Below are 288358 nucleotides of genomic sequence, written 5' to 3' on the forward strand. Positions count from 1 at the left end.
AACTGCCCTGACTATGCAACTTTCCTGGCTTTTTTATTTTATATGTATGTGTGTGTATATATATATATATATATATATATATATTTCTTTTTTTTACTGGCATGATCAATGAATGTTGCTGTCTGGTCAAAGTGCAAAACGGTAGCTGAACCTTGAAGAGTTTCTGAACAAGGATCATTTTTTGCTAGCCTACAATGTCTGCAGGCTGGGTAATGTTCTCTCTCTGCGACATCTACACTGACAATAAATAAGTGATATGCTTAGGAGGGCAAACATCAATGATGACAGACACCACATTATGGTCCAAAGGCCACAACTTCATTAATGCAATGCCTAAAGGCATCCTCCTGACAGCCCTGGAAAGAGGAGGAGATGACAGTAGCCTAAAGCACTCATCAGCCTCTCTTCCCTTTTCGGCTCTGCAAAGCCAGACAGAGCACAGCAGGCCGGAGCAATGCTACCAAGATGGGTGAGATTGCCTCAATCCACTTGCTTGTTTCATGCATCTTGCTGCATCAGGAGACTGCTCATCCCTTCTGACCTGCCCTCTAATCCCGTCAGGGTGACAAGGTGATCAAGCTGGTGTCCTTCAGCAAGGACATGACCATGGGCCTCCCAGCCACCAGCAGCACTGGTGAAAGGTCACCTCGTGTCACCTTCCTGTATGCCTTTTATCCTCTCTTCCATTCCCATAATAAATTTGCCGCCTTTCACAGGCATGGATGAAAAACAATGCTGTCCACAGCAGCATCCCAAACTCTGCTGACTGGAGCTGACCTGTGGGATACCACTCACACAGTGCCACAAAAGCAGTATGCTTTATCCTGCAATAAATTGATAAATAAATGCTCTACAAATTAATCTCTCTTCATGACTGATAGATATTCTTTCTGGCATATCTCAGCCTCTGAGGTTTGCAAGTGCCTCTTGAAATTTCCTGATGTGGAAGGTCAATCCAGACCAATACGCTCACAGATTAATACTCTGGGGGATGTTCTTGAGGTTTAACTTCAGCCGAGGGAAGCTAGCCTTCTCAGGCTTCCCTTGCAGAGAGACTGGCCCTCTTGAGGCGGAGCTCAGAGCTGAGGCCTAACTTCAAGCATGAAGAACACGGTGCCCTCCCCTGGCTATAGAGGAAGCCCCTGGAGACCTGGCTCCTGAAGCTTATGTGAAGCTTACGTCTGTGGTGACAGGCATGCCGAGGGGATACCTTGGGCAGCTGCTAAGCTGCTGAACATGGTTGAGTCCTCTGCTCTTACTGGGCACTTGGGAGGTGTGTGACTGAGTGGAGGTACTACATGACCCCGCAGCGCCTGTGCTAATAGGAGCTGTATTTTGACCAAAGCAAATTGAGATGTGAAAGCCACTTGCTGAAGCCCCATACCCAAAATGCAGACGGAGTCTATCAGGGAGTCAGTTTTGTCTGCTTTGTTTCTTAACACAGCTAGGAAATGAAAAACAATGGAGAGAAATGGCAACACCTATTATACTCTTGGAGGGATTGAAATGCAAAGAAATCTCCAAAATGAAGATCAGAGAATCACAGGATGGTTGAGCTTGGAAGGGATCTCTAGAGATCATCTAGTCCAACTGTTCTGCTCCAGCAGGGACACCTAGAGCATGTGGCACAGGGTGGCATCCAGGCGGGTTTGGAAGATCTCCAGAGAAGGAGACTCCACAGCCTCTCTGGGCAGCCTGTTCCAGGGCTCTGTCGCCCTCACAGTAAAGAAGCTCTTCCTCACACAGAGATGGAATTTCCTGTGTTTTAATTTGTACCCATTACCCCTTGTTCTGTCACTGGCCACAACCAAGAAGAGGTTGGCCCCATCCTCTTCACATTGTCCCCTCAGGTATTTGCACATGTTGATAAGATTCCCTCTCAGCCTGCTCTTCTCCAGGCTAAACAGGCCCAGCTCACTTACTTAGTCTTCCCTCATACGATAGATGCTCCAGTCCCTTAATCATCTTTATCGCTCTACACTGAACCCTCTCTAGAAGCTCCAAGTCCTTCTTGTACTGAACAGCCCAGAACTGCACACAATACTCCAGATGTGCTCACTCTGCTGGACAGTCACAAACTTAATCTCAAATGAAATACTAGCTGCCTTTCAGTGGGTTATAGATCATGTGCTGGGACTGCCACAGGTGGGATGAGCAGAACAGTCTCTGCTCCTTTACCTGGAGCAGAGGTATAAACACTCTAGGGGTGCTAAGGGCAACTCCGCTCAGGTCCAGCAGATCGCAGCAGCTCTGCTCGCCTGGCAGGTCTGGGATGGGTCTCAGCGCTGCAATCCCTGCTCAGTCCTGCTAGGACACACCTGAATTTTAAAGGCTGCAGAGGGCTGGTGACTGTGGCAGGGCAGCCCTGCTGCCTCTGCTCCTGTCATGCCACGAGTCTAGGGCTGCAACTGGTTTCAAGATGACTCGAAAGCACCTTCATCTGCCTGCAGACCTAAACTTGGCCCAGAAGCAGGTTGCAGTAGTCACAGGGTGCCTGCACTAACGCAGGGCACCAGGCTAGGGGTGACCCTGCGTCTACGGCTCGGATAAGCAGCAACTCAGATTATTTGAGTGAGGATAACTGGGAAGTGACAGCGAGCAGCCACGCAGTGAAAGTCTGCACCACTGCACGCCCGTGCGAGAGGGACGCACTGAGATCAAGCGGGCAAACTGCCGCTGCTCCTCCCCAACCCGGGAGAGCCCGAAGTTGCAGCCCCGCAGGGCAGAGCCGCTTTCCCCGCGGGCAGGGGCGTCCTGCGTGTGAAACCCGCGCTCTGCGCCCGCACTCGGACCAGACCGGGAGGGCGGCCAGCCGAGGCGGGAGGGCTCCGCGCGCCCCCGCTCTAGCGCCCGCGCCCCCGCTCCGGCGCTCCCGGCGCCGCGTCCCCCGGCGGCGGCTCCGGCGGCGGCTCCGGCGCCCCCCCGCGGCGGCGGCGGCGGGAGCGGCGGGGGCTCCCCCGCCTCCGCCCCCGCGCCGGCCGCCGCGCCCGCGCCCGCGCTCGCCCCGCCTCGGCACGGCGCTCGCGGGGCGCCGCTCCGCGGGCTCTCGGGCCGCCCCTTCGCACCCGCCGCCCCCGCGGCAGCGGCAGCAGGAGGGCGCCGCGGCTCCCGTGCGCGGCGGAGGCGGCGGATGCTCCGCGGCGGCGGCGCGGAGGCCACTCGGCACCGAGGGAGCCCCGGCGAGGCCATGAGCCGCCCGCGGGCGGCGGCGGCCCGCGAGTGACGGCCGAGGGGCACGCGGGGCAGCGGGGCCGCGCCGGGGCTCGGCCATGCCCTTCGCCAAGCGCATCGTGGAGCCGCAGTGGCTGTGCCGGCGGGCGCCCGCCGAGGAGAGCGCGCCCGCGGAGCCGCCGCGGGAGCCGCCGGCGGCAGCGGAGGCGGGCGCGGAGGCCGGCGGCGCGGAGCGGGAGGCGGCGGCGGTGCTCATGGTGCTGGACCTGTGCGCGGTCAGCAACGTGGCCCTGTCGCGGGTGCTGCGGCAGCTCTCCGACGTGGCCCGGCACGCCTGCACCCTCTTCCAGGAGGTAGAGGCGGACATCCAGGGCGCGCACCGCCGCGCACGGGCGCTGCACGGCCGCATCGCCGCCCTCCAGGGCGCCGTGCGTGCCCTCGACCCCAAGCAGGAGGCAGTGCGTAAGTAGCGCGCACCGGCGGCTCCGGAGCTGCGCGGGTGCGGGGCACGCGCCGGGGCAGGAGCAACCCCCCCCCGGTGCAAAGTTTGGGGGCTGCCGGGACGAGGGGGAGCCGCGGCTGCCGGCGCGACAGCGTGGGAAGGGAGCGCTCCGCGCCGGGCCGGGCCGGGCCGAACGGAGCCGCGCCGGGGTGGGCGCCGCTCCGCGCCGCTGCGATGCCAGCGGGAGGGATGATGTCAGTGGTTTGTGCTCCTTACGTAAGGAGCTGCCTGACGGGGCTCTCGGGGGCTGCATCCTCTGCGGCGGCGGATTTGGCAGGGCAGGGGCCGGGAGTTGCGCGCCCTCGCCGCGCCGGTGACGCGACGCGGTTTTATCCCCGCGGGCATCCTCGGGGTTTCTGCGCTCGCCGGTCTGCCCGCCCTCCCGGGCAAATTCACTCGGCCTTAGAAGTGTCTCTGACTTCCTGATTCAAACGCTTAGCTCTTAAATAGGAATAACGAGCCGGCTCTGTCTCTAGTCGGCTTTCGGGGTCGTAAAATAAGAAAGTTTGGTTAATAACTTCTTTCTGCTTAAAGCATGGTGCTGAACAGCTAGAGGGAGACCGGCATGGGGTGGGGAGAAAGAAAAGGGGAAGAAAATGATCAAGGCAATATGTGACTTCTGTTGAGAGAAAGAAGTGCTCAAATCCTGCCTCCTCCCCACCCAAACTATAAAAGCAGTGACAGGCTGTGTCGTCCTAACAGCTGCTGATTTTTGCTGAATATAGTTCGTGTTCACAGCGTGTAATGATTTTATGCACTCATTGATGCATACGCTTCCCAAATGCTTGTGAATATGTATGTTTTTCATAGGTAGGGCTTCTGACTAGCGGGGATCACTGTGGGTCCTTCCTCCTCTTAGTATCTGGCTTGGAAAAAGCAACGTTCTCAAGTGGGAATTTGGCTGTTTTTGCCCTCTGGTACTCCCCTGAAGATCTCCAGTGAAGATCTCTTAGTGTGAATTTACATCAAGATAAATGAGAACATGCCCCCTTCTAGGTGTTTTTGTTGAACATGCCATTTAAAAATTCCTGCTCCGGCTTTCCTCCCCTTTGGAGCAGAGGCATATGCGTAGCCCTTGCGGGATCAGCGAAGCTGCTCTGATTAACAGAATCAAGCATTAGGTATTCAGAGGTGCTTAAACTAGAGCCACGGCATCTGCACGGTGACTTTGACGGTGATATATTAATGTACATCAACGGCAGCTCAGTCCCACCGAGGCTCTTGGTGGTTTCAGGGCTAGCATGTAATCAGAGCGGAGTGCCGGGCTGTGATTGGAAACTGCGGCGGGAAGGAGGGGTAGATGGAGTAGTGAGAGAACTGTCGGAGGAAATGAAACTCCTGGTATCACATTCTCATCTGTGAGTCTTCGGAGCTGAGCTGAGGAGCCGTGGGTATATGCTAGCGTAAGCGAGAGCAGAGCTTAGGCTTTCTTGCCGGGATGGCTTCTTTTTCCTTTGGGGACTGTGTGAGTGAAGCCTGTTTTCAAATCATAGAGCGCATCTTGGCATTACAGCAGTTATTCCATGTGCTTCATTGGGGAGAGACTCTGGTTGTATCCCTATGCTGATAATTTGGCGCTCTCCTGCTTTCTTTCAAGCCCTCCTCTCTTTAGGAGGGAGCTGCTTTTGGTTATGGTCTTGCCCGTGCCCTCCTGCTGTCCCTGCGCTCCCCCTCTCTACGCATCGGTAGTAGAGTTGCCGTCGTCTCTCGGCCTCGTAGCCGAGGGCTCCTCGCGGTGCCGACGTGGGCTGCGGCCGTCCCCATCCCTGAGGTGCGCGTCCTGCCTCCAGCAGCTCACGGGCTCGTCTCTCCCTGTCCTGCAGCGCCGTGCTGGGCGTCCCTTAACCCGCCTCGTGTGCGGAGAGGGTCGCCTTCTTTGCGGAGAGGGTCGCCTTCTTTGCATGCGCGGGCTGCTCCTAGTTCCTGTCCCGTGCTGGAGCGGTACAGCTGTTTTTACAGACTGCTGCTCCTGGACATCTCAAATGGGACCCAGCGCTGCACTGTGCCATCCTGCGTGTGTTCTCCCCAAAACCACATGCGTCCACAGCAACACCTCCCTCTGGCCTGCGGACCCTGGGGTGTTCCCAGGAGCTACGTAAAACTGCATGGCAGGAAAATGCCCATCCTTGTGGTGGTGCGTAATATAGCATGTTTTGTGGGCTGCTCCCTCCTCCTTCACTATTACTTTCAACAACACTATGCTAATGTAGATTTTAAGCATGAAGCGCCTACCCAATTCATCGGTGACACAACTCACGGCATTGAAGCCTCAGCATCCATTTGCTCTTTTGAAACCAGCAGAGCAAGCACAGGTGATTGCAGCTCTGCCCAGGACCTCATGGCCTCCCACTCAGCAGCAAACATGGGAATGATAAGGTGGCCTGTGGGCTGCCTTGCTGTGGTCCAGCCCAAATGACTGATTGCTCACATACATCTCAGACCAGCTCAGGGCAGTTTGGAGATTTGAAGTTGCACCACATGGGACCAGATGGCAATAGGCATAGCTGGATTGCTGATGTTGAACTTGTTGCACACAAGGAGTCTTGATGTGCTGGACTGCCTGTATTTACTGAGATGCAGGATCCTAGTATATTAGCATACTAAATATGTGTAAATATATAAATACAGCAATATGGATGTTCAGCCAAAGCATGCATTTTGTAAGCACTCTGTTCAAAAGCATTAGGCTACCTCGCCACAGTAAAACATTCTTCATGTCGTAACACCAACAGGAGCGCAGTGATTTGAGAGTAATGCTGCCAGACATGCCCTAGATACTGAGCTGTGACATTTGAAGGCCTTTTCTTCCTTGCCTCATAAGCCACCCGGATTGCAAGATTCCCCTGGACTGGCTGGCTGAGGAGAAGGAAGAATTGGGCTAATTCTGCTTTTGGGGCTCTGGGAGCTAGTAGGTGCCAAGGGGTAGGTCCACAGCCCAGCCCACTGCCCAGAGCACCAATTCTTGGCAGTCAAAGAGATGATAATGAAGGAAGCAGCTCTCTCGAAAATGGCATACCATAGAATCACATATAATTGACTTATTTTACACTATTTTACACTGAAAACTATGGATGCTCATATTCAAATAAAGCATCATGTGTTGGGATCAGGGAATGATAACAGAAATTTGAAATGAATTCAAAATGGCATTTTTTTCTAGTAATGCTTATCAGTACCACTTACATTTTCCTGAGGCTTTAATGTTCTCTGCTTCATTGCTACCAAGGTAGGATGTGCTTTGTTTTAAGAAAAGAATTTAAATTTCTCACTGAGCTGCTGCTAAAGGTTTTTATCTGTGTGTTCCTCTTGCTTTTGCCACTGTTGAGAAAGTGTGCTTAGAAAAACTTGCTAGGCACCATAAAGGACTGAGTCTGAGAAGTCAAACGGGTCATCTTCAAAAACACCAGGTCCTCCCCCCTGCCTTCCCAGATGCTGCTTGTTCTTTCATCTCTCCTATAAGCCTCTGGCCAGCTTGCATCTCACAAATATGAATCCATTCTCACTTTCTCACTGAAAAAGTAACCGGGGTGAGAAATGTTTTCCTGCTTAGCTCCTGAACGAACTGCTTTGCCCTTCTGCCACTCCACGTAGTTTACTGCTTTTCATCAGCAGCAGCTCCACAATCTACTTCTAAAGCCAAGCCATGTGGGAATAATAAGCTTGTTGTCAGTCCTGCCACTGCTTAGGCTTTTCTTAATAACATCAAGAGAACCGAGCAGTGTGATATTAGTTTTATTAACTTGGTAATTCAGAAATCTTGGAAAGTGCTGGATTTGTGAGTAGACTTGGAATTTTGTGCCTCCATTCATATTTGGAAAAATAGTTTATCAGTCCAGGTTATTACAGATCTGGCAGTCTCAGTGGAATATTGTACTTTTCAGAAGCTGATGACGTAACTCATCTTGCTTTCTTAATAACTGGTAATGACCGAGCTGCAGATTTTTAAAGCCCCAGTTAAAAAAGATTCTGATCACATTTGAGTATCCTGGATAATTCCATATGTGCCAGGCTTATGTATTTATTTATTTTTGCCCCAAAGCCTCAGTGTGCTACCAGAAGTGGATCTTTCTAAAAACTGAACCCTTTCCAGGATTTGCTTGCTATATCCTTCTTGTTTTGTTTTTCCACTCCTGGTTGTCCAGCATACTTGCATTTAGTGTTACAGCCATCTAGGAGTGGGAAGCTCTGATATGTCATTCTGTCCTTCTGAAGTCTCTAGACCAACTCTGCAATGAGTTTCCTTATACTTTTTTTCCGAGGTGCTGAGATGGCACTGACACAAAAAGACAGCTGTGATTCTTGCACCATTTTAGGCTGTGCATTAATTTATTTTATTTCATTGAAGTCAGTCACTGAAAACAGCCTGGCTAGTTTCTAGTTTCACTTTTACTTTTAGCCTCTTCCTTTGTGTTTTATTTATTTATTTATTTATTTTTCCACATCCATCTAGTGCTCTTCTGGTTGGGTTTGGAGAACTTAAGGGGAATGTTTAATCAATTGTAAGGTTTTTATGTGCCTTCTGCCACAGTTCTACCGTTTTCACAAAGCGTATGTTTGGATGAAGGCTCAGTGGATAATACCTCTTCTCCTCCTTGACTTAATGTGCTGAAATTGCACTTACTGCTGAAGCGGACCCTGCAAGCTTTCTCTCCAATGCTGTGGTTGTAGGATATGGCTGTGTGAGAAGGTCTCATCCCATGGCTAGCTGTTGGCCAACATACTCGCAGGGACCTTTCAAGCAGGTACATTAGGCTTTAGGAGGAGGTGCCATATTGGAAAAAAGACGGAAGTGCGAGTGGGGAAAATAAGGGCTGTACTTTGTCCCAGCTTTGGGACAAAGTCTTGGGAATTTAATGCACAGTTCACATTCTGGGGATTTGTTTTTGGACTTGGACACAACTCTGGAGTCCCACAAAATAGATACATTTTACACCATCATGTTTCTGCCACTGCTAGAGAAAATCGGGAACAGATTTCTACCTCATCTTAATTCTCTTTTGTAGTGTTTTTTGTTGTTGTTTTGTTTTGTTTTCCTATGTCTGAAAGAGGCCGCAAGCGTATCTAAGTATACGGGTAGTTGCACTTTTAGAAGTCTGCACTGCCGTGGTCTTGGGGACGTGAGGCACAAAAGTGCTCGGAGAACTCCCCTCGTGCACTGAAATCAGCCTAATTAGCAAATCCTTCTTGGATGCATAATAAAAGCTCCCAAAGAAGAACAGACTGTACTTTGGATGTAGTAATCGATTGCCTTGAGCGTTATGTCCTGCACCCGCACAAAGCGAGTGACATGGCCCCTTCATTTGTCCCTTGGAAAGGGAGAGAGGCTTTTGTTTTCTCTCGCCAGATGTGGTTTTGGGGTTTCGTGTTTGCTGCTGCATAACTCATTTGTTTCCTAGAACTTTCCTCTCTGCTGCGCTTAGCTGTAGTTTTCCCATTAATGCAAATAGCCAAAGCTGTGGGTGTGGGAAAGCTGGAGCATTTCCTCAGTGCTTCTAAATGCAGCTTCTAAATGCAGAAGGCTGATGTCAAGTTAGCAGAGTCTGAAGGAGTGGGAGGCCAAACCATCGGTTTTCCTGTTTGCCTTTTACTACTGTCAGAACAACAAAGAAACATAAGAAGAAGAACCTGCTAACTTAAGAATCTCATTCAGCGCTTACTGTAACATTAGACGGAGTACGGCCATTTAGGAAGAAGACTCCTTATCTTTGTTTACCGCATAGTGATAGAAGAGCTTTTACTTGGGAAAACAAACATGCAGAGTCTGGGGTAGGGAGGCTTTTTCATCCCTCTGAAAAGTGATAGGTTTTTATGGGAAGGAAATTTGTCAGGTCGTGGCACGGGCAATGTGCCTGGTGGGAATTTGTTTTTGTTACCTGTGGTGGTGAGACCTGCAGCTCAGGTGGATGGCTGGCTCTTGGCCGGGCATAACCTGGTAGCAAACGGCTAGCCGGCTGCCATGGGTCTCCTCTGAGGTCCATCCCTGCTATATAGAAGCAGATAATTTCACTCAGTCTGCCCACCAGTACAGCACAGGAGCCCTTTGCCAGCTCTGCAGTCACTGGCTTTTCACCCCACAACTACTGTGTAAAGCTGTGCTGTAGGTTTGAACCGTTTGGGGGTTTGGTTGCAAGTTGAAGGGTCCTTCCAGTCAAAGGACCTGGTGTCCAGAAATGCTCAGGTCGCGTTATGAGCTGCATTCCCCACTTGCCACAGCTCTGTAGCTGTGCAGTGCTGTAGTTGTTAGCAGGATTGGCTCAGACCTGTACTCGAGAGCCAAGCAGGGCTCTGCGGTGTGATTATGAGAAAGCCCAGCATAAATAGCTTAACTCCTTTAAGACCAGTGAGGTTTCCTTTACACAGGGATAAAACTTCAGGGAAAATGGAATCAGGCCCGTAAGAGATACCATGGATCTGATGGCAGTACAAAACTACTTCCCACAGTTCCCTTAAAACCTCATGTTTCTGTTTAAGAGCCGTAGTACTTAATGTCTGTATTCATATGAATATGTAAAATGAGTTTTCCACCGACATCAACGGAGTTGCTTTTACTTCTGCTGAGATCTCCTGCTGATACAGGTGAGGTCTGGAGATGAAGAAATAAGTAGGCGCTGGTAGCTTGCTGGAGACATGGCAAGGTCATTCACCTGTTTATTCGCATACATGAAAGACGGTAGTTTCCCTTTATGAAAGATGAAGGGCCTGGAGGGTTTCCAAAAACTGTTGCATAGTTCTCAAATGTCCTTGGACTGAGGGAAGGGCTTGGAGGAAGTAAATAAAAGTATCCAGTGTAATGGTGCCACGCAGCAGCAGTTCTGGTTTGAAGGAATGGGGTCTTGTTGACATTTCTTGCATAGATTTGCCTGTCCTATGACTTAAATATCAAGCATTGGATTACGGCTAGTCTGGCACAGATATGTGGAGGTAGTGAGAAGATGTGGGAAGGCAGTCCTTAATACTCTCTGGCATGAGCTTGCCGCAACTCCTCTTTATCCTCTCTTGCAAAGGCAGATTTACTCGGGGTGGCTGCTTGCAGGCAGCACCTGCCTCTTCCTCCCTCTGAGCAGCAAAGCAAACGGGATGTGGTGCCAGGGAGCCCCACCGTGCTAAAAAGCCCCCTCATCTGGCATGTTTCCTGCACACGTGCCTAGTTATATTGTCCCCAAATCACATATAGAACCTTGGGGAGTTCTTAGGAACAATGTTGTGATGCCCCAAGCAAATGCCCAGCGTGTGTGAAGAAGAGGCATGTGCGTTTAAAAGCCTGGCTGCACAGTGTTGTGGCCTTCGGAATCACAGAGAGTTGCAGTTTTCAAAAGCTGCTCTTCCCAATCGCTTGGCATTGCCTTGTAATCAGAGTCTGACATCAGGCTCTCTACTGGAGCTACTTGAGCTATTAGGCTGTGAAGAGGAGAAACTCTCTGTGTTACCGAGTGCGTACGTGGGGGGAAGTTTTTTCACTGCCTTTGATGTATTAGCATCAAGAGAGGGAGTCTTAGCTTCATTCCTAATTGCTTCTCGTCTTTGAATTTATATACCAATATGTAAGTAACTGCAAAGGGAGATAGCAGAATTTATAAAAAGTTCAAAAAGGCAGGGCTTAGAGCATGATTAAAATAAAAGATAGCGTGCAGTGTGTGCTGTTTTTAGCTGAAATATCTCCCTAGAATACTTCCCATTTACATTCTCATTATATCTAACTACTTCTAATGCACTGCTTAGTTTAACAACTGGCATGTTTTTAGGGTAGATTTTATAGCAGATATACAGTCACTGTGTTCTTAACCCGAGACTTCAAATTGCACTATTTGCATCGGACAGTCCTTCCTTGTGCCTTCTTGGCTGAAGGCAGGAGGAGAGCAGTAGTGATGGGAACCCAATTAAGCACATGGCTTGATTACACCAGATGCTTGAAACACTACTAGGTTCAGTGAGTGCTGTGTATTTCTGCCGTGTTAAATCTCAGCAGAGAATGAGGCTTTTTTTTTTTTTTTTCTTTTTAATAGGATCACTGTAATTCTTACAAAGCCGACGTGGTTTTCTTTTTCTTTTCAGCTACAAAGGCAGTTGGACTTTGAACTATAGCCACTCAGGCTGAGTCCCTGAGAAAGTTTGCAGGAGCTGCCTTGCTAGCATGTGCATGCGATTAAGGAGAACCGGCATAGGGCGGTGTGTTTGCGCTATAAATATTCATGGCTTGCTCAGGCCTCTGCAGCTTTTCCCCTGCCTTCCCCAAGTGTTAGTGCTAGCTTGCTGCTGCTTGGAAAGAGCTTTGAGCTGGGGTGGCAGGAGGACAGGCTGGGGGGAAAAGGTGTTGGTGGTTCTTGAAGATGCAAGTGGCCTCCAGTGGCTGCAGAATCCCCATGGGATGCTGCCAGGGGTGAGATACATGGAGCATGTTGAACACTGCTCCCTAGGCACAGCCTGTGCATTGCGTTAAAGGAAAACCAGGCCCTTATGACATGTTCCGTTTTGCCTTTGATTTTGAAAAAGTCACCCAGCCTTGTATGTCTTTGGACAGTCCTTATTTGCCACTGCAGAAACCAGATCCTGTTGGTGGTGGAGCTCAGGATAGGTAGCAGTAACTCACTGGGATGCTGAGAGGCAAACTTTTTGTGGTGTGGTACATGTCTCTCATGTATCTAGTGGTTTGGGAGATCTGATAATGGGCAATCTAAGTGAAAGGATAAATTAATTAAAATTGAATACTTATCACAGCGATCAGAATGGGTTCAAAGAGGTGCTCCTACCCAGCTCCTTTTCTTCCCCTAATATTTGCTGCATCAGCCAGAAGTCTTGGCCTCTGCAGCAAACTGCCTGAAGTCTTGCTTGCTGTTAGCGTACCAAAGCTGAATTTTCCCCATAGGATGGATTATTCAGTCAGTGCTATTTTTAGCCTGTTTCTTATCGAAACAAGTGTTAAGTGTTAATCCTATATAAATACTGCAACCCAATAATAATAATAATAAAAATTGCTCCAGTTGGAGATCACATTTTCTTCAATGTGGAAGTCAGTACTTTGCCTGACATAAAAGCTGGAGAAAAACAGTCTTCATTAGTTGCGTTGCTTGCAAAACTGCTTGTTCGTATTCCTCTTTCCTCTCTAGAATTACTGATTATTTCTCTTCTCTTCTTCTTCTTTTTTTTTTTTTTTTAATTTATGCCTTGAATGATTTTCCTTTTGGACCATCCTATCCTTTGCTTGTTTCTTCACAAGTGTTTCTTAGGTGAAGCAGCTAGGTCTCTACCTCTGTCTTAATGTTAATAGCAAACTCCCCTCATTTTAGGAATGAACAGCATTAATTTTTACAACTGTGGTTCATTCTCCATTGATTATCTTTAATGTGATGGTGCCTTGTTCAGTGTACTCACCGAGCCTACTGATAGCCTCCTAAGATTTAATTAACCTCTCCTCCCGCCGCCAACCTGCTCTTGAAGGATGCGTTCATTGTGGCGGGCACATTAAAATCATTGTATTAAGTTCCTTTACTTTCAAATTGCAGTCTGGTTGAAGTATATTTTGTGGCAATCATCTCGTCATTACTTTGCTAATAGCCTGAAATTAGGTTCACTACTTGCTGATTTCAGCAAAATTTTCTGGCTTCTACTGCTACGGCAGGCTTAATTCTGTCTTGCTGCCCAGGCATAGAGATGGGAAAGGCTGCATTATGGATAAAGGTCCTCCTGATGGAGACTTGTGGACTCACATGAAGGTCTCCTCTTGGGAAGGGGCATCTCTGTGGGTGGATATAGGGTCTGCTGCTGAGCAATGTGCTGCGACATGGCGGCTGCCACCCCATCAGCAGCCTGACCATCAGCCCTGGCTGGCCTCCTGGACCCTCAGCCTTGACTTCCCATGCAAGGGGTAGGTGCTGTCCGGCGTATTTACCAGGCCTGCACTGAAAACTCTTCTAAGGAACTCTGTCAATGCATGCAAAACTCACGGGGCAATTTGATACCCAACCCAAGTGTGCAGTGAGGTGAGCTGGGGAAGGAGAGATCCCTTGAGAGGCACTATGGGTTGGTGAGTGGAGGACTGAATGAATGAATGAATGAACGGGTTACAGCTACCTTCGGCAGCTGTAATGTGGCTATTCATTTATGAAGCCATCCAAGTGGAACTTAACACAAATTATTAATGTAGATTAGAAATATTTTTCATTTATCTGCTTGTTCCTAAGTGCTGTGCTGAAGAACCCAGTAGAATGGCAATTTGTTAAAGGAAATGAGAGGGAACTGCAAAATATTTCAGCTGGGGGTAATTATTTTTCTCCTTCCTGGACTTTCAGCTCCTGTTTGGCTTTTGATCTGCCTTGGTAAGCACCGTCTTGGACTGTGAGACCGAAAGGGTCTACTCCATAAAATGAATGAGTCTCCCAATTGCATGCAGACCTTTTTTTTTAATGATAGTTGAAGAGGCCTGGACAGCCCCCTTTTCATCAAAAATGCTATGTATGACTAGAAAAAAAATCCACTTTTTATGTGTTTATGTATATACACAAGTGTGTATATACAAGTATGTATATACATAAACACATGGTTAAAGTAGGCAGATCAGTGGAAAAAATAAGGAAGACAACATTGCAAATTGACTTTAGAAACAGGTCTGTGGACAGGGGAAGAAATTTTATAACCAAATCAGCACCAATTTGTTTAAACAAGGGGCAAATACTCTGTATAACCCTCATTACAAAGTTAGAAATTCAAGGTAATTGATGTCTCTCAGGTGCTTTCCTTTCTTTTTCTTTTTTTTTAATTTTGTGTTTTCATCCAAATTCATCCTGTGGTTGAGTTCATTTCCTTCCCGTCTTCTCCCTCTCAGACTGGAAGATCGGCTTGGCTCTAAGAGGTCATGATGGTATTGATGAAAACTCTTAACAGTGAGGGTGACAGAGCACTGGAACAGGCTGCCCAGAGAGGTTGTGGAGTCTCCTTCTCTGGAGATCTTCAAAACCCGCTTGGACGCAGTCCTGTGCCACGTGCTCTAGGTGACCCTGCATGTGCAGGGGGGTTGGACTGGGTGACCTCTAGAGGTCCCTTCCAACCTTAGGCATTCTATGGTTCTATGGTTCTTCTACCGAATGTACTGAGTGGTCCTGCCCCAGGGATGGGATACATCTTGCTTGGGGATGGGAGGAGGAGATGCTGTTTGGTTGTGCTTATCATTCTGACTTACAAGAGTAAACCCTTGCTTTTGAATGAATTACCCCTGCTGTAATGCAGCAAGAGTTTTGAAAAATAAAAATAATAAAAAGCCTAGAAAAGCTCAATCTAATTCATGAAACAGATTCTTCCCAAGGGAACAGATGGGAAAGCTAAGTGTAAAGTGATGCGAGTCTACAGTGTAGTTTGCAGACACACCAAAGGAAAGTGTTGTACTCATATTTATTATTGCAAAGAAAGGCATATCCTTCTTAGTCCCCATTTGAAATATCCAACCGTGGGCTTGCTAAATATGTTGCTATAGAAGCTGGCACATACTGACCTTGTTTGCTGCAGTCTGTTCTTTTGTAGCATCTTGATTCTAGTGGCATGAGCCAGATGGACAGAGCCCTAGAGCTAAGTGCTGGATAGCATAATTAAATGGTCTAGTATTGAAGACTGGAGCTGACTGAGTCAAACTTTGGCCAAAACTTCAATACTTTTTAGTCGAAGATCCATCTGCTGTGTCATTTTTTTTTCCAGACCCTGTTATTTGGGTTTGAACATGTTAAATCAGATACTAAAGATACTTTCATCTGCATAATATAAAGCAATGCATACTTTTCTATGTCCTGATAGTTCTTCAGGAATATTTTACAGTCTTATTGAAAGTCTACACATGTTTTTCCTTCAAATCTGTATTGCTTTTTTTCCTGATAAGTCTTCGTTGTCAGTGTGAGCATCACTTGAACCCATCCTTCCCAGCAGCTGGGAAGCCTGGTATCATGCTGACCAGGAAATCACCTCAGGGGTGTTTCTGTCACACTACAGCCCTTTCCTTCCTGGCTTCCTGTGCCATTTTTAGCCAGTGAATTGTGTCTCCCACCTCCCCTTTTGCTCCCTTGCCTTGACATAACTGGTTGCGCAGCTCTGAGGATGTGGAGCAGACCTTTCTGGTCTGCTTTTGTCTTTGCATCCCAGTAGCTTTCCGAGGCAACTGGTTCCTGTGCCCCTATTGGCAGCTCATGTTGTCTTCCCACAGCACTATTCAGCCTCCGGAAGGAGAGCGTTGGAGGAGGGTGGGTGGGAGAGGAGCTGGCAGTGGGAATGGAGGGGATGAAGAGGTTGTCTCCGTCTTTCCTGAAAGACTGCTTGCTAAGGATGTGTTTGCAGAGGTTGTTCTGTGTAGCATGGTTTGCTTAAAATAGCTGGGATGCCTCTGCTGTGCTTTCAGCAGGCCGTTCACCTGAGGATGGGGCTCATTTTGAAAGAGCTCTATCAAAAGGGGATTATTTTTCTTCTGACCACCTCAGAAGAGAATTCAGATCAGGGTCTTCTCTTTTACAGCCAGGGAAGTTTTCTGCTGTGGAGCAGTGCGGATGCCTCCCATAACTGGTGCAATCACGAAAATGTTACAGAAGGGGATTCTGGCTCTGAATTAAGCTGCGGTTTGCTCCCTGGCACCAGCAGTTGGCTGGGACAAAGCCTGTGAAACATTTTCAGTACTGCTGAAGCCCTCAAAATAAGTCTCACAGGCTATCGGCCTTAGCCTTAAGATTGAATTGTCATCTAGTTGTCCAGTTGTCTAGTTGATTTAAGGGGAACTGTTCACAGGCTGTAATTGCAGGAGCTGACCATTTCTGAAACAGCTCTGTGTAACTGCCCTGCACAACCGCTGGCTCCTGGCATCTTGAAAGGCCACATGGAAATGAAAGCATCTTTTCTGCCCAAGTGAAGTATGTTTACCCAGGAAAATACAGTAGGTGACTTTTGGGTGGACTCAGCTGTTATCTACATATAGCTAGGAGGCATGAAGGGACACCCGGATCCAGCCCAGTGCTGAGTACCTCCCATGGTGGGTTGGAAATGTTCAGCTTTGCAGGTTGGAGATGAGGAGGATCAGGAGATGAGGAGCAATAAGGATAAGATGAGGAGGATTCTCTGGGGACAGATCCTGTGCAGATACCCCAGGTGCAGAGGTCTGCTAGGAAATGACCATCTATTTGCCAGGCTAAGCCTTTCGGACTGGGGGAGTGCTTCTGTCCTCATGGACAAGTGCTTCCCATGGCTGTGCACTGAGCCTCGTGAAGACAGTGTCTCGAGGCTGTACTTCCCATTCCTCCTTCAGTAAACAGGATTTTTCATTACTGAGAACTGGAGGTTTTGTCTCTTGAGGACCAACCTTAAGTTGAACTGAAGACTGCAGTTGCCGGTCTTCCTTTTGGAGGCCTGCATCGTTGAGGAGCATGAGCTTTCTTACATTGCAGACAACATGTCCTGGTTAATTACAGTCATGTAAAGATGAGGTTGTACTGTGGGACTTGGTTTAATTAAAAAACGGTGCTGGGAAGTTTAATAAATGTCTGATGCGCTCTATCTGGCTGCTCAGTGCTAACACTGCACTTCTCAGGTGCTCTTTCAACCTCAGTCAGAAAGAGCCAACAGAGCTTGACATCCCTACTAATGAAAGGGGAGGATGGATTTTCATTATCTGTCCAGCGCAGCTAGTGTCTGGCATTGCACTTCTCGCAGCTTGGGCTTGTTTCTGGGCTTCAGGGAAAGGCTTGTGTGAGTTGTAGTGTCGGAGGAAAACCTGCAGTGCAGAATCTTAAGGCTTTCCTTGTGTAGTGGAAAAATCACGATAATGCCTGTGAAATGTGGACTCAGAGGAACTTGGTGTGTGTGGTCTTGTTTGACTCCCCCTGCCACACACTCCCTTTCCCTTGCTGCTCATGTATACCAAAATCTGTCATCTATTTAGCTTGAGTTTTTCTAATAATCTCAGAAAATAATGCAACAAAAACAATAATAAAATGCCTGCATATACTATCTCACTGAACTCTAGAAGCCACAAGGTCTGCTAGACAAGCTTTCTGTTAGTACTGGCTTGGGAGAGACCTAGCACTCTGTGATGCCCATCTGTTAGCAGCATGTTTGGATGTGATTAATGTGAAAGTTGCAAGAATTGCATATAGCTTTTGCTAATCTACGACAGTCTGTCACTGTTAATCTTTCACAGTATTAAAATCTTAATATAATAAATCTAGAGTTATAGAAAGCTGGAGCTTTGCTTTTGTTACTGCCACGTTTTTGCACTAATCACAGTTATTAAACTAATATTTTGCTCAATAATTTGTAAGTGCAGTTAGGGGCAGCGTAGAAATGATTCACCTTTGGAAGGATGTTTGAATGAGCATTTGTGGATGAAGTTGCTCAAGAAAGAGATGCTCCAGCATGAAACGATGTGGGGAAATTGAGCTTCCTGAGGGGAACTGTCCTGAGCAGACTTCATGAGGAGTCCATCCTGTCTGAAAGTCCCCCTAAAAGAAAAGAGGCTGGTCAAGTAGCAAGCAGCACCTTACCACAGTAGTCCTTTACTGCATCTGAGGACAGATTTTAAATCGTTTTGGCTCACCCGTCCATGACAGCAGGGCTACCTCATCATTAGCACTGCTTAAGCAGCACTGCCCTGTATCTAGAGGAGATTGCTGTCTGGATAAGCAGTGTTATGGCCCAAGCTTGGTGTGCCTGCTGGAACAGGCTGACACTACAGGAAACAAATAGAGGAGGACCCAGAGAAGGAAAATTGCTTTCTTCTTATAGCTGCTTGTGTTGGAAAGGATCAAAGAAACCATAATGACTACATATCTTTCTTTAAAGAAAATTTCAGAAGAATGATTCAATTAAATAGTAGTTTACTCAAGTTCTGCAGGTGGCTTGTAAAGTGTAATTGGATCTCCATTACCTTTTAAACCCGGATCTACAGCTTTGTTCGTTTTTTTTTTTTTTTTTTTTTTTTTTTTTTGCAGGAGGAGATCACCATTCTTGAGTTTGTAGTGTGGAACCAGTAGCGGGGAGGGCATGTTTTAAAACTTAGTGTTTTGTGGTATGATTACAAGGTGCATTTGTTTCCAGCAGGGACAATGACTGTGCTTGGTCCAAACATTTCAAAACTACTTCAATCCATGTTTGCAAGATCACTGGGCACCATAGGACAAATTGAGACCCGCCTTCCACTGAACTGCCATGTTGCTCCATCACACGTGGCTTCTTTGCAGCAGCTGAGTGGTCTGTCCACATCTAATCACTGTAGAAAGTCCAGATCAGACCACACAAGCTAGTGCTGTCAGAGCACAGGTACCGAATGCCCCATCCCAGAGATCAGGCTGGACTCTATGTTTTTTTTCTGGTTCTGTTGGTGCCATTATATAATCCAGTCTTTGAAGCGTTTAAGAGCTTGAGGTGCCATGATTAAAAGCTACAAGTACTGCATCCTTCATTTAGCCACCAAGAATCCTCTTAGAGGTGCCAGTTTCACTGCTCTGATCCCCTGTGAGGACTTGCAGAGAAGATGGACACCCCTTCCTAGAGGGGTCAGACCACAAGCAGTAAAGGGGCTCCTATGGCTTTCACTTAAAGCTCTCAGCATTGCCCCTTCCTGGTCATCCTGTGGATTGGATGTTGACATCCAGTGCCCTAAATCCTCTCTGAGCAGGAGAAGCACCTGGTGCCTCAAGTGGCAAGGCAAGGTGAGGAGCATGAAGCACGTCATGGATTTTGAGAATCTTCAGCTCTTCGGAAATCAGCAACTGCTAATTCCCACTATAGGAAAATCCCAGGAGCTTCACGGATGGTATTTCAAAGCTTTGCAAAGCTGTGCATGATAGTAGAAAATCTGTTTATTGGAGCCCTCATGGATCAGCTCCGTCTGTACTAGCATTGTACCATGCTGGAGTATTTCTGGAAAAAGCCACTTCTTCACAGTCTGGGAGAACCATGGAGGTGAGGGAAGAAGCACCATGGCCTTACGTTCTTCGCACACTTTTTTGGCAGGGAAGGGGATTCTGTAAGCAGTATTTTTTCTTCACTGAGTGCCCGCATGCTCTAGCTGCTGGTTAGTGTTCCTGTCAAACCAGAATTGAGAAATGCTCAGCGTTACCGCTGCCGGATCTGCCCCGGTTGCCTGACGAGCAGCGATGAAGGGATGAATATTCACCTGTGCTCTTGCACAAACAAATAAGTTAATAAAAAGCATCTGATTTCTGTCGTGATGCGCTGGTAAGAAATAGCCATTGGACAGAAAACACACAGTGCGGGGGGGAATTATGCAAAGAAGCTGTTTGGCCTGGCGTGAAGTTATCATGCCCGTCCATGCCTCCACAAGGGTGTTCAACCCTGGCTAACGTCACCGTGCGCAGGAGGACGCGGGGATGCCAGCAGGGCTGGCTGCCCCTTAGGTCATTATGCGGCCAGACGAAGCTTCGTGCCCGCGAGGATCGCTGAGTCTTTTTCCTCTCTCTGAAGAAAGAAAAGAAAAGGAGCTGGCATGCGACGCTGTGGCAGAAAGCTGGGTTATCTCCATTAGCATTTTTCTGCCGTTTGGAGACATAAAGCGTCCTGTGGCCATATGGCCTGAGTTGCAGCAGGAACCCCCGCCTTAATCAATTCTACTGTTTGAGGAGGATGCCGCAGGTCTGGCTGTTTTATCAGCTAAACCCCGTAAAACCCATGGGTTTTACCAGCTGCGGAGAGGTGCCGGGAGCTGCGTGCACACGCACACCCCCTGGAGCTGTGAAAGCGCCCGGGGGTGACAGCAGGATGGGGATGCTACATGCAGCAAGGGGGAGGAAATGCCCCGCAGCGGGGTTACGGGCTGTGCAAATAACTGCTGGCAGCAATGGGGGACAGGGGTAATCCGCAGTTGAAAGCAGGGCGGGGAAAAGAGTTTGGATCAGAAAAACATCGTGGTGGTGCCAGATGGCTGAAGCACAGCGCGGGAAGCAGCGTAGTGAATGCTAGTAACAACTGCCCACGCGGGAAGCGCTGTCCTAGCGCAGGAAGGGGTGGTTTGCACAGATTCCTTGAAGCATATTGCTCTGGTGCGTTGTTTTTTTTTTTCTCTCTGTACGTTGTTATTGTACATGCTCCTCATTATTTTTATAAGCAGTTTCTGGAACACTCTTATTTTGCTGCATCTTTTGCCCCCCGAAAGAGACTGAGGACTACAGTGTGGCCACGTGTGTATTTTTCTTCATTTTTTCCCTTCATTTTCTCCCTGTGCCCTCCCCTCTGCAAGGCTCCCTGCTGCAGCTTTGCCTCGTTGTGTCATCCAACCCCAGTGACTGCAGGCGTTGCATGCGAAGGCTGCAGATTCCTTCATTTCTACGTATTCCTCTGATAAGTGACTAAAGCTCCAGGCCTGGGCATCTTGGTTCGCTGCCGTGCTCATTTCTGATCGCTAACGCGCTTGAAAGGCTTCTTGCTTTATTCAGAAACAAAGTGGGTCTTTAAAGAGCAGCGTTTGCGAGGCGAGAGAGCTGTGTTTGTTTGGAGAGGCAGATTTATTGGGGTGATACAATCCGGCGTACGCTATCTCCTCACCTGTTTTTCCTCAGGGAGGCTATCAATCTTTATTAACATTTCTAAATCTAAAGATAAAAAATGATAGACAAATTCCAAAATGGGGTGAAAATGCTGACAAGTGCTGAGGGAGTAATCCCTCCCCTTTAATCCCTTCTGGGATTGAATGCAGAGAGGAGCCAGTTGACGGGAGATGGGTGCGATCTGATAGCAGTTTTGTGCCTTCGCTGCTTTGTAGCAGGAGACTGAGCAGCAAGAACAGTAGTGCATGGATCCCATCTGGAAGGATTTAACATCTCAACTCTTAAAGCAAACTGGGTTTGCTTTATTTTTTATTTTTTCCCAGATAATATTTCCCAGTCTTGTTGCAGTCAGGCCTCACTTGAGACAATTTCTCGTGGGTTCTGGGCCCACCTCACTGCTTCTTTGCCCTGATGCTTTCCTTCAGGCTGTCTCTGCCTCTGCCAGGGTATCAGGACTTGCCACCTAGGGAAGGATAAATAGGTATTTGGAGAATAACTTTCCCTTTCTTACAAAAATGGGCTGGTAGAGAAGCTGCTTAGGGCACTTTGTGGTAGGAGAAGAGCAGACCTTGCAATGTGTTCATGGAAAAGTCAGGACTTGTTTGGTGTTAGGAGGATGAGGGTTTCACAGACAAGTAGTTTCACAGACAAGTAGATCCCCAGCTCTCAGTGGAGGGACATGTTTTTTGCTGAGTCTTCTATAAGAAAAAGCTGCGTTTGTCCCTTTCTTGTTGGAGTTTGCTCTTATTTTGGGAGAGAGCTTCAGTAGAGGTAATGGTTTTATAGCTGTTCAGTGCCTTTCCGAGGTCTGCCTTCCTTGAGAGCAGAGTCTGTGATACCTGCCCTGCCCTGGGCAGGGAGAAAAATATTTCCTCTGTGAACTGTTCCATGAAAAAAAAAGGATATTTTCAGAAGACCATGCACTAGTTCCTCCTTTCATATCTTCAAGAGAGAGAAACTAGCAAATCAGCTCCCCCACAAAAGACTCTTTCCAAAATTCCTGTTTGCTTACTTTCTCTATTCTCTCATAGAAAATACCTTTGTGTTCCCAAACAAGGAACCACGAGGCCTAGGAGAGCATGCAACTCGTCTGACTCATGCTGTCTTTCACAGAATTTGAGCACAGAAACCTTAGCTGTAGTTTTTAATATAAATATATATATACATGCATATAGCATATTTATCCATCCATCCATGTACTTAAATTTATAATAGCTTCAATTATGCACATATTTTGATTTCTGTTTCAAGATTCTTCATAGCTATTTGTCTTTTATTGCATAAGGGAAAGAAAAAAGTCAAGAGGCAAGTTTTTTTTCTCCGTTACAAGTAAAGGAAACTGCTGTGACCCAGTGATTGATTTTCTTGCTTGACTCACTAACCATGAATTAGTCCACAGCTCTTCAGAGCTGAACTGCACCAGGTCAGGGTTGAAACTGTGGGCTGTGTTAGAGAATCAGGACAGGAAAACATATTTTCTGATTTGTTTTTCCTGTTTGATCTAATGCAGTATATTGCACTTGTTGGAACTAAGCACTGATTTTTACAACCTCTAGTGCACAGTATTAATGTATTTTGCAAATTGACTTTGTTCAACATGCTACAGTTGCTGTTAACATTTGGTCACAGAAGACAGAGATTTAAAAAATGGCTTATAAATGCAAGTGTCCAATAGTACATCTTTTTTTTTTTTTAATGCAGAAAATAAATGTGAGTGCTCATAAGGCAAATCAGACATTGGCTGTGGGCCCTGGAAGAACCCAACCTGTGTGAAGCAGTGACAGCACACCTAGAATTTGTCCAGTGTAACGTAACTGTTCACTGAGCAGAACTGCTGTATATAAATAAAACAGACAGGCCTGGGTCTTGTCTTTCCTATGGAAGCAATCACTGTCTGCTGGGCTGAGGGTAGGCACCTCCAAGGTAGGTCATTTCTTCCCTGGCTGAATCTTGTAAGCATCTTTTTATTTGCATGATCACACAGAAAATAATGTGTGGGAGCATATAAAAAAACACAAATAACCACATAGCTTTTATATTCTTCAGGCCTGATTTACTTCCTTAACCTCCTGCCAAATGTCTTAACCTAATTTACTGGTTTGTCTGTTTATAAAAGCTTATGAGAAATGTCTGTTTTGAGCAGTAGGAATTTTGTCTCAGCGGTGTTTACTAATACTGAAGTCTGGTCCAACAGCAGGAGATAGGTTGTTTTCTTTCATCTAGAGGGTTATAAATACTCCCATTCCCTGTATGTGGACATTCATCAAGCGCTAGCATGTCAAGAAGGCTGAAGGGTGAGTTAGACTGGACCCTCTTGTCCGTGCAAAGCTCCAAGGGAGACAGAGAAGATTCTGCTAGTGGTCGAAGAGCTCCTAGGTTGAGTACTGAGGCAACACACAGCAATTTGGATCACTCTGTGCTTCTCTATTTTTTTTTTTCCTCTGGAAGGGCATAGGTCTCTTACGCATACGGACCATCGTGTATACTGAAAGGATATACAAAATGTTTCACAGGAACAAAGCCACTTTCAATGAAATGTTCAAAGGCGCATGAGAGAAAGAGAGAGAGGGCAACTGGACATAGCTGTCTCAGGACAGGCGCCGCCTTTTATGTAGGAGATGTGTATTTTGGCCAGTATTACAAAAGCAGCCTTAGATGGTTCTTCCTTTCAGACAGACCTCTACACAGTGTTGGTCCTTGCTCGGCACTACTTAAGGTTTAATTAGGCTCCCATTTTAGTCCCTAGGTCTGACGGGAGAGGGAAGGGGTATTCAAACTAAAAAGGATATGATTAGGAATTGGACTAGTCTGAGAAGGGAATAAAGTCTGCCTTTCTCTCCCTGTCGCTGTCTCTCCATGGAGTACAATGCCTGGTTGGGGAAATTCACTTCTCATGATTGAGTGACCTGATTTTGTCTCCCACTTGCACAACACAGCCCCTCATAAGGAAACGGCTAGTCTTAAATTCATACATAATTGCACAGCGGGGAGATGGAGTTTAAAAATGTAGATTTCTGGGTATTCAGCAGAAGAAATCTGTTTTGAACCCTTGAACTTCCTTTGTTGCTTAAATGGCCACCTACAGAACCATTGGAGGCAAAGCAACAGAAACACAGTAGCTTCTTTTATATGGAAAAAAAGCATCTTTCCCCCAACCACCCCTCCTCTTCTCGTCTCAACTCTGAAATGAATGTATACTCTATCCTTATAGCAGAGGACCCTAATTATGGAATTTGACTATGTCTAGGCTATACAGCAGCATAAATGACCATATATTCCTCTGATCAGTGCTGCTGGACTTGGGAACAGTGTTATCTTTCTTTCCTTGAGAAACTGGGATACTTGTTTCATTTCTGCATATTTTCTTGTTGAGTCTTAGGAGCTCAGCGAGTATGCACAAGACTCCTTCTATCTGTATCAAAGGGGCTAATCTTTACATCTATACCCTCAGACATAAAAAATCACATTCTTGCTACAATTTCAGCAGTTGGAGGGAACTCAGAATATATGCACCCCACTGTTGTTGCTTTCTGTATTAATTATAGTAAGTGCTATAAATGTAAATTTATGCTGCGAATATGGTTTTATGGAGCCTGCGATTGTATTCTATCATACTTGCCAAGGTCTTAATCTAAAGGGCAATGTTTGACAAACTTGCTGTGAGGAGCCCACATAAATATCAGCAAGAAAATTAAATCAGTGTGGGATTCTTTATTTCATTTAAATGGCTTCCTAAAACTTCCATTTTGTAATTTTGCTTTCTTCATATTAAAAGCAAAAAAAAAAAAAAACACCAAAAGGAAAAACAGAACTAAGCTCAAAGAACCCGAGAGCAGCACAGCCACCACTGGCAGCCCACTAGCACCTAGGGATTCCTCATTTTCGTGACTGGAGACAAGCGGGAGGGCTTTGCAGAAGCAGAGGGTTTGCCCTCGAAGAGCAGCTTTGCGTGGGTGATTGCTAAGCTGCGCATAGCCGCGATGGGGCAGTGGTGATAATGCCTACAAGTTTCCATAGCTGGGGAAAGCAGACGTCCAGTTTGGGAATACAATAACAAGCTTGTGTCACTTTGCTTGGGCATGACCCAAGCTCCTGTGGAGTCCGGAAGGCGCTGCGGCAGTCATTCAGTATGTTTGGTGTGGGCTCTCATCATTTTTGGGCGGCCAACTCCTTTGAATGACATTTCTTCTTAAAGACTAGGATGATAACTGTGAGGCAAATGAGTGCTATCTTCTTTCTTCTGTGCCCTTTGTGTGTGGCTGAGGTCCTCTATCTTAGGGGGTGCAAACGTCAGACTGATCGTCTCTGCAGGGCTTCCCAGTTACACATGCCATTTAGGGTTAGCTTTGGGCTTAGGGTTACTGTAGGGTTAGGCTTAGGAAGAGGAACAGTATTAGGGTATGGGTTAAGGTTAGGGCTAGACATTTAGGTTTAGGGTTGGTTAGAGTTAGGGATAGGGTTAGGGTTAGGGATTAGGGTAAGGGTAAGTGTTGGGATTAGACATGACATTTAGGGTTAGATTTAGTGTTGGGTTAGGGTTGCCCTGGGGTTATGGCTAGGGTTAGACACACATTTAAGGTTAGGATTAGGGCTAGGGTTATTTTAGGGCTAGGGTAACGTATAGGGTTAGGGTTAGTCATTTAGCATTAGGTTTAGGTAAGACCTGGTTAAGACCTTGTTACTTGGAGGAGGTAACATTTATTTTATTTTTTACCTCTAGGGCAGTGCTGCTGGATGTGAATTTTCTAGCTCCTTTTCACAAGCCTGCGGTCCCTAGCGTTAGAAGTGATGGTTTGAAAGGGCTGGGGTAATTTCCCCCCTAGCTTAAAGTATCCAGCCTCCATGCTTTACTTCTGCCAGTGCTTCCTAGCAGCCAGGCCTGTACTTCATACATATTTCATGTATGGATCCCATATAGCATCCTGCAATGAGTTGTATGTACCAGAAACAGCTGGATCTGGCAGAGGGTCTTGCTGTGCTGCAGCTGGGGCTGTGCCACATCATGGGGGACTGCTGGGCAAGGGGACTGCTCAGTGGCTGGTTGAGGGGACGGAGCTGAGGTCTGGGACACCTCCCCAGCAAGTGACTGGGGCACATCGCCTTTCCCATGATGTGGCTCTGGACTTCGAGAGGGCTGCTGGTGGCGAGGCATGATAAGCTGCAACAGCCACTCCATAGCCCGCAGCACAGTCCCAAAGCTTTTCTTGCCCACAGCATGACCTCCCCTTGGCATTTTTATTTGTTTATTTGTTTTGCTTTGCAAGGAGAAAAAAACCCACTCTGGTTCTCATGACATTGGAACATTAAGTATTGCTTTGCAGAAAGGAAAAAAAAAACAGTTTCTTGCCTCTTCTGTACTGAAATTACAGTTGATTTCCTTTCTACTTCTTGGTCACTGCATAACATGGGGAAGAAGTGAGTAGCCTAGGACTGTGCTTTGGCTTTGGAAAGATGAGTATGAGTGGCACACTGAAGGGTAGGGTCCTCTATAAGTTTTCTCTATGCTTAAGTGAAAGATATGCAGCGGAGAAGTAAATTTTGCGCTGACACTCCAGTGTGCAAATAAAGCCAAGGCATTTTGTGCTCATCTTATCTGTCATAACGTTGCTGTCCTTGAATGCAGCTAACAGCTATTTTATTAACCTTTTAGGTGTCTACTAGGCTGTGTGTGCTCAGGCCATGTTGTTTGAGGGATGCTGTTTGGAAAAACACTGGCAGAAGGGAACCTTGTAAAATGGCAGACGGACTGCGGCCCTTAGTTCATGGCTTGCTGACAGTATGCGGGCAGCGTTGCCAACTTCTGTGATGTTGCTGACCATCCCAGACGGCCAAAAAAATCGAGTCATATGTTCATTTTAGCATCAGCATAAGCATCAACTCTCTGTTTAAAAAAAAAGAAGCGAGTTACTAGCCTAATTGTAAACATTCGCATTCTGAACTCTAGAGGTTCACAACCCCGAGGGTAAATGAGAAGGACCACATTATCATTAAAAAAATAACACACAGCCCTCGTATTTGTATCAAATTGATACATATGCAAACTTTGTTTTAGGAGCCAAGAGCATTCGACTACTGAGTTTGGAATACTTGGAGCTGGCAATAACGATCAGAGATAGGTCTGCCTTTTCAGGTGAACTTATTTGGAACTGATCTCAGCACCTTAAAATAAATCCAAAACATTATTAAATGGTGGGTTCCCTATTCAGAGGAGTTCCCCTTAGGCATATTTCTGTGTTTTCTGCAGCTGTCCAAAATAAAGAAGCAGTTTTCCATTCTACTCAAAAGCTGCTGCTTTTTCTGTGTACTTCCCTGATTTTTTCTCTTCTCATTCTTCAGAGCAGATCTTGCCTGATTTTGATGTTCAATCTGAAAGTGGTAGTGATATCTGGTGGTGATAGTACCGTCTATTTTTACAAAGAAAGTAGAAAATTTTTGAAGAATAGTGGTTAAAATTGGTTGAATTCAGATATTTTTCTTTCAAAACTGGCCATGGTATATGATACTGCTTAGGTCTTCTTCTCTTGACAGTTATTCTCTTAACTGGCTTCTAAATGAAGGAATCTGGATAAATGCTAAAGAGCCACCATCGTTTTTTCTCAAAGTACTCCTATTTAAATCTTGTCAACTCTTATGATACTAAATAGACTCACTTAGAACCATTCTGCATTTTATGAGACAGAGGCTGAATATTTTTTGCCAAGCATTTGGTGTGCTTAGCACATATCTGGAAATAATGTGATAAGGGAAGAGAGGAATATTGTCCTTTGTAGATAAGTATCTGTTCTGTATAAAATTACTTCTAGAAAACACAATGTGTGATGTTGAGGGCTCCATCTATATGTGTTTTAGCAGAGGAAATGGAACTCTACCACTGGCACAATTGTTTATGTACAGAGTTAGTATCAGTGTTTTAAGGATTAGACCTGTAAATAGATATGTTCTTATAGTCTATCTGGTTCCATTTCCTTTGATCTACTGAATGTTAAGGCCTGTGAGCTTCACTTCAGACTTTAAATACAAAAGGTTGTTAGAACAGCAGCAGATAATAAAAAAACAATAGCCACTTCCAAATAGATGAACCAACTGGTTGAGTTTTGTTTCTTAACATTCATAGTATTAATTTTTATTCTGCTTTTATGATGTATACTACTTCTCATGTATATTCCCATAAAGAAAATACCCTACGATGAGGGTTTTGCTTGTTGTGGGTAAGCAGGAGAGAAAGAAGAAAAACCCATTGTGAGTGCTAAAAGGCTTAAGCTGTGTCTGACCAAAGGCCATCAAACCCAATAGAAAGAAACCCACTGATTTCAAGTGTATGAGTATGAAAATGAAAATAGGGAACTTGAGGAGCTGCAGAGGAAAAGGGAACTGGTGCCGAATCAAGACAATAAGCATTCTCCAAGGTGGTCAGAATGTCAGGATTGCTCTTCACTCATTTCAGATCACGGATGCCTGGCTGGCCATGACGTACAGGATGTGTGAGTTTATTTTCTATTAGGTAGTCTCTGATGCTTTTTTAATGTCCTTTTTCTTTTTTTTTTTTTTTTTTTTGCTTTCATTGTATAGAGTATTTGAAAAGCAGTGAGTGAATTTAAAAAAGATCAGCTTGTAGGTACCAGGGACCTTTTGAAATATGTGCAGTATGTTCTCAGCCCTTATTTTTTTTCATGGTTATCATTTTAATGGATTTGCATTGGCAATTTAAAGTTTTTATAGCCCACAGGTCAGTAGGCGAGCCCTCTAACTGCCAGTCAGGAGGATATATGGGGCGACCGTAGAGTATTACTGCGCTCCTTTTGGGTTTAGTTTATTTTTTTTAAACCAAGTGCTTAGCCTTGGGTGAAGACCTCGGCCCTGGCAGCCTGCGCTGTTGCTGCTCCCTCCGTCCCCATTCGCACATGGCCTAAAGCCCCCACAGCTGAGCCTGCCCCGGCTCCCTCAGGATGCAGGCACGGATGCTGGTAGGTGGCCCAGGACTTGGTCTTTCCAAAGCTATTTCTTGCTGCAAAAGCAGGAGCGCTTTCTTTTTATTATTTTCTTTCTTCCCCCCTGCCCCCAGCTCCTCTCAAACTGCTAACTGCAATTGTTTATATTTTACAATATTATTACTCCTGTTATGAGCTGCCTAGGGCAGCCACATCAAAGCACTGCCGAGTGTGCATGGTGCCAGCTCAAATAATAGCAGCAAACCATGGTCTCTCAAACCAAGGTTTGGTTTCATTGTTTAAATAGGAAATGAGGTGGAGTGATCCCTCTGTCTGCGAGATGCTTAACTGGGGATCATTGTTCTGGCCCTCAAATCTCTGTTTTAATTAGAAAAGAAGGAAATACTTTGAGCTGATGCTTAGATAAAAGCTGTAAATGATATTAATCACTCTCTTTAAGAATTTTCTTTTAATTTTAGACCTCACAGTAAAATCCCTTCGCAGTTCTATTTTTATGTTTTTTTTTCTGTCTCTCACTCTCTCTAATCCAGTTAAAGTGACTCCACTATTGTCTCATCCTCTATGAACGGCCTTGGGTGAAATCCTGGGCTCACTGACATCCTTGGGAATGTTGCCATTGATTTCAGCAGAGACGCAATTTTGGCCTTCGACTGTGCAGACAGTTTCAAGGAGTGCTCCCACATGAGCCATTTTCTTTGTCTGGTGGTGTGGGTTTTGGATGGGATGGGGGGAAAGCTGCCTGTTGATGTCATCTTCTCTGTGCTATGGGTCCTGCTCTTAATGCCGCTCCTGTCGTTAACACTAACCAGTACTGGCAGTGCCAGGAAATTTCAGGGGAAAGACTTGTGCACATGTGGTCTGAGCTCATATATCAAAACTGAAGCAATTTGTTTAGTGATCACAAAGGCAGGAAATAGTGCATTTATGTCCTGACAATGTAAACGTGCTGATTTTTGAAGTATGTGTCTTGAATGAAGTGTGTTCATACTTGGGCATACTTGGCACTGCTGCCCACCTTCTGATAAACATGTGGCCTAAGATTTGTGACTTTTCCTTTCCTTGTTATTTTTTTTTCCAATTTTCTGTTTTGAAAATCTGATGTTTATTGTCTTATACTTGGTAGCTAGCAGAGGCTTTTTAAATATGTTTAAATGAGAAGAACTAGTTTCTACAGCGGTCTTTAATACCTTCCTTCCAGAATCCCAGTCATTTCCTAGCAGGAATCTGACTCAGCACAAATAGTTCCAAGACATGATAAATTGGGTTGAAACAATTCCCCCGATAGTTGTGTTTTAGAAACTTGCATTTCCATGTGGGAAAAATGAAAGTGTTTTCAGAATGCACCATTTCTGTTACACAGCTGACATGGAAGTCTATCATAATTGACCTTCTCATGTTCTGAGCTCCCTGGAATAAATCTTTGAGTTTCAAAGCATGGGTCATTTGCGGTCTCCACTAGTAATGAACTGTGCTTGCATGAGACTTCCCTTCTTGGCTGGTTTTACTGTATTCTGCCAACTGTGCTGTCTTGCTTTGGAATTTGTGAAGACACTCAATAAGAGTCAGCTTAAAAATCAAAAGCATTTTCAGATAGGTAAAAAAGCCCTCAAGCCCTCACTTTTATGGATTTTTACGATGTTCTTTAAAGCCAAACTATTAGAAGCCATGAAACAGCCATGCATGAATGCTTTATAAAACTAATTAAGACAACCTAACTTTCTTGTTAGGAGTTTTGTCTGTGTTGGTAAGAACTTGTATTTTCTACTTGATCTCACCCTAACGCTTAAAGTAGAAATACTTTTCAATGTTCTTGGTTTTGTGAAATTTTGTCATAGGGGCAAGGATGTGGAAAAAATGGATTCTGAAATCTTATTCTTCATTGTTATATCATTTTCATACAAAACATGTGAGGTCTGCACATAAAGATATTTGAGAAGAAAAGACCAAACTTAAGAAGCGTAGGATGTACGCTATTAAGTGACCAAAAAGAACTCTAGCTTGGTATAATTTATGGCCAGAGATGATAGAGCAATCAGGTAGAGCATAAATATTCTAGGGGCATAAATCAAACTACGATTTGATAAATTCACAAATTGAGTGAGTTGGGTCCTTGTGCAGCTGGAGTGCTTCTCACCTCAATGTTTGGGATGCTAAAAAGACATACAGAAACTAAAACAGCCGGCTCTGCTGGCTGACCCAGTATGGATCTTCTTGCGTTCTTTGGTTCACTTAAGCAATTAAGAGAAGGGCAGAAGATGCTGTAGCTTATGCAGTGAATCATACCTAATCATCTTAACCTGCAGTTTACCATTTTACTTTCCCAGTTCCTTGGGAGATAAGAAGATCTTATAGACTAAATATAATTTACATCAGTTTTACAAGCCTTGCTTCTGAATATGACCCAGAATCTAAAAACCTTTGGCTTCTGGGGTGTAATAAAACAATGAAAAAAGAGCAAATGGTATTAAAAAAGAATAAACCAAAACATTGACCGAGTTACCGCGAATTACTGGCTAACATACTGTTGCGAGTGTACCGACTAATTGACTGAATAAGTTAAATGCACTGCCCAGACACCCAAACCTCATGCCAGTGAAGTTAGTTTCACAACTTTCATTGACTCAGTCCTTAATTTTCAGTAAAACATATGACAGCAGTCCTCCAACTTGATTGGAACTAGTTTAGATTTAGCTATGCGTATGCACTGCCTAGTTGCTTGAAAAAGAACTGGCATTTCCTGACTTGGGAAGTTTTATTCCTTTAAGAAATGAGCAGTTCATGTGAGAGCATTCTGGAGCCTGTGTGTGCATGCGGCTGCAGGGTAGGGGCACCCGCCGGACACCCAAGCTGGGTTCGTATTTTTAGCAACATCATGACAGGAGGAACGTGGTGTGGTGTTCCTCCATACTTCTCATCCACTGTCCTTTCTGATATTTCTTCACACTTGCTTCACTCTGAAGCTAAGTAACAAATGTCTGTGTCCTTCCTGGTGAAATGTCTTTTCCATTCCTCTGTTTATCCTTTCTCCATGTCTTATTGAGCATTTCCAGAGTTTGCTTATGGTGATGGCCAGAGAGTGTGATTAAATCATGATTTGCTAAACCCTGCCAAACCTAAAGTAAAATGTTTAACATGCCCCAGCTGTTCATCATGCATAATCCTTGAATCATTTTTATTTTTTTTTAATATTATGCTGGTGTCCTGTAAAAACACTCTTGGGAAAGCTGCTCATTTGCTTCAATGCCAGCAAGAGTCTCTTTATTTGCTCAAGGAATAGTGTCTTAGGCTCAGTGCTTTGGTCTTGTCTGGTTACAAACAAGTGGATGGCTTCCCGAAACTCAGAGCCCTTCCAGGAGGGAACAGTGATCTCAGTCTTATGTAGCGATGTTCATAATACCCAAAGTGAGACTTGAAATGTTGCTGTGATGGTGTGCAGGCTCTCCAACTCCAGTAACAGAGGAAAGGTGTTCATTACTTGTATTACATATAGGTCATTTTCTCAGTCCTTAAAAGTAAGGAAGTACTTTCACGGAAGCAAAACATTATATTTCTTTCTGGTTAGTTTCAGTGAGCCTTTTCTGTATTTCATTCTGTAAAGCCTGTGCTATTAGCATTTGAGCTGCAGGAGCTCCAGGTACATACTAATGCCCAGACTCTGTTTTTAATATTGAATTATTTACTGCTTCCTTTTACTTAGCTGCTTCTACTTGTGTGTTTTCCATGTACAGAGTGCCAGCAGGCTGCTTCCTTGCTTCCCTCTAAAACTAGCAGTGCCCGTCGTGAAGACTGTGTGACAAGCAGGAAAATCCTGACTTGTAGCCTCATCCTGCCATATAGCTTTGGGGGAGATGCACATTGTGCCTATGCACTGATTTACATCCTGACAAGTCTGGCAAGATCTTTGCAAGATTTGGAAGCAGATCCTTTGGGTATTCAGTAGGAGAAAATCCACACTATGTCATGGAAGAGTCCCTCTAGGGAATCTGGCATGTAGTTTTCTTCTCCATGATTCTCCTTCTGAGACTATTGCTGTGTAACAAACTTTAAAACTAAACTTGCTTTGGGCTCATCAACTGGGGGCCTCGTGACTAAGATACCACTGGCTGAGGCATGAGGCAAGCAGTCAGTCAGAGGGGACCTGAGTGGGAGGGGGTTAATCCAAAGGATTTTTGTTTAACCTGTCCAAATCCAAATTCAAGGACATGCTTTCCACTGAAGGGTCATCAATAGCCTCTGCTCCACCTTAAACACAGCGATGTTCTGGTTTTGCTTTTAAATGCAAGTTTGACAGAGATGAAAACCTCAGTTAGGGCAGCCATATTAAAGAGTGACATTGCAAGAGCCTCCCTCTGGCCACTTGGGGTCTGTTTTAAAGGAATGAAACTCATTTTAAAGTTGTGTGTTTTAAATTTGGGAAGAGTCCTATGTCATCTGAGTAAGATTTCCAATTAATCATAAAATAATTGAAATCCCAAGCATTTGAACAGCACACTGTCTACCACTGCAGCATATTTACATATACTCAAGTGCCATATCCATCCAACTGCTGCGCACAGATTTTGTTTTTATTTTTTTTTAAATTGCTCAGAGCATGAATGATTAATTTGAGGGAAAATCTCTGCTGAGGTAGACTAAAGGCCTGTTTCTTATCACAGCACTCAGTTTTAAAGGAAAGTGAAATAGGGCTTGGAACGACTTGACAGTCAACTGGCAAAGGTCTTGTGTGAAGACTTTGAGAAGGACCAGGGAGAGAAACACACCGGCCTGAGCGCTGGATGCCAGCTTCTTGCTGGCTGATTTTTGCAAAACTAAGTACCTCATGATTGAAACATCCTCCTGGTGATGCGTTTGATCATCAGTGTTCCCTGTCACGGTGCGGGTAACCAGGAACATCTTCATTTACTCAATCTGTGCTTCAACTATCTATTAACCAGGTTGTATAAAAAAGGAGCATCCCTGTGCATGCCTTGGGGCTCGGGCTATCAAACCTCACTTGCTGGCAGGGCCGTCTGGTGCCGGTGGCCCTAGTAACGCAGGGCTGGGGGATAAATGGCCCCTCACTTGGCCACTCACCACTAGCTTTTGCTAGTCTATAAATGAGATTTTTTTCCCCTCTGCTACAGTACAGCGAGGCTTTAATGTTCTTGCTGATTACCACTGACCCAAAAAGTCTGCCTAGTATGCCTTTTATATGGAGTGTATGTCAGCGAAGCTTAAAGTCTCTTCTCCTCCCCCAGGCTTCACTCTGCAGTCATGTCTTTCAGAGAGCTGAAATGCCAGAGCTCATTCATTGGGCTTTGTAGGGAAATGCTTGATCTAATCATGTCTGAATATTTTAAAAGGTTTCCAATAAGGGAAAGGTAGGAATGATTTTTAAAAAGGTCTGAATCCCTGAAAAGTGTGCATATATAATTTAAAACTCTCAGCTCTATCCCAGATTTGTTTCTACCAAGATACGTGGTGTTTCTCTCTGTAGTTATGAAATCCTGTCACAGTGATCCTTGTGTTTCTATTGTCCTTTACGGTTTTATTTTGTTTTTAAATGGGAACTGGAGCATTTGAAAGCCATCGTGACAAAGACTGTGCCAGCTACTGAAGCAAACAATTCCACCATCAGTTTCTGCAAGTAATTTCCACTAGCTCATGTAATCCAGTAATCCTGAGTGTGTTTTGTGTATCTGTCACAGTTCTGCTGTTACTAAATAACAAGTTTTGGAAGTTTTTCCCGCAGGGCAATTTAAATGGGGTTTCTGATGTCTCTGTCTCTTGGCAGTGCGAATTGGCCTTTGCTGCACTAGCAGTATGCTTTCATGTGGACCATTGTGAAGCTAGATTTTCCCAGTATAAAATTCCATGTAATTGGGTAATTCCTCAAAATAAGCAGGGTAAAAACTCTAACACTCAAAGTTATGCCACAGCTGCACTGCAAAACAGATTCTGTGTGAGATAAAGGTGGGACTGAGCTGTTCTTGGTGCTTTTCCACTTTTTTTGCCTGGGGAATACTTTGGCCTTATGGAAATCACTTATGCAATGCTACAGCAAAAGAGAAAAAATCTTGGCAACAGCAGAGACCATTTCATTTCATTCAACTGTATCTGCTATAATTTGCAATAAAGGATTGCTGCTCTAGGTGAAAGAAACCAGCTTTAGTGTGGATCTAATGTGGCAAGTTGGGTTGCTAGCAATGGAAGGGAAGAGAAATGAAATAGTAAGAAAACAATATGGAACCCAGGCTGCCCACAAGGGGAGAAAGTGAAGGAGGTCCCACTGGGGGCATATAAATGACACATAAACCTGTAGGTGGAATGGAGTTTTTACAAAAACTTCATGTGTGCAGGGATCTGCTCTCCTTCAGGTGGGTAGGACAGCTAGAAACCTTTTGAAATGTGCTTATTAAAAATTCATGTCCTTGCCCGTGCTGAGAATGGCAGTGATTACAGGCATGAGAAGGTCAGCCACACTACGCCAAGCCACACTACACACATCACACTTTTGGGGAAAGCAGAGATACTGTTTTTAATGTATTTTTGTGGGGGAGAATGTTAGATCATTATCATGCTAGTACAATTCTCTAAACCTGCAGCTTACCTAAGAAAGATATGGCTTTTCTCAGAATTAATTTTAAGGAAAAAAAAAACAGTATGTTCTGTCAATAAAAACCTTCATTCGCGGGAGAACACCTTGAGATGTAAGTTAAATACATGGATTGGAAAGATACAGGTGAAACAAGCTTTCCTCAAATCTATAGGCAGACATTTTTCCATACTTTTGTATTCCCTGCTTAGGCAAATAAGCTCTAGAATATAGGCAGGAGCTTGCAGTCTTTTTTTTTTTTAATGTATTTTTGTTTAGTTAGAGCACATTATAATAGAAAGATTGCCCTCCCGGTTGGAGAAGCTCTTTTGGAAGTTAATACCAGCCAGTTAGAGGGAGTAAAAAGTAGTAAGAGTGTATTTATTAGATTTACAGCTTCTCCTGTGTGGTGGGCGAAGGAAGAGGCAGCCTCACTGGGCCGGCCGGGCTCACGGGCAGTCTTGGTGCAGCCCTGTGAAGAGGCAGCATTGCCTGGTGGCTGGAGCACGGGAGACTCGGATAATGTTCTCCATGGGCTGGCAACCTGCTTGGAGGTATCAAGTGGGTTGTTTCACCTCTCTATCTCTGTTTCTCATTGTTCATTTAGATGATGAAACTCGTAGGGGGCAGGTAGCATCTTTGCAGATACTTGACATAATCCTTAGGGTTAGTGGGGACATTTGTGGGAAATTTCAGCACCTAATGTAAATAAAATAAGTAGTCAGTGGAGGTCCTTTAAGCTGCTTTTCTGTCAAAGAAGCACTTCTTTGAAACAACAGTGAACCTGTTCATCTTGATTAGGGCACATTCTTGTTTATAGTTAGATATCAGAGCAGAAGGAGACAAGGATTTTAATAAATAAGTGATAGCACATACCTGCTATGACCATGTTCTTAGAGGAAAGTGTAGTTGGAAAAAAATGCTGCAAAATATTTGAAAGAGAAGAGATGAACTTAAAATGTGAAATGCCATCCTGACTGGATTCTTCAAGTGAGTATAATACTACAACACAGAAGATACTCAGTTTCCTCAGAGATGGCTCACTGCAGTATTTTCTCCACAAAATAGTAACTAAAAAAGAAAGGAATCTGATCTGCCACTTTATGAGCAAGGTTATATATGAGCTCTCTGGCTTGTTACCTGTTCAGGTCTGTAGTTTTGCCTGCTGAAATAGAAAGGATACACTAGCCTGGGATGCTTGTGTGTCTTCCCCTCTCCCCTTTTGAATATAAGCATCTGTTAAAATAGTGTATTCTTAGGTCCTGCTCCCAGTGATGTTCATGAGTATTCTGCCCCCTTCCCTGCAACATGACCAAACATTATCTGGCAGAGGAGAATGGGTGGTGATGGCTATACATACATATCTATATGTATTTTTATATGTTGCATCTCTGCTTTGCTTTAGTTAGGGGAGCACAATGAGCAATCTCTCTGCTTTTGCAAAACCATCCTTCTGAAACAAAAGTTAGCTGTGAAATTCATGCCTGTGGCTTGATAACAGGGCAAGGAATAGGTTCATCAGTGCTGAAAAAGGCTTTGAATGTTTTGTCCTGCACAAAAATTAACCAAAAACATCTCTAGAGAACCTTCTAAGTGTACACAGAGAGAATGGGGCCTGAATCCTGTTCCTCCATGTAGCCCCTCCTAGGTCAGGGCTTGATAGCTCTGGATGTGACATGCCAAGAGAGGGGACTGGAAGTGCGTGAGAGAGGACTCAAAATCATCACAACTCCCAGAGGGAATAAGAGCATCTCCGGATGACCCAGCCCTCATGAACCTCAATAGAGTTGAGCTTTAAATTGCCTTGCAGCTTCTTTCTTGGAAAAGAAAAAGAAAAAAATGCAAAAGTTACATGAAATCATTCTGAATGATGGTTTCATTATTCAGCTTCAGTGAATAAACTTCCTCTGGGCTTAATTTGAAGCTCAGCTTTATACTGTACGGAGTCAGGGCTCTGTTGGAATCTCTTTCCCTGTAGTTGGCCTTAACAATTAATTCTCTTTGCTGACTCTCTGGCATGAATCTGGGAGCCAGAGCTTGCATTTCTTTGCCTGAGCTGCTGCTGCTGTTGCTGTTTGGTTTCTCCCCCAAAAAAGTAGATTCAACCGTAGGTCTAAATCTTAAGCCATTTTTGGTGACCCTTTGGTACCCCCATACAACTGCCTGCTCCTCTCTCTGATTCCTGGCCCTTGGCTTCTCTCTTGCTTTATATCTTTGCGTGGTGTGAAAAGGGAAAGCGAACCGGGAGTACATAGGGTGAAGAGGCAGGAGTCTAGGTGGAAAGCAGAACCTGCCTTTGCCATCCCCTGTGAGCTTGGCAGCCTCTGCGAGCCAGACGGGAGCTTGGGAGGCCGTGCAGGGGGCTGCACCTGTGGGTAAGACGCCTATTTGATGCTTTTTATGCTGTGTGACCGAAGAAGATTGGTGTTAACAGTGCTCAGGCAGTGGGTGCTTACGAGCCCCTTAGCTCTGCAGTGAAGGCAGGAGGAGGATTCCTCCTCTGAGGAGCGTTTGTGATGCTCCTGCGAAGATGCTGCCTTTTAAAGAGGGACTATTTGGAAAGATACCCGCCCTGTCTGCAAGGATACACCAGGATGCAGCATGCCCCACATCTCACGTACCTGTAAATGTGTCAGCTAAGGTGCAGAAAATCCAAAGGTCTAGACCAGCATTATTTGGGAACTGGGGAAGAAAGATTTCTCGGCTTCATGCTGAAGGATGCGTGAATGAACTAATAAATAAGTAAACACATGTGAAAGAGGTAGAGGAGGAGGGTGAAAGTCCAGTCCAGCGCTTCATAAACTTCAGTGCCATGTTAACCAGTTTTGCTCCTACAGCGGACCTGCTATGCTATCATAGTGCTTTAATGTTTAATTCACTTTGATTTGGATTACAGAAATATCAAGTGTTTCTGCAGGCAAACCAAGGCATCTAAGGAGTCCTATTGGGAATAAAGCTCTAGAAAGACCTTCAGAGAAATTAGAGATGGGGCACTTTATTGGTTTTTATTCCAGTCCTGCAGTTCTTCTCCGTGGCTGTTTTTTTCCCCCTTGCATTTAAATGAGTATGGGGGGCAGATTGTTTTTAATATTGTGCCCTCATTTCTGTGCGTGACCTGTGGAGGCTGTCTATAGTGAGATTAGAAAAACAAGCAAATATTTAATTTTGTGAGGGGGAGGGGAGAGGACACAGAGGCTCTGCTGCTGTCAGAGCGCATAACATCCTGCTGCAAAAACAGCATTGGGAAATCTGCCCATCAGGAGAAGAGGCTTGATCATCCCTCGTGTTCCAACTACCTTCATACATTCAGGTCACAGGCATTTCCTAAGGAACCCTTAGGAAAAAATAACAGCCATTAGCTCTTCTGTCCACGTCCTGACAAGCGGGTGGTCGAACAGGAGTGAGCTGTGCCACCGAGCCCCTGCAGGCTGCTCCAGGGGGGCTACCAGCAGCTCTAGCCCTTTCCGCCTCTCGTGACGGTGCGAAGGATTTGGCTGTTGTGCTGTAGGCTTGGGTGTAGGTGTGGGTGTACATGCAGGTGTAGACTTGGGTGTAGGTGTGTGTGTACATGCAGGTGTAGGTGCAGGTGTAGGTGTGGGTGTCGATGCGGGTACAGGTATGGATGTAGGTGTAGGCATAGGTGTAGGTGAGGCGCCTGCACTTTGCACCGGGAAGGGGCAGGCGATGCCTCTCCCAGCTGACGCTCGCTCCAGCCTGTGAGTCCCAGCACCAGAGGGTGGGAAGGCCCGTGCCCACTGCCTCCACCTACAAACATCTCTCCACTTGCATGAGTCTTGAGACGTGGCAGTGGCAGCTTTTGGTGCCTGTGCGACAGTGCGGGCCTCACACGCATCATCTGGCCCGATTATCTGAATGTCTGTGTACCATGGGTACCAAAATCAGAAAATCCTAGGACACGAGAACTAACAAATCTGTAAAGGTCCATAGAATGACTGTAACTCACATTCTTTTTTTCCCCCCGCTCCCCCCCCTCTCTATACAGTTATCATGGTGGTGCAGGGAGACTGCATGTACAAATAGCTGAGTTGTAATTTGCAAGTGCAATTAGTTGGTTTTGTGAGTGCAATCACAGTAATTGCAGGAACTGAACGTATGTGTTTCACTGCTTTTCATCTGCAGAGCAAAGACTAATTAAACATTAATAATAGCATTAACAGCAAAATTAATGTATATATGTTTGAGACCACAAATTATTTGCTTTACTGCAAGTTATTGGAAGTGTGAAGGGGACAAAATGCATGTTTAAAAAAAAGAAGCTTGCTGCATTTTCTTTGCTGCCCCCCCTCTCCCAGCTGTTTCATTGCAAAGTTAGTGTCATAGCTGTAGCAACAGCCAGATTTAGGCATGACTGTGCGAGGATTAGGGTTCATTGTAATGAAATCTAGAGAGCGCATGCTAAAAGATGGCACGTAATGCGGGAAGTCATCTCAGATTCTTACTACTGCTAACTCTGCAGGAATGTTTTCAGTGCTGTACAAACACTGGGGGAAATATAGTCCCATCCAAAGTAGTTTGCCAGTACCAGGACAGTGATTTGGCCATGAAACGGTGTAGAGATACTCACATGAATCTGATATATGTAGGAAGGCTTCAAGGGAAAATAGGTTCTGTGGAGATTTAGGGCATTAGGTAAAAGGAAATTGGAAGCTGTTCCAAGTACAGTGGGTGGTATAAAAAAAAGGAGCAGAGTTAACAGTGAGAGAACACTACAGCTGTAAGACTTTAACTCAAATGTCTATTTTTTTTTTCCTTCACAAACGCAAGAAGTCACTTTTCTTATCTTGGCATATGATGGGTGTCCATAATACAGCATGAGGGTGATGGTAGTTTCTCAATGTCTTGGTGTGCTCTGCATCCCACAGCTTTGTCCCTCTATAGGTGCACTGAGCAGCATGAGGAACGAAGTGTTGGCCTGGAAATACATCTTGTTCTACTCAAACAAGTGGAGCTGAAACTTGACTCACTAATAGTGCCGGTGGTCTGTTAGTCCCTTATCTAAGCAGGACACAAACCAGCTGCTTCTTACAAGCTGCTGTCCACTTTTTAAACCTGGAGACTTTGTTTTCATCTGAGCAGCAGCCACCTTTGAGCTGTCTTTACTCTTTAATTAGCCCTTTCGCTCTACAGTCTGTCATTCACTTAGTGTTTGAAAAGCAGCAAAGTCAGCATTCATCAGGACAAACTACACGCTTCAGTGAGAATTTCAAGAGATACAAATGATCCATAGATTTTATCATGGCTAAAGAAAGAAAAAAATGCTAAGACTCTAAGCTTGAAGCGCAAAGTGAAACTGCAAAGGAAAGAGAGGGAAGCATGGAAATAGGATTCTTTAATATCGTGCTATCATGGTTGAAGCAGCCGTCATGACTCCATCACAGGCTGAGATGGCTGCTTTATCAGGCGTGAACCTCCATTTATCCTCCTTTTGGTGAAGGTATATGAAAAACGACTCTTGGTTACTCCTAGATGGGCCAGTCTGCTGTTGAGATCAAGCATCTCTAACTTTCTAACATATAGGGGCTGTTTCCTGACTCCAGCTTTTAAGAGCTGCTGGAAATACTTGTCTTGCTCTCACATCTGCACGGTTTAGGTCACTAAACTTGCAAGGAAAGCCAGGCAGGTATGGAGAGGGGGCAAGCACAGTGAGGTAGTATTGGGGTGGGGGGGGGGAAGTTTACAGCTCCCCTTAATTTGCTTATTCTGACAAAACCTCTGCTCCTAAAGGAAAAAAGCTCCTTGTGGGCTTGTATATCTACTGGACCTTGACTAGGGTGCACAGAGGAAGAATGATGAGGTGCTTTGCAGGATCTGCAGAAGGAGGTAGGGAAGTGAGGCTTGTACCAGAGGCAGTCCCATGGAAAACCTTCCATAATCTAGGATTTTGTACTTGTCTTCATGTAGTGAATTGGCAGGCACTTGCTCTCATGCTTGGAGACATACTCTTCAAAAGGAAATTGCCCCTGCTATTTGAGCCAAGGGTGGTTATTTTTCTTTTCTTCAAAGATTGGCGGGACGTGAAAGCAAGAGCCCTGTAGCCATTTGTGGGCAAAGCTGGCTGACCAAAACCACATTTTGGACAGCTGGATTCTCCTGCAATTATTGACATTTTGATGATGGTTTACAGTTCCTGTGTAAGTAATGCTTAGCTCTTGTTTAGTGAAGGCTGCAGCTGGGCTGACTGTCGTATAGGCTGGTTATCTTATGGGAGGCCTAGGGCAAAACAACTACAAAGGGCAAAAAACACCAACCCCCCCTGCCCACTCCCCTGTTCTGCAGACGGCAAAGCTACTGAAAAGGTTAAGGAAGCGGGGAGACGTGATTTGGCTTTCCCATATGACACAACTTGCAGTAATTTTCCTATTCTGTGCGAGGATGTCATGAAAAACTGCAAGAAGTCTTTCATAAAGAAAGAAAAAATCCAGAGGGATAGTTAATAAGCAAAGTGGGCCGTGAAACTGTGCTTCTGCTTCCTGTGTGACCCTGAAGTCAGCTATTAGCTTTGCAGCATACGTCTGCCTCCTCCTCTCCACCGGTCCTACCACAAGAGCTAGTGCCTGCAAAATGGGGCTGTGAGACTTCAGGAGGCAGGGCACTGTCCTCACCTGCCAGCAATGTGTGTGAAGGTGCAATGTTTTGGGGAAATCGCTTGCAGCGAAAGCAAAGCTCCTATTATATCACTGGGGTCAAGATTTCATCCATGCATCCTTCCACTCTTTTGGATTAAGGCCAACTCTGCATTTCTAAAAGATTGCTTTTAATATTTGATAATCTGTAATGCTGCTGATCTAGCAAGTGACATTATTTGGGAAGGCTCTTTTTTTTTTTTTTTTAAGTTCTTCCTTAGGACAGACAAGTATTTTAACTGGAAGGCTACAAAAACACAAATAAAAGTCATGAGACCTTCCTTCTGGCTCCCAAAGTTGTTTGAGCCAAAGAGGGCACACCCTGTTCAGACTTTTAGTGCATGCTTCAGCAACCCAAGAATACAGTGGCTTCTTTGGAAACATTAAGGTTTATCTGGTCAATGTGATGCCTTTAATATGACAGAGCCGTTTTCAGGTCTGTTGTTTCAATTTTTCTTCAAGAGGCCATTTGTCTGAGATGTCCAGGCTTTCAGAGAATAGCAACTGCCTTGCAGATATCAGCCATGCTGATTATGATAGGATGTAGGAGTCTTTAATAAAAATTTTAAACACAGTAATAGTTTCTGCTCACTTAATTCATTTAAATCCCTTCCCCTTTAAAGCCTAAGTATTCAAGAGCCCTACAATAAAGATAAATGTATTCTAAATTATTTTTGCTTTAAGCGCGACCCAATACTGATGATTGTGAGAAATAATCCTGACTGGTTGGGAGATAGAGTGCATGTCTTGGGAGACCTCCTGCTTTTATAACCTTCCAGACATCAAACCGTATTATTGCAGCCTCTAAGAAACTCTTAAACAGTCATGCCCCAGACTCAGATTTGTTATGAATTTGTAAATATGCTGGCATTTATCATTACATCTGTTGGAGAATACAACATTTTCACTGTTGTGCACTAGATCTTTGCTTCCTACTTACGTTAAGTGATTATTTTTCTCTAAAAAAAAGCATTTTTGCTCCCTTGCCCCTCTACTCTTACCCCACTTTGAGGGCAGTCCTGCTGGCAGGGGCCACTGTCTGATCCTACCGAGAACCTCCTGGGACCTCAGAACTGTGTGTGGCGTGTTATCCACATTCTCTCCCTTAGTGCTTATCACACATGTATTTAAAAGAAAGGTGGCACTTCTGAGAAGATTTGTCTATGCCACTATGTCCCAATGCACAGAATGACTGGGCTCTCTGTTTCTTCCCCTTCCTTGTGTTGAGTGGAAGTGACAAAAAATATCGTTTATTGTACAGTCCCTGTGATGCTGCAGAGCTGGGCTGATCTTATGGATGAGACAGAATTTCAGATTCAGTTATTTGTCAGATTTTGGGGAAGAGAGGGATAGTCCTGTAAATGAAGACCTGGCCAACTTTGAGGGGTTTTGCTGCTTTGTCCCATCAGTCTATGTTATTCCTGGCAAACATCCCGGGTAGCAGGATGGGTCCTGATTGCAGACTGTGGGCTGAGCTTGAGTGTCACTGCATTTCCTCAGTGTCTCTTTGGAAAGGGGATGAATTTGTGGCTGTAATCTCATTTACTACCCTCTGGATGATCTACCTGTACTTTATTTCTCTATGTCCTTGGCAGTAAGATGCAACATAGGGAGTGTTTTAGGGAGAGGTTTCAGCAGTTCCTCCTCCACCCCACATGTGAGGCTGGGGGAAAGTCAGCTACAAATGCAGGTAGAGATTTATCCTTTATCAGAGTGTTGCAGAGAGAGGGAAATGAAGCTAAGGGGAAAGTTCCCCTTAGCGTAACATCTATGAGGAGGATCTGAGGGAAAGCAGGTAAGACATATTCCAATGTTCTGAAGAAAAAAAACAGACAAAAGTGTGGGGAAGGAGACTGTATTCACTTTATGCTTGCATTTTCATTAAAAGAAATGCTCTGTGGGCCTTCCAGCTTGCTATGCAGATAAGACCAGTGTGTAAATATTGTCACTACAGGTTAAAGATGGAAACCAGAAAATTCCAAATTCCTCTCTCTCTCTCTTTTTTTTTTTTAAATGAAGAGGAATTATTTGTAAAAGATAGGTCCCCCACAGAGTAACTTGTTTTCAGATGATGTTTCGTATTATATAGCAGAATAAAGCAATAAAGCACAGAGTTTCTAAAATAGAAGTAATTCTAGTTTAATAAACAAGTAATTCATGTAATCTTAGAAAGCTCAGGCTGAAGGGGACCTCAGAGGATCATAATGTGCATCCCCTTGCCCTTAGGGAAGTCAACTGCAGCCATGCCATTCTCCGTAGGGGTTTGTTTAGCACGTTTCAAAAAACTTCTGGTGTTGAAGACTCCCTAGTTCCTCTGATTGGCTTGTGCCAGTGCTTCACTGGACTTATCATTAGAACAATTCTCTGAGTATCTAACCTGACTTCTCTTGTCTGCAGTGTAAGCCCCTTACTTATTTGTCTATCCATTATGGACATAGAAAAATGAAACGGATTTTTGTCTTCACCACAGCAGCCTTCATATATTGGAAGACTGTGGTCCCACATCCCGTCTTTTCTCTAGGCTGAGCAGTGCCTGTTCTCTCTGTACTCCCCAGTTATTTTCAAGACACCCTTCATTCTCACTTCTTTTCTTTGGACCATTTGTAGTAAATAATTGTGAAGTTGTCTGACATAAGAAGCCAAAAACAGGGTGTAGTGATGGTCTAGAGTGGCCCTTGATTGCAGAGTCTGCATGCAGGGGCAATGGGCAGGGCGCTGCCCCTGGCAGTTTCCACTTGGGTCAGACAGTCTGAATAAAGAAATTGAAGGTTGATCCAGGTTGCTTTGAAATGACTAGCCAGCAAAAACTCCAGGGAAACAGGTTTGTTTTGTTCAACCATATTTGTCTACTCGAAGTGGGTTGTAGCATCCAAATAATCATAACCTAGACTTGAAGCACCGTAAGATCATTTGTAAAACCCCAGATTTTAAACATGGCAATGCATTTGGGTTCCTTTTCTTATCTTTCCATTTTTGTGCCTCTGGTTTATCTCAAAATACTTCTCCACACTTAGGAAATTTGACTTTTTTATTCTTTCTTTCCTTTTTTTCCTTTTCCTTTCTATCATTAAATGTTGATTTTAACCTCCACTAAATCACTTGACTCCAGCAGTTTGGGTTGTAAGAAAAACACCATATGTAATTAATAAATTTGTGGTCACTGGATGTTCTTGGAGACTGACCAGCCTGATTAGTAATGTGGTCTCCACAACTGCAAAATTTAAATCTAGTCTTTTCTTTTTTCTTTAATAATATGGATATATTGGAAACATACATTGAATAAAAATAATATAGAAATATGTTGTATTTGCTCTCTCTTTATTTCCTTGCCCATCACTTAAAAGCAGAGTGGAGTTACTGTTCACTGCCAACTTTTGGCCAGTTCACTTGAGCTTCTCTTCCTGTCCTTTGTGGGAATACTGAAGGGATAACTATAGCTTGAGGGAAGATGCTATTGTCCACCCCTATTTGAAGGGTTTATTGCTGTCTATACTACGGAGTATTTTATGACAATAACACTTCGGGTTGATTTACTGTTTTAAAGATCATCTTTTGTTGAAATCCCTTTATCCTACTTTATTTTTCTTTTTTTTTTTCCTGCTGCTTTCTGCCCCACCAGGCCTTCTACTTTTACTGCATTAAGATTCCTCTTCTTGCTGTCTTTGCCAGCTGACCTCATCACTGTCATGGTTCTGTTGTTCTTTTCCTCTCTCTGCCCTCCTCTTCACTTCTGTTTTTCTGCACATGAAATACTACAGTTTCCAGAACAACTAGGCTAGGAAGGAAGATGGGAGATTAATCAAGAGAACCTAAATTAAAAGCTATAAAATGTAAGGCAGACTGGATGGTTTAGGATGTATAACCTTACTTTGCAAATCACTATCATTGACTGTGAAGTCCCTTGATGAAGTGGATGGGTGGTCTTGTCTGAATAATCAGCAGGAAAATTTGTAATTTGTATGCATTCCCCACAATCCCATCTGGCAGATCCTTTCTGGCTGCCTTGGTATGGATGCCAAGATTGAAATGGCGCATTAATATCTTCTCGCCTTGTTAAAGAACTTCTTTCCGAGCAGTGATTATGCCCTGCTGGAAGGGAAGTGTTTGAGGCACTGCTCTCAACAGAAGGTTTTCTCTCATTTTATAAAGTGTGAACTCACCCTGCTATAGAAACCAACTTTTCCGTGGTCCAATCAGCACGTGCTCACATAAGGTCCCAAATAAGGTGCCTATTAAAATTATACTCTGAGTTTGAGAGAAAAGAAGAGGTTTCTGGTTCCCTGAACTCATTCTCCAGCCTCCTGTGTTTGTGTTTGACCCATCATAGAAACTTTAACTAGAACAAGTCCTGGAGGAAGTAAAACCCAGAGGGACTGGCTTAGCTTGAACTACCAAGTTATTTTAACTAGCCCAGCTGATTTTTGCCTGAAGCAATTGATGAGGCTGCTTACCTTTTAGAATGGAGAAGGGAAGACGAATAAGATAGTCTAGTAACTCCAGTAGAGTGACACGTGGCTGAAGGCAATGGGAGAAGTCCTCTCCCATGGCAGAGAGTCCTTTCCCACTAGCAGATGTGTCCACAGGAAGTTGACTGTTCAGGGAGGGAGCCATGTCAACATTTACATGCACACTATTTATATAAGAAGCCTTCTCTCTAGCAAGTTACTGCAGGATATGCTGCAGTTACACTGCATCCCCTTTAGCAAAGGAGAAAATATACTGTTTGTCTGCAGATATCTGAAGACCTCTTTTCTGAGCACTATGCACTGTTACATGTACACATAATATGTTTAAGTTGCTGAGTTAAGTTGCATGAGTTGTTTTTTGCTGAGTTTAAGTTGCATGACGTTCTGCTAGAATTTTAGGATTTTAACACAGTGACCAGTGAATTGCAAATGCAAATGCTAAGTCAACTCACTGCATTATATTTGGGTTTTGGTAATGAGTAAGGTTGGAGGTGATGAGATGCAACTAAGGAGCACCCTTGAAATCAACATTTGTCTTCAGTTCACCCCAAATAAATATGAATAAATCCATCAGCTCTTCATTTTTATAACCCTTTGCACATGCTCTCTAATATTTCTGCTCTGTTTTTATGCTAATGGTCACAAGATTAACCAGCAGTCTTCAGAAATTCCACCTTCTAGAGGAATTAGTGGAATTTTAGTGGAATAGAGGAACTGTCCTCGTAATATTGTGGTTCACTAGATTATCAGACTGCTCCCAGGTTGAGCTGGTTGTGAAATAACCTTTGTTGAAACAAGTCATATTTTGAGAGCGTTAGCAAACATTTCACTGGGATTTGCTTCTTTGAAAGTCTGAATTTATTAGTGTCATGGCATAACTCTTCTAAGCCTATTCCAAACTCCTGCGTGCTCCAGCCTGAGAAGGTAGTGTGACATCTTCCAGTTGTACAGCCTTGCTCCTTCCTCTCTATCTCTTAGGTAAGGTTACATAGGTAGAGGAGATGTACCCCAGCCCCGTCCTTTCCCCCCTGTGAGCTCTGGCAATTCCTCAGCTTTCTGCTAGGGAGTTCATGGGCACAGAGGAAGCATTTGGCTATTAGGACAAATTGCAGTTACATTCTCCCCTGTTTTTTTTTTTTTGGAGTCAAGGGGGATGGATTTGTGCTGTGCTCCTTTCTGTCAATATCCTTTCTCTGGTGAAAATATATTGCTCTTAATTGGCAAGATGTCCCTCTTCTTAAGACAGGTTTCCATCACAATAACATGACTATGAGGGGCATGCGAATGCAGAACAATCCAACTAAAGAAGCAAGTCAGCACTATAAAGTATTAAAGAAATTATTTTGCCTTTCATTGGTGGGTGACAGGACTTCTGTGGCACAAAGCAGTGAAGACTCTTCTGAGATACTGCTTTCATCACCTTGTGGATCTTTCTCTAAAGGCTAACTCTTCTAAATCTGCACTTTCACATTTCACTGTTATGGGTTCTTTGAGAAGGGCATTACTGTTAATGTTTTACTTTGATCTGTGGGAGTGAATATTTATTTCAGAAAGGTAATCAGAGAAGCCCAGTCATGTCTATCCATCCGCTCTCAGCTGTGACATTAAGAGGAGGTATCTTGAAACGAAAAGAGTTCTTTGAATCTTAAACCCTGATCTGTGTGACCTTTGAGAGGAAAGAGCGCGAGAAACCCAAAGCTCTGGAAAAGCAGCAGTTTGCTATTATTTTTAACAGAATTCGTTTGGATACCACATAGTTTTGAAAAGTTAATATTTGCTAGATGGAGTAGCTGAGTGCTAACTGCTTCACCTTATAATCCTTGGAGGGCATATAGGGCCTACTGGGGCTCTTCTGTGATAAATCCTGCCTTAGCTGTGCTGAGTACTGATAGCTGTTTGGTCCCAGAGACCTGCATTTTGGAGCCTGCAAAGGCTCCTGAAAAGGCTGGCCACGTACCAGGGGAGTCAGCCTACTCCGAGCACCCTGTCACCGTGACCGCGTCAGTCGGGGCTGCGTGATGCCGGCTACACAGCTGCACACCGAGGACCGCACGGGGTCGGCTGTCACGACATGCTCCACTGTAAAACTGAAGTGGCCCTTTTTCCCCTGTAGCCTTCGCAATTTTTAAGCGCTTTGTGTGCATGCAGAGTTCCTAGCCCCATTTGTTCCCTGTCCTGTGCAAACGTAGTCAGCAGGTAGGCATGCAGGCAGGTAAATACACATACGCGTGCGGGTACACGCACATGCACACACTGCTCGGTGTTTGCATGCTTTGCAGCCCGGTTTCTCTTCCGTGCCTTTTCTGTGCCCAGGAGACACATTAGTCTCAGTCTATTTGTAAAGGTTGAGTTAGCATTAACATTGATCTCGGCATGGGACCAAGCATCGTTGGCTTCATTTGTGTCTGTGTCTTTATGAATAGGAGCTAATCCGGGAGCTAATCTGTAGATTTTGCACAAAGATAAGTTCAGTTTAATGAAATATCATCTTAAAACTCCAGGTGGGACACTCTGGTGGGCCTGCACTTGCCTGAGCCGAGAAAATGCCTGTGCTTGGTGGGCTGGAACTTGGATTTAGACCATCAGCAGAAGAAAGCTTCATTCAGCTCCTCCTCTTTGGACTTGCAGATTAGGCTTTTAAATTTTTTTTCATAAAAAAATATTGCATTGATTTATCTCAAGCTTGCAGTAGTCCTGATATGTGGATATTTTTTTTAAGGATAAAATGCAAGTTGTTACTGTTTTGATCTGTGTTTCTGAATATCCTTCTACTCTTCCCAGTTAGGCAGTATCACGGAACCGCGGCTGTTACCATCTTGCTTCATTAGCTGTTACTGTTTGCTGAGGAGTTAATGTAAATGAGGGTGATCAGGAGAAGAAAAGAAAGGGGAGTTTTACTGTTTCTCCTGTCAGAGCTGTGCCTGGAACTGCATGTTTTATTAGGAGCCCAGCACTAAGGGAGATCGATAATATAAGATGAAAGGTATGTGTGATCTCATGGCTGTTAATAGTGCTGGGACCACCTATTTTTCCCCGCCACCCACTCCCAAATTCAATCGCATTGTGAATTTTCTTCAGTGCATTGCTTAGAGCCCGTTAAGTCTGGGCTCCTTTACAAGACTGCGGTGCAATTTTGTCTGATTGAAACCACATTTTTATATGTGTCAAAACCAGTTCAGCAGTTAAAAAGAAATCATAATATAGATTGGATCATATTTCCTAAGTGGATGTCACCAGCTAATTCTTTTGTTATACCGTTTAGCTACACGGGATTAAGTGAGTGTTTACTATTAAGCAGTTACATATGGGTTCCATTAATTCACACATTCTGGCATTGCTTTTGACTAATATCTTGTCAAATAGGCTCGTGTTTCAAAAGCACTGAACTGCAGGGCCCCGTTGTTTCCGAAGCAAAAGTTAGTACACCGAGGGGTCCACAGGTTAGAGTAGTGTTGATGTCTAAGAGGCGTTCCTCTTTTTTCTTTTTTTTTTTTAAAGGAAACTTCCACTCTCTCCCCAAACCTGCTTTCTGGAAGAGGCTGCTTGTCTCCTTATCCTTTTGAATTCTTTCCAGTTCTCCTTTGGTGGCTGTCTGGTTGACCTCTGCTTTCATGGTGTATGCAGTACTGACCTCTGCGGTAGGAGCCAGGAGGAGAAATTTGGGAGGCGGAAGGACGGGGTCTGAGGACAACTCGCAGTGGCCGAAGGACAATGCGATCAATCAGGTGCAGCTCCCTGCCACTCTTCTGGAGTGGACCTCACCTATGAACGATCAGGAGTCCCTGACCTGAAGCATGTCGTGGTTTTCCTTAGTTCTGCCATGGGAGCATCCGTAAAGTCCTGCTGTATCTGTTGTCTTCTGTGACTGTGTTTGATCCATAAACAAACCTCAAATATAGGCTTCCTCTAACTGTTCCCAGGCGGCTACCATCTGTGGGGCAAGCACTACCTAATTTGGTGACCCTGTAGTATAGGACATGTACAATCTTAAAAGCTCTAGTGTGAGTATCCTCTTCTTGTTCTGTGCTCTGCTTACCCTGGATTTTGTTCGTTTTTGTGCAGTTTTGTAGACCCTTGGTGAAAGAGGGTCTTGAGGAGCCGGGATGGAGTTCATGTTCTCATCCTGCGTGATTTTTTTTTTAAGTGAAGGCTCACCCTGGCAGAGCTGCACACTTTGCCTCCTGCTCAGCTCTTCTTCAGCAAGGAGTGTCTCCTTCCCTCTCCTTATGGATGGATTTTTGGTAAACATGTCATGTTGCAACAGAACAAGCCAATGAAAGTCAAACTTCCCCTTTTCCAGTCTGTAAACATTTCCTGGAACAGTATGTGCAGCTTTGAAATCCTTTCCAAAGAGTGTTGTCTTAAGACCTCCCTCCCTCTTTCTGTGAGTCACTTGAGCAGAGCAGTGTTCCCTTTTCTGCCGTTCAAGCCACTTCCAGGCAACCTTGTTAAAGCAATAAGGATTTAGTGTAAGGAAAAGCACTGCCAGGTTAGCCATTCTCCCCGGACACGCAGCTGGTTACCGGCTGCTGGAGCTTCTTGGGAGTCTTGGGCTCTGGGCCCAGGTTGCAATCTCTTGAAGCAGGAAATTTTTCTTGGACAGTGTGCCTTAGTCAGAAGGATAAAGTTCATGGGCACAATACAGAAGACTGCACTTATTTTTTATTATGTACTGCTTCTAAAACAAATAAATTAGCTTTTTGCTCCTCTGCCCTGTCAGTAATCTGTTACGTATTATGCTGTTGTGTAGCTGAAGTAAAAAATGAATATGAGTTTAAATAGTACAAAGGAAATAAACTACGTTTTAAGTACTTCTAGGAGTGTACCGGGTCTGTGCGCTGGCAGCAGAGCCGATTGATGAAGTACTGGGGTCATGTGAATGACAAGAACTGCACATAAATGAGCTGGGATGGTGCTGGAGGGTCACTAACTTCGAAACTCAGAGCATGCAGATGTGTGGGCTGTGACCGAGTTTTGGAAAACCCAACTGCTCAGTATTTGCATGAGAGTGGGGCATTTGGGGCATGCTGCTAGGTTTGGTGATGGTGCTGGAGAGCTGGGCATCCATGGGAAGCAGCAAATGCAGTTATTTGGCACTTGCTGGAGGGCACCTGCAGGAGGTGCAATGACAGCAGCCTGACCATGTACTCAGAGGCCATTGGAGACATTTCACCTGTGCCCCTGGACAGCCTTATTTCCTCTTTGCTTATCAGTACCAGCCAGAGAGATTCAACATCTCCAGGCTTTACCCAAGCCCTCAGCTACCACTTCATCTTTAGCAGTAGAGGCGCATGCATCCCTTGATGGCAGCTTTGTGAAACTGCCAGTGTCTTGGTGTAGTATTTTAACCCAGAATTATCACTTTCCATATTTATTCTTAATTGACTTGAGAAGGAAGGATGCTGTGCTTGTTTCCCTTCCTCTTCCTTCTCCTTGCAATCACTTCAGTCCAACTTGCTACATTGCAGAGAGATTGGTGTTGGCAGGATATGTCTCTGTGAGGGCTGCGGATATCTGGAATTTATTTCACTGGTTTGGTCTAAGCCCAGATTTATGGGGATAGTGCAGAAGACATCCGCTTGTGAGAGCTGTGGCTGTGCTTCCCAACTTGGTTAAGTAATAGACAGGACTACCTTTTTTTCAAGGTACTTGTCTGGAAGATTTCCTTTTCAGATGATGATTTTGGTTGTATGATTAATTATGCGTTAAGATGCCTGGAGTCTCCAACGAGCAAATGATTATTATTTATTAAAGTTACAGTACCAGTAAATATAATGAAGTGGAGCTTTAAATAAGCGTGGAGAATAAATGAAGTATGTTTTCTAGTAAATACTAGCAGTTCTGCATGGGACTTAGCTCAGTTAGCTTATCAAAGAGTGAACCTCAAAGAGGAACTTGCACCCAAAGGAAGCAGGCCAGTGAAATCAAAACCTCAGAGATGTGAGAGAGGGACAAAGAGAGAGGTGGTCTTTCAGCAGCAGATGCAGAATAGGAGCCAGACTTCAGCAGTCCTGACTCCAGGCAATCGCTAGTCTTTGTGAACATCCCTCCTCAGTCTAGCATGCTTTCCTTGTCCCTGGTCCCAGACAACTGAACACTTCTTTCTGAACACTTCTTTCTAAAAACCAGCTACCTGAGAAACAGTGTGGTTTCCATCATGTTCTCCAAAATTAGACAGGTGGAAGAGCTAAACCAAAATTCAGCTGTCTTGAGTTATTCCAGGGATCTTTATGCTCAACTTCAGTCTGAAAGGGTTAAAAAAAATCTCATCTGCTATTCTTGGTCTTTTTTTCTGCCCATACACAATATTTAAAATAACTTCCTCATTTTCATAGACACAACGTAAGGGGTGTGACTGAATGGCAGGTTTGAGAAAGTAGTTAACACTTTGTTCTGCTTGCCTAACCATCCAATATGGACTTTGCCCTCTGTAAGAATGGCTGGAGTCTATTCCAAGAGCTGTAGACTTTGAGGAAGGCTTGAATGTGAAAACAAATACTTGAGTGTAGGAGAGGCAGCTTGGTTATAAATGTCTTTGCCTGCCAAAAAGCTGGTTGTAGCATGTTGGCCAGGCATCTTTGCTTTCCTAATTGGAACCACAGGCTTTTGATTACAAACCTTAAGAATAACAGTACCTCTTCTAATTTAACCCCCCTTCTATCCTCGTCTGTGGTGTGATTTCTTGCTGGGGTGCTTGCCAGCACAGGCTGTGTGTGTTTGCATCCCCTTTGATCCCCATGCCCTCTTCCTTCATATTTCAGGTCATGGCACCCTCCCAATGTCTCAGTTATTCTCATCACCTAAATTCTCTGTGGACTGACTTTTAGCAAGATCCTTAGAAATTCTTGTGAGAGATTTATGTATCTATGTGTGGAAAGATGTAACTCATTGAAAAGAGAAATGAGGAAGTAATTGGACCGGGGTTGCTGCTGTTTGGCATTTGATAACTAATTGAGTTCATATGGCACTGTCTTAATATTTTTAATTCTAAAATGTGGATAGTGTCAACATGATCAAGGAGGTGCCAATATTGTGAGGTTTTAGTGTTTGTGATCTGCTAAAGGAACTGTACCATAGGCACGCAAGGTAGGTGGTAGACCTGTAGGCACAAGCAGTCTTAAAAAGACTGGTTGCTTGCAATTGGCACTGCATTCCAGGCTTAACGAATCACTCAGAAAAGGTGGAGCAGCCCAAACTTTGCAGATAGCTCAGTGAATTTGGGGAAAGACCTTCGTCTTTTTATTTCAGGACTGTTTGTTGGGAATTTTCTGATGCTGCATTTTTTCCTTTGAAAAATGCCAACTTGAAATCGGACCAGTCTGTGAAATCGTGTTGGTTACGATGCGATTTTGACAGATACCAGGCAGCTTTCCGAGGAAACCTTGTCTGCAACGTGGGATCTGAAATCTGCCTCATTTCCTGCCGGCTCTCCAACACAGCCAGTGGGCTAATGGGAGCCAGGAGCGGGGACGTCCCAGGCCTGTATCCTTGGTAGCCTCGTGTTGAGGCTGCTCTAAGGACAATGAAACTGTTCTGAGTGTCTGCAGGTCTCCTCTCCCAGGGTGCCGCAAGCTCTCCTGCCCCCATTTGCCAGGGAGCCACAGGAAGATTTTCAAGAAATGTTGACATGAATTGCAGGTATTATTTCATGCATCCCCAACCACAAACATTGGAGGCCCCCTTTTGGGGCAGGAGAGGCCACAAACCACAGATTCTGTACTGTGGATTTTCAAGTTTACATCAATATATTTTCAGTAGCCTAAAAAGCTCTTCAAAGGGATTAAAACCAATGACTTCTTATTCACCTGTGGCCAATGCAGCAACAGGGCATGCTACACTTGCTCTCTTTCTTCCTAAATGCTTTGAAACAATTTCAGTATTTTTTCTGCTTAGCAGTACCATCCTATAATTCCCAAATATCTTCAGTGGCAGCACATATGGGATTAATTCCATCCACCATAGCAATGGTTAGCACACACTTCCCCATATCCTCCACAAAAAAAAAAAAAAAAAAAAAAAAAGAAAAGAAAAGAAAAGAAAAGAAAAAAAGAGCTGGCATAGTGGCCGAGACAACCCATCTTTCAGAAAAGGCACAGGTTGCTGGCTTCTGCTAAGATGCCTTTTAGCTTTGCCAGTTCATTTTCCCAAGCTGTTCCGTATCAGTAGCTCAACCTTTTTGGTCAAGGTGGTATAGGGGCAAAATGGGAAGTGCAGTAACAATTTCAGTTCGGGAGCACCATTTCCTCTCATAGTGCTCTTTGAAAACATGGGGAATTCCTGAGTTTGGGAAGTCGCATTCCACTGCTTAGTCAAGCCAGCACGTAGTTATCTAGTTGTAAATTCAGTTTCTCAGGGAACAGGAGCCCATCAACTAAATTTGAGCCCAGATAACCCATCCGTACTATCTTAAGCCAGGCTCAGTTCCTTTACTTGTTTAATTGTGTGTGTTTGTCAACAGAGCCAATAGTGGAATGTCTCTGCGTCAACTAAACCAAGAGGAAGGAACAAAACCGACTTTTATTTCTCCTGAAGCTTCCTTTCCCCATGGGAGTCTCTAAGTTGTACGAATCAACAGCTTCAAAATGCTGGCAGCAGCAGCTGGGAGAGATGGCATGCCAATGTGGGACTTGACACACCACCACCTTTTCTGCCGTCAGAGCTAAAAATCTCATTTTTAACACTCTGGAACAAATAATATGTTTAAATAGCCATTAATTTGTAGCTGACACCTCCCCTCAGCGCTTCTGACAGCCTGTGTATTTCCTTTGCAGAATGTCATGCTGCTTCTGTTTAGGAGCTAATAATACAATTTTCATAGCTATTACACAGGCTGCTTGGCTCTGAGATTCCCTAAGAGTCTAAGCAGTGCCAGATTTTTTTTTTCACTTGAAGCTACAGGAGCTTTAAATGAACAACCTTCCCTGGTCACTGTAGGAATGAGGGTTGGGGTAGGATAGGAAAGTGGGCAAGACAAGACAGAGCGGCTTGAGCTTTATTTAAATATTAAATCACAAGCAATTCAAGGTTCACTTAGAACTAGATCCTCTAGCTATCCTGCAATATATTTGCTAACCCCAGTCATGGTGTACTGTGTGCATCATTTGATTCAGTTTGAATCCATAACGTATCATATCATTATGATATGTTACGAGCCTTTTTCTACTAGTAACAGCTTTTCAGTGCCAGGGAGGAGTTTTATTTGCAGAGTGATTTGCCACCATTATTTTTTATGATGGTGCTTATCTGACTGATATGGGAGTTTTACTCATATTTGAGACTACCTTGAATCTGAAGAGCCATAAATACCCCATGCAAGCTGCAAGGGCAGAAAATTCACCCTAATAAAGTCTACATCCCTGTCTGATGTATGCTGATGCCTGTCAAGTTTAGGAGAACTTGAGTGCAACCTCTTCCATGTTTAGCTAGATTTAAGCCTTCTTCCTCCTTCAGCTGCAACTAGAAAAATGTTGAGTAAGGTTTCAGAGGCACACACTCAAAATTTAGAAAATGCCCTTATGTCTCTGCAGTATAGCAAGCCTTAATTACCAGAATGGTAGTCATTATGGCATGGAAAATTTCAGCCTGAGCCCATGAAAGTTTGAACAAAAAGGCTTAATAAGCAACTGAAAAGCTACATTGGGAAGGGTTGCTTTCTGCCTCTAATGACATACTATCAGTTCCCATATGCCACATCAGATCTTAACCTGTCTTTAGCTCCCTCTCCACAGGCTAATTCACATAAGTGTTCCTACTCTTGCCCGCTTTGTAGCCTGGTTAGTTTTGAGGGCAGTTGTGCAGGTTGGACTATTGCAGGGGTGTTCCCATGAGAGGGGAAGACTGATTTTATAGGCTTATACCCAAGACTGTGGCTTTCTGTAAAGGGAGGTTACTCGTGATGAAAACATAACTGGTGCCTCATATAGACTGGCAAGTGAGAGGGAATTTCACTATGCAGTGCATATGCAAGCCTAAGTGTTGTTCTTCCTGTAGTTACGATCCAGAAGGATTCAGCTTTCATTAAAAACAAAAAGCAAAAAATAAAACAGCCTGGTAGTCCAAACGTGACTGCAAATCTAAGATGGATCTGAAATGGAGGTGAGATGGCAGCTGAGAGACTTATCCATGGATTTGTACAAATATGCATGTCTGATGCTCACAGTATAAAGAATTGCCAATGATGTGCCGTAGGGTACAAAAAAATCCACTTGTCCTTGAGATGGCCTATGGAGTTTTCTGGAATAATTGCACTCTACTTCTGCAGGTTTGAAACCTCGCAGTCCGAAAGTTTCTAACCCTTGTGGGGCTTGAAGAAAATCGAGCGAAACGTGAGCCAGTCACAGGCTGCTGCGAAGCAAAAACCGAAGAGCGTGCTGGGATTTCTTGCTGCTGCTATTTTGAATTCTGTGGGCGGCAGGAAAATGGGCAGGAATTAGGTCAATTTAGCTCTGCTGCTGCTTAGGAAAGTGAAGAGCAGTTGCCGAGACAAGGACAGGAACTGTTCCCTCCAGAGGAGCAGGCAGAGATGGAGTTGGGGAATGGGGGAGGACAGCGAGTGGCGATGGGAGTGCAGGGGGATCGATGTGGCACGGGGTAGGATCGATGTGAACACCGAGGGGTCGGCTGTCCTGCTTGCCCACACCAAGAGCAGGCAGGTGCACACAGCTGCTCTGTGTAGTGTAGTGACAGGGACGTATTCCACCTTTGGGAGGGAAAAGCACCCTGTATTTGGTTCATCTCTTACAACTGCCTTGGAAATGTCTCCTCCTGATCCTGGTCTGCCTCCCAGCATGGCTGCAAAACCAGTAGTACAACAGGACTGGAAGGGCACCACCCTGGGGGCAAGCGGAGAAGAGAACATGGCAATGGGGGAGGCGTACAGGGCCTCCATACCTTGTGTTCGGAAACCACAACCCGAGGAGGAAAGACTACACATCATAAATGTGGCTATCCCTCAGCTTGCCCCCTCTAGATTCAAGCATCTGCAAAAAGATCACGTTCAGTGCCTTTGCGGAACAATAAACTCTTGCTTTGATTTGCCTTCTCTCTGCTGCTCTGGCAAGGCTACAGCTGAACATGGCATCTCATGTGCACAGCCCCAAATGTCAATGCCAGTGGTTTTGTAACTGCCAGTAGCGAAACAGAAAGGAAGGAGGAAGAATCCCTCTTCTGTTTTATAATCTATTGACTTTCCAACATAGCAAATTGCAAAAACAAAACACTCACAAGAAGTCTGCCTTGCAGAAGGTGAAAATCTGCCACCAAGAATGGTAATGTTGTTTTAATTATGCTGGGGCTTGAATGAGGGCTGTGTAATGAGGCCCTGGCGCTCCGCGTCTCCGTGTATTATTCCCTTTGTCCGTCTCGCTCGATCCCACCAGCTGCCAGGCCGCAATAAAGTTACGTCCGAGTCACTGCTTCCCAAAAGGAGGACAAGCAGGTTGTGTGTAGCTGAACAGGACGATACTGGTCCTCTGCAGATCCTGCCAGCTTGGCTCTGGCCTCGGGCCACAACCGCATGATAAATGCGAGCAAATGCTCTTGTCTGTTTGAGCGAGCCAGGCGGCCCAAGCAAGAACCAGACCTGCAGCCATAAAAGAGGGCTGGGATGCCAACAGGGAGGCTGCTGGCTCTGTCTGGGCATGTGGGAAATGCAGCTCCCGGGCACGGCTATGCCAAGCTGGATGGTAGTCATTTACCTGGGTTGGCATTTCTTCATCCTGTTGGTGCCTCTGGTGCTGGGGACCTTGGTGCTGCTGTGAATCACCTAGTTGGTTGTGAAAATAGGGAGGGGAAGGTTCTCCAGTTTTGAACGTTTTTGTTTTTTGTTTTGTTTGTTTGTTTGTTTGTTTAGACCAGTAAAACAAACTTCTGGTACTACCAACCTCGGCTTCCATAGCAGTGGGTTCCCTCTGAGCATTTACTGGGACGGTGCCTAGAACAGGTTGCCCAGAGAGGTTGTAGAGAGGTGCTGGAGTCTCCTTCCTTGGAGATATTAAAAAGACCATAGTCATGGTACTGGGCAACGTGCTCTTGGTGACCCTGCTTAGGCAGGGAGGGGGTTGAACTTGATCTCCCTAAGTGCCCTCCAACCTCAACTTTCCTGCGGTTGTGTGGATCTGGAGCACGCTTTGGGTTTGTCCTTGTGGGGAAAGGCAGTCAGGCAGCCTGCTCTCTGCAGGTTGCTCTTCAAAGCCCACCTAAAAGGTGTTTGGTCGCATGGCCCAACATGCGTGTGGCTCTGGCGCATGTGCGTACGTGAACTCCCTGGACAGTGGGGCTGCAATGGCTTTTAACTGTCTCCTTAGCACCCTGAAATGAGGGTGCATAATGCAGTGATTTGCTGCAGATATATACAGAGTATAATTTGACAGTCAGGTTAGTTAAAGTCTGGACTAATTGATGAATAATGGATGAAATAATTACAAAAATGCCAGAATATGAAAAAAAAATGCTATAAATGCATTACAGGCGGATACCTAGACCATCTCTGCTTTGAATTTGGCAAAGAAAAGGTATTTTGGTTTTGTAGACAAAAGCTAGAGTTTAGCTCTGGCTGATTATTTGTAATGGTTGGCCTAGGTTATGTGGGAACTAGTTCATTTGCTGAGTGTGATAAAGGAGGTGAAAGATAAAGGTCACTCTATGGGATTAGTTGGGTGAACTAAAGGGCATGTGGAAACACAGCCAATTAGGATGAGGGCCACACAAATTCCCTTCACTAATATCCCTCAGCATTTGGATGCTTTGAAATGCAACTCCTGCACAAAGCGAGTCAGGGAAATGAGAATGCCATGTCCAACAAGCTATTGTGGCTGAGTGGCTGACCAAAGATCAAAAGGGTACAAGGAAGAATTCTTGCGTATTTGACCTTCCCCTAATTTTGAAGTATATTCATTTGTACAGTAAAAGTAACATGTTCATGTGCCCTGAAAACATTTCTTCGTGATTTTTTTTCCTGAAAGCAGTGTCCTTCTCTTGCTATTTGCAGTTACAAACTCCCATCAAGTGCAGTTTGCTATGCAGGAAATGTAAAGTACCGCTGAAGGAGGTGCCAAAGTTAATATATATACTGCAAAACTGGAACCTTTTTTAAATGGTGATTGACAGGCCTCCAGCTCAAATAAGCTGGTTTGCTCCAGGAATGCTGGCAGGCAGAGGTATCTCATTCGAAGAGCACCAAGATGCATACAGTGCCAAAATGTATATAGGTGATGGAGGCGAGAGGACATCTGTGTGACTGGAGAAATGTAGGCCACGTGGCAGGTACATAGGGGAAGGGGTGAAGCCTTTCATAGTCTCCCTTGCTCCTGCTGTTCCCACCCAATAAATCTGTGCCTGCTGTATGGCTTTGGCATTTGCAGCAGTGGTAAGGAGTTGGGTATTGACTGACAGAAGCACTTTTAGCACACCACATAAAAAACCTCTGGATGTGCCAAAAGAAACATATATGCTGTAGAACATGCATGCTTATAATTTGTCTGCCTTGCAGTGGTGTATTTGGGGAAGGAAAGGAGTGTGCCAGTTTGGGGATTAGACCAGCTTCCCCTGGGAAAGCGGACAGTAGATGCTGTCTACAGAAACCCTATCTATCCTCAATGTAGACATCCACACTATGTGGAGCAGAGGGAGACATTGGTCTATATCTGGCCACCAGTGTACAAAAATATTCTTAATTTAAAAGAAGAAAACAAAACGACCTTTGCTTCTCTGATCTGGCTCTCCTCATTTACCATAAGGTAACACTTGGGAGTTGTAAGCTATATGGAAGTAGTTGGGAGACAGATGAGGCCAGTGTGGAAAACCCCAGTTACTTGTCAGGTGCTAAGGAATGTCTAAGGAAGGGGAAATTACAAGTGACTCGCATACACAAGTAAGTTTAAATGGTAAAAGCAGGTTTGGAAGCAGATTTGCTGTAGATGAATGCAGCTAGTAATAATCTTGTAGTAGTGCACTCTCATTAGTAGTCTATTAATAACTAGAAAGTCAGTGCTTTGCAGTGAGAAGGATGTGGTAGGGGGAGCTTGATTAGAATCTGTTTTGAGACAGATTCTTAGCCTAATAAACAAAAGCAAAAATAAATCTCAGAGTTTTGGAGAAATATATAGGTTGGAAAGGAGCTCTGTAGGTCATTTGGTCAGCTCACAGCAGAACTGACCTCAAAGTTTTTGGCTTAATAATTCAAAATATTAAAAGTAGCAATGGCAACGATTTTCAGAACATGCCATTTGAAGAGGTTACAACACAGCCAAAAGGCAGTGGTTATGGAGCACTGTTACAATTTAAAAGTTGCTCAGTGCCCTGCCAGCCATGGTTCTGCTATGCAGGATATCCCATGAAGTACTAATACTGGGTATATATTTCCAGTGGTATTGAATCTTTCCCATCTGAAAATCACATCCACAGACTCCTGGACTCACTGTTGTTGCTGACGCAATGAGAAAGCAGGTCCTGTAGGAGCTTCTATTTCAAAGAAGCTGTAGGGCAGAGTCATGGACTCTCCACACATGCTGAGCCTGATTCGTTCCAGTTCTGTGCTGGTATGACTCCAGCAACTTCTGTTGAACTGCTGTGGCATAAAATGGAAATGAATCAGGCCTGCAGCCCTCCTTTTGAACTATGAATGTCAGTGCTAGCCTAAAGAAATATAATTTTCAAGCTGATGAGGTTTGACACCAAATTCTACAGCAAAAGACACTGGACAGAGTGATGCCTGAGTTAGTTCCCTAGGGACAGTGGTGAGTGATGGGTGGGTGCTTTTTTTCTTCCGTACAGGCATTCTCTACTAAGACTCTGCTAACATCCAAGACCAATTGATCTTCATAAAGTGTTGCCATTTGGGCCCTGTGCCACAGACATCCTCCTTTACTCTCCGCATTACTCATCTTCCTCAGGGCCTTTTGCTCTCAGATTTGCTGCTGCTGTTTCTGGAAAGCATCCTACTGTAAAGCCTGCAGGGAAGTAGTGCAAGGAAAAAGGCCGGTCACTATTCTTGTTGTCAAGTCCACAGTTAAAGCCATCTAAAAATAGAGGAGTGATACATTTCCTAAATAGCACTAGTATGTTAAGGATTTTGTATGAACTAAAACAGTCACAGCACTCTCAGACGGAAAAGGGATGTACTAACTCATTAAACAACTCTGCCCTTCCCATTGAAAGTGCAGAGGTTGTAGTCCATCAGGAACATCCTACCGGAGGTGTTCATATCCGTCTTGGGCGTCAAAGGTGCAAGTCAGTTTTTGTGGGTGGAGGCTGGTGCCATCCACAGCATTGCGCTTTGTTATGCCATGCATTGCTAACAGTGCCATCAACTGTGAAGAGCACAGCAGAGAACCTTGGTCACTGTTTCACAGGCTACATTAGCAAAGTGGTGCTGGGCAAGGGGAATTTTCATATCTCTTGTTTTCTTCTCTCAGAAATCAAGAGTGCTGAAGCACATTCGATTTCTTGGGAGCAGAAAAAGTTCTTCAGGTTTGAGCTGGGTCTATAATGTGTTTGTGATGTGGAGATGCTACATTGCTACTAGGAGGTCAAGCAAATCGGACATCCTGTTTGAGGCAAGATCCTGCTTAACCATCAACTGGCAACTTTTAGATACTAATTTCTATAAGTTGATGTGTATAACCCATAATAACACAGTGCTCAAATTAATAAATTTCTACTTCCAGTAGTCTAAGCTAACCATAATGTAAGTCTAAAAAGTTCTACTTGGTGTTAACCCTATTTGGTAGGGTTGTTATATATCAGATTATGAAAAGAAAACCAGAGAATAATAAAAAATAAAATCAGCAAGTGTTACAGAGTAAAATTTCATCATGGATTCTCTAGTACTTGGTAAACATTTGTTGGAAAAGCTCATAATTTAAGCTTTTTAAACACAAGTAACAGACAAATTATAGTAATTTTCAAAAGCATCTAGAAACAACAATTGTGAGACTGTCTGAAGCTTAACAACCCCTAATGAGATGCAGTGTAAGCAATAATGAGACTGACAGAAAATCTATACAGATAATTAAGAAATTATCCATTTGGGAAAAGTTCAACTATCTTTTACCTTCTCATCTGTGGAAGCCAATACATGTAACTTGTTCTTCTCAAATCTTCACCACCTCCAATTATTTAACAATAACATAGGAAATGCTACAATATTAAGAGGCATCTGGGAATATAGCTTGGGAACCCAAGAGCTGGTTAATATGATATCCAGCTGAATGTTCTATTGGCAGAGCTAAAATCCTAGTACAAAATAATAGCCCCAGGGGTAAACAAACTCAGAAAAAGGCTTTAAGAATATTTTTCAGAAATCATGCTAGAATGCATATAGCGGACACAAAACGCAGAATAATAACTGCCAGCAAACTCATGGGTCTTGTCCTGATTTGGTTTGTACTGCGCCCCAAATTGGTTTTACCTACACTATCCTTTCATTCTTTCCTGATATTATAAAATTCAGTGATTATGTATAAAAGTTTCATACAGATAAAGAGTAATCAATATAACCTAATCTATACCTATCTACAGAATAGAGGAATCTTTTAGTATATGGAAAAAGAAAAGAAAGATTAAATACACTGCTACAAATTATATTTTTGGTAAGACATGTATGAACTCTGGCAAATTAGGTTGTTTATGCAATATATACACTTGGGAGAACTCCTGTTACACAGGTAATGCTGTTTAAATGTATTCTGTCATCCTTAGAAGAAGCATCTTTGGAACAAAAATGAGCCAAGATAAGGGATTTGAAGTCCAGGAATTGTCTGGGCTACTTAGTGTAGAGCAACTGGGGAGGGAAAACAAAGGAAACCAAGACTCTGTGTTTGAAAAGAAAATGATGGAAAAGTTCTGTTGGCTATAATCTGTCTTTCTGTTGTGATGGAATTGGATATGTACATTATTCCTTATCTGTCCTTTAGCTCAGAAAGGTTCTGATTGAATCATAGATATTAAACACAAATTTTAACTAAAAAATTTGACTACTTCACAGGGCTGAATAAAAAATGAAGACGTTTTCTTTAGGGAGAATGAATCTTCTTGTGATCCCTCTTCCCTGTCTTGTCCTTCTCCTTCCAACCACCTCTTTTTCCCCAGCCCCTTTCCCTCCCCCACTGAAAAATGAGTTATTAGGAGCTGAATGCAGTCAGTTATGTAGAGACAAGCTATTGTTATCACTATGGTGGTATTAAATTCCATACTCCCAGCACAATAAGGAGGTGCTGTGCATATTGCTGGGACTGCACAATGATCCTAAACTGCCATTCTAATGCAAATAAAAATATGTAAATGGCGTCACCCCTGATGAATGTAAAGGCGAGCCAAGCAAATATAGAAGTGCCAATAAAGTGCTGGATGCCTTTTTCTTGGATAATAAAGACTTGCTAATGTACCTCCATTTTTAGAAAGCAAGAAAGGGTCAGTGTAATGATACAAGCATATTTTATCTGAAGTGGCTTTTTATCTAGTGCAATTATGCGAAGATATAGTCTTACACAGCCTGACTTTATAAGTTGAAGGCTTTGCGTATATTGGTAAGAAGCCAAGAATAAAGGAGTCATGTGGAAATGTGAAGGGATGATGATTAAGGCTTCTGCCTGAAATTTCCCAATTCATGCCCTTCTGCTGCTCTCAGATGCATGATCATTTTCCTTGCGACTAGCTCCACAGTTACTTAGATGCCTTAGATCACTCAGATTGGGCATTTCTTGATAGTAAGTGCTTCCTTCCTAACAGGGAGTTGGCTTGCCCAGCAGTGATTTAGAAATTACGAAAGAACTCTCTCCAATCTCTCCAAATTCATCTTTAAGCTGTGTTAGAACAGTGAAATATTTCCTACGCTGGCTGTGCTCAGCTTTTGTTTTCAGGCTTTCCATTGTTGCCCTGCCATGTGGCTCCTTCAAGCAGGGGGATATAGGGGAGTAGTATAATTATGGTCTGCAGATTGCATTATAGTAGTAACTAACTTTTTCTGCTTAGTGGCAGAAAGCAGTGGGCTCGGGCTTCAGAGAGGATTAAATTTGTTTTTTGTTCAATGAATAAACTGTTCAAGCTACAGAACCTTTCTTTCCTTAACTTTGCTAGAAATTGCACATTTGCATTGTAAGAATCAAAGAAAATGCAACCATAATTCTGTTGTACATAAAACAGATAGAAAGTGGAATGAGAACTGGGCATATGTCGCATTGCAGAATCAATCCCCGAGTGTTGTATTTATCACTACAATTTTATTTTGAGCAAGTCCTCAGGATTCCTTCTGCCAACTTGCTCAACTGTAATTATCCTTTCCTTAACCCACCCTGAGTTTCCTCTGTAGGTCTGGAAGAGGTCATTCAGGCCATTTTAATATCTTCAGGCCATGTCTGCATCATTCCTGACAGCTGTTTGTCTATCTGTTTCCTAAAATCCTCTATTAATAAGTATTCCACAGTTTCCCTAGGAAATTTATTCCAGTTCTTACCTACTGTCACTGTTTTTTTTTTTTTTTTTTTTTTTACTTCCAATCGTCTAATGTAGATGTCTGCTTCTACAATTTAATTATTCCTTAATTGCTCCCATTACTTCTTGTCCAATCCTCCCTGATCACGGAGAATAGTTTCTTTCTCTTTGCAGTAATCTTTTACGTTTCTGTTGTGTAACAGCACAAATATTGTATGTACAGTCCCAATCAAATACCATACAAACCCTTTAACATTATGGAGAAAGACAGAAAAGAAACTAGGGGCTTTGAGAAAGATTCTTCCAAGGATACTATCTATAAAAGTTTGCTTTAACTGATGGATTCTGACATCTTCCTCAAACACCCCAAACAGAAGCATTTTGGGCCCTATTCTGATCTTGCTAATTCTGATTTTAGACTGAAAACATTTCAGTGGACTTACCACTGGAATTATTTTATGTGGATGGAAAGTTTTAAAATCTGTTTCTCTACCGCTCCAGAGAATGAGATTGTGACTGGGAATTGGTTACTCACCAAATCCTAAGTATCAACAGCAACAAGAATATCTCTGACTCCTGCATTGGTGGTAAAATACTCTGCACACTGTCTTGTGCCTTTCTGTATGTCTGGAGTTTTACTTTCCAAAGATTTGGGTTACACTGTGGCTTTCAAAGAGATGAAAGCCCGAAACAGTGCAAATACAGGATTTCAAGATTTATCATGTGTCTCCTTGCTGTGCAAACAAAACCCAATGTTAGGCTGATCCTCAAATGATGGATATGCAGGGGAAGAGGAGGGAGTCGGGAGGATGAGGGAGGAAGGTGGGAGTCTGAGGCTGGGAGAAAATGGGGCAATTAAGCATGAACCCAAAGCTGACACCCTGGCCTGATTAATTTAACAATAATTAAGGACTTTCATTGGAGATCAGCATTCTGCTGGTTCCCAGCCACGCTAAGAAGGATGAGCCGTGCAACGGTAACCAGGCCCTATTCATCACAGGCAACACACACAGCAATTACCAGTGCTGTTTATAAACCGAAGCAGACTTTTGTATTAATTGATTTACTGGGACCCTTTACCCCCTTTCTCTTTTGTTTCCTCTGTTTTTATTTGAAGCACTGGTTCGTTTGGCCGCAACGCACAGCAGTGCCTGGACTCAGGGGACTTGTGCTGGGTGGAGCCGCCTGGATTTGAGATGCATCTCTGCCACTGTCCTCTTCCTCTGAGTGCTGCCTGCAAGACTGTTTTGCTGTTGAAATGCACTATAGTAAGCAAAATGGATTAGACATCCACTCCTTCTATCTCCCTTTCCCACACCTCTCCTTGCACTCCTCTGTTTTCAGCAGTGGTGGTGTTTGCCTCTCATTTCACGCTGCATATGAGAGAGAAATCTCATTATTTCTGATTTAGGTATTCACATGTGTCTCTCTAAAACATGTCATGCCAGTTGCCAGCTTGTTACAACATCATAGGAAGAATTCAGAGTGCTGATTTATCTGCTATTGGAAATGTTTCTAGAGATGAAAGGAGATATGGGAAGGAGGAGGAGAGGGAGAGAAGAACACAGGGGAGGCAGTGCAGAAGGACTGCAACTTTATAGGCCAAGAATCTAACCTTATGTTTGCTTGCTTGCTTATTTGCTGCTGTTCTGCTGGCTGGACACAGAGAATGATCAATGGGATGTGAAATAACCGAAGATGTAAGGTGCAGGAAACTCTTATATCTTGGAAGGAAAACTGTGGGAGAAAGGTGCTACTGACTGACTGGTAGTTATTCAACAGAAAAAGGAGAAAAAAAAAAGGAAAAGATTTTTTACTCAATCTTAGTCTTTTATTGGAGTGCAAGCAGTAGTTTTATTTCAGAGCTGAAAGGATCCAAGCACAGAGCAGACCAGTCCTCCCCCTGTGTTGTGCAGTGGAATCAGATGCCTCAGTCCAAACCTCCCTGTGTGTTTTTCCTGTCATGTGTTTGGCTGTGTGTAGCATTTGTTGCACGAGCGGGCAGATAACGACACACTTTTTTGTCCCTGCCTCCCCACTTGCCTTTCTCTAGCATTCTATGGTAGAAATTGCTGACTATACCCAAAGAAAAGTAAAAGGTAGTAAAATGCCTTTGTGTCCTCCAACACTGATATTTTGCACAAACATGTGGCAGTCTGGATGCAGGCTGATGAGGCCATGATACAAAGGCACAGAATAGTTGGTGTTGGAAGGCACCCGTGGAGATCATGTCGTCCAATCCCCTTGTTCAAGCTAGGTCATCTACAGCAGGCTGCCCTGGACCACGTCCAGTTGGGTTTTAAATATCTGCAAGGATGGAGACTCTACAACCTCTCTGGACAACCTGTTCCTGTGCTCTGTTACCCTCACAGTGAAGATGTGTTTTCTTACGTTTGAATGGCATTTCCTGTATTTCACTTTGTGCCCCGTACACGCAGCACTCACATGGTGGATATATGCTGTCTCTCTCTGGGACCATAGTATGGCACAGGTAACATTTGTCCACAGGTGCCACAAGCATGTTGCTGCTTCAGCCTCATGTCCTGCAGAAAAGGTGGGCACCAAGACGATGGTGTCTCTGATCTCCTCACGTCTGTGGGAAAGCAGAAGTTTTAAGTATCCAAAGTGGAGGGCAGCTCAGCTCTGCAGTGCAGAGTTACAGTTCTGCCGTGGAAATGTGTGCTTTGATTTCTTCCAGAATAGGAGATAGACAGGTTCAAATTTCTATTTGGAGGGGAAAAAAACTGCTTTTTTGGGTCTTTTTATGTAGGCCATGTATCAGACTATACATTCTGTGTGGATAATACATAAAATGGTTTGTATGGATCTTAAGCTATTCTCAACTCTGAGTTAGTTTCTAGTGAAATGGTTAGACTAGTTATCTCAATGCTTAAAGGAATGTTGTGAAAACTAAGTGATACTTCTACAGTGGTTTGAGGGTTTAAGCGTGTATTATTTAATGTTATTATTGGAAAAGTGATTGATAGCTTCTGGTTATACTAGAATTGACACAAAACTGAATAAAATATATCAGGAGAATGTCAGGGTTTTTTTCTGCAAATGGAAAAAAAACAAAGGGAGTGGATGCTTTGAAATGATAAAGAAAGAAGACAGCAAAGCTGTAGAGCAACCTTAAAACATATTGGTGTTAAAATTGTCACTACTAAATGTACATTTTCTAATACCTACAGCCTTACACACTGGCTAGCAGGGTCCAAAATGTTCACTTTTTAATACATGGAGCATTCTTCATTGAGAAAGAAATTATGCTCAAAAAAAAAAGGAAAACAATAGTTTTTTAGATTAATAGGAGCCCAGTAGTAACTTGTTCATGACGTCTGCTTAATAAGATGTGTGATATGTGACTTAGTGATCAATGAGCACTGACATTTCAAGAAAGGAAAAGCAAACTTTGGCACTTCTGCTTGCATTCCCCCCGTCTCCTGCCTTTGTGCAAGATAAGAATGGCATCCGTGGGAATGCCGGTCTGCCATGAACAGGGACACCTTCACAGTGCCTTGTGTGAATGCCAGTGGATGCGGATGCCAGTGTGAAAAAAAGTGCAACAGAGCTTCTCCCTTCTTGTCCTTTGGGGAAAAAGAAATATTCTCTTAAAAGCTGACTGAACAAAGCATTTAAGCTTAGGCATGAAGGACAGGGCTATTCAAACGTGGGCATAAGTTTAGGGGCATTGCATATAACAGCCTATTTTTGCATCCTGAGCATTGTTGCACTGGGATGCCGTAGCATGAAGACACCTCAAGTAGTTGAATGTTTTATTAAACCAGTGGGAGGTGGGAACCATGCGGGAACAGACTTTACTTTGCTCCTGGTTGTGCCTATACAAATTATGCTAATTCTCTAAATCAGTCTGAGGCCAGACACTCTCTAGTGGGAAAAGCACAGCAAAATGCTGGCAGACTATGTTTTGTTAGGCCTGTGGACTTCTGTGCATGTGCTGTAAGTTTCCCTCATATAGATGCAAAAGCCGCACATCGCAGGAAGCCTCCATCATAACCGAGGGCTCTTTCATCTGGGGTCCAAGCTAAGTCTTGTTCTGGTGACTAACCCCAGTGTCACTCAACTATCTGGCCTGTCTTAGTTCAACCATATGCTAGAGGGACACATAGACCCTCCATGGGAGCAACAGCACTGGTGAAAAGGATGACTTGGGCTCTGGAGGCCCCGAGGCAGGTTGTCCTGCTGCTGTTCCCCCGGGACACCCAGTCAGATGTACTGGGACAGGGATTGAGCTGCCACGGCTCCCCTGGCTCTGTTGCCTGTGGAAGAAAAATGTTTGTAATGGGAGTGAGACCTGCTGCAAGAACTCCGAAAATTTAGAGGATTTAGTAGAATACTGCCCTGCCTGGAGGTTCCTTGACTTACCTTGCGGAAGTGTATAAAAGGATTGGAAATATTTTCTAAGATGCAACAGCTAACTGTAGAGAAGGGAATATTTTCTGTCAAGTTTGCAGGTTATTCTCTCTGGGGCTGGCTTCCTCTACAAGGTCACAGAGAGAGGTTTGTCCTGGTGCCTCAGGGAGGCCGTGCTTAGAAGTCTGGAGCTACATGATAGCTTTTCTTTGCCCCCTCTCCAGACATCTGTACCATGACTGTCATCCTGTGAATAGTCAGGCCCACAGGTATACTCTCTATGTACGTGTGTATACATACACACACACATATACACACACACATATATATATGTGTCTGTGTCTGGTATATAAAATGTATTTTTGACGATGAGGAGGAATTTTTATTTTAAAAAATGGAGCCTGTTTCCCTAAACTCAGTGAGACAAAGTAGAAGACAAGATATTGTTAGCATTTAATGGACTAGATCTGCTGTAGGGTTGAATTGGTGTAACTTGACTATTACCAATGAAGCTACACTGATCTCCTATGCCTAAGAATCTGGACCCAAGATTTTGTTTGATTGACCTGTTTTAGTGTCCTCAAATGACTCTCATTTTATTATTAACAGAAGATGTTAATGAAATGCTGCTGTCAGATCTGTGTACTAAATACTCTGCTCTCTGTGTCGACATGTATGTGTAGGGATAGGTAAGGTGGTGGTGCAGAAAGAGGCTCTACAGCTCTGAGAGCACAATTTTGCCAATAATCTGTTTCCCATCCTGTCTATTAGATTCATAGATATAGGTGATGAGTGAAGACAATTCTCCTCTGGGGACACCTTGATAGATGGTTATAAGGATTAATAGTCCCTATCAGAACGTATTTGTTGACATACTCCACAAATTATGATCAATTACCACGGTTAAAGTAATTGAAGCATTATAGTATCTAGTCTCAGCTGTTCCTATATCTGCCTGCACTTCATGATTTGACTTTTGAGGAGTTCCCCCTCAGCATTAAATACAGCACTTGGGTTCCAACACAGAGGAAAATGATTTGTTTCCAAAGGATGTGCTGTAAATTGGTATTTGTGGGTCACTTCTTTAGCCCAGACGAACGTTTTGGGAAGCCCATCAAAATGCTTAAAGCATGTAGTGCTACTCTAGGGAATTCAGGTAAGGCTTGAAAAGTGTGCTGTAGCTGACTTTCCTTGTCAGTTTTGATTGCGAGAGGTTATGATGGGACTGGATGAGATTTGACTGGGATTTCCAGTCTGCAGAAGATGTTATTGGGCAGGTCTCACGGAGCCTTCCCCACTCTGCTGGCATCCCTTTCGGATGGTTGGAGTGATGTGCTGCGAGCTGACAGCCTGGGGACATGTGAGCGAGCTGCTCTCCGGAGTGCAGCTGCTCCACTGGACATTACTAAGGTGAAGTTGGAGTCTGCTAAGATGCCACTGGCTCTCGGTGACGCAGTGAAGAGGAATTAATGCTTGGAAACCAGGGCTCTTGAAAGGCACGCTGGCTTAACATGCACTGCTGGCTGCTAGAGAACCACCGTTCGTTCTTTGGCTCCTTCTTCCCTTCCTTCTACCTCTGTGGAGATTTAAATAAATATTTATCCGCTCCAAAAACTAGACTCCTAAGGTCAGTAGTTCTGTTGCTTTGGGCATTATCATATCTTAGGCTTTCAGAGCTGACAGGTAACCAGTTTGGGGTCGCTTCTGTGTGCCACTTGCACTCTTCTTTGTGTCACATGAATGTGGCAGGGATGGACTGGTGTACAAGTATGTGTCCAGGGCACTCTGGGCTGGTGGGGAGCCTGTAAGCCTCTGCTTGAGCTTTGGAGGATAGGGGACCCTCAGCTGCTCTCATGGCATTTCTGTTTTGTCTTCCTGCTGTTGCTATTTCTGTCAAAAATAAATTCCAACTCTGCTCTTCTACAGGCACACATATATGGTGGTCTCAGAACCTGATTCACTACTTATTTTCGTGCTAAGCAGAGTAAGATACCTGCCAAAACACAAGTTCGAGAGGGAGGTCAGGGAAATAGTTTGTGTTACGGTTTTAACGCACAGTCTGTTATAGACAGGTCTTTATATTTATCTCTTGTAGATTTTGGCCTTCACTGTGCTTTCCTTAATTTGTTTTTCTTTTGAAAACGTAATGGCTATGAAATGAAGCAGAGTACTTGTATCTGCAAAAAAAAAAAAAAAAAAGAAAAAAAGAAAAAAGGAAGAAGGGTTTTTTTTTCCCCTATATTTTTCCCCCAGCACAAGTAACTTATTTTTATACTTTATTATTCTAGAGGCGAAAGTTTCACCAGGAGTTCAGGCAGTGATGGCACCTGAAATAGTTTAGCCATAGCAATATGCAAATACTTGATTGGCTTGTTGCACTGCATAAAGCTGCTAAATATTTGTAGAGCACCAAGTGTCACAACCATCACCAGCTTTACTCAGAAGGAGGAAGCATGATATTTAAAAGCAAACAAAGCAGCCCCTTTCTGCCACCCTAGGAAACCTACAGAATAAACAAACAAACAACACCCTTGAGAACTGTACAGCTAACTTCTTTGTAAAGGTAAATATACATCGAGATGTAGAGCAAGACATTCACCTCGTGCACTGGGTGCCCCTTCTGATGTCTGAGTGGCACAGCAAGACATGTTACACCAGCCCGCTAATATTCCGTGCTGGCGTCTGGGGAAGTGTTATGTGTTCTCCTCAAAATTTCACTTTGTATCTTTGTACCTCTGTCCTGTGTCACCACTCCCTTATCCCTGAGTCGTCTCCACTCCAACGAAGCTTTGAGCTTCTGCATGAGGTTCGCTGTTTGCAAGGATCCGAATTTTCCTTGCAAAGGATTAGGTACCTTGTGATTAGGTACCTAATTTTCAAGGTAATTTTCTCAGCTCTGGAGGTGGGGATCCATTATTGTTCTAAATAAAGGGAAAATATCAATTGATTTACTAGGGTGAGGCTCCTGCCTGATATCTATTAAATATCGCATACTAAAAAGAAGGGGAAAAAAAGAAGTCTGGAGTGCACAAAGCAGGAGTGTCTTCACAAAACAAAGTTACAGCTGCAGCGAACATGTATGTAAAATACCAGAGCCAATCCTGCTCGTGCAGCCTTACATCACATGCGGCAGACATGTATGTATGTACCTTGTGCTGTAGTCTACATGCACGTGGTCAGATGCAGCATGTCTCATGGCAGGAGGGTCAGTCAGGTTAAAGACCATTTGTAGGGGGTGTTTCGGAGCTGTCTCGTGGGGACTGACCCACCTATCTCCCTTTTAGGCAGCTGGTGAAGCAGTGCCCCCAAGTCACCTGTGTCCTCCTGGAAAGCCATGGATGTTGCTCTTTTAGCCAGCTGGAGCCTCCTTCAGTATTCCCGGTGCTTTTCACAGTGTAAATAAAAGATGGCTTACTATTTTTCTGTCCTCCTTCCCAACCCCACCTGTTGTTTCACGCTGTTGTAAAATAAAGGCTTTAAAGAGTACAAATATCATGGTCTGCTAAGAAGGCAACACTCCATGGCCTCCAAGGAACTGTGCGTCTTCCTTCTCAACGTGCCACAGCTGGGGCTGTGTGTGACCTTATGCTTTCTGACCCAGCATCGAGGTGCCCTGCGCCCACAGTGCAGTCACCTCCCTGCTACCCTGCTCCCGGCCCCATGTATCGCACAGACTCTTAACTGGGTCCCTGGTTTTAATGCAATTAGTGTAATCTGAGGTAACGTGCATTCATTCAGGTGCTTTGCTTTCGGAGGTAAATTGCATGCCATGGTGATCCTAATTCAGCCAAACTGCATTTCCTTTATTGTGAAGCTGTAAAGGCCGATTTCGGGGGGAAAATATCTTCATTTATGATGCTCTGCTGTGCTTTGATCGGATGCTGAGGAAGTTTTGGGGAGAGGACAGCCTCCCAGTGTGCAGGGCAGTGCTGGCTTTCAGCAGCCTCCTTGTCTAGCCGTATTTCTATTGCAACCATTTGGCTACATGCACACTTGCCATGTGGAATAGATGATGTGATTCCCTGCTGGGTGCTATGCCAATGGGAAACAATAAACTTTGTTCCCTACTTTTTCAAAATAGTTTGGAACTAAATATATTAGCTTGGAACTATATAGAAAATAAATACACATACAACAGGGATATGTATGCATAACTGTAATATAAACTTTTATGTATGTTTATAGTTTTATATTTATGTGAACAAGCAGTTGTTATTGATTAAAATTATTGCAAGGATGTTGTCTGGGTATTACAGGTTCCAGCCAGGATACCTGTCTTACGGCAGTAATTAGCAGTCTCTTTCTGGTTATCAGGTGATCAGAGACTTGTTAAGGTTGTTCTGGAGTATAATTCATGGTGAGCCATCTAGATGGTTTTAGACTTAATCTTTCTTAACTTGTTTCACAAGCTTTCTGTCTGTCTGTCAGCCTGTCAGTTATATGTCCTTCATTTTGATCCCTGGCTTAGCCTGGAGATATGCTTCCTGTTTGTCTTCCAAAAGTACTTTAGAAGGACAGCAGGAGCATTTTGCAAGCTGCAGCTAGTTGAGCAGTGTGGTGTAGTCATCATAATTATCAAGATAATTTATCAGCGGATAATTGAGACAGGAAAACCGTAATTAATCTCCCAATCCTGGCAGTCTAAAGCATATCCTAAATAAAACCTGAAGATGATTCATTGAAAACAAGGGACAAATGAGAAATACATTTTTTTTTACCAGAAATTGCTTGCTCCCCCTGCCCCTAAAAAAAACAAGCAGCAAATTTAAGCAAAAGAGTATATGACCTAGTCCATCATTCTCTTTTATTCACAGTTATCCCTTAGTCTGAAAAATGTCAGCTGTCTTCTGAAGGAAACTGGAGTCGTGTGTACTTAATCTGGTCATCCTGTTAATGTCACCCAGATGTGAACTTTATAATGAAAGAATAGATGGATTTGGAAGGGACTTGCCTACATTTCTAACTAAAGATGGTCTTCATTGAGCTTTCCATTGCAAGCACTGGCATGTATGTGGAAGACGCTGGCAGGCTTAACAGTACCCTTCGGAAGCCAAATTCTCTAAAATTCTCTATTCCCATAAGTTGTCAAAACTCCATTTATCCCTGCAGCGAAGGTGCTCAGTTTGTTACCCTCAATAGCGGTAACTCTTTTGATAGTGTATCTAATAACAAGAAGCTTCCCCAAAGGCCTCTGTTGGTCATTCCCATCGGTGATGGCATGCCAACTGGAGCCAATTTCTGGGGAAATGGCTGTGAGGAGGAGGGAGACAGAAACCTTTGCTGGAGATACACAAACTGGAAAATCGAGGTGGACTTTGGCAAGGCACTTGGTTTGAACGATACACTGAGTCTCCTGGAGAGAAAAAAGCAAGTGCCAGGTGGCCTGGGAAGGCATGTTAGAAAATACAGCTCTGGATGATGGGGAAAAGGAGAATACTGACTGATCTTCTGAGCAAGGGGTTGTGACAGTGTGAGTCTGAGCAAGAACGTCCGTATTAATATCTGGCAGCCAGATTCTAAGTCATTTTATTGCAAATAAAATTAGTAACGTTAATTTGATTTAATACATTTAATAGTTAGTAGCTTCAGAAGGTTTATATCATCCCAAAGGAGGTATCGGACCTCCTGTCTCTCTGAACACTATCACTCTGAAGCATTCAAACTACAGTTTCTTTAAAAAATATGTCTTTTTTTCCTGATTTTTTTTTATATATAGAGCTGAGGCACTGAGGAATGATTCAAAGACCAGCACATAATCATGCAGGATATTTCCAAGGGTCTGGGGACACGTCCCTCAAGTCAGGGTCCTGCTCCTTCAGAGCTGGGCGCAGTCTCGTGCCACTGGGGCCATCCATGGCCTGACATTGTTGCTGCGAGTGAGGACGGAATGGAGGCAACAGCCAGGATGAGAGCTGCTGATAAACAACCCCACAAATGCGTTTAAGAAACCCCCACGTTTGAATTTTCCACCTTGGTTGAAAGATTGTTCTTTTTTTTCAATATCTTGTATCTGTCATTATTATAGTAGCTGGACAGTATTACTAACGTTTGACAGGTCAGTCTTTTTAGCTGCAATATCTGTGTTGCCATTTGTGCTTTTCTAAACAGCTCTCCCTTTTGCTTATGCTGAAACATATCAAAATGAAATAAGTGCTAGTGATCTATCACCAGTGTCCCTAACAAATCACGGTGTGAGGCAATAGAAGAAATCTGAGATAAGAAAACCTATTTCAGTCTCAGGATTGTGCGTTTCTGTAACTAACAGCAAATATAACAGTAAAGTTATGAAAAAGTATTTTGCAGTGGTATTCTCCACAGCAGTCACCTAATTTCTGCATACTATATGTCATCCACAAGAAATAGCTTGAAGCTAAAATGCTGAGTGAAAACATATAAACCTGGGAGCACTCTTTTTTTTTTTTTTTAAACAAATTTGAAGCCTGCTCTGAGAAGGCTATTTTAAAATACAGATGGAACGTAAACAGGAAGTGTTATTTACCCATTCTTAATTAACCTTCTTATCTTTACGTGATACTAGCCCAAATTATATCAAGATAGCTGTGGTGATAGCAAGGGAGTTGCTCTGGGCTGAAGCCCAATGCAAAGTTGTTCAGATCCTGGCCTCGGGACTTGAGTGGTGAGTGTGTCTAGTGTACACATGCCCAGTATTTTTTTTCCCTCTGTATTTCTAATGGAAACATAATAAGCAAGAGAAGCTGACAGCAGTTATCTACGATTCTCTGTCTGCCCCTGGTCTGCTAACCTGAATTTCTGGAGCCTTTGGTAGCTGGGGGTGCCCCCAGGCACCCTTCTGGGGCTCCATATCCAGGGATTTGGGATGCAGGTTCTGGCAGCCTGGCTTGAACCTGTAAGACAGGGTGCTAGTACAGATGTATAAAACATGCAGGACGCAGCTAGACCCTTCTTTGGGACTTCCAAAAAAAAAAAAAAAAAAAAGACTGTTACCCAAAAGAAGAAAACAGACGAGCTTTCCACCACTGCCACTTGCCTGGAGCCAGTAAGGAGGTGGGAGGAAGGTGGTGTGCAGTCGCAGCCAGAGGATGGCTTTGCCATCCATAGGCTTCCTTCCATCCATCCCCTCCTGCTCTAACCTGTCCTGCTGCTGGCTTGCAGGGCTGACATGGTCCTGCCAAGCACTGACCTAACGTGTGTAAAGTAAATTCTTTGAGCCTAAGGTTTTCTAGGGGTTGTTTGCAGTGATGTGATGCTCCCGGAGAGGAGCGCAAGGTGCAGGCTGGATGGGGCGGCTGATGCACCGCGGGTTGTCTCTGGTTGCTTTTTGTAGGCCAGTCCCTCTCAGTGATGCCTCTTCTCCCTTTCTGCCTCTCTCACACTCTCTCTTGGGTGGTCATCTGTTAATAGCATTAGAAGAGCAAGTGAGACACCTTCGGGGTATAGCAGGAAATCAGCCTCTTAGATTGCGTAATAATTCCAGGGTTTAAAAGACTGAGTACCGGGGATTCCCTCCAGAAAAGTGTGTTAGTGGTTCTTGTCACTTTTTTCCTGCACCTCTCTTGCTTTTTCTGGAGGATCAAGCACAAATGGACAAATGACAGCATCAGGTTTTGCAGGTGCTTCAGGTAATCATTGGCAGAGATTAAGAGATGCTTTGGCTAAGCTATGTCTTTACTGAAGCCTGCAGTAGGAGGATACTTGGGAAAGGAACTGGTCTATGCTTTAGTTAAGTGGTTTGGCCCGAAGGAGCTGCAGGAGAGGTGGTTCATGTGTGGAGATACTTCTTTTAACCACGGCTCCAGGGGAAACCTGGTGTGGCAGCAACACACAGAATTGGCTTTGCAGTGTATTGCAGTATGCACAATTTTAGGCATCCTAAATTTGCTCAGCATACCTGCTGCTTTAAGACATGTCTCAATCCCAGCCTTCTGGTTTCCACAAAATCCCTGGATCCCACTCTTTTCTTGAAACAAGTCCAGGTGTCTTTTGAACTCGTATATATTCTTTGTTCCAGTTGCCTCTCCTAGTAACTTGTTCCACATGTTTATTACCCTTCAGTTGAAGCAGTTCTGCCTGACAACTTCCCTGTTTACTCCCAGTTATTTCATTTGAAATGCTTACAGTTTGTTTTGACATTCCTTCCCTTCCTTCCCCCATACTCCTCCACCCTAGCTTGGTAAATGTTACCTTGATCACCTCCTTTCATGATTTTGAAAATCCTCTATTAGGTCACATCAAAGTATTCTCTTTTGCAATGAGAATAAACATAACATGCTCTCACTTCACCCACCTAATAATTTAGAGCCTGGTAAAACCCAAGATCTGGTTTCACTTTTTGTTGCCCTGGACTTGCACCCTCTGAGGCAATAATATTCTCCCTATGATTCAGTGACTAATCCAGAGCATCTGTTAAGCCTTCATCTCAAGAAGAAACCCTTGATTTCTAGTTGTTGCCACTATATCTCTACTAACACAGCTTTGTATATTATTTCTCTATTTTTCTTTACTGTGTAGTTTTGCCATATATTGGTGTCTTTAATTACCTTTTCTTTCCCACTGCAACTCCTCAAACCCTTACCTCTACACGTGTTGTGCCATTATTGTACTCAGGATATACAATTTTGTCTGATTCCTTTCTCAGAGACCAATTTAGTTTGTGCTTTCTGTATTGCACTGCTAAACTGAACAGCATGTGAGGAAGTGGGATGGAGAAACCCTTGTAAATCTGATCTTTCCGCGTAGTAAACATTTTCCCAGTATGAAGTTCCCACCCAATATCCCACTTTATCTCTTGCTCCGCTGCCAGTGTTCTGTCCTTTTGCTTAGAAATCCATAACTTTTTGTTTGTCTCCATTAGTCATGGACCTTGTCAAATCTTTATTTGAAAAAGGTAATCCCAGTACACTACACAGCATCTGTCATGTTTTTCCTTATCTGTCATTGCAGTATTATCTTCAAAGATATCCAGCAGGTTAGTTAAGCATGACCTCCTGTGTCTAAATGTATGCTGGCTGTCCTTAATCAAACTGTCTTTCCAGGTGTTCTCATGTCACATCCCTCAAAGGTTTCCTGTGCCAGATGTTAATTCTGCTGCTCTGTAATTTCCTGGTTTGTCTCTTGACCTGTTTAGGAAAAAAAAAATCTGAGTGCTATTTTTAGCTTAAAAAGAAAATTCTGCCAGACTTAGGATACTTGAATAAAATAGATTCATTATCTGCTCTTTACCACTGTTCTTGCTCGATCCTATTAATGCGGTAGATCATTAATGAATCTTTAGACCACATTCACCTTCTTGAATCAGGTGGTATCTGAAAGGCATGTCGAGTTTTGATAACTGAGATGATACATTGGCACTTTGCCAGAAGAACAAAGGCCAAAGCTAATGTGCTTAAAATGGAATATCTCAAGGAAAAAAAAAAAAAAAAAAAAACTTCCAGAAATAAACTTGAAGAAATGCCTCAGACTTCCTGTATCAAGTTGGAGTATCTCAGGCTTTTTTCAAAGTAGAATATTGGTCAATGGCTCATTTCTTTGAATTGCAGCAGTCATGAGGGTGGATAAAATGTTGCAGCTCTTTGGTTCCCATCTTCAGTTGGTCTTCTTTACATCTGCAACAGATGAAGATGAAAAATGAAAGAATAAAGTAACAGATATATTATTTCATATGTTTCTTCTTGATGAAGAAGATACATGGTCCTGAATCTTCCTGTTCTGTATTCCAAAACACATTATTTTTCCTGCTCTAGCAAGACATATCCTTTCTTATTCCTCTCTTCTTCTGTGATCTACATTTTTTCAACTTGTTGAATTTTAGGCAGATGGTCCATATGGAGGAACTAAACTGAAGTTCAGTTCCATTCCCAGAGGCTTCCATTCTCTTTTTTCATCGAGTAAAAGATACACATTTCTCAGCTTATCACTCTGGGTGAGACATCAAGGCCAAGAAAGATAATTAGTGCGCGTAGGCGTAGAGGGGCATTGCTCTTCCTTGTGACTACAGAAACGGAGAATAGAAATGAAAGAATAAAGTGGCAGATATATTATCTCATATTATAATAGCAAATATTGGTAATGTGCATTATAAAACATGCAAGTAAAGACAAATGTCATTTTTCACTCCACTGATTCTCAAATTCATGGCTCTTTTTGAAGTATTAGATTAAAATGGTCTAATTTAGCTCCATTAGAAATAAAAGCCTATTCCTATGGCTTTTCCAATGCTAAATGGTACATTCTCCAAGAGGTCAGATAATATCTAGTTCAACTGCTTTCCCCATTTTTTAAAATGCTCAGAGCAAAAGCATAGTGTGCCTTTAGAAGTCAGAGTAGCAGGAGTTACCTTTATGGAGTATCCTCATCAACTTTTTAATTAACTATCATATCCCTAGTGTTGTCACAATTAAGGGGTATTCTGTAAGATCTCAGGTCTGCAGAACACATGCTAACTTGAAATATGTGACATCGTCTCTGAATAACAGGAGTCATAGGCACGTAGTTAAATCAAGGCCAAACTGCCAATTCATTCTTTTCAATCACTGGGACGGTATCATAAATATGATTTAATCTTTGTTCACTCAAAGGCAAAAGCACGCGATAACTTTACAAATGTAACTGAAATTAGGGGCTCTACTGAACCTGGTGGGAGTGTTGCTGTTGATTTCGTGGTGTCTGGGGCTCCACTGGTGAATGGTTGCACTAGCTGAGGCTGATCATAGTGCTTAAAAAAATAAGGCTTTGAGTGACTAGGGCCTTAAAATGGACAAGACTCCAAACAAACCAGGTCTCTCTTTTTTTCCCCTCAGTTCCCACTCACAATCCCTTCAGTTAGAAAGCTGATGGTATTTCTAAAAGTTTGGGAGATCTGTGTGTCCAGGTCAGGCTCTTCAAAGCCCAAAGGGCTGCTGGATTTCCTAGGAGGTTCCCAAATGCATTAAGCATTTTAGTCCTTAAACTCTGTGAAGTAACTTCAGAATCATGTGTATTTCTCTTACAAAGTTTTTTCAGACCTTTTCTTCCCTTAGGTTTTGCATTTCTCGTTTTCATATACTACTTTAGTGAGATGTCCCTTCTGTGTGCGCGCGCACACACATACACACACAGAGCCACCCCTGCCAAAAAAAAAAAAAAAAAAAAAACAGAAGCAGCAGCAGAAGCATGAATTTGCAACTGAGAAAATGCTTTCAACAAGTGTTATTAACACAAACCTGCACAGCAGTCTGGTTTGGTTTCTATAGCGCCCACACTAGTAAGGTATGTCCCCAGTCTGCATGATCATAAATCAACTGAAACCCTCAGTTTGCCCAATAGGATTTCATCCTGTTCTTCAATCTTTCCCTGCCTGTGCTTATTATGTGGCTTCTGATTTAGATACTGGAACATCTGAAACATAATTTATAGAGGAAACCTTTTCCCTCTTCAGCCGCATTGCTGACCAGACAGCAGCACTGATTCGGAGATTTATGCTTTCATCAGCTGAGAAAGCATTTTCTCCTGTGAGTTAGCTTCATTCTTGTTGTTTGATAGGTCTTACTTTGTAAGTGTGGAGGCCTGAAAGCATCCAGCTCATTCATTTAAAAACTGAGCAGAATATGAAACTGTACTTGTGGCGTTTTAAAAAATCCGTAAGGATTTTTGTTAGAAGAGGGGCGAAGGTGAAGAGATGGAGACATGACATCAGGCATTTGTGGGTTTTTAGGAATAACCAGCTTCTTAAGACTGCTGTCTTCACAAGAGTCTGTGCATTGTCAAGGCTTAGTGGGGAAGGAAAAGAGGATGAATATTTTATGACTTGAACACACAATGCAATGGATGACGCTCAACACTGGACAGAGCAAATATTGTCTGCCAAATAACTGAGCGAATGGGCCACTTAGTTTTGCTGGGGGAACAAATGTGGAGTGAAATGACCGTCAAGACACAAATAATGATTTGGCCAGTGGCCTGATTTGGCAGGTTCATCTATCTTTGTTTCTTCCTCCAACAAAAATAAATGAGCTTCCCCATTCATCTTTCATTTTCATTAGAGCAAATCTAGCCAGTCAATTTTCCTCCTGGATTCATCAAAAGATATAGAAATTCAACCAAGCCATGTACAGCATTTGAAGGAACATCGTCAAGTTAATTTTATTAAATTGATTAATAATAGGAAATTCCAGATTCTGATTGACATACCATAATACAGATGTTCTTCAGAGAAAGGGTTTATTACATTATTTCAGTAAACCTATTAAGTGCTGAGCTTTTAGGGGATTTTTTTTCCTACATGTTGATGACTGTATCTGTCTGTAGTCTTTTTGGATTGTTTTGTTTTGCTTTTTGGAGCACAGGAAAATAGAGGTGAGTAGAAAAGTTTGTTAATGTAAGACTTAGATTTGTTAGGCTCACAATATCAATGCAATGAACTTAGTCCATGATGTCTTTTGCCAATGGGAATATCATCTACACTGGGAAAATTGCATATATAACTATAGCTCCATCAGAAGAACTGAAGGCTAAACACAACTAGACAGGACAAAGCATAAATTTCCTAAAGACAAGAATATGCCACTCAGAGAATATACAGAATAATTTTTCTCTGTTACAAAACAATGGAGTAAAATTTCCTTTCCCAGCCCTCCTGCCAACCCCAGTTTTCATTACTTTGATCTTGGGTAACTCTTGAGATCATAGATACAAATGTGTTTTTTCAAGCTGGATGCAGCCCACAAAAGCCACTGGACAAAGTAGTCTCTGGTGACCAGTTTAGTTTTGCGTACAGAGTACTATAGATTTCACATTAAATACAAGGCTGCCCCAGAGAGTTTGGTGACTTAACTCTGCACTGTTCTTCACTTCTTCCCATCCCCATTCCCCATCCCTCTCTCTTCCCCCCCACCTTGTTTTCCTTGTGCAAACTGCAAACTAAAACTGTTTTTAATGAGATTCCCCAATTTCCTGCTCCCTTGCCTGCTTGTATAGGAGACAGAATTAATCAGGTATCAGGTTAGTGCAGGTAGGACCTTGACAGAGAAATCTCACTCTTTAGGGAAAGTGAGATGGTTATTTTTATAGAAATGGTTCACCAGATTCCTGTGCATCCAAACAGCTAAAATTTCAGGATGATCTCGTACATCGTTTCCTGTGGGCAGCTTACAGGTGGTTTCTCTTCCCCTTTGCATTGGCTTTATTCTCTAGACCTGTTTATTTCCAGTGCATAGGACTATTGTTTTACCTGCCTACATTTGATGCACCACCTCACTTATTTTTTATCAATCTGGTATCCCTGCTGTCTTGGGTGTTGCTGTGATCTAGATTCAAATGGACTCCAGACATATACCATTTTCTGCATGCTTTTCTGTTTCCAATAAATGTTCTATCGTGTTATCAGATTCCATGTTTTCAGCCATGTAGTTCTTTCTTTTCTTTTGTATTGAAAGTTATCTACTATGTGTGATTTCATGAGGATAGTAGAAGTTTATGCTTTTTGCAGTGTTTGTTGTCTTTAGTGATGCTTTGTACAGTTCAATATTTGTGTGGTAAGGTGTACATACATGTATGTGACACACTTGTGTCACATGTGTTTATGATTAGCTTGGAATACATTCCTATGTTTCTGCACCAGTGGAATAAATTGCATTTACTTGGCAATTCTGACCTTCTCACCTGCCCTCTGCTCACTATAATCTGCACTCTGCAGGAACTGCTTTGAACACCTCAATTCAATAATGCTGTTTTTATACAATATACCATTTTCTAATAAAAATAACCTACTATAAAAATACTTTTCCCCCTGCACCATTTCTTGAAACCTCCTCCGAGTCACAGCAAGGAATGACTATTATGCTGATCTAAAACCTTAGTGCTACAGGATTGGGACTGTATAGACTAATAGCAGATTACCTTGTGCACCAAGGACCTGGAACAGAAGATGTTTCACCAAAGTCCTTGAAAGTTTTCTTTTAAGACTGGAAGACCTTACAAAGAAAAGAATGATGTGATTCAGGATGGAGGATAGAAATGATGTATCCTACTAAGAATAAGGAACTTAGGGCAAAAGACAAGGCACTTGGAAGGCAAGGTGATGAACCAGCTTGCCCAGCTGCCTTCTCTTCCATTTGTTCCATTCATGGCCACAAAGAGAAGGATAAAATTGCTGCTTAGAGCCCAACTCAAACTATCTCATTTCTGTGAGCATCCCCATGTGAGACACCTACCGCTTTTATCTTCTAGAGCTTTATTTTTTTCTCCTAATTATCTATAGGGGATCCAGTCCAAGAAGTTTGAGTTCATTTTAATTGCATCCAGTAAAAGATAACTTGCGCAATGGTTGCTTCAGACAGCTTGTTCAATTTTTAATCTACGTATAAAGCCATTTGGTTACAGGCTCATATTGGAATGGTGTGTGTAGATATTGCTACACAGACATTACAGGAAAACAGTGTGTTGTGTCGTCTGTGTATGTGCGTGCTCTACTTTGAACACTTGCCAGTTTTCTGTACTTGAGCTACGTTGAGCTCAATTAAAGACATACAATCAAGGATATTTTAAAATGGATGTTATCACTGGCAGGCACAGGTGTTTTGGGGACATGTTTTCAAGCAAAGATAGTAGCTGATGGCGACTGCTTTGGTACAGTGAAATGCTAAACACTAGACAGCATGTTTCTCTTCCCTCCTCCCTTGCAACATCATGAGTTTGCCAGGTATTTAGTTTAATAGAGAAAGAATTTAGGATAAGGGTCTAAATTAGATCACTTGTATTTCTTGAGAGAGTCTTCTAGTATTTTCTCAGTTTCTATATTTTTCCCCACAGCATATGAATATATGAGGAGGCTTGGCTTGCTACGGTGCTGAAGAACCATGGGACATGCCCTTAGCAGGTTTGGCCTTAGGAGGCCTGGCAGGGAAGGAAACACAGCTCAGGAGATACCATATGTTTGTTTTCACCCAATCTAAGCCTAAGTGCTCTAACCTGAGCTTTTGGTCAGGGTTTGCTGTTAGGGTCTAAAGTAACTGATTGCACTGACTTCGTAATTAGGTCAGACTTAGTGAGTCCAACTCTGACTAAAAGTAACTTCATCAAAAACACTGCAACCAATCTGTGCACAGGGCAGATTCCAGGGGAATAATATGGCTCTGCTGGTTCCCATTTGTTCCAAAAACATTTCTGGGTTAACTTTGTACTGGCAGGCGTTATGCTGGATCAAGTGTCGTCTGTCCTCCAACAGCTGGCATAAGGCCAGCGTAAAACTCCATATCATGTATTCTAGCTAATTCATCTTAAATGTGATTATGTGCCCTGGGCTGATCCAGATCAAATGTGTACTGAGAGCAAAGAGCTGGGATTAATGATTATGGAAGCGTGACCTGGATTCAGCCACGGAAGAAGAAGTTGGGGTAGTCTGCTTGTTTGTACCTCCCTAACACTGCTTATCTTGCTCAGTGCTTCATCCATCAGGGAGAAGCACCAGGAGTGGAAAAGGACCGAACTACCCACTGAACCACAGTTTTCTCATGCTGGAGTTGTTCACTTTGTTCCATGCCAAAGGTGAAAATGTTTATTCTATCTCTTTGAAGTATTCAGTTGTACTTGTGAAGTATAATAAGAGAATTGAGAGCTCCCTCTGCAAAATACCTGCTTTTGTTTCACTTTAGTCCTTCCAGATCTGATTACTAATTTAAGCCTTTCCATTGCCAGGACAGACCTTAGACTCTCACTCTGAAATTCTTACACTCGTGTTAAATACAGCTTCTACATGTTTCTTTCTTTCTTCTTTTAACTTGATTTGACAGCAAGGGCTTCATGTGCACCCAGCACATCTTTGCACTGGAGTGCAGAATTTCCTTCCTGAGCCTCCCGTTTCACTCCTGCCCACCAAACTGTGGCGGCTGAAAAGCCCCAGCAAGGTTGTTCTCCGGTGCTGGGCTGCATGCTTCATGCTTGCCACGGGTGCCAGAGATGGCTAAGCCTTTGGGCAGGAGGCCTGTCAGGCCACTGCTTTTTTTCTAAGAGGTTCCTGGCAGGATGGCAAGAGGAGGATTTGTAGGTGTGAGTCTGGATAGCCCAACCTTTCAGCTGCGTAGCCATTGCGAGGCACGAAAATTAACATCAAGTGTTCCCTGTGGAGAGAGGAAGAGCTCTCGTGTTCTTACCGTCATTGCAAGCACTTTGGTGACAGAGCACACACAGTGGTGGTCTGGTATTGTGTTACAACTCAAATAGAGCAGCCCAAATGCCAGCAGTATAAGTTGAAGTTCAAGCGGTTGGCTCAAGACGCACCAAGGTTGCTTGAGCTCCATGTGGAAAGCTGGAGGTAGCTTTGGTGCAAAGGCCTCCTTGATCTTCAATGGTACCTATTTTTGAAACATACATTTTGCTTTAGCAACCTGCCTTCCACCCAGCCTGCAGCTCCCTCATGCCAAAAACCTGCGATTATCTGTGGCTTCTCCCGTTTTCTTGTCCCAAACCATCTGCAGTAAAAATTATGGTCAGACTCCCTCTTCCCCTTAGAACTTCTCATCTCCCTAAAGAATTCTCCGATTGCTTTGCCCCTGTCTGCAAGCTTCTCTTCCACCCTGTCCCCGCTTCCATTAACTTCATCAGCCCTGCTGACAGCGCCTGGTAACTTTTCAGTGTTTGCCGCAAGCATGCTTTAGATGTGAAATCTACAGTTAATCTGTAAGTAAAGTCTTTTCCTGGCTCTTCAAGACTCTCCTTCACCATGCTTTCTACATAAAATTAGGCAGCTGAGAACCACGAGATGAGACGAGTCAGCACTTCATAATAATACTTCAGATATACAAATTGGAAGAATTTGCTTACATCTTTCTTACCACACCTTTGCATATTACTCTCTGGCAGGCAGTGATGAAATACTTAGATTGCAAACTCCTTCAGGCAGGGAGCAGGTCTTGCTATCTGCTTTTAGCTGGCACTGCTGCTGTTACCACATGAGCTTCTGATGCTGGCTGGAGAAAGGAGGCATTTCTTTTCCCTATAAAATTTGTGAGGTTTTGATGAAGGATTTTCCCTAACACCTAAATATTTTGCTTCTGAAACATTGCCAGGGTACTTTATGAATTTTATAGTTTGAGACACTCCAAGCTTCCCCTCTCGCCTTCAGCCTGGCTGAACCAGTATCTCCCTGGGGGCAAAGGACCACAGCGCATCCTGCGCAGGCGCACGCGTGGGGCACAAAGGATGTGGGACATGGCCCCGAGAGTGAGCAGCATGCCACAAACACTTCCAAGGGGCACTGCAGCAGCATATAGCACCTATACTGGTTGGGATTTAGAGCACCAAGGGGCTTCAATAGAAAAAAAAAAAAACTTTTGTCGGAGGTGTTCCTTAAGCAGAAATCCAGTTTTCTACACAGTTGTTTTCCAGTACAAAAATTTCCGCCAGTTCTCAGATAACAGAAATTGCTGAGCCCTGAGCTGCTGGAGTGTTTTAATCCTCCATAATCTTGCTGAAGACTAAATATACATAGTAGAGATGCAAACGTGGCCACAAGGAAAGTAAAGAAGGTCTGAGGACCTGTTCTGCTTCAGTTTAATTAAGAACAAAATGGAAGGAGGTTTAGATGTTCATTTTGCCTCCACATTTCCAACCTGTTTTTGGATTGATGTGAGAAACTCCAGCTCCCAGTATCAGAGGCTGCTGGCACAAGCCACTTCTCATTGTATGCTCTAGGTATCCCTGCCAGAGCAAGGGGGTTGGACTAGATGATCTCTAGAGGTCCCTTCCAACCTCAACTATTCTGTGATTCTGTGATGTTGTAGGGTGAGAGATGGTTCCATTTTTTTTGGTGAAATGACTTGAAAAACGCTGAAAATAACTGTGTGCATAACTGCCAGTGGGCAAATTTAAAGCAGAGAATTGCTCTTCAGTATTAATCATGTTAATTTATAGCTAACTGTGACTCATTTGATTACTTATGAAAATCAAAGCTGAGTGGTTTTCTGTACTGTATGTGGGAAGAGGGAGCGCGTGTGTGCGTGTGTGTGTGTGCATGCTTGTGCACATTATCAAAAGAGGGAGTTACCTCCTCAATGCCATTCCTCTGCTGCCTTTTATCCTCGCAACCCATGAAACAAGAATTAATGCAAACTCAGTTTTCAGGGTCTTCTGAAATTTTCTTATTAAGAACTGCCTGTGCCGGCGCCTTTTTTCCTAGTGATTTCTGAACTGAGGGTGAGAACTCTAGGAGGCTTCGCATGCAGCATTTTGATGATTTTTCCATCTTCTGTTCTTTATTTGTGGAAATTACCACAAGAATGGCTTGAACCAGTTTGACCTGTTTGTACATCTCATAGCACAATCGGGCTGTAATTGAAGCATCTCACGTTACTGAAATGATGCCATTATTATTTAAAAGCAAATAGTACCTATTAGGAATATTTATTCCCTGTCATCAGTGAAGAAAGCCATTTTCTAGAGAGAGACATCTTTTTGTCTTATTTAGGGTATTGATTACCTACTGCTTTGAAATAAGAGCAGATTTATATGCTCTGCTGCTAGATAATCTGTAAAGGACTGTTTTGGTAAGACTGAGCCCCTAGGCTGGGAGCCAAAAAGAGAGAGGATGTTTCGCAGCTTGGCTCTACCTTTCTCACATGATTCATAGGGTGCTATTTAAATCTCTTTTTACCTCTGCTCAATTCTCAATTTCACTAAACCTTGTTATGGATATCATCATTGTAATTTTCAGGATACGGAGCTAGTTGGCTCGTGAGGCCTGTTGGAAGGCTTGCAGTGATAGGGAAACAGTGTGAGAAAAGCTCTTAGACTCTGCTGCAGCCTCCGATATTCCAAAGTCATGCCTTGCCCTCAAATCACTTGAGATTTGTTTAGCTTAATTTTTTTTCTTTTATTTGACTTTGAAAAACTGAAACATTTTGAAATATTTCAAGGCTTTAAAAAATCTGCAATGTCATAAGCTTATATATATATAATATATATATTTTATATATATATATATTTAAATCCAGGCAAGAGGATATTGCAATTAGGCAATGTCAAGACCTGGGGCTTTAGGCGGAGCACCAGATAGCAGCAGGTAAAATGGCAAGGGTAACTGCACAGCTGTATGTGGATTTGCAAATGTTGCTTTTCCCGGGAGAAGAACTTCGAGATGCGGGAGAAACAGTGTTGTGTCATGTTGTGTAGCAGCAACAGGAGTTTCCCGATGCTCCCATCAAGGGGAAAGGGCAGTTTCATCCATGGAGGTACCTGGGGTAATCTGTAGGCAACTCACCATGGAAGAGGCACCGCAAGGGCCTTTTCCCGTTTCCTCCCAGAAAACAGGCCATGTGAAATCTGAGTGCCTCAAATGGAGCATGCTGCAAACCCATGCCCAGCCACTGCTGGACTTTGCAGCCCCTTCCTTAGCAAAACCATCTGCAGGGGGTCGCAGGGAGAGGCAGACCCAGAGAGCTTGGGAGTGGGGTGCATTTAAAATGAGATATATGAGGCTGTAACTCGAGTACAGCCTTTTCCAGAGCTGTTGGAGATGGAGGATTTGTTTCAAGTTCCTGACACAGCCTCCAATTCTGGCTGCATGTCTTCATCCTGTTGGTTGTAAGAAAATCTGGGAAATAGTCTTGTGCTGTTTCTAAAAGCAGAAAATAAACAGAGATCTCCTCCAAATATTTTTCCTAACTTCATTTTTTTAGAAGTCAACATTTTAAAATTATTCTCATTCCCACTTGGGGTTTAAGTTCCTTTTTTTTTTGATTGCTTGGAGCTAACAATACTGCATGGTGTATGTGTTTTGAAGTTTTCAATCATTATTTGGTATGTGTACACCTAAGTGTATTAACTGAATTATGTTTTGAGTGTATAGATAGCTACACTCTGCTTATAATTATGGAGTACATATTCAACAGATATGAATCCTCATAATACACCTACAGAGGAAAAATATTACATTATTTACAACTGATGAAACTGATCTAAGTAATTGGCCCTAAAATATAGTAAAGTAGGAATTTGAACTAGAATCATCATTCTTCGAAAGCTCTTTCCAGTTGGGATTTATTTTTCTCCTCCATTCCTCATACGATGATCTGAAACTCCCATTTGTTTAACTTCCTCTTTTTCCTGTCCTTAAGCAGCTCCCGTTGAAAGAGCTGTCATGATCTGCGGAGTGAAGACTCTTTTTTTCAGAGTGGTGCTTCTGCTTGATTCTTATGCATCGCATTAATGGGTTTCTAAAAATGCCACAGAATGCTTGACTTGGTTGTTTAGGTTTCAATTTTGCTTTTCCACCGAGCATGCAGGGGAATCATGCATAACGTCAGGAATTTTGAAGTATTTTACAGCCTCTATTTCATCCCTGGCCTGTAGCTCTGTGTCATGGTGTTATCCCCCAGAGAAATGGAAATTTCTACAATTTGTATTACACTAGTGCTTTCCAATTAGTAACTAGCGCTTGCTGTTCAGTTGGGATCATCTTTGTAGGGGATGGCACAGAGGAGACAGGAGAGGAAACCATCTGTGGCTTTTCCTTTGGAAACACATGGCTTAATGAACAAACAATTTTGGGGACTGGCTTTTATATAGCCATATGCAGTGGAGGAATAGACATTGGGCTGGGATTCATGAGCACCTGGAAACTCTTTCTGCCACCACCCCCCCCTCATTGCTGTGTTCAGTTTGAATCCTATAATCAACATATCCTTCAAATGGGGACAAGTCTTGCAGTGGCAAATGACACAGAGATATTGGAGATTACTTCCTTTAAATCCTTTATGTTTGAACAGCAGATAAGACAGGTAAAACAACATACAAATGTATTTGTTTTGTGCAAATTTTACAGTTTTCCTTTTTTTTTTTTTTTTCCTCTCTGAAATTCTTCACTTACTGACTAAAGGAGCTTGGCAAAGAAAGCCGCTACCATGCTGTGGAAATATTCCCTCTGCCATGGTTGCAGCAGCTCATCTGTGTTTATAATTCCTAGAGGCCTGACCCAGTCTAGTCATGCACAAAAAGAAACTTGTGCGAGCCCGGAAGACCTTTTTTTATTATTATTTTAATATAATTTTGCTTAAAGGACATTTGCCCTTTTTCCATCCAGCACATTCGTTACATGTTCCCATAGAACAGTTCTGTCCTTTCAGTCAGCATGACCTTTACTGTATATTTAAATGCAGCAACGAATCAAGGAGTTAAAAGAAAAAAAAAAAAAAAAGAGGGGGCGATGTGAGTTCTTCTTCATATTCTCTTCTCTCTCTTTTTGCGATGCACACGAATGCCAAATGGCAGCTGCACTGCAGCGCAGCGCCGAGCGCTCCCAGTTAGAAATGCATTACTTACAGAAGAAGTCCTAGCAGCTACCAAGCCCAGCATCTGATAAATGGGAAAGGACAAAATCGGGTCACGGAGGCAGCGGATATGCTATGCTTTTGTGCCATGTCTTCTGTGTGTGTGGATCTAGAGCCACCGCATGGATGTTATCCCGGTGAATTAGGATGGGATAGGGAGGCTCCACTGGTTGGAGAGCTGGGCAGCTCTTGCGCTTGTGGTGGATCGCGGTGCTTGCTGATGGTTTGAGGAGGGGAAAAGGGGATTTTAGGCCTTGCTGGAAGGACAAATGGGATGCCTTTAGGCCAAGCAAATTAACTGCGATGGATGTTCCTGCATAGGAAGCGCCCCAGGATTTTAGTCAGGGCCATTAGTCAGCACGTCGGTGTGGTTTGCCCCCTTGGATCCCGAGGGCATCGGTCCCTCCCGGGGACCTGCTGTGCTTGCCGGGAAGGGAGCCCTGGCAAGGAGCAGTGCTGGGAGGCAGGGAAGAGCATCCCGGGTCCCAGGATGCCACAGGGGAAAATCTCCGCTCAGATTCTCCCCCTTCTTCCTGCCGCACCTGGCTCTTAAAAGCCAAACACCCGTGGTCACCATGAAGCATGAGGAAGGAAACATGAAAGAGGAGTGATAATTGCTTTCCTAAGGGGCTTCTCCCCCTCTTTTCCCTGCTGTTTGGTCCCCTTTGCTTTTCCCTCTTTTCTGGAGGGAATATCTTGGCTCATCACTGGAGCTGTCAGCAGCATGCCGCGAGCTTTTCAGAGCGAGGACGTTGGGCCTGTGTTTGATCTCATCTTCATCCATGTAAATGGAGTTTCTCCACATCTGCGTGCGGCTGTAGTCGGTGGCAGGATTGAACCCTCCTCTCAGATATCTGCAAAATGCCGTCTGCTGGTGGCATTTCAGATGCTTCTGTTACTTCCAGAGATAGTTTAACTGTGAAGCTGTGTGCGTGTTTCTCTTTTTATTCCTGTCTATTCTGTGGCATAATTTAGGATTAAGAATAATTTCCTTTCACTGCCTTGCAAACTAATTACCAGATCCGGAAAAGATTTCTTGTGACTGATATTGAGGAGGCAATATTCCCTCCCCTGCAAATGCAGCCTGCACTTTTGTTAGGTGGGTTTCAACCTGGATTAGTTCCCCTGGTCCATGCACTGCAGAGCTGAGCAAATGCTGGAGGCAGCGCGTGGCACGGCAGCTTTCAAGGCAGGGATGGAGAGGGGCGAAAGGGCTTCTTTAATTGTGAAACTACAGCATTTTGCTCTCCGTGGCTGTAGATGCGGATTCGGATTACTACATTTTGCTCCCAGGGCTTGGTGCAGTTGCTGCCAAGAGGTTTCCATCGGGTTGGTGTGGGTTGGGGTCCTGCGGCGCTCGCTCCAGGGGCTCCCGGCAGCGCGCTGTGCCGTTCCTGCTGCCGCAGAGCAGACTGAGGACGGGCTTTATTTTTCTGAGCACATCAGGACTCAGAGCACAGCATGACGCACTGCGTGCTGTCAGCCACTCTGGGCTGCTTGTCAAGGAGGGGTGCGATGCAAGCTGAGACGCTGCGCTAATTTTTGCGTTATCACTCCTGTGGCAAATGTCCGCATTTAATTAGGCTGCGCCGTGCTTCCAGAGGAGACGTTTTTAAGGGAAGCATGGATGTTCCTGCATCTCGATGCCTTTATTGCATCTGGGCTAGCTGAAAGCAACGTGCAGGAAAAAGCAGAATCTGTGGCTTGGGTCCAGAGAAAGAAGCAGCTTTAATAACTTAGGCCTGGCTCCATATTTGGCTATGATGTGTTGTTCCTTCCAGTGCAGCCGTAGCCATAAAAGGAGAGCTGACCAGTTGTTTTCTGAGAAAAAGTGCTACCACCTTTCATACAAAATATGAACTAATCCCCACAGGATCCACCACAAAACGAGTTGAGCGCTTTGAAATTCACAGAGAGGTCTTGCAGTTTTGCACAGATAAGCTGCTCCTTTTCCTCTTCAGTTTGCAATGTGGTTCTTGGCAGTATCAAGGAATGGAGATTTAGTTCCACATTGTTTTTAAAAAATGTCATCCTTGCCTCCTCTTTTTTTTTTCCCAGAGGAAAGACCCAAGTGCTTATCAGATTGCTGTTGTGAGGTAGGAGGGGTTGTCAAATAAATCCTCACATTTTCTCTCTCTTGCTAGTTGATGCACTGACTCCCTTCATTTTTTTGGCTTGTGGCCTTTTGTATCTATTAGTGACTTTCCTTTCCGGATCTAGGAAACTACTCAAGTCTTGCCCTGCTGTCACGGATGGGAAAACTCAGAATGTTTTTCTATGCTGGCTTCTCAGTAAAAATTAATTTGTTTTACCTTTTAAAAGGTGACTCTAAAATTACCATTTTGTAAATTCAAGTGTCTGTAACTGCTGCCTGATGCTCTTTTATTGCCAAACCTATGTTCTTGTATTTAAAAGGGCCTGTGCTTTTTGGTAACAAGTATACGAAGTGCTTTGACATGTGGAGCTGGGGAGACTTCTGCACGGAGAGGTTTTAATAACCAGAGGCCTGCTGTTGCAAAGTGTTTTGCGAGTAATATGTAGTATTTGCATAAGGGAGATGTAATAATGATACTCATATTTGACTAAGTCCTGCTTGGGTTATGCAGCATATTCTCCTCAAGCATAGCTGCTTGCTCTGCTGTGCTGGTTGCTCTCACTAGAGTTGCTCGCCCAGAGACATCCTTGCAGGCTTGGAGCTGGTGTTCGTCTGGCCTGACTTTCCGCATCTTCCTGCAGAGATGTTCAAACCTTCCCGATGTTCAAACCTTGGGCACCCTGGCTGGGCTCCCTCCCACCAGCACCGCCCAGGGACAGCAGCTGGTGTCCTACAAGACTTACAAGGTTTTACTTGCTGTCAGCCACAAATACAAGATCTGTAGCTTCTGGAAGCTGCACACCCAGAATATAATACACTAAAACTGTATACTAAAGATATACTTTCTTGAAGGCTCATCTATATCTGCTTTTTTTTACTGAATCTCCCTCTCCCTTCATGATTGAGGGTTTTTTGTTTCAAAGATGCCTGTCCAGGAGGTTGAAGTCCTGGATATGTAGAAATTCCCCAGTATTACTTTTGGAGAAATAGAAAGATGAAAATCCACTAAGCAGAATTAATTTTATTTACTGTTTAGCCAAACGAATACAAAGAGACATTAAAAGAGATTTACAGAGTTAGTATTATACCTCACTCCCTCACACATATTTGAACTTTTGCAGATTTTCCAAAACTCTTTGTCCTTTCAAGAGTGGTTGGAGCATCATACTTTAGTAGCATTAAGGTTATGTTATTGTGTGCCTTAGTCTTCTTTTCCTCTTGGTTTATAACTCAGTTAATTTAACAGTCCACTTAAGAACTTAATTCGACCCCTTACTTCACCCCAGGTTAGATGTCAATCCTTTAGCAATTCCTTGAGGAATCCACCGATCTCATAGTCAGAGCATGTGAAAAACAGGAGTCTCTTGTTCTGCACAGTCATACATGCTCTGGGCCCATAGCACTTAGGCATCTTGCAGGAGAGCTCCAACTTGTAGACACTCAACACATAGAAAAGCAACAGGCATTGCCTAACAGGGAGTGACAACAGTTCTTCCCACATGTGATGCAGTCAGAGCCTGCTGGGGGACCTACAATGACATGGTAAGTGGATTTTGTCCCACTTAGTTGGGGAAAGGAGAAGCAAATCATTCAAAAGTAGAGGCGAGTTGTGGCAGGAAGGATGCATGGAAACTGGGGGTAGGAAGTGTTGTGCAGACACTTGGACTCCTGGAGTGTACTGCACAGACAGCTTGCATTTTTTTAGAGAAAGAGCTATTTTGTGAGATCCTGTGCTTTTTCTCCCTCCCTGCTTATGTCCCCCCAGCAATGCTGTGCGTGTTTCAGAGCCTTGGTAGCGCAGGAAGCTGTGCCGCAGGCGTCTCAGGCACACGCGTGCTTGTGTGCCAGGGAAAACCTTCTGCCCGAGTGTGTAGTAACTGGGAAGATTTCCCCAATGCCCTTGGTAAACACAGTCTGGAGAAGGTCATGGAAAGGACATTATCTCAAGCTCTGTTTGTGACTCTGCTTTTATTTGTAAATATAATGAAGACTTCTTCCTCTCTCACCCCATGTCCTGCTGCACTTCTCCTTCCCCAGCATCATGCTTTGCCAGTGTCTCACCCTCGTGGGGGATATAGATGTTAACTTAATGACTAGGTTTAGTTTGTTCTGGCAGCCAGTGCAGAATTCCACGCTTGATGGCACGGATTTGAGAGGCATTTATTGCTCTTCAGCATATTAAACACAGTGTAGCTCTGCAGTGCAGTGACAGCTTCTGCCCAGCGTAAGGCCTGCAGGATCCAACCCGGGAGAGTTTCCCAGCATCTGCACCTGCGTGTGAGCCACAGCGACATCCCAGCGCCTTGGGGGGCACGACGGGGCATGCACCATCCTCTCCTGCTCCCTGCCGTGCCAGGGGCATGCAGGTTGCACTGGAGACACCATCGCTCCTGCAGATCTCCTAGTTCTCCCTGAGACTCGCCGTGGCAGTGCTGCTTAGATATAGCTGCTTACGCTGCTTAGATATAGTCACATTGGCACATAGGGAAGCTGACATCCAAAGGGGTGCTGCGAAGGGACAGTCAGCTTCGCGCTGAGGTGTGGGGGTAAAGGTAGGAAGGGGGAAAAAAGGTGATGCTCCAGTGAATGGCAGTTTGTATCCTAACGACAGTGCAGGATCTGAGATCGGTGTGTGAGTGAGTAGTGTGGCTGTCAGATGAAGAGCTGGGTGAGATGCCAGAGTGCTGCTTGTAATTGATGAAGGCAGGAACTGAGCGTTTGCAATGAGGTAGGGCAAAATCCCACAGCCAGATAAAAACGCTGTGCAACAGAGCAGTGTAAATCATAATTGCTAGGAAAAGCCCTGCAGGTAACGGCTGTGGGCACAGAAAAAAAAAATGCTGCAGCAGCTAAAAAACACTGAAAGGAACAATGACTTTGAAGCTGTGCTTTCCACAAATTCTCCATAAGCCATGCAGAATGAATCCTGGGCATGACTAGCCAGCTGGATCTCAGGTACAATTACTTAGGAAGGTGAGTGAAGTTTTAGAAAGAGACATATGTGCTGTGCTAACCTTATCTTCTCAGAGTGTCTCTTAAATGAAATAGGTGGGAAAGACTTACAGAATTATTTTTGTTGAGGGAAAGGCTGGAGGAAAAAAAATCTCTATATTGTAACAGGTATAGCATTTTTTTTTTCATAGATCCAAACTCATGCTCTTAGGGCTTAAGGTACCAGTAACGTAACACCACTGTCCCATAAAAGGTTTTGAGTGCTAAGATAATTTTTCCTTCTAAGAAGACAGTACAGAATGGAGGAGCTGTGTTTCTGTCTGCTGTTAACCAGGCATCCTCTCAAATGGGTGTGCAAGGTTCTTCTGCATGTCCATATTTTTGGTACAAACAGTTCTGCATCGCTAGCCATATACAAAAGTATTATGATTAATTATTCAGTCACCACCAACAGGTGCTGAGAGCTTTACTGAAAAAAATGTGAGCACAAGATCCTTGCTGTATGGATCTGCACAGAAAAGGAGGAGGTTGGGGAAAAAAGGAAGGAAATATGAAGGCCATCTCTAAAAATGTAGCCTATAAATCTGGTGTGGGAAGGTTGCATCCTCCCTTTTAATGTATTTTGAACTTTGGTGTTTTTCAGCTTGTCAAAAAAAATGAGATAAACGTTTATCTTCTTCAAATGATCTCTGGTTAGGCTTATCTTGGCTATAGATTGAAAATCAAAATAGAAATCACAAGCCTTTCTTATGCAAATGCCCATTGTTAACATGTGTCAGACACAGAAAACACTCCAAGTCCTCTCTCATCTTTATGTATGATTCAAAAAATCACAGAAGCAAGTAGTGCTGAAAGTGCTAATATGCTTTGAAGCATTTGAGCAGTGTTAGTATCCCAAGAAACATAAAATCATAGAATCATAGAATGCTTAAGGTTGGAAGGGACCTCTAGGGGTCATGAAGGTGAGCTGTCTATAAACATAAATAAATAAATACACTTGGTGTGCTAATGATCCCAAGCCACCATTTTGCAGGAAGCTTCATATTACAACGGCAAAAATGGTCCCAGCCTAGAAGATGCCAAACACAATATGAAGTCGAATCCTGGGATTTCACATTGCTGTTGTAAGGCATGACGCTCTCCAAGGGAAAACAAACAGAAAACTGGGAAAGTTTACTCTGGCCACTTCAGGGGAAGGTCAGAGAAAAGCTGAATTTACTAACTGAAGAAATATTTCAGATTACTGTCTCGCCCTGGAGGGCTCTACATTTCTTTTCTGAAAGTTGTATTTTTGCAAATATGAGCTACATGGAATTTTTGTGTTATTTTTGTCACCAGCAGTGAGAAGCTTTGGTGACTGGCGCAGTTGCCTGAGAAGGCTTAGTGAGCCCATGAGGACTTTTGTAATTTTTTTTCTTCTCCTAATTTAGAGAATATTACTGATCTCTCAATCACAGCTTCATAAATGTGGCTGAATAGCATCATCATGTCTCAGTAGCTATGAAGGGAGATGGTCAGATCTAACTGAAGCAAACCAAGCTATTTGTTTACGAACTTGGCAATCTTGTCCGTGTCCAGCTTTGAATTTGTCTAATTTAATGAATCTCCTTTCCTCTCTCTTTCTTTTTTCTCTTGAAAATCCAGGATAGTGAGTACTTGTTTTCACCTAAGATGCTCCAATTTTCTTTTCTTTTTTTTTTTTGATGCATTGCATGGCAAAGTAGCTCCTTTGGCTCTCTGGAGCCCCATTAATCTCATGCCTACTCCATCAATCACGCACTGCACACAGTGGAAGACTGTAGAGGAAAGGCCTACCTTGCATTTGTCTGTGTGCATTTTGAAATGAGAAATAAACCCACGTTCATGGGAGAAATGTGAGCTGTCTATACTATTGTCTATGGTGCCTTCATCCAGTGGTAGCAGGGTACGTGGGCTTTGGTGGGCTGACCTGCCTTAGTTAGGTGACCCACATGAGCCATGCTGCCAACGGGACTATTGCGGTGCCTGCTCTGGAATTTTTCCCTGCTCCTGCCCTCTGCAGTGCTGCCTCCTTCTGTCCAGAGTGCTCCCATGGGCTCTCCTTGCTGCGTCATGGAGGGAATAAGCCCATGTGTTGCATCAGTGGTCATGGGACAGCTCATGGGTCCTGTGGAGTCAGAGAATATTTCAGGGTCCTGAGGGTTTTGAAGGGAATAAATAGCTTCAGTACATTGGCTACTTGGGTCAAGTGTTCATAAAATATCAGTAGTTGTGAGTGGTTCTCAAAATCTTTACCTGAGACCGATGGGTGACCCATGTCGCTAATGAACTTACTCAAAAACTTACTTAAGCAGGAACAGTAGGGCTTCGTTACAGGTTCTTGCCCAGGAAGCCTGCAGTGGGAGGCTTCTCTTTGTCTTCTGACCAAGCTTCATCTACACAGCGTAAGGATACATGTGACTGTTGCTATGATGTCAGCATGCCTTTTGGGCAATCGAGGTGCTTCTCTAGCCCTTGATGCTATAGCCTTTGAGTATGTTGTTGCTCTGCAGGGCGTTCTGCTCCCAGAGGTTCTAGGAAATGAGGAAGGAAGCGTAATGGCAAAGGTAAATGACTTGTCTTGATTCTACAGCAAATTTTCCATGAGGAAGATTGGGTCTAGTATCTGTCTCCATCAAGACTGTGCTATACATCTTGCTATTTTTATGTTCTGCTGTAAAAGTAGGTTAGTAATCATTATCATCTCCACAGTGAACTAGTGTTTACCTCATTTTAGCTGGAAATTGTTGTTTCTTCCTGTAAAGTCCTTTTCTTCCCCTCGATTTTCAAGCTGGTATCAATGGCAAGGTGATCATTACACATTTTTACAAGGCTGACACAGTAGGATCCTATGTAAGTAGATGCCTTGTATAGTATCACAGTATGAGTTAACCAAAATTCCAGGCCAAGAAAAGAAGGTTAAGTTAGCATCTGGAATAGGGAATTTTTTTTTTCCTGTGTCTGTTTTCGGGGCTTTTCTCCACTGAAGTGAAACCAGATATCTTTGGATAATCAGGACTTCCAATCTCTCATTTCTTTACTTTTTTCCCTTTTCTCCACAGCAAGAAACCATAGTCAGCAAACAAAAAGCTCATCTCCCATCACATCTTTTCCTATTGATTAAAGAAATGAAGGATGAGCATACTGAGTCCGCATGGCTGTGCTTTGATCCTCTGTGGTAGAAAATGTAGCCATGCCATTGCACACGAATGCTATAGATCAGTTATTGGCTCTTGTGGCTTAAGAGAATGCCCCTATATCTGCTGGCCATAGTGCCCCCTGTATTTCCTGCAAGTGCTTTTAAAGACACTGTGTAATTGCTTTAGAACATCTCTGCTTGGGGATAATCTAGTACACCGGAATCTAATTCCTGGTGTATTAAGGCCTTTGCTCTGTTGTTATTTGTTTGCTTTCTAGCTGAGACAGCCCAGAAAGGCTTGGCAGGAGCACAGCTTTGCCGGGCTCTTGGTGAGGCTCCATGTGAATCCTGAGGGCTATTGAAGCCTCTGGCAGGGTGAGGCCTGCTCTTTGTTTCTGTGTTCTTTTGATGAGAGGTCAGCAGAGCCGAACAATTCCCAGAGAGTAGGGCTTTGGCGGGGAAAAACTCCAAGTTCAGCTCCTTTCGCTGCTGGGCTGATGTCAGAAGGATTTACCCAGCTTTGGGGACTTTTGTCTGGGGCTATTGACTGCTCAGGGAGCCACAATGGCCGGGCTGGCGCTGGGGCACGGAGCAGCGGGAGACGGGAACGCGACTGCTGAATTGGTGCGGGCGCCGAGCAGATGGAGGGATCAGCCAGGCAAACAAAAGCAAAGCTGCTCACAGCACATTGCTGGAAAGCCAGCGGGAGCAGCGTGTGCTCAGGGCCCAGTGAGCACGGCCTGCACGTGGAGCCCGGCGAGATTCTGTGGCCAGGATGAAAACGTATTTGCAAGTGACCAAGGTCATGGTGGAGACTGTGACGGGTGGAGTGGCTGAGAGAGGGCAGGAGTGCCCTACCCCTGGCGGACAGCCCGTTGGTTTGGGAGGTGGAGGTGTGCAAGCAAGGCCTCATGGGGCCTGCCCCATGGATAACCGTGGAAAACTGCAGTTCTCCAGGGCATCTTGTGTCATAGTGGATCCATGTGAAAAATCAGAGAGCTTCTCTGCCTTGTAGCAAGTGTTTTGCTTGTGGCTGGCGGAGAACTGAGGGGCCTGGGAAAGGAGAGGGAAGGCGATTTGGCAGCCAGGTATACGTGCATGCTTACTCATCTGGTGGTACTGCTGGGCATAGGCTTCCCTCGCTCTCTCATAGCTGGAAAAGGTAAATGCTTGGCCCTCCTTGGGGCTGGGTAAAGAAGGATCCATTCAATGGAGGAGTTTAAATGGCTCACTCACTCTTAAAATATACTGATGTGCATTTAAGCCCTCAGGATGGAGCAGAGGCCACTAAAAGGTCAGAAATTGTTGACACACAGAACGAAGGCAAGTCCTGTCATATGGAGCTTACAGGTGATTTTCTCCAAGTCTAGAAGTGCTCTTCTTTCACAACCATTAGCATTGCAAAATATTTTGCTTCCCTTTTCTGCCAATCAGATTCTCAGAGAGCTTTGATTTAAAATATTTTCTTTTAATTGGTAGAGGAAATTATTTTTCATCTTCCTAGCCTTAAAATTTCAGAGTGAGTGACTACCAAGATGTCACCTAATGCGACAGTTGTGGTTATTGATGAACTACTGTATGTTGTCTAAATGCATGAAAGACAGTGTGACTCACTTTAGAAACAAATGCAGATCTAAAACAAATCTTTCATCCAAATTTTGTCCTTTAAATAACCCGAAGGTAAGACTAATTCATATTAAAAGTGGTAAGATTTAAGGGCTATTTGGACAGCCCATATCCTGCAATTGGAAGCCTTTGAGAGGTCATCCAGGAGTCACCCCGATCTCTTCCAAACCCAGAAATCAAAGATAACACCCGTTCTTGGCTTGTCTCTCAGTGAGGCTAGACAGCTCATCTGTTCATGCTTGTGGTGGACATGGCTGCCTACTCAGAGCATCAAGAGACCAAACACTCAACATAGGAAAGCCACATCCTAGTTCTATTTTAAATTTATTTTGAGTCATTCATAAAAATTCATACATGAGCCAACTTCAACGGCCTCTCTTTATTCCTGGTTTTTATCTATCTGATGAATTTAGAGTAGGCATCCATATATTCTCTCAGCCTTCATTACAGATAAGTAAGGAAGCTGAACTTTTCTAGCCTCCCCCTGTAAGATAGATTCACGAGTCTCCAGCTTCAGGTAGTTTTTCTGCTCCAGCATAACTAAAAGACATTCTTGAAATCTTGCTCTCAAAGGACTGTGGGATCTTACACTGCTGCATCCTTCTGGACTCTGTTACTTCCAGGTTAACTGGGAGAATGGTGGGTGTTTGTATGCAAAGGAGGTATGCATATGAATATGCAGAGTGCATGCACACACACATATTTCAGATTGAATGTCTGGGAATAACATTTTTGTTCAGATAGGGCCTTAGCTATATTCATTCGAACCACTTGATTTATATTTTTACTCTTTACTGTATCAAAAAACACAAATAACTTGGTAATTTCAGGAGGCCCAAATCAAAATTACATCTCACTTCAGTATAAAAAAGGTACCATATACAACTGTGGAAACCCCACAGATCTCCAGCTTTCATCTCTTACGGAGAAATGCTTGTTGAAGTAAGAGTGTCAAAGAAGGAAGTGGAAGGAAATATTTTCAAGGGAGTTGGTATTTCAGAGATACGAAGTTTTCAAGGAACTCACAAGCCACCTGATAAAAGGTTAGCATTTTAAGGCAGCTGTTGTTGCCAACCGGAAAACTAGGCTAACTCCATCTTTGTCTTTCTTGATTACAAAGACTATTACCAGCTTGAAAGGTGGAGCATTTGGGAGAATGGATTTCTGGCAGTGGTGAAAAATGAGAGCAGAAATAAGAGAAATATGTTTATGAACAAAGCATAGTGGCCTCTGAAAATGCCCCTTCTTTCCAACCTCATCCTGTGTGATGTGTGCATCCTAGCTGATGCGCTGTGCTTCAGCATTGCTGCCAGGCAGCTCATCAAGGGAATCTCTCAATTTGGTTTCAGCGGGCATAAGCAGTACTTCTTAACAGCATTTCCACTTGGAAGCTGAATAGCAACTCACTGAACTCCAAAGGCCATTTTCTTTAAAAGCCAATCTCAATCTACCTAATGTTGTTTAGCATATAAAAATGCTGCATTTTCTATCTGTGTTTCTGCAATGGAATGGTTTAACTCATGGCCAGTATGCGGAACCCAGTCTATGGCTCACTTTATTTTCTGAAACATTTGTGGCAGAAGAATCAAACAGTGCTGTGCGCCTTCTGTCGGGGGCTGGGTGGCTGATGAGTGAGGGTGACGGTTGCTTTTGAGGGCAGGAACAGCTTAAAAGCCGTCAGCCAGCTGCCATCTTGACTGTGAAGAGCTAACAAAGGACATTATTAGAGGCTTACAAAAACAACAATAATAAAATGTGAGACCCTCCAGTGTAGCTGTGCAAGGTTCAGTGGAAGACTATAGAGTCCAAAAGTGGGCTTGAGTTATGTATCTTAAGCTTGAAGTTGACCTAGATCTAATGTGTTTATTGGCACAAATTAGAAGAGTCTCAGGTCTGCTGTGCCATTTTCTGGTTACCCACAAATTAAAATGCTTGTCATGTCAAGCAGATGGGAATTGGCCAAGGAAAAGGGTGCTTGAGCTAAATGCTCTTTTCCCACATATGTTTATGATGACTTTGCATTGCTGGAGTCTGGTAGGGACTGCATCCCAAATCTTCTTATAAATAGAATGATAGTTATTTTGAGATAGTTATTAATATAGTTATTAATCTCAGCAGAAAGGCATGCTAGGGCTATTTTCTGAAGTTGTGCATCTTGGGGACAGTTTGTCTGCTTCTGTGCAAACAGAATCAGAGATTCAAAATGTGCCAGTGTAATACTTCCTATGATACTGAGCAAGGAGCTCTATTAAAAAGTCCTTCCTACTGACCTAGGCTATCATCCCGAGAGCTCTTCTGTAAGTTTTTGAGTCTCTCATATTGCCAAGAGCTTAAAAGCTTCTAGGTTTGGAAGAAAGAGGACATCCTAGTTGACTGATATGCTGTGTTTGTTTTAACAGAGTATGTTGAGTCCCTAGAGTCAAAGGTGCTAATGTGACCTTGATATGGGTTGGTGTTTAATGGTCAGGTGAGGTTTGAGAGTTTGAGCACTGAAAACTCAGCCTGCTTGGGCGTCTAGCCAACAATTTCCGTTAAAGTCTCTTGCTTATAAAGACTTCACATTATCACGTAACATTTACTTTACAATATTCTATTGTTAAAGATACAGATGAAAAGGAAGGGAAACAGCTGAAAGTCTCTGAAAGGTATCGTATGGCCAGATCTCGTATTTAGCTTCTGAACTGTATTCTGTTTTGCTTCCGTTATGAAGGTTTACAAGGAAAACCCTGCCTGAGAGCTTTGAATTGGTATTAAATGTAGCAGTATAGGGCATCTTGTCAGAAGATGTCCCTCAAGATATGCTGGGGTGGTAGCTGCTGGTGTTTTGGAGAGTGGTCTTTCCTTGCTTGACAGGTAAGTATATAAAGGGCGGCGGGGGGAAGACAAATAGAAGACAAAATGCTAGTTCTGTTTTTGTTGTTGAGCTTCCCTGCAGTCTCACCACTCAAAGAAGTCTGGGCACAGCCCTATTAGTCACTCTAAGACTTGGCAAATTAGGACCAGCATTAAACTGTTTATGACTGCTTTTAGCTGACTTTTTGGTTATGAGCTCACTGCAAAATTGCCAAAAAAGGCTGTTGGCAGTTGGTTGGGCTTTCTTAAACAAAGGGAGAAAGAAGGAGCGAGGAGCTAGGAAGAAGTGGAACAGCTTTTCCCTTCTATTTTTTTTTCTTCTTTTGCTTCAGCTAGGGACAATTTTCAGTGTGCTAATTTGGTGGATTGACTTCTGATCCTGAGATCTTCTTGCTCATGAGACCCTTATTTCATAAAATCCCTGAGATCAATTCAGTCCCATAAGTCCCATAAGTCCCATAAGCCCCATAAGTGAGCCCCATAAGTGGACTTAGGAAGGCAACACTGCAGGAGAAAAAAAGTAACTAACTGCTCTGTGGGTAATCTTAAAGCTTATCAGGTAGAACCTCCTATGTTTAAGGGCTATAAGGGTATGCCCCATGCATATAGTGGGTACAATGTGAAAAATGCATTTATTGGTCGGCTTGACATATGGCCGTGACTGCCTAAATACATGCAACGTGGTCTCTTTTCAAGTACTCATTACTCGAGCTTGCACCTGTTTGCAAAAGCCTAGAAGCTTTTGGCATTTCTCAACAAGAGATGATTTGGTGCTAGAGAGAACCTTGGAGGTTTCTCACTGCTTGGTGGGGGTTCTCCCAGTGGGTTCAATCCCTCTGTAGAAGCTGTAGTGAGGAGCTGATATTGCAGGGTTTAATCCATTAAAAAGATGTTCATCTCAGAGGATCTTTCATTTTGCCTATGTGTTCCCGTATTGATCTGATTTGCAGTTTAAATGAGACTTTCCTACTCAATCAGGGTTGAAATCCAGTGGCTTTCATTAAGACAGAAGAGAAGGGAGGTTGTCCCTTTGAGCTTCTGGTGGTAGGTAGATACCTCATTGCAGAGGAAGCCTTTAGCCTTTTTATAACCGTTACAATGTCTTTTCCCTCTGTCCCCTCTCCTGCTTTTCTCAAATCACTACTGTTAGCAGGCAAGCATTCAACATCCATTGCAATTACCACCATGAGCATTTGACCTCCTGTGCATTTTAAATTCCTGTTGGTAGAGAGCTGTTTTCACACACTCTTTGAATTCCTTTTGTACTAGGAACAGGCTTTTAGACTGAAATGTGTCAGAAGCACACAAGTAAAGATGCACACACACAATTTATCAAAAGAAGAATGGCTGTGGACATAACCTTTGATTGGACTCCTAAGAAAAATCAAAGAAAATAAAAAATTAAAGTGTATGCCTAGTGCTACACTATGGTTTCACATCTGCACAATTTCATGTAAGTTTTATTTCTGCATACACAATTGCAACCATATGCAAATCCTGCAGCCTGCAAAGTCAGTCTGAATTTTAGGGTTTATTTACATGGGATCAAACATAAAAAATGCTGTCTCTGTGTCTGTCTCTCTCCCTTTCTATGCACACACAACAATGATGAAATGGATTGCTGAAAGTTGTGAGCAGAAATGTCATGAAAATTGGAATGGGTTATGCAATAAAGTTTTATCTCTATAAATAGAAGTTTATTGGTGCCTCACTGTGTCTTTCATCACTAGCCTTCAGATTATGAATCATGAATAAACATTGTAATTGTGAAATTTCTAAACACAGGCATGTGGAGAGTGGAATTGAGGTTTAAGAGAATGGATGTTTGATTTTGTCATAGAATTAAATGGGCCAATCAGAAAAACTTAGTAGGGTATATTTATTTAGGACTGAACTCTTGCTCATCATAATAAATCAGAATATTCCCACATTTAAAGATAGATTGGTTGGTTTAAACAAAACAGTAACATACTGAGCATCAAGGGGAGATGGAGCTAGACTCTTCTTACTGATATCCAGTGAAAGGACAATGGGCAGGAATTAAAATATGAGAAATTCCACCCAGACATAAGAAACAAATACCATGAAGAGAAATTCCAGGGGGATGCTGCGGCTCTGTCTGTAGGACAGTAGTGCAGGCAGTAGGAAAAAGAAAAAGCATAGTACTGCTAAGCTGCCTCCATGGTTCACGTTGCAGAGGTTTACTAGACCTAGCCCCACGGACTGAACACCCTTCAGCAGCAGGAACATGCTAGACATGTTCCTCAGACACTGTAGTTTTATTGGGAAAAAATCCAGCTTGCATGCTCCCGAACCCCTGAGACAACAGGGAGAGTCACTGCTAAAGCATTCTTGTGATCAGAAATAATATGCAAAGACTGATGCATCGAGTGAAGTTTAGATAAGATTAAATATTTTTTAAAAAAAGAGGCCACAAAATGGACAAAATGCATTGTTACATTTTTACCAAAAATCGCTTAAGAAAGATAATCATACAGCTAGAGGAATTTTGTCAGTACATGATCGATTCTCCCCAAAAAAGAAATTCCTGAACTGCTCTAGAAGATGGGTAAGATGGGTAAAAAGGGGTGAAATTTATGACTATTTTTGAGAGGAACAAAAAAGAGAGAGAGAGAGAAGGACATGAAGCATCAGCAGAGTCGTTTCTGAACAAGAAAACATTTTTCTGAACAAGAAGAGATGTCATTTCCAGATTTTCTGAATGAAACTTTTTGACTTTCAATTTTTAAAAGAGTTGTTTTTTTGACTTGGGATGAGTGAAGAAAAAAACTGGGTGGACAGTATTTATGTAAGGTTTTAGGTTGATCATTGAATGTATTTCTGATCCATACCACTTGACAGTTGCACATGGCAATTTTTTAATTTCGTAAAATGCAGCAGTGAGGTTTTCAGGGAAAAGTGAAGTTTCTTTCACAAATTTTCAGTCATCTTCAGTTTTCATTTCTGAAGAAAAAAAGAGGATATGTTATAGGGAGCCCTGCCTAGCCTTCCGGTGTAGATTTTGGCCATATGCTTATATAGATAATTGCAGTGTCTTTGCCATTTTACAGTAGGGATTTCCACTTAGCTGTGCCCTCTACATATTTTTGCATACTAGGTTTTTCTACGGTTGCTTGTGGATATTGTTTTTTTTCTCAAAGAATAAGGTACGTGGACAGCAACAGCTCAGCCAGCAACAGCCGAGATGATTGCTTAGTGTATTTCTCTCAGTCTTAAGTTTAGTGTAGTTTCATTTTAAATGTGATAAAGGAAATTCTTTATTCCAAGTGGATGCTTGTAAAAAAGTAAGATGAATTTCTTCTCATCCCTTTAGTAGATGTTGCTAGTAGGTTACTGCTGACTAAAAAATTCACTGTCTATCAAACGAGCATCCTGCATGAGTGTGTGGACCAGGCTGGCGTATGCTGGGGGGGTTCTGTGCACACAGGCTTCTCTGTGGAGGCTGCAGCCTATTTTGTGCACACGTAATACTGCTAGTTTTGCATAAAAAGAAAGATTACCTCCCAAAATTGCCAACAAAGTATCAGAGAAATATATGCATGCGTTTTGCTTCTCTGCTGGCCTTCTCTCGCATCCCTGTGTATCCAAAAGTGGAGAGTCTGGCTGTCTAACCATGGCATGTTCCATCCTGCAAGGAGAAGCAAATACTGAACTTCACCTGGTGCTATAATGTAGGTCACATGTGTTGGAGCAAAGCAACAGAGCAAATGCGAGCACTGCTGAGTAGGTCGGTGGACAGGTCCTCAGAGATATAACAGTTTGCTTTTTATCTGCCTTCCAATTTTTCCTTTATTCTTGTTTTTAATTTACCATCCCTTTCTCTCCTTTTCTTCTCCTTGCCCTTCCAAATCCCATGAGGTAAAAACAAATGCCATTGCCGTCAACCAAAAAACGTGCTGGTTCTGGCTGTTTCCTGCCCATACTCACTCACTTCAGAGCCTACAAAATTTAAACACTTGCAGCATGCACAGGGTTCAGGGATGTTGATGTGAGACACTAGCCCTCCAAAACCATGCACTTTGATTTCTGTCCTTACCTATTTGTGTACTTGATGTCTACGCAGCTAAGCGTAAGCTGCAGGGAGGAGACGCACTGGCCCATTTTAGCACGGCTGCACGTGAGAATGAGCTTGAAGACACTCATTGCTTGGAGTACACTTGGGAGTCTATGAGTGTTCGCACGTGTGTCTGCCTGCCTCGGTTCGGCTATTTTTGTAAGATTTTTTGGAGGCTTTGGGCAGTAGCCGGTTCTTGCATGAGTGCAGACTGAAATGGTGGCTTTTAGAAGATCTGAAAGACTGGGGAGAAGATGATGCAAGGGCTGATTTCATTCACTGGTGGAAATCTAGGAGGAGGCTGCCATATTATTCATGCAGAGGATGTTGTGGCAGTGAAGGTGCATGGCCCCACTGGCCTCTGCTAGGTGTGTGCTTCAGTAACTCAACAGCATGAGCTTGTTCTTGTTGCGTGTGGGAGTCAGTAAAGATGACCTAGGAACGAGACATCAGGATGAGTTGGAGGAATCAAACTCAAATCCACAATTGGTACTCTGAGGAGACTCATAAAAGCATTTGTAGTGGGTGGACCTGAGCCAATAATTCCTTCGCCAAGTTGCTTTTCCTTGTCTGTTCTGAAAAGGCTTGAAGAAACGCACAGTGATGTTGTGCCTTCTCCTTAGCGCTCACGTGGCTCTGCGCCTCCCCTGGAATACACGCCATCGGTGGGTCTGTCACGAACATTTATTTTCACAGAGCACAGCTACTTCTCCCAGGGTGCATCAGAAGTACAAGGCGATCCTGATAAGGAGGAAAAAAATGCAGAAGTTAGCATCAAATGTCCTTTTTCATTTCAGCTGCTTTCCGGGTTGCCATGCACTGAATTTCTGTTTATTTGCCCCTGCAGCATATAGTTCCAGAATATGTGATTACATACTTCTTTTTTGGCCCTCTTTGGAGACAATGAAAGGGTGTGTTTGTTCTGGTAGCTTTAGGGTACAAAATAGCAAAAGAGGTACCGTCTCTCTGTTGTTGAGAGGAAGGTGAACAGTGATTTTATTATTACAACAGACTCTGTTCTGGGGTTTGCTGACTCCGTGCAGGGACACGCACAGGAGGGAGAAGAGGGAGAGGAATAAACGGAAACGGAGCAGGAATACTGAGTGCGTTTGAATGTTTAATGTTATAGTTGAAGGCAGTTTTCCTTTCACAGAGGATGTTGCCACTTGTATTTTCAAGGATAACTCACCAATAAAATGTGGCGCCTCTCCAGAGTGCAACCTGGGAGTTGTTCCACGGCACACTGTTTCTCTAAGTGTTACATTTTTTGAGGAAAGCAGAGGAAGTGGAAGCGGAAGCATGGTTTTTAAAACACTGAGATGTGTACTTTCAGCACGGGGAGAGACTGCTGGCACTCAACTAATAGCGAATGTGACACCCAGTAACTTAGCTGGCTCCCCAGGTGTTATGGCCCACAATGGAACAATTTCTTTAAAATTAAAAATGTAACACCATAATGTTTCCAGATCCTTTTGAAGCTGACATCTAGGTGAACTGCAAAGAGGGAAGCTTAATTTTTACACCTCACTAGGGCAATTTCAGTTAGTCTTCTGGTAGCAGCTTCTCACTTCTTAACTCATGCTTAATTCCCATATGATAACTTGGAAAGCACGCAGTGTGAAAAATTTTTATATTTCAGCGTTCAGCACCACGTGATCTATCCATAGATTAGAACAAGCTATGAAATATGGGCCCAGCTATTTTCTTCCTTCTCTTACCCAAGATTGAGGCTTTCAAGTACTGTCAGTCCAGATAACATCATTTTTTTTTCTGCTGTCTTTCCCTAGAAAGAGGATGGGCGCTCTTTTTTTTTTTCCCCATTTACCTGGAAGAAAAAAAGACAAGAAAATAGCCAAAAAAGGCCTTCTCCCTACATTTGTTCTCAAGTCTGAGATAGACCTATAAAAAGCCAAATACAGAGTCTCAGTGGTGGCCCCCAGAGAAGAAGGCCCTGGTGGCAGACCTTGCCTGGTCTTCTCTGGGGCACGAGGAATGTTTTGTTTGGTTGGGTTGTTTTTTATGTTGTTAGCTTGTTTGTTTTGCCTAAGACAGGACACTTCTTGGAGAGGAACAAATTAAGCAGCATCGCTAATTGTATTTTTCTTCTTCGTTTTCTCAATCTCTTCTTGTTTATGTATAGATTTTAAACATGATGCTTAGTGACACTGAAAGCAACTTTGAGTGCTGGGAGAATGAAAAAAACAAAACCCTGAAAACCTACCTATAAATTAGAAAAGGCTGGATAAGCAGAGAGAGGAAAAGCAGCTCTTATCCTAACCAAAATAGGCTGCAGGCCACAGCTGACAATTTTTGTGAAAGGGACAGGCTAAGCTTCCACAACTGTCAAGAGGCTAAAGGGAAAAATCTTGAGTGCACAGGTAAAATTCATTGCCTGTTGGCAATGGTGAATCCCTGATCAGGCAGGGATTAGAGAGAAAAATGTGCTACAGGGACATGCTTCAATTCTTTTTCACAGTGGCCAATTTGCAAGGTCATACAGTCTTCCTACATAAGGAGGAAAAGGTCTTTTTCAGGAGTGAGTTGACTCCTGAGTTGATGATAAAGTATCGTCATAGTGGTTGATGCTTGTCGCTTATCTCCAGTTGTAGGGTGTATACAAGTTAACATGGCTGAACATACTAGCTTGGCTGAATGCACTTGGTGCCTGTAAAAAGAAATTCCTTAGACCTGGGTTTGTTGGGATATATATGATCAACTGTGAAGACAAAATTCATTCCAGTGAAATCAGTCAAAATCCTGGTACTTCAAGTAAGGGATGTTCTTGAATATCTTAACTAATCAGGGCCAGACTGTGGGCCATTGCTCTCATCTTTTGGCACAGAAAATGTGTTTAGAAAGATTTTTTTTAAAGATTTTGCTCAGTTTTTGGAGAGCAGATAAGAAAAGCTTCTTTTGCTTCCCCCCTCAAAATCCAGAATTTAGAGGAAATTCATACCTATATGCAAAATACAGGAATCACTTGAGTACTGAGTAACATGCCTGCCAGAATGGCTATGTCTGTTGGAGAAATTATTTGTGGTAGGCAAGGGGTTTGCCAAGTACAGTGTAAATCATAGACAAACATAACTATTTTACAACTTTTGGTTTGGTGCTATAAATACCATTTTTCACAATGTGTCATGAATCAGTGAAAAGAAAAGTTAGGGAGCAAAATTCCTGCTTCTTTAACAGTAGTGAGAGGTCAGGTGTTTCTTATGGAAAAAGGATGCTGTTAGACATTTTTTTTCTTGAGGTATGACTTGGCAATGTGAACCTAAGGACACGTGTATAACATTTTTTGTCCTGTTGTGCACAAGAGATGAAACATGATGACCTAAGGATCTCCTTTGGTCATCTGAGTTTGTGCCAGCTGGTAGGTGTTTCACATGGTGAGCTTAGTCCATCTTTAGCCCAGTCTTTCTGTGGATGCTATAAAACTGTAATTCTGGATTGTAATTCTGCTATGAAGCTGTAATTATTTTATGGTTCATCTAGATTGCTTTTCCATTTTCCAAGCTCCCTGTTCTCTCTCTGTGTGCTGTAAGACTTTTCAGGAACTGCCAGCCCTTTCATTACTTTAGGTTTTCATAGCAAAGTTTTGGTGTTTTTTTCCTCAGCTTCTCAACTTCTGTGATGCTGCTTGCTCAGCTCTTCAGCTTCTCCAAATCCAGACCTTTTTCTGCAAACAGTTTTGTTTCAAGAATGATGAACTACCCCTGGGACTACCTAGACAGTAGCTGCATTTGTGTTTCAGCCTTCAGTTCTCTCTCAAAGCAGCACTGCCTCCTTCCTTGTCTAGTGTCTGAGTTAGTTAGAGAACTAAAGAGAAGATGACTTTTTTTTTTCCACCAATATTGATTCAGTGTTGCCTCTCTTCCTCCTCTTGGCTAAGATGAGCATCAAGTGGCTTAGCAGTCAGAGAGGGAATGGGATCAGTTTGGCAGCCCATGAAAAAGCCCAGGTTTCACAGTGGGGCAATTTACAGCGCCAATGATTTACTAGGGAAAGTCTTTGGGATACAGTAGTTTCCATTTATGAAGTGGCTGCTGCTGTTCATGTTAACACATGTCAGACACATCATCATGGATGATAAAATGGTGCAGAGCCTCCCCCTGTAGAGTCCTCCACGGCAAGCTGAAATGCGGCTGCGTGTTTCCAGCCGAGCTGCAGCGAGGTCTGCAGCAAGCACCCGCGGATGACACGGCACAGCTGCTCCTGCGAGCCTCCTCTTTAACGGGTCATTCTTCGCTGCTTTGACTCGGACAAAAGCCTCCTGTGGAAGCCCTTACTTAATGCACTGTGTTGTTCTCTCCCTCTCTGGTCTGCTGTTCTTCCTCCCCTTCACCTTCCCAAACAAACAAACCCCATGTCCCTGAATGTGCTAATTTGATGACATGAATAGACGATGACGTCACTGACACAGTACAGATATATAAATGTATAAAGCATGTTTTCTGCTGGCCGATTCAAAGACTTGCACTGAGGACTAAGATTGGTGCAACTGAAGGATGAAACACTTAAAAGACACATTGCAAATAAACAGCCCAAGGATGGAGTGATTAAGTTAATGCATCCTCTTCAGCTTACACTGGACTTCTTGAATTTGTTGTCCTTTTTGTTTATCCATCCAGTGGACATGGATGAAATTGAAAATCATTTGGGGTACATGGTCTCGAGAAAACTGAGGAAAAGAGGAAAGAAGGCTAGAAAGTTCACCTCAAATGAAGAGTGGTGTGAGAAAGCAATCACAACTGAGAGCAAGACAGGGAAAGAGGGAGGACGGAAGACAGAGAAGAGGTAGATGGGAGCTGTGCTGCAGCATTAGGTGGAGGTTGGTCACTCTCAGCTTTTTTCTCATTTCTCTCCCAGACTTTCTGCCTGTCTTTGGTTGTCATTTGATATCAGAGGCAAAGTGTCTTTAGCCTTTTCCCCTCATTGATACTATCCTTTCCTACTCATTTCCTTGTGTGAATGGTAGAGCATCTCTGCCCCATCTGAAGTTTCCTTTCCTGTATCAACTGTGAGACTGAGGTTAAAAGTTGGGCAACACAGCAGCACGCCATGCTCCCCTGCCTCGTTCCTCTGCTGTACAACTGCTCCTGATACAGAGACTCCTTGTCTTACATCAGTGCAGTTATTCTTCCAGCCCGTGTGTAGGTTTTCCTGATCCAAACTATGGTCTTTTATTATGAGACAGTTTTTCCAACTTGGATTTGACTCCTATCCTCCAGGGCATGCACAGCCTGCTCCAGCATGGTGCTAACTAGAATGTCCTTGTTCCTCTTTCCCTGCCCCTTGTAATAGCAAGGCATCATCTTTGCTCTGTGGCAGCCTTCTGGTCCTTCACCCATCTTTCACAAGCTCTCAGAGAAGACCACTAATACGTCCGTTACTCATTGCTTCTCTTCCTTCTCTAAGTATCTTTGGGTGAATTTCAGAAGCATATGATCCAAGAGCATCCATCCATTTAAGTGCTTCCTAACCTATTCCTTTCATAGTCCAAATAGAAATCATTCCCCTTTGTAGATGTTAATTGTTATGGGCACCGTTTTGCTGCTGACTGAAGAGAGGAAGACATTAAACCCTTGACAAGTGTCTTGCCATTATCTGTTGCAATTTCTACCCCTCCACTGGGGAGCCAGAGCAGTTTTCTTTGATGTTACCAAGGGCAAAGTATTTCCCTGGGATCTGAGAGCAGGGATACAGCAGAATACATGTGTCTGTGGCAAAGCTTGTGGCAATAAGAGTGATGCAGGGGCAGGCGAGGAGAAGGGGCATGAAGAGTCATCCTGAACCCAGCCACACGGTTAGCTTTGAAATGAGAGGCTACCAGCAAGGCAATGCTTTGCATACCCACAACCGGCAGGGGCCTCGTGGGGGACAGAGTTTCCAGCAACCCTCTGACCAAAGCAGGAGAGTCAGGTGCCGGCAACGTGGGGTTTTTTTTGTTTGGTTGTTTCTTTTTGCCTCATCTCTCACCCTGCCTCCTCTCTGAAAGGCCTATGAACAAACACTTGTGTGCAAGCCGATCTTTTTATTTGTTGGGCTCCCCCAGTCCCCGTGTGTCCTGACCCACCCAGCGCTCTGCTGAAAGAAGAGGCGCTGGGATATGTTCCCATTTTCCTTTTCACACAGTTAGCTCTCTCATCAGCGACGAGAGCTGACGGAGACCCTCTCGCTTCCCGCTAACTGTGGTATGAACTGCCCTGCGGACTATTTATTCAGGTGGTGACGGATTATCATTATGAGACCTCACACTATAGCAAGACTGAGTTTCTATTCTTCAAATTAAAATAGTGATGACATGACAGATTAACTTTTTCCTCCTTCTCTCCCTGCATACACCTATACTATTTTCCACATCCTCCATCAAATAGCAATAACAATAATAACAGAAAACAAACTGAATCCAAAGTCTGCTCACAAGTAGCATTTGTGACTCGGTGTTATTTTTTACATCCTACCTGCCAAAAACAACAGGGGTCTGCTGCAGGGATATGAAACCATCTAGGATTTACTAGAAATGTGGATTTTTCATGGCTCCTCCCTTTTCTTCCCCTACCATTTGCATGACCAACCAGCCCATAAAAACTCCCCTGCAAACTCCACTTCGAGGAAACAAAGTATAAGAGCTTCGGTTTCATACATAAAGGCAACCGGTCTCTTGAAAACCATTAATATTGTGCTTATTTCTGGAGAAGGAGATTAATTGATGCATACCTTAAAAATGGACCGGGTCCTTTCTGAGACAGTCTGACTAAAACAAAATTATCTGCCATCACCTCCCTAGTTCTGATGAATGAGAGTGGCAGCCCCAAAGTGAGCGGCATGTAAAGTAACCTAAAGAGTTGCGATCCTGTGTGTTTCTTGTTGGGGTGAGAGCAGCACAAGGATATAAGGGACTGTATCAAAGTGATGGGAAGTCAAACAGGGCTGTGGGTAGGGATCACATGCAGGGCTGGCCATAAACTGGTGAAATGGCTGAACGTCAGAGCTGTGGGGTAGCACAGTGCCTTTGGCCTGCCCACGTGGGTTTTGGAGCAAGGGCATGGCTGGTACGTGCGTGACTCTGCCTGCCAGGCTTACGGACGCACCGGGGCACCGTGGGGTGTTTCCCCGGGTTGTGCTCATGCAGCATAGCTTGTCACTGTCATGGGGTGCACAGGATACACTGGTGGAGTGTCCTCCCACAACTTGTAACTTCAAGGGTATGGGGTCAAACACATGCTGCAAGGCGTTCCTACATTTGAAAAAGAACTCTCCGTACTCTTACTGCTCTGTTTCGAACATGGCAGATGATAAGTTTCCTTTGGCTATGGGAGAACCAAAGAGCAGAAGCTCTTAGAAAGTGCCTAGTGGCTCTCAATAGGCAAACTTGGTTACTGACTCAGCCTTTAATGGCAGTAGATGTTTCATGAAGCTCGTAGAATTTTTGCCAGCAAATTGTTTGCATCAGTTTTGCCAACACCTGTCATTCGTGGACCAAAAATTTGCCACTGATTTAAGGTAAGAGTTCATGACTTCATTTGGTTCAACGAGGAAAGCTAAAAACATTTTGTTCTCCTTAATGTACAGCAGTGACTCTCAATTAATCGCCCGATTCCTGTAGCTGGTGCTTTAAGAAAATCATCAGAGTTCAAGCGTGTGTGTGTTCACATTTGAAGCATGTATATGTAATACTCAAAGCCCAGAATATCTGACACACAGATATCCATTTGTCTTATTCTAAAGTAAAGTCAAACCAACTGATATGAAGTATCACAACTGATCAAATTAAGTGCACTACAGTGAATTTGGGCAGAGTCCTACTATCGAATTTTGGTCTTTTGCATATATCCATTGCTGAGTGCAACGTTGCTGAGTCTTCTTATTTTTATGATCCTTATTTAGTCCCCATTGCTTCTAATGTGTTGGCCATCAGAGATTTCTTCTTACTTTTTAAACATTTACAGTGGCAAAGAATTTTTGGACAAAATATCTCCCAATGCCTACCAACAAAAAAAAAAAAAGAAACTAAAGAAGAAAAAAAGATCTTGATGTGTTATGAATTTTTCAGGACAACCTTGTAAATGCTTACGGTCTGATTTTGAAATAGAAAGAGCCATTTTTAAATTTATTAGTAGAGCTCCCCATCCACTGAATTGGGATGATTAGTGAAACTAATTTCACAATAGAAATTGATGAGTTCCAATGACTGAATTTATCGTAACTGAAAGAATCAGTAGACCTTACATGATTTATTAACACAGTGGTCATCCTTTATCTAGAAAGAAGAACAGCTGGCAAACTGCAAAAACACGGGGTTTGCCCTTTGTCATTTATCTTTAAAATCCCATTATTCTAAACAGCTTCATTCTTCTTGGCCGCTCACCTCTTCATTCCAGTATGAATAAAGTCACCACTCCCTAGACCCAGAATCACCCTGCAAATCTCTGAGAAGAGCATACGGATCTAGGTTGCAAAAGTGCTCGGGATGGCCTCCAGCAGCTCCTATCGTGTGCGACTAGCAGTGGGTAGAGCCAGGGGAGCGAGGTGCTGTTCAGGGCAGGCTCTCCCGCACTTGGGCAAGAGCAGGAGGCAAGAGGCATCAGGGCAGTTACTTGCCGACCAGGTGACTTTTCTAAGCACTCATCATGCACTGGTGGACAGAGAGAAAATGACAGTCATTTTCAGCAGCATGGAGCATGAGCCTAAACTCGAGGTTGAGCAGGATGCAAAGGTGAAGTGTTTATACAGCGAGTCAAAATGCACTCATTTAAATGGATGTGCATCAGTTTGAGCACAGTGATCACCTATCTCATCTTGCCACATTTACAACAGACAGACATTTTCAAGGAGGCATAATGAGGACAAGTTGGAGCTGGAAGAGAAACCTTTTCTTGGGCATAGGTGTAGGTTGGAGACTTCTGGTCTTTTCACAAAACGCTTCTTGTAGGAAGACAGCTAATGGCAGTGAATTTTTTCCACTCAGCAGAAACTGGTGCAGCAACACTGAATCAAACCTCTGAAAAGAAATGGATAGGCCGCTGAACCTGCCAGAGTTGGGGTTTGTCAGCTTCTTCAGGCAGATACCTGGATGTGAGTCTAAAACACGACGTGTGGATTTCCATTTTGCTGAGCATACAAGCCTTAGGCACATACAGGAGTGTGAGGGAGAGAGAGGAAAGATCTGGAGTTCCTAACTCTGGAGACCAATCTTTTGGACTGGGCTCATCCCACTTCAGTAATTCAGTAGTTCAGTAATAAGGATCTCTCCTTATTATTCCTGAAATATGCTTGTGAAACACCCTTTCTGATGATCCTCTCTCAGATATCCAGCTTTCTGGGAAAAGAAGAGTCTGCATTTTGATAAAATGAACTTTTCCACTTTTACTAATGGAGGCAATTCCTTGACTTGTCAAGTGAGCTGTCCTGGCTGCCTTGCAGCTCTTTGAGAGCCATGGGGGCCATGTGCACAAGCAGAGCTCGTCTCCTTATGAACTCCTGTGTTTAGTTATCCATGCACAACATGAAGAAACTGCCTGGTAATGGGTACCAGATGGAGGCTTGTGTGCTTAAACAGAGACACATTCTGGTGAATCAGAAACAACTGAGTGGCCATTCTGACATTAATCCCCAATTTAAGAGCAGTGTTTGCCTGCTGACCTAGAAGGAATAGAGCACAGGGACAACTCTCCATCATTTGTGTTTTGGAGATGCTGACTATACAAAGCAAAGAAAGAGCCTCATTTTCACAGGCTGTGGAGAGCCATCTTTCAATTGGACAAGTCAAAGTCATTTAGTTTTAGACTGAAGTCACCTTCTCTGTTGCCTGTGCCATGTTCCTTCATGCACTTCTCTGTAGACTGCGAGAGTTTTGTTACACTTGTTCTTCCTGATGGTCTCTATTGCAGTGGCGTAGGTGTGCCAAAGTTTTAAGCCAAATCCTTGGACATAAACTAATGGCTTCTATGGCTCCTGCCATAAAAGATAGCATGAGTTTGGTTACAGCTAAGCGTTGTTCATCTATGTTTCTGTAAACTGAGTTCACAGAATGAGGGGAAAATCTACTACTGGGTGAATGTCTGTTGAATGCAAAAATGAAACTGTCATCATCTCTGCAAGCCATAACATCACCCTCTTGTGTATACTGAGTATCTTGTTTGACTGCATGTGCTGATACAGGTACAGTTACAGTTTGACACATTATATAAATAAATTAAAAAACAAATCATCCAGAGAATGATAAATTCCTAAACTTAATCTCTCGAAAGCCAGGCAATAACATTTAACCTTAACTCTGTCCATTTAGATTATGGTAAAATAAACTTCCCTGAATGTTATTCTCAAAGAACATAACCTGTCAGCACATGTATCAGTCAGCAAAGATAGTATATTATTTAAAAAGCCAGTTCTGTCAGTAGGAATTGCACATGCTCATCACTTTGCAAGAGAACAGCTTCTGCTTTCTTATCTGGAAGACAATGTTTTTGTTTCCCCAAGTGCCAAAAATGCACCTAAGTATTTCTACAGGGGAGCTTTTGGTTTTATTTGCTTTTGCAGATTTTTATTTGTTTTGGGAGGCTTTAGCACATAGAGGCTTTTGAACATCAGGCTACCCAATAAAAATGTTTTCTGTACTGTAACTGTAACAGCAGTCTACAGTGATCTGTTTTTGTTTTCTTCACCCTAAGCCTTTGTAGTATCATTTCGTCTGTGTCAGAGGATAGTTGAAACCAACAGGCTTCACCAATGGCACACTCAGTGGATGTCACTCTCTATTTTGATTGTATTAAGCAAAGAGGTTTCTGCATTTCCTCAAGGACTGTGAAGGAATGGAGGGGAAGGCTGCTAGTTCTCAAGGTGTGTGAGAGTTTGTGTCAGAGCTGCAGTCCCTAGGGAACTGGGGTTGTAGTTACGTAGCCTCACGCTCAGGGAAGAGGAAAGAGGAGTCTGAAATAAGGAGAAATCATTCCTGTGAAATGAGCCCTCTCCAAGGGAAGGAAAAGGAAAATCCCCTTCAGTCCATATCCCTCAAATAAACTGGGTGAGCTATAAATAGAGCATGGTGATAATAAACAATGTTTTATTGTGTACTAAGTATGGACAAACCAGAGGAAATAAAATACCATTACAGTATTGTTAATAGGCTAATGTTGCTGGAGCAGTATTTTATTGAACAAACATGCTGGAATAAAGCAACCATTGGCAGAGTGTCACCTTGATGCCAGTGTTCCTGGACTGAGCACGTTCTGGTGGTTAAAAAAAAATTGTTTAGCTCTTTCCTTCATCCTTTTTATGTACTTGTTTTTGTGAACATCAAGGTCTCGGATAAAACCAAATATAAAAGTTCTGAAATGTGTTGTGAGAGGCAGAATTTGTGATGTATCTGGTCCAGAGAGAAGGAGGAAGCCTTGCATTGGCTTCCTTGTATTCCAAGTCTGCAGGGACTTTTGCATGGACTGCAAACTTGGTGAGCCTAGCACTTCCAATTGTGGTACTATTGCAAGTCTTCTGATATTTGCCTAATTTCCTAATGCCCCAGCTACTGGGTTCATTGGAAAAGGTGAGACTTTCAGCTTTTGATGTAGAAATGTGGCCCGAGTATGTTATAACTGTTCAGCATGCAAATGAAATGAAGAACCTATGGTACTCCCAATCACATGTTTGCAGGCAGCTGATTTAAAGTGTTAGCAGTACTGTCATCCCTATCTGTTGATCCATATGTTCTCTCCTCATTTCAGACAGTCTCTCTGGTGAACATAGACTCAGTGTAGAGTTTCCAGCTTGATTTCCCTTCTTATCAGACTTGCAGCCATAGTGACATTTGACAGTGAGCAATGAGCATTGAGCTCCTCAATGCTAATCTGCTTTTCTAGACCCTTAGAAATTAGTTATTTTTTTGCACTCATGGTGGTATAATGTCAAGAGACCATTTTTTAGAAAGCCTGTAACTGAACTTGAACGGGAGTTTCTCATTTGTATTTCTTTTACTGTCAGTGAGTGATAGGGCCTATAAAAACCGCAGACCTCCCCCAACCATTTCCTTTTCTTCTCTGAGGGCTGGATAAAGAGCTGAGTTTGACGCTTTCCTGAAGTGGGTGGTAATCCGAATGAGATTTTGCACAAGGTAGATAATAGGTTTGCGAGGTTGCATTTTCCAACTAATCCGCTTCACTTCCAGGAAATCAGAGAAATTCTGACACCAAAACACAAGCCGTGAGCAAGTCCCATGCTTTTGTTAGCTTTATGTCAGGACTGGTTACAGAACACAGTGAGCTTTTTTCCCCAAAAGGAGGTCTGTTTAAAACAAAACAAAGCATTTTTTCTGATTACTTATGAATTAAAATCATGTGAAAGGGGGCCATGTAATAGCAGGGTAGAACAACTTGTCAGCTCTGCAATTAACATCAATATGTGGTATTTAGCTCTCTTTATAGCCATATAAACACACTTCAAGCAGTCTTCACATTGGAAAAATCATGAATCCTATATATGCAGCATAAAGATTTCAGACTTCAGTATCGCTCACCGTTATTTTTAGTTTACAAAAGCGAGAGCCTTAATTATGTTTCCAATGACAACAGCATCATTAGCAGCCAGATGTTCTTCCCTTAAATAATAATAATAATAAAAAAAGAGTTTGGGTGTTTATCTGAAGCAGAGGTACACTGAATAAAATTGGCATAGAAATATCAGGCTCTCTACAGGTCAGGGTGACATCATGAAAGCTTTGAAGAATTTTGCAACTCAGTCATGGAGGCCATATCCATTTCTCAATATTGTCTGGAATAACAGTCATTTGAAAGACAGAGGGAGGGGGCATATTTCTGGCGTTCGCAGAACCAGACAGTGAGTCTTCAAAACCCAGGAAGTGGATCCCTGTTGCGCTGGTCCCGCTGACCCTCTCGGGGACGGCTGCCTCCCACCATCACCCTCCAAGGCCTCTGCTCTGCTCCATACCAGGTCCCTGCCCTGCTGCGTGTCCCTGAGTGCCCTGGCTCTCCTCAGGGGGCCCTCAGCTGCCGTCACGGGCCAGGCAAGCACAGTGTGGCCGCTGGGGCCTGCCAGTCACCTCCGCTGTCAGGATGATTGCGTCCAAGAGCCGGCCCAGGGGGCAGCGGCACACGGGGGCTGGGGCTGCGCCGCCGCTGATTTATAAATCCTGGCAGAATGGTTACGGTCGCCCTTCTCACAGAGCGGATATTTCCATGAACAGGGTAGGCGAGAAACAAACGGCAGCGCCCCATCCGCCTCTCCCTTGCCTTGCTGGCTCGCCATCTTTTGGGGATTATGCACGATCGTGTTCTCCAGCTCCTTCAGGAGCCGCCGCTGCTGCCTGTGCTGCCCCAGGAGCCTCCGAGGTTCCTCAGCTGCAGAGACAAGGAGAGAGCAGGACCAGGGTCCTTAGCCATCCCATGGTGCCAGTTCACGTGACAGGTCTTCAACACGAGGCCGAGAGCGGGGCTCCTTCTGCAAACGAGCACATCAGAGCAGTAGGGGCAGGGATGGGGTTGCGGCCAGCAGCACCTCACTGCCCTCAGCCACCTCTTCTGGGCAGTGGGACTCGGTGTGAGGGTCCCTCTCCATTTGCACCAGGACTGTCTTCTTCTGGTAGCCACCCATTGGCCAATGCCCAGTGTGAAAGGCAGCTGGCACCAAATAACCTGTCCCTGAATTTTGGTAGTGTCTGAAAGTTACATTGTGGTTAGCTTCACGAGTTGCATTTCAGCTTCTTTTGTGAGGCCCCACAAGCAAAAAAGGGCTTGCTCCACTGAGAGGAGAACAAGATGGAGAAATAGGATGGTGCCAATACATGAGGGAAAAAAAGGACTCCAGCAAAGCTCGATCCTGTCAGTTATTTGCACCAAATCCATTTCTCCTTGGCGCTTCAGCTCCGAAGCATTTGTGTGTAGGTTGCTTGTCTCTATTGGCTCTTCCTTGGTCAAAACTGCAATCTAAAGCAGCACAGAGTAATTTTCTTTTGTAAGCTTGCAGTGGTCGAACCTGTTTTTGCTGGTATGTCAGAGCACTTGTAATCGGAAGTTACATCTTGTCTCTGCGTTTGCGACAGAAGTGAGAGTTTTTACATTCATTTCAGTTAAGTCTTCTACTAACCCCAGCTTATTTTGTTATTTATCAAAATATCTTCTGTGTTGCTAGTGTCTTTCTGATGCTGTATAAACCATTTGAAAATTTGGAGTGTACTAAGTGCATGCCTTCCTTTTTTTTTTTTTTTTTTTTCTATGATGCCTTTTAACATGCAGTCTCTATTTCTCAGGCTGCCATATCAAAATATTTACATCTCATCTTTTGCCATCATCAGTTTCTGTGTTTTAAAAATCACTTTCAGAATTAAGGGCAGGGAAAATTACGATAATTTCTGCATTAGTCACACCATCCAGTTTCTTTGGAGTGATGAGTGAATCAGCTCCCATTCTGACTTACTGTAGGGGTAAATATGTATAATTTGACTAATTTTTGGTTGCTTGATATAGCCCTTTGCTGATGTGTTGCAATGCAAAATGTGGGGATCACCGAGAAGTGCTGTAGCAGGCTCAAGTTCCTTGCCTTTCATCCCTGATAGTTGCTATTTTGCAATGCCATGTTTGATGACAGTCTGCCACAGGATGCAAATGGTCTTATTAAACAGACCTGTAAGGCAGTTTTGAATATCTCTCCATTATGTATGCGGTGTCCTTCCTGCAGCTTGGACTGTGGAGCATCTCGGGCGCAGGATATCCAGAGAGTGAGTACATCAAGTGGTGGAACCCCCTGAAGACATGCATTTCTACTATCATCATGCCTGACTCTGTTTAGAGCAGGCCCAGGAGTTCAAAAATGTGAAACCCTGGCATAAGCTCCAGCTTGCATGGCAACATGAGATAAGCTTACTGAAGAGGATGGGCAAAAAAATTAAAATAAATTTCACTGGGTGTTTCTGTGCTGTCAGGTTGGTTCACTCCCTGTCTTGCCCTGGGGTGCTGCTCTGCTCTTCACCCACACTGAATGTCTAAGAGTTTGAATCTGGGCTCCAGTCTGAAGCAAACCAAACATTTTTGTTGGCAGAGAAATCTGGCTATGAATTGTGATAGGCCCCACATTGAGCACAATCATGAACCATTTTGCATCATCTGGCCCTGGGATAAGGGCTTGCTTGGAGCACAGAGAATTTACTGAGATTGAACCTGACACTACTCGCCAGGGCTTTTGTGCAGGACCAGTGCACAGCAGTGCCCCGGGGGGCGTTAAAAATTTGGAGCAACTTTGTCGCAGCAAGTCTGCTGAAGCAACTGGTTCATTACTTCAGTCACCAGCACAAAAGCGGCAGCTCTCCTCTTACCAGGACTCACTAGCCCACTTTAATGCAGAAACCCAGTTTCAGTGACTGAGGATGCAATCAAACAAAGCAGATGAGTCAGCCCGATTTTGTATTTGTGCTTCAGGTATACCAAGGGGCTGAAATCATGCCAAAGTAGCAGCCCTGTCTTTTCAGAGAGGCCTCAAAAGGACTGGACTTTAAGGCATAGCTTTCATATCTGAGGGCATTTCTAATGACTTCTTAACTAATTGACTTGACTTTGGCGAGGAGACAGCTAGCGGCTGAAAAGGATTAAAACTGTTCGAAATGAACAGCTTTGAAGTGGCTGAAACCCTATCAAAATTTGGATGGCAGATTTCTTTCAAATGGTATTTCTTAACCACTACAACCTGATATGGTGAGCGCTTTATGTGAAACTCGATGGAGGAAAGGGGAAATTGGGTTGTGGAATGGTCTCAAGAAACTACTGCAATTCAGTCACTTGATAGTTTCAAGATCCCTTGTAAAACCCACATATTCCACAGATTTTGTTTTCAATAGGGAATATTTGGGGTTATGGGAATATTTTCCTTCTATCATATTACTGATCTGATATAGCAAGCACTATGGTGGAATTCAATGATCTTTTTCCATGGCCAGATAAAGTTTACTCTGAGAAACAATCTACTGGAGAAATTACTTCACTTAGGACTTTTTGCAGCGAGCAAAGCAAATGGTGATCCAGTTCTGTAAAGCTGAAAGCTAGATCATGGCAGACGATAGTCATTTAAGCAGAGGTGACGGAAATTTTCCAAAAGAATGTTTTTATCTCAGAATATGCTGATTTTTTCAGATGTAAAACATTATTAAAACATGCTCATTTCAGCTGATTTTCTGTCAATCAGCCCCTTTCCCCAAGCGCCAGTGTGACCTTGCCTGTCAGACAGGTTTCAAAACTTTCCTGCTAGTCTGATTTTTCTCAGAAACTTCACAGGCTTACTGCCAGCTTACGTGCCCAGCAATAAGAAACCTGTCTGAAAGAAAGAGAGCTAAGTGGGAATTGCAGAGACTTCCAGGGTTCACAGCTCCAGGACATTCCTCTTGATACTCTGACCCACGGAAACGGACTTGGTGGTGTCCAGATTCCCAGGCTGGATAGTTCTTCTGGCATCTTCCTTGTCCTTGTAGAAGCACCCCTTGCTGCCAGACTCATCTCTTTAGCAAAGTCTCCAAGGGTTTTGAGGCTTTGCTCTCATTCAGGATCTTCCAGCCAAGGGGGGACAGAGACTGGGAGCCCTGTGGTGTCTGGTCCTGCCATAGTCCCCACTGCAGCACTGCCAGAGACTCCCTAGGGTCTGTAGTTCTGAAGCAATTACCTTGTCTGAGTTGCTGGGAGTCCAGAAGACAAACTGTGTTTCACAAATGAAATGCTGCTGGATTTCAGTCCTCTGCAAATGTTTGTCATTCGTCTTTTTGTTCCAAGTAAAAATGAAAAAAAAAAAAAAAAGCCTTCGTATGTTTGAAAGTGATCGTGGAGAGCGTTTGGTTTCTCAGACTGATCTGAGTTAGCCCTGGGTTCAGCAAGTACGTGCAGGAGCATGGCTTTAAGCTCTTGAGCAGTTTTGCTGAGACAAGTCAGTGTATTCACTAACCTAAAACCAGGCTTGTGCTGAACGCTGCCCTGAACTGGGCCTATGGGAGTGAAGTATATATTATACAGATCACAGAGTAGGTCATAGTTTCCTCAGGGGCATTTCAAACAAAAACCTGATGGCTAATGAAAGGCAAATTGTAATACTCTAATTTACATGGGCACTCAGCTGCAGACCTTTGACACACGTCTGAGGAGTTCATGGCTGGAACTACTTTTAATCAATCATAACTCTTGCTGGCATGAATCTGTAAGAGGAACAACTTAGTTAATCAGTGCAAATGAGCTTTAGAGCAGCTACGTAATGGGAACAGACGTTATATAGCTGGTCTCTATATAGCTACATAGCAACTCATGTAGAAACATTATTCTACCTACATAATGCACTAGGCTCTTGTGTACAGTTATAACCATAAAATGACAGCATTCTGGTCTGTGTTGAGTTTGTGTGTACCTCTGCATATGTGTATAAGCTATGCTGAGCTTGTGTGTACTTCTGAAGTTCCACATCACAGCTATATAAAAACTTTTCTCATTCTAACGCCTCAGTAGAAGTTGTTCCCACAAATAGCATTGTACTTGTTGCTTCTCATCCGCTTTGACAGCATCCTGTGCTTTCATTGTGAACGGAGCTTTTGTAAAGCGTGTGGAAAAACTCCGCATCTGAGAATCAGTGAACATTTCTACTGGAACTGCCCGTCTTTTACACCTTAGTTATCTAATTTCAGAAAGACAAAGAAAGAAGGAAAGAAGGAAAGAAAGAGAAAGGAAGGAAGGAAAGAAGGAAGGAAGGAAGGAAGGAAGGAAGGAAGGAAGGAAGGAAGGAAGGAAGGAAGGAAGGAAGGAAGGAAGGAAGGAAGGAAGGAAGGAAGAGGAAGGAAGGAAGGAAGGAAGGAAGGAAGGAAGGAAGGAAGGAAGGAAGGAAGGAAGGAAGGAAGGAAGGAAGGAAGGAAGGAAGGAAGAGGAAGGAAGGAAGGAAGGAAGGAAGGAAGGAAGGAAGGAAGGAAGGAAGGAAGGAAGGAAGGAAGGAAGGAAGGAAGGAAGGAAGGAAGGAAGAGGAAGGAAGGAAGGAAGGAAGGAAGGAAGGAAGGAAGGAAGGAAGGAAGGAAGGAAGGAAGGAAGGAAGGAAGGAAGGAAGGAAGGAAGGAAGAGGAAGGAAGGAAGGAAGGAAGGAAGGAAGGAAGGAAGGAAGGAAGGAAGGAAGGAAGGAAGGAAGGAAGGAAGGAAGGAAGGAAGGAAGGAAGGAAGGAAGAGAGAGGAAGGAAGGAAGGAAGGAAGGAAGGAAGGAAGGAAGGAAGGAAGGAAGGAAGGAAGGAAGGAAGGAAGGAAGGAAGGAAGGAAGGAAGGAAGGAAGAGGAAGGAAGGAAGGAAGGAAGGAAGGAAGGAAGGAAGGAAGGAAGGAAGGAAGGAAGGAAGGAAGGAAGGAAGGAAGGAAGGAAGGAAGGAAGGAAGGAAGGAGAGAGGAAGGAAGGAAGGAAGGAAGGAAGGAAGGAAGGAAGGAAGGAAGGAAGGAAGGAAGGAAGGAAGGAAGGAAGGAAGGAAGGAAGGAAGAGAGAGGAAGGAAGGAAGGAAGGAAGGAAGGAAGGAAGGAAGGAAGGAAGGAAGGAAGAAGGAAGGAAGGAAGGAAGGAAGAAGAGAGAGGAAGGAAGGAAGGAAGGAAGGAAGGAAGGAAGGAAGGAAGGAAGGAAGGAAGGAAGAGGAAGGAAGGAAGGAAGGAAGGAAGGAAGGAAGGAAGGAAGGAAGGAAGGAAGGAAGGAAGGGAGGAAGGGAGGAAGAGAGAGGAAGAAGGAAGGAAGGAAGGAAGGAAGGAAGGAAGGAAGGAAGGAAGGAAGGAAGGAAGGAAGGAAGGAAGGAAGGAAGGAAGGAAGGAAGGAAGGAAGGAAGGAAGGGAAGAGTTAAGGCCAATAAAATGCAATATTATGTTAAAATTTTGGCTGAAACTCAAACACATGAAGAAGTATCAAATTAGATGGGAAGTTCTTCCATGTCGCCTTCCATTTCCATGGGTGGATGGGGCTGACACTGACCCAGTCACTTCCTGCAGTGCCCTGCTCAGCTGCAAGGCAGAATGAGGGTTTCTGTAGCTTTTCTGGCAATGTATTTTTAATTTATTTTTCCACAGGTGGTTTCTAATCTTGATCTGAATAAGCTAGGTGACACTGCAGCAAATTTTCCTATACTTTCTTCATGTTAACACCTTCCTGGTTTTGGTAATAGTGATATGAGAGATTCCTCACAAATACTGACAAAGCCATTCTTCAGTGATTCAAACTCCTTTGGGGGCAAAAGCAGATCTGCCACTTTTTTTTTGCTTGTGGAAAGCAATATTCTGTTTAAACAAGCCAAACGAAGGGCTGTCACAGTCCTCATCTTGTAAATCATTTCTCATGGAGAGACTCCTGCTGAAGTGCACAAGGGTATTTGAACCAATAAGGGCTGCTGACAGATTTTGCCAGCATTGTGCAGGCTCATTTTAATCACAGACACATCATTCAGTTTTTGGAACATTATGCAAGATCTCAGCCACAGGAGTCCACTTCATTTTAGGGAGTAAAATCCCATGAAAATCACTGTCAGGGTTCATGTGTTCTAAACATAAGGAGAGGTTCATGTTTTTTCCCTGATTAATTGCATGTTTACAGTTTGGCTGAACAAAACCTGGCTTAACTCTGTGATGCGAAGTATATCTACTGGCGAAAAGTATCCAATTAATATGGCCCAATTAAAACTTTAAAAGAAATAATCTTCAGTTAACAAACACCAGATGTACTTGTCAGGGTTATCTCATTGCTGTTATATTAATCATTTATAAGCTCTGTTCATTTGAGCACAGAATAGTACAGAATAGGATTGCAAGAATGTCTTTCTGAATATTATGCCAAAAATAACCTTTTTCCTGATCCTGAAACATCACTTTTAAACATAGAGAGAGAGACTGGGAAGCAAAGCATACTTGGTTATTTTTTTAGTACAAAATGACCACTTAACCTATTAAACAGATTGAATAAGAGACTTTTTGATGCTTGCAAAATTTAGAAATGCTTAGTCCATGATACAGTTCTGCTTTGGAGGAAATTAAGTTATTAGTCTGTTAAAGCAGCACATGTGCCACAAGGGTAGAACTGATCTGCCAACAGAGAGCCGAAGGAATTTTCAAAATGTCTTTTTCCACCAAGAAATGTAGATCACAGCCAACACGAGTAAACTCAAGAACAAAAAAGTCAGAGATCTGCTGTAGTCTTTTTGCACCCTGGACATTCAGGTCAAGTAGGGGCAGAGTAAGTTATTTTATATTCCATCATTTCCTTGTCATTGAGCCTAGGGTTGCTTTTCAAAAGATACTGCTAGGTGAACAGGCATTGAGACACGGATTCATTCCACCTTATATAAGGTCCCAAATTAGCAGTGCAGCTACATTCATCCTAAAATCTGACTGCTTTTTGAAATTGCCCCTCTCTCCTCTGGTTACAGGAAGGACTCACAGGGACTGTGCTCCTCATCTCAGCATTTTAGGTAGACATGTAACATAGCAGAAGACCTGAGGCCTGGTCTTTTGACCTGAGGCCACCAAACTGGGCTGCCTGCTAGTTTCTAAATTCTTCAGATGCTTGGGGCATCTGAAGATAGTAGCACTGCTGGGTATAATTTCATTTACAGGGTGTGCAGAGAGTGTTTTGATGTGATCTGGCATGTGGAAATGAGGCAGTGGGCTCTGAAGCCCCTGCAGCCACCACATCCAGTGCTTCAGGCCCAGCTCCTCAGGTCTCCCAGCTGCGGTACGATGTGGCCCCTGTGGAAACTGCATGTCAGAGAAGGGGAAAAGCCTTTTTTTTTTTTTTTCTTACTCCAGTGTCTACAACTCAGTCACATGAAAGAAAGGAATGATATATGTTTTTAGGTATGTATTTTATGTGCATATAGGTTTTGTATGTGGGAGCGTTTGATATTGGTAGTTATTTTGAATTGTTGCAAATCTGTATCATAGATGTAGAGCAGATCTACAAAGATACGTATCTATGTTTTGTTTTGTGATCTGTTTTCCGTTCCTGAGCAAGTGTTATTGCTATTGCACTCGACAGCATTGAGAGGGTGAGAGGGTCAAGGATGATTAGTCAAATAAGAGCGTGACCTTTAGGGAAAGATAATCCTTATGAAAACAGCAAGGATTTGAAGAAAAGCAAAGGTCTCTGGGGAACTGGAAATTACGTGAAAAGTGAAGATTCAAACATGAGTGGGGATTAAAGTTGTTTTTTGGAACACCGTTCTGAAATTAAGTGTATGGGGTCTCTGTGATCAGAGAAGACACATTCTTGTTTTTCCTTATCTTGTGCAGAGGAAATCTCTTCAAGTAGTGTCCCCTTATGCTTTTAGTTTGGGCTCCATGCCATTTCTAACAGTTTCAGTTAATCAGCCATCAGACTGCAATCTTCTTCAAAGATCATAAATCATGGATTAATTCACCTCCTCAGGAAACTGTTCCGAGTACAAAAAAATAGTGATTATCCAGAGCGTGCTGGGTTTTTCCTGTGTATTCTCTGAGTTCCTGCTCAGTGGCGCTGGCCCACTGCGTACGTCTTTTAACCTGCTTTACCCCATTCCCTGTTGCCTCCACCTTAGTGGAACCCATACCCCCAGCTAGGGGAACGAAAGCAAGTTTTGGTAAGAGACACATAGGTCAGCATTTTTCCTCCTGCACCACCAGAAGGTCACTTCACTGAGAAACGTAGTGTGCTGCAGATCTTCTACCTAAGGCTGAAACTCTACTTATGCAATGCTCCTGAATCTGAGAGCTTTTGTGAAAAAGCATTATGATATAGAGATACTATGATGATGGAAAGTGCAGGTAATGGGCGAAAAAGTGTAATAAAAATGGAGAGAGAACTTCCCCTCATTTTCCTTGATACTTCCAATGTCCAGATGAGGTTTTCCTTATCTCCCTATCTCTTGTGTCCCTCTGCTCTATAACACTATTTAGAGTTCTGTTTTACCCTCATGGACATTTGCCCTTTAAGGGGAAGATGCCAAGTTGCTATTTCCTATTTTATGGGTTTTTTTGCATCATTTCTCTGTGTGATGTGGCAGTGATGTGGATGACTCTTGCTGTTGCATTCGACGTTAACCACCATGCCAAAGTATTGTGCTGAGTCAAGGGCACAGAGTATTCAACAGTATTCTGAATTTGATAATTGGTTTCTCTATTCGACAGACATTGAGGCATTAGATACTCCAGCAGTTTTTCATTTAATAACTTGAGAGCAAAGGTGGTAGAGAATCCAGGAGAGAAATCAGGGCCTACAGGTTGATGGGAAGGGATTTCACCATAGGAACCTAGCTCTAGTCACCAAGTCAGTCCTTCTCCATCTTTGCATTTTGTGATTGTGCTTAAGTAATTTTCTAGTGTAAGCTTATGATAATTTAATTCATTATATTATTAATTAATTAAGGTCTGTTATTTTTTATAGCTGATGGACTAATTTGTGTTCATAATGGAGAATGTTGTTGTTCTTTATTCTAAATTTAACTTTTTCAAATGCTTGTGGACAGATTTATATTTGCTGCTAGTGTTCTGCCCCTCTTATTTTTTAATACTCCTAATTGTTTCACATAAACCAAATCTTTCATAAACAACAAATTGTAATGGTAGAAAGCACTGCTGCATGCATTATGGCACAGACAAAAATACATTACTTTTCTCACTGAATTCATGCCAACTTTAATGGAAAACATACATATGCAGACAAGGGGTTGGCACAGGTGTATGCTGAAGCTTTGTTGAATCTGTGGGAGTATTTGTGTATGTGTGTGCAAAAGAGAGAGACAGAATGTTGAAACCTGGGAATTGTATCATCTGACAGCTCTGTAGTGACATATATAGTCCTGATTGATTGAACAATTTGTTTTAAATGGCATGTTGGGATCCTATTTTAGGATCCTGTGGGACCTCCAGCTATGCACAGCACAGTTCTGTTTTTTAATGTCTTTCCTAATAGGCCATAGCACACCAAAGTTAGGGTTACCTGTGCTGTTTGTTTTCAGATTAATTTCAAAGTTAATGTAGTGTTAATACAAATTACCAGCTTGACAGCTCAGAATCTTAAGCCTTCTATTAGTGTTACATAACTGGTGATGGTAATATATACTGCCCCCTCATATTCATGCCTAAGTCCTGCAAGCTCAGCTGGAGAAGCCACAATTAAATTGTTTTCATGGCTAAATTAAAGCACTGAGAGCCCTCCATTCAACTCATATGGCACCCTTATGGCCCTACTTCTTTGCTGTTCCCACACATTTGTTAAGATGGAAATTAAGATGAACAGGAATAGCTAACACCTTGTGAAATGATTTCTTGCAGGCTTGCTGGAGGAGGAGGCTATTCTTTAGCTCACTTTGAATGGTTTGCTTTACATCGGTGGGGTGTAGAAATGTGTTTTTTAAGAACTGAAGATTATGATATCATCATGTGAAGAAGTGGAGACCTTTGACATGACTCTGTGATGACTATGGCAAACTGCCATCTTGGTTGCCACGTTCTGCTTGCCATTTTCCTCAGAGTCCTACAAGGGCAGAATTGTTCAGAATTGAGTTGAATTATTAAGACCTATTCAAAAGTCTCATTTTTATTCTGGGAACTTATTTGGTTTGACAGTTCATTCCTCATGGAAGCCAGGACACAGTCAGCTCCAGGGCAGGTCCTACCTGACTGTCTTCTGGTTTCTGGAGCTACATCCTCGTTCTTCAAGGAGCAGTTGAGTCTCCTTACTGATGAATAAACATTATAATTGATTATTGGTGAATTATTGTTATTGATGAATCAGGATGAACATGTGAACAATTCTTTGGCGATATCATTGTGAGAGGTTGTTTCCTCTTTGATGACAGTGAAAACCTGGTGTCTTCATACTGTACCTCTCTTCCCCATATGGTAGTAATTCACCTTTTCTCCTCCACATGAACAGATGCTTCAGCAGTAACCTATAAACCTAAAGCATGTCTCACCAGTCAAAGAGCAACAGGAAAATGTCAGGCAATTCAATGAGCTGAAGCCTCAGAAAGAATATCAAGAACATGAATAAGAAGTCAATCCATTAAGTCATCCTGAAACCAAATCTTGGTTCGCTTTTACTTTTCTAAGTAATTATGTTGTTTCCATATTTCAGATGCTCTGGCTAATTAAAAAAGGATCTGCTTAGCCTAAGCAATAAAATGATGTTAAGAAAGCAAGCAAAACTACTGAGACATCCAAATTCCAGCCAGCCTTCTAAAGGATAATTAAAATACACACCTTCCAGAAAGAGATTATATAACACATTTCCCATATGATACAAGTAAAATAAAATCTTTTAGGAATACAAGAACTGTCACAGGGAATAATACATGTGATCTGCTGACAACAGCTAATACTGGTGGGTTTTGAAATTTGATCAAATTGCATGTTTTCACATGGTAGCAATACTAATGTCAGTATTAATGAAGATTTTCCACATTACTTTGTCTGTTCTTTTTTTTTAATCCCTAAATTGCAGGACCTATTTTTACCTTTTTTTTTAACCCCAAATAGAATGCTTTTTCTGCTTATTCCACAATTGTAAAAATAAATGGTAAATGCTTAGGACGATGGAAAGCCTGTAATAAAAACAGAAGTAATTACATTTTGTGGAGGAGAGAAATAAAACTCACAGATGAAACCAATTTAATGAAGTAGGAGAATGATATGCAGTGCCTGCATTTCCGATATTCACTGCTTTGTGAATCTGTAGGTAACAGATTCCTTTTATTCCTCATTATAAGCATAATTGTTCTGAGCAGCAAAACATCTTCTACCTAAAGGCAGAAAGGTAAAAATAAGCTTTCTAATTGTGCACATCGTAAATTATTTAAGAGACCTTTTAAAGAAACTTTTTATCTTCCTGTATTTCAAGAAAGATAGGAAAATGATTTATACGTTTTAATGTTCTTTTTTATCATTTCCTTCCCCCTTTTTAGTATCTCAAAAGCACAGGGCTTTTTCCTGCTCACATTGTGTTTTTCATTTACTAGGATTAACTGTTTGATAATTTTTCTTCTCTTGGTAATGTACAGTCTGAAGTGCCGTGTTGTTTCCATATGTTTCCATGTACTTACTTTTTCAGACAGCTAGATCCAAAGGCATATAGGAGGGTTAGTCTTAGAAAACAAGGCCACATGTGCCCTGTACCAAAGAGTGTCCTTTTAAAAGAGTAGCCAGAGCAAGAGAAATATGGATCTATTATGGATCTGTTAGAAGGTTCGAATTCTGCAGGACAATCTATGGCCATGGCATGATAGCATCATGGTATCCTAGCATCGGGGGCCCTGATCATTGCCTGTCCACTTCGGAGGAAAGATCTGAAGCCAGTTTTCAAAAGGCAGATTGCTTTATCAAAACCATAGGAGGTTCCCTTGGTTTACAGCGTGTTTCCCCAGAGACAGGCATGCATCCAATCTGTTTTTCCATTTTCTGTCAATGGACAGCGGTCCTTTGTTCCCCCGCGCCATTTAGCATCTCCTGGCAGTGGACACAGAGATACTTCCAAGCTTCCCTTGAAGTCTGTCCAAGCCCCCTTTGGACAAGGCAGTGAAAAGGCGGGCCTGCGAACTGCCTTCATTGGGAATTCCTTGGAAATAGAGCAAGCCTGAAGCATTCCTCCAGAATTTATTAACTTTTTCTACAAGTTCACATTGCTGTAATAGTTTGGCCCTTGCGGATTTCATATTGTTATCTTTATAGACTCGGCAAAGCCTTCCCAGTTTTGTGGTTAACATTAATAAAAGAACATTAAAAAAAAAAGGTTTATGTTTGCAATTTGTGAATAAATCAGGACAGCATCGATAGATAACCAATCCTTTGGCATCAGTGTGTTCAACTCTCAGACTGCTGTTTCCCTTCACTCTCAGTCTGGCTCCAACACACTAGTGCAGACAGATGTTAAGCCTGACTTCAGTCCCTCAGCCTGTATATGCACATCACAACTTTTCTCCTTTTTGTATGAACTAAGTTCATGCTGTAAGTCTTTATCTTCTCCCAAATGGGTGAGGCCACATAGCCTCAGGGCTATGGACGAAGTCTGCTGCATGCTCATCACGACAAGCTGTCGTGTATTTTATACAGCCAGAACTTAAATATTTGCATTCAGAAGATTTGGAATGCGTTTGCACTGGTGATGGCCTGCCAGGGTATCATGAGGCCAGGGACTTCCCAAGGCCAGCGGCATCAGGTGGGCCACCCTGGTGGTGGGTGATGTCCCACCATCCCACAAGAGAGTAGGACAGATGTAAATCGCTACCCTACCTACACAAAACATCACACCTTCGGATGGACTGTGTCCAAGCCCTGGGGGCACCGGCAGCCCTCGCTTCTGATGCCCATCTGGTTGGCCTCTGCCACCTCCCCAGGTGTTCCCTACAATGTCACTGAAGAGGCCACCTTTGCCATTTGTCAGTAGAAGAAGAGGACACTGACCACAGCAGCAATGAGCTCCATCAGGGAGTGTATTTGACCAAGTCCTTGGAATACAGATAACTAAAAAAAGCCTAGAAATATCTCCTGGCTAAACTTCTCTCCCCATTCCCCATGGCAATTGTTCATCAGTTTGTGTTCCCATGAATAATACAAGAATTATAAAGGACGCTTTCTAGTTAAAAACAAAAACAGAGCAGCACTCTCAGTTTTTCAGCATAGCCCAGATTTATCCAAATCATAATTATAGCATTAATTTCCGCCATTCTAGTCCTGTATTAACTCGGCAGGAGAAATTGTGTTGGGGCAACTCATTGGAAAAGGACGGAAAAAAGTAAATCCCTGTTCATCTAAAAAAGTGGCATATCTCTGCTCCTGAAGAGCCACTTGTTATTGTACTTTCTCTCCCCCCAAAGCACTGATGAATCTTTCCAGAAAGAAAAATAAAGTGAAATTTAATATTTGCAACAAACTCAAACCAAGCTGGTAGCAAACCATGCAGATCCTCAAGTCATATTTTTAACCTTATATTGGAGTTGCATGCCCTCTCATCTGCCTTTTTTGAACCAGTCCTCTCCCTGAAAGGCAATGTTTTGATTTAATGTCCAAACAACAAGTTGAATAGGGCAAAGGGTTCTTTGATGCCCGTGAGATAACAGGGAGGTAATACGCTTCAAGGGAGGTCCTGCAGTGATTTACAGTGGACTCCAATTGTTAATAAGCAAACATTAGCTTTCTCCTTCTCCAATAAATGTGTCGGGCTGGAATGTAGCATGTGCTCTCAGTGTCAGCTTTATGGCCCAAGAAATGTGTGCTATTGAAAGCACAACTGCTTTCTCAGGCCACTTGCGTTGCCTGCCTAACCTTCTCCTTGATCAATGTTTTCCTTTGATGATCCTGCTGAGGCTCGTTATTTTCTGCTCTACCTCAGTTCTGATGGTTGATCTTGGACAGAGAGGAGCATCTATTGCTGGACTATGCAGCAGCTTTCCTGTCTGCAAGCAGTTGGGAGGGATACCCACAGCTTGTTTTTTTTCCCCAAGTGGTCTGTGTGTATGAAAAATATTGCTTGGTTAATTTAAGTAAGAAATTACGACCACTGATTATGAAAATGTTTGCCTATCAGGCAGCATAGAACACGCTGATAGCCAGACTTCTTGTTTTTCAGTACTTCTTTTGAAGAACAGCTGAAATTCTCAAAAAAACATTCAGCAGTGTTCTCTTCTGCATGATGCAGTGGCCTGTAATGCTCTCTGTATGTATTGCAGGGAGATTCTGTTCTCGCAGAGGATGTGAGCTTGTTTCGTGTCCCCAGTCTCCTCCTCTATCCTAGCAGTGGCGGAAGATGCAGAAGAGGCAGTAGCCTTGAAATGATGAGTCTTCCCCATGTTTAGTCATTTTGGCACTTAAATTCACAGCTGATTAAGGCTGGTATCACTGCAGGTGGCATTGCTGAAGCTGGAATGATAGAAGAATGTGCAGCGGATTATAACCAAGAATTAGATGGTCCTTTGTAAGTAAAGGAAATTTTTCTAGAAGTTCATGGTGAGGTGGTGTCAAAGTATTTTGAGGAGTCCAAGAGTAATAGCATCTAAAGTCAGGTAATGCAAAAATAAATGCTTGAAAAAGTTCAATCAGCAAAGGAAGGTGCTGTAAAAGCATCATGGACATGACTGACACAACTTATTCAATAACCCCAAGCACAGTGGCACCCTTTGGTGGCCTGCCCAGTTCCTACCTTCTGGTGACCCCTATGCCTACCCATCCCAACTCTTCCCATTTGCCTGGCTTCATGTGTGCAAAATCAAGATTGGAAATCTGCAAATGTCCTCCAAATAATCTCCCAAAACAAAACCCTACCAAAATGTTCCCGTGTATACACAGCTCTCCCCTTTGAGAGAAGATAAGAAAGAGGGTGAAGTGCATGTAGCAGATGGCAGGCATGCTGCTCAGTGCGTTGCTGGAAGGAGTTCAGATATCCTGCTGATGGGGATAGGGTTGGAAGTTGCAAGGAAGAGGTGTAATGCAGAAGAGTTGTGAAGGACAGCAAGGATTTTGGATGATGGATATTTGTCCTTCTTGCAGGAGTCACAGCTCTGATTTTTAATGGTCTTTAGGATTTTGATATTTTGGGGAAGAAATGCTTTCCTGTGGAGAGAAAGAACAGATGAATTTGACAGCTGTTTAAAGTGGAGCATGCATTAATTTTTAAAATGCTCCATAATTTATTGTTTTACTCATTTTTTTTCAAAAAAAAAATGTTAGTGCCCAGGGATATGCTGAAATAGTTATGTTAATCACAGGTGGAGAATTACCAGAAGAATACCAAATCTCATGTCTCTCATTTGCTGGAACGCATTGATAGCTGTGTTACTGGGATTGGGGCTGAGAGAAGGGAAGGGAAGAGGGAGAATTAAAGTATTCTCAGTTTATTAATGAAATGGGATTTCCTGATGGGAAAAAATCACAGAAGGATGGAAAGCAAGAAAGCAAGGTTTCCTTTCATATCACTTATCTGCTCACTACCTTAAATTGCTTGTGAGAGATTGTTATTGGTTACAGCACAGACCCTTTCTAGTTCTGCCTCTGTGCCTCCTTCCGCCTTGTCAAACCCCCAGTAACATGTTCCCACGTGCTCGCTGTTTTTCTTAGCCTCAAAGGACACAAGATTTTCCTTCCAGAAGAGAAAAGGGAATTCCCTGCCATTAGTATTTTTGCATTCGCCTTTTTTTTTTCAGCAAACATGTGCCTGTGCACTAAATTCATTCAAAAATGACATTCTGAAACAAGATTTCTAAAAGTGCTTGCTCCCATCCATGGTTCGGCAGTGACTTGAGCAGCATGCAGGCAGTTTGCTTGCAGCAGAGAAACTGTGGTTATAGGAGGACTCTTAGAAGAAGCCAAACAGTTGAGCAAAACCCAGGGAGAGAGAGAGAACCTCTCCTCTCCTTTCCTCTTGAGAAAGCTGCCAGGTTTCAGTGTGCACTTGCTAGTACCGGGATGCCCTGAGGACATGCAATATCTAGGAGTTAATGTGGGGTTGTGTGGATTAATAAGTGTTCAGTTTTCTAATGTGGCAATGTAAAAAAAAAATCCTTAATGGGGATTATTGTCTTGGTTGTGTAAATATGTAGTTAGCTGTACTTAAAATGCATATTATCAGCCTCTTTGAAATCATTGCATTCTCTTATGTAAATATGTATTTAGGGCATTTTTAAAATGCAGGTTTTTGCCCTGAATATGTAAATATGCTTGAACACTGAAAATGCCAATTCCTTCCCAATCCTCAACTACTCTCTTCCCTGTTTTTTTTTTTTTTATGTTTTAGAATATGTAAGTGAATTTCATGCTTAAGAAAGTGGGGAACTAGTAGCACAGAATGATTAAGAATATTTAGGGCAAGTCCTACACAGTCTTTCTCAGAGAGCCTGTCAGTCCATTACTACAGCTATCTCTCTATTCTCATCCTTGTTTTCTGCTGAGCAGAGACTGTTCATATAAAACTGTCAAAACTACCAGACTGGAAATTACCAGGCTGGCACTTTGGGCACAGTTGACACATTTTCTGTATCTTGTGAACTGGAATAGGGAGATTTCTTTATACAATTATAATGCTCTCCTAATGACAGTGCAGATAGTAACTATAAATTTCATTCCTTTACATCAGCAGGGAACTTGGACTCCTTTATCTTGTCTTGAATCCTATTAATCTCTTTTCTTCAATATTATCCTGAGTCAGTTCCTTCCACTGATTAACTGTACTAGTCAAATTGCAAGAGTGGTAGAAGCTAGTTTGGACACCAAGGTGGAAAAAAAAAACATCTTCCTTAGCCATCTAAGCATCTAAGACATCCTGTACAGACAGTGGGGAAAGACAAGTACCTCTAAAGACTGATCTAGCCCATTCTAAAACAGGTGGGAAGAACTCTTCTGGGCAGCAGCACACCTTGACTTTTGAAGGAACCTGAACCTGCCTTTCAGGCAGGTGAAATAAATTCTCTCACTTCTGCTCACTCAGTTTTGCAGTAGCCAAAGCTACTGTCCCAAAAGGGACAAGGCCTGCCCACAGCTCTGACGGGGAAGATGCCTTTGGTGGTGCAGCCAATGGTCCTGGTCTCTTGATAGGGCAGACTAGGCAGAACAACTCCTGCTGGGGAGGGGATTTACTGCCCGACTCTAGTCCCACGATCTCGTGGGCAGAAACTCCTGAGCCAGGTCTATGCGGAACCGACTTGGGTGCCACTACCTTGCCCTGGAGCATGAAAGCTGCAATTCCTGCAGGACTCATGCAGGAACAGTGTGGGCAGTTTGGCTGTTCTACCCACATGCAATTGAGCACCCTATCGTTTGCTGCACACTGGTGGATCTATAACCTGCACTGATGAGGGACTTGCCATATAGTGCATCAGCTTCATTTCAATACTGACAAGATGATTAACATGAAAAAAAAAAGAAAAAAAGAGGCAATCTTTCCATTCATCCCCTAGCCCACTGTGTGCTCCTGCATACTTCCCATTTGTGCTTCGTTCGCCCAGTCGCTCGTGTCATCTCCCTTTTGAACATATGGAACTGTAAAGGCAGGAGAGACATGTATGGAGAGAATTAAAAAAGCAGAATACAGGAAACTAAGGAAATGTTTATAGGAAAAAAATGCAACAACTATAAATTCTCCTAAAAGAAACAAGAGAAGAAAATGAAACCTACAATAATATGTTCTCTAGAGTAGGGCTCTGCTGGTATATTTTTTCTTTCGGGTTTTCCATCATCATTTCCATGTGGTGCATTCTGATCTCTCTCAGTTTTGTGGGTTTCAGTCCAGGCCTTGGATAGTAAACGTTTAATCTAGGGAACTCCCCTTCTGTTCTCTCCTCAATAATATGGAGTGAATTACTGTACATGAGATATAGAAGATTTTGTTTATATGGTGAATGGGGAGCAGAGACGGCAATTGACCTTGTTTCAAGTCCTGCAGGCAATCTTTTGCTGGTGTGAATTGTCCTGACTTCAGCAGCTTCAGCAGGGCTCTAACAACATCCAGTGGTGGAGGATCTACCCCCTGGTTTTGGCTTCTTCTGTTGAAGGCCTTCTGGTAAGTCCAAATTATCTTGGAGAGAGAGAGGACAAGAGAGACGAAGAACAAGAGCAATGCCACAGCATCTTTTTTTGCCATTTTAAACTGAAATGCCTTTGTCCTGGAACATGTAATGTTTCATCACAGCTGCTGTTGCTGAGACAAGCTGTTCTGCAAAATGGGACATATCCCATTTTGGTGGGCAGTATTTTAACCACATGAACAGGCAAGTTTTTTTTTTTTTTTTTTTTTTTTTTTTTAAAAAAGGCCCATGAGTGCTGAAGATGTTTCCTTTTAAGAAGTGTTTTATCTTATAGGATGCTAGGAATTGTCCTCACAAATCTGTGAGCCCTGTATTTCATAAATAAAGTATGCATATTTGAAAAAATCTAGGAAAAAAAAACAGCTGACTGAAAGGAATCTTTCTGTTGGCTTTGGTGCCCCTTGGATGAGGACATAAGAATCTTTTTCCAGTGAGAACATTCAGGCTGATAACTTCCTCACTTTCAAAGAGAAAAAAAATATGGTTGCCATCTGAGTAAGGACCATTCCATTTGAATACCAAGTCTACGAGCATCCTTGGAAATATGCCCTTCAGCCTGAACACATCTTCTTTGCTTTACTGCACTGATAGTCTTACTTCTGATAGCTTCAGCTGAGATATCAGCTGGGAATTCAATATCACTTTGGTATTCAGGTGCATTTCTTAAGAAAATTTAAATCTAACTATCCTAGAGATTTTTCACCCCGTAAAAAGCCCCCTTTTATAATTCTTATTGCTCAAAACAGGGAATGCAGTGACTAGCCTGGCTGGGCGTGTCAGCAATTTGCAGTGCTCTTATAAGTTCAGAATGCTTCACTGAGATGTCTTCTTGAATCCCTTAGAAAAGTTGATCACTGAATTATGGGAATCAATAGATAACTTATTAGTGGGAACACTGCTGTAGTAATGGTGAGGTGGACAGAGGGGTTGGTAGACTGTCTCTGACTTTATTCTTAGAAAATCCTGTTGCTTGGTATCCAGAATTCCTGCTCTGCAATAACTATAGGTTATTTGACATTAGAAAAATGAAAGGTTTTAAGCGGAGGCGGTGGGGGGGAGGCAGGGGGAAGGGGACACTGAGAAGAAAGTACAAGTACAAATAAAATATGTTGAAGAAGACCATGTGTGTCAGTTAGTCATTGCTGAGATTCAAAAGAAATCTTAAATATCCAAAGTCTGTCTGTCTTATTTGATGCTTTTCTGAGGTCGTTTGCTGCAATTTATGGAAATGCAGGCAACTAGTAAATTGCCTTGAAGACATATTCATTGAATGGGTCTACAAACATTTGCCTGGAGGGGACTGGATGTTAGTACTGAAGTCAGTCAAAACAAATGCAAGGCAACAGACATCATCTCGCATCTTTGCTGAGGACCCTGAGGCATAACCTTCTGCCTGGTCACAGGAAGGGATACAGGTTACCTGGTAGCCCTCTGACCAACATAACTTTGTGGACAGCCACATGTTACAGTGTTGTCCTAGTTGCTGCTCTACAGCCATGGCTTTTCTACCCTGGTCTAGGTAATTTATTATTCCATCATCATCTGTTTTCTAGCAGCACCTGAAACATATAAGAGACCAGAGAGTATCAACGTGTTGGTCTCAGACAGATTGATCTGTGAACATCCTTGCTCTTAGGCATATGTCCAAACATCGTGAAGGACTCCTGTAACTAATGACAGCACTGCTTTGACAGTGATAATTTATAGTACCAAGAGTATTGGCTCCATTAAGATCACTTGCCAGTGGCTTCCAGGGCGCACAGGGAGCAAGAAAGGAATGTCAGGATTTTTTTCCTGTTGCTTTTCTCAGGAGCTATGCCTAGAAGTAATAGAGAGACTGATAAATTATGTTTCTGTTGGCTGTGTGGATCAAGTTTAAAGGTTTTCTAGGGAAAGGAATATCACAGAGTGGCTGACTGCTCCCCCGCTAGCACTTGCTGATGCCTCAGCCTAGGCATCTGCAAAATGGGCCTTTAGCCAACTTCACAGGCGTGGAGAGAGGCCTCCTGAACGCCTGTAAAACAATTTGAGTTTGAAGAAATGTTTTACATGGGTGGACTACAAATCTGCACTGCAACTCTGTGCCTGCATATCACTCGATAGACAAGAAAAAGGTCTATATGAGGGGACAGGGGACCTGGATCTCACTGAGCTGCTGTTTTCTGTGGCTGTTCCATACTCTGCCTAATCCTCAAATATTTGATTTCAAACAAAGTCTGCTGGTTAATTCTGTTGTGGTTGAGAAACAAAGTTCTGGTTCTAGTTCCACCCACGTTCATCGCACTTTCATGGCTGGGTTGTAGGATCTAAAGCTATTCCTCAAAAATCAGGAAAGAAGTGATAAATAGGAGTTTTCTGCAAGACTCTGGGGCACTTTTATCAAGATACACCTTGATACCTCCACAAAGTCTGGGTGACACCTGTCACCTGGATCTGGACAGGGTTTTCTGCCAGTGGAATATCCCTGGCGAGATAGACCTGGCTTGTAAATAGCCCTGGTGTAGGCAATGGTAGCTGAGTGTCTCATTAACTAAATTGATATGTCAGCTAGAATATCATGTCAGATAGCACAGTGAATCCTCATTCTAGCTGTTCTCGCACACAGTATTCACACTGATCTCGTTGGTAGGTGCTGATTACCCATCTGTGTTACCTGCTGGATAATTTTTATTGGAGGAATGCCACCGTATTACAAGTAAAATCCAAAGATGGGGCCAATGGTTGCTAACAGGTGTCTGCAAAATCCAGGAATGCAGCCAGCCTTTATAAAATCAGGAGCCAACCTAATTTGCACCAAACTGTTACAGACACCTTTCCTCAGGCTTGAGCTCAACTGTTTAACTTTGAGCTTTAAGCATTGTTTTTATTTTCAGTCATCATTCAGTGCTTTCAGCTGGGACTGAGGGAGAAATTTGCCACACAGTATCTCTTGTTTGAGTAAAAGAGAGAAGTCCTGGGAGAGTACTAAAAAGCAGCAGCTCTCATGAAACCCTTGGGGAGGGGTACTGTGTGCCTGTATGTGGGTGAAGGGGAGCATGCCAGAAGGCAGGAAGCAAATGCCAGCAATGTCAGGAGCGGGCAACAACTCCAGCAAGAAAAGAATTTCAAAATGTTTGATATCACTTGGATGGACTCCAAATTGCCATGCTTACCTGAATTGGTCCTTACTGTTCTTCACTATTTACGGATGATCTTAAAGGTCTTTTCCAACCTTAATGACGCTATGATTTTATGATTCGGTTGTCCCTCATAATTAATTGAAAATAATTTTTAAAAGCCAGTTGCACGTATGAGTTTGTTAGAATACATCTGGTTGCTTGTAGGCTTGGTTTCAGCCAGACTAAACACAACTGAAGTCCAGGGCCTAGACTTGCATATCAGCTAGGTCCTTTTTGAATACAAAGAGCCAGCCAAAGGGAATATTAAGTGTAGGAGTAAGATGAACTGCTGGGTCTCGCTGAGGCTGTCCTTCAGTAAGATGGGGAAGTGAACAAAGACAACTCATAATAAGCAGCAAAGTTTTGAATAGTGTGCAGGCACAGTGAAAGAAAACTGTTGGCTTCTTTTGTAGAAAATGAATTTGGGCTTTCTTCGGGTCTTAACATGACTAATGAAGCAAATGCCATGTGTGCAGTGGGTATCTGACCAGGAATGACAGGTTTTCTCTTTCAAATCACAACCACTACCATGATGTCATCTTACCACATGGCATACAAATGCACTGGGGCAGATTTTCCAGTTTCCAAAATGCAGAAATAAATATGAAAACATGCAGGCTAGTATACTCCTTGGGGATTTGCATTCCAGAAGCTTAGTACTTTGCCAGGATCCTAAAACTGATCACACAGATTTGGGGCCTTTCAATTCTAGGCAGTATTATATTAAATCGCATTTGAAATGTTTTGCTGATTGTTTTTTTTTGACGGTTTCCTCCAGAAGATTAACTCATGTTCAGGTCCTCAAAGACGTCTTTGTAAAGCTGCTAATTGCAGATCGCAGGAAAAATGGGTCACATGGTACTCCTAGCACTTTGCTAATTAATACACAATAGCACATGCTTGCCTAGGACTGCCTGCACATTCAGCGCTGGCTGGCTGAACGCTAATGACAGCACCTACTGTAATAAAGTGATATTAGTAAATAAAGCAAAATGGCCTGTTAAAATCCCAAATGGGTGATGAGGTTTCTACATCATCCAGGCCTTTTAATATAATTGTGTAATGGCACAGACTGGCACTCAGCCTGCCAGCATCCATTTAATTAGTGAGTAAGGCACTCTGAAGGCCTTGGCTATAACATGACACACTGTTAAATATGGTTGAAGGTTCCTGAGTGCATGCTATAAACCCAAGAAACACTTTGTGGTAGATAGGAAAAGAAGTCATTATGTGAAGGCACGTGATAAAACACACTTTATTTTAGTTTTTCATGTGCAGGGGAATTGCAATAGGTGATCTTGAAAGATCCCATCCAAACTCAATCATTCAGTGATTCTTTTGTTTATAACACATGGTTTCAATACCATTTCTGCTGCCTTGCTGTTTATTTAAATGATGTATCTATTTTCACTGTATGGCTTTTAATCCATTTGGAGCTTTCTGTCTTGTAATGTCCAGGTACCAGTGCATGTCGGGTAAGCAGGACTCATTGGGCAGCTGTGTTATCTTATAGGTTAGGTAGTTCACAAAAGGGAGATTTTGTTGAAGGCTTTATAAAGCTGCAGAGGGGCCATCTGTAATGCTTGCACTGATGATTTCTGACAAAAAGAGTTGGCTGGAGGATATTGCTAGCCCAGCACTGGTTACTGTAAATAGTCAAAATGATAGTTTTCTTCACTGTTTACGCTTGCCTTTTTTTTTCTTTAAAAAAAAGACCTCTGTAAAAATCCTATTGTCAGTTTAAAAGACATTTAGCCTCAAAATTCAGATAATTTTTATGCAGCATTCTTTTGAACCGTAGGCAAAACTGTTTTGTTTTCTCCTTCTCAGCAATGCTGACCCTGATAAAGGGATCTAATTAATCTGCATTTTTGCCTGAGTGTCCAGCTGTGTATCTACTCTTACAACACCCTTTCCTGCCACACACTCTGCAGCAGTAGAGATAGGGAAGGTCAGCACCACCATTCCACCCAGCTTCTTCAAAGCACCCCACCGGGATGAAGCGTTAGTCCCCAGAAAGCTTCAGATGGGAGTCAGCCTGCTTGCCAGTAACTGCAATACTTGTTTTTCTACTAGACAGATGTATGGCCACCATGTCTCTATGGCAATTGCATTTCTGTGGCTTGGGAGATGCTCCAGAGGAAGGCAAACGTTAGATTGAAACAATCCCTTGTGGAGTAAGCCTAGCGTTGCTCCTCAGAATAGTACCATCCAATTTCCAGAGCTCTGTCTGCATTAGCAAGTAGCATGCTGCAAGAGGAGAAGAAGAGATGCTGCTGAGGACTGATGTTCACATCATATGCATTTTGAGGTTCTGCTTTGGACTAGCTCTAGTGTAGTACCAGCAGGCTGAATGCCACTAAGTTTTTGGGGAACATTAGGTGCACTCTTGGGGCACATTTTCAAATTTAATTTCCAGCTTAAAAAAAAAAAACACTTCAAAATCTCCAATATCACTCTCCAGTGTGAATCAAAACATGAGGTGTGAAAATGATTAGTAGATTTGCTTCAAAAGTTCACTCTTGATGTGAACTAAAATAACAATGTCGACACACACAGGGAGGATATGCTCTCTGTTACAAGTGTTAATGCTGGAAAACAGTAAGGTAGAGTAGCCGCAGACATTGCCTAAGTTTTCCCTTCTGCAGATGATCGCACTACTCTCCTTTTTTTTTTCCCTCTCTCCCTCTGTGGTTGTATCTGAAAGTGCAGAGGTCAAAATGCTTGTTGCTTGGGAGAAATGTTGCTGGGAATCTGTCTGCCATAAATTATAACTGTGTCACCATTGTAGAGCAAGGAATTCTCAAATAGGCTATAAAAATAGACACAGTGAGTTAGTAAAACAAGTCTGAATTGAGGCCGTGCTGTCAGTAGCATGCTCCTTCGAATTCGCCATTGTAGTGGCACAAAACTTGAAGAAATCTCCCTGTCAGAGAAGCGCCGCATGCTGTGCATTGTATATAACTGGAGCGGAAGGAAAACGCGACCGGCGCAGCCTTTGTGACTCCCGTCTCTTAGAAAGTGTTTTCCCTCCCTCCCAGTAATAAAAGCTTAGAAGTCTGAAACTTGGATCTGCTTATTGTTGTAGACATGCTGTTTTATTTTTTTTAAGAACATGTGCATAGTTTTGCACGTATGTGTATATGTATATATAAATATATATATTTTACTTGAGGTGGTATTGTCTCATTTTAAAGTGGTTAAGAGAAAGGCCAAGCTACCTCAGCTTCTCTTTGCTGTCCAGGCTTGACAAAGCACTTAGAAATATTTGATGCAATACAGAATATATAGATACGAATACATACACATACATATACATATATATATATATATAAATATTCTAGCCTGCATTACACGTTATGGGACTTCAGGTTATTGTTCCTTCTTACATGTCACGAAGAATTAGGGAAGGATCTGCCCAAACCTGACATTGAACCCAGATCACTAGAGCTCCAAACTCTGAACTGTGCTGATCTGATAGGAAAAAAAAAAAGAAGAAGAAGAAGAAAAAGAAAGAGGTTTATCTTTGTTTAGTAAGAAAGAGACATGCGTTAATTGTTGCACTGTTTGGAAGGTGACCATTGCAGCAGGGCTGAGCAAGAGACGAGAACAGCGTTTCCTCCTTTGAAGTAGAGCTGTGGAAAGCTCAGCTGCCTGCACTCGCCAGCACTTGTTTACCTGGTCTCTGATTCATCAACACTTCACAGTAGGGCCTGTGCCCCATACCTAATGCGATGCCTTTGGCATAATGATTCCACCCATGGGAGAAGGAAAAACCACAGAGCAAGAACACCGAGGGACGGAAGCAAGAAGAGTGAACAAGGAGGCTTGGACCCAGTTTGATAGCTCTGAGGACTATATTGATTTAATGTCTTTAATGTTTAATTTGGAAGTGACTGTGCTAACATATGAGCTAAAAGGGGAGGACTGGGGTAGACACTCGAAGTGAGCAAAGCAGAAAGGGGGCAGCAGCAAAGTGGAAACAAAGTCCTCTCAGAGCCTTCCTCTTGCTCCCACAAGGCAAGGATTTCAGCCAAGCATTTGGGGGATTCAGGAACAAAGTCAAAGGGTGACTGGGCTTGGAAATTCTGTGGATTTTCTTTGCAAGCCGTTTTGCTGTTTTAAGGAAGCACAGCGGAGATACGCTCCCTCAAGGTCTGCCACTGCGGTGTCTTAACTCGCATGAAAGGAGCTGTCTCTTGACTATTGAATCCCATTGGAGAGTAAATTAACTAAAAGTTAGTTAAGCAAATCACTACTTCACCATTTATGTGGCAAGGTGCTATTTTAAGATATTCACTGGAGCTCTCTATCTTTGTTGGGTTTAATCATTCTGAATCCTGAACATAGTGGCTCTCTTGCCATGTTGCATGGCCTTTTCATAGTTACCCTGGGTATCTTGCAGAGTGTAAGTGCATCCAAGCAGCTTTGCAGGACATGCCTGAGGACAGGGCATGTTCTGCGCATTGATTTGGCCATTGCCCAGTGTAGCAGAATTGGGAGAGTAATCCATGCCGTTATGAGGATGCTGTCCCTAGCAAATAAAACAAAATCTAATCAAAGTCTGTTACTACCTGTGTATTGGTACTGTGCAGCTCTAATTGCAGCTTTTTAGCCTCGTTAGACATGTCATGCATGGGCATGATTTTGTGCTGTGAAGACCACTGTGAGTTTCACCATTGCTTTTAATGAGCAAAAGACTGATCAATGGCAAATGAAAGTACAACACGGCCTCTGAGCAACTCAGGTCATTTTTCTGTCACTGCTCCAGTCCATTCTCCTCTGATGGAGAGGAGGCTGATTCTCCTCTCGCTTACACCACATAAAAGGACGTAGAGCAGGATTCAGCCCTCTGTAGCCTTTAAATAGTTTTGCAGTTTGCTTGGCAATCTGATAGTACAGCAGCCTATATGTAGAACAGTCTTTTTTTCCCCAAAACTTTCACAGAACTGCACTAATTATGATGGGATCCTCTGGGGTGTATATTAGCATTAATTAAGGGATTGAAGCTTTCAGATGAATAATCTTCTGTCTTCAGCAAACCCTGAGCAGACTTATCAGGTACATGGAAGGTGAAAAGCAGAGGACAGATTAGGAAACATAAATTTTTCCATATGGAGACTATTGCTGACCCTGTGGTTTCCTACATGCTGTTATGCTAAACAATGATAAAAGGTGAATTATTTTATTTTCAGTTTTAGCATCAGATGCATATATTTTAAAAAGGCACTCAATCCTAGAATTAATTAGCCCTGATGAAAAGGTGTGCTTCAAAACAGATGTTCTTGGCAATAAAGCTCATCTGCTAAACCTGATTATTTCATCACTGCTGGTGGCAGGGGGAGGAGAAAAAGGATGTTGAAGTGTGAAGGAGATTTTGGCATAAGGAGGACATGAAGATAAGCTGAGATGATTTATTTGGTATTTCTCCCGAGTCTGTCTCCTTAGACTGTGTTTCTTCCCCTAACCCACTAAAATTATAACTAACTGCAAAGAACCAGTATCATCTGTTATCCTCGACATGTAGTGGTTTCATGGGCCGTGGAAGTGCAGATAACTCCAGGAGAATAATACTGTTGCTGTCTACTGCGCCGCTTGCAAATATCTAGGTCATCACATCCATGAACGAGACCTTTGTGGGATTGTCTCCAGACATGGTGTAACGCGCGATTCGGGTACTCACGGAGATCTCCGCATGTGCTCCGTACATCTGTTTATCTTGCCCAGCGGAGTCGGTAGGCTCAGTCGGTGCCTTGGGGAAATTCTTTGACAACCTTGCCAGCTGGATGCATCACAGTTATCTTGCCCTTAACCTCAAGAAAATAAAACCTTCTTGCTGGGCCTGTGGTGAGGTGGTTAAGAGCAGGGCCTCTTTTCCTTTGTTTTGTCCTTGAAGATATCATTCAAGTCTCGACTTTTGACCTTGCCATTTGTGTGTCAAGCTGTGTACTATGCACAGTTGAAAACTGAGCTGGTCTTTGTTCCAATAAGGGTGTCTTTGCATGCTGTACCCTAACTTATCCTATGCTAACCTTGCCAAAAAAAGAGTGTGAAGCATCGTTGATACAGCCCCCTTTCAGTGGGTCCTGAGCAATGCCAGCCTGCACCTTGCTGCAAGGGTTTGTTTGAGCTATAAGACTAGACTCACCTTGAGTTTCAGCCTCTACTTCTTCCATGCTTGATGCTGGCCCCTCTAAGTTCAGAACCTTTGAATACAGACTGTTTTGGAGCCCACTGGACAGCCATGCTTCCCTCTGCCACTGGGGCCTCCTAAACTGATATCAAGTTGTGCTCTTGCAAAGTGGGTCAAAACACACAGAGCAACCATTCCTGTTAGCTGTCTCTCCCCTTTCACACTGAGAAACACCCCAAATTCTTCTCATTTTATTAGGGCTCTTTTCAGTTTGACCACTTACTCATTTATCTTATCTCCCCTTCCTCATCCCCTCCTTTCAGATCCTGTCAGTTAAGTGCATTTGTTGCCTGTTTTAAAGGCTATTCTGTTACTTGAATACAATCTGCTTGTGGAAGATAGATTAATCAAATGGGAAGCACTTGAGTGCCTGAAAACTTGTCCATTTTTTTCTAGCTCTGGGGCTACTCAGCTCTTCTGGCTCAAGCAGAAATGAATTTTGCTGCCTCGAAGATAAAGGCTGGGTCAGGCTCGGGGTAAAAAGGAGGACAAAGCTGGAATAAGACTTGGGAGGCCTGCAGGTGTGCTGCTGCTTCTCTAACCTGGTGAGATGTGGAGGGCTGGTGAGAGCCACCCCATCACTGGGAGCAGAAGTGTCCCGAGCCCTCCTCGAGAAGTACCTTTGCTCTCATTGCCCGTTGCTGCCTCAGAAGCCACACAGCCGCCCATCTCCCCGGGGCTCCTGCACGGGCCCAGTGAGCAGAAGGCCCGCGGTGATTTCACCTTCTGTGTAGTCGGCTGCCCTAGGAGACTGTCCAGAGCTGGGCTTCATCTAAGAAAAGAAATTGCTTCTCCTTGCAAGCCTTGCCTCTGTTGTATCCCATCTGCAAAAGCAACCTTAGCCTAAGACTGAGATCAGTTGTCAACTAGAATTGATCTCACAGCAAAGACAGAAAATTGTTGTCAGTGCTTGAGGGTCAATTGAGGCAAACTCTTCACATAGGGGGCCATGCCAAAAAGTAGCCTTTAAAAAAGTAAGTTGCTTCGTTGAGGCGCCATGTCTTGAGCATATTCTGTGCATAATATAATTTTTTTTAAAAAATGTAGTTATTCAATAATCTTTGCAGTTATTTTTTCCTTTGTGAAAAAAAGACATAGGTAGCGGTGTGCGGGGGGTGCGTTATGTGTCACCTGGCATTCATTTGGTGTTGCAATGATGCTTAAAAATTCTTTGGACTTGGAAAACTGCCTGAGGGGTGCCATGTTCAATTTCTGACTGACCTACAACTTCCACATCAATGGCATGGCTGCATCTTGACTACTTTATTGATTTTCTCGGGATTACTCCAGTGAGGCAAGTAGGCAAATTTGACTGCTTTATTAGATGCTCAGCAGCAGGCAGTATCCAAAAAAGTACTTTTTCAACACAGTTTGTTTACCCTAATGTTTTCTAATATGCATTGAGATGCAAAAGAAATGAGGGGAGTGCATGTGATTTTGAGCGGTTTATCATTCAAATCCTGAGCCCTAGACACTGCAGAAAAGGATAAATCCCTTGAGATGATACCGGAGGAAAGCTAAAATTATTCAGAGTTTTCCCATATTGGGACAACCAACTGATTCAAGACACACAACACTTAAATTATTTTCAAATTTAAAGAGTAGGAGTTTCTTCCTAAACATAGGCTTCTAGTTTGATATCCTAGCATTTAGATAGCTCATTTAAGCTGTTGGTCTAACTACAGGACAGAGGAAGTTGGAAGTCCCAGTGTAGGTTCCTTGCTATAACGTTAAGCATGTGTCTTAAAGTGTGTCTTCTTCTCAAAGTTTGGCTCAAACCAGTATGTCAGTTTATTCATTTAGCTCACGTAAATGTGGACAAACCCAAAAGACACTCTGTGCAAGCAGGCAAAACCCAAAGGAATCTTTATTTCCTTACACACTATGTGCATGCAGTGGAACATGAGGGTTAATGTCCCAGGTGTTTGAGAAACATGCCTGGAATGGTACTGGCATAGAGGCTGAATACAGTAGTTATTTAGAGGTGTTTTTTTTTTGTTTTTTTTTTTGCTTTTATTTCTATCCTTTAGGCAGTGTGAATAAAGTGAGAGACAAAAAAGCTCTATCTGCTGTAAACTGTGATCTGAAAATTTGAGGGGGTTGATGCGGATGGTTGTTGGCAGTATGTTATAAACGTCATTTCTATGCTGGAATTATTCCAGGAGTGAGGGTGCTGTTTGTGTGGGTCTTTAATACCTGTGACTGTAATATGCTTAAAAAAAAGAGTAAGAGATTATGGGTGGGTGATATGACATGAGATTTAGCAAGAAAGCCTGTAGTATTCAAGAGCAATCATTTATACTGGAACTTGTTCCCAGTTTCTCCAGTTAAAATATATGCATATGTATATAATACATATGACCTACTTAAATACAGAAACCTAAATAAGTTATGTGAATGTAGGGCTTCAAGCTACTAATGTCTGTTTCTAAACATAGGTCCCCTTATTACTTTACATTATATTTAATGTGGTGCCTGGTTGCCACATACTTCTCCCTAAAATGATACTTCCTTTCTTCATTGCTCTTTAATGAGAAATTAAAGTGTTTGCTTATTAAAGCTGTTTGGTTTCATTCCATTTGCAAAGCAAAGCAAAAAGTGAGTTTTCACTTCCATGTTTTCCGTGTTGCATCAGTGCAGCCATTCCCTCCTGCTGTTCTCTTTCCACTGCACCATCAGTGGGTCAGATTCAGGACAAACTGCCAAAAGTGACATCCTTCCCTCCCACTAAGGGCCTTGACTCCAGTTCCTTTTGGAGGAGGCCATGGAATGGCAGGTTTGTCTACCCTAACCCTCTGCTCAGGGCAGCAGAAGCTGATGTGCAGCTGAGCCTTGGGCACAGCTTTGCTTCGGCCGATGGCTTTCCAGTGCGGCCTGCCAGAGGACGTGAATATCAGAGTGAGTGCTCTCTGTTGCTGTTTCAAAGTGTGGCTTAGGTTTTACTTTTTATTAACTTTCACTAGAAGTAATTGTATCATTATCTTAAGATGCTCAGGTGGCAGAAGCTGGCGTGACTCCAGCTGTGTCGCTGGAGCTCCGCTAATAAAAACCTGAGCAAGAGCCTCCAGCACATATAGGCCTAGATATTAATTTACAAGCTGGTAAAAAATCAGCCTTTTCAAGCATAAAGTTGTCTTGTCAAGCCCCTTGGCCACCAAGAGGATTCAGGACTTCTTGCCTCAGGCTAAGGGTCTGGTGGCTTGTTTGCAAACTGCTAATGGAGTGAGTTGATATCCTGCACGTGATCCGGGCTGGTAGGTGGGGTGCCCCACTTCAAGCAAAACTAAGTGCATTGGGAACGGTTAAGCAACACAGAGGAGGATTTCTCCCTGTTATAAAACCCATTATTTACAGTTGTTGCATATTTACGCTACACCTTCACTGTAGCTGTCAAACCTGTTCATTGAGAAGAAGAAATGAGAGCATTCAGATTATCTCTCTTTCCTTTCTCGGGTTATATGTTAGATAGGATCATAGGCAGGATTCATCCAGGTTATAAATGGAAGAAAAAGAAGATGAGCAAGCAAATGGGATCTCTAATGGGAGGAAGTTGTCCTTGAAGTCTCAGAAATTTCCTGGCATTTTTTTTTCAGTGGAAAATGCTGCTATGCTAAAAATGGAAAGTCTCTCCTCAATCTGTTAATTGCAATTTCATTTTATTGTGTAGAGTCCTTTATAAAACATTTCAGGAAATTGAAGAAATGTTATTGTAAACTATCTTGCTGAATGTTTTACTCTCTTTTTTGGAAATAACATTTCCCTTCAACACAAACTTGAAGTGTCCAGTTCTGCCTGGGCACAGCAGGCGTAACTTTACCTCTGAGTTCCTTCAAACCATGCAGTGCCTTTCCCACAACGGTTCTGGACTGATGAAGGAGGATCAGGGTTTCTGCTCCATTTATTGCATCTGCAGCTGGCTCAGGGTGCCCCCATAACCATGACTTAACATTTCCGATTGATTTGCTGCTGGAGCTGAGGCTTCCCTTTTCCTCAGCCTCCAAGCCGCATTTTTTTTGCTGGCACTGGCATTTTTTCTTTCTTTTTTTTCTTTTTTTTAATGAACAAATAAATAAGTAAATCAGGCAGCCCAACTTTTTCAGGCTGTTCCCTCCGTGTCTGTGTGCAGAGGACTGCAGATCTGTGTGCGATATAATGAAGGCCTGGGGGAGAATATTAGCACTTCTGAAAAGAGCTCAGGGAATTCTAGTTTTTGCTCTGACAACTGAAGGCAGAGGAGAGCTTTCCCTTTCATGTTTGTTTTCAGTGCATAAAGTGATTGAAAGCAGTTTCCCGGAGAGGAGGATGGAGGGGGGGTGGTGAAAAGGAGGGTTGCGCTGAAATTTTTTAGCATTTTTAATCCGCTGCCTCATCCCCCGCCTGGAGTTTGCTAGGGACTGCGGGGCGGGATTTGCTGAAGAGGGAGACCCTCGTCCCCGAGGCACCAGCTGGGGAAGGTCGCGGTGCGCGAGGAACCGTGGGGGTCATCCCTCCTGCAAGGGCCCAACCAGAGCGGGGAGCGCGGTGCCCGCGCCGTCCGTCTCACACCGTCCTTGGCACAAAATAACTCAGAGCGGGTGGCCGAGGTGCTGGAGCGTGGTGCCACCCTCTCACTTGGAGCACTGAACTGACCTGCTCCTTTCGTCTGGCGTTCACGAGGAGGGATGCAGCCTCGGAATTCCTATTGGAAATCTGTTCTCTCGGTGCAAGCATTTCCCCCCTTATTTGCTGCCTTCTGTTTTATTGGACTGTAGCCATGAGTGCCTTTGCCTGCATGTAATAAGCATATACCGTTGTGTTTCCCCATGCACAGTGGAAATCTACGTGCATCTCACTGCCTCATGCCCAAAATCTGGCATATAGAGCACTGGAAATGCACAGATGTGGTTGACCAGAAAAATACGGGGAGCTGCACAGGGTAGCCACAGGTTCTCCCACCTTCCCAGTGGATTACTTGTGGAATCATATTTCCAAAGCAAGAGCCGAGCATCCCCAAATGTCCCGCTGCTCTTGGTCTGTTCGCAACGAGAAAGGAAGAACGATCGTGTGTGCTGACATATATATGGCACGGAGAAGACTAACGGCAGCCAGTTAATAATCTTTGTCTCCCTCGCTGCTGGCACATGTTTAAAACAAATACACACACACAAAAAAAAAAAACATCCCAGGCACGTGTGCTCACAGATGTCTATGCATGCAGGCATGGTTTAGCACGAAGAATCACATAAATTAGTGGGATTATAATTACTCTTTTTAATCCTTTCGCTTTGAACAAGCGAGCTTTAATCAGCAGAGGGGAGGCCCGTTTCAGACTTGAAACGCAGTCCGAGGCCGGAAGCCAGAGGTCACCCCACCACCACGCACCCCGCAGCCGGGCGTGAGCCGGAGCTTCCCGTCCTGCTCCGGGTCCTCCAGGAGCGCAGGCTGCGCACGGACACGGGCACGGGCACGGTGAGGCCTGGCTCCCGAGCAACAGGAAGCTAATAAAAACAGCTCGCCTCTCCGGGGGCAAGCGGGGAGGGGAGGGATGAGAGGTAATTAGTTTATTTGGGTAACAGAGGTTAATAGGGGTCGGCTTCAGGGGCTTTGCTTCCTTTGATGGAGTGCGGTGGTTGTGCAAAGCTAACAAGCTTATGAGATAAAAAGCAAAGGAAGTATGTGATGCAGGTGTTGCCAACAGGTGAGGCAGAAGTGTTAAAAGGAAAAGTTTGCAAAGCCACATAGGAGAAAAAAAATAAGGACGGTGCACACGTTAAAAATACCCAACTCCGCATTACTTGCAGCTCAGGTGTTTAACTATTGAGCAAAACAACTCCAAGAGCCAACAGCGAAGGTACTAAAAACAGCCCTGCCAATGCCCTCCGGCATCGTTTTATTGACTTACTCAGCTGCCTTGCCATCCAGCTTTCTCTTGCTGAGGGCCTCATCCATAAACAGGAGGTTGAGAGCACAGTGGCCTGGGCCATGAACCGTGCAATGGCTTTTCCTATCCAGGTGGCACAAAGAGGAGCCGCTTCCCAAGCCAGCTCTTCACAGCCATGGCTATGAGGTCTCTGCTTAAGAGCAGCGGCTCAGCTTTCCCTCATAACATCAGCAGGCCAGTTTGCTTTGTAAAGGTCTATGCCGGAAAGCCTTCGACAGCAAGCAAGGCATCTGCGTGGACATAACCAGCACCCTTCCCAAGAGTTGGGCCAGCCACGAGAGCAGAAGTTGCTTCACTGTCCCCAGTCAGGTGGCACCTGCACCTTGGGTGTGGGAGGGAAGCGCCCCCAGGTGGCCACACAGCCGGCAAATCGCTTGTGGAGGGAACCAAGTTCCCAGTCAGTGGCATGAAGGTGCTCTATCCTGCGTATTGCCAAGCTCTGAGGTGTTCAGAGATGTCCACTTGGTGCCTGAAATGTGAGAAGAAGAATAGCAGTGTGAGAGAACCAGATACTGAGGGATGTTCCTGGCCAGGAGCTTTCCAAGGCCCTGAAAACTGGCAGTGACACTACGAGAGAGTGTTTGAAAACAGCTCTTTTTTAAATTCCATGTACTGCCGGGTGCTTTCTAGTTCAAAAAAATTTTGAAGACAAGCTGTTTGCAGGACTCATTAAGTTGAAGGCTAGCATAATCTCTGCTGCCTGGAATATAATTTGAAAACATCCCAGGAAAGAGCAAATGGAGGAGTTGTACATACAACCTACAGGGAGATGGACACTGAAAACTGAGATTTGCAGCATCACCTTGCAAGTAGTAGAAGTGGTCGTGGCCAGCTCCATGACTTTCCTGGGAGGATTGTTTAGTACAACCAGATAGTTCAGATGTGGGGAAGGAGGAAGAGAAGGGATTACTCTCTCTTGTAGCTACATGGAGAAGGGAATCCCACCAGACTGTCAGATGCACCTCCCTTGTTCTTTGTGTTTCAGAGCTCCCTTTGCTCTTCAGGGTATTAGAAGAGATTTTCTGCTGCTGCAGTCGAACTGCAACTGTCTTTTGCACTCTGCTCACCAGGGGCAGCAAATTGCCATGTATTTTGCGAAGGAAAGTAGACCTGAGTTCAGGATAGCCAGACCCTGGTATACCCCTTGATAGTGCAGAAGAATGTATTTGCCATCAAGAGTAGAAAGCACAAGGAGGAGAGGCAATGGAGAATTTATTGCAACCAGCCACCTCTTCCACAGAGAAAGCTCCAATAGCAAATAAGAAGCAATCTGGTACAAAAATGGGAAGAAATTTGCTAAAGCATTGCTTTAAGCCTTTCAAAAAAATCTGTTTAGTACATGTTTATGGAACTTGAATGCTCTAAAAATAGCCTTGCTGGAGTGAGTCTCTGAGTCCCTGCAGGAAGCCCAACACATTCCTAGCACACAAGAGCGGCTTAATCCCAATTTTCACAACAAAAAGAACAATTATTTTTAGCACTTTTAAAATAGACTTCAGCTGTCCAGGGCCTAGCTGTCAGAGCAAGACATGGAAGGTGTGTTTCTCTACAGGAATCTGACATAAGTTGCCAGCTTCTAAATGACCAGAAAGTCTGACAGTAATATGTGGCTCAGTTGTGTTAAGAGCAGCTATGGTAAAGATTTCAGACAAGGCTTGCAAGAAAAGGCTAAGACAAAAAAAAAGGGGGGGCCTGAGCAACACCCTGGTAGTTACGAAGGGTGGAGCAGATAAATGGGAAATATCAGGGGAAAATGCTGAACCTGTGCAAATGAGGGCAGAACCAAAGTGTCATGCTTTTTTATGATTTTAACATAGTTTTTATGACTTTAACAAGAAAAATGTTGCAGAGTCAGCCTATAAAGAATGTCATAGGCTGTGGCTATGTTGCGACAGAAACCGTAGGCCTTGGGGGTTAAAAACCCTGCTCATAGTGAAAGCAAAAGCCACACTCTCAGGGATTTAGTTCATCCACCGTTTCTGTCATCTGGACTCTGACTGACAGCAGTGTCCCAGGTCGTTTGTAGATGGGTCTTTGATATGCAAGGATTTACTAGGCATTCTTGCATTGCCCACTGAAATTCTGTAGTTTCACCTTCTATTTACAAGGTCTTTAGCAGAACTGAAAATGCTAAAGCTTCTGCAGGTGTCTTAGGATACTTTCTGTCAGGCATGAACCTTATCCATGCCTCTTCCTCACATGAATGGAGAGCAGGTGAGTCAAAAGCAAAACAAAACAAAATAAAAAAATGAAAAGTTGCTGAAAGCATAGTAAGAGGAAAGAGGAAGGAAGCAGGCTTTGCTGGCTTTGCTCATGCAGAGAATATGCCGTGTAACTATAATCCAACACTTATTTAGGATGACTTGTATCATGTGTTCATAGCTCACTTTTGCCAACTGCAGGTATCTCCAAGTGTCCTTTAGACAACCACCTTCCTAGCGTATACTGCTCAGGCCCTGTGTTACTTCCATGCTCGAAGGGTGCAGCTGAAAGCTCTCCATTTGGCTAATAAGCCTTTCAAGTGGTGGGATAGTGCTCGTCTGTCAAACAAAGCTGGAAGAGAGGAGACGTCTGTCTCTTACAGACCAAACACCTGGCTGTCTGGCTCTGAGAGTGCTAACTGCAAGCTCAAAAACCTGTTTTTTTCCCACAAAAGTAAAATAAAAATATTTATATCACATTTCCATCAGCCTGTACTTCAATTAGTATACTGCCTAAAATACATGGAAGAAGCAATTGAAAATTACCTTCTTTTTCAATGTTTCTAAATGAGTTATTTATTTATTTATTTATAGAGGGTGGGGGTTTTTTTGTTCAGTTGGTTTTTTTAAGCATTTGTAGTCACATCCTTAAAACTAGGTTTGGTGCATAAACTCCACCTTAATAGTCTATATTGGTAAAACTAAAAGTATTTATATAAAATGTCAGAAAAGCTTCAGATTGAATAATGATGAAAATATTTGGCTATATTTGGACTTCTCTTCTAAACACTCTTTGCACATGACTCAGCAACTGTATTCTTTGTTATTCTTTCCTTCTATTTTTCATGCAGGGCTTTTCTTTTGCTCTGCCAAGGAGACAGATTTTGATGTGAAGTTTGAAAAGTACAGGGCCTTTTAAAAATAGAAGTACATTATCATTTACTGAAACACAACTCTGCCCTATCTAATAATGGATAAACGGTCCTTCCTTTTCAGAGTAAAGAAGATGAGATGGGGAATAAAAAAAAAGATTTTTTTAGAATGGGATATTTTCTGTTTGCCAGTGCTTTCATATTATTGGGTCTTTGCTTAACATGTGAATTTGAATTTTTAATGGGTTTTATAGTCCTTGATGGTTAGAGGTGCTCAGTTTCCTGCTTACTGATGCTTTTAGATCTAATGCCTGTGACTACATCATCCGGTTTTCATTTCTCTACTGAGAAGATGGTCTACCCCAGAAGACTGGGCCTACCAGAAGAGTGTCAGTGCAGACAATTAAGAGAGAAGAAATTTCTACTTGGGTTTCTGTCTTCACTTTGCATTTAATGGGCAAAGACACAGAAACTTTTGGTACAGAAGCAGTAAGTTGTCAATTAAAGAAGAATGAATAATGTCTCCTTAGGACCACAGAGTCACCTCATGTTGCTATTGCAGGCAAGAACTGGGGTCTACAGACAGAACTGGCCTGTGCTACTTTGTAGCTGGTGGCATCCCCTGAGCAGACCGTGCCTCATTTTTAAAGCAGCATCGCCCCTAAGGCTGAACATTAAAAATCCCAGAATTTCAGGAGCAATAGGGTAACTTGTGCAGATAAATGTTGTCTTGTTGTCTCTCTGTAACACAAATATATTCTCTGAATTCTTGCTGGGCACTCAGTGCCAGCTGGGTTTGCCCACCTGCTCGGTGCATGGCCTGCATGGCCGTAGGGAGGTGGTTGGAGTTCAGCTTCCCCCTGCCCTCAGGGTGATGGATGGGCACTTGTACTTGGCTGCAGCTGGAGCCACACGCTGCAAATGCAGCGCCGTTGCGTTGTGCATTTTCTCAAATCCACTTGGAAACAGTCGCCTCCAGCATTTTGGGGGCTGGCTAAATACTAGTCATTTGCAAATTGAAGTCCAAGCTAAAGGAAGGTGGGCAGGAAGGTACTGCGGGATTCCCACAGCAGCATTTTCAAAGCAATCTGACTTTGAAAGCGAACATTAAGGTATCATTTACTCCAGGCCCTGACTTCCTATTGAGAGATCTGCTAATGAAAGACCTCTTTGTGTGCGCGGTCACTGACTGCAGACACTACTCAAAGGCTTTTTGGACCTAGCCATAAAAAGGAGTCTGTAGGCCAGAAGTGATCCCACAATTAACTGCTGTCTGTGTGAGCAAGAGCACCTGCTCTTGCTGTAGCGTGTCTCAAAAGCGGGGCCTTTTAAATGTCTATCTGCCCCAGGGATCCCTTTTCCCTTAAATGAGTTGCTTGTGTTTCACCCGTGCATGCTATGTAGCAAGAACCCGGTCACCAAAGCGGGAACCGCCACAAGTGCCAAGGGCAGTTTCTTGCAGTGTGCCCGGGCTCTGCAACTCGTGCACATCTCAGTGCACCTCAGTGAGGCTCCTCACTCAGCTGCTGTTTTTCCCCTGCACCTCAAGCAGTGCATGTGCTGATGCTCGCTGGGTTGCAAAGTCATAGCTGCAGAAATGCTCAGGGTCGAAACGGGATGTCATCAGCCCTTCATATGCACGTATATTGACACACATGAGAAAAGAGCTACATACACTTCTACAGTTGAATATTAGACATACATCAAATATAGGCACAACAGTATATGAATATGACCATTTTAAAATGTACATATAATTCACTCAAAATGACTGAAGGCAAATGAGGGTAAATTTCCAGATATAAAACTTTTCATCTGAAGCCATGTACTTTGTTATAAGCCTATTTTCATGTTGAATACATTAGTATCATGTCACAGTTTTCTCATGTATCCGATTTGCTTCAGCTGTTTTAACAAAATTGAATAGATTTGCAAACATCTGATAATGCTTGATAAATAGTGAACCGTATGTTTAAGAAAAATCAGATTGGTAGGAAAATAAAACTAGCCAACAGTTTTCTTCCAAAAATCAGAAATAATTTTGTTTGTTTTCTCAGTTTAGTAAATAATTTTGCCCTTAGCTGCTGGGAGAATTGAATTTTCTAGTTTCAAATGAAATTCCTCATTTTTTCTATTCATGTCTGGTCTGGGCCTTAGCACCAGATAACGCCCTTCATGGAACAGCTCCATATATGTGTGTACATTGAAAACCTGAAAACCTGTCTGCAAAGACCTGGCACAGCTGTTGTTCCCCTTTTTTCTGCCCTTTGCCCATTTCCGTGCCTCGTTTGGAGGTTTTTGCCTGGCTGTACCTGTGACAAGTAGCTGCCACTGAGCCCAGTGGCTTCTGCTGCCAGCAGAGGGAGGTGCCTTTTGGTTACTGAAGAAGTCCTTTAAATGCCCTGGAGAAAGTAGCCCTGGAAATGAGGGCTTTCCCAGTAGCTGCTCTGCACTGAGCAGTTAATCAAGGCAAGGGGCATATGGCTGCAGAGGAGCAAAATCTGCTTTTCCAGTATTAATAGAAAGCTTCTTTTTTTTTTTTCATTCCTTCAAATGATTAGAAAATATCCGAGTCCGCAATTTTTGCATGCCCCGTTTCAGGGTAAGCCAAAGGACCAAGGAGGTATGGAAAACACCTCCTTTCGCTTCACAGGAGAGAATCTTTTGTTTGCTAGAGAGGATGTCCAAGCTTGGCTAAAGCTCAGCAAAATTAAAAGTAAAGACCTTCAAAACTGTGCATTATATAAGAGTCTATCTGACTTTATGCTTATTTAAGTGGGTTTTAAGGTGTGCCCCATAACCCACCCAGTAATGGCAAAGCGGTTATATCCCATGTATACCTCGAAGCCATTCCAGAGAGCTGCTCCTTTGCCTCCAACACCAAACTGGCAGTAGAAATTAGGGGAAAAGGAAGGCATTTACGTGGCAAGAGCTAATGCAGTTGTTTATTTAGCTCCTGCGGTGCCCGGTGAATTAAAGGGCCGGTGGCTGATTACTGTCAATCAGAAGAAAGGAAGGGAGGAAGGAAGGCGAGTTGTCGCAGCTGGGCACCTTTCACCGCTGGGGACAGCAGTCAGATCTGGCAGGCATCACTTGCCTGCATCTTCGTGTATAGATTGGCATCCGCACTTTGCGTGGCAATCTTCAGTCAAGGGAAACTTTGCATTAGGCAGCCAAGAAGATGTAGGTCAGAGCTGAGGCAGTGGCAGAGTTTGCCGGAGGGAACTTGCATTGCTTAGAATTGCACACATTGGGCTAAGCCAATGTGTGCACGCGCTAACATTAATCCTCCACAAAACGCAAAATGCTGGAAATAACCAAGGCATCCAGGAGATGGGATTTTAAACAGCCCCATGGAGTTTGGGAGCATATGTATTTAGGATCACCAAAGAGAAAAAAAAATCTGCACACCCTTTGCAAATGTGTAGCAGGGCAGAGCTTCCCACTGTAAACCACATTAGTCTGTGTTTTCATAGTCCCAGGTTATTCTTCTGTTGCTAGTTCATGTTCTCCTACATTTTACCAGTAGATTTTCCTGATGGCTGACTTACTTTGGTCTCTCCTTGCTAGTAGGGGGAAAGGGACTAATACACATGGCAGGTACTGAGCTGCAGAGATTGCATTGTAAAGCCTTCTCTGTTTTCTTCACCAGGGACCAAGAATGCTCTGAGCCCCCAGTGCTCCTCGCCTTTCTGAGCTGCTGAATTATTAACAGAACAGTTATGCCTGCAAGAGGGTTAAAAGAAAGCAAGCCCTGTGTATTTTCATTTAAAAGCAGCAACTAGGTTTTGTATTTTTAGCTTAGTTCCCTTAGTTAGTCAATTGACAGAGTTCTTGACCTACCGCAGGCAGGATTTCCAAAAACCGGACTTCAAGAGGAGGTATTCTACTCGTTTTAAGTACACGCTAAAGTCACCAAAGACATCCGGCCATCACGGTGCGTGTATTAATGGGATTTCTGCAGAAAGGTTGAACTACCTCGAAAGCTCCCAGAGTGGAAGATGATGTATTTCTTGAAAAACAACACAACACTGTTGTTCTAATGTGATCTCCATTTCTAAAACCCAAAGAGGTTTATAGAACCCTTCGTCCATATGCAATAACTGAATTTGTCTGGCATTACAGAGCCGGGAGCAACCATGCCGTTCACCAGATAAATAGAGCCACAGGTTACGAGATGGTTGTTTTATGTTCTCAACCCCTCTGCAGTGTTTTGTCCAACTATGTTTGATTCTTTGAGCTCCTTCTCAACCACAACTCATTGATCTGTTGGATAGAAGTAGAAAACATTTCCCAAAATGAGCATGTCATCTGCTACTGTTTGGTGAAATGCATCCCTCTGTTCTAGAGGGAATTACAGCTTCCATCTGCTCCGTAATATGAAAAATATGTACTGGCCCTCATGTTGCAGAACCACTGGGTTACGAAGCTGCATAAACTCCTGGAGATTCGTGACTGTTGACATTTGATTTGAGGAAATCAGGCCACCACTCTGCAATTACTTCGTTAGGCCCACAAATAATCAGATGAAGGGTGGTCCATGATTTCAAAAGCCGTGCTGTTGGGGCTTTGAAATATGTCCAATTCTTCACATTCTCTCCTAGCTTTGTTTAGATTAAGTATAGCATGTGTTTGAAGTTAAAAAGAGAAAAAGTAGAGCTCCAGCAGGGCAGTGTTTTTAACATGTATTCAAATAGTGCATGTGTTATCCACATGGATAAAACACTACATTGTCCTTCATCATGTGTGTATGATACCTGTTGAAAGCCTAAGTGTGTGTTTGTACACATCTGGGAAGGACAGGTAGTAAGCAGGTCCCAAACTGGTTCATTGCTTGCTTTAATGGACTGGAAATCTTGGGTATTATGTTGCTGTGGATGTGGAGCCTTGGTGCTTTTTTAAGAGTAGAGAAGCAACCCCTGATGCTTAAGAGAGTCCAAACATCTGTCTGTAAAAGCTGTGTGCAGACAACTTCCACCACCCATGTCCCTGTCTGATAGGACGTGTAAATGGTATACATTCAGTTGGCGCCTTGTGTATTTAGCACAAATATGTGAGACAACAGCTGAAGATCTTCTGCTCACCTTTGGAGGGGTTTGCAGTTCCACTGAGACAGAAAAGAGGCCATCATGAGCCCGGCATAGGGCAGCTGGATCAATGGAGGGACAGAAAAGTTGAGGGCTGAGGAAGACTGAGGGGTCAGTGTGGGAGAAGATGGATACTCAGCAGTCCTGCCTCCCGCTTTGACAGTTGTTACTGTTGACATACCAGCTTTGACGCTATTCCAGGCTCAAAGGCTGCTCCAGAATCCCTCCAGGGTCTCTCCTCCCCCATCTCTCACATTTCTCCTGTCTCCTCAGAGCAATCCTTCCCTCTCCATTTCTCCAACCTCTGTCCTCCAGTCTATTCCTGGTTTCCCTCAGCAGCTATCCCAGGGGACACAGTTGCTCCTCTCCCTTTGCATGTATCTGCTCATCCAATGTGACACCCAAAGAGATGCTCCAGGCTAGCCAGCTACGAGGTGCCTCAGGAGCTGCATGGCATTTATACCTCTACTCTGACATTTTTGTCATTAGAAGCTTAACAGAAATGCCATTAGGACTGTGAGTTGAAGGGTTTGGGATTGTCAGTGGGGAGTAATGTAATGGCCTGAAGGTTATATGAGTAACCTACCAGTGAGTAGGATGCTTCTGCCATGGGGGGCATTGAACAGATTATCATGATAGGAAGGTGTGTACTGTATAGTAGGATGGAGCACCTAAACTACTTCAGGATTTCTGCCTGGGTTATATCTTGGTGTGGGGCACTTTGGCCAAGCTTGACTTGGCAGCTGAAAGACAAAGATCAGAAGTGAAAAGTTTTGACAGACTCCTCCATGCCGTAATCTTCCTCTATCCATATATCTCTGTCATTGTCACGCAAAAATGCCCCTCTCTGTCAAGCTATCCGTGGCATAAATCAGTTTTCTGATGTCTGGGGCTTTAAGACATGAGCCATTCATAGCAAACAAAGGAATTATTAGAATAATGAGGAAAAGCCACTGTTTGGCCTAATAACTGAACAATTAGTGATCCTAAGAAGTGGATGAAGGCAAGCTTCTGCTTTGGCTGTAATCTTTTGGCATACCGTGTTTTAATTACAGACTCATTTACAATCTGGAATATTAATCATCTGTCACTGTCACTTGTCTTGAGTATGCTATCAAAGAGAATGGAGCCCACTTTTTCACAATTTTTGTTTTTTATTTAAATGGCTGCAGCATTTTGAAATGCACTACACACCTTACAGGAGACTGCTGAAGTCAAACCCCAATAAACAGAATTAAATGATTTACTCCTACTCCCATACATGAAAATAAATGTTCTCGTAGAAAAATAAAATTCAAAACTCTTTTCTTTTTTCGACTTTATTTCATATTCTTGGCAGTTACTCACCTCATTACTCATGCACACAACCAAACATAAATAGATATTTTTAGAAAAATCTTATATGTCAATGAAGTGATTTCACTAGCAGTCTCATAAGGAAGAAGGATTACAACTTTTGTTTTTGTTGTTTAAGCACTTGGTAGGAATTCAGTACCTACCAGTACAGGGATTGTGTAACTAGAGAGCAATTAGAAAGAGAAATGAAATCAATTGAAAAGAAGAGAGAGAGATTCCAGTCTTGTCTCTGAAACCAAACTGAATTTGGCTGTGGACTTTTTTTATTACTTATGTTATATAGACATTACTTTTTTCTAAACATTTGGCTGAAATTCATCACATTACAGCACACTCTGGAGAACACTGATACCAGAGTCTAGAATCAAACTCTCTTGCTATATATATATAAAATGTGGTTTTGCTTTTACAGAATAAAAATTGAAACATGTCCATGTGAAAAAATTGTTTTTATGTGCTGACTTGGGCAAATCCCTTACAACCTCCATGCCTTAATTTTCCTGAAAGATCAATGAACATTGCTTGCTTTTGAGAGGAACAAGGAAATTATAATTTGTTTTGAGATCTTTAATGAATTTTCTCCAGACAAAAAATAATCCTTTTCAGTTCACATTATTCTATATCTGGTTGGTGTTCATACAGATGGCAAAGTCTGTTACTTCAGCCTAGCTCCATGGCTTGATTTGGTTGGCATATTTGACCCTAGTGTTTTATGTATTTTATTTTATATTACTTTATTCTAGTCTGTCCATTTTTTTTAACTTATTGTATAAAAAGTTCCTTCTTTACACTGATCGTGTAATTTGTTGGTGACACTTTCTTAGGAAGAATAAGGAATGCCAGTGAGAACAGGGAGTAGTAATGCCCAAGGAGGCAAGTAGGCCTTGCCAGTTTGAAAGCATATGAGTAGCAAATAACCAAGGGAGATTTGACTTCTGAAAACACAAGTTTAGTCTCTGGGGAAAAATGAAGTGTGTTTTCCATGTGTTGCAGTGGAAGACAGTTGTGTCAAAGGAGCATGTAGGAAGGTGGACAGTGCTCACCTAACTGCCTTGGAAAAAGGTTTAAACACATCATGTTTTGGTGCTCTATATTCAGGTAGTTCAGGTCCCAGGAAGGAGATAGCAGCTCCCATTTCTTAGAGAGTCAATCTGTAACTGGAGCTTTGAGCTTGGTTCTGGTCACTCAATAGCCAGAAAAATAGAGGTAATTTGGCTAGAGCAACAACTGAGGAGGGGACACAGTCTGCAGAGCACGTAAAGACAGGGCAGGAGAAGAGTTATTCACAGTAATAGCCAGCAACTTTTCAACTGAATCCTGGGAACAACTTCCTGAGCAACAGATTTTCTTTGACCCATGGAATAATATCCAAAAGAGATTGTGAAGATAGGATTGCTTGGAGAAGTCCAGATGAGGCTGAAGGAAATTAGTGTCTGGAGTCTCTTAGACCAGAACCATCTCTATTTTAATACACCGCAGATACTAGAACAACTCCAGGGTCAGTAATCAAAACGCTGCATGTGGATACATGCATGAGTCACAGCTTGAGCCGTTTTCCCTGTTATTTATGGCAAAACAGCCTTTTACACCTGCCATATTCCCTGCTATTTATGACCATATTTTGGAGAGCAATGGAGCTCGTACATTCATAATTATGTTTCTCTTCTCTGAGTTAAATTTGGGTTGTGATGAGGAGCCAGTTGCTCGCACCAAAAATCTTCCTTTTGCCTTGAAACCCATCCCATCACCTCGTGCCAGCACTGGAGGTGGGCACCACCACTAGCGTGCTTCGTTTTGTGTTGGGGAGCCGTCTCACGGCACCAGGGAGTTCTCCCTTCTGGCCGAAACTAACCCAAAAGTTGCACACCGGCAGCATCAAGTGCATTTCTGATAGCAGCCATTCAGGCCACAGTCTAGACCCCAGTTTGAAGGGAAGCAGGTATGTCTTATGTAAGAGTTCAGATAATTTTGGGAGCACTATAAAGAAACTGGACCAAGTCATGGAGATGACCAGTCACTGCTGACTCCATGTTTGAATGGATGATTTGGAAGAAAAGGTTTGATAACATAGGAGGGTTAGGAGAGCCAGGAAGCCTTCCTTGACTCCTTGGATTTGAAGGCAGGTGGGCAGTTTCAATAATGTAACTCTAGAACAATAGGAGCATTATGAATAGTTGGAACTTCTTTGCTACTTGTTTGTGTGTCTGTCAAGTTAACACAATGAAAACGCTGTTGGGTAAACAGCTAAGAGAGTCAAGACAGAAAGCCAGTCTTGCAAAGCATTTCAGATTGCATGGGCCCAACTTCTGGTGGAAGGACTATTATCTGGAGCCTTAGGTTTTCATTCCAGTCCCGCTTCTGACATATATAATTCATAATAGAATATGGGATAGCCACAGTAGTTTCTGGGTCCAGGAATAAATTTGGGATTAAAATGAGAGATTACTGTCCTTAGTCAAGTCAGTTGAGAAGTCTGCTTGTGTCTCTGGGTAACTCAACATCCGTCAGCCACCTTCCTACAACCTTCACAGCAGTCCATCCGTGATTCTTTGCAAAATGGTGCCATCTCCTGTGAAAAGGAGGACCAGATGTCTGCCCACATCAGGAACTGACCCTTGGATATTGCTTTATGCCTGTATTTTAAACAGGATTTGGTGTTTTACTTTTTTTCTTTTTTTTTTCTTTTTTATTTTGCTTTCTGGAAGCTGAGCTGGCAGCTTCTTTTGGATTATGTTTATAGTACCCTGGCGTGCTATAGCTGATGAAATATAAATGACTGAGTTGATTCTAAGGGCTGTAAAATAAGCCTGGTGTTGTAAGTGCAAAGGCAAGTGTACTTTTGCTTGGTGAAATATCTGTTGTTGTTCCAAGGAGGTCATTATTTCGATTTTCATGTGAATTTTCATCACTTAATGGAGCAGTCTGTTTTGCACATTTGCACAGCTTTTGAGGTAAGTGCTGGAATGCAATACTGAAATAGGGCTCCTGCTTAATCCTTCCCAAGGAAAAGCGCTGCCAACTTTATTCTCTCAGACTGTGGCAGCCAGAAAGATCAGAAAGTTGCCACCAAACAGAGAAGGACTCATACATAGAAGAACTCCATGGCCTCACAGCTTCAGAAACTGCTGGTTTCTTTCCTGGGCCTCACACTGCTCCACATCAGGAAGTGTCTTGGAGCCTTCCTTTTGCTTTGACTTACTAGCCTCACTTATTAGCCTGGACTGATTTCCTTTGCAAATTTGATTTTGGGTTCTTTAACTGTGAGTTGCTGATGACCGAAGAGGGAGTGCGAAATCCTGCTCCTATCATACAGGCTCTGGCACACTTAGAATTTAGCAACTGCTGAGGCAAAATAATATTTTTTTGAAGTCAAACCATGGTCAAAAGGGAAATGTTTCTCTTTATGCCTATTTCCAGTAGCTCAGCTTGGCATTTAATTTAAGGAGTGGAACATCTTTGAAGGATTTACAGCTTATATACCCAACCCAGCATGGGTTAATTCCCTTTGCTGCTGATTGGAAAACCCAAGTCAATCTCGTCCTGAGACACATACTATATTTAGTAAGGAAATGATAAATAATGCTATTTGAAGTACATTCTGCTTCTTCCCCTTTCCTCCCCCAAACCCTTCCCCTCCAAAACAAACTAGGAAGTATAAATAATTTGTATACTTAACCTGAATATTCCATACCTACTTAGGTGTGTATGCTTTCTCTCCCTACACAAAAGTCACTAACTGGGTTGAAAGATGTTATTTTATTTATGTATAGTATAAATAAGTCACACTACATGGGGCGATTTGTAGTTAACTGGCACTTGTTCTGTACCCTGTCCTCTCCCTTTCTATGCAAGATGCCTTTAACATTTAGACTATTCCACTTACTTAAGAAGTGAATTCACTGTTTGATATGTGGAGGGAAACATTTCCAACACCGCAGAACAAACACTGTTATTGTATGTCTGCAATTTCTTGCTTTGGTTTTGTACTCATTGAAATGTCTGCATTTTTGGTCCAAAATATATAACTAACTAGCTTTCTTTCTGGTAGAGAGGAGTAGTTTATTTAATTAAACACTAAGTAATGATGACATAAGAGATTTTTCGGTTTGCTTTTTGTCCATAGGAAAAAAAAAAACAAACAAACCAAAATGCCTTTGTAAGGAAATTTTCTGAGGGAACGAAACACTTTTTCCCTTTAGATTGCTTTCAAACTGATGATATTGTTTTGGAAAACCCAACAAAATCATTATTCCTTTTGAAAAACATCTTTTACAGAATAAAGTTTTCAACAGGATCCCATATGTGCCAACCTGAGAAAGCTGGACAAAACCTAGGCTTTATGATTTATGAAAATCTTTTAGTCTGGGTGTTTTTTATGGGAATCATAAATTCTTATGAGTTGATCAGTAATGCCGGGCTGTAGGAAGCTTGCATTAGAGCAAGCTTTAAGAGGTAAATCAAATGAGAGCTGGGCTTGGTGTCAGCAGCAAGTTAGCTGGTGAGCCCTTATTCACTGTGCATTCTTAGTCATGGAATATGGCTTCTGTAACAAATGACCTTCTGGAGAAGCGGTGTTTGTGAAGAATAATAAAGTTTAGTCTCATAAAAACTGAGGTAGACCGGGGAAAAACAGGCAAATATTTAAGTTTTCAATTTCCTGCAAAAGTTGTCTTCTAATTTCCTTCATTTATGTATTGTAAATAAATGATGAAATCAGGTAAAAAATTCTGTACATATAGTTTGAAAAGAGGACCTGCAGTGCCCATCCATTTGCTGTGTTTGATTTCCTCTTGTGGAGAGCGACACAGTCTGGAGAGGAAAAGGAGAAATGGTGCTAGTGGTGTGGAAACGGGCACTACCTGTATCTCTGTTGGGCATTTGGGAGCCTGAGACCATTGCAGATGGGGTCTCCACTAAGGAACAAGAAGAGTGCAAGTGAAAGACCTTAGCTAACACCCAAGGATGGGATTCACCTTGCCTAGTAGTAGCACTCTGAAAGTTAGTTATTTAGTCTAGGGTACTCTGAGCTCCCTCTAGAGTTGATGCAGAGAGATAAAATGTAAGCATCCAAGAGAAGTAATGTGAATTGCCCTTCAAAGGTGCCTCTCTCCCTCCGTGGACTGTAGCAGGAGTCTCGGCAATAAATTAGACTAGGCACTTACCTTGCAAACAACTACTGTTAGATGAGATGAATTCCATGTTAAAGGGTAGGTTTCAACAGGGTTTAGTCACATGGCAATGTATCTACCTCTTGGAAATTTTCAGAAGAGCTGTAGATTAGTCACATAAGTCTCAGTGAAGTCATGAGTAGCTTAAAATCTGTCCTTCCTTTTAAAGGCATTTATATGTGGGCATGTACATGTACAGATACAAGATATCTGTCAGTATCCTTCAGCACGCACCTCTGGATCATTTTAAAATCTGTGTCTGATACAATTCTGCAAGCCTCAAATTATGTGTGACATAATTGTGCGTTTACAATACCCTTTGCCCAGGGTGATCTGCCTAAAACTGCCTTGTCTGAAATGCCATCAAGACAGACGAAACACGGCTGGTGTTTTACGCATGTAACAGAACTCATTGGAAATACAGATTTTTTGTTCAGGAACTCGGGTATAGTTACTCCAATTAAAACTATAAGAGTGTGAGAAAAGACCAGTAGTCATTTTTGAGACATCTCTCCAAGATCTTTAATGACCACGATTGGTTGGGACACCAGCATTTACAACCGCAGCAGTGTAGCCCTCCACTGAGGAGAGGCCGAATCCAGAATCATTAGTTTAAATTCAGTGTCCCTGTCACAAACAGTAACCTAAATTAGGTATCTGAGCACAGAATGGCAAACATGGAAATATATTCTGTCCTGATAGCAGGTCTGAGAAGGAGCTGAACACTCACAACTCCAATTGTAGAAAATGGAAGCTAAGAGGATTAACAACACATAGCATATGCTCAATATTTAGGGCAATTTCCAAAGTCAGAAGGTTTATTGTGGACTGATGGCCTTCTTACTGAAGAACATAAGGTTTGGCTTGTGTATATATGCATGCGTGTATGTGTGTATGTACGTATGCATATATGTAGACAGCAAGATCTATCACGCTGTTAATCATTGATGCTGCATGTGAACACATGCATATGTAAGTATAACATCTGTAAATTCCTTATTCAGTTCAAACAGCACCTACTGTGGGGGCAGCTGTGGTGAGCGTGTCCAACAAGACTTGGCTACAACTGCCCTCCATTGCAAAAATAGTCTGCCACTTTTCACTCCAAATTTATTTGCATCTTTATTGCATTTAGTCTTGGATGTTTGTATACTAGTAAAGAAGAGAAAATGTTTTCTGCCCCTGCAGTTTTCTCCCCTTATCCTCTCTCAGTTCCAGTAGCCAGAATAGCACCTTTGTATTTAAGGCAGGTACTCATGGTTAGCATGAGGGTTTCAGCTTTGCATTGCAGATTATTCCTCTGCATAATCTCCTGGCTAAGCAGCACAGTGATATGCAGTCAGCTTGAGAGCTCGGAGTTTTGTATTTCTTACCTATTTCCCAAATCTCTTTCAGGACTCTGAAGAGATATGAAGCAGGGTGTTAAAATACAGAGGAAGCAGTTTATTCCTTTTTTTTTTCTGCACTATAAGGCTAAGATTGCCAGTGAACACTACCTGAGCGGCAGCCAGCAAGTTTCTGCAGGAGTGTGTTGGTAGAACAAGTAGCAGTAGCTCTGAATAAATCATTTATGTGTGCGCTGCAGACTGTGCTTCAGGGGTTGGCATTAATGGTGGCGCACTTTGAGACAAACAGAGGAAGAGGCTTTCACCCAACTTTTTACTAAAACCTCAGAGGAATAAAACAGGTCAGCGGTGAATATTAAATTAACTTTTGGCCATCTTCCAAAGTGATTTGGCCTAGTTAGGAGACATCAAGGATGAAGAGAGCTTCGCTTCTTCACATCCTGATTTCTCTGGGGACGGCAGAGAAGGAGATCTGTGCATGGCATTACAAAAGCAACCTGATTTTGTAAATCAACAGTTCTTTTGTACATGCACACACACACATACACCCACACACCTATCCAAATCTACATAGCAGAAGCAAGTGCCTGTCTTGCAGTGCTAAAGCAATATTTAATGCATATGCATTTTTTTAATCCTAACATGCCTAATCTAATAAATATGGCCATCTTTGCAAGATCATCATGACAGCAGTATCAGATGGGGCACGATGTGACTGTCATGCCGGTGCCTGCCCAGGGACTGTGACAGAATTGGCCCCTCACTGCAGAGCGTAGAGAGACCTCCCTGCAGAGACCACCCGATCTCAGCACGTGCAGGAGCAGCAAGGCTGGCTCCCAGAAAACTACCATGCAGCCACGGATCTACAGAATGGAAATGCTGCCCTTCATTTTCTGTGTTTCAGATGTTTGTCCAAAACACAGAATATCTTTCAGCAAGGCATACTATTTTAGCATAAGCCTGGGTATTAAAGAATAACAGAACAGTGGGAATAAACCATTGGCAGGTGCTCGCAGTTCCACGGGGAGGGGAGTTCAGAGAAGGAAATTATCTGTTCCTAGGGAAAGGTCTGCAAGAGGAGAGAGCAGGAAACAGGCGAGTCATTTAAGGTCCCTTTGCTAAGTTTGCAGGCAATCACCCCATTCTGACAAGTCTGTACTGAGAGATAAAATCGAGGAGCCAGAGGCAGAGCGGAGCGTGTGCCTGCCCAGCAGCCTCCCGGCAGGCCTCATGGATGGCTTCGAGGACACCGTGCTCCCATGGGACCACATTCTGCCTGCCCGAGGAGGGAGCACATTCATTAGCCCAATTCCATCCTCTGCACTGAGCAGGGCTACCCAAGTGAAGTGCTAATGAAGCTGCTTCCCGCTGAAAAGCCTTTCACTGCAAGCAGCGATGGCAAAGCACTCGGGTACCCGAGGTCGGCTTTACACAAATATCTTCTGTGGAAAATAAATAAATAAATTAGAAACTGGTCCCAGCAAGGTCTTCTTGCCCATGCCCATCACTCAGGGCAGTGCTGAGCTTCTGCGCATGCCTTGCATTTGTTTTATCTATCTGAACTGCAAAGCCCGCGCAAGGAGATGTCATCAGATTCACAGAAGAGGGCTGCAGTGTATATGATTTGGTTTTATTCAGCCAGACACATTATTTTCTCTGGAATAGCAGGATTTTTTTTTCCCGTTTTAGTTAAACAATATCCCAAGCTCAGAGCAGGAGGCATTATGTGGGAGCTTCTCTGTGCCACAGCACCCAGTCCCCATCAGGAGCACTCTCAAGTGTCCTGGCTCGGAGCTGTCCTTGAGCTCTCACATGTGAGTGAGGGATGTCGATGGTGACGGCAAACCTGGGCCTGTCCGAAGTGACAGGACTATGTGTGACCTCTGCCAGGTTTAGCCGAAGGCTCCTTCCCCGAGGCTGAGACGTCAAAGCTGCAGCCGTTTCCCGCATCTGGTTCGATTCTCTGCAGATAAGCGGCAGCCGTGCCATGAACAACAAAACCTTAATTCGCTGAGGTTTGTTCAAGCGCTGAGAGCAAATATTTTTCCTCTGCAGCTCGGGGTCATTTTGAGGGAAAAGCCGGGCTGGAGGTATATCGACTCTTTAGAAATTATTATTACTTCCTAGAGAAAATAAAACGTAAAGCGCCTTTTCCTTCCATTCATGAGGCTGACTTGGGAAGGAAACATTGTCTTGCGCCTGACTTGGGATCAGAGCAGGGGATTTGAATAGATGTATGGATTAATTCACCTTTCTTTTTTCAAACAAAACCAATCCTCCCTAAGTCATACCTCAGCAAAACCCCATGGAAATGTTCCGTCTTGGTTCCGTCATCTGCTCCCTCTCCATGCTAGGGTTTACAGTGCATGGCGGTGGGGGGGGGGCGCTGAGCAGCCTGCGAGTGCTGCAATTATAAGTATTTTAGGAAATGTCCATGGCTATGTAAGCCGCTGATTCCTCTTATTGATATATGGGAGGCAGGAGCTCCTATGTAGGTCATGTTCTCCAAGGCGGTTGCCTCCGCTGCAGCCAGACCTTCTGTTGACTTGGGCTGTCTTAATGCATCAAAGAGCCTCTGCTCTGCTTCACTTCCTGCTCTGAACTCGAGCTGCACCTTGCAGCTTCTCTTGTAATCACTGAGGTGGGTAACCTAACAAGGGGAACTCCGGCATTAATCAGTGGCATTCTAATTCCCCAGAAGAAGAAGAAAATATCTTTTTTATTATCATTTTTTTTCATGCTTCTAAAATCTTTCCCTCTTTTTTTTTGGGGGGGGGGGGGGCGCGGAGGGAGCAGTGAGGAGAGTCTGTCTATCCTAATCTAGTGACTGTTACCAACAGTGATATCGGGTGACCCATAAAAGGAAGTTAGGAGTTTCTTATTAAAAATCTTTTTAAGACAACCAGTGAAGACTGTCAGAAAATAATACTGCTGCACGAGAGCATTTCTTTTTGCTGCACAATAATAATAAGCTCATAGGTGTCATTACAGCCCTTTGAATAGTGCGGGGATTTGGGGTAGGAACTGCTTGCTCAGTTGAAAATGACTTTTCCTCCTTGCTGTTCTGTAACATCCTTTCCCTGTGTGGGACTCGGGTATTAAGAATCTGAAAATACTCAGTTGGCAAGAATCAAAATGAAAAGTATCACAGAGAGAGTCTCCTGTCATTTGTCGCTCTTGATGGCGGTTTCCGTATGTGGAGCGGCAGCAGCGAGCTCGGGACAGGGAACACGTTCACTCGCACAGGGTCCGCTCCCGCAGCCGCGCAGCAGTGCTCAGCATGAGGGGTCTGCCAGCCATGCTCGGGGCAGAAGGAAGCGCAGAGCACATGAGTCCGTGCCAGGAAGAAAGGTCTGATTTTAATCAGGTCTCTTTTCCTTTTTATTATTATTTTTATTTCACTTTTTGCTAGTGAATTTTGCCATTTTGGATTTTTATTCTTTCTTCTTTCCTGGCCCGGTTAATTTTTAAGCCCTCCCATCTTGTTCAGCCGTTGCAGAAGGGCTTCCCTGCGTCTCTGCCGTGAAGCCGGAGCACAGAGCAGCAAAGGCAGGAAAGTGTTAAGCCTCTCACGCGCTGGATGGAGAGGGCGAGCGCGGGGATTACCGCTGCCCACCCCGCTTTGCCACCCCGCTGGACCGCAGGGAGATTAGAGAGTCGAGACGCGGGGCTGAACCACCCGCGTGCCCCGAAGGGGAGCCCCGAGATGGGCAGATGTTTGGTGGCAGCTGGCGACGCTGCACGAGCTCCTCCAAGGTTGTTCCCCCGGCCCCTGCCTCCCCCCGGTTCAAGCACATCAGCTTTCCCGTGTCACCGGGGCATGGGGAGCCCCATGGCTAAAGGCAGAGCCCGCTGGCCACGGGGCGACTTTCCCGGGAGGCGTCGCGGCGGCTCCAGCCATGGCCCTGAGCTGTTGTGTGCTGAGGACGGCAGGTACCGTGGCTTTCTGGCAGCGTTTCTCCGTGCCAGTCACTGCTGGAGGGAGGATGCTCTCCGTGGACTCCTGCATAGCTGGGCTTGCTTCTCCGCATATAGAATACAACCTAATTTTAATAAGATGGCCTCCTTTTTTTCTTTTTTTTTTCCATTTTTTCCGAGCCAAAGAATGCCGTAAAACTTTCAGCAACAGGTAGTTCTTATCAAACATGATTTACAAAGTGCTCAAACTTTTCAGGTCTTGTCCTTGCTTTCTGCGAGCTGGTGAGCGCGTTGCCGTATTTCATTTTTACGATTTTATTTCTGTTTGCGCGTGGCCAGGAGCCTTAGCCAAGCAGGGGGTTCCTGGGGTGCTCACAGTCTGATGCAGACCGTGGAGGAGCTGGTTGAGGATCTGGGAAGGGAAGCTCTCCCACTGGAAGCTGCTAGGTATGGAACGAGTCTGGCCGTGCTCAGCTCTCGGTGTTCCCCTCACCCAAGGAGCGATGGTGATGGGGTAGATGCTGGTCATGAGCGCATACTTGCTGAACTGAAGATAGTTTCACAGGACAGTGGAGAAAGATGCAGCTGCTGTTTGTTTAATAATTGTCCTGCTGACATTCAGCAGGACTTCAAAGTCAGCCCATGTGCTTTCAGTTGTTTCAGTTTTTCTTCTCTCCCTGCAAACCATTGCTGGGGCTGGGGAGAATGGTGGATGGTGGTTCTGCTTTTTTTTTTTTTTTTTCTTTTTTCTCAAATGACAGTGCTGATATCCCCTAATTGCTTTGGTAATAAATTAGGTGGAATCAGGTGGTAATCATTTTCTGATTTGTTCGGTTTTGCTGCCATGGAGAAATAGCTCTGTTTGTCAGTTCCTTGCAGAAAAAAAAATGCAGACTGGGCAGGATTTTTGTTGTCAAATGAAACACAGAATTAAATAAATAAATTAAAAAGACTCCAGGCAAAATGCAGATTCAGTCAAACATTTTTGCATTCGATGCATGATTGGTTTAATAAGGGAAATCCAGCTAAGTGCTTGGAGGGAGGAAGATTGGAGCAGAGAGAGATAAAATAGGCGAACGAGGCCTGATTTGTTTAGCTAGACAGTTAGCTCTTTCAGCAGTTTTCTCCACAACTGCAGGGATCGCTGGGGTGGGTTCTTGTTTTGTGGTTAAACCTCATTAGTGTCAAATCTGTTGATGTCTGGGAAAGATTACCCCAACGCGTAAGCCTTTGGGCAGGTGGGTGCGTGCGCGGGTTTGTGTGCACAGGAACGTGTCTCACCGAGGCTACAGCTAACAGGATTACAGGGGATGGCAATACCATATCACTGGGCGCCGTGGCAGGGGTTATCATCTTCAACCACCGTTAGTGGATGGCAGCGCTGCAGACAGAAATGAGGCATGCAGGTGTTAGTGATTTAATGCCTTATCCCCCACCACCACCCCCACCATTTTATTTCCTTATAGTCTTTATGAAAATAATGCAGGTGTCTTTGGTCTTTCTGGACACAGCTCTGCAGTTCAGGCCTTTCCTTTGGACTGGTGCTGTTGCTATAAAGTGACACCTCCCTGTGGCACTCGGGGACATTTCAGGAAGCTCATACTGAATCGCTGCTTGACAGGTTTATGAAACCTTAAAAAGTAAAATTTAGCTTTTTGGGCACATTCTTTATAAGAATCTTCCCTGATTTTCCCACCCCTGAACTTCTGGTCTCGTTAATTAACAATCATTATGGTACAACAAAAGTTACACAGATATTATCAAGTCAGCTGGCTCAAGTGAGCAATGTCCTGTTCCAAGATGTTGCTGTTGTTGTTGTATGGGCTCCTGTCGTGAGAGCATCTCTCCATTCTGCTGGGGTAACCGTGTGCGAGGTCTGCTAGGAATGCAGGGAACTATCACAGGTCTGGGAAACACTCGTTAAATATGGCTCGATTTCATAAATCAGCAGGATACAGGCTTTGGGGAGGTTCAGATATGACCTAATTATGGTAAATCCGCAAGTCTGTCACCTGAACTTCTCTATCTCTCTCTCTGTGGTCAGTTTCCCCCACTGAGCCCAGCTTTCAGTTTGTTTCATTGGGTTTTATTTTAACACTCCTTGCAGTGTGGCTGGATATTTATAGGGCAGTGCACATGCTGGAGCATCTCTTACGTTATTACTTGCTAAGTCAGTTGTGGATGAGCCCTAACTAGAAACAGAGTCTGCAAATCCACTTTTGTTTGGTTTCATGAGGACTTATTTTCGTTCAGCTTAGCCCAACTCTAAATCTTTGTTTATGTGAGAAATATTTTCTTGGCTAAATAAAGGTGCAATTTTAAAGCAATCAAATTAAAGGGATATAGACTCTGGAATGGACCCTGTTTTTCCTTAACAGCATCAGTTTACACTTAGCATGAATTGGTTAGGTCCTGTTTTCCTGGGAAGTGGAGCCAGTGTAATGGCTGATGTCTCCATACCCCAACTTTAGCTGCTCTGGGATATCTGTTTTGTGGACTGACTTTCATAGCAAGTAGGGATTTAAAATTGAATAATACTGGACTTCCTGGATAAATTTATAGAAAAGAGGTCCACATGGCCAAGTGCACAAAATGGCCAGAAGGAAATAGCATGTGCTAGTCAAATTCCCCATATTACAAGAGATCTCTGAAATCAATTTGCTCCAAATCAAACAAGACCTGCATCTCATTTTGACATGAAGAGTTTGTACTGTGACTACGCCTGTTTTAATAACATAGCTCTGAGTTAACTCGATGCAATTTGATATGTGGGCCAACCCTTAATCATAACAAGAGAACCTGTAGTTGTGCTGAACTCACCTCCTTGGCAAAAGCGGCGGGACAGGTCTGGAGTGTGGTATGATCCATAAGCAAGCTATCCAAATTTGAACAAGGAAATTAGGTTGAAAACAGGCGAAGTATGAAACACAAGGCTGCAGGGCCCTCTGCCTGGCGCAAGCCAGTGAACACAAAGATTCAGGCTTGCCATCAGCTAATGCTCCTACACAGCCCTTTACACGAGTGTGTCGTGTAGCAGCGCAGCAGATCTGTTTCTCATCATCTGACGCTCCACCGAGACCTCTCGCTATGCTTAGCTGAGAGCTCTGAATGTCCTTGCTTTTCTTGGCCTGTTATGAAGTCCCTCAAAAACGCAGCTGATTTAGTGTTTTCCTCTGCTGTTGCCAACCATGTGGGCTGTTGCTGGATGGCAGAGTGTTAGTCGCATCTGGTGTAGCAGCAGATTTTGCATTCATTCAGCCACAGTAGCATTGCTATCATGCTGCCCATGTAACTGCTGGCCAGACCAAGGGAGAGCCACCTCGTTCCACATGTGTCTGAGGAAGAAGGGCATCATAGAAGAAGATCTCCACTTCTTTTACACAGCACTTTGCCAACGAGCGGGTTGCAGACCCTTATTCCCAAGCTGTGACACACAGGCCACCCTGGTGTGGGTCCTGTTCCCAGGCTTCTGGCAGGGAAGCTGCTGTTGGGACACACCGAGCCAGGTCCTGCAGGGAGGCAATGACCTGATACCTCCATGATGCTGCCAGAGGAGCATCTAGGACGTGTAAGGGTGGCTCTCTTTAGGCCTGGTCACCACGAGCGGGTGGACTCTTCTGTGTTTCAGCTTTTCCTTTCAGCAGGGGTAAAGACCTAGGCTGCAAGCAGCAAACATGAAGCAAGGCTGGCTTTGTCCTGCATTTAAAGTGTGGGTCTACGCATTTCAGTGCTGAAATAGGTTCAATGGGCTGGTCATGTCCACCAACATATTTAAATATGCACTGACTTCCAAGCCTTGTCCCTTGTCTATTAAGCTTTAAAGTGTTCCTTTTTCTTTTCTTTTTTTTTTTCAAATGCACTTTTACTTCTGCAGAGGAGCACTTCTCTCATAATGTCAGCATTTCTTGGCCTTGTTGAAGTGCTGGGAGGGAATTAGGTAGCTTGTTTTCTTTTGGAGGCCAAAACGCTGAAAGGCAAAAGGCACAGCCAGCTGGTCATTGATTGCCAATTTATGGTTGTTAGAGCTGACATTTCTGTTGCACCTGAATCATATCCTTTAGCCTACAGACAAGCAGCAAAATCTGTGAATTCGATGCAGTTTTCTATGGATCCCTTTAATCCAGTTATGGCACAAGTTTATTCCCTTCAAAAACAGGTCAGCAGGGTGTGCAGGAGTGACCCTGGCCTTGGCTTAGACTCTGAAACTCAGTCGCAATTTCTAAACAGCTCTTGAATTGCAAATGTCAGACATTGATAAGATGGAGGAAACAAATGTTTTTGCAAACCTGGGAAAGAAAGAGCACTGCATGGAAATGCTTCATTGCCCTTCCTACATGATTACATCCGCAACTAGTCAAGAGGGAACTGTGATTTACTTTTTAAGAGCACAGTAAATTACTGTTACAGTCAACACCCTGTATGTGTTATACATGCTATGAATGGCCTACGGCCACTAACAGCCACAAGTGCCAAGGCTTTCATGCGCTGAAAGACTCACCGGCAATTTGGACTTGGGTGATTAATTCTGAAATGAGATCGTGCTTTAAGGCAAGCTTCGAGTGTATGCAGTTAAACACCAATGTGGCTGAAATAGATTATAGCATGTCCTGGACTAATACAGAAATAAGGGCATTGCCCTATTAGCCGTGAAGGCTGGCTGGCTGGCTGCATGCACCAGTATCTTGGTGAGATTTGCTTTGCTGTCCAGGAAGACCACCAAAGACCATGAAGGCTTGATTTTGGGAGGGAGTTACGTGCCCAACATTGTAAAGACGCACAGGGACAGACAGGCCAACTTCGTTGTGGAGTTTGGAGGCCTCTCTCTTGTGAAGGATTCACAATGATGGACTGAAAAAACTAGCTTCTCCAGAGATTTTATATGGGATGGATTGGGAAATGTATGCAAATTTGCCAGTGCTGCAATTTTGAGCCTAGTTGTATAGAGAGATTTTTCTAGTATTGAATATTATCAAGTAATTCAATTATAATAATAAAGAATATTAATGCATCCATCAGCTAGTATGGATCCTGTGGCATGCAAATAATAGAAAGAAAGGGCTGTGAGAGAGAGCTGGGGTAACCTCAGTAACTGGAAGGGAATATGCCGGGGTAGATTATCTGCTGTTGCAAATATAGCAGGATGGGACAGTGTGGTTTCTCTGGCTGCTTTGCATTAACAACTGTCTCAGTGACTGTGGACTGTACCATGTTCAATGTGGAAGCAGATGTTCCAGAAACAGTCAGGAGGGGGGGAAAAATGCAGTTTTAAAGGTGTCCTGTCAAGACAAGACAGTTGTGGTGGGTCACACATAAAGCAGGTTTCACACTGAAGGCTCCTCGCAGCGTATTTACAAGTGGCAGTGCAGTGGTGGATCCTTTAGCTATGAATCTGATTGAATGTCATAAATCTCTCTGTCATACAGCCAGAGCTGTTGTTACTCTTTCAGAATCAGCAGTGGAGGCATAAACCTAATCTACCCCCTTCTGAGCAGCTAGCATCCAGAGCATTAGTAGCTGAACCAGTGTAGAGAACTGGTGGTCATAGCCACTGCCTCTTCCTCCGGCATCACCGGATGGTCAGATCCTACTGTGAAGCTTGTAGCAAACTGTTGAGCAAAGCCCCGCTCACAAAACAGCAAAACAGGCCTGTGTGTATATGGGGCCTCGCACGGAGCCGAGCCAGCACCTCTCTATAGTAACCAGCGGACACAGGACGTTATATACGGCGTGGGGCAGAATGTCAAACATCACAGTGCAGCATCTGTGCAGGGCTTTGCAGCTCATGCCTTGCACTTGCTAGTAAGGCCTAAGGCATGATCACAGGGACGAATGCAAGAAGGAGGTCATTACATTGCTTGGGGTGACAACAGCTTTTCAACAACCACTAGAGAGCTGTGGTATGGAGTCTGAAAGCATAACATTAAAACTGTGTGAGCATATCCTGATAGAGCATGTCCAACTTTTAACTCTTCTTTTTGAGCAAAAACAATCTATCAGAGGAAAAAATGCAAATGTGCTGCTGCTTTTTTAAAAGGAAGAAGTTGCTGTGAAGAGTCATACTCTGATGCAAGTTCAAAATTACTTTTACAACATATCTTTAACTAAATGGACCCCTCAGGAAAGCTGGATGGTGCGTACATCAGCTTGGGAGCTGCAAAGCTTATAAAAGGCACACGAGGTATCTATTGCATACACTCGGAAAGCAGAATGAGATACAATACAAGTGTGTAAATCCTTCCTGGACTCCAGCAGTGGCCTCAGGGTCCTATTTTGTATCAACCTGCCCCATGCAGATGTGCTGGCATCTGAAATGATATCGGACATATTTGTTTGAGCAACTGAATCCCACCTGAAAGTGACTTGCTCAAGAGTATATATGAAGTCTCCATGACAGCTGGGACCCAAGCCCAGATCTTTTCATATGCTATCCAGCATTTTGATCACAGGAACATACCCTGTCTCTGGAATGAACGTATCCATATGGTAGTGTTGGTTGGATTTCTTGCTTGCTTTTCTCATTTTGGAATAACTTAACTAGACAAGGGCCATTAAAGGAAGTTTCTCCACAATGATGTTTGCATATTAGAAAGGGGTGAAAGTCCTTTCACCTACCTTATTATACTTTATGAATTATTATTTCAGCCTTTGGTGTTATTGTGTCTTCTCTGCTGGGCTTTTGAGGGAAACACACATGCTGTTTTAATATCCCTCTGCTGAGTCTTACCCTAACTGTGTGTCTGCCTTGGGTTATTTGTTCTGCTATTTGAGAAAATGTATGTGGGAGCCTATGGTATGAAAATCACATGTGACAGAAGGAAAGGGACTGAAACCCCTGACTGGGTTTCTATACCCTACATGGTGATGTGAGGGGTCATAAAAGTAGCCTCATGTGTGAAAGACCAAGTGGGAGTGCCAACAAGACTGTCCAAATCTGGCATGCACTGGAGGTGGGAAGGTTTTCAAATTAGCCTTTTAGCACAGTGTTTTTCAGGGTCAAAAACATTTCTATGTGTTTGGAGTGGTTCATGGTGGTGGGGACGGTGCTGGATCAGAGCTGTCAGTTTTAGGACTTACTGGGCTGCTAAGCAAAGAAGAAAGGAAATGCGAAGGCTGCGATGGAGGTAGAGGAATAAAATGAATTTGGAAGCGGGAGATCAATAGTTGGTAATATCACTTCGACTGAAGCTTGTACTGAATGGGAAACCTGCTGAAAACAATTATCTTAAAAAAAAAGAAAGAGAAAAGAAAGAGAAGAGAGAAGAGAAGGAGAAAAAAGAAAAAAGAAAAGAAAAGAAAAAAAAGAAAAGAAAAGAAAAGAAAAGAAAAGAAAAGAAAAGAAAAGAAAAGAAAAGAAAAGAAAAGAAAAGAAAAGAAAAGAAAAGGAGTGAAGCTTCTCAGATTTCTGCTTTATAAGTTTCTGCGTTGATTTAATCATCCTCCTCATCTGCTCCGTGAGTGCTATGTCTGGCCCAAGGAGGCCCCTTCCTTCATGTCGCTCAGGCAGCAGTTGGAGCTGCTTGGGATGAGAAGCACTTTTTCAGCCCTGGGGTACACACTGAGGGACTCTGGGACAGAAAAATACATAGTTTAGAGGAGCTATGATCACTTGTGAGGGGTAATAAGGGAAAATGAACTAATTTGTGACACTTGTAAGTTTGAACCCAGTTATTTGGTGGGGCAGGGGCATCTAACTGTTTTTTAGAGAGATTTAGCAACCCATGACAAGGGCAGTTGCCAATCTTTGGAGTGCTTAGCAGTGACAGGGCTGTGCTGCAGATCCCCACTTCTCCTTCCAGGGGGATGGCTTTAAAAGGGGATCCAAGTTGCAGTAAAAAATAACCTGCTGCTTCCAGCCATCCCATGGCTCTGGTGCTGCCAGTGTTCTTTGCATCTCAGCACTGCTCTATACCCTACGTCGAGCCCTAATGAACCTTTTGCCTGGCTTTGCTTGCCGCATTACCTTTCAGCAATTCACAAGGCAAACATTAAGCAAAGACATATATGACCAAACTGTAGTGTTTTGTTCAGTTTTCCTCTGAGCAGCATCCCCTCCCAATACCCTGTTCTCTTTGATCCCTAAAAAGCCTGCTGTGGTTTTAAATAAACTCTAAGTGGGGACATGACTCTGCCTAATGCCTGCTCTGCAGTAGAAATAAAGCATCACTTCCCATTTTATCCGAATGCAGAACAGAGGGGTCTATGACCAATCTACTGCAGAGTGCTCTGGCTTCCTTTGAACAGGCACCTTGGGGTGCAGCTGGCTTTCAAGGGGTCAAGGGAGCAGATTTTAAATGTTTCCAGAGAGAAATTGTTTCACCTTTTGCAATCCCCCTGCATGGTGTCCTGTGTTCCTACCTCCTGGACACCATGCAGTATCCTTGCTGGAGGATCTTACTGTGACCGGGCTTGGCTCAGTGGGTCTCCATCTGAGGGCAGGAGTTGATCAAGAGAAGTCAACCAAACCAGCTGAGTCTTGGGCATTGGGAAGCAGAGGAAAAGCAAAAGGAGGCAAGCAGCTCGGCTCCCTGCAGCATTTACTCATTTGCAGACAAGAACAGCCTAACTAAACCTGTCTAAGCAACTTCAGTCACTGCAGCCAATACCAAATTAAAAGGCATTAGCTCTGTAGGAGCTAATGCTGTCTGTGTAGCTGTAGGCATGGCACTTTTCAGGAAGGGTGCAATGACCAAGGAAGGGCTTTAATAAAATTAGCCTGAGATTTACAATGAGTAGGAGTTTAGCCAGGTCTCTTCGATGCTAATAGGGAGAAGCTATTTGCCTATCAAATAGGACTGTAGTTGAGTAAGGAGATGGAATAAATTGTTGGGATGGCTTCCAGTTGTAAACTGTGCTGAATGAGTGAAACAGAGAGGTCATTTCTCCCTAGCAGCTTGGGTTTCATTTTCACATCAGGCAGTTCCCTATCTCCATGTCTGTCTCTTCCACACCATTTACTTTGTATACATCCTTCCTTTCTTCTGCTTCCACTTTCACTTGTAAATATTTAATCTTAACATCTCTTTGCCTTCCTGGTTCCTTTTCTTTGATGTGTGCCTTATCCTGGCTACTACCTTGGGAGTTGATCCTCAAGGAATGGAAAAGGACAAAGCAGAATGTCAAGTTATGATGCCATGTACAAGGCATTAGTCTTTCCTTCTGTCAAAATTAAATGGCACTTGGACTTTTCCTTTGGCCTGACAATATTTCCACAAATTCAAGGCTGTCATAGGAAACTCAAGGAAGATAGTTAAACGCTGTCATGGTGTCACATGGCTCTGCACAAACATTTTCTTGCTTTTTAAAGATTGATCCACAAAGAGGATTACCATGACTGCTTACTACAGTCCCACCACTGCTGTTACACATATCTATCCCCACCATCAGCTTGCCCAAATAGGCTTCTGTCTTCTGCCCTAAGCATTTATAGCATACATTCAAACACCTGGTATATCAGAAACTAAACTACTAGTAACCTCTGCTAAATCTTCAGCCTTCCTCCTGCCCCCAGACCTAGCGGGCATGCCAGCATTAGAAGAATAAGTGAACAAGTGACAGTTCCCAACGATGCGTACAAGGATGAAATACAACCTTTTTTTTTGCTTCCAATATTACCGCAGCAACCTGGCTTTTAAGCTGTTTTATAGCTGAAAGCTACGAGTGGTCAAAGCTTGACGGCAGAGACACCTTGTCCTCAGCCACAGACACGTGATTAGGTACTTTCTTCCTCTTTCTTTCAGTCCAGAAGGCAATTTCTGTAATAGATGGCTGTGTTTCTAGTTTCTAACTTTCAGCTGGATTTCCACTGCACATTGTTCCACAAATACAACAATATAACATCTCACAAAGGTTTTGGGCGTTTTAATGTAAAGGGAATTGAATTATAGAGGACTTCATGCATTGTAGAGTTGCCTTCAACATCCCGCACCGATCCCTCCAGCCCCTGGGAGGATTCCTTGTGACCTCCTTGGAGAGCACAGTTGTACTGAGAAATCAGCCCTGCCGCTCCATGACTCTTTTTTCTGACACCACCACCAGCACAGATACACAGATACTAAAAAAACACCAAAGCTAACGGCAATAGATTGAAAAATACAGAGTGGCATGTATCTTCTCCAGCCTCTTCTCCCCCTACCTTTACCATAACCCGGAGTCACTCTTGCCCCTGTGCTTCTCTAACTAACTGCTGCACAGAGCTTTTTGCTCACAGATGTAGTCAGGGCAAAGGATAATCAGCTGCTGCTTAGCTGGCCAATGAAGAAAAGGGATTCAGAGGAATAAACATAGACTTTCCGTGGCTATTTTCAGTAATTTTTTTTAATGAAAGAATTTGAGGTGGTTTTCTTGGAACAACAGATGCCAAGGTCACTTGGGGTAAATGCCATTTTGATTCCTGTTTTTGTGGCCATTGCCTGTAGAGGCCACTAATCCCCTGACTTGGCTTTTCCCTGGGCAGGAGTCACTAAATGCATTGTTTTAAATTTTTGAAATAAATAAATAAATAAAGCACAGTATGTAAGGGTGATACATCCTGAGCACTCTAAACAGGAAAATCCCATGCAGTACTTTAGTTATGTATTACATCCCAAGATGCTACACTGACAAGACAGGCATGTAGATGATGAAAGTAATTTGTAAGTAAAATTCAACAGAAATATCTTCAGGGTTGAAGTAGATATCAAAGCAAGAAGGCAATGCTGAAGGTATTTTACTGAATTCGGACTCCTCAATTCTCTCCTGTCAAGAAACATTCATTATTAGATAAGTGATAGTGATTGGTACCATTGCAGTTAGTGCAGAATTAGCTCACTAGTTTGTTACTTGGATTTGTGGGTAGAACATTACTTTAAAGTGTAGAGCAAGTAGATCAAGAAGATGATTTGCAAGCTTTTGGGATACACGTTTTGTTAGGACAATGATATGATTACTGGTTTAGGTAGTAGGTTATTTGAATGCGATTTGTATTTCTGTTCATTATGAAAAGTTTACATTCCTTCCAAATGTATTAATCTGTGCTAGAACAACTGTATTTTTGGCTACTTGAAAAGCAAAGGCCTGGCAAGCAGAAATATAGCACTGCAAGCATAAGAGGAAAAAGTGTAAGACAAATGTTCGCATTTATGACACACAGCCAGTAGCTCTCCTGAAATAAACAAGAAGAAAATGTCATAAAAAGGGTGAGGGAGGCAAGAAACTCTAGTAAAAGAGAATAAACACAATACAGTTACAGCATAAAAATCATGTACCTCAAGGCTCTCCCCTTCTAAGAACCTTTGCCTGTTCAGCTATGGCTAGGCAAAACCGTCACGATTAAGCATGCGCTGTTAAACCAAAGAAGGGTAAATGAGGGAATACTTCTCTGCAGTCCTTACTTTGTAGTTGGCGCCCAAATACCATGGCTGTTGAGGCGTTACTGGATTACGCAAAAAAATGTATGGTGCCAAACTGCCAAATCTCTTTATTAGGGAGTTGAGTGAAAGGTACCTTATGATCTCCAAATATTTATACTAGTATAATTCGTATTTTAAACTGTTTTCATTCTGCTCCAGTGATAAAAGACCAGGCAAATATATTGATCCCCCTAAATGCATAGTGACATCTTTTATCATTGTAAAACTTGTAAACATCGTCATAACTCATCTGAAGCATTGTTTTTCACAGTCTGTCACCCAAGAGCCATGTGGAAACCTAACAGAGTAATGGGATTAGTAAACAGGTAAAAAGTAGAACATTAAGCATTTAACAGGTGGGAAAAAAAGACTTTGAAAGAAAATAAAAAAGCAATGTAATATCTTTTTGTCATCTGGACTATCAACAGGTAGTGTAGCTAGGATAAATTTTTACCAGGAAGACATCTTTGGGGATAGGGAACCCATTAAGGGCAGATGTGGCCCTGCTCGGCCACCGGGACAGAGGAATGATGAGGAGGAAGGGCTGGCTGGGCCGGCAGCAGGTTCCCATAGGAAGTGCGGACGAAGCCGATTGACGTGTAGCCTGCAAGCCGCTGAGCAGCACCCTGTAATCACCAAAGGAGGAAGAGCAGAAACCTGTAATAATCCTCACCAGCAAGTACTTAGGTAATATGTGGCTGCGCTTCTTGAAAGGATATTTCTGATTTGGCCTCGTAGAGATGAGGGATGAGCAGAAGTGACTCATGTTTTGTGTTAGCACCCTGGTACCGGTGGCTTTCTGCACCCTCTTTCCTCCTGATATTTCTGAATATACGTCTTTAAAAATACACTTTAAATACATTTTAAATTACATTTTAAATATGTGCTTTAAAAATGATTTTCATTAGAAGCAAAATAAACTGCCCAAAAGAGGAGCAGTGAGATTGCTAAACCTCTAGTGCAGAGAAAACAACACTAGAGGTACAGGGTAACAAGCAACGTGGCAGCCTGATCCCTCCAGTGTTCTCTCCATGCTGGTTCTGTTTCCAGCTCTTTTTTCTTCCCAAGAAGAGAGTTTAATATATTTGTTCTGGTCTTTGGGCTTCTGTGTCTATATTCACATAAGAATGAGTGATATCTGAGGACAGAAGAGCTGAGGGAGGTTTAAAATCCTCTGAGATGTGAAAAGGTCAATTTTAATGAAAAGGTCAATGAGAAAAAAATAATGTGGCCGGAAAGATTCAGGCCCAAGCTCTTTGAGGACACAGGTAGGTGGAGATACCAAATCATTAAGGTATCTGCTTGCCCTGGGAAGGACCGTGTCCCACTCTCATCTGCCCAGGGTGGGAGCCCCACTTGGGCCAAATGGTGCCCAGTGCATGCCCAATTTGCGTGCCAAGACCTTATTTCTGGGGAAGAGCCTGCAGCAGGAGAAGAGGATGGAGGCTGAGAGGGGCAAGCATGAAGATTTTCTCAAAGTTCACAGTGCAACTCACAGCTGCTTCATCCAAAGGATGAGTTTCTTTGTAGCTGCAGTGCCCTTGCATGACATTGCACGCATGTCAAAACCAGTGGAGAAATGGCACTTGTATTTCACTGGATATTCATTAGTTCTGGCTTTAGAAGTTTTGACGTATAGGAACCATAATTGAATATAGCAATGGTTGCAGGTGTAGGAGTTGTGCTTTTTGAGTCTAATGTTTTGAAATGGCCCTAAGTCAATGATGTTGCAGCCTTGAAAAAATGGGATTTTTTTATGCCTTGTAAGAAACAGAAACACAAGATTTGGGAAGATGAGCAATCAAATGGTTTTGAGTTTAGCATAATATTCAATGAGGGTAAAACCATGGGTCTGTGGTCATGTATGCAAATAGGCCCCAAAAAACAATTTAAAGGAAAACCTGAGAATGAAATCTAACTCCATTGCATGGTGTTATCCTTTCTGTGCTGTGCCCCAAAACTCCAAGGTGTGTCTTTGCTGTACTGTGTCATTACCCACTTCTAAATTGTTTTAATAATTCATGAGCACTTTTGTCTCCTAGAAGTACTGTCTGCTTGCCTCCTAGATGCCAAGGTAGTTCCCTCTGCTCTAGTATTGTAAGATGGTACATAAGATGGAGCTGTGGTTTTCAAAGCTAAGTGATTTTTTTTCCTTGATAGAATGGGCATATTTCAACTCTTTGACACTGTTTTAAAAATCTCACTTCCAGTTGTGCGTGTGCTCGTAGTTATTATCTAGAATGTTACTCGTGGTGTTTTCCATCATGACGAGCATCTGAAGTATTTTTTTGTGTGGCTTGTGGCAAAGCAACCTTCATTTTACATGGATGGTGACTAGGTTAGCCCAGAATACACTTACTGCAAAAGAGAAGCAATTTCTAGATGATATTATTATCCTGAAGTATCTTCTCTGTCACTCATCTTCCCTCCTTGCTGCTCTGGCACTCCCCCTCTTGCACACTGAGAACTGGTTAGCCCAGCACTTCCACAAAACATAACATTTTTATGCACTACAATATAATTATTCCTTATCTCCCCATTCTCCCCGGTTTGCCTCTTGTCTTCTGCTGTCAACAGCTACCCAAATTTGCAGCACTCCCTCTGTGGCTCTGGCACATGTGAACAAATGCATGTCGCTATGTGCAATAGGCAGTGGAAAAGCTTCGGGTGAAGAGAAGCAGGGAAGTGTGAGACAGGCTCAGGGATAACTGTTGATGCTGAGTGGTGCCCTTGATCTGCCTGTCAAGGTTGGGATACAGGCCAGAGGTGTCACTGGGCATTTTAGGCATGTAAACAAAAAAAGGAAGAGGGAAAAGCTACATTATAGCTATTCCCCAAAGAGCTTTAAAAGCCTAAAAGAAGAATGTTAAAATCAATGCTGGTCTTTACAAGGAGCCCAAGGTGAAGATTTTAAGACTGGGATTACGTGTATGACTGTCACTGAGGCCACTGAGGCCTTTGGGGAAATAAAATGCAGCATTGGTGAATTAAATCTAGCAGTGTCGACATGATGTACATGTGAGCTGTATCATATTGTGCAGTGCACACCCAGCATTTGAGCTGTATAACAGAACACAGAAAGCGGAAAATCATAATCAGGTCCTTCCTTCCTCATTACTTTCCCTTCCAACTTTCTCTTTTGCCTTCCTGCTTTTTTTTTCTTTCTCCTTTTTCTCTCCATTTCTCACACTCTAGCTGCACCTCACCAGGCTGTGGCTGTCTATGAGAGTCTGACTGAATAAGAAGCAAGTACAACCTGAGTAAGGATCTCTAAGATTCATCAAATTGTTGGTCTTTGCCAAAGGAAGAGACGCTTGTGATGTCCCTGCAACTCCACTGCAAGCTCTGCTGAAATGGGGACAACAGTTCGGAGTGGCCTCTTTTGAGAGTACCACTCAGGCAAGGAGATCATAAGGGAAAATAGGCAATGAAAAAATGGCCAGCAGATTTTATCTCAGAGGAATGCTGCATTACTTTGCGTCTTTGTCTTGTTTTGGGTCAGCAGAGTTGGTTCTGGGTTTTACTTTCTTCCTTTTTTAAAAAAGGTAAAATAGAGGGGAGGGGAGAATACTCACACTGCTTCTCCTTAAAAGCTAGCTTTTATGTAGTCCAAGACAGCTTTGAAATGCAAACCTCCCTGGGATAATAAAACAGGAGAGGCTGAGTTCCTATTTAGACTGGTATTATTTGGCTGAGGGCAGTCTTTACTCAAGAGTAATTTGGAAAAGTGACAGACAGCCATGACCTTGATTTACTTTGTAACAGTTTGGTTTGAAATGGAAGAATATTGAAATTTCAGTTTTTAGAAAATGGCAGGAATGTCATTAAAGAAGAAGACTTTGGGTTCTTTCTTTCAGTACATTCTGCAGTGTTAAAAATAGTGGAGGATTTAGGTGTGTGGCATTCTTCTGCAGACTCCGTCTTGTCTGTTACCGAACTCAGCTGAATTTAATGATTGGTCAAAGAAGAAAGTAGTCCAGGACTCTGAGCACACCCTTGGATGATTTTCAAAGTGAGAAACACCCATTTATACTGTATAATGCAGTTGTTAAACTGTGCTCGTGGGAGGCATAGTACTAGATTAAAGAGGATATTGGAAATCCTGTATGAGGTGCATTTGCTAAAGCAAGTGGAGAATTCATATAATACGAGCATATTCTACCCCATTTACTTTGGAAATGCCCCAGCCCACTCGAAAACACAGCCGCAAAGGCAGCACTCTTACTGTGTGCTCATTTATTTGAGCTGTTATTGATCTTTGTTTCTGTCATCCAAATATTTGAAAGAATCAGCATTCACCAAGTGAAACTCTTGCTAAATATCAATATAATAGGACAGGAAATGATCAGAGACAGGGGGAAAGCTCCACTTTAGTTGGAAGGGTTTCTTCCTCTTTGATCTGGATTTTGGATGTAGTTTCAGCCCTCATTTGTTTGTGTTGGGTTCTTTCCACCTCCAGCTCTGCACTTTGTTTTCTTGTTCTTTCTTACAAGGATGGTTTTATTTGCTTTCCTACAAAAACATCTCGCAGTAAGGAGAACATGGAGGCTGCCTGTTTTGGGAGACAACAAATCCGTCGGCAGTTTTCTGTTGCTCCAGACTACAGATTAAGATTTCTGCCATCATGTTCAGACATTTCTTCGGGGCTAAAATGCATCCACAACTCCAACATGCTGATCGACCAGTGAGAAGCAGAGACAGGCAAAGAGAACAGAAACACGAAACAAACTGTCCCATTAACTGAAGAAAAATGAGAAGTAAAGACTTCCTGCGAGTTGTCCTTTCCTCTCCAAAGCCCTCTCATTCATCACAAGAGCTGCAGAGACCCTTTCCTCTCCCAGAATAGGTGGGCCACTGCTAGCCCACAGCCAGCTAGTCAGCAGGTAACCGGCAGAAAGGGCAAGGCTTGGGTTGTATCTAGCTCTCCTCAGTGATGATGACATTAATTTATTGCCTCCTTTTTACTGCTTGAAATGTGTAGGAAGCTTATTCTAAAGTAACAAGGATATTGTGGCAAACTTGACCAGGGAGCTTCAAAGTTACGAGGATGGGAGCAGACTGCAGGCTTGCCTTTTTTCCTTAAGATACCAAGTTAAATATTTATTTCATTTAGAAGGAAAATAAAGAGATTTATCTGCTGAGTTGGCTTGTTTTCCGCCTCTCTCTCTTTTGATCTATTATATGATATATAATCAATTGTATTCTCTAGAGATGTTACTGAAGCTGCTACATGCAAATAGAAATCCCTTTTGCTAATGACTGTGATATACGTGTCAGAGCAGCACGAAAATTGAAGTTTGATTAATGAGTGGTGGCAAAGGACTCACTCTTCTGTATTCATCTGGAGGTTTGCACTGGAGGAGCTTTGAAGACTGTCCCATATGCCTATCCAGCACAGTCATCCTTGCAAGGTTTCAGATGCCAGTCTTTTCCCGATTTGTGTGTAGCTTGGCAGCGGGGTGGTTTGGAGAAGAGGACTTGTAGGGATGTGCGCTGGATAAAGGCAGGCATGCTCTTCCCACTGGAAACACACTTCTGGAACAACTCTTTATTCTTCCTAGTTGTTCATCTGTCCTAGTTCACAAAAATGCATCAGATTTTCGGGCATGGCCCATCCTGGATGACTTTGGTCTTTGATAGAAGTGTCTTTCCTGACCCATATGCAAAACACATGCATTAAGAAGGAGAGAAGAAGGGAGGGCTTTCTGAATTAATACTGAAGCAGGCTTTCATTGACTTCCTTGAGCTTTTCGCTGCCATCCTGTCTCTGTGGTGGATTTTCCATGGAGCCCAAGGCAAATCACGTCACTTCCTTGGACCTCAGTTTTGCCATGGAATGCAGTGGCACTTTCCTTGTTCAGAGGGCTGCTGGGTATTTCAGTGCTGGGAGACTCTTGCAGTCTCCCTCACGTCAGGCGTTTTTTGGCATGCAAAGGAGTACCATTATACGACGTGTGTTATATAGCACACGCCTTTCGGATGTATGACTTGAGCAAGACTTTTACAGCTTCCCATCAAATACTCATTTTTGTGCAGCGTTTCACACTTACACGTAGCACCCAAGCAAAGCTGTGCACTTTGGCAAGCGCAGCATCACCCGGGCAGCACCGCTACCAGTGCAGTATGTGATAGGCGTGCAGTGTTGCTGGTGAGACATCCACAACAGCCAGCTGTACTCATAGCAGTATGTATCTCGGGGTGTGTGTGCTAGGCATACCAAGGTATGTGCTGCACATATGCACGTGCACACAGACTCTCCTCTTCTGCCAACTCCGTGGATGCTGCTGCTGCCACCGCTGCCGGCTCCGTGGCTGCGGGCAGGAGAGGGGAGGCGGGTGGATGCGGAGGTGCTGCGGGGCAGCGGCAGCCTTCCAGCGTCCTTCCAGGAAGGCATGCGGGTGCCGAGTGCCACGCTGGGTGCACCTGCGTGCCGGCACCGCCAGGTTATTCCTGCCCGGAGCCAGCGGTGCTGGAGAGGAGCCTGCTCCCAGCATGGCAGCTGCGTCCCCAGCTCTGCAGCGAGCGCGGCGTTATGGGATTCGGGTGGCCGTGCGCGTGGTCCCAGGCAGCCGCCTGCACGGCTCCCGCCTCACCTGGCTCCTCTAGGTGACCTCGTCATAGGTAGCGCTGCCCGGGGTTGCTTTTTCCTGTCCCCAGAAGTAGAATTGGCGCCTGATGATGTCACGTTCGGGGGGAGGGAAGAGAGGAAAAAAAAAAAAGGTAGATTGCGGTGCTAACGGCAGGAGGATGCAGCAAGCCACGGAGAGGGTCCCCTTGGTTGAGGAAGACGAGGAAAAAGGCCGAAGCCCTCGCAGGGTCTTCCTGTCCCTGCTGCTTCGCACAGGAAGACCCCCCGCTGCCCTCCGTAAGCGGAGCTGCCGTGTGGCGCATTGCCCATGGGGAGGTGGGAGCTGCTGCGCTCGCTCGCGCCGGGACCAGCTGCTGGGGGCTGCCAACCCCAGGCCCTGCTCCGGGCAGGACAGTGCGGGGAGCCCACGCAGGGGGAGCGCGGCCGCCCCGGCCCCTCGGGCAGCGCTGCAGGGGGAGCAGGGGCGCGCGGGCACTGATGTCATTTTTAACCGGTTCCGCTCGGAGCTGGAGTGAAGTTGGAGGAAAATCCTGCAGTGCCAGAGTAGCTGTCAGCCTTGCCCGGAGGCTAAGGGACTGAGGCTGCCCACCATGGTAATCCCTTTGCTTTCCTATGCACACTGCTTCTTGCAGACCTTGGGTTTGGGTCAAGCAGAGGGCATTTCTCTTCTATGTGTTGAGGGTCAGTTTTTGCCTTTGGCTTGTTAAATACCTTGCAGGTTATTTGAAGTTCTGCCTGGGTAGTTTGTGATTTTTTTTTTAATCCGTTGTGTGAATCCATGGCATGACATGAGAGAGTTCAGCATGCAGCATTTTTGCCGCCCACCGGGAAGGGAGATGCAGAGCTTGCCAAGCACAGAGCTCCCTGCATGGGAAATGTTGTACTTTTAAAATTACAGGTGGCAAGAAAAGAACTCAGCTGGCATTTGGGTCTGTAATGATGACATTTAATGTTGCTCATGAGAAGAACGACTTCTAGTCCACTGTACTGATAGAAATGAATCTTGATTTGGTGGCATTTTCTTTTTCTTGTTTATCAGGTTTTTATTAGGAGGCTTTTAATTCTAATTTCTGAATGGAAAATGTCAGCATACGATGCTTTGGCTGTATAAGGCAATATATGCATATACATTTCTCAGGGGCATGCGTTAACCGCTTGTGTGCTGCTCTCTCCATTGCAGTTGCCCTGTTGCTGTCTTCCATAGAAATCAGTGGACTGCCAAGCTGTTCCTTGGGCAGCCGGTGGCACTGAGGCTCACTCTGCTTGCTGCTTCTTGGGGCCAACAGCAGCAGTCCTGCATTTTTTTTTTAGGGAAATAAGGTTATTTCCCTAAAATCTTTCCCAAGACAGGTCCAAAAGGGGTAAAATGGCTTAGCCAAAATGGCAGGAAGGGAAGAGCATCTCCAGATTACATTTCCAAGGATTCAGATAATGTAACTGGTACAGTTTGGGTTTGTGTTGTCTGTGATGCTGCTTGGTCCGAAGGCAGAGGCTGCAATGCCAAGAGCCCAGCTGGTTATGGAAGTCATATTCCTCTGGTGTGTCCCCACTTTGCCAATGGTAAGACTTGCTTGCCTTCTCACCCTAGGCAGCATCTGAGATACGTAGGTAAGCCAGACCTTAGTTTGGCTTACTAAGAGCTTGGGACACGCATATAATAGCCAAATAGTCTGAGCTGTAACCTGTTATGGCAACCATGAGTCCAAAGATGGGAGATGAGGATTCAAGAATAAAGAATGTGGGCTAGAAATGGGAATACCATCATGCCTTCTGAATATGAAGTGTTCCTTCAGGAGAATGGATGCCAATAAGGGATGGGGAGATCCATTGCTCCCCCGGAGAAAGCTTGCTCCCCCGGAGAAAGCTCTCAATGAATAGCATTGGCAGGGATAAGACTTTGTCTTTGCAGCTCCCATGCAGATGCTGGCGGCGGTCACAGAGGTCATTTTGAACTCCTTCCCCTGCAACATACCATGGTGCAGAGGGAGAGTAAATCTGATAACCTCTTTCCTCTGCCAGTCCTCCCAACATTAGCCTTAGTGTTGGCATATGTAATTCAGAGCCAAAAGCCAGGCTTTCAAAGTGAGATGTTTGTATCAATCTGGTTTTCATCCAGCTACGTGCTTGCCTGTCGTTGGTGCTGCTGATGTGGGAGCAGTGTGCCTGGCAGGTGGAGGGAATGGATAACAGGCTGTTCTGAAGTAGTCAACTTGGCATATGGAGGCTTTCTGTCTCTTTAGTGTTAGGCTGAATTTGCTGCTGTGTACAGGGAGCTCTGTTCTCCACTGATTTTAGTGTGGCACCCTTCACCAGCAGGAAATTGAAGCATAAGAAAAAAAAATAAAAGCAAATTGCTGTGTGCATGGAGTCGGCATCCTCCTCATTTGGGGGCTGAAATACTCACTATGCTGGGAGTATTGCAGGACACGAGTTCTGGCTTATTTTTTTTTTCAGCTCGGTTCACTTGAGGTGAGAAATTGCAAATTCATGGCGCTAGAGAGGCAGTCCGCTACGCGAGGACTGGGGGAGCTGCGTGTGACTGCAGCCGCCGTGCCCGCTTCTGCAGGCTACCCCCACAGCAATCAGCCGTCTTTGCGGCAGCGAAGGTTAGGAAGGTCCTTGTGAGCACAGACAGGAATGAAGCGCTGGCACAGGCAGCCCACAGAGCTTTTAGGAATCTCCTTCTTCAGAGCGTTTTAAGAGCAGGTAAGAATAGTTGGGGTGGTCTAGAAATGCTCAGTCCCACTTTAGAGCAGCAGAATTAGACTTGGCTTTGCATTTTTGATCTTCTTAGCACAGGTTCGATCACATTGCAGTCAAATTTCACTGTAAGAAGCATCTTCTGTAACTGAGGGTGGGTGGCTCATTAAGTCATCAACTAAACATTTCTACTGTGGTCTTCTCTGCCCTCCATTGCCTTAGCAGCATCACAGCCCCACTGAGGGGCCCACCACCACTGAGGGGAAGGGAACAGCTCGGTCCCTGAGCCCATTCAGTCATTAAACTTTCTACTGATAGAGCAGAAGATTCACTGTTGTGTCTGTGATGGACATAGTTTGCAGGAAATGGGAACCAATGCTCAGAATTGACTGAAAAAAAGATAGATGAGGTAATTGGTAGCAATATCTCTTTGGACTTTGATGGGCTTTCAGTCTTATTGCTAGTTAGTAACTATGCTCACTTGTGCCAGATCGGTCAAAACTGCACTTGCTTTGGAGTAATCCTTTGGAGTGGGCTGGGGCAATGCAGTATGAAGGAAGGAGACTTCACCTGAGTGATGCAGCTGACTGCTGCCTAGGAACTGCTATATGGAAATACATTTTTCATATTGTAATTCTGACATGGCACGACTTTCTGTCTACAACATAATCTATGTGTTTGCATGATAGAATTTCTTTACTGTTCCAGTTACTCTCAACTTGCATGGGTCTGCTCAGGAGAGAACAACATGAGCTACATGGGAGCGAATCCCAGGCAACAGGTGTCTCAAAGAAGATATTTTACAGCACATGCAACCAGGACCAAAGCTGTAGAATTAGATAACAAAGAGGATTGAGGCTGAGTACTCAAAACACCCCTCCAGATCTGAGGGAATCAGTTCCAAAGGATAGCATCACATCTGTCCTAAGGAAGGATCTTTATCAGTGCTGCAGAAAAAGTAAAAATAGCTCACAGTCCTTGTGAGTATGTGCAGGGGAGGAGAAAAAGGACTTCCTCACCGTTCTAAATTCAGCAATGGGTTCAAATCTGTGCATGGGACCAAGAAACGCTAAGGTCAAGCATCTAATTGTATTTATGCCATTGCTATCCAAGTAATTATCTTTTCCCCCCTGGCATATCAATAGGGTAAAATTGAAGTGGTTTTGGACTACTATAGTCTGATAAGTCAGAAACTAGGTAACCTCAGTTGCTTGCCTACCAGCCTATCTCGTCTCATTTGGGATATGTTGGTAGGGCAAGCAGTGGTTGTGTTCCTCTGGGATTTTTTTATAGGCTACATGTTTGAATTTGGAAAAGTACTAGTAATCATATCAATTCTTGGAAGCAATGGGAGTAATTCCTCATCCAGCAATATTTCTTGGTAATAATATTTGATCAAAGTGATGAGATTTCCAACTGTGCCCTCATACTACTGCATGTAGAGGATGGGAGTAGGATCAGCACATGGTAAAGACAGATGATTGTGATCTGCTGTGATACATGCATACTTCCTAAGGTCGGTCCGCAGTCATTTCAAGGAAAAAAGGATCCTAGCTAACATAAGTGGAGAAAGAGCTTTTTTGTGCTCTGTGAGGTGTGCAGACGCAAGGCATTTAGATGGTGACTGCCTACATACGTAGGACTCCACCATTGTCGCAGGCGTGCAGCACCCTTCTCATTCAGCCTCATAACTGCAAAGCTCTTAATGCCAGAAGATGTTACTGGAACCACAAGGATGTTCTTAAGAGTGTTTCTAAAAGCTGTCAGTTAAGTTTAAGATCAATGCTAGAACTGTTTGCTGAAATCTGAAGACATTTTGAGAACCCTTTGGAAATAACTGTAAAATACTGTGCTCTTTTTTGCCAGTAATGGAAGGCAAAAAGAAAACATAGCTGAAGAAATAGCTTGTTCTTTACAATATCCTCTTGTTTTGAGAAGGACTGGTGTTTTCTTCCAGGTTTACACAACGCATCATTCACCTTTTAATGGTAATAGTAGCCAATCTTTGTAATAGTCATAACCCTCATACACAACTGCAAAGTTTTCCTTAGGTTTGGTCACAAATTTCATTTGATGGCATCCAGAGTCTCTTTTTTGTTGTCCGTGCCTATTTACCCCTACATAACTTTACTGCTAGATATCAGAGCTCAGTCTCCTATAAGAATAAAGGTGATGCACCAATGTCAAAATATGCAGATTCACATTTAATAGTTGTACCTCAGCTCTCGTGTACCTGACAAATTTTCTTTTTTTGGCACAGCAGAGGCAATCAAAATTTATCTTTCAAATTAAGACTGTAATTATATTTTGATAAAGATCTGGCAATTCAGTGGGAATGAAATTTTAAGGGTTGCTGGGATACAGATGACTCTGGGTTATGGGGAAGCGTTTGCATGTGGAATACTAATAAGTCAAGGTTGTTCAGCATCCTTATCTAGACTTTTCCAATAGTGTCTGATAACTGAGGCAATCAAGTGCTTGTTTCTTTGGTATTATTCTGGCAAAGTGATTAAAGATACAGGCTGTCTTTTATGAATGAAAAGGTGACATGCTCCACATGAACGACGCAGATGTTGTCCCTGTTTGATACACAAGACAAGTGGAGGAATAGAGTACCAATCATGTCCATATTATTGAACAAGCCCAAATTAGCCTCTGCTTGCTTCCCCGAGGTTTCTCTTCGTCTCAGGGAAGGCAAGGGACCTCAACAGTGGAGGAGTGAGGCCGTTCCTGGGCTGGGAGCCACTGCACTGGAGCTGGAGAGAATCAATGATTGGCCTGGAAAAAATCAAACAGACCTGGACATGCCATCAAAGCAGAATGGCCATGATAATAACAGTACCTGGGAGCTGGAGGAGGTGACAAATTGGGCACATGGCTGCCAAAGGAACCATCCCACCTCCCCTGTGGATGCTCCTTACTGCAGTCCAGCAGGTGGATAAAGCATTCCCAGCTTGACCTCAGCACTGTATTCATCGAAGAAAGAGCAATAGCACTTTCTGTCTTTAAGCGTCTGGTCTGTATGTGACACTAATTACTTATTATTGAAAGCTATTGCTATTCAATAATGTGGCCTGCTGACAAGGTATTATTTACTGTCTGTCTTGCGGTAGCACTTGCAAACCTCAGCGCGGTTCGTCTCCAGCGGTCTCGGCGCTCTGCAGTCCTCAGGGCATGCCCCGAGCGAGCTGGCAAGCAAAGCCTGTCTCCCAGCATTACAGCTGTGCGCCTTGCCAACAGCAGCGCCAGCTGTGTGGTTTGCGCTGCTGTCTTGCTAGAGCTCTGCTCCAAACCGCCTGCTTCTAAACCAGGCACAGAGGGGAGGCCAGGAAGAGAAGGAAGGATTTTTCCCTCGCAGGTAGTCTGCCCCAGACTTCCTATCTCAGCACTACCCTACTAAATCCGATTTTTTTGAATGTCTAACTCCAAAAGCTGAGCCAAGCCCACAGTAATTATTATAACCTATTCAACTGTGTTTCAGGGACGTAATTGCAGCACATGGTTGCCTTTTTACTACAAATCAGAACAGTTTTGTTACTTTATGATTTTCTTAATTAACTGTAAAACAGCGAGCATGTCCTATAACAATTAAAAAAGTGCTCTGGTGGGATGTCAGCTTCATCGAAACGTATGGTTTTACCTCCCTACTGGTCTCAATTTCTCCCAGGTTGGTGGTGACTAGTTATTCTCCAAATATCCCTTCCTGATCTGTAAGAAAGGGCCATGATTTATGGCTGTGCTGTTCAATGGAAAGAGTCATGGATGCGCTTTTGGAGGCCAGGCTTAACACGCTTTTGGAGAAGATAGAGGCCATCTGAGAGGCTGCTGCTGTAGGACTAAATAAACAAGCCAAACCTTCTGGGAGGTGTTGGAAGGTATTTTAAACACACAATTTGCACTGCTCAGATGGCAGTGTCCTGAATTCAACCTGCAAAAGCACTGGTGCACCTTCTCTTTCTGCAGTGATGCATGGGTTTTGTCCCTGGACATGGGTTTTGCACTTTTGTCAGAGGGTTTTGTCATAGTCCAAATCTTAGAATTTGCTATAAACTTCTTGTCCAGACAGAGGCAAGGCTTTGCTTCTGGCTTGGTGTCTCCAGCCTTGCTCTTACTGGGCTGTACGCTGTGAGATAGAAAATTACCAAAAATGGGTTTCATCAGTGAGATCCTGTACTGTGTCCCACAGCTTAAACCCGCTTTTGCTAATCTTTTACTGTTTCAGCTTCAGAGCTGTACAGCATACACCTCAGAGGAAAATGGTTCTCACCAGTCCAACAAAGTCTTTTCTCTCAACACTTTTTCTCTGCGTGTGTGACTGACTGATGTCCTTTGTTGCCTCAGCAGAGACAGATACCTATTCATGTAGAGGCAAAATGAAAAAAAAATCTGTAAGTTGTACATCACTGTATAAATGTACCAGAAAGTATTTAGCCAATTTAGATTTATTTTCCTATTCAGTGGCTGATTAATGTGTCAGTTTGTTTTACCCCGGCACTGTCTCTGAGCTTGAATTGGGTCTCTCTATTCACTGCATGTGCTCTGTGCTTTCCCACAACACAGATTTTACATTTCATGATTCATATGGGTTTTCTTCAGCATGCTCTGCCATGCCCTTTCATAACACCTGAATCTGGTGGTAACTTTTCATTAATTCATGCTCATTGCCCAGATCTTCTCAGTCAGCCTTGGTCTTCTTCCTGAATAGTTGCTGTCCCCAAACTGGCCTGCTTCCAAGCGGTGATACCGTGATAGCACAGTGATACTGTGATAGCGCAGTGATACTGTGATAGCGCAGTGATTTTTCCTGGCTACTGCCTCTGTTGGCACAAGGGGCAACGCTCCAGAGCCCTACTTTCATCTTCTGGCAGCAGCTGTTTATACAGAGACACTGGTCAGGCAATGATACCTCCAAGACATGCAAAACCCATGTATTATGAATGGTGATCTGTGCCCTGTCAGAATTGGATTTGGTATGCAATGAATCCCTGAAGAGCTCCTGACCTCAGGAAAAGGCTTTCGGCTTCTCTGAGCAGAAATTTATACTTCCTGGGCATGAAAAATATATACCAAGTGGGTCAAGTGAGGAAAGATCAAGAGGAAAAATTGCAGTCAAAAAGGCTGGAGCTGAAAACCGTAATGCAGTAGTGTCCCACACTTTTAGATCCGTTTTATGTAGTCAGAACCCAAAAGGTTGTTTTCCTCTTAAGAAGTTTGAATGAGCATGTTAAAATCATTTTCTTCATTAGTCATTTCTGCTTGTGCAAAGATATTGGACGGGGCTCTGAAAGGTGTGTGATCTTTGACCAGTAGGACTGTGCCAGCCAAGCCCTAACTAACATTTCTCAAAATGGCTTGACTTTGATGCATATGGGTGATGTGAGGGAATATGCTAACTGCTAAAATGCAGTTCTGTCAGGGTAGCTGCCATCACTTTGCCAGTATAACGTACTGCAGAAAGACCAAAGTCATTTTGTCATTTCGAAGCACAAAGAACCTTCATATAGAGAACAAAGAGAGCTGAAAGTGACCCCAGATAACACAGCTGTAGTTTGCTAGATGCTAGATTCTTTTCAGAGGTATAGCTAGCATGCATGCTAAATATGCTGCCATATACTGATCAAGATATCTCAGTACCTCTACTTAGAGTTCCTACATGCAGTAACTCGTCAGGCTTGGAGATTGTATGAATTTGAAATTTGTATATAAAAATAGTACAATGAGTCATGAACATTCGGCTTTATTTTTATAGAATGAAAGCTGGGAGATTAGTAGTACTAAATTCAGAATGAAACTCTCATTGTTATCAGCTGTAATAGTAAAGCCAGCTACTTACATGCTTTACTTGCCTTGCTGGTACTATTAGGTACAGCTAAGGAATGTAGCTGATGGACAGCTTATCCTAAGTCTATCTGTTTTAATCACATTAAAATGAATTAATTAGAGAACAGTGTGTGCTGCAGTATTTATGGCACCAGGACTGAATAGGAGACAAGTGATCAGCAAAACCTGGTTTATTCTAAAGGACAAATTTTGATCTCCTTTCTACTTTAGGCTTGTGACTGTTTAGTTGTGTTGCAACTACTAACCATCTAAGTTCGCTTCTTCTCTTGCTGTTGAAGTGATATGGTTTGTTTTTGCCATCTGCATCCATCATTCCTTAATAAATGTGATTCAGCAAAACCTTTCAGCTACAGTAATTGGGCAATGATTATGTTAGCCTTCTTACCCAATGGCTTCCTTTAGGGCATGAACATCAGCGTCTTTATATGAAGATAATGGACACCAATGCCAGCAGTAAAGATGCCGGGAACACCTGAGTGCAGAATTTTAAAGGAGGGAAAAGGTGGGACTGATCAGTGAAAGGAACTCTTGGAGAAAGAGGGCAGGAGCCATCAGCTGTGAAGGGATTAAGTGTGAGTGAAGTGAAGGGAGAAAATGCAGCTGAGACCAGCACTGGTACATTCAGAAGGGTGAAAGGCCTAGACCAGATTCTCCAGTCAAATATGGCTACATTGACCATTACACTGTATGCTTAAGTTTATCTAAAGAAGCATAGACTTAGGTCCAATAATCAGTGTAGATCGGCTCTTCTTTGGGAAACTGTCTCCAGGGTGGTCTGTAACTGAGCTGAACTGACTGGAAGCAAAGGCATTGTGGAACTGATGAACTTGTAAGTCCTTATTCATCACTGGAATTTGATGAAATGCCACTGCTGTGAAGCTGGCAATACTGGCCTTAGCTGCATCCAAGGAGCCTCCTGTCAAGGTCCGGAGCCAGGAGGCATGTGAAGGCAGACTTTTCACCAGCCTCAGAAGCTAAGGTAGACCTTTGCTGTCTACGTGCCTTGAGATAAGAAGTATAGGGCTAAAGCTAACTCCTTGCAGTTGCCATTCTTCACCAGGTCTGAACCTATGTAGAGTGAGCAAGGCAGTCATGCTGCTTCTCTGCAGTTTATTTACACCAGACAGGAAACTGGGGTGACTCAATAAGGCAGGTTGCCTGCACAAGCCAGGCTGGGAACAGCATCTGCAGTGGCCTGATACTCGGCTCAGGGGTGCATTCCCCCAGGGTTCGTGCCTCCATCATTACAGCAGTGGGCTGGGGGTGAAATGACAGACCAAATGCCTTCAGCAGGTCCTCAAAACTTGAGAGATGGGCTCCAGCAGGGCTTTGCCTAGGGGTATGGGCTACACTGGGTGTGGAAATGATTGAAAGAAGAGAGATTTATTTCCTGCTTCGTTGAAGGAAGCTTCACAGACTAGATGGAGATGATGCTTTTGAAAAACTTCTTTGATGGACAAGAAATTCATTTCTGTTCACCCCAAAAATGAATATTTGAATACCAAGTGTTACCTTAGAGATTTCTTGAATAAGTTCAGCTCTCTGCATGTGTCTGTCAGTGATTCATAAGTATGATGAGAAAGTAAGGACTGTCTGATCTCTCTGCTTTCACACTTGTTTCTTTGCATGATGTGTGTCACTTTGGATATCATTGCTTGAAGTACCCACTTCTAGTTGCAGTGTTTCTGGAACAATGTGATCCTTCCTATTCATTGAGCAAGTACAGTAAGAAGGGCATTAAAGAGGAAGAAATAGAAGTATCTTCTTGCCAAGCTGTTAACAAATGTTTGTCCTAGTCTTAAGTTAGTCCGTGGCCATAGACTTTAATAGTTATGGAACTGGAACTTCTTAAAAGCTTGAAAATTATCCCACTGTCCTGCAGGAGTTTCTGGGGGGAAAAAAATAAAATAAAAAGAATTTTCTCTGTGTCAAAATGAAGATCTTTAATGTTTAGATATCTTCTTCTTACAGGCTCAAGTCTTGCTGTAGCTTTCCCATATTAGAAGTACACAAAAAGCTTCACATAAATTAGGGGGAATGGCGCTAAGTGTGGGAAGGCTGCTGTGTCCCTTGTAAAATAAGGGAGCATTGTAGTATTTGTAAAGTGTTAATGTTTATCAAATATTACATAGACCAAAAGAATCAGGACGCTAATAGAAGGAAAAAGGAGAAACTTGAATACAAACATTCAAATTAATCTTTCCCTAATTGTGATTTACTAACACAGTAGTAGTACTTAAAAAAAAAAATCTGTGCAACAGTATAGAATCCTATATTTTTTGCTCTGCCGATACCCAAACTTTAGAAATGACTTGGCGTAACAGAACCTTTGCCAAGGAATGATCTCACCCTCACTAGGCTAGGAAGATTTACTACCTCCCACAGGAAATCAATACTTGCTAACATGAACAAACACGAAGATAAAATTATCAACAGAGCAAGTCAAGGAAACAGTCTTGATTTTCAAAATTAGCTCTGGCTTAAATACAGTAGTTTAAAAGCCCTTATGATACTAAATCTGACAGTTGATAGTGAATTCATGTGTGTGCCCATGGCATGGTCTTGAGCTGTAGTGAAAGTCAACTAGTGCTGCAAGTTGGCTCCTTTTCATTTACTGAACATGGCAGAATAATTCCCAATAATGAACCATCTGTTATTTATGCAGTTTGGTGTTTTGGAAGTGCCTTTAAGTGGCAGAGGCTCTTCTTGTTCATTGTGGGTCAGTGTAGGGAATGCCAGCCACAGATTTTGCAAGTATGTTCTAGGATAGGATCACCAAGCCTCGTTTTACCTGGAGGAATGTAATATTAATAAGTAAATAAATAAATAAGTAAATATTGGAATACTGCAGATGATCTCTCCCTTTACAACACAGAAGTAGAATGAATAGACAAATGGGAAGATCTGGAAAAGGGCAAGAGGTGGCTGGGAAAGGCAGGAGGTGATTTGCCCAGGGCCAGAGCTGAGACTTGCAGATCCATGGGCTTGGGGTCCTGCCTGCCAGACCAACAGCCCAGAGAGACACACTTTGAAAAATGCCATATTGGATCTTTGCTTTTAACTGCATCCCAGTTCCTGTATTTTCTTTCCCCCTCTTTTTTTTTTTTCTGTTTATTTTAAGCTCAGCAGCATAGATAAGAGCTTGTTTTCATATTCTTGGTAACACCCTAACAATTCTTTGGACACTACATTGAAAATAAGCAGATGGCAGTGTACTTGTATATAAAATGCATTTAAATGGACAATATCCATATTATATTTTTTTTTTAAAAAAAGATTTGCTCCAACTGCTCTCCCCGCTCTTGCTGGCAGATGTGGCAGGATTTGATAAGAGTGAAGACTGATGGGCACCCCTCCTGTTGGGATCCTACCAAAGTGGAGACGGGGTATACATGAGGGCTGGGGTATACCTGGAGGCTGGAGTATACCTAGGGGCCAGGGTAAACCCAAGGGTTTCTCTGGCTGCCTCGAGCTACTCAACATATAGAGGATCTCAGCCTGGGGAGTGGTCTGGCACCTATTCTAGCACTTCCTTCTTTGCCCCCATGTCTCTGAGTCTGTTTGCTCTACTCTTCCAGAAAATAAAGAACGCATCTGTGCAGTTTCTCGGACAATGCTTCACCTTTTGAGTTAAATGTCACCTCATTCCTCACCAGCTAGCTTAGCCGTGGCCTTTGCACTGCAGTAGCATCAGAAAGGGCTCCGCACCAGCAGCCGCCATGTTATCCCTCGCAGTCCCATCAGCCAGATGAGCTATGGCATGGCAATGACCTGCCTCAATTTCTCTCCCAGCCCATGGTTCAAGGAAGACTGTTCTGTTCCCTCGCACCCTGCTCATGCCAGTGTTTGCATTTGAATGCTTGCTGGTTGTCTCTAGCAAGCCAAGACCTTAAAGATGTTGCTTTTCTGGGAGATCAGAGGCTGTATAGGGAGGTGCTTGACTCTCACTTGAAATAGTCTCTTAAGCTGACAGCTGCAAATATGTTACGAGAAAGCAGGGAGTGCTCTTGCTGTATTGTGCATTGCAGCACTTGGAATGGGCAAGGCTGGACAGGCGGACCGCAAATGTCCTGCTGGGTCCTTGCTTTAAAAACTGTCAGCGACAGCACGAGACTAGAGAGACAGAAGAGAGTCTCAATACTACAGAGAACGAGAGACACAATTTACTTTTTAATTTTCCATTTATTATATTCCACGAGGAAACACAGAGGCCCATGTGCAGCGTAGCATGCCAGATGTGCCTCAGCGCAGGTCCTCAGGCTCTGCCTGTTGCAGCAGGATCCGTCCTCTTCCATGCCTGGTGATGCCGCAGGGCGTTCCAGGTTGGAGCGGCTGCTCTTCCTCTACTCTTTCCCTGGTTAAAAGAAAGCAACAGGACTATTGAGAGCACTCTGAGATTCAGTTGTACTCAAAATCAGACAGGGCCTATCTGTCAGCTATAGAAACACTCCAGGGGGACTCATCTCCCCTGGGTAAAGTTACTCCTGTGCTTGCCTTCCACTATCTGCTTCTGTATGCTTGGAAATAGTCATCTTTGCTTCCCACGAGCAAAACCCAGGTTTCCCAAGGGTGCTTTCGCCTATGTTTCACCATTCCACTTGATGCACTGAGGTCAAACATTGGCTTCTGCTTGATGGCCTAGCTTTTTCACTTGCAATTTTTGGCTGAAAATTTCAATGACAATGACCTTTTCCCCCTCTTTTTTTTTCCTTATGTTTTTCCTTTTTGAATGCACTCCCTGTTTTAATTTCCTTTCCTGTCATTTTCCGAGTATACTTTTTCCTACGGTTTATTTTTTCTTAATTTCCCTCACTGCTTACAATTAAGAGTTTAAAAGCTTCCTGTCCAGTGTTCCAGGCCAGTGTCTAAATAGCAATATTGATAGTAACAAAAACTCACACCTGAGATTTCTGCAATGGTTTTGACTGGATGCCATGAAACATATCCATTTCACCAAGCCATCTGTTTTACTTCTTCATGTACAGTACTCAGGACATGGTCAAAATAAAAATGTCTGACTATACTTCAAAGATCATTATTTTATATGCATGTTAACCAAGCAGTTATTTTCCCGTCTGTTTGCTGCACTGAAAACAATGAGTTGAAAAGTACATTGTACTACATCCAACGTGTACACACAGACATAGACGAGTTACAAATGTGAGGAAATTTGCCCTTTCCTATTGTGTTCATCCTGAAAGCTCTCAACAGAGAATCCCACATCCCTCAACATCTAACAAATCCTATAGTTCTTCAACAACTGTGTTTGTTCAAAAAAAAATCAGAACTCAATCAGCTTTTCTGTAAATATGTTGCTTAATAGTATAAACGTGAGTACAAACAATAGGACATGGGTTTGGCTCGTAAAGCCCTATTAATCATAACGACATAGCATAGGCTGTGTTTCAGTTTGCGCTACCATGAATGTGCTAAACATTAAAAAATATATTTTTAGCTTTTGTACTGTGTTTTGTGCACCACATGCCATCTTGGCTGTCATGTCTTGACTCAAAGCAGGCTTAGAGGGCTGGCATGAGCTGCAAGGACTGCCTGGCTGGTCGCATCCTCTGGACGTACGTGCAAGGAGACACAACCAGCAATGCTGACTAGGGAGTTTGCACTTGCAGCAGTGACCTTTTTAGGTTTATGTACCATTTTAGCTACACAAAGACCTGAAATACAGTAGTAAAAACCATGCAACTTTTCAGGAAAATATTAATGCTTCAGAGTTAGGAAAATGAGAACATGTTGCTCAAACAATGAGAATAGAGCATAAATAACTTACCTTGACCCAAGTTATTCATTTTCAGTCTAAGTATGCAATATCACTGACAGTCTCCAAATGTTATCTGGAGGAATTATTTCTGAAAAGCAATGCAGCATGTCTCAGTGGCTTTTCAGGCATGCCTATAGAAAGTACTACAAATAATACAGTCCATTGCACTGATTATAACACATATCCATGTTTCCTGTGTTAGGCACTAATCAGTAGCCCAAAATCCCAGATGGAGATGCCACTTGGATAGGAGTTGGTGCATCAAAGCAGGATGGCTCAGGGACACTTCCTCCATGAAACATCCACCCCACATCAGGACAGCGCGGACACTGGCAGAAGACCCCAGCAGCCTTGTGGCAAATACTGTGTTTGAAGCTATTTCAACAAGGGAAACTCTCCAACTTGTCTAGTTGTATTAGCTCTTCACATCTGGCTTCCCAGCAGGGTTCTCTGAACCCTTACAGCCTTATCTGCATTTATGTGCTACAGAGGGTCTTTTCCAAAGGGAGACTATAGGACGGTGTTCCTGGAAGAGTTGAGATAGGATAGTCCCCACCACAGTCCAGAAGCCATCCATGCTAGGAGCTGTGCAAACACAGTGCAAATTCTGTTGCTGAAGTTGTGTTTTCAAATAAATCACCAAAGAGTGTCAGAGAGGACTGGTGGTGAAGGATTTGGATATTAATTTAGTCTGAGTTTTTTGGAAAGTGTGAAAGAGGAACTCCACAGTGAATCAGTCGTATCTTTAATTACACCCCCGCACTGTGGCGACCATTGGCCACTACAGTGGCTCCAGAGGAACTAAGCAGGATTTTCTGCACAACTTTTGTTGCTTCATCAAGGAAAGAAGCTGCTGGAAAAAATTGCCTTTGGTCTGTCTGAGATAACTGACTTTCTGTCTTCACCCCAGATGTCTGTGAGCTATTCAAAGGACCACATGCAGCTATAGTGGCATAGTATTTACTAAATATAATTGGAAGAAAATGTTGCTACTTACCTCAACTTAAGCAGCATTCAGGGCATCTAGCCAAGCATGCTGAAAAAGACTGATGAGGAGGAAAATGTGTGAAATACGAGCCACCATTTATGCTTTCAACACATGGTTGTTGTTCCTGACTTTTGAGGGCTTGATTTTGCAGCCTATGTGTGGTGCCAACGGAAGGGAGAAGGGGGCCCTGCTTGTGCACTTGCTGTAAGAACCCTTCAGTCTTGTTTTTCGCCTGGGAGCAGCTTCTGAGCCCAATTCCCAGGCTCCCCCTGCAGTTCACTGAAGGCATGAAGGTTTAGCCAGTGTAAATGAGGAAAGTCGTCTTCTCCCCACTGGTCCCTCCTGAGAAAACCTCCTTTCTGGATGTCCTCCTGCCCTATCTCCTCCCCATTGTATGCAAGGCACAGGGCAGCTGGGCATCAGAAAGACAAGGTTGCCCCCTTCCTCTGCTCTGGCAGGGACTGTCCTCCAATGTCTGCAACACTCAGGACCCCCCAAACTCAGCGACTGAGGAACCGAGAGGTTTTCTGAACCTCTTCTTCCTCACAAATCATAACAGCATTTTTTTTCCTGGATGCTGTGAGTTAACGTATGATAAGTGACATCATTGGAGCAGTTTAAAACAGTGATAGGGGAAACATTCATAGGAAAGCATCTCTGACACATCGATGCTAGATACAAAATGTAATCTGGACCTTTGGTTTGGTTTTGCTGTTCATATTTCATAACATTTTTCTGCTGCAGTATGTGTTGCCTTTCCAGAACAGTGGCTTCATCATTACCTGCAGAAAGTCAAATCAGGAACTAACAAGATTAATCAGTATTAGACAGGGCTGTTCTCTTACAGGTTATCATTTTGCATGAGAGCCAGCTCAGTGGTAAAAAAAAAAAAAAAAAAAGCTGTCATCTGCTCATCTGCTGATGGCCATCTGATGTCCTGTGTAAAATAAGTTGATGCCCTCAATCTACTTGTCTAAAAGAAAGACAGGTGTTTGTATCACAGCACTATAGGCATAATTGATATTAAATGGCACTCCTGAGAGCAGAATGGAGAAGGCACAGAGATTGATGAAGACTAGCTGCTAGAGGTTTGATGGAAGGTTACAGTTTATGAATATTTCAAGGAAAATGGAAATATATTTGCTGTACTTGGAATAAGTCATCTGAATCTTATCTTCCAATATGCCAAACACTACATATTCCATATCAAATGTCATCTTCCAGTGTGGCTTTTCAAGGCTCCTGGTGTTTTGTTGCTGGCCTGAATGCTGACAAATGTGGAGAGGTCATTCATAAGGCTGATAGGTTTAGGGACTGTAATGTGCGAGCCTCTGCTCTTCTTGGAAAGAGGATCCTTAGCACGGATTCAAAAGGTTGTTACTGGAAAGTGACCATTACATGTTCAGAGAAATACACAGGGCAAATGGATGTTTTGATCACAAGATCCTGGAGGTTAGCACCAAGGCAGGTAGAAGAGCACACAAATTTTACAAAGCTTTGTTCCTGAGTGCCAGCATGTGAAATTGGGGTCGTTGCATTTAAGAGCAGTGTCACAGTGAGCCACACACTTCTTCGTGATAAAAAGGAGAGCATTACAGTGAGCTGTTGGAGCACTGTGGCAAGCTCAGTAGAGATCTGGGCTGAATCAATGCAGGAGAAAAAGAGCAGAGCAGTGAGAAACAATTGCTAAGGATGTATAAAATGTGCTTACCGTGTGTATGATAGATCCCACACACTACACTGCTGGTCATAAGAGATGTTGCCTTGCTGTCCATCAGCAAGACTTGGGGAGTAATGTGAAGGGTCAACGTGAGAAGAAATTGGTGTTGACAAGCACTGAAAGTGCATCAGATTAAAAGAAGTGTTTCAAACTAATTAGGAATGTATCATTGAAAGGGGTCCCTAGGGGCACTGTTCCCAGTTACATGCTCTGGTGTGGATGTAGCCAGTGCACGTATGTCTGGGTGTATCATCCTTCCTATTAATATGCCATGCCTAACATTAAGCACAGCAACCTTAAAGTAATTTCTTTTTTGCTAAGACTGTTTGCTGGCTAAATAGCTATTTGTTTTCTCCTGGAGCCCAGTAGCAAATTGAAATGAATATGGGCTCATCCTGCAGAGCAGTTGAGCTACCAGTAACCTGATGTTTGCCTAGTGGGACTGGCTTGCTTGGTCCCTTTTTCACCACTGCCCTGGGGCAACACCAGCACTGCCTTTTGTATTACTTCCACTCTCTGGTAGAAACACTTAGCTGGGCATGAGTCACGTTCCAGCAGGATTGTGGTATCAGAAATAGAACCAGATTAAGTTTAATTTTATGCCTAGCTATACACAACTGGATACTTCGTCTAGCTGCGTGTCTTCAGCAGCCCAGGGAATAAAGCTGGACCTCATCTCTAGTTTTCCTTTTTTGCTTACTAACCTGCTTTTCCTGATGGGCTTCCTGCTCTCAGCAGCTAAACAAGGACCACGAATCAGGTGGCTGCCCATGCATTATTGAACATTTTGGATGTTTATTAATAGACAAGTGTGTTGTCCTCTCTTCAGCACTTGCTGTCTCCATACATTAGAAGGGATGAAGTCCAGAAGGACTTGTCCTCTGCAGAGCTTGGTGTGATGGGACTGGAGATACACACAGCCATGTGTGCACGTATGGATAGGTATGCGCAAGATGTGATGTGCCACGGAATAAAAATGACATTTGTCTTTCTAGGCTGACTCAGGTTTAAGAAGGGCAAATCTAGAACTGAACTCCCACACAGCAGAAATCTATGTTTGGCTTCATTTGCTGCTATTCGGTAGCAGAGCGCATGAAGCTCTTTCACTCCCAGTTGCTCTCAGAGACAACGTAAAGCACAGGCTGGAGAGCAGGAATAAAAACAGAGGTCAGAACCACTGGCTGGAGGAACTTTGAAGGCGCAAAGGCTTAAATGTGTAAAATCCTGTGTACTTCTGAGGGGGCACTGTCTATGCCCCAGTGACGGCTTTGAAATACTTTGAAGCAGCAAGTGCTGTTCTGACCACTGTAACTTGCTCAACAGTTAGGGAAAGCAGTTAAAAATATGTTCAAATGCCGCCAATGGTGATTGAAAGCAGCAAAGCCAAGAAGGGGATTAGCATGTGGTACTCTTCACATAGGTGCATATTACTTAACAGCATAATCTTCTTACATACATGAGTCGCACACTTCCTAACCCTCCTGAATTGTGGCTGTTGTTGTGCCAGTTAACTGAATACCAGGTAAATGCAAAATTGAAGGATCTGCACATGAAAATGACATTGAAGTCATACACTTTCCAATATTTTAATCTTTTCAGGTGACTGAGCACTGAATATGGATGGGGTTTTGTTCACTCATCATCAATTTTTTCCTCCTAAATAGCTGTTATTTCAATATAGTGGAAATATATTTCCATAGTGTAGCATAACTAGAGCTAGCAAAACATCATAGGGATGCTCTAAGAAACTGTGGTGGCAACAAGAAAAGTGTAACTATTGGGAAGAAAAATAAAACATACAAGGATCTTAGGAGATCATGGCCTTCTGATTATGTACGCAGGAGGTGTGAGTTTTGCCGTCAGTCAGGTGTCTGCCTTTTTGCTTGAATTTGAACAATTTGCTGTCTTGTCCATCTGTGAGTGCAGAACAGAAGAACAATTGTGTTAACGCTGCTACCCACACCGAGCTGAAGACTTAACTTGTTTTGTCACGTCCCTCCTCCTTTTCCTTTCCAGGAGGCAGTTGCTGCCTGCGTGTGTGCACTGGAGCTACCTACGCTTTTCACGAGCACTGGTGGCGGTGCAGACGTGCCCGTCCAGGCTTCACGTTCAGACCAGTCACCCAAGCCAGTATCCTGGGGCTTGGGCTGCTGAGTCCACTCCCCATCTCCATTTTTCTGCCCTCGTGATGGCAAAAATAAGTGTGGGAAAAGCTGTTACAAAGCAGGTTTTCCAGTCTGGACTGGTAGAAAGAAGTAATCAAGGAGCTGAGCATCCTTAGTGAGTTGCTAGCCAGCATTGTTAAGCCTCTAGCATGTGACTTAACTCCTCCTGAATGTGACAGTCAAGACACAAGTGCTTAGTTGCAGAGAAGGAAGAGGGGGTGAAGCATTTGAGACATTCAGGGCTATAAATAAAATCCACATCAGACTCAGCACTTGCCTCAATGAAACATTTATGCAGTAGTATGCATGATGAAGTTGGATGTGTTGCCAGATGATCTAGCGTTTGAGAGATCTAGCGGCTTTCTCAGAATTCATTTTCTTGAAATGTTTTTGCATATGAACTTAATAGGCAGTAAATTGCCCCGACCTGTGCAGTGGGTCCAGGAAAGTTTGATCAGCCTGAACTCTGCTGCCTCTGATGTTAGGGGCCTACTTATGCAAAGCTGGGGCAATATCCAGCTTTGTTACTACACTGAATTGCACAAAAGCCATGTTTTTATCCCAGATGGCCAGAAAAAAATGGCATGTGCTAAAACGACTGGACAATCTCTCCTCAGTGCTGGAGGAAAAGGGTCTTGCCGCCTCCAGCATCCACGGGTCCTGCAGTGAGGTGAGGGCTTGTGTCCCTAGAGCCTCTCAAGAATAACTCAGCAATAGGCTTAGTTGCTTGCCTGCACGTCTTTAACTGCCCTTTTTTTTGCCTTTTGGACCCCAGATGTATTGACAAGGATCCAGCAGCTGTTGGTCCAGCTTCTCTTGCACGGGCATTTGGGGCACAGCAGCCCTGGGCTTTCTGCCCTTTAGCATGCCCTAGCTCCACTGATATCCACTCCAGGCTCTGCACTTTTTTGCACTGTGCACCAAATTGTGCTTTCTCGTTGAGCCAGGAAGTGTAGGAAAATATCTTCCCCCCTCCTTGGCACCTAATGCTAGCTTCAGTAATACATACATAAATTTCTATAGAGACTTGAGAAGCAGCAGGCACTGAGGTGTGGGGAGAGGCACGCGTCTAGGGAAGCAGACGGAGTTGTCGGGGGGAAACCCTGGTATCTATCAAATAAATAGAGCAGAAATCTTTCTTGCTTGGCCTTTGCAGTGTTATTATTAGAACAGGCACGCCTGAGTGCGTTAAAGCCACACAACCTTCAAGCATCCACATCCCGTTCTGCGATGGCGGCGTCCTTTTTCTTTCCTCTTTTTTTTTTTTTGTATTACTAAAGGAAGGAGGGAGGGGAAGAGAGAGTATGTGGCTGTGAGAAAGGTCTATAAATGATAAATATGATCAACTTTGATAAAACAGCTATCTGGGAGCCTTCAAACCCATCCCATGAGAACAGCTATTAGAGTACGTCTGTTTGACATTGGTTGTCAGGAAACCAGCCAACGTTAATGGAACCACAAAATGTAATGGGGAATCCATTTAAATGGTCTCGCGCTGGTTTGTCATCCCACATGACAAAAAACCAATTACTTTAACTCAGGAATGAAATGAGCATGATTGTTTGCACGATTCACTTGTATATTCTAAATTGATCAAAACACACACTAAAAATATATTAGCAAGCCCGATGTGACGTCCAAAATCCTGTATTTCCTGTTTATGTAGAGAGGTTTTTCCCATTCACTTTGATGTCCAGTCGTTAATAATTTAAAGAGCGTAGCTTTACAGTTTCTGTATTGCTTTATTTATTATGCACATGATGGTGTTGCTCAGAGGCTGCAGCCACACTCAGGCAAGGCACTATGAAAACAGCCACAATATAAATTGCCCAGTGAAGGCAAGAGATAAGATAAAATAAGTCACTCGAGGGTCCTGCGAGTTCACAGTCCAGTCCTGCAGCTGCTTCACGTCCCACGTGTCTGTGCCCAGACCCTTAGATGGGATCAGAGTAGGAGCAACTGGAGGGCCACAGGGCTAAGCAACAGCCAGCGAGACCACAGCAGAAGCCGGTCCCTCCTCAGGCCACCGCATCTTTCTGTTCCCTGCAGAAATGTATCAGGCTCTGCCGTTTCTTGGTGTCTTTCCCCTTTCCAGGAGTTTCTTCCAGAGCTTCACTACTCTAAAGCTGGGACACAATCTTTGTGTATCTAGCCTAATTTTATATGTGGCAAATTTATACTTATTTATGTGTGGGCCAACATTGTCCTCCAGCATCCCCAGCGCTTCTACAAGCTCTCCTGCGAGTTCCTCCCACCACCACAGACAGAGAGCATTTGTCCCCATGCAGCATCCTTGCTACATCTTTTAGCTCCTCCTCTGGCCTCCTAGAAAATCCACTCCAGTAACTCCATATTTTAAAGGACCATTCAGTCCATAGTCTGAAATATTGCTGTTTTCTGGGTGTCAGCAGGGCATTTCGCTGACAGAGTGAATCAGTTGCTGTAGGGAAACAAGAGAAGATACATAGATCTGCACTAGCTGGGGCACGGCACAATCATTTGGAGATAAGAAACATATTTGCTCTTTATTTTTCTTCTGGTACAGCAGTATACGCGGTGAGGTTTGCCTGCTAAAGGGCACCTCTTCTTGGGTGGCACAGGGGTTATGCTCGCGCTATTTTATCTGTGAACGCCAACGTGTGCCTCGAACAGCCGGTGCGTAGCAGAACTGTATTCACTCGGTTGCTTTTTTAAGTCTCACACAAAGTATATTAAGCCAACTCCCACTCTTCTTACTTGTAAAACACGGCTGCCGAAGCCAAAAGAGCTTCACACAAGTTAAAATCTGCAGTGAAGTCTATTCTATTCTAATGAAATGTGTCTGAACATTTCATAAGTAGGGAAAACTTTCCACTCACTTATTTAACTCCATCACAGACAGCTACTAGAGCCACAGTCTAGACAGTTTTTTTTTCTTTTTTTTTCCCTAGGAGTATGAAGGAACTGCTTGTGCCTAATATTTCATTAGCCTCCAGAGAACAATTTGTGATCATTAATAGCGCATATCCTCAGTGATATAAAGGATGGGTGGAGTATCGTTACTATCACTTAGAAAATTTTGTCCTGTCTTTAGCTTCCGAAAGAGGCAATGTTCTAGGATTCAGGCTGATAGGTGGAATCTGGACAACTTACTTTGTTTCCGTAACAATAGTGCCTCCTTACCCTCAAGGGTAGTGATAGTGAGATATTCGGCTAATGCAGTGGTGACAGACAGAGAAGCTGTCAAAAAATCTGCTTGTGATTTGGCAACATTAAATCATTATGATGTTAACAATTTAATTAGTAAATCCTTAAGTTTAGCACCTAGACATTACTGTAATTCATCCTAACTCCCCCACCACCAATCATATTTTTCTTATTCTGGTGCATTCATGTACAGGATGACCAGTTGCGTGAATGTAGCACTGCAGAAATAGTGAAAACTGATTAAAAATTCTGCAAAACTACACTGAAAAGTAGAGAGACTTCCTACCAGAGTCAGAATTTGAGTTTCATTCAGCGACATTGAAGCTTTTATAATCTGATCTCCAGCAGGTCCATCACCAAATGATACCACTACTCTCACTTTCCCAGACGCACAGTATATTGGTTTGGGGTGAGGTTTTTTTGCTTCCTTTGTTTTTTTTATCGAAGGAGACTATGAAGTCTGTCAACATCCTGCACATGACAGCCTGGTCCCTAGGTTTCTCCCCTTGTGTCTGCTCCCTCCTCCTTCTTCTGCTGCTGTATTTTTCTAGTTCCACTGTAGCATTTCCAGTGTCATTCTCACTACCAAACACCAATATGCCTTCAGTCTGAGCAAATGTTATTTTGCATTAAAGACACCACCAAAAGCAGAAAGAGCAAAACAGCTCCACCAGAGAACAGCTCCCTGGCACACTGCCTTGACTGCCCCTTAAGAAAGGACAACCGGCCCTGTTTGTTGGAGAGTGTAAAGACCTGGAGAACATGTAACTGCTCAAAAACTGCTGTCTCTCAGTTAACTGGAAGGCTGGTGAGAATACACTGCATTGGCCATCCTTCTGCCAGCCTCTCTGTTCTCCAGCTTCACTCCACAGCGTCTTATGAGAGAGGCACGTCTCTTCTGTTCATATCATGGCAGTGCCTAGGGCTCTGCCAGGCAAGGGGCTGGGAGCTGCATTTGCCAGGAACCATAAAAACAATGTAAGGGGAGGTCCCTGCTGCAAAATGCTTGCCCTGTAAGTGGACAAGTAACAGGAACAGGAAGGGAGTTTCACATAGGCAGAGTCAGTAACGTAGAGCTACAAACTGCTGTTTGGATCCTCCTTGAACGGGGGCATCTGTTACACGGGACAGTGCTGAGACTAAGGTCACTCGTGCTCTGCTTTTGAGCACCTCCTGGGTCTCCTTCCAAAGTTAGGAGAGAGGAAGGACAAGGTCGGGGACACTGTGCGGCCTGAGGAAGATTTGGCAACATTAGACTGCCACATTAGGGAAAGGAAGAGGAATGTGTTTTCCAAGGGGAAAAACAACCCAAAACACTTCGGCTTTTTGACTCCTCAGCTAGCCTGGGAGACCCCTAAAAGTTACCTCCATCCTTCCTTCTAGGGGTGAGAGTCTTCCTGAATCATTTTGTGCTGGCCTGTAAGCGAAACAGAGCAACTCCTTAGCTTTACAAGAGACAGCAGTGGCCAGAAAGGAGGTGTTCCCTCCTGGGAAAACAAAGTACATTGCTGCTTCTGGAGGGCCACGGGCATGGTGGGACAAGTCTGCTCTCTACCGCCATGCTAAGGCTGTGGTCCTCCTGACTGTGGAGTATTTTCCTCCTTGTAAAATTAGTTACTGAATACACTGAATTTACACTCATCTTTCTTGAGTCCCTGTAGGTCCTGAGGAATCTCCTTCTTCCTTAAATGGACTTAGTTCATGCAACTTTCCTAGGAAGTCTTGCAAGATTCTCTCTAGGGGAAATGAAATGTTTCAGTCCCTCAAATATTCCTCTCTCCTAAGACAACATTTTTTGACAGGCTACAGTTAAAGTCACTCAGCAGGATGGCCAGTTAACCTCTGTCTTTAAGCACTGGAAGGGAAAGAGCTAGCAAACTATGCCAGAAATGAATGAAGCACAGCACAATGTAGTGAGGTAGAAGACTGGGTGAGTGGTAGTGAGCCTGGGTGGCTGGAGGCTCCATTCCTATTGGCTGTGGTTCAAGATATTGTCATGTGAACATTGTTTAGTTTCTTTGTGTTTTCAGTTAGCCATATGTCAAATTGTTGTCCCTCAGTCCATGCATTTGATGTTGACTTAGTATTACACCTACTCTCCTCCTTACAGCCATGCATGATCAAACAAAAAGGCACTGCCTAGGTATTCCCTAGTAGAGACACCCCGCGAAGATAATGGTCACTGTTACTTGGTGGGAGGAGAGGCAACATCTTCAGTGCTCATTCTTGCTGCTTCTGCTCCAAGCGAGGTCCTTTGCTCTTGGGGAAGTTGATATAGCAAAGGCTCAAAGTCTTATTTTGCATTTTGTTTTCCTTCTGCAGCTGTCTCCAACCTGGATGCAGAGAGCAAACTGAGTGTCTATTACCGAGCACCTTGGCATCAGCAAAGAAATATCTTCCTCCCCTCCACGAGGCCGCCGTGCGTGGAGGAGCTGCACCACCACGCCAAGCAGAACCTGCGAGCCTTGCGCAGAGGTAGGCGCTCGCGCGCGACGCCTCCACGCGCTGCCCCGAGGGCATCGGAGGGGTGCTCGGGCACGCGGCTAGGGCTGTGGGTGCTGGCCTCTGCAGGGGCTCAGGCACTCAGTCTAGCAAATCAAGCTGAGGAAAGAAGTCTCATGTTTTCTTTGGCTCATTTGGATTGATTGCTGGAGCTGAAAAGGATTTTTTTACTTTTCTGTTTTATATTCTATTTTCATAGGTTTTTTCTTACTAAGAAAACAAAATAAAAATCAATAGAAATAATAAGTAAGTCTACTTTGATTTTCCAGAGCTCTTCTGGAAACCTTTTTGGGCATGTGTGAATGGTATATGTGAATGAATTCACACTACTGCCCCAAAAGGTTCGAGGCAGTGTCTGTTTTGATAGGAATATCTTGTCTCCTTTTGCTAAAGAGATGTTAAATGATGCCTCAGTTTGAGGACAGATAAGGGTTGGCTTTCCAAAGGCTAAAACTGGAAGCCCAGTGGTATTAGAGAGACTCCACAGAAGATGAGATATCTGCATGGGGTCTACAAGCATCATACAGGTCCTGGAGGAGACTTGCATCCTTCAAGGGTGGTAGCTAAAAGCCAAATGTGATACCCCAGGTAGCTTGACCTAGGAGGTCTCCTCTCTCCACGTTAGGGAACACTTCCTAATAGGGCCTAACAAACTTGAGACCTGGAACCTCAAAAAGCATAACGTAATCCAAGGAGGAAGTGGGAGCAAACAAGGTCTCCTGGATCCCTGCCATAAGGAGAATTTACTAGGTGAAAATATCTGCATAATCCTCAAACAGTATCCTACAGGGAATGCTGAAGATGGGCAGAGGTTAGCTTTCACTGGCAATCTAACCAAGGGAAAAAAATTAAAGGAAATAGGTAAAAGCAAGCAAACAACCCTTTCTTTCTTCTGTGTCTATGCTGGTCACCTTGCTGTTCAGCAACAGCCTCTGGTATGGTAGGTTTTGCATCAACAGCTATAATTTTCTTGCTCATTTATTACTATTACTAGGTTATAACAATAATCGATCACTTGGTTCTGTGTAGCATCTGTTAGCTGGATAAAACATTCCAATTAATGACCACACTTGAGCCTCTAGGCTGATTTTAGCTCAGAAACACACCGTAGGTGCAGTATGTCTTCATAGCACTGCAAAGAGCCATAAAGAGGAATTGCAGCCATAGCAGTGTTAAAATTAGAACAGAATTTGCCTTTTCCATTCTTCGCGGATCTGCTTTGCGGTTGTCCCAGCCGCAGAGGCTGATCTCCGCCTGCCACCTCGTGGGCAGGAGAGAGCCTCACAGCTGCTCAGAAAGGCAGCTGGCAGAAAATGCCTCATCACTTTTGAAAGACAAATCGCAGTTTTGGCAGCTCCCCATGCTCCATATTTACTGGCAGCTAGACAGATTCAGCAGGCAGTTTGTCGTGTGTGTTGCTCTATTTTATTCTCTAAACGATTATGTGTTTTGGAGAGAAGCTATGTTCTGAAATTTACCCTGAACGTGTTAATTGTGTCTCACCTATTTCTTTTATCAGGATTTCATTATCTCTTTATCTGTTTAACCAGAAGTAGTTCTGGACAAGGAGCTGCCACAGCAGCAACCTTCAAGATGCCAAGCTAGCATGCAGGACCCGGTATGGCTGTGCAGCCAAGGAAGGAAATCCTACCTGGCACTGTTTCCTTCATTACCCTCAGAGGGGTATATTTTATACTGTTTATTAAGTGCAGATTTTAATGTGTATCTCAATGTTTTCACCTTCAACATGCACACTGCAGTGTAGCAGTGCGTGCTATAAACATTGCATTTCCAGGGTGCTGAGAGTCCAGTCTATGCTTCTCCCCTTCAACTACAACAACGATAAAAATAATGTCAGTGAAGAAGAGAACAAACTGTATTCAACATCCTATCCATGTCTCAGTTTCATTGTTAGTAAAGACATACACATGTCTCCAATACTCCAAAAGTACTCACGGCTTATTTCTTCTCCAAAACAGAGCATCGAAACCGAGGTGATATCAGAGAGCAAAAAGTCCAAGGCTCCATCTCTGTGGTGGCTCCCCCTTTTCCTCCCTTCCCTGCAATCTGCAGTCAAAAGAGACAAGCGATAAAGGACCGGCACTTGCTCCCTGTAAGTCTTTCCTGTGCACTGCAGCTCTCACATATGAACATATTATTAATTGTGGGACCTTAGTCTGACAGTAGTTCACAGTCTCCCAGTGAGTGCTTGCAGGTACAACGCAGTTGATGCAAACGACTGATCAGTAAAGTTACTCAGGTAACAGCTTACAGCAGCAAACTTCAGGGCGGGTTTCCACTAAGAAACATCTCATTTTGCATGTGTGGCCAGCAGACAGTTACACTCACTCATTCGTATGCCAATCCACAGTCTTTTGTGTTTCATTCCTTAAGGTAGCACATCCAGGAAGGAATGCTGCAATTACAGTCCTGGAATTATCATTGCTAAGTGCCAAGAATTCAAGGGCTCTGATTAATGGCTTGAGGCTCCTCTGGCTGCAGATGGGCTCAGCAGTACTTCTCCAGCCATAAGGAACCACTGTTTCCAAACAGGGGTGATGGCCTTATGCTGCAGTGACCACTTTCATGCAACTTTTTTCAGATTCCGCGTTTCTCACAACTACCTTCATAGCAGCCAGGTGGAAGCTCCAACTGAAGATCTGGTCCTGTATGTCTGTGCTGACTTGCCACTGCTGCACTAGTTTGAATCAAGTTAGTGTTGAATACACTCAGATCCCAGATTTAACTCTGATTGTGTCCCTAATTCCCACTGGTTTCAGTCAAACTTTGTTCCTCTATAAAAGCTTCTCTGTAGACAAATTCTCCCCCGTGCTAAAATCCATTCAGTTCCTTAAATTGCATTTAAACTCCACAGGTCAGACCTTAATTTGACTTCAGTGATGCATATGCCTCATGGCAGCTCTCAGCATAACAATGGACATATCTTCCATGGGCAGGTTCAAATCTACAGAAATACTAGAGAAATACTATCAGCCAGGTTCAAATCTACAGAAATACTATAGCCATGAGCACATTATAAATGTGTAGCTACTGAATAGGCACCTACTTATCTTAAAAACCCAAATTCACTCATCCTAATCCATTTATATTAATGATATAGAAATGCTATAATGGTAAAGGAGTCACAGTGTAAAGCACATGTTGAAGAACCAAACCTTGAGCAAGTCTGTATAAAGAATTGTATTTCTCCTTAGAAAGCATGAAGTCCTTGAAAAGTTTGGGATTAATTTGGTTGTTTTGGTTTTGGGGCAGCTTATCTGGATAATTTCAAGGAAAGTATCACCTGTGAGCCTTGAACTGATTAAATTTTTAAGCGTTATGAATCAATTGGAAAAAGGTGTTCCGGGATTAAGAGACAGCATAGAAGAGAGTAGGAAGGCGTAAAGGGGAAACAGACCTCCTTTCTTTTATAACACATTACCAAAGATAGTGCTGATGTAGGGTCACTGAAAGGTAAGGGAGAGATGATGTTAAATTGCACACCGGCACAGGTTACAAATAAAAATTTGCACAATATATAGAAGATACATCTCTCTTGATCTCTTTGTTAGTATCAGATGGGAGCACGGCATGTCTTTTGAAATTGCATTGTTAGTGGTGAAAGGCCCGAGTCTTTGCTGTGTTTGGAAAACAACCAATGCATTTGCAATGCATTTGCAACATTACTTCCATCTGTAACACAAAATGATAATAGTGAGCAATCCTCTGAATCCTGTATCTGTTAGCAAAATTGTCATGCTGAATACAGACTCTTGGCTTTACCAACAAGTCCACCTTTTTCTTTTGAAGAGAGAAAACATTAAGCCTTGTGCCCACTGTTTTTGGAAGCTGACCAGACTCAGTGCTCCCCTAAGGAGGAGCAAATGAGAGTTACTTGGAGGTTGCAATCCAATTGATTTCAAGCCATTTGGCAATGTTCTTCTTTAGAAATTACAACTATTCCTAGGCTGGAATATTCCAAAGTGCCTTGACCCACTTTTTTTTTGGAGAATCCCTTGTTCACAAGGCAAATTCCAAGGGAGAACAAAGCAAGATTAAACTGTACATGAGTGCTCTGTCTGGTGGAGAGTTTATCAGAGATTTTCAAAAGATGCTGTATGTCATCAAAAGATGGCTATTAATACCTAGTTGATATTGTGCCAGTCTTCATGAGTTACTAATTCATAACAAGAGAAAGTTGAAGCTGCTGATACTGGTTACCCTGCCCTAAGCTTTTTGACTTCTGCAAATGTACATGTCCTTCAGGAGCAGTAGATTACGTTTGATAACTGATGCCTGTTGATTGCACTGTCTATTCATCAATAAAATAAAGATGTTAAATTCTACAACAATTTTTATTCATGGAAGAGCAGTCTATTCTGTATTCTTCTTTTCTGAGACATTGAAAAAGTGCCGGTGAAAGGAATAAATCAACAATAAAAGTCACCTTTGGTGTGTCTTGTAAATTGGGAAAATAAAAATTGAAATTAAAAAAAAATGCAGGATCTAAGTTTTCTAACTGGCAATCCAAGTTCAATACATACAATACAGCATTGAAAGAAGTGGCTTGATTTGAGACAACTTCAAACTACTTTTATGAGAACTGAAAGCTGCTGAAATTCGGGTCACTTGTGTTGTCTGGCCCAGCATAGGTATCCAGGCTATTTTTTTTGTTGTTGTTGTTTGATTGTTTTGTTTTGTGTGTTTTTTTTTCCTACAGTTAGGTGACTATCATCAGCCTTTCCAAAGATCCTGCATTTGTATAGTAACCACAGAGAAACTCAACCATAACTCATAAGATTCACTTTTAAGCATGACTATTTGTACAGGGAGGAAGATACCAAAGCGCCACAATTTCCAAGCAAGGCCAGATGAAATCATAATCCAAAATGACAAATAGCAGCATGAGTGGTCCAAGAAGGCAGTTTTGGACCGTTCCACCACACAATCACTTTGCCAGGGAGAGGAAGCAGAGAATTGCTACTGCAGACTACTGTCTGTCATAGGATCTTTTGTATCCCAGACAGAAATCCTTGGGGCTAGCTCTACAGCCTCGCCTGGTTATAGGAAGTGCCCTGCTTTGCCTGGTGAAAGGCCCACTTAGCCTAGAGGCCAGCAGAGGATCCTTCAGAAAACAGGGATAATAACATAATATTATGGAGTGAACCTTCCCATGATTTATCCTTCCAATTTAGTGCAGTAATTGGTTACAGAGCTCTTGAGACAGAAATCAGATACAGAATAATAGCCACAGGGAAAAAAACAAACAAACAAACAAAAAACCCAGCCTGCCCTTAATTTGTCTAATCCATTTTTAGTGAATTGATAACTTTAGCTTCAAAAGCATCCTGTGACAATCTGAATTAAAATGTATCCGTTTTTTTTTTTGTTTATTTTAAATGCTATACTTCATAATTTCATTGGATGCCTTCTAGTACTTCAACTGTGAGAAACAGCAAATAATGCTTCCTCATTCATCTTCTCCATACCTGTTTTTTTTTCAGACGTGATTTTATTTTCATAGTCATCCCAGTCATTCATTTTTCAAGCTTAAATACTCTGGCCCACTTAGTCTGTCTGTGCGTGAAAGACATACACAAGCGAACAGATTTATAAGTATCATTCACTGAACAACTTTTGCCAATGTAGGAAATAAAGCGTAATCTGAGGAAGGCGCAGACTTACGAAAATAGGAGAAGTGTTTCTTATGCACGTTCCCATGACAACCTTGCTTGTAGTGCTGCTGAGGCCATCAAGTAGGAAGATGCTGTGTCATTCTAACTGCAGCTCAAACTGCTGTCTCATCTCCTTCACATTTTTCCTTTCCCTGTTTTCCCGAGTCCATCCAGCAAAACTCCGAAAGTCCAACACTCAGATTCACAATTTGGATGTCACGGGAACACACCTCCTCCCAAACCTCCTGACAGGGCTGCTGCAATAAAATACGGGAGATGCAGCAGGGCACCTATTATACTTGGAAACTCACATTCACAACTGCACCAAGTTCAATATTAGTTTCCTTATAAATAGAATCCGGGCATGATTTAAGGGTGAAGAAGCAGGAGGCCTCTGTTTTCCAGGCAAGTCTTGCCTCTCTCTGAGGCCTAGAGGAAATGTGAAATGGAAAGAATTCATCAGGTCATTTATTCCATCTTCCTGACATTTCAGAAATATTCCCATAGTCTTAGTCCCCAGCAAAGGGAAAGGAGATTGCATATACTAATTTCCCAGAATTTTGTGTGGAAGCAAACCGAACCTCAGCAAAGAAGGACTGAGTTAAGGGCCAGGTATTACCTGGGCTGTTCATTTTCTGTATGCAAATCCTGCCTGTTCTTTAAAGACAAAAGCTGTCTGATGCAATTCATCAGAATGAACTTGCATAGTACCATGTGTGCAATACGCGTAATACCTACTATCCTGCATTATAGCATTTTTATTTTGTGGCTTCAGCTGCCAGAATGCCGTGTGTGGTATGACTTCTGTCAGAAAACAAGTCTTATTTTTATCTTTACCTCGTCAAAACATTGGAGCAGCACATTAATCATTAAATGATTGTCAGTACTCCTAACAGATCGCATTTGTGATGCTCCAAAATAAAATAAAACACCCACAAGCACATGAAACATAAACTTGAGGAGCGTGAAGCATATGGACATGTAAATGATGAGAGTAGGCAGGCAAACCGGAATGCTTTTCTCAGCAGAAATATACAGTCAGAAGTATTCCTGTTGTTTTCACTTCCAGTGTTAATTTGACTGCCTAAGAAATATGCTGCACAGCAATGAATGTTAATATCTAGCTAAAGTAGTCAGCTGTGCCCTGAAAACACTGGAAAGGTGCTCACCTTTTATGAGTATTTCTTTTTTGTGTAGAAGACCTTTAATTTTTCTCACATTTCAGTCACTGACTTTTCCCTGAGAGACTGCAAGTTAATGGAGCAACAAGTTCTCCAGTTTACAGGAAGAGAGGCTGAGAAAGGGAGTTTCACCCTGGCCACAGGAGGAGTCAGGATTAGGCTGGGATTAAGCTGCAGTTCACCTTTCTTCTGTCTATCATCTTTCCGATATACAAATGGTCGTTTTCAAATGTAAAGTCAGGATGTCCTGCTGATGAGGATGCATTATTTCTGTATTTGGTTTGGATGAAAGCCTCCTGCAGGTGTTTTGTTCACTGCTAGAAGAAGGCTACATTTGAAGCTAACTGGTGCTTAAACTGTATGCTAATGCTGTGCTCAAGGTGCATAACACCCATTTTATTCCTACGGTCATCCTAGGAAGGAGATCCATTGCTATAGGAACCTGAAGTCGTAAATACTATTGAGCCTGCATGCCCATCTCTTACCTGTGACTTTTAGGCAGCAGGAGTAAAAATATAATCCTCTAGAGAATACAGTTGTGTTGCTAGCCAGGCCACCCCTCAGCAAGGCTTTGAGGGCTCCTCCAGCCTACACTGGTGCTGCAGGGCCTGTGAGTCAGCCACCCAGATTTCCTGTGAGATAAGATGCTGCATAAATGGTCTGCACAGGTTTTACACTAATGCTGAAGGGGATGGGGAAGGAATCCACTTCAGCAGGTCTAAATCAGGTGAACACGTCGAGGATAAACGCCTACAGCTCTTGAAAACGCTCTCAAACATCTTTAATTGTCTAGAGAAAAAACAATTATTTCATGCTTGGTTTTATGCTTTTCCCCTCACTTGTGCAGTGTGCACACTGACTTTGAAATTACTGTATTTTTTGTAGCACTATCACTATAAATAAAGCAGGCTAGGTGGATACATAATCTAACTCACAGGATGCTTATTGCACTAGCCTTCCTTTATAACTTGTAAAATTCTGACCTGGGACATTTCAAAGCTTTAGGGGTGGAAAAGATGGAATTAAGCGCTATTTTGTACTGTTATTAGCCCCTTTATTTCCCCCTTCTGATCCCAGACCTGGGACAATAAATGGAGTTGGCCTGGGACAATAAATGGAGTTGGAGCCTGACAAGTTTGTTCCTGCAAAATTGTTTCTTTGTCACTGTACTGATGGGATTTAAGATTTTCATTAGCTAAAATGTGATTCATGATTCATGTGTCCTGACTCAGGTATCTGCAAACAATCCTAGGCCCCTCTTAAAATCACTGAGGAGAATATTCAGAAGTGATGCATCTCCCCCAAGCTAGCTGCTGAAGGAGGGGGAGCTGAATTGCTCAGTGGCGGTCTCTTGCTGTTTCAGTATAAACAGAGCCTAACTGAGTAGCTCAGACTTAGACATCTGACTTTTTTTGTTGCAGTGCACAGAAACCAAAGACTTTACCATTGAAGAGATGAAGAGCAGGAGAAATCAGATCTTGTGCATACGCAACTAAGATTTTTGCTGCCAAGCAAAGATTCAAGAGCATTTCCAATGACATCTCAGCAACTGAAGCTGATGGGATAGCTTAGACAAATAAAGATGCTCTCATTTGTCAGTGGCTGCAGAATAAATCCCTATTCAAGCAATTATACACCAATTTGGTTCCAAAGCAATCCTAGCCCATTAAAGAAAATGCCTCTTTAACGTATTTTAGTTTTGTATTTAACAGATTGATTATCACCGTTACTGTTTGCCAAGTGCAGACACATAAAAGAAATTCACTTTGAAAACTGTCTAACTGCAGATTTGCCCATCAGACCAGAAAAGCCTTGGGTATATAATAATAATTTCTTGCTCAATTATGTGTTTACTCAAGACATTTAGAGATATTCTGGTCTTCTGAGTTGAATAAGAACATTTAAAGCAAAGCAGATCTCTCCCTTCCCCAGCTAGGAGCTGTTTCAATGATGCCACTACTGCTATGATCGAAAGAGTCTCAGCTGCCACTATGTTGGGCACCATGTACAGACAGGCTGTAGGAGACTCCTAGGGACCCCTTGGTGCCATAGTGACGGCACAGGCATTTTCAGGATGACCACTTTGACAGTAGGAAGGGAAATGTTCCCTGTAACCTGCATTTGGGACCTGCTTACAATTTGTCCATCCTCTTCTCAGTACATCTCTGTCATTCTCTGTCCCCGTGGCAGGGTGAAGCAGGGACACTCATCAGCCCTTGATTTTTCTAGTTTTTATTGTGATGCATGTTGAGAAGCAGGTGAGACTCCAGTCTAGGAAGTTTGCCCTGCTGTGCTTAAATAGAGATGTGAGACTCTGGCACATGAAATAATCTCCTTGGGTCCTTGTGCACTTTCTCAGTGGGGTCAGAAAGGCGGAGCAATGCTCTAGGACAGTATAGTAACCCTGCACCAACAGGATATATAGGCAGCTTCTTTATCAGCCTGTGCTAGTCTCCCTGCAGCCAGAGCTGAGCTCTCACCAGTTTGCCCATGGGCGGCTCGTGCATCTACTTGTGCTCAGACTTGGTGGGCAGGAGGTTCTTCCTCACCTCCTTCGTCTTGTGCACTGGCCAGTACTACTGTGGACCTCTGTGCAACAGCTAAGAGATGTAGAAGATTTCTTGTATCCTGAACTCTTGTCGCCTCAGCAGCATCTGTCTCCACCAGGCTCAGCCCTCCACAGAGATCCCCTGACTCCTTCCATGGGGAAGCTGAGTTTCATTTCAAAAACTGATTCTTTTTACTGATGCAAATCTGCTTAGAGCAGGTTACTGAAAACTGATGAATGTTGAAATCATTCTTATGTATCTGAAGAGTAGGCTTAAAATGTTAATGCATTCATTATCTCTATCCAAGTTATAGCACTAATGGAAGTGTTTGTCCTATGGCAAGGACCTTATCACAGCTTAGAGTTGGTTTTGCAGCAACCTGGCTGCCCTGCTAGAAATGCCGTCTGGGAGCAATCCCAGATTTTATTTTCTCCTTCTGCTCTCCTAAAAAGCTTATGGACGGCTTGTTTTGGAGCCTTCACTCAGTTTTAACATTGTACATGGGATCAGGTGCTGCAAGTTCTGCATGTCTCAAAATAGAGTAGGTCAGGACTAAAACTTAAGTCTTTGCAGCCTCAGCACAGCTTTTATTTTCTATTTTTTTATTTTTTAATTATCATTTTTGAGAGGGGACCATATAATGCAAAGTCATTCAAACCGAGGTCTGTGGTTCATCCATCACAGTAGTGCTGCTGCTGATTAGGAGGAAAATGGCCATAGGTTCAATTGACAGGTCTATTAGCTAGCAAGAAGGGAACCACAGATAAGTCCCCAGATCCTTGGCAGGAACCCTTGCTACACCATTTCAGTGCTACCAGGGGTCATGTTTTCTTTGTCTTTTTCATTTAGTTTCAAAAGATGTTGTTCCTCACTGGTTTTGAAAAGTAGGACATTAACAACATATAAAACGGAGTTCCCAATGTGAAAGGACTTTAGAGCTCCAGGGAGCAAGTGGGACTTAAGGCATTCTGGGCATCTCTCTTTACCCTTTCAAGTGCTATAGAAAGACACAAAATACCTGTTTGGCGTTGTCGTTGTCTGTTGTCAGCCTGACATGACTGATTGCAACCGTAGCCATTTACATGAAAAAATCAGAAATCTTATTTGCTAAATCATCCTCAGGACTAGTCCTATTGACAGCGATTGCTCCAATGGATCAGGCAACAGATTTCCTTGCCTTATGAAATAGATCTTTGGTAACACAGTTGGATAAGGGCCTTGCGCTGATTTGGCTTCAGTCAGTTCAGGATATCCCAGATCAACACACGGCAATTTTAGGACAACTTCAGCACAGTCATACATGGAGGAGGTTGAACCAATTTCACAGCAGCGGTGTCTAATCTGAGTAAGCAAGATCAGCACAGATTTCACATGGGTCCAGAAATCTCTGCAGGCAGAGTTGCATGAGACAGGGCTGCATTGGTAGAGAAGTAGTCTCTTCTGGGGAACAAGCCAGCCTATTGGAAATAGCAGTGGAAATCTCAGCTCGTTTTGCCTCTGATGCCAGTTTGTCTAGATAAAAATGATGTGCTTTGACCAGAAACATTTTGTGCATGTTTTTAATTTTAATTTATTTTTTCTTTTTTTACATCTCACATTTATAGTTTAGCAGCACCCGCTCGCCCTCCCCAATTGAGTGTTGCCACATGGCCCCATGGAGTAGAAAGGTACTGGAAAAACAAGCATTTCTCAATGAACAGCCCTGTCCCACTCTTCTCCCTTCCAGATTCCAATCCTTCCTCTCGCTTGCTTTTCACTTGCTAACTTTACTGCGCCGGGCTAAAAAGAAGCCTTTTCTGTTCTCGCGTGTCAGTAAGGCACAGCAGTGACTTTTTATTCTCCTTCTTTCATTCTTCGTCTTGGATCGGTTTCAGGAGCTCATGGCCACAAGGCCCCCTCCTCCTATTGCCGCTTTGTAAAGGCCCAAAGCAGGGCAGGCTGAAGCCTTAGCAATTGCATTTCCTTTTCTTGCAACGTTTTTTGCCAAACCGCCTGCTTTTTTTTCTTTCTTTCTTTTTTTTTCTTCCTGAACGGTAAGAAATGGTCCAGAGGATGCCAGCACCAAAGCCCGTGTTGATCCTCTGCAAAGGCGCTAATCCCGTTGCTGGTCGGAGAGCGGCCGAGGCGGGCGCAGGGCCGGCAGGCGGGTCGCGGCGGGCGCTTTGTCCCCCCGGCCATTGTTATTCGGAGGGACGTGGGCAGCAAACGCAGGCGCTCCCCCCGCGTGGGCGTCTGCGCCTGTGTGCAGGGTTTTTGTTGTTGTTTTTTGGGTGGTTTTTTTTTTTTTTGCGTGCATGCATCAAACTTTTGGGGGGGGGAGTTTCCTAGGAAACGCAGTCTTTTGTGCTTGAAGTTTAGACGAGCTATTCACGTCCGCTGGGGATGGGCACAAAAGCCGCAGAGGGAGAAGGAAGGCTGCAATGTTTTGCTAAAATCGTATGTGGGGAGGGGAAAGAAAAAGAAAAAGAAAGGGGGGTTCGCGGAGCGGGGGGCGCTCAGGAAGCAACTGTGCCCTTGGGCCCGGGGTGCTCCCGACGGCGCCGCTGAGCAGGTAAGCGAGCGTCCTCCAGTATTTCAGTAGCTGCTGCTGCCGTATGATCCGAGGGCTGCTTGGTGAGCTCGGGAGGATGAATTCCCGCAGGATTTGTGCGAACCCTGCCAGGAGCAATAGCAGGAGCAGAGCGGCAGCCCGGGGCCAGCATGTGCTGGTAAACAGCTGCTGGCTACGCACGGTCCCCAGGAGGGGCCGAGCGGGATTTGGCCTTAGCTGCTTTTGCTACTGGGATGAAAAACGGGCACATGAAGTGTAAACAGCAGTCACGAGGGGGAAGCCTGGTGGTTAAGCAGCTGGGAATTCAGGACCGCGAAGAAAGCCAGCCTGAAAGATATTGCGCTTTATTTTTGTAAAAAGAGGGAACTGGGCAGGCTTGCCGGCCTTGCTGAGGAATTGTCAGGGCTCATAGGAGAATGCAGTAACTGCAAAAGGGATGAAAATTAGGCGAAGGTAAGTGTTTCTCCCCTCCATCCCTTCCAAACAGAATGGATACTATTTTTTTTTCCCTAGAAGAGTCTTAAAAACAGGTGTCAAAAGCTAGATACCCAGAGAAAAAGTGCTTAACATATTTCTGTCTTGCTGGAGGACAGCGTAGGACAGAGTGTTGCCTGGGGATTTGATATCTCTTCCAAAGGAAAACAAAGCACCTGTGTTTCTTCTGCTTCTCTGTTTCTTCATCTTCAGTGTTCACTGTTTTGGGTAGCAAGTTCTAAACTTTTGCCCGCTTTCTAAATAATACTTTGCGTTTCGCCTGGTGTCAGCTCTTCTCCTTGGTCAGTGTCCTTCTGACACCAACACTGTCAACACCTGCTGCTTGCAACTTCGTAGCTGTTGGTCTGCTCTACCCTTTTTCTGGCCGTAGCCTTAGTTCAATGAAACAAAATGCAAATGGTCTTCTGATGTGTGGATGGATCTTTTTAAAGCGTTGGGCCTGCTGGCGCTTGTCCTCCAGCGACTGTTCCTGTGGGGCCGGTTTTCACTAGCAATCATACACACACTCACATGCTCACAAGGCTGCGGGTGTCAAGGAGGGCTCACATGTCCAACGCTGTATTTATTGAGTGAGTGCTTGGACCAAATGCACAGACATGCAGGACATGCCTTTCTGATTGGAAAAATGCCCTGCGAATGTCACTGTAAATACACAGAATTGATTTCAGTATGTGGAAAGTTTGTTTTTTTCCTCATTACCTGTATGTTATTCATCTGTGGGAGACTAGCTTGTACTGTGTGCCTTATCTAGCACGTCTTCATCGCATCCCTGTAATTGATTTCTGCTCTGTATGTCTGCTTTGTTTCAAAAGTAGCCTTGTATGCCTGAATGGTAGTCACTGATTCTGAATGTATTCATTTGCAGTCCCATCCACCAGAGGACGAAGATACAGATGTCATGTTAGGGCAGAGGCCGAAAAATCCAATACATAATATCCCTTCTACACTGGATAAACAAACCAATTGGAGTAAAGCACTACCTCTGCCAACTCCAGAGGAGAAAATGAAACAAGATGCCCAAGTGATTTCTTCTTGCATTATCCCCATCAATGTCACTGGTACAAATCTCTTCTATTTTTTTTTTTTTGTATTTATTGCATGGTTCAAGGGAGGTTGAGTGTTTACATTGTTTAATTTATTTTAAGTCACTGGATTTGACAGTCTGTGGGCAAAGACCCTTGCTTGAGGCTTAAGACTGTAGCAGACGGAGGGCTAAATGCATCCCTCGTGTGTCCACCAAAGTCGCTGCAGCTGTACATAGGGTTAATTTGGCCCATAGCTATTGAATCATGTTATACAGTGCAATATTACATTGGTTCCCTGCAAAAGCACTGTACTTTTCTTGTGCATATAACGTTGAGTCCAAAGACCTTGGATAACGTTTTGAATGTAGCTGACTGAAATAATGCGGAAAGCCACAGAAATTAATCATATGATTATCATGTGTAGCAGGAGAAGAGAAACTAGAGAATATAGGCTACTATTTGCAGTGCTTTAAACATGCAAGTCTTGACTGTGTAGCATGCAAACCATCGCTCTGAGATCTCTTTACATGCTGCTATGCTGAAGGTACAGTAATGGCATTTTCTTTTATTTATGTAAGGTTTGGATATGTTTTACTTATTTGAAAAAGAAATTGTTTATAAAAGCAGGAAATATATAACTTATTAAATGTGGTAGATAACATATTTCCTGACTGAAAAAAAAATCAGGCTGTTCTTCTCTTTTTTTCTTTCTCTCTTTCCAGAGGGCTATGGTAAACATAAAATTTATCTGAGTTCTCCTCACCAAATTTTCATTAATGTAAGAGCATAAAGTGGGCTCGCTTCCACCATTATCAGAATATAAACTGCTAGGAAAAAAAAAAAAGAGGAGAGCCAATATTTGCATTTAATCGGGTTTTTCCAATAATGAGGGGGGGTAGGAGGTCACAGCCGCCTGGGGCTGGATGCCCCTCAAGACACTGGGCGCCCCATGCAGAAATCCCGTTGTAAAGGGTGACCAGGGCAGTAGGTTTTCCCCGCTGCTCCCTGACCCACGGCGTGGAGGAGAGCCCAGCACTAGGTCTGGGGCCAATGCTAACTTGTCCAGTAATAGCGGTTCTTGCCTAGACTCCGCGTGCCCTGCATTGGAGCCCAATTCCCACTGCTCAGTTTTACCGATGGGGAACGGTATGTAATCTTCTGGCTGTTTCTATGTGTCTCATTCTCATTGGCACTGGTGGGAATAGCCGCACGCGTCACGGCGAGGGTGACGTCCCCTCCGCCACTCTGCGCTTCGGCGGCGGCCCCGTGCCGCCGGCACACCGAGCATGTTCCGGTAACACACGGTTGCTGGAGCACCCGCAGTGATGCTGAATGACATCCATTTAACAGTTTGCTTCCGTTTTTCTTTCCCCTCCCCGCTTTTTTTTTTAAGCTTCTCCCAACCCTGAGAAATGTTCACTTTTTTCACTTTTTTTTTTTTTTAATGACTGTTGATAGAGTTTACAGCACTTCTGTTCCATATTAAAGAAAGTTCTTCCTCTGCTTGTTCTAGGGGCATTGGTGGTTACAGGACATCTGTCTGAAGCCTCTATCTCACTGTAGTAGATTTCAAGAAGAACTTTTACAAGAAAGTTACTTTTTAATGTTTTACATTGTTATGTAGTGTAATATGTATGTGTATGTCTGTGTATAATTATGTTTTATATAATTATACGCTATAAAAATGGAGATTTCTACCAGGATTTTTTATTTTCACTCTTTTTGGTTTATTTCATTTGGGTTTTTTTTTGTTTGTTTTTGATTTTTTGTTTGTTTGGTTTTTTTTTCCTTAAGATTACAAACCACTGTACCAGCTATCCTTATGTTAGTGTTTTTCTGGACCTGGAACATTTTCTTCAACCAGTCCCATGCCAGCTTTAGAGAGCGTGAGCGTCTGCTTGTGCCAAAAGCTAGTGCAGGAAGGTACTGGTCAACCTTTATACTGATCACAGTGTAAAAAGCAAGATGAAGGAGACCTTGCCATGGGAATGCCATGGGAGCATAAAGAAAATAAGACGTTGTTGCCTGTTCCGTGTGACCCCAGTTATGAATAAATGTGTACATGAACTTGAGCTCCTAAACCCAAATTTAGGTCCTTGAATGTGTCATACTGTTCTCAAAGTCTCCTTGTCCATCATGGACTCCCGCGTGTCCCGCGATGTGCTGCACACCTGGGAATATAGGGTCACTAACTGATACATGAAAACATTAGCTGTCAATTCCTTTCCTGCTTGACAATATATAATAGTAAAGAAGAATGCTCTCTAAACTTGCACGTGGACTTGGCCCCATTATAGCTGTCTTTTTCCTTTCTGAAACGTTAGCACCCTTTGCATATTGGTCCCCCAAGTAGCGCCAAACTGCTGCAATATGGCATTAGAACCTCAACTGTTCTCTTGTGCTTAGTTTTGTAAAATGAGCCAGACTATAAGGAACAGATGACTCTTTGCAGACATGCTATTGTCACTGTCGCTGTGACAGATGGATAAATAGCCACAAGAAAAAAAATGGCCTGCTATCAAGAGCTCTCAACACTATTTCTTTCCTAACTTTCTTTTCTTTCTTTCTTTCCTTCTTCCTTTTTTTTTTTTTTTTTTTTTTACCTCCTGTTATTTTTGGCAAACCAGGCTGCCGAGAGGGAGCTGGAATTAGATGTAAAACTGCAATATACTGTAATATAATTTACATAAGAGCTGCATAAGGGCTCCCTTATGTTTATTCACAGGCTTAATCCAAGCTCACATACCTCCACTGTGTTCCAGCCATGAAAAATTGTTTACTATTTCTAAAGGCTAATGAGACCTATTTATGGGTTGCAGGAGTTGGTTTTGACAGAGAGGCTAGTATACGCTGCTCTCTTGTTCACTCACAATCTGTACTACAGCGGAGACGAAAGTTGAGGAGGAGGAAAACCATCTCTGGCATCCCCAGAAGAGTGCAACAAGAAATAGGTGTAGTATAAATACAAATCTTCCGTAGATAGCTTTCTAACCGACTTAAATTGCAGGGATATGAGCTGATAGCCAGCCTTCCAAAGAAATGAAACCTTGAAAGAATAAATGGTTGTGGAGTTTGGGAATGATGTGTCTGTTTTTTGAGTTACTACAATAAGCAAAGCTATATTACTCCATATGGTCTTAATATGCTGAGACCTTACCGAGTAATATAGATGTACATGTTCAGCTCTTATCGTGTAAATGTTAATCAGTTACTTTTATTTTTTTCTGTTTTATTTTTGTTACAAATCCATAGTTATGTGCATAAAAAGTAACTAGATTAAGTGAAAGTTTTTTCTTGTACGAGGTGGGTCTTAAGGTAAAGAAATGGCAGATGTTGCTCAGAAAGCTGATGAGCTGTCACAACAGTCGGATAACTCACTCAGCTGATCAGTTGGATATTCATGTGCGAGACAGCTGCTGGCACCCTACCAAAAACTTTGCTAAACATTCCTTTTATTCATCACACTTGTCTGCAGTTCCTTCCTCTCATTCTTTATTACCAAGGATATTTGCAGGAAACCAAGTGGCTTAGCTCACCTTTTTCTAAATAAACTAGGAGCAAATTTCTTGCGGACAAATGTTGTGTAAAATTGATATTAGCCCAAAGCTAAACTAACAGGATCATTATTTCTTAATGTTGGAGCTTAATGAAGATAGCTCCGATATCTCAGTCAGTTGCTGTGCAACTTGATCAGAAACAGAAGGAATGTGTTTATCATAGGGAATAAGCAACCAGAGAAGCTATGAAACAAGGATCCTGTTACTGTGCAAATATTCTTGGTACTAGAGAAGACTATGATGGAAATTCTGAAAAGACATACAATTGGAACAGAATTATTCATAAAAGTTTACGGAATGTTCTGCCAGGCATTAAAACTAAATTTACTGGTTGAAATGGAGTGAGAAAAAATTAAAAAGTTAATCTTTATCTTAATATTTACCACGGCAAGATCAGCTCTGTGTGAGATCACGTTGCAGAAATAGGAGAACCGAGCTCACATTGCAGGACTAAGAGAATTCCCCCCTTACTGGGATAAGGTCTGCTTCCCAAAGTTTTTATAGTAAAGATAATTTGGTGCAATATTCAGCAAGATAAAAAGAAATAAAAGTCAACAAATATGCTTCTCGGGCTGCTCTGCGGGTCGTCTTTTATCAGGAGGCGCGGAGCTGTATCTCACCCGGGTTTACGTGTATCCTAGATTCCGATGAATCGCCGGTGGCAAGAGAACGCAATGTGATTGTGCATGCGAACCCGGACTTTGCTGCCGCCGCCAACCGGAGGTCGGGCACGCGGGACTCGGAGTGCCAGACTGAGGAAATCCTCATTGCTGCTCCCTCCCGAAGACGGATCCGAGCGCAGAGAGGGCAGAGCGTCGTCGCCTCCCTGTCACACTCTGCTGGCAACATTTTGGTGCTAGCAGACAACGGAGATGCCGTGTTTGCTACCGCAGTGAGCAACCGCATCCGCTCACGGAGTCTTCCTCGCGAGGGTGCGAGAGCCAACGAGGGTGATCAGGATGCCAGTGCCAAAAGCTCAGCATACGAAGCAGAACGCTTTCTAGCAAGCCAGGAAAGGATCCCGAGAAAGGGGAAGGAGGTCATGAACAAACAGGGTTCACAGGAACATCAGCCCATAGGTTTAACGTGTCCTCAGCACTTGCACAGCCCAGATCACAGCATCGGTGAGAGAGGCAGATCACGGCTCTCAAGGATGGCAGATTCAGGAAGCTGTGAGATTTCCTCCAACTCGGATACCTTTGGGAGCCCCATCCACTCAATCTCCACAGCAGGAGTCCTGCTCAGCAGCCACATGGACCAGAAAGATGACCACCAGTCCTCCAGTGGGAACTGGAGTGGGAGCAGCTCCACATGCCCCTCTCAGACATCCGAAACCATTCCCCCTGCTGCCTCTCCTCCGCTGACGGGCTCTTCGCACTGTGACTCCGAGCTGTCGCTGAACACCGCTCCCAATGCCAACGAGGACTCCAGCGTCTTCATCACAGAGCAGTTTGGCGACCACCTGGACAAGGTCAGAGGCCACAGGGCAAGCTCCTTCACCTCCACAGTAGCAGACTTACTGGATGACCCCAACAACAGCAACACTAGTGACAGCGAGTGGAACTACCTGCACCACCACCACGACGCCTCCTGTCGCCAGGACTTCAGCCCCGAGCGCCCCAAGGCCGACAGCCTGGGGTGCCCGAGTTTCACGAGCATGGCCACTTACGATAGCTTCCTCGAGAAGAGCCCGTCTGACAAGGCAGACACCAGCTCACACTTCTCCGTGGATACAGAAGGATACTATACTTCCATGCACTTTGACTGTGGTCTCAAGGGTAATAAAAGTTATATTTGCAACTATGCAGCCGCGGGCTCTGAGAGTGGCCAGAACACGAGTGTGACCTCCAGCCTCACTGAGTGCGCCTGGCAGGACTGCATGAACCACAGGAGGCAAGGAAGGCAGAGCATCTCTCTGAAGAAACCAAAGGCAAAGCCAGCCCCACCAAAACGCAGCTCGTCTTTGAGGAAATCTGAGAGCAGCACGGATCTTCCAGAAAAGAAAGAACCAAAGATAAGCAGTGGGCAGCATGTATCTCACACTTCCAGGGAAATGAAGCTGCCACTTGAGTTCTCAAACACACCTTCCAGAGTGGAAAACTCTAATCTGCCAACCAAACAGGAGCTCTCCTGGGCAAACCAGAATGACAGTGGATTAAAGGACACTCAGTTTGACACCACAGATATTCCGTCGTTTAAAGATGAAGGTGCTGAACCATCCCACTATGCAGATCTCTGGCTTCTAAATGACTTGAAATCTAATGATCCCTATAGGTCTTTATCCAATTCAAGCACTGCTACGGGTACTACAGTCATAGAGTGCATCAAATCCCCAGAGAGCTCTGAATCCCAAACATCACAGTCCGGATCAAGGGCCACCACCCCATCCCTCCCTTCTGTCGATAATGAGTTTAAGCTGGCCTCCCCAGAGAAGCTGGCAGGGTTAGCATCACCCTCCAGTGGATACTCCAGCCAGTCAGAAACGCCAACCTCTTCCTTCCCAACAGCTTTCTTCTCTGGGCCTTTGTCTCCTGGCGGCAGCAAGAGAAAGCCAAAAGTACCAGAAAGGAAGTCGTCACTGCAGCCACAGCCGCTGTCCAAAGACGGCACTGTGCCTGCAAGCAAAGACCTGGAGCTTCCCATTATACCTCCCACTCATCTTGACCTAAGTGCTCTTCACAATGTCTTGAACAAACCATTTGCTCACAGGCACCAGCTGCATGCGTTCAACCCCAACAAGCAGAGCATGGTAGGAGAAGCGCTGACTCCCAATCCTCCTTCTGCCCTTGCCATCACACCTTCCGTTCTAAAATCTGTTCACCTTAGGTCCGTTAATAAGCCTGAAGAGGTGAAGCAAAAAGCTATCACTACAGAGCTGCTCTGCGTACAAGAAACCGCGCTACTGGGGAGCGATGTCTCTCCGGGCAAGATGAGGCCGCTCTTAGCTAAGAAGCCAATATCACGTCAGTATGCCACCGAGGAGGCCATGGTGTCATATATTGACACCTCCCCAGCAGAAACGGGCCCTGGAAAACCACCTTTAGAAAAAAGCTCCTCATTCAGTGGACAGAGTAACTGTGAGCAGGAAACTGTCACTTCAGCAAATGTGGGTCTGGCTGAAATTAAACCCCTGGCAGACCAAATGCACCCGACCACAGAGCATTTGCCAGAAAACGCTCTAACTCAGACTTGTGCTATTTCTACAGAAGGGCTTCAGAAAGGCTCATCTGTCCCCACAAATGATTATGAAGCAAAGAAAACTAACTGGGGAGCAGAACAGGAAAGCAACCTTGGCCAAGTGCAGATTCAGCAAGAGTTCACTGGAGGCTCTGAACAAAAGTTGGAATCTGAACCTGTGGGTGAAACCTCATCTCCATCGGAGGGAGCTGACATTAGCGATCAGCTTAAGCACCAACTTGATTTAAGCCACCGTGTGCCTGGGAGTATCTGCTACGAATCAGAGACAGCGACAGTAAATTCACTCAGTGAAAAAAGTTCCAAGCAGGAAAATGATATTGCATCAGGTATTACGACCAAAAGTGCCTCTGATAACAGCAGGGCAGATGAGATGCTGGGGAGCACGGAAGAGCCTTCACTGAAAGGTCAGTTGTAAACTCGTTCTATATTATAACTGACTGTACAGTTTTGGATGTGATTTAGTGCACCTTTGAAAAGTATCTGGCCCTATGTGCAAACGTAAATCAAGGTGCTTGTGGAGATTTCAGCAGCGTTCTCCTGATCTTTAAGCTAACTCGTCAGCCCGGAAATATTTTCAGAGAAATGTATTTTTTTGATACTTGTTTTTCCCTTATACTTCATTTTAGTTAAAAGTAGAAAAGGGAAGAGGAGTAGCCCTTTGCACAAGGGGGCCTTGTTATCACAGCTGCAGAGCTGCTGAAAGCATCTGCACAGTAAACCAGATATGCAGGGTTTAGATCCTAGCAGTACCCACTTTATGTGCTTCAATATATATGATATTTCGATTAGACGATAAAGTATGTATTACAGTACATATACCGGCAATTCAGTTATAAATTGAACTTGTGGATTGCAATAGCTGTGCTGTTGTAAAACATGGTAAGCATTTGACTCATCTCATGGCTTCTTTCCTCATTTAAGAGCCTTCTCCGAGTGATGATTCCATAATTTCTCCATTGAGTGAAGATTCTCAGGCTGAGACAGAGGATGTTTTTGTGTCTCCAAATAAACCGCGCACTACTGAGGATCTATTTGCAGTTATTCACAGGTGATGTAATGTTAGGGCAAGCAAAAACTGTAAAATGCAACCGCGTTCTCCTAGATTGCACAAACACCCCCTAACGATAGCCGGTTATTCTGGTTAAGTCTGCGCTCTACAGCAGTTGGTCTGATGCTAGGACTCAGGCAGAAGTAACCCTGCTATCACTGGTCCTGGTCTTTCTGGTGCCTCCCCTTGGTGGTACTGGGGTGATCTGAGAACAGTCTGGAGATAACTATGAGAGCAGCTGAGGCGGAATACAAACAGAGGAACATGGGGCTGCCCACATCTGTCCCATGTGGATATACCTCTCATGTGAACAATCTTTTGCTAAATTGATTGAAACGTTGAGATTAGTCTTTTTTTCAGTAAGTTACATCTTTTTACGGCCCCATGATTTCAGTCAGGTTTATTTGTCAGGCTTCCAGGAGAACCTGTGGTTGAGCGCACACCTGCATGATGATTGCTGACTTAATATGAAATTCTTCATCTCAGTTTTCTCTGTCCTGACACCAGCTGCTTTATTTTACTGTACTAATTTCTTAAAAGGCAGCTTTTAAAATTTGCTTTATTTTAGCTTTGTTTGTTTGCATACTGAGCATCTTTACGGCAAGCATAGGGTGCTTTACAAATACTGTCAGGCCGATCTCTCTAACAAACACACACGTCTCTAAAGGAAAGGGCACGCAGTGGTTTCTGCATCCTGCTCACCATCTCAGTTCTGTTGAGCAAGTGGTTGCTTCAGAGAATGCATCTCACCAAAGGCAGAGTGTTTTGTATTCAGCTGATATTTGCTATCACAGGTAAGCTGATGGCTGCAGTTTCATAGTGCTGAGCAGGTCACAATGAGTATTGGCCCAGCCAAAGATCCCGTGTTCACCACTGCTTTTATAAAGTGCTGCTTAGGTGTAAATTGTTTTGGAAGAGCTGGGGGAATTTGAAGTGGATGTTGTGACTCAGTGCCTCTTTCATTGCACAGGAGTTATTCTTGTTTCAAGGGGCATCAGTCACTGCCCACATCTCATATTTGACAATATGGATTAGGAGAACTCTAGTTAATACCAAAAATAATATCAAAATGTGGTGAGCCTGTAAACCTCTCTGCAGATAATCCAGGAGTGCATGTTCCTTTGTGCTTTTACAGATCCAAGAGGAAAGTGCTGGGACGGAAGGATTCTGGAGACCTGTCCGTACGAAACAGGTTGAGAGGCACGTGCGGGAGCAGCAACACGTTGGCACCAGCCAGCAGCGCCGCCCCTGCCAGCACTGTGCCGCCGGCCGCTGCCGGCGCGTCGCCCGCGAGCAGCCAGAGGTCCCCGGGGCTCATATACCGCAATGCCAAGAAGTCCAACACATCCAACGAGGAGTTTAAGCTGCTGCTCCTAAAGAAGGGCAGCCGGTCCGACTCTAGCTACCGGATGTCCGCCACGGAGATCCTGAAGAGCCCCATCTTGCCCAAGTCACCCGGAGAGCTGCCCGCAGACGCCCCTGCGGCCCCAGAGGAGTCCCCCCAGGCAGGCAGCCCCGACGCGTCGTCCCCGCTTTCGCCCTGCTCGCCCAGAGTCAACGCGGAAGGGTTCTCCTCCAAGAGCTTCTCCATGTCGGCGTCGTGCCGAGTGGGGCGCTCGCGGGCGCCCCCGGCAGCGAGCAGCAGCCGGTACAGCGTGCGCTGCAGGCTCTACAACACGCCGATGCAGGCCATCTCCGAAGGGGACACGGAGAACTCGGACGGCAGCCCGCACGACGACCGGTCCTCGCAGAGCTCCACGTAGGCGGCGCGAGCTCCGGAGGCCCAGCACCGCCGGTGACACCGGGGAACGCCGAACCCGCTCGGGCCGCGTGCGGATGTGAATAGAAGAAGCCAACGCTGTAGCAGTCAAAAAAAGGAAAAAAAGAAAAAAAAAAGAAAAAAAAAACGCAGGGCAATATCAATGGTTAAATGTGTTCATGTTGATAAGATGCTGGGGAAACAGAGGACTAAAGCTGTAGCTATTTATTACTTTGCGTTTTCTAAGGGTAGAAAGATATGCTATGTCGAGCCTCGTTTCTTTTAGCTTCATTTGATTTATCCCACCCTCATTTCTGGCGTCACTGTAGATTTCAAGGCTGTTCACTCTTCATAGAGTTAAAAGCAACTTTTTGTTTTTATTCCAGAAGCTGCCCATCCAGAAACAAATCCCTCACTGTAGTGCTTCCCTAGGGGAAAAAAGAAAAAAAATGCTCCTGAGGATTGGTATTTTTCTACACTAAAATGAGCTGAAGCAAAATTTAGAAGAAATAAACAAAACATATGTAAATACCATATTTTTGATAAAAATCTGTAAATAGAACTATCAAAAAGTGGACATGTGGCAAATGATTTACTGCATAACAACTTTGTTTCTAAAAGACAAAAGACATCAAATGTAATAACTGTATTCTGTGAATACCATTTTCATATCAAACATACTACTTAAATGGCCACCAATAACCACTTTCAGTGTGATAAGCCTCAAAAGCAACATTTAACAGTTGAAAGAAAATCCTCAACGTTATCTAAGGAAATGTAAAGGCTAAGATCAGATTAAAGCAACCATTTGTCTTTCGAATAGCGCTCCAGAGGAGCTAACTGAAAAGTGCAGCTGTGAGTTTTAACATGATAATTGGTGGGGAAGGCGAGCATGCTTCTGATAGAGCAAAGTCATTGCTAGCACAGAGCCCCTGACAGTCCCATTTGACAGTGTCCCTTAGGCCTTGATTCTACTATGGATTGCTTTAGGAAGGGTAGATAGGAAGAAAATAGATAAGAAGAAATAGTACTTATTTTCATATTCTTATTAGGCTGTTGGGATACCTAACACAGTCATAACCTGGTACCTATAATCGCTAAACATGATTAGTTTCTGGTTCTTAAGGGAAACAAATAAATTATAAGCATGCAACAAGCGCTTTCAATTTATCAGTAAATATCTGCGATGAGTTTTCAGTGAAGCTTTCTCTTTGTGCTGATGAGATTCATGCTACCTAAATATTTACAAAAATGACACTGTGAAAACGTAGCTGGGAAATAGATATGTGTACGCATTATTTATATTCATTGATTAACCGGGAAGGGGAAAGCTCTGGGTCATTATGCCAACCACATGCAGCTTGGGTTTTGTCCGGGTTTACCAGGAATGCGTAACAGGGTGGGGGAATGGGATGGGGTGGGAAAGGAGACAAATCAAAGCAACTGCTTTGGTTAAAGAAAAAAAATGAAGGCAGGGAAATAAAAGCTGCATTACTTGAAGTTACTTGAATTTTCTTGTCTTAAAACGGAAAGAACGTGTAAATGATGAACAACCCACGAGTTGCTTTACTCTTTTAGTTTTTTAAACAAATGAAAGCCAAAAGGCCTGGCTCTCCTTTGGGCCACCACCATTCCCAACAGCAAGCCCCATCGATGCTACTCGGAGAACAAGGCCAAAATTGTCCAAACTCGACGCAGGTGATGATGATTGCTGAAGGCAAATAGAGCTTTGCAATACGGGAAAGGCTAGTGCAGAGAAAATAGTGCACGAGGGAGCGTGGTGGGCAGCAGGGCAGAGAGAGCAGGGCGGCAGAGAGCTCGGGCTTTGAGCAGAAGTAAATGATGGGGAAGCGGGATGTGTGAAATGGTTTTTTCTGTTCTTTGTTTTTTATCATATAAAGTATAAAGCGGAGAGGTTTTAAAGCAGGCAAATCATATTTTAAAGGGGAAGGTTTTAGTTAAAACTGATAGAATTTTGAAAAGTTTGAGCAAGGTAGAATGGTTTAACCAATCCCGAACGTGGTATTTCCCATTAGATTATGTTGTATTTCATGTAGTGTATTCCACAAGAAATATATAATTCAGGGTTTCCTACCGTCTTCCTCTGTAGTGCGATTGCGTTTGGGATGCAAGCTAGCATCATTGTGCATGTGGTATGGGTGTTGGGATGAGGGGTGGAAAATCAGCTCAAGGGTTTCAAGTCAGGAAGTCTAAAATAGCAGTAAAAAAGATAAGGTAAGGGGTAAGGTGTGGAAATAAAAGGCTAGTCTCATTAATAGCTTAGTTAAGAAAATAAGTCTAAGTACAAGTGAAAAGAATGAATGAGAATGTTTTGATAGGAAATGCTTAGCATGAAACAAAACACTTTCTGGAGAGCATGAGTAAAGGACATTCCGATATGGGCAGAAAATCCTTAGTCTGTCATCTTCAGTCATCTTCCATAATGATATTAACAGAAGCACTTTATAACACATTTACTCTTAAAAGTGTTACGTGTGCTTTAAATGATCATTCTAAACTTTAAAGAGTAAACAGAGGGAAGGCCTGTTTGATTACATCACTTTTGATTAGCAATTGACAGTCTCACAGAGATACCATCCATAAAAATATACACATTGGTTTTTTTTACAAAAAAAATATACATATTGTTTTTTTTTATTTTTGACTTGAATGGTGAAGTAGGAAGATATGAAAAGATCACAGAACAATCATACAAAAATATAATTTTTCTTCTTTTAAAATCTATGAGGTATTTTTTTCCCTGATTTTGTATTTAACAGATTGAAGCCCAAATACAGAGGGGCTGCAAGGCCCCTCTGAAGAGGAGAACCCAGAGCAAGCGTGGGAGCCAAGGCGGCGGCGGAGGGAGTCCCCTCGCGCTGCGCGTGCCCCCCCCGCGGCACGGGCTGAGCGGCGAGAGGACCATCCGCACCCCTCGCCACGGGCTGCGGGGCGCCCGCTAGGTAGCCAGGGAGCCATCGGTTCAGCCGATCGGCCCGTGGTTTGCACTGACGTTACGGAAATGATTTCTGAAGTTATACAGCTGTGTGTTCTGAAAAATAACATTCCCCCCGCTCCCTCCTTTTTTTCTTTTTGTGGCAGCATAGAGGATGTGGAATAGTTGTAGCAAATAAAGCAGCCGTTTGCTTTTGCCAAAGGTCAGTGATTGATTGCATTTGCTGCAATGGTGGCAGATATAGAGAAATACTGTAGGTTATGACTTAAAGAATTAAAAAAAAAATTAAGAAGGTTACAGTGTAACTATTTTGGTACTAGCACCAGTTCATGCTGGCAGAAAAGACAATGGTTTATGGACTTGCATCCATTTTGTATTTTTGTAATATTTGTAAATATGAACTTTTTAAATTGTTGCAAAGATGGTTTCTTTTGTAAAATGTTTTCAAAGTTTACATTAAATCCAAGCCTTTGTATATTTTAGAGCTGTGCAACACTTTAAGTCTTGTATTTATTTTTAGTAAAAACAGTGACAGTTTCATTGTGAACCCCTCTCAAAAACTGTGTTGGAAAAGTTTGATTACCTAGAAAGTGTGTATAGAAAATGCAAATAAACGTGACTGCAATTAACTCAGCTGTCGTCTTTATTTTCTTGTAATGAAATGTTAAGTCTGATGTGCAGACTACAGGTATGACATTTGCAGAGGTGGTCTCAGTGCATTACATATCTCAAACCACTTTATCTTCTTTTCTATTTCACTTTTTTTTTCAGAGAGCAGTAAGAAAAATCCGTATCCAATCAAAATGGTCATTAAGCGGAATTTTACTCACACGTTCAGCTTTGCCACAATATAAAAACTGCTGGGTTTGCCCCAAGTCTCTTAGGGGACAAGGGTAAGCAGGAAGGGAGGGAATCTGGGATGAAAGACAATGGAAAGGCATATTCAGCTTATATTCATATGACTACCATCTCCATATGAGGAAGAGCTCCTTTCCTGTGGGAGTGACAGAGCCCTGGAACAGGCTGCCCAGAGAGGCTGTGGAGTCTCCTCTGGAGATCTTCAAAACCCACCTGGATGCCACCCTGTGCCATGTGCTCTGGGTGTCCTTGCTGGAGCAGGGGGGTTGGACTAGATGATCTCTAGAGGTCCCTTCCAACCTCAACCATTCTGTGATTCCGGGATTCTGTGACTTACATTCAGCTGAAAGACAAAACCAATTGTAACATTTGAGATCCAAGATAGACATACAATCCAGTAACTGAACTTTGTCAGATAAAGCAAGTAGTGGTCAAAAGGCAGGCTCTAATTTATAAACTTAGAAATACTACTTCATTTTAAATTATTTTGATCTGGGGGAGGTCTAGGCATTTGGACATCAGAGCTGGGTAGTTTAAATGAGAAGCCCTGCGTTATCTGTTTTTAAATCAGGTATCTGCACAAAAAGGGGAAAAAGGCAGCATGAAACTTTTGCTTCATTTTGTCAGTGGCAATGCAACGCTTCATGTGGGTGCTCCAAAAGTGCCTATGGAAGGAAAGCAGAAGGTGCAGTCCAGTGCCTTGAAGAGTGCATGGAAAAACACATGGCTGGGGAATGCGGCCGAGCTCTGTGAAATTAGGCCTCGGGAGCTGATCCAGATCTCCCATACGGGCGCAGTGCTGAAAGTGGGAATCAGCTTTCCTAACATTTGTGTTAACCGGATGGTCAGGTAGTTAATGATTATACAGATGAGTTGTTGCTGCAGCATGTGCCTCTCCCAGTGCAGACACACAGAGAAGCAGGACCTGTAGGAAGAGCTCAGTCCACAACAGGAGGCACAAACTCTTTCTCATTTGCTTGCAGCACTTGTGTATTCTTCATGCTCAGTGGAAGAGAAGATTAAACTGTAAAAGAAACACTTGTCACTTTATATGTATTCACACTGAAATCACTGTAACTCCTTACAGCATATTCCAGATCAGTGACTTTTGTAGCCTTTGCAAAATCCAGGCTTGGCTCGTGCAGCTACACAGCAAGGACATGCCAGAGCAGTGCAGGGACACAGCTGCATGCGCAAGCCCTCCCCATGCTGGTCAGGCCTGCTCTTCTACAAAGCATCCCATCGCGCTATGTGTGGGAGTGTTATGAGAAACCCCGGAAGAGAATGCACCCAAGGACACGTTTTCACCATTGTCGCCAAAAAATACAGACAAAACAGCAAATGTTCCTGGGACATCATGAGAGGATATGGACAAAACAGCAAAGACCGGTTGAAAACGAAGATAAGGCCCACCATATCTTCAAAGAACTGTCTGGAACTGGGTAGTACGACCAAAACAGGGCCTCTGAGTGAGAATGGGGCCATATCTGGAAGTGAGTCCCAGGTTGTCATCAAGTGGACACAGCGAGATGACAACCAGGGGGTCTCAGAAGACCCCAGAAGACCACCAGAGGAACAGAGAGAACACGAGGGTGGGGCATATTGTAATTACCCCTGGGAAATAGAAGGAGTATGTATGATTAGTCCTAGAGTCTAATGCATATGTAGATAAGAGAGAAATAAAAGATTGAGCAAGCGCACCTTAGGGTGTGCACGATAGGTGGAGCTATTCCCCGTGCACCCAGAGCTGCAATAAAGCCAATGCCTGCTTCTTAGTACTATATTGGTGTTAAGAGGTTTATTCCCGGCTTTCGGTGACAGGCGTAAACATGTATATATATATGGGATGTATATATCATGAAGAGTTAAGTCTTTTTGAAGATAATAAAGCACACAAGTGCTAAAATTTAGATGCTACATCTAAATTTTTGGTCCCTCTGTCACTGCCCCCACCCCCAGAAGAACCTTCCCATAGTCTTGCTATTGTGTCCTCAACAAGCTGGCAATTCAGGCCATCAGAGCAGGCCACCGAGCTGGGAGGAGCTCCTCGAGTTAGTGTGGGGCATGATTAATTCCTATTTCCAGTTGTCACTTACATCAGAACTTATCAGAAGGGGCGCTGGATCATAGCGCCAATCCCACCTCAGAGAGGGGACTGGTGTGCGGGGTCAGGCAGGCAGTGTCCTTCTCCCCACTCCACCCGTCGCTCCACACGCGGTGCATACCGTCCGGACGCTGCCCGGATGAGCGGGCTGAACACAGCTCTCCACCCCGATTCCTCTCCTGGCGAGAGACACGATGCTCCTTACAGACGAGCACAGCACTCTCAGCAGATGAAACGGGCCGTTCTGTGGACATGCAGTGAGGTTACTCTCCCGGGAAGCACAAGCCGCGATTCCCACTGCCCAGCCAGTTTTCTATCCCCTGGGCTAAGTAGCAAGGGGCAGCAACGGGCAGCACAACTGGTTTAATGCTACACTTTTAAAAGCAGCCCATGAGCAGCGGGAAAGCAGCCTTTTTGGCTACCAGATGTTTATCATGAGGCCTCACAAAGCGCCTGTCCTGCGCAGCAGAATAACAAGGGCCTGCAGCAGTGCCCGGATATGCGCCACACACAGAGACAATGGGGGGATTTCAATGAAAATGGCCGAGATGATGACTGCGCTTCCAGGCATGGGCCAAAACCGGGGAAAAGAAAGGAAGGTGGTTTGTGGCCCTTGCTGGGGAGGTGGGGGTCTTTGGGAGATTAAATCCTGTCTCCAGAATCCGAGTATTTTCTGAATCTGGGTGGTGGGTCACATGGCCCCATTTAGCTTTACAAGCTATTTTCTCAGCCAGGGGACAATCCTGATTTTTGCAACACTTCACTGTTAGCATAGCCACTTTGGGGAATTCCTGCAAGCAACAGTCACCTGCTCTCCACATCCAGCCAGCTCCTGGAAAATTGTCCTTCCAGGAACAGGGATGCAGACTCCTGACTGCGGGTCCACCGTTGATTTCTACAACAGGACTAAGGGCAAGTGTTTGACAGATTTTGCTTTCCATAAATCCATTTTTTTTCTATGGTATTAATTATATTTTCCTGCTTTAATTTTTCACTTGGTGCCAAATGTATTAAGTGCTCTGATACCTTCCTGGGATCAATGTCAGGCTAGCGGATTTCAAATTACCCAACTTGTCCCACATGTATTTTTACCTATCAGAGTGTTAACATTCACCTGAAACTGTTCCACTGCCCAACATGATTGGCCAAGATCCTTCTTCAAACATCTCTCTCAAGTTCTCAAATGCTGGTTACCCAGCTCTGCCGACTTAAAATGTCAGTCTTAATTCCTTCAGGAGAAGTGGAAAGATTTTCACCATCATATCACCTGACTACATTCTCTCCCAGAACTAATCGGAGGATATACATCCTCCAGCTGATTTGGCATCAGCCAAATCAATCTGCCCATCAACACTGCAGCGATATTCTCCATACTGACTTGTAAGATGTTAACTAATAAGGCAGAAAAATAAATACCTTTTTGGTAACTGCCCTGAACAAATGTAATAGTAAGAGTTTTGATTTGGAGTTAGGCTGCTCCCTTTTTATATCCATCAAAAAACATCTACAAAAAAAGTAATCATCCAGTGAGTTTCCTGTGGAATTTCCCCCCATGGTTTTCACCAAGACAGAAAATTATTAAAGTACCACGTTAGAAAATGTGGCTTGACCTGTTTGCTACCTGAGTCAGTTTAGCTTTTAGTTGTTTAACAATCCTACAAAGCTGGAAAAAAAAATGGATGAAAAGTTTCTATGAATATCTGAACAAAATCTGAACAAAAAAAAAGGCATTCATTTCCTAAACTTACTTAACAAACTAGTACAGGACTACTGCATTACTACTAGCATCCTGTGTTCATCCTTACAATTTTTAAAAGTATTTCTTTTTGCTCCTTTTTAGAAGCACCTCCTTCTGCTGCTCATTATCAGCTTACTCAGTAGCAGTCAGATAGCTCTTTTTTACAGGTAACAAATACAAATGTCTTTATGAACACTTTAAAACGCTAGAAAGATGAAAGGGAATCATCTGGAGCCTTTTCTTTGACTCTGTGCTTTCACCACTTTCATAATTTTTGTGTGTAATTTAAGGGCTGATCCAAAGCAAAGTGAATGAAATACAGACCATACCCCATCAAGCACTGAGACAAAATCATATTATCCTAATAACGTGGTGCAATTCTGGCCATTTCACACAGCAAAGCCAGGCGAAACATCAAACAAATCCTGATTACCTTCAGCCTTGACACCTTCCAAGACCTGCCCGTTCCCAGACCTTTTCTTTCAGGATCTGCTTCCTTATTGCCATACAACATACTGCTCTATCATAAAAGAAGTCTTCTTGGCTTCTGGCAGATTAAAAAAAAAAAAAAGAAGAAAGATAACATTTTCCGGACTTCCCTATTACTTGGCCATTTTCCAGTGACCTCAAGCTTTACAGGAAAGTTAAGTCTTAGCGCATTTGATGGTCTTCCAACACAGTGCTTAAAAATGTCAAAAAAAAAAAAAGTTTGTTGTTGGAAAATGCAATTGCACAGGAAAGTGGACATACCATATGATGTGATTGCACATTGGCCTTGAAGATGCCTGCCTACTATCTTGCTACCAATCTCAAAGACAGAAAAAAACTTTAAAACGTTACTGAAGAATGTAACAGGATAAAGGAAACAGAGTAACCCTCCAGGTTTTATCAAAATGCTTATGAGGCTAAGTCTGTAACTAGACCTTTAATGCAGATGTAGTTATTACAGCTGCTTTCTCACAGGTAAGCAATTAGCTGTACAGAATATGGCTCTTCTCCCCTTCTCACCAATACTAGAAGCAAAGAGAAACACGCTAAAGGACAAGCAGAAGACAGAGCTTTTAAGTCTTCCAGCTTTAAACAGGAATAGGAAATAAATAGGAAATGATGCTCTTGCAAATATTTGGTAGCAGGCTCAAGGGCATCCATATAAAAATGGGTGAAAACTTGAGTTACTCAAAACCCAGGGGCCTTATGCTCCTATTTGGCAGCACCACAAGGCACGAGCCGTTTTGGTGGGCATTTCGAAGCCGCTTTTCCTCACGCACAGATATGGGGACAGCCGCGTATCGCAGAGGGCACCCGAGAACCCCAGGGGGGCTCTGCGGTGACGCGGCGCTTCCCCAAACGCGGATCCTCGGCTCCTGCCGGGAGAGTGGACCGAGCTCCCCGCCACAACGCCGCTGCAACCGGGAGCGCTGGGAAAACCGCCGTCGCGGCTCCGGGGCGCCGCCGGCAGGCGCGGGCCGGCATCGCACCTCGGGCCGGGCGGCGGCGGAGGCGGTGGCGGCGGCGGAGGAGGAGGAGCAGGCAGAGGCGGCACCGCCCCCGCCGGGCTCCCGTTTGCCAGGCGCGCCGCGGCGCGCAGCGCGCAGCCGCACTGCTTCAAAACAGTTTCTCGCTCGCCTCCGCGGAGCCGCTTCCGTTCCCAACGGCGCGTTCCGGCCACACCTGCTTGCGCCGGAGCCGCGGCTCTCCCCGCGCCGCCCCAGGAGCTGCCATGTCCGCCGAGGGTGAGGGTGCGGGTAAGGCCGTCCGCTCCGCCGCGGCCGGGAGCCGTTGGCGCCAGCACAAAACGCTCCCTCATCGCCCGCAACGGCCCCGACGCTGCTGGCGGCGCCGGCCGGGCCACGCCCCCGTGGCGCGCTCCCATTGGCCGGCCGCGGCGTGGCGGGCGCGTCCCGTTGGCTGGCGCGCCTGCCCGTCGCCGCCGCGGGGGGCGGGCGGCGCGCGGGTCCGTTGGAGGTGGCGCGCGCGCTGCGGCCGCCCGGGGGGGAGGGGGCCTGCAACCGTTAACGGTCGAGGCGCGCGGCGCGGCCATGGGGGAGGGGGCGGCGCGGCCCTTACCCGCCGCGTCCCAGCGGCCTCCCGCGCCGTCGCCCGCTCCGCAGCCGGGCGCCCGCCACGGCGGCGGCCATGCGCGGCGCGGCCCGCTCGGGGAGAGGAGGTAACGTGGCGGGGCTCACCTCGGGGACGCGGGCGGCCGCGTTGCGTCAGGCGCCCTGGGGGAAGGCTTCGCTCTGGTGCTCAAATGGCGGGCGAGCGCCCTGCAGCGTGGGAAGGCGCTGTCGAGGGGCTGCGGCGCCTCGGCCGTGGCAGCCCTGAGTGCTGCAACTGCACGGGTGCAAAGCCTGAGCCGTGGAAAAGGGTGATGCCGCCAGACGCAGCGCCTGGCCTGTCTAGTGACCTTCTAGTAGGAAGGAACAAGGTCTAGTGTAACTGAACGTATCTCAGACCTGTATGGGTTTTATTTTAATTGATTAAATACTAAGGCAAGCATACGTGCATGAACTGCATGCTGATAATTCAGCTTGCACTCCCAAGGAATACTGTGTGTATAGTTTTGCATCAGCCTAAACTCAAATTTGTCATTGCTATCACAACCCCGACAACTAATCTAGTCCAGAGGTTCCAGGCACCTCTTGCTCCTATGGCCAAGGTGTTTGTGTGTCTTCCTGGTTCAGGGAGCTTTTCTGGCTAAAACCTAATCTTACTTTTGGTTGAGAAAGGTTTTGGCCAGTTCACTTGGTGGCTGCACAAGTGTCAGCACCAGCATGAAGCAGAGGCAAATTAAGAGGGTGGGAGCAGAGCAATTCTGGTCTAAACATCAAGCAACTGTAGTACATAGTGTGTCGTTCTTACTTTGGCCTTGGTAATGTTTCCATCTCTGGACAGACTTCAGCTATAGTTTAGCAATCTGAGAAATATTAATCTTTCTTTTTATATTCATTGGCTGTAGAAAAGAGGTGCTGTTAAAATATTCCTCAGTTTGAGATATGTTCTCAAGTCTCACTAAACATCAGAGAACGCTTTGTGTGGCTTGTCTTGAGTTTCGATCTTGCTAGCCTCTTGATAACCCAACTATGAAACTTAAAGCCACAGGAAATATGGGTTCACTATTCTGCTGCTAAACATAGTAATTGGCTTTTGTTTGCTCAATATGTGATCCCAATTTCTTAGCCTGTTGCAAATTTCAGGCATTAAGATTCTGACTAAGGAGTTTTGTCCTTAATCTGGTTGCTTACTTATCAGAAGTATACTACATTGAAGCACCCATCTTAAGATGGATGGTACCCAGTTTTTCTGAGCACAGTAGCTGGGCACCTTTATAGAGTTTGGTTTGTTTTGTACAGAGTTTGCATTGCTGGCAGTTGCATCTGGCAGTATGCAGATCATGTTTGCAGAAAGATAAGAGATGTGTTTAGCTGAGTGACTAGAAAAAAAGAACAAGCATTGGCTTTCTGTGGAGACTTCAATTTGGTGATTTTGCTAGCAGTATATAGGAACTCTGTTGTGATGGCTGGGAGAGACTTCAGTACTAGTTTGTGCTTAAGCCCCTCAGATCATTCCCCCCCTCTTTTTGCAGTCCAGTACTTCCCAATTACCTGTATTTCTGCTTGTGCACTAAATGAGGGCATTCATCAGATCATATGTGACTCAGTACAAGCCCATCCTTATCCCAGTGGCATAGGTGGTATGTTTAATTAGCAGTCTGCTTAGAGAAGGAAAAGTAGTCTGGCAACTGTCTTCACACTTCAGCTGATGTGTCGCTCCTGGTTGCACCTCTGTACTCGTAGCTTTGAGTGTAAGAGCATACAAATGTAAGACTTGCATCAATTACATCTGCAGTGAGATTCAATGAATGTTGTAAATGGTTGCTTGAAGCTGGGTTAAGGTGATGCTGCCACTAAAAGAAGTCATAATGCTGCTGTTCCTGTCTGTTGTCCCTGTCTTCCCCCTTGTATTGATTACGTTTCTTATTCTGGCCTTGCTGCTTGGTTGTAAATCAAATAGGATCAGGTTAATGTAGCTGTCTTTGCTTCTGGGAGGTAGTTTTAATGCAGATCAGTTCCTTAATATACTTTTTTTTTTTTTTCAATTGGTGATGGTTTGCTTGATTTGTATTAACTACAAATCGCATCCCAAAACAAAGTGGTTTTTTTTTCTTTTCTTCCTTCCCCACCCTGACTCCCATATTCATCTTTTCTGTGGCTTTCCACACTAGTTAAGACCTTCTTACCCTTCTACTTGGGTTCCTGTCAAATGTCTTTTCTGCACTGTGCCCAGGAGAAAGAGAATTGGCTTCCAAACAGTTTCTCTACCTAGTAATCTCTGTCAGTCAGGGGAAACCACCCAAGGGAAGAGTCTAATAGTCTGCCCAGGATGGATTAGTAAATTTGGAAAATTTAACAGATAGGTATTACTGTGGTCTTAATTGGTTACTTGAGTACTCTAACTTTTCACTTATTTATAACTTGATAGGTTTAACTTTTTAGAGTAGAAAAGGCAGGTCCCAGATTTAAGGTAAATGGTTCTCCAGTGTAAACAGCTTTGTTCAAAAGTGTTCAGATGTCAGGAGAGCATTCTTTTTTTCAATTAAGAGATTGTATTGCTGTAATTTTTAATAACAAGTTCAAATTTGAAGTTATTCTTGAATTTCTTCTGATAAATGAGTAGATTTCTTTCCCCCTTACCCAGCAAATATTCACAAATTTATGGATTTTCCTGGACTAATCTCAGATGTTTGAAAACAGTAAAATTGAGGGCTATGAATGGAGCCCGGAAGAAGTAAGTGTGGAAACTTCAGTTCTGTGTGAGGTCAGATTTCCAGTGATTTCCAGAATAGTGTCTCTGCAGCAGTCCTCCTTTGAACTTTCAAAGTGTGTGTGTGTGTTTGTTTTGTTTAGTTTGTTTAACATTTTTCTCAACATGTTTTATATCAACCTCTTTTTAGTACTAAATGATTTTTTCCTCTTTTTTTTTTTTTATTTATGTTGCAGTTTTAGTCAGAGAAAGCCAAACAGAGCTGTTACCTCCTTCACGTGCGTCTTCTCTCTTTGAACTCTTTTCACAAAGCATATATTACTGTATTTTGATTTGGAGATAGGGGAAAGAGCTGTATAAAACACATAATTAGTCAGTTGGCTGCTGGAGCCTGTCGAGCAAACAATAGTATTTCCGAAGAAGATCATCGATAATTGCTTTAAAATATATATTTTATTGGCTACTAGAAATAGATTTTTTTTATGATACTTGCATATATTTTGCTGGATAAAAGCAATAACTTGATGTTTAACTTGTACCTAACTGTGCCCTACATAGTTGAACATTTTGCTTGTAAATCAATATGAAAGATACACCTGACTTGAAGTTCCTTTTGCTCTTGAAAACAGCTGCTATCTGATAGTTTTGTTCAGAAGAAAATGATGAAAAAATCCTAAATAATGTGCATAAGCAGTTGTTAAATTGGCACCCCTCCAATCCTAGGATCCAAAGTTAGTCATTTCACAACACCCTTCTGTCCACAACTACCTTTTGTATAGCGCAATTTTTATGAAACTCTGCCTTAGATTATGCTGCTTTGCAGTATAGAATATGACAAATTATGTTTAATAAAGTAACTTTTTATACAACCCTGAGCATGCATCAAGTCTAAGCTGGAAATTTGCTTAGTGTTTTCTAAATTTAAAGTGACTAAATTCTAATTCTAAATTTAATGTGATTTCAGTTTTGACAGGAATTCAGAGTTTTCTTAAATTGACAATTTATTGCAATAAGTGGGTGAGTCAGCCTATTTAGTACATCTTGCTCTAATGTATAATTCACAGTAAAATTCCTATTTGAATTGTATAAATCTAAAATATTTTCTTAATCATACTTTTTAAAATAATTATTTATAACTGCTTTTAAAGACTTACTGGAATCCTCTGAATGCCCATGTCAGGATATCTTGTGTCGGTGGAGTTGATTAATGCGGTGAACCTACCAATTTTCTGTGCTGCAAGAAATGTGGCTGTATCTTTATTCAAGTCATAAGTTAGAAGTATTTTAATAGCTTTATTTTACTCTGATTTCCCACCTCCTCACGCCCAAGAGTGTGAGTTAATCAGCACTCATGATTTCCACTTGAAAGAGGTAGATGGGCATTTTGTATTGTTTGCTGCTATGTTTAAAAGCACCAAAAGTGCATATATAGGACTATAACCTGAGGTTTTTTCTTCAACAATTAATGTTTGTTGACAATTCTTTTAGCTCAAAAATGTTTTGTCTATTTTGCCTTTAAGATTTTCTTGGTGACAAATGTAGCTAAGCTACAGCTGTAACATTTAAATCAGTCTACTGACTTAAGAGTCAAGGCAGGTAGAACACCAATCACTTCTTTAATCTCCAAAGGTATGACGTGTGTGACTCTACCTGTTTTGTAGCAACTTCCCCAATGTTGTAGTGTTGAAATAACCAGTTATGCTGATGGACCTTCATGGACATCAGAAAGCTGCAACTGCCTATAGAATTCTCGTAATCCTACATGGACGGTTTGCAAATTTTAAAATATTCTTTCTTTTCTTTTATGAGAGCATACTGATAGAGAATTTGGCTGATACGTTTCCATTCACACTTATTTTGTTGCAAATGCACATTTCTCACCTTTCTCTCAACTCATTCCCTTTGATACAACTCTCTGGGTCAACAAAAAAAAGTATTTAAATGTTTTGCTCAAGTCCACCTGAATCAGCTTTACAGGTGCTCCTGTTGGTTGCTGAAGTGGTGTTACCTAATCTGGTGACAGCCAAATCCTCACCTGTCTGCTTCAATGTTTTTCTGAATTAGATGGGAGCATTGACCAAAGCGGAAAAACTATAGTCTGTGAAAGACAGCCTTCCCCTCCGGAACCTCCCCTCACCACCCCACTTCAGGTCTCTTGAGAAACTGGGGTAGAGGGAAGGGAGCAAAGTTTGGAGTGAAATCTTTGTACAAGAGTAAAGAAGCAAGCTACTGTTACACACGTTATACAGTCCTGAATCATCCCTGAAGTTCAGTCCATCCTATGCACTGAATGAGGCAGAGATCCTGTGGAAAATGCAGCATATGTTCATAGAATTAGTGTCATTATGCATGTGTGCTAGCTGAATTTAAGTTGTACTTCCTAACTTCAGTGCTTTACTGTTTGATTCTTTCCATTAATTTCTTTCATTGGAAGTAAATTCCCTTGTCAGATCCCAGATATAAGAATTCTGATACCAGAATTTTCTTGGGAATTGGAAAAAAATTTAAATCTTGGTTGAATGGAAAAAAGTATTTCAGAAGATACACCTTCAGTGTTTCTGCCTTTCATCTCATATTGAGAACCAGTGTCTGATTTGTTATGAATGATATGCATTTAGCATTTGTAGATTGATTTGCTTCAAATGTATTTAAGATTTTTATTTAGGGAAGCATAACTTCAAAAACAAATCAATTGTGATTCTTTCCCTGTTGGTACTTGAATGTAGATGATAGGGAAACTTTCAGCAGTGCGTGGTATTGGCTGTTGGTGTTGAAATTGGATGCTATAGGAAGAGTTAGGTTAGAGTGTCTTCAGAAATCTCTCACAGTAGGAAGCTGCTTCCTCTGCAAGTGTTTAAGACCTTTGTGCTTAAAAGTAGCTTCACATTTAAACACCAAACTGAAACTATTTCTTTGAAGTTAGGCTGTGGTATAACTCAGGTTATCTTAGATATGATAAAAGTACTACAGCTGATATGCAGCATAGTACCCAGTCTTATATTTTCTCTTTCTATTTATGCTAATAGATTATGTTTCTGCGAGCGTTGGGGATGACGTTGAAGCAGCGGTTATTGACAATTCTGAAGTGGAAGATAGAGAAAACGGGGTGTCCACACAAAGCTGCGTGTCAATGGAAGAAAACTTGGAAGAGAACAGTGATGTCCACCATGTGGCTCACCTTGCATATGGTAATTAGAGTACACTTCTTGTGATCCAGTAGCTACTGGGTAGCAAGTCTTTTTGCTCTGTGTTTGTGCTGATGTCTTTAATGTTTTCTGCTACCCATATCTGTAAAATGCTTTTAATAAAAAGGTAGAAATTGTTTGGCAGTGACATTAAAAATGAGCTGCTACTTACCTGTTTACTTCAAAGGTCTTAGTAAACTCACTGAAATGTTATGCTTAAATGGAGACTTTCTTATGTCTACTTAAGAATTAATTAGCTAATGATTAGTATGTGATTTGAAAAATAAATTTCAGAGAGACTTTGATTTTTGAATGCTAAAAAAAATATAGTGATTTCAAAGCAGTTGTATCTGTTGTGAGCATTTAAACTAAGTCCAGCAGCAGCATTACAAAGTTAGCAAGGAGAATATCTGTAATGTTAAAATTTATTATCTTTCTTTTCAATTAGATGATATTATAGAGGTTCTTGTCGGTATTTCTCCTCAGCAGAGTCAAGTCATATATCTGTTCTCTAGTGTCAGTATATGCTTTTGAAAAGTTTTTTCATGTCTTCTACTTCCCAGTAGAGTACAGTCTAATTTTTCTGTACACTTTGCTCTGTTTAAGAGCAAAAAAGCCTAACCAAGAAGCTGTTATTTGCTTAGGTTTCAGGAAATAAATAATTATTTCATTATCAGCAAGAGATGGTGTACTATTTGTACAGAAATTTTCTCAGCTTTTTTTTTTTTTTATTCAACCACCCTCCTAGGTTGATACTTTGTAGAGCAGTCCCTTTTCGCCAGATTTGGTTCTGTCTGTGCAAGCTTGTTGCACTTAGGCTTGTATCTTCTTACTTACAGGTACTGAGCTGACAGAGAAAGCTCAGCATCAGTGAGATGCAGATCTACATCCTTATTTTTCTCCTATGCAGCAGGACAGCACCATTAGGTCTTTTACTCATCCATTCATGACCTAAAAACTGAGCACCACTTTAGCATTTCTGTTTAAGTTCTCACTCAAATCTAGGTCTCAATCTAAATTACACTGGTTAATCAGGAAGTTGATTAGCTTATTTAACACAACTCTGCTTTGGTCTCAGAAAGTATCTTGTATTCGAGGGAGTTTGCTATGTCTTGGTGCTAATCCTGCTGCTTTGCACCCTTCATGCCTTCAGTATGCTTTCTTGCCTGTATCAGTGTTTGCCCCACAGAAGGCAGCTAAGTCCCAGACTCTAGTTCTGGAGTGTTTAGATGAACATTAGCTAGGTCTGTGTGGCAAGGATAGATATGTGGGATTAGTTGGGAAGGGAAGCGGTCTCCAAAGTTGGGTGGGAAAGGGAGGGGTGGCTCAGTCTTGTAATCTTCACTCAAGAGAGTAAATACTCAGCAGTGTTTTTCTCATTAATGTCATGATAACAAATGACATTTAGTAATTAAGTTAGTATAGTCAAATAGCAGATTTTTTGTACAGCATCCCTCAGCTCTGCTACAGCTCTTATCCAGGCTCTTGTCACTTGTATACGAGTCAATGAAATAACTTTCTGTTTTGCAAATGATACTGGCATATGCAGTTTTGACTTATCAAGAAATACTGATAGGGATATTTCCTGCAAAGAAAGGTCTCTTTACACTGGTGTTAAATATATTAGCATTTTTCTATCTCGTCTCTGGCACTACCTCTTCTGGTATGCAAGGCTGCTGTCTTTGCTTTCAGTGTCGTTATAGCTTGACTCTATCCATTGGATTGTTATTCTCCTCATTTACTTCTGAGATATTGCTTCTGTCTTGTAGACAGGCCATGAAGTCAGTTCCATTATTTTGTAAAAGTAATAAGTACCTATGTGCTTTTTCTTATATTGCCCCTTTTACTTGGAGGAACTTAATGCAAGTATCCACAAAGTCATCCCACATACTACTTCAACCTGGGTTAATTTCCAAAAAGCTTTTATAGCAGATAGAACGGTTTGAGTCTTGGTGTTGTCTTTTATGCTGATTTCTGTGAACTGTTTCAAGATCTCATGTAGTTCAAGTCTTCCTTGTCTTTCAACATCTTTCCTTCCACAGTTGTTCTTTATGTAGTGCTTGCCTCAGTCTTTAGCAAAAACATACAGAAATCAAGGAGGAAAATAGGGAAGAGAGAGTTCCTTTGTTAAAGACTGTATTACTTTAAATTATATTTATAAGTTAAGCATGAAGGATCCTAGTCCACCCCTGTCTCCAAGGAGTGGCAGTGGTACCTTCTCCAGCTTCCCCCTTGCCTGTTTCTCATGGCAAGCTTCAAGCAGCAGCCTTAGAGCCCTATTTTTGTACTACACAGACTCCTTATACTGAGTAATATGCAGACTCTCTTAAGAGAAGAGTCCATGCCCTGAAATAATTTTGTGGGCCAGGACTACAGTATACATTGATCGCCCTCTCACATCCTTATTTTTAGGCCTCTTTCTGTCCCTTCAGAATCCATTTGCAACGTACTGGTGGTCTAGCTCTACAGCTTAGCTGTTTGTCCATGATAAAATGAAGGACAAGAGGATCCTGCCTCTTTCAGGATGCAGTAGTATATATATATATGCACATACATAATCTTTTTTTTCTTCCAGTTAATTATGGAAAAATTTATTTAATTTGCAGAATCTTTAAAACTAAGCATATTCCAGGTTGTTTGTTTGCAGCTATACACATCAGTTAAAATTTATCAGATGTTATTTGGTGAGGTATTTGCAATTTTTTTTTTTTGCAAGATGATAGTTGCTTGGGTATGGTGTATCAGGTGTGAGTAGCTTGTGTTTGTGGATCCCAGCTCTACGCAGTTGACTCAACAGAGGAGAGAACAGGACTGGATCACTTCACTGCACAGTCATTCAATGACAAAACCATAGAGGGGGGGGGAAAATCATAAAAGGGGAAGAGACAGATGAGGACTGAGCAAATACCAGTAGTGGGAGCCATGTTTTGCATTGCAAGCACATTGACAGAATTTCAGTTTGTTGGTTTTGTTGGGGTTTTTAATTTTTTAACTTGCTATAGGTGGACACGGAGGTGGGGATTGAAAATGAAGTCAAGTGGAAAGGGAAGCTGGAGAGAATTTCGAAGAAAGAATGTTAGTTTCAGTCTTCTGATTTTTAAATCTAAAGAAATTGCATTAGCAAGTGTTTAATAATATGGTAGTAAACAGATCTCAACTAACCAAGTGATTTAAAGTTAAGAAATGTGTGACTGCATGCTTTTCTAGCCAAATATTTAATTCAGTGTCAGAAACCTGCTGATGTGCTTTGCTTTCTCTCCACTTTTGCAGGAAGTGAAGGCTTCTCAGTGGTATCACAGATGAGCCATTCTGCAAGTATGCAGAGAGGAAATGCTCACAACCCGGAGAAAATGGATTATGTGTTTTCACATAATAAAAGAAAACGATTTGCCCCTACTCTAGTGCGACAAAATGTGGTATGTGTAGCCAAACAGTAGTACTTTATTTTGAGACCAGAGCAATGTTATTGGAAATGCCATTTCTTCTCTAGCCCATCCTTATTCCATGAAATCACTGTGAAGAAGTATAGAGTGGGATATCAATGTAGCATGTAGTGCCTGGAAGCACCTAGCAAGGATAAAGCCTTGTGCTGGGTACTATGCATATGTATAAAACCAGTTAGTCCAAACAGGGAAGTCGTTGTGCTAATAACCCATGTGGATGTTGTTATTTAGAAGTAAATAAATCCTTGTGTAAATTAGTGGCAAATCCTTATGCAACATTACGTGTCAACAATTCAAGGACAGATTGCATACGTTCTGCCAGTTGTACAATTTTTAACCTTTTTTTTTTTTCTTCTTATTCTTTAAATTAGGCTGGACTAAGTATGAATTCAAGACCAAATTACAAAATTCATCATATATGCTGGGTAGGAAATGCTCTCATCAATTTAAAAAAAAAAAAAAAAAAGGTAAAAATTGTCCAGATGGTGGCACTGTTGGTTCCTATCCAGAAGCAGTTTTCATGCAGAAAAAAATATATTTTGTTTAGATGGTGAATTGGTTGTTTTTGCAATATCTGCATGCAGAATTATACCCATTGAAATAAATATGTAGGATTTGAATAGATTTATTTAAATTAGAGTAAAAATCTTTGTGGAGGCTCATGTTAACGACTTAATTCCTAAGCTGACAAAATTCTGACCTCTCAATATAACAAAATAAATCTGTTGTTAATTTATATAATACCATGTATTTTTATATAAAACAAAAAACTATTAAACCAAAAATGAAGTGAGTATTCAAATGGCCTAACCATGCCTGTAATAATGAGATGCTTGGGTTAAGTTTCATTTCCTCGGCCCTGTTTTTAGCCAGTGGAGGGAATATAGATACATCTGAAAGGCCGGGTTGGATTCTTAACCAGTTTTCTGTGGAGTTTTGTGCTTTGAATTCTTTCATTATTCAGAACATAAGTTCTAAATGTTATTTTCCAGATGAGAACAGAAGGAGAATATGAAGAGAGTGACAGTGTCATTTATGAGTACGAACCAGACTATGAATGTGTAAGTTCGGGGTTTTTTTTTTTTTTTAATGCTCTTATAGTTTCTTTGTTTTTTGACTGAGTTTGTAAATTTGCTTTGGGGATGCATGTTTTAGGATAGAATAAAATAGTATGTGAGGCTTGAAGTTGGGATTCTTGGCTTAATGTGATATCTTAAAGCTGTGTAGAAATTATAGCTTACATTCTTTTTCATTATTTTCACTGAAAAAGGGGAGTATCGTATCTGAAGCTTCTTACACGGGAGACCTGCAGAAAACTCTTATGGAGGTCCTCAGCTATTGCCAGGTATCTTTCCCCCTGCTCTGAAATTTCCCTGAAACAATTTTTTTAGTTAAATTTTAGGAAGAGTTGTAATCTGTAGCTGCCTTTTCAAATGTTCAGCTCTAATACAAAATGTTAAGTCTAGTGACTTGTGGAGGGCTTTATGGTAATGTGGGAGATTTGACTGTTAGTTCCCCTGGTTTTTGAAAGTACCTGATACTTGCTTTTAAAATAATGCCAGAGTCCTGATTATGTTGGTTTTGGTGAATTCTTTGCTTATGACTTATGAAGTGGTAATTGTCAAGATTGAATATTACTGTACTGGTGGAAAACTAAAAGCATCCTTTATTTATGTAGTGAGTACTTGCAAAGACCAGAGTTGCCCAATTCTGAAGTGCAGTGTGAATGTCTTTTGCTCTAGACAGGATAACTTTTGAGTGTCTTGTAGCTAGCTATTAATATCTCCTAAGTCTCATTAGGGATATATCCAGCAATGTGTAGAAGAAAATGGAGTAATACACATACTTGTCTGGGAATGTACTTACTGTAACAGGTAGTGTTAGTGAGAAACTACAGCCTCTGCTGTTGTCTAATATCCCTGTTTCTTCTCCCTACTCCTATTAGTATCCCCCTCCTCTAAGTAAATCTTCCTCCAAACTTGTGAGTATGTATTAGGGTTTCCCAAAGTCACCCAATATTGCCTTGGTTCCCCATACGTTTTTAAGGCCTTCCAGAGCTTCCTTGAGATTACAGTAAGTTTCCAGAAGATGTATAGATTCTTTGTCTAGGAATAATAAATCTTAAAGGTAGCTATGATCTTCAGGCCCAGCAATTATTTTGCTGAAGCTGAAAATAGTTGCAGATTCTTCGTCTACTACTGAGTCCTTCCTGCAATTTTTGTGGTTTTCATAGACATATGTATTTTTAAGACTTTCTCTGTGGTTAAGGAGTAGATCAGTCACACAAATAATTGCTTTACTTAGCTGTAGATACACATTTCCTTTTTATAAGTCTTTCAGTTATAATGGCCTTACCAGCTGTTAGTGCAAAAAAGTGACATGTGCCTGGTATGAGTTTTTCAAGTTGGCTTTTGATATTGATTAATATTCTTTATCTTCTTTATTCAGTCATGGCATATCTAAATTGCTGTGTAAGTATTAGTTTGAGTTGTTAAATCCTAGAAATACTGAAGAAGGAACTTTTCCTGAGTCATGGAGCGGTGTGTGTTGATAACTGGTGGGCTTTGAATGCTTTGATTTATTGTCTTTTATGTCTGAGAATTTAGTTCTTCAGGACGATATTTTTAAAGGGTTTGTACCCGATTAGTTAAATAGAGCAACAAGAATTTTTAACCTCTGAGAGAAAACTTAATGAATTTGGGGATGGATGACTGCAATTAGATGCTCTCAGTCAAATAAGTAGTTTTTCAGTTTTTGTCATTGTTTATTCTGTGATTGTTAAAAAGTTGAGTGCAATGGATTTCAGTGCTGTTTTTCTGAGATGTAGGACTAAGATAAATTTCTTTATACATCAGTTACCTCCTTTCATTTTACTTTAGAACTTGTATTTTTCTAAATGCATTTTCCAATAGTGATGTAGAAATCAGTATTTCACTGGCTGCCTGTAAGCCTTTTAACCATACTTAGAAAGTTATTGTGACTTAAAATAATGTATCATAATACCCATCTTACTTGGAGATTGTCAGTAATAGCTTTCCAATGTAAAATGAAGTGTACCAAATATTAGAGGTAATAAAACATTTAGTGGAAGCAGGAAGAACAACCTGTAAGTGCCAGCTATGTTAAAGTAACGGGATCAAGTAAGCACCTCAGGTTTATTTATTTATTTTATTATTGTTGTTTGCATATCTTAAGTTTTTAATATGCTCATAGAATCTTACCCAGTTTTAGGGAAGGTATTTTGCCTTAATCAAACTTCAGATTGGATTCTTGCAATAAACAATATTATTTTCAACTTTGTGTGTTGTGTATGTGTGGTTTGTTTGTTTGTTTGTTTTGTCAGGCCATGTATGATGCCATTCAGAAACTGGATAAAAAATTTGACCTCCTTCATCAAAAGGTCTCAGAAATGCAGCATACTCGTGTGAAGCCACTGTTGCTCAAACCTGTGAGTATTAAAGACCTAAAAAGTTCTTCTTCTTTTAATTCTATTTTTTCTGCTGATGCTCAAAAATTTCCCTTCCTTACACTGAGATTAAAATTAGTAGCAAACTAGTAGATTTAGAATCCATTTCAATTAGGTTATTGTAGATTTTTTTTATTATTATTATTGTTATACCCTGACTTCAATCTCTTGTGTCCTTACTGACACATGGAATGGCCAGTGGCCAGCATCAAATTTGGATGCCATAGTAGATGCTGTGAAACTCTTACCAGTAGTGACAGAAGAGACAGACCCGTTTTACTTCTCAGGCTGAGTATGCTGGTATAGCATGACCAGCTTCAAAGTGGTTTTACTGCTTTACTAGGTATAGTATTACTGTCTCATTGATCCCTTCACTTCTGCAGTCGGAGGAAAGTTTCAGTTAACTAATTGTTTTTTATATCCCAGCACTGTGGTGTCATGTCTGTTATGGTAAAATTGTTTTTTTTTGGGTTTTTTTTGTGTGCTTTTTCTAGTAAAATGCTGGGCGTTTTTTGTTTGGTTAGTTTCTAAGAAAGCATGATGCTGAGTACACCCAATGCATTTTTTTTTTATTGTATGTTTAATCTGCTGTTAACTGAAGAGACAGAATGTTAGTACTAGTAACTAATGCTCCTTAAAGAAAAACATAATGGATAATTTTTGAGAAGATCATGGAAGCCATGATGACCTTTCTTTCGTCCACCACACTGAAAAGCTTTTTATGTGGCAGACGTCTCTACATCTACTGACACCCAGAATTGCCAGTAAGAGTATGTAATTTGGGGGGAAAATGGTGACATTTTCATGCACATCAGTTATGAATGGGATATTATGTTTTGCTTGGGAATTGTTACTTCTGTTGTTGTCTTGATAACTCCAAATTTGTATTATCGGTTTATCCCAAAATACTTGCCTTGGGGAGAGCCTGATCCTGACAGCCACACTCAAATCTCCATGGCTTCTGCTTTTTTACTGTCCCGTCTGATGGGTAGTTGTGTTAATGTTCAGATTAAAAGTTACGTGAACACTGCTGGCAAAATGGACAAAGTTTCAGGTCCACTAACCTTTCTTCAGGACAGAGATTTTTAGAGATTCTAAGGATAGAATATAATCAGGCCACTGTAAAAACTGTGTATGTTTGGTAACTCTTCCTCAGTGACTTATTTTAATCTAGAAACCCATCTCTCTCTGTGTTTGTTTTGTTTTAATACCCTTTGGAATTATCCTAGTTAAAATCTGAATGAGTTATGCTTTCAGCTAGCAAGTAAGTAATGAAGAGGCAACCTGGAGACAAAAAATAAATAGGTCTTGATCATTTCCATTTGAAAAGAAGTTAGTGTTGCAGTGGAGGATATCCACTTAGAATTCAGTGAGCTATGGCAATTGTTGACAAATTCTGATTTTTGTTTGTTTGTTTTAATTAAACTCAAACAAACCCTTCATAAAGCAGTCTTCCTCATTATACGTTTAACTGGTGTTTTAGAAGGCAGTTGTGTTAGTGCATTGGAAAAAAATTGAGAAATTTACAAGTTGAACAGTATACTGCTCATGTCTAAATGAAACTTAAGGGAGAGAGAAAAGAAATAGCACTTTCTTGAAAGTGATACTTAAATGACGAGTGTTACCAGTGGTGGAAAAAATAAACTTTCTGGTTTGTTGGAGGGGAAAAAAAGATCGATATTTAACCTTTTAATTGTTTTCTGAATCATATTCATAGAGACCAGTTGGCTTTGCATACAGAAGCTCCAGTCACTTGCCCCAGGGAAAAATTGGAGTACCGAAGTCGATGGACAGGGAATCAAGCCTTCATCTCTCTTCACCGGGCCAGGGAAGGCATAGCCCTGTCATAAGGGTTGCTCTGCAGAAGGGCCACGTTCAGGTCAACTCAATAAAACGTATTCAACAGACTCTTCAACTCGAATCGCAGCAGCCTGTTTTGAGGCAGAGCCCACCGCTGCCCACGATAGTTTCTACTCATTCATTGCATTCACCATACACGGCAACTAACGGCATCACTGACCTTTCTGCACTATCAAGTGTGAAAACCACCGTTGTGGAAAGCACGGTCAACATTGCAGCTTCACCAGGGACATCATCAGTAATGACGCCATCTTCTGAGACCAGTTTGGAAAATAACGGTGTGCAGGTGAATTACAGAGACAGATCTGGGAATGTTAGCAAAGAGCTGCCGTCTTCTTCCGTCTCAATCAATCCTAGCTTTGGTGAGTTCTTTGTGATCAGAAGAGTAGGTTGAAAATGAAAATGCTGCTTATTTAAAAAAAAAAAATCTAAAAAAGCCTAAATAGATGCATTTATCATTATTTGACAGAAGTGAAGAAGCAGAACTAGCTGCCTTTTATTTAAAGAATTTAAAATATTATTCCATTATACAAATATTGTTATAGGAATGTTTAATATGCCAGAAATCAATTTAAAGTACAGTGTATATGTAGTTGTGTAGAATAACAGAAAGGCTTTGGTTCACAGTATGTGCTGCATGCTTTCTCAGTACTCTTGAGGTATACAGGTCAAAATAGTTTCTATGTTATCAGTAATATAACGCATACTATGTCTGTATTTTAAAAAGACGTATCAGATTGTTAGTAAAGCTTAGTGAGACATATGATTTGTATTATTGTTCTACATTTTAAGAAAACGACCAATTTGTGTGAAGAAAGTACCTGTTTTCTTCCTGCAGAGCACCTTATCTATGAGTTTTTCTTCATCCTCAATTCCTACAATATTTGATTTATTTTGAAATATTTAACTCCACAGAAAATGAGGAATTCCATAGGTCACTGCATTATAACAAGCACATGCAAAAATAGAAGTACATTTTAAAGCCTAATACATTGTACAGCTGAAGAGCTAAATGAGTTGTAGATGAAATGCTCAAATATTCCTGTCTGAGTTTGTATACAGTGGGTGATTTAGCAGTGCTATCTATGGATATGCCAGATGCCATTCTTCATGGGTCACTGTCTTTAAAAGTCTACACAATTAAGGCAGTATCTGCACATATGCAAAAAGGACTACTTGGACCTCTTTATATTTAAATGTATTTTCTTTTGTAATGTTATTTTGGTTAGCTATGTTGGTGGTTAACATGAATGGGAGAGCTAATTCTTTATCATTCCAATTTAAAGCTGCTTCTGTCTTCAGTATGTGTAAGGATTCATATATAGTAAAATGAGTTGCGCTAGAGAGCGCTTGTCGAGAATTTCTTATGTGTAGCTGGATGTATCTTAGAAGAAGCAGTTTGAAAAAATACTCCTTTTTAACAATTCAGTGACTTTTTTTTTTTTTTTCTTTCATTGCTTTTGTTTTGTAAAAGAGTATGTTGGTGACCCACTGAGAAATGTAAAAGTTCTGGGAAACTATTTGATGAAAGCTCGGCAAAAGACTAAGCCAAAGTACGCAGCACGCTACTTGGTCCGTGTTTTGTTCCCCAAGGAAACATTATTGTGTAGCATTATGGGAGTGAGTGCGCGAGAGCGCAGAACACTGGACCCTAACAAAATTGCGGCAATAAGAGGTTTGTTGCTTTTGAAAATTAAAATTTTTATTTTCTTCTTTGCTTGTTATTGTAGTTCTAAACTTGCAAGGTGTCCTAGTCTCTCTGGTTCTGTTACTGTCTAGCGATTACTAAACTGGTGAATGCGCTCCATACTGCTGTGTCCTTTCATTTTGAGAGAAAAACCTGCCTTGTAATTCTTAATGTTCGTTTTGAGTTCTTCAGTATGGATGAAACACTTTCGATTTCTTCTAGTTTCATCCACTTCTTGTTCGTCAGTCATGCTAATTTGTTCAGTACAGCATGCTAAATTTTTCAGAACAACTTGTTTAAAAGTGATAATAGTTTTCTTTTTTTTGTGACCATGGTACACCTGGGATGAAAATTCTCTGCTCCCGAAACTCACTTCTCTTGCTTGTTTTGAGAAGTGAAGATGGGTGGAGCTTATTTTTAAACACGGTCAAGACATTTACCCAGATCCCAAGGCACATATCTGTGAGCTTATATTCTCCTTCCTGTTTAAAGGATGGGGAAGGTTCCTTTAAACCACCTGAATTATTTGCAGCATCAGCATTACTTGGTCCTTCTTTAACAAAAATGTTCATATGATAAATTATACAGTTATTGAGGATATATTAATATATGTATCATAATATATTATTCAGGAAATGCTGAATAATAAAAATACTATTCACAACACATCAAAAATATCGTTACCCATCTTAACTTTGTAGTGCTGCTCAGCTTTGAAGCCAAGTTTTCCATCTCATCTTAAAAGGTAGAAATCTAAAGCTCCTAATGTAGGCATTTATTAGCATTCTCTTTCTAAATTAGAATGCTCTTAAATGTTACTTTCTTGCCATCAAGCTTAATAGTCTTTCTACATTTTATATGCAGAGTTTCTTGCAGCTAACTTTCCAAACTATGATTTGAGTGAATATGGAAAAGACTGGAAAACCTGTATCACAAACGTCAATGCTATGATCCGCTGTTTGCGTTCTGAAACAAAAATACGCACAGTAAGTTATCTCAGGGCGATCAGTTATTAAATATTGTTTGTTCTTCTTCCTCTAGTTAATTATTAAACTCCTCACGACATGAGCGTTCTAATTGGAGACTGCCTCATTGGGTTCTGTCTTTGCATAGTTTAGCATGGGTCTCTGATTCCAACACCACTACCATAGTAGTACCATATTGGCAGAATATCCCCTTCTCTGCTTCATCATGCTCTTCTGCTTCAAATTCAGTAATTGGGAGTGGGGAAGACATAGGATACTAAAAGGAAAATACTGTAAACGTTGTTCATGAGTAGCAGTAGATTTGATTGAGAGCTTAAACTGTGTAACTGCTAGTACTGTTGTCAGACCCTGCATATCTAGTTGTGTATATCTGGGTTTTATATTGTTGGAAACATCACTGCCAAAACACCTGTAATTCCAGTTACCTCTGCCTTTAAAATGTTATTGTAAAGAATCCAGTACATTTGTTAACTTCATTTATGTTTCAGGAGACACCTGAAGGGAAAGAAAAATTGACCGAGACTTCAGATACGTCCTTTTATATGGATTTAAGTTGTAGTGAGAGTAGTGAAGGCAATTCTCAAAACTCTCAGAAAACAGCCACCACTGACAGACTACAGAATTCAGGATGGGATAAATTGCCAGAAGCTCTCGGCACACCTTCAGTCAAGAAGCTCCAGTCTTTGGAACCTATGGGTAAACTGAGAAATTATCATTTATGTGTATAATATTTTAAATGCGTGGTAAGAAGCAGAAGGTAGCGCTATAGGATAAATTATATAACAAAAGGGATTAGCTATGTGACTCTTGTCCTCTTTTGGCAAGCACACTCTTTCTGTTTAGTATGTTTTCTTGCGAACAAACAGGAATATTTTCTGTCTAACAAAACACGCATTTTCATCTACACACTTCTCAATATGTATCCTCTAAAAGACTGGGAAGTTCAGTTATATGTTTGCACTCTCTCACTGTTTCAAGAATTATTTTGCAGTTATCCCATTTTCTTACTTGACAGATATTTTACTGTAGTGGAATGAGCTGGCTCAAAATATCTATCAAGTAGTATTGTAACTTAAAGACGACATCTTTCTTTATATAGAACTGTCAGTTTAGGAATAACTAATCCTAAAGCCACCTTAACATTTTTTATTGCAACAACAAAAAATTAAAGGACAATATACAAATGCATCAATGGAAAATCCTGCATACTGCATATGCTGGCTGTAAAGATCTTCAGGGAAATGGCCTGAGCCTAGCTGACCACAGAAATAATTCAAATGAAATCATTCTGGGACTCAAGCAGATTTACTACTGCATCCCAAATTTGTTAGGACTACAGTGACTCCATAGACTTTCCAATTTACTACTTTTTTTTTTTTTAAGGTAAGGTTTTCAGTGGAGTCAGGTTGAAGTGATTAAAAATATTCATTTTCTTTTCAGAATGTTTGCAAGATCTAAGCACCGTTGCAGTAATGAAGCTTTATTTATTTATGTGGAATAATGTTTTCTTTTCACGTGCATGAAAGCTATACAGAAAGTCATCATTAATAATGCAGGTAGCATTACTAGCTTTGCTGGAAGTGTATCAGAAGTTCTGTTCTGCTGCTGTAGAACAGGCAATTTTTTTTTCCCTCTGCTATTTTGACATCGGTCTGCAATTTGATAGTTGATTATAGGGACCCCGGCTGTTCTAAGAGCAGCAGGATCAGTCCATCTACTTGAGTGCATAGCTTTTTATGAATTTTTAATCCATCAGGTTTTTTAAGGTAGCAAAGAGCAATAATGCCTTTTTTTTTTCCCCTTTCTTTTTTTTTTTTCCTCTTCCTCTCTCACTAGATTTCACAGATCGCATATCACCAAAAATTCTTCCTTATGCTTCTTCCTTCTCCACCTTCATCTGCTTTGCAAGAGTGGGTTCGTTAGTAAGGTCTGATAATTCCAGAGCAATTGCAGGATAGTAGCAGCTGTATTTTAAGTTTGAGGTTTTTTTCAGGATGAAATGTGTGATCCATATATACACAATCATTTCTTCTGGTCTTCCTAAGCTAGAGGTTTCATGAAGAGAAAAACAAAAATGTTCTAGTTTTACAGTAAAAGCATGATCTATAGCATAAATAAAATGTTTTTTCTTCCCAACATCCTTTCTAGAACTTCTTGGGAGTCCTTGGCGCAATGTTCAGCTTCCTTTCTCAGTCATTTATGTAGCTAAGGGGAAGTCTCGTCCGGAGTTGTCAGCTCGCTACCTAATTCGTCATCTCTTCACGGAAGATGTGCTGGTGAAAAGCAATGTGTACGGTAATCTTGAACGTGGCATGAGTCCCTTGGACTGCAACAGAATTAATGCTCTCAGAGGTATGTTAAAAGAGCTCTACTCAGCAGGGAGTTTGGGGAAATTAACAGGAGTAATTAATTCTGTACCTTGTATCTTGCCTCTTTGAGGGGAAAAGGTCTTCAGATTTTTGGCTGCTGTTTGCTCTGTGCCTATCTTAGAGTTGAAAAGGTTTGGTCAAACAACATGAGTATATTTCTGTCTTTGATTTGTTTTTCTGTCTTTCTTGCATTGTAATTCTTTTTCTGCATACAATCCGGGGAGCGGGGGGGGGAACCTTTGAGGAATTCTAAAGCTTTATGGGTTGTCAGTTGCCAGGCTGGATCCCACATTGCAGGCAGTGGGATTCTGGAGTGTCTTTTATGTCCTCCCAGCACTGTTGGTTTGATGTAGGATTTTCCTTCTTTCTTTTTGATCTCGGTGTGAGACAAAAACTCACTGGGTTAGTAAGGTTGTATTTCCCAGAGGATCTTGCAGTCTCTTCAGATGGAGATTGAGCACACCTTGCAAAATGCATCTGCTAACAGATCTTGAAACTGTTACTCCTTTGTGTTCAGGGTATATGGAGGTTGGTTAAAATCTGGATTTTATAGTAAAAGGTCTCTGAGCTCTGCTAGGCTCATAGCTCCTCCGGTGTGTGGCAGTTTTGCCTCTGAGGTTACATTTGTGCTGCTAGATGAACTCACCCCCCCACCTCAGTTTAGTTATCCTTTTTACTTGCATTACTTGCCTTTTCCTTGGCACGGGTCCGTTCCACGCCTGTACTCCAGGATGGTGCCTCGGCATGATTTGAGGGTTATTGTGTGCCAGAGACCATTCCCGATAGACCAGTATAAGCAGGGAGGTGCCAAGGTGAGCTTTCCTCAGCCTATGTGTCCTCGAGCACTAACCTAGGAGGGCCAGCACCTTTCTGTTTAATCTCCTCGTGCTCCTATACTGTATTTTTGTGACACTTGGGCTGAAAAAGTGCACAAATTGTGTCATAGGACTGCAGGAACACCAAATGGGTCCCAGAGCAAGTGCTGTGAGGCTGCATGGGTGCAGCCAGACCATGTCGTTTGGCCCGGGAGGAATTGTCCTCTGACCCTGTTTTTCTTCAACCCTGTAGCACAGCCGGATTGGATGGCAGCATCTCCTCCATGAGCGCCATCCAGTCGAGCAGGAAGGGGCTTTGCGCAGGCTTGCAGGAGTCTTAATTATTAACTGACTTCTGTAAAAGAAAAGGCATCATTAAAAAGCTGTTTTGTGAGCCATGTGCTAAGGCTTTGCAGGAATTCCCATCTTGTGCTCTAACTCTGAGGCCAGCGTCTGTTATTTTTTGTCTCAACTTGCTCTCAGGGATGGAGAGGATATTACATATTTCATTTTTAATCCATAGACTCTTTTTTATTTGTAAGTATTCCAAAACAAGTAGGAGAAGGGGGGAAAAATCTGCTCTCTAGCTTTGAATTTTTAAGCCTAATAATGTGCCCAGCTCTTCTGTTTCGGTAACATGCACTTATATTGGTCTAGTTATATGTAAAAATACATGAGGAGAATATAACTTGCCTAAGTAATTGCTAAGTTGCTCTTGTATGTTTGTTTATTGTTAGACTTTCTTCAAGAGAACTACCCCTCCTTTGATCTGAAAGAAACTGGCCATGATTGGAAGGCTTGCGTGGCTGCCATAAACAGCACAATCCGCAGCCTCCGGCACGACCTCAAGAAGACTACCATTGGCATGCGCAGGAGGCTCTTGGCCATGCCACCATCGAGCAAAAGGAGTCCTCCGCAGAGTCCCACTTCAGCGAAGCCCTGTGAAGGTGACACTATCAATCTCACAGACTGAAGTCCTCTAACAGCTGTCTCCAAACCTTAGTTTAGTAGGTTTTTATAAAACCCACATAGATGCCTATTACATCAAGCTGTCAGCAGCACTGAATAGTATGCTCATAAGACCAAAGTTGTCAGGAGAGCTAGAAACCCTATCTATGTGTATAAGTAGGACTTGTGCTTCCCAGAGAGCTGACATCTGCTGTTCCCTTTGGCGTTTGTGATGTGCTCTCCCCTGAAAGCACCCTCCCTTTCAGTGAGTCATAAAGAATAACTTGATTACAGAAGACTTGGCTGCACATCACATCAGGAAAGGAGATAGGAAAGGGGAGAGAAGGGATGGTCCTCCTTGGGGAAAGATTTGTAGCTAGTTAAGCGTATGTTGTTACATGTGGGGAAGGAAATTTGATAAAAGTTAGGTATTGTAACCCGTAATATCCAGAAAGGAAAATACAATTGTTAATGGCATCTAGCTAATTTGTCATATATAGCTCTCACTCTTTTCCCTTCTCTAGGAGTCTTTGTTGTAGGATAAGGAAAGAGGCAGACAACGATGTAAGTACAGTTGTTAGTAAATAATGGTTTCTTCCCTCTGCCTTGGATCTGGTCTGCAAGCTCACAGAAGCCCACAGAACAAATATCCCAACACTTAGTTCAGTCTTGACATAAATTCAAGGAAAATACATCCTCAGGGACATGGTCCACTCTCCAGTGGCGTATGTCTGTTTCATGTCTTATTTCCACAAAGCGCAAATCTGATCCAATTTTTATCTAGAGGATTTGGATCTCACTACAGTTTTATCAAAGAGTAATTTCCACCCGTTTCAAGTCTTTAGTTCCCCAGTTAAGGTGCAGAGACGCATACTCTGCTGCTTGTATGCACTCAGGGATGACCAGCATTAGTGGTACTGCTTCTCTAACTCAGCATGACAGTGTTTGGTGTGCAAGGTTGCAGGTGCTAGTCTGCAAGGCCAGGCGTGTTACTCAGTTGCCTTGTTAGGGTGCTTTTTTGAAGACTGGTCGTCTGTCCTTGTTAATTTAAACTCTGTGATGTGCGATGATTATCCTTGTCTTCCCCTTTCTTTATGTCCACCCAACACTAAGATTTATTAATGGGCTGAACTACAAAAAAAGAAATAAAAATCTCATTTTGGAACTTAGTGGGACGTGAAAATAATAAAAATACATAAATAGAAATTAATACCTGTGTATACACATTTTGACATCTCCCGCAGTATTGTTTATAAACCGAAAATGAACAATAGCAATTTTATGGAAGCAAAGGGATTTTTTTTTTTCCAGAAGAGAAAATATTCTGTATATGCCTTCCTGCTATTTCTTCTTCTAGCATCAGTCATATATTCCTATCACTTGGTACACAATGGCTAAGTGGTGCATGAACTTGCCTTGCCATTTGTATCATCTCTGAGCTTAGTCTCAAATGTTCAATTTTTCACAGAAAAAAATAGCTTTTCAGAAGACTGATGTAATAAGGAATGAATTTCACCTCTGAAAACTGGCGTAACTGGCTTCTAAAACTATGGCTGTGTGCATAGCAGAATCTAACCAGATCTGTTCCCTATGGCAAAAGTTCCATGGTTTTGTTTGTTTTTATTAGCAATAGGGTGAAATAGGAATGAAATTACTTGTTTTTTATTTAACTTCTATCCATAACAAATGGGCAGTGTTTAATATATGCATTAAAGGATCACAATACAGGGTGTTTCTTTGTGGTTTTGTTTTGTTTTCTTTTTTTTTTTTTATTGCAAGTTAGGAAATGCAAAGTCCTTATCCAGTAAGATTTTGTTTCCCCTACCAACTCCTTGCCATGCAGGTATCTTCTGTAGACAAAGAAATAGGTTGAATTAATTAATTCTCAGAGAAATGTACTGCTGTTGGTCAGTAACAGAAGAGGAAACAAGTTTCATGTTTACTACCAACAAATTCTGCTGTTACTGTTCTATACAGTCTTTCTTGTAAATGCCAATAGTTTTATATTGTGTGTAGATATTACTAGTTTGAAACCTCAGAAGAAACCAAAAATGCTTATATTTTTTCAGTAGTTATGAATTTTTTCCACTGTCATTCATAGATTTTAATGGTAGAATGATATATTTATTGAATAACTTGTCTGGCACTGAAATCTGTTAATGTGGTGCATACCTCTAGCTTCCATATTGAAAAGAGAGCTGAATAATTGAATGAATGTAGAAATAGTTTTCTTGTCTCTGTTTAAAAAAATGTATCAACTTTTGCTAACTTTTATAAAATAAAACTACAGTATTTTGCTCTTAGAAAAAATATTTTACCAATAAAAGTAGCATATAGCTCCTTAACTAACTATCTGCGTTTTAAATATTTCTTGCATTTTAAATATTTCTTGTGCCATGGGGATACGGGTCAGGTCTGTTTTCATCTGAAGAAATGTTTTTGGTCTCCTTGCAAGAACCAGAGGTTTGGGGTGATCTTCCAGTTAAGCTGAGATGACTTAAAAACTTAAACTGCCTTAACTGATTAAGTAAACCCAAGCAAACTCCTTGGAATGAACTTACTAGGGTTTGGCTAAGGTCAGCTACAGCTTTGTATAACTTATTTGAAATAGAGAATTGCACAAAAGAGTAGGAATTGGGTAGTGGTGCATTTTTCAGGAGATGAGGCTTAATTTGCACAGTTGAATAACAGCTTCTGTATTATTCCTTATTTAAGGAATAAAATGAGACAAAAAAATAATCTTTCCATTTGAAACACCATAAATTTACCTTTATTTATCTTTGAGGCCTGTATAATCTGAGCCTAACACACAGCACGAGCCCTTCCCGTAGATCTGTGCCCCTTTTTCATATTTTTGGGGAGTTATGGTCCTGGAGGTGGGTGCTGGGTGGCGGTCAGCTCTCGGTAGCCGATCTCCCTGGCAGATGTGCTGCGGGAGGCTGCTTTGCTGCAGGTCTCGTAGCCTGCGCCCCCGCGCAGCCCGAGAGGAGCGCGGGTGTGAGTGCACGAGTGACGTGAACAGAGCAATCGTTCCTCATGCTCCGTGAGGCTGGCAGGTCCTTCAAGGGATTTGTGAAGGAGGTGAGAGGTAGGTCTACGTGTACTTCTCTTCAGGCTTTCCTTAACTGTGTCGCTGTTGTCACGTGGCCAGTTTCTGTGCGTTAGTAGACATGAACTGCTGCATACACCCGTGTCCAAGGAATGCAGGTGGTCGCTGCGCTCAGTGTGAGGGAAGAGCGTGAGTGGGGCTGCTGTGTGAGGCAGGACAGGCCAGGGCACCACAGCTCTGTGCCTCGCCGAGGGGCTGCCATCCCCAGGTCTGAGCACCTGTCCCAGATGCACAAGGAGCTCCAGTCAGCAGGAGGAGGAGACAGAGCTGCAGCCTTCCCAAAGCTGGGGCCCGAGCTCGACCTGGTGACAGGGCTGTGACACCAGGCAGGGTCTCTGGTCGGTGCTGGGGCCTGCAGGGGACAGCGCTGGCCCCAACCCCCTAGGGAGCAGCCCGGGCACTGAGGGTGCCGGGGCTGCCCTCGCGGGAAGCCCCTGGGCTCACGGGAGCCCGGGCCCCTTAGGCAGTCAGGGTCTCCCTGAAGAGTTCCTTCAGGGCTCTTAATGCAAAATTCAGATTCTGCAGGCTTCACATTAAATTATGCAGTTTATGGATCAGCTCAGCTTCAATAGCCATGACTTCTTCAAAAAAAATATATATATGTATGCATATGTGTATCTTGGATTGTTTGATGGGAGCACTCATAGGATTTTAGAAAATGATGTAGAATGGATTTTTTTTGCAATTTTTTATTCCTAACTTGTTTTTATATATATTGCAGTGTGATTTATATATATAATGTGCACATACATGTGTGCATGTATATATACGTTCAGTTATTTGCTAGTTTTGTTGAACCAAAGGGGTATAATGAGGGGTATAATGCATAGTGAGAACTTCTCACTTTAAATGCCACTAAACACTAAACTTTTAAGGTTAAATACATAATAAATCCATATTTAGTTGTTTCTTTTACTGAATTGAGAGGTGACGTAGCTTGTACTGCTCCATGGAATTCACTTCCACACTGGAAACGGAGGAGCGGCTTTTGAATCCTGAACGGATGGAAGGGCGATAGCACCACCTACTGAGAGCCACCAGTCTCTGAGAATGAGAAAACCTCCCTGTCTTAAAATACTTCCAAAGAAAAAGTGAATTCTGTGGATTTGATTTTAGTGCTTTCACAGAACTTAAAGTTTACTTTTAGCTGAGCCTGACATTTTTGAGTTTAGTCTTTTAAAAATGGTCCAATTTGACTAGGAAATCTTGTTAGGTAAGACACTGTTTTACTTAAAAGATTTGCAGATGCTGTTTAGCACACAGAACGAGTGTGCACATGCCTGAATGTGAGCATGTGAGCAATAAAAAAGTGGGGTGTGTGATGGAACACTGGGATTATTATGGTGGTGCTTTTTTTTTTCCTTTTTTCAGACTTAGCAGCTTGTTTAGTATTAACTTCTTGAGACTGCTGTCTCCCCTGGGAGCCTGTTTGAGGGAGAGAGTTCCAGAGGCATCAGGAGGCAAGCAAGTGCCTAAGATTCCATGTCTGGGAATTTTTAAGACTGTGCAAGGGATCAAGCTTGTCCAGAAGACACTTCTGCCTGTGGTGTCAGATTTAGGAAGGCAAAAAAAAAAAAAAAAAGTGTTGTGGGCTAGGAGACATTAGAAATACTGTTGGGTGCTTAGTTTGAGATTCGAAAGGTAGCAGCTGTGTGAGCCAGTCCAAATGGAGGCGATTTTCAGATATGTGAGGTAGCTACATCCTAAAGCACTTTGGTAGGTGCAATTTGCTGACGCAAACGAGTTCTAGCCTTGGGAAGACTTCAGAATGATGTGGCAGTGCAAATGCATTGAGTAAGTGCCAGAAAGAGGGAAAAGGAAGGGGCCTAGTGTTCGGAAGTAGAAATTGCTAACCAACGCTGGAAAACTACTAACAAGCAGTAATACATATGTCTTCTATTAAATGCCCTAAATTGCTTTATTTGGGTATTATTTGGACTAAGACGGCGTGTTGACAAATGCCTGTCAGTGTGTAGAGAAGGCAGCTTTCCTACCAGTTACATCCAAACTGGAGGAGTTAAAGTCCAGGTTCCAGCAAACATGTCTTGTCTCAACTAGCTTTTTCTTAGGCTGTTAGTTCTTGCGTGCTGAGGTCACACCTTTCAAACCGAATTGAGGGAAAGCCCGAGTGCCTGCTGGAATCCAGACTGCTGCCTCCTCCTCCTAGGCCCTGCATCAGAAGGCGGCTTGAGGGTTGGTGAACGGGTCGGAGTAACTTTGCATGCACCAGCTTCCTTCCAGACAGCTGAGCCCCCTGCCTGCCTGGCTCTGTGGAACTCTTGCCTCCTAAATGATATTTCACTGCTTACCATATTTACTTCCTTTCCTCAGTCCTTGTTTTGCCTCAGTTGAATGGACCATGAACACTGATTGGGGAAAAAAGGCACCACGACAGAGCTCTGCAAGTTGAGGAAGGTAGAAAAACATGTGCTTAGACCAGTGTCTCAGAACTGTGAAGACTTGCATTGCGTTGCTGTTGGCAAAACATTTGCAACAAAGACGAGACGATCTAGGGCTGGATTTGGGGAGCGGTCTTTGTATCGCGTCCTGCCGTGGCTCCGGGAGCCCAGAGCACCAGCAAATGTGCTCAGTCACCTGATCCACAGAATCATTTCTGTCTCTTTAAGCAGTTACACAGGCAGGAAATTTTGGAAGGAAAGGGAGCTGGAGAAGTTATTTATATTGACACTGAAAGCTAAATTTGTATCTTAAGTTCCTGGCAGTTATATAATACTAGGCTTGGTTCAGTGGTCACAGAAAAGAAGGTCAGAGTGAGAGGAGCAGTCAGGTATCCGGAGTATGAAAATGCGGAATGTAGGCACGATTTTTTTCCTTTTCATATTATTGCCACAGGAAGATGAAAATACTGAGAAATTAGTAATAAAGCATTACTGGCCTGCTTGTTTTTATTTGTTTTGTTGTTGTTGTTTGTTTTCCCTCCCGCATACTCCCATCCCCTGTTTAAATGTGGGGTTATTTTTGTGGGTTTTTTTGTTTTGGTTTGTTTTTTTGCAGGTACTTTATTGACTCTGAACTGAGGAGAAAAATACAAAGGAAAAAAATGACCTCTTCCTTCACAAGAGATCAAAGATAACCTTTTAGTGTAGCTATTTTCCATTCTCCCTTTTGCCACTGCTCTGGAAGACAAGTTAGTTTTCAACTTTATGCCTAGGACCTTCTTGAAAACAAATTTAGTCATTTAAAGCAGCAGTCTAATAACATCTTTCTTTTGAATGTTGCTGAATTTCACTTCTTCAACTCCTGTAAGTGACTGTTCCATAAAACATTATTTTCATCACTTCCATGTATTTGGATTATATGTGAGGATTACTTTTCTGCCATTTGATCTCACGGAGGTGCTAGTAGAGCACACTTTGTCTTTCTCTTTGAGGAGGTAGTTCAACAGATGCTTTAGTGCTCACTGGAAGCAGAAACGTGCAAGTATCTGTAGAAATCTTCACTTTCCTCTGTTTGCAAATAAGATGATCTTGTTGTCAGATGTAATTCCTTTTTCCCTCTAATACGTGTAATAACGGTAATAGATACTTTTCCTCTAGCAAAGCAACAAAGACTATGGAGAATATGGATTTTTTAAAGGCTTTTATATTTTTGTGGCTTTTTTATTTTGAATATGCAATTGTCTTATAAAAGTCTCTTCTCGGAAACAGTGGGCAAAAGCTACTCATGCTTAGTCTGAAAGCAGATTTATTCAAGCTTTTTTATGGCTTTGAATTTGTTAAACTGATAATGGTGCCTGTGGCCCAATTTTACAAACAGCATCTAAGGGTTTAGCTCTGCCCTGTTTAGGACTACTCAAGGTAGGAAAAAAATTAACATATGCAAACACAGGAAAGGGATTGGAGTCTAAGGCAGCAAGGAAGAGCCTCAGTTAAATAAGGGAGGGGATGAAAGGTATAATACTGCATCAAATGATCACAGGGAGGAAATGCTGAAATCTCATCTTCAGTACATTAGACTATGAAGATGTGCCTCTGTCTTCATTTCTCCAAGGAAAGTCCATTCAGTTAAGTGTCAGGAAAATTACAGTGCTCATGAGCTAAAAGCCCTGTCGTTCGCGGAGCAGAGGGATGCTGAAACTGAGGGCTGAGGGGCTCCTCGGTTCTGTGACTGTGCACCATGGTAGAGCCCGGCCTTTCTTTGGACACCTAAATAGAAACCAAATTGGAGCAAAAGGGAATTTCTCTGAACGTCCCAGTGGACATAGGTAAGACTCTTGGTATAGCTAAACTTTTAATTTTATATGGCTTGTGTGTGAATAAGGAATTTAATATTAAACTATTTTGCAAGCGCCTTTGGTCTTGAGCCAAGGGAACAATTGCAAACATACCCTGATTATCCAGCTGCACATGAGCTGAAACGTGGTGTCCCTAACCCTAGCTGCACACTTTGAACATTTGAACACTTTCTTTTTTTTTTTTCCTTTTTACTTCTGCTGACACCCTTTTAGCAACATCCCCTCAGGAGGCTTATATTATAAAGTGTAATTTATCTTCTTTGGTGAATTCTAGGGCATTCAAAGAAAAAAGTGCTGAAGGAAGCAGATCGCCGCTGTACGCCTCATCCCAGATCAATCCCTGAGAGCTACATGCCTTGTCCTAGTGAAGCACTGCCTGTCCCTGTTTTAGGATTGAGTCAAGCCTCCTTTCTCTTCCGTGAGCCTCCTTGCCTTTCCTGCTGTCGGCCTCCCCCGTGTCTGTGCCCTGTGTCTATAAACCACTTCTCTGCATTCCCACTTTCCTGCAGAGCAAACCCCTCTACATTGGCTCCAGCTCAAACCTTCCCCTACTGCAACGTCCATCTGATTTACCTTGAGCTTTGCTGTGCACCTAGAAGCTTTCAGCTTTTGAGCACAGAGAACTGTTTAGTCTTTCTGTGCCTTATCCTAACTTGGAAAGCTCAGCTGGGAGAGCTGTTGGTTCAGGAATTACAGCTTGGTAGTTGGCATTGTCTGGTGTCTCCCGACTTGCATCAGAGAGCAAAGAACAATAGCAGCCTCGTGGAGTCCCTGGAGACTTTGTGGGTTTGGTTTTTGTTTTGTTTTTAATGGAAGCAAGAACATTTGTTGGAGATCAGAATATTTTAGGATATTACGTTGAGATTATATATTTTAGATGACTTTTTAGTGGGCCTTTAACTGGGAGAAATGCACAAAAAGAATTGTTCTGCACAAAAGGAGGACGACATTTTTCTGTCTGCAAAAGGCATTGCGTCTTATACACAATCTTATGTTCTGAAGCGCATTGTGAGTATAACCAAAAATATACTGCAAAGGACTTGGTAGGAAGATAAAACCTCAAAGCTGAAATAAGCTATGTAGGAGAATTTCCTTAAAAAGATAAAATTTTATGAAAGGGAGAATAAAATACTTCCAAACCTCTCTCTTGAAAGCAACACTAATGTTAGGCTATGTTTCATTTCTGTATATCCTGGCCATCCTTTACATTAAAAAGAAAAAATGTTCCACACTTTTTTTGCAGTTAAAAACATAATGTTTCAAGCATTTATAACAAGTACCCTCCTCACATCAGGCTCCTTGAAGCCCTAAGTCTGTCTTTTGATGTGCTGTAGAAGGGAATTAATTTCCTTACAGTGTTTTTTTTTCTTTTGCTTCCTACATCCATGTGACATTTCCTGTAAGACTGCGAATCCTCCTGTCTGTATGCACCATAAAATAAATATTGGAATTGTAGGTCCTTTTAAAGTATGCCTTTCGAAGAAAGTGCTTTAATTAACATTTACTTCTATTTGCAAGGGAACCTTGAAGATCCTTTATATCAGAATATAGGTCGTGGCTCACAAAGAATACCAATGATGCACAGTAAACTATGCTATTAATATATTAGTGTCAGGTTCCCAGGCACATTAAATCTACTTGATTGTGAAGTACTAATTATTTCTATTAATTTCTATTGCGGTAGCGCGCAGCAGCTATGACCAAGGTCTGAATTTGCTCAGTTGGTAGGAAGTGAGAGGCAGGTTCACAGCCTGAGTGGGTAGCAAGGGGGTGGCAGGAAACATTATTTTCCTGTTTGCAGATGGGGGAACTGAAGGCCCGAGGCCGCGACCTGCCCAAGGTCTCGGGAAGCCCCTTGGAGGGCTCTGCGCCGAAGCCCTGGTGGCTCCATCCGATGCCCTAGAGGCAAAAACGCCGCGTAGTGTCTCGGTTGCGTTTGCGCTGATGGCAGCTGAAGAGGCGCGAGGGAAGGACGAGGCCTCGCGGCGCTGGGATCCACGGGGCTCCTCCGGGCGCCCCCGCGGTGCCGCTCGCCGCCCGGCTCCAGCACCCGCGGGGATGTGGGCAGCGGCTGCCCCCGCCGCCTGCGCCGGCCCACGAGGGCTGCAGCTGGGGTTTTTCCTCTTTTTCTTCCCTTTTTTTCTTCTTTTCTCTCAGGTGTCTGAGAAAGGAAGGGCAAAAGTAATGAAAACGTGCTGAAACCTGAAAATAGCAGAATTCCTCATATTCTCACCGTCTTCTCTAACCCCCTGGAGCATATGAATTCATTGGCCCAATAAGCCAGGTACTTTATCCACTTGGCCACATAATCTTGGTTTGAATCCAGGGGACTTTACAGGTGTAAAATTAACCACAGGAGAGCTCTCCCATTGTTCGCTGACTGCAGTGCAAACATATGGAGAGCTACAGGAGAGAAATAACTAGAACAATATTTGAGTACACGCCTGTTCCCTCATTTTATATGTACAACACATGTAAATCGGTCTTGCTTTTGTTTCATTATCTCAACGAGGAAACGCAGAAATTTCCTTGTTATATATAGTCTGCTCTACAAAGTGGTACTCTTTCTTTGGAGATAACTTGCCTCATATGAGAGTGTAGCTGTGTCCAGAAATGCACAGAGAAAAAAAATCTTTTACTGATTGGCAGGAGCTAGAGAATAGCTTGGATTTATCATGAAAATACTATGGTTGATTCCCCTAACTTTGCTCAGAGTGACTTTCAATAGTCTACCTCTTTCTTAGAAAAATAAATCTAAGTTTAACTGATTTGAGTATAGCTGGTCCCTCAGCTCCACTCAGATGTTTTTAAACCTGTCCCAATATACACCCATCTAACTCTAAGAGGCTCCTTCTGAGATTTTTCTTGCAGAGAACATATTCTAAAGTTTGCCTAGGTACATACTCATCTTTTCAAACAAACCAGAGCAGTAGCAAATTAAGTGTTTCTGTTTGTTTGTTTTAATTAAATAAATACCTAATTCCATGCATGAACAGCTGCAAAAGAGTCATTCTGATTTCTCTGATAACTAGCCTGCAACTTACTTACTTACTAAGAGCATTTAGCGCTCCCAAAAGGTGCCAGTTTGGGAGCTGTGGACTGACCCATTCTTTTTAGCGGACAGTGCAAGCGTGGGCACCTGTGCTACGGCCATCCCCACCGGCCCTGACCATCTCAGAAAAGCAAGGCAGGATCCGCTCCACCTTCTCCCTAAAGCTTGGTGGAGTGACTGAAACTCGTGTGAGATGAGAGGGAAAATTAAATGAGAAGAGACAGCAAAGTGGGTGGGAAGGGTGGATGGAGAAACAAGGCAACCAACAAGAGGTAAAGTGAAGCCCTAACGAGTAGGACAAGGGTGTCCCTTCAAGGAGCGAGAGGACCACGTGGTGACTGGATGAGCAGCTACAGCTGGAGGATCCATTCCTACTTCAGACGCTAAACTGTCGCCTCAGTCTCCCCCTCTCCTACCCCAAGACTTTTATTTTCCAGCCTGAATAAAAGCAAATCACATTTTCCTTTCCTAACAGCCATTGTCTTTTCAGTTGAGTACCTAGAATATTGTGGGACTGTTAAAATGAGTAAGTACATATATATATCACTGGGTTGGTGCACATGATGACTGCGGATTTCTGCCTCAGAGTTTCCTATGCTAAATCAAAGCGCAACCACTCAAAGCTGTTAGTAACCCCCTATTGGCAATGGCCTGGGGATACAGGGCTGTTGCATGTGCAAATATGGTATGCGTTATGTCCCAGTGTTTTCTTTTTTTTTCAAAAGCAGTAAACAAAAAGAAACTCACAATGCAAACCACTGCCTGGTTACAAATATGAAACCCATTAGATCAATCAGTAGCAAAAGAAGGAAGATTTGGGTCCATATTTGGGGCGATTATCAAATCTGTCCCTAACGTTTGAGCAGTCGGTTTTATACAGTTCCCCTCCTCCCACCCCAGTCTGTGCATGCCCGTGTATATGCCCCTGCGTAAGTTACTTGCATGTGGAAGTGCAGCTGGGTTGGCGCTTATTTCAGCAGCATCCAGGCGTGCACAGGCTTGTGTGAAATTTCACGTAAAGATTTTTATTTCTTTTTCTAGAAGCAGTCACCGCGCGGCGCCTGAGCCGGCCAGGTTGAGCGCAGCGCGGCGCTCCCATCGCCACACGCGCGTCCCGGGCACTGCATGTGCCTGGCACGCAACCCGCTCCCCCTTGGGAGCTCTCCAAGCGCCGTTAGCCGCCTTCTGCCGAAGTGGGGCAGCAAACGCTCCGTCCTCCTGAGCCCGAGGTGCTTCTCCACCGAGGGCGGCTTCCACAGGGAGTCATCGGAGCAGCCATTCCTGCTTGCTTCATTTTCCTCCCCCATTGTCTGCAGCGGGGGAGAGATGGCAAAATCTCTTAGAGGAAGCAGTGCTAGCGGTGAGCTCAGAGCATCAGCTGAGAGCGGGAAAGAGGCCGCAGCAGCTGGAGGAGGAGGAGGGCCTGGTGGCCACGTCCCGGGGAGCAGGAGCAGCGCATCAGGCTGTAGCAGTGGGGAAGGGCGAGCATTGCGCCATCCGCTCCCGGCTTTAAAAGGCCAGAGCGAAGTTCAAGGCCTCTTCACAATGAAACAGCTGGGCAACACCTGCAGGCAGTTTGCTTAAGTCCTTACTGGATTATTTTGGGAATCCGACTGGGTGCCAGGCTGCCTGCTCAGAAGGAAGTCAATACTTAAGGCAAAAGATTCAAGTGTTTTGCCCGAGCCAAGTGTGCGCTGGCAAGGGAGGGAGAAATAAAACAAAGCAAAGTGCACATTTCACAAAAACCCCAGCAGCGCTGGAATGCGAGGCCCATAAAAGCAGGAGGCCCGAGGCGTGCACGGAGCGCAGCGCCGGCTGCAGCGCTGCTCTGCCAGGGCACCCCGGCCTGCTCTGCAACCCACCCGTGCTGCCTCAGAGCGGCGCCGGGAGCCGCCATGTTACTGGGTGTCCTCCCCTGCGTGTCTGCTCCTGCCGCCCCTGGCTGCTGGTGGTGGTGGGCACAGCCCCGAGGCACCTGCTCTTCACGAGAGCCAGCTGGTGATTCTGGTGGATGGAGAAAAGCAGGGCGGTGAGATCACCCCGAATGGAGGGGTGCCGCCTCGGGAGCCCCCACTGAGGGTGCTGGAGCTGCCGCCCCAGCTCTACCAGGCAGCAGAAGCAGGTGCCGCAACAAATGACGGGGCCAGGGCTGCCAGATAACACAAGCCAAAATTAAAGCTTTTCATGTTATTGGGCTAAAATACCAGTGAGTGTCTTTGCTTTGATTTCCTCGGGCCATCTGGCAGTCCTAAAATTACACTTTGGATGCGGAGCGCCCACTTTTGTCATTGTCACAAGAAAACAGTATCATTAACCATCCTGAAGGGCAACGGGTTTGAAGCAGCCCATGAACAAGAACTCGACTGTGTGTTGTCAAGTAACCGCTCTCTGCCTGCTCTTCCTCCAGTCCATGGCTCCAAAGCGGCTGCCGCAAAGGATCTTCCCCCGCGGAGCAGGCACGGATGGGGTGGGGAGCCGAGGGGGCTGCTGCTGTGCTCCGTCTGCAGGGCAGAGGAGCAGCTGGTTAAAAAGATCCTTCCAGCTGAGAGTCTGCTGTGCCTGGGAGCCCGTTCCCTGGCAAAGAAAAGCTCACTCCCTTTGGCCATGATCTGAGAGGGAGCGATGCAGATGGTAAAGAGCAACTGTACGGAGTCAGATCAGATGCTGCTTTGGCCGCTCTTAGCATCAAGGTATCTGTAAATGTGGGAGGAAAGCAATTTGGAGGAACAACTGCCTGCCTGACTGCCAGCTCCAGAGCCACAGGAGGCAAAAAAACAAAGAAGGCAGGAAAAAAATGGTCATGTCTGGGCATATTTACAAGCAACTCTGCTTTTTTCTATGCTTTTCCTGGATCTTTGGTAATCCAAGCAAGTAAAAGCTCCCCATGCTTGATGTGATCACCTGCCAAGCTCCTCACCCTGCATCTCTGTGTAGCTTTGTGAATTCTGTTGGCACTCGTAGCCTTGCAGTGAGACTGGGATGCCATGGTGTTGGCTGAATGCTTACCCAGAGAGGGAGCAAATTTACTGCAGACTAATTGTAGGGTTTACATTGGTCCTGTCTGAAAGCACTGGCAATCTTAACTAGTTCAGACAGACAAAAGCTCGTATGCAGGAGCGGGATTTACAAGCAGAATAAACAACAGAAATGTATGCATTTCTTTTAAGCGTTCTTTGGGCAGCAGTTGTTTAGTGAATGTGTATTTTGGAAAGAAAAAAATACACACCAACTTCAAAGCTCCCTTGACCATCTGTTGTGAGAAATGCTGCAACCATACACGCCTGTCTTGGGTTGCAGTAGGTCTCCACGCTCCATGCTATGCCAGGGCCTTACAGATGCAATTTCTGCAAGGCTTACACAGGGCTTCACCATCCTGCCATAACAGCAGCCGTGCAAAATGCTGCTACCTTTTCTCTGAGGTTTAAATCTCTTGCCTTGGGGACCCAGACACGAGTGGCAGCAGACAGGGCTTTGTGTCTGGAGACCTTTATCGTCATAGCCTAAGTCACATCATCTCCTCGTTGTGGGACCAGTGGGGGAATGTGGCACCCACCACACGAGGAGACGAGGTCCTGCTGCAGTTCTGGTGCTGCAGCACTCGCACGCTGAGGCAGCCCCGCTGCTCTTCCAGAGACCTTCTCCTTTCCACCCCGTGTTCATAAATGTTGCTGTCCAGGGCTGTGGTGGAGATGGTCTAGTCGCGCAGGGCAGGAAGGCACCGCGCAGACCGTGGCTGCCTCCGGAGAGCTTCGCTCTGCACTCTCTCCTCCTGGTAGCCTCCCTGCCCAAGCCTGGCTCAGGAGGGCTGTCCTCTCCTCCAGCCTCCCAAAACACACCTAGAGCCCGGAGCTGCCACGTGCTACCTCCCCTTTCCCACTTGCTATCTCCCATTGCTAGCTCATGGAAAACTCTGCCCCACTTCAAAGCCCTCCAGACTCCCCCTGGCCTGCTCCCCCTGGCCTGCAATACCTTCCTGCTTGGCAGTGTACCCATGCTGTGTGTCCACACATGGACACCAGTAAGCCCCGACCTCTTTCCATGTTACCCTCAGCTTTACAGGCACACAGGACATCCCTGATTTCTGCTACTGACCCTCATATTGCTGCTCTTTTCATGACACTGCTTGCCAATGTTTATTTAACTGAGGCGGAGGCGGGGGATTCCTCCTTTTCCATGCCTGTGTTTGTTTCTAAGCCTTCTGCGTTTTCTTTTAACCCGGGAGGACTAAGTCCACTAAAGCATTCTGTCATCTGCTCTGCCTCTCTCTTCAGCAGTGCTATTTGGACAGAAAATATTGCCTATTAAAATGAAAGGTGAAACTGGGAAAGAATGCAGGCTGTTAAATACAGCGTCGTGAGTTTGAGAGCCTTACCACACACTTTCCTCGAGCTGGAATGCCTGCAGTAACACTTCCTAAAATATGGCTTTCCCTCCAGGCCAACCTGCAAGCTTAAGCCACCTCTTCCCTATTGCAAGTTGTATCATCTGGGAATGTCACAGCAAGAGGGATATAAACCCCACAGCATGGTGATTCCTCTCGGCTAGGGACAGAGCAATTAATGAGAGCAATAATAAAATATATTTCATTGTTTTTCCCTTTCTGTTACAGAGTCCTGTTAATGTAATTGCCAAAGAACAACTGCTAGCATTTTAGCGAGCTCCTGTGCTGTTCATTCAGTCTTTGGGGGATTTAAATGGCTTTTTCTTATGTCAGCACGGGGAGTACTATGCATGCACTGCTCTCAGGGATATGCTGGTGACACTCGTGCGGGGGCGGGAAGCATGACATGCACAGGACTGGCGGCTGATGCTATGGAGATGCTGCCGTGTAGATAAGGCCAGATTGTCCTGGCTGGCATGGCATGCATGGACATGGCCACGTATTCAACACGTCTAGTGCCTTTTAGGCAGCTCCGCTGACCGGCTCCCAAGCTTTTGGAATAAACAGGACTTTCTTCAGAGCGTAGTTTGGTCTTTCAGGGACCACAATGGGCCAGGTCTGGTTCTTTTCCTGCTCAGTTCTGCTGAAAGTGTGGCTGTTTTTTCCTTAGGTGCATCCATGGGAACCGCTCTCTTTGAGAGGTAGGTGCCACACACTCGTGAATGTGACCCCTCAGCACCACCTGAGTGAACCACCTTTTATGCGCTTGAATTGGATGCCAAGTATGCAACCTCTGTTTGCAATGAGAGGAGGGCTTTCCCAAAGCTTATTCTTGATAACCGCAGTTACAAGCCTGCTTCACCGCCCACACTGCAGCAGCCTGCAAAATATGTTCAGGTTTAATGTCAACAGCTCTCAGCATAACACTCCTTCAGATGAAGGCTAAGCAATGGTAAGAACAGGCAAAGTCTGCTCAGTCGTGCTGTCTCGTGTCCTGTGCTTCAACAGTTCAGCAGAGCACAAAATACTCATCTCTTCAATGGGGGAAGGGCTTGATGAAGCAGTTGCATGAGCAGGAAACCAAGCTGGAATGAGGATTTCAAATTAGACTGTAGTGCACTCTGCAAATAAATGATTGTGCTTCTTAAGTCACTCCATCCCTCCTTCCCCAACTCCCGTGCCGTAAAACTGAAGCCATGTTTCTCTGCTCACCCCTTGAAATTATGTATTATCACCTGGGCAAGACTTAAGCTCCTGATTTCATAGTACATTTTCCTATTTCAAATCTCCAATTCACCACTCAACTGACTCAAATATTGTTGTTGCTACTGCTGCGGCACCATTAACAAAACGAACAAACAAACAAACAAACAAAAGATGGTGGCTTTTCTGAGAGAAATGAGGAGAGTAGAAAGCATCTACAAGGATAATATTCTTCTGAGACCTAACTGCATGTGGAAAGCCATGTATAAGACCAAATAATGTCCCCTGTGGGCTGACACTTGGACCCTCTGCCAGTGGCACCAAATTTCCTCTTCAAAGTCACCGCAGTTAGGGAGCGCAATGTGCTAATGTAGTTGCTCTTGCTCATGGAAACTCAGTTTTTTCATCAAACTGGCAAGACTTGTCTGTTTCCTCCATGTTAAGACAAGACAATGAAGCCACAGAGCAAACAATAGTTTTCTTTGTTCTCTCTCTCTCTTTTTTTTTTTTTCCTGTGGGGAGACATTGTTTCCAAAAGAACCAGAGCGTTGTTCAGTAGAAGCTTTATGAAAGAAGAAGAGCTAATGGGTTTAACCCAACCTCTCACCATTTCATAGTAACAAGATACAGAAGTGGCAGTAGGATCCCTTTCCACCTAAGGGGCAGGTAAGAATATGATCCCACTGCATCCCAGAAAGACTGTAGCAGACCAGAGGTTCCTCTGGTTTGAGATGAGCAGGATCACCTTATCTACAGTGGTTAGAAGCAGACACATAGGGAAAGTATATGCAAAAAAAAGGCTAAGGCTGTATGACACTTCTCTTGGTACACCTTTTTGGTATGCACGAGCCATCTATTATAAGATTTCCCAAGCCAGAGGT

The 288358-nt window shown here is 43.3% G+C and overlaps 2 protein-coding genes across 3 annotated transcripts; both read left to right on the forward strand.

Annotated features, from left to right (window-relative positions):
- Positions 1-3269: 3269 nt before the first annotated feature.
- NHS (NHS actin remodeling regulator) lies at positions 3270-240333 on the forward strand. Of its 2 annotated transcripts, none has more exons than XM_088532724.1 (8): positions 3270-3633; positions 217081-217233; positions 219240-219373; positions 230577-230769; positions 233556-233687; positions 234935-237895; positions 238413-238539; positions 239675-240333. In XM_088532724.1, the coding sequence occupies exons 1-8, from the start codon at positions 3270-3272 to the stop codon at positions 240300-240302; spliced, it is 4692 nt and encodes a 1563-aa protein (XP_088388850.1). In that variant the 3' UTR covers positions 240303-240333. The 2 variants fall into 2 exon arrangements, with proteins under 2 accessions (XP_088388850.1, XP_088388851.1); XM_088532725.1 differs by lacking the exon at positions 3270-3633 and adding an exon at positions 192378-192658.
- A 5028-nt stretch (positions 240334-245361) lies between these two features.
- Positions 245362-271777, forward strand: BEND2 (BEN domain containing 2). Its single transcript, XM_088532767.1, has 12 exons — positions 245362-245704; positions 255745-255906; positions 259174-259319; positions 260339-260407; positions 260617-260691; positions 262690-262794; positions 264530-265034; positions 266147-266347; positions 267224-267345; positions 267834-268041; positions 269494-269697; positions 271267-271777. Exons 1-12 carry the CDS (start codon positions 245362-245364, stop codon positions 271500-271502), a joined length of 2376 nt encoding a protein of 791 aa, XP_088388893.1. The 3' UTR covers positions 271503-271777.
- Positions 271778-288358: the final 16581 nt, after the last annotated feature.

This window comes from Tinamus guttatus, unplaced genomic scaffold (assembly GCF_059628265.1).
Source record: "Tinamus guttatus ecotype Peru unplaced genomic scaffold, ASM5962826v1 Tinamus_guttatus_pri_ptg000470l, whole genome shotgun sequence".
Lineage (NCBI taxonomy): Eukaryota > Metazoa > Chordata > Aves > Tinamiformes > Tinamidae > Tinamus > Tinamus guttatus.

What these genes read in the sequence shown, in the direction of transcription:
- BEND2 (XM_088532767.1), top strand. Translation starts at nt 245,362, where the DNA reads ATGTGTGGGAGTGTTATGAGAAACCCCGGAAGAGAATGCACCCAAGGA. An exon ending in TGTGGCTCACCTTGCATATG is followed by an intron (nt 255,907 to 259,173) that starts GTAATTAGAGTA and finishes CCACTTTTGCAG; the next exon opens with GAAGTGAAGGCTTCTCAGTG. An exon ending in AGGTCCTCAGCTATTGCCAG is followed by an intron (nt 260,692 to 262,689) that starts GTATCTTTCCCC and finishes TTGTTTTGTCAG; the next exon opens with GCCATGTATGATGCCATTCA.
- NHS (XM_088532724.1), top strand. Translation starts at nt 3,270, where the DNA reads ATGCCCTTCGCCAAGCGCATCGTGGAGCCGCAGTGGCTGTGCCGGCGG. An exon ending in CCCCAAGCAGGAGGCAGTGC is followed by an intron (nt 3,634 to 217,080) that starts GTAAGTAGCGCG and finishes TTCCTTCTGCAG; the next exon opens with CTGTCTCCAACCTGGATGCA. An exon ending in GGAAGAGCCTTCACTGAAAG is followed by an intron (nt 237,896 to 238,412) that starts GTCAGTTGTAAA and finishes TCCTCATTTAAG; the next exon opens with AGCCTTCTCCGAGTGATGAT.